The sequence below is a fragment of the Notechis scutatus genome, chromosome Z (assembly GCF_049901735.1).
Source record: "Notechis scutatus isolate UNSWTSFEM ecotype Mainland chromosome Z, rNotScu1.2, whole genome shotgun sequence".
NCBI lineage: Eukaryota > Metazoa > Chordata > Lepidosauria > Squamata > Elapidae > Notechis > Notechis scutatus.
The window spans coordinates 57,872,314-58,144,016 of record NC_142025.1 but is presented as its reverse complement, the minus strand read 5'-3'; the positions used below and the strand labels follow the sequence as shown (position 1 = coordinate 58,144,016).

General features: G+C 39.8%; 4 protein-coding genes, 1 long non-coding RNA gene and 1 other non-coding gene across 16 annotated transcripts; 3 read left to right on the top strand and 3 right to left on the bottom strand.

Annotated features, from left to right (window-relative positions):
• Positions 1-31,623: 31,623 nt before the first annotated feature.
• Positions 31,624-53,476, bottom strand: LOC148128885 (uncharacterized). Its single transcript, XR_015745647.1, has 2 exons — positions 52,964-53,476; positions 31,624-32,769 (listed from the first exon to the last, which is right to left on the bottom strand). It is a non-coding gene; the product is annotated as an uncharacterized LOC148128885 (long non-coding RNA).
• On the top strand, positions 52,787-140,721 carry LIMD1 (LIM domain containing 1). 7 transcript variants are annotated; one of them, XR_015745646.1, is made up of 10 exons: positions 53,680-55,009; positions 55,834-57,542; positions 91,844-91,945; positions 124,444-124,511; positions 125,423-125,485; positions 128,208-128,338; positions 134,707-134,758; positions 135,862-135,930; positions 137,609-138,385; positions 138,421-140,721. XR_015745646.1 is itself a non-coding variant. In XM_026678484.2 (9 exons), exons 2-9 carry the CDS (start codon positions 56,141-56,143, stop codon positions 137,744-137,746), a joined length of 2,025 nt encoding a protein of 674 aa, XP_026534269.1. In that variant the 5' UTR covers positions 53,680-55,009; positions 55,834-56,140; the 3' UTR covers positions 137,747-140,721. The 7 variants fall into 7 exon arrangements, 6 of the variants coding, with proteins under 6 accessions (XP_087801686.1, XP_087801689.1, XP_026534269.1 ...); XM_026678484.2 differs by having other exon boundaries at positions 137,609-140,721; XM_026678486.2 differs by having other exon boundaries at positions 53,946-55,009; positions 56,125-57,542; positions 137,609-140,721.
• A 13,031-nt stretch (positions 140,722-153,752) lies between these two features.
• Positions 153,753-212,091, bottom strand: SACM1L (SAC1 like phosphatidylinositide phosphatase). 2 transcript variants are annotated; one of them, XM_026678488.2, is made up of 20 exons: positions 211,967-212,091; positions 190,263-190,360; positions 188,671-188,745; positions 183,420-183,547; positions 182,070-182,219; positions 181,416-181,475; positions 179,981-180,014; positions 179,064-179,165; positions 169,666-169,751; positions 169,464-169,550; positions 167,667-167,735; positions 167,510-167,589; positions 163,944-164,042; positions 162,009-162,147; positions 161,718-161,787; positions 161,555-161,627; positions 159,117-159,210; positions 158,745-158,837; positions 156,961-157,018; positions 153,753-155,665 (listed from the first exon to the last, which is right to left on the bottom strand). In XM_026678488.2, exons 1-20 carry the CDS (start codon positions 212,020-212,022, stop codon positions 155,529-155,531), a joined length of 1,788 nt encoding a protein of 595 aa, XP_026534273.1. In that variant the 5' UTR covers positions 212,023-212,091; the 3' UTR covers positions 153,753-155,528. The 2 variants fall into 2 exon arrangements, with proteins under 2 accessions (XP_026534273.1, XP_087802612.1); XM_087946486.1 differs by having other exon boundaries at positions 183,513-183,547.
• Positions 212,092-212,675: 584 nt separating this feature from the next.
• Positions 212,676-212,748, top strand: TRNAR-ACG (transfer RNA arginine (anticodon ACG)). Its single transcript has one exon. It is a non-coding gene; the product is annotated as a tRNA-Arg (tRNA).
• A 2,155-nt stretch (positions 212,749-214,903) lies between these two features.
• Positions 214,904-221,438, top strand: SNRPD1 (small nuclear ribonucleoprotein D1 polypeptide). Its single transcript, XM_026678492.2, has 4 exons — positions 214,904-215,225; positions 217,411-217,487; positions 219,210-219,401; positions 220,458-221,438. The coding sequence occupies exons 1-4, from the start codon at positions 215,212-215,214 to the stop codon at positions 220,532-220,534; spliced, it is 360 nt and encodes a 119-aa protein (XP_026534277.1). The 5' UTR covers positions 214,904-215,211; the 3' UTR covers positions 220,535-221,438.
• A 176-nt stretch (positions 221,439-221,614) lies between these two features.
• On the bottom strand, positions 221,615-270,848 carry SLC6A20 (solute carrier family 6 member 20). Of its 4 annotated transcripts, XM_026678490.2 has the most exons (11): positions 270,626-270,848; positions 260,823-260,963; positions 258,561-258,652; positions 247,440-247,667; positions 246,264-246,374; positions 239,168-239,409; positions 238,608-238,770; positions 224,710-224,914; positions 222,974-223,133; positions 222,605-222,770; positions 221,615-222,207 (listed from the first exon to the last, which is right to left on the bottom strand). In XM_026678490.2, the coding sequence occupies exons 1-11, from the start codon at positions 270,744-270,746 to the stop codon at positions 222,079-222,081; spliced, it is 1,758 nt and encodes a 585-aa protein (XP_026534275.1). In that variant the 5' UTR covers positions 270,747-270,848; the 3' UTR covers positions 221,615-222,078. The 4 variants fall into 4 exon arrangements, with proteins under 4 accessions (XP_026534275.1, XP_087801690.1, XP_087801693.1 ...); XM_087945564.1 differs by lacking the exon at positions 260,823-260,963; XM_087945566.1 differs by lacking the exon at positions 222,605-222,770 and having other exon boundaries at positions 222,130-222,207.
• Positions 270,849-271,703: the final 855 nt, after the last annotated feature.

The window sequence follows — 271,703 nt, the reverse complement described above, 5'->3', positions numbered from 1 at the left end:
ATTCAGTTGACTCAGCCTGAGCAGCTTGGGATGCTCACGCCAGCCCAAAAACACAGGGCTGATCTTGAACCAGCTGACTTTGATGTCCCCCCTTCCCAATGGTCTGGTCTATCACGGCAACATACCAACCAGCCAGCCCTCCGCTGCTTCGTTCCGCGCAGTTGAGCATGGGGATATCTCTTCCCTGGGGGGGCGGTCTATCCCACCTCCCCCCCAAGTCCCGGGCAACTAGTCCTCTGCCATTCCCTACAACACAGTCGAGCCCAGGACTGCAGTAGAGCCCATCAAGAACCCAGATAGCAGCTGACCCACCAGGTCAGCCCCCATTCCCACCGAATATCCACCTTAACCCAGTGAACCCCCTTGCACTGCTGCCACCAGCTCAGGCCACCACGTGGTCCTTTTTCGGCTGGCAGAGTGCTACTGGTCACCAGAGACCCATAAACAGGCCGCATGGGGACCTTGCAGGGCCCTCACACAGCCCATTTTCACCCAGCAGAGTGCTGCAGAAGGCACCCATCCTGTCTCCCCCCACACCCATCCCCCGCTGGCCCATGGAGAACTACAATGCTGATCCAGCCCTTGAAGAAATCCAGTTTCTTCAAGGGTTGCTATAAAAGGATCATTAAGATGAATGAATAAGCTGCAGCTAGAATTGTATATGCTCAACAATGGACGTGTGATGAGATCCTGACAGATGAGAAGGTAATTAAGAAAATATTAGAATGTGCAGAAATGGATAGACTAACACTATCAAAGATAAAGAAGAAACTAAACACTTCTTGACAGATGGAGCTTCATTTCGGCGATACAGCTGTAATCTCGGGGCTCCGAGATCACAGCTGATATTTTCGCCCCCGGTCGGTCCTAACGGACCTAAACCATCCCGTACAGACGGTGACCGTGTAGGGCACATTTCCTGGATCCCAGGGACATCGCAAAGTCTCTGGTTCGATCCGGAAAAAGTCCTATTGCTGGCGGCGGAGAGGCAGCCTCCATAGCTGCTGAAGTCGGGACAGCTCCGGTAAGGAAGAGCTGAAAGTGAAAGTATGTCGGCTGGGTGAGAAACTTTTTTTTTGCTAATTAGCTGAGTTTTGAAAGGACACTCTGAATATAAGAAGAAATCTGTGAGATTTTTCTTTGACAAAATTGTATGCGAGCGTTTTTAAAAGGGATGTCAAATTGAGGCTTGGATTATTTTTTTCTATTTCTTACTTCTTTTTTTTTTTGGAACTTCAGCGCGACTTTGTAGTTAACCGGACTGAATTTTCTCTTATATATATTTGCTCCTTTTTGATTTTTTTATTTTTGTTTTAGGATAAAGGCTCCCTTTGGCTATTGTTTTTTTTCTTTATATATATATATATAAGCCTGATGATGGCAGATGAGATTCTGCTGAAACGTTGCTACAACTTTAAAAGAACAACTACAATGGCGTGGGAAAATACCGAACCAAGCCGAACACCATACATGTAAGTACCCGAAAACTTAAGAAAACAAATATATATATATATATATATATATATATATATATATATATATATATATATATATATATATATATATATATATATATATATATTAATTTTCTTTTGCTTAATTTAAAAAATGTTTTTCTGGCTGGTGGGGGGAGTGGATTAAACTCTGTAACACTGCCAACTAGAGGCTTGAAAATATTTTATTTGAATTGGAGAAGAACTCTGAAAAGACTACTTCTCAAGGACATTTCAATTTGATAAGATAGAGGGAGAGCGTAGCATAATATTATTACAGGTGCTCTCCTGGACCCTTATCAACATTTCAACACTTGAGGCTTGGCCTTGAAGCTTGTCGAGAAGAGAGTCATAATAAGAGCCTTGGACAAATAAATAGAGTGCAGTGTGTTTTTTTAAAAAAAATCTTTTTTCAGTCGTGTACCCCTACTCACCAGCCTCTCTGTAAACCTTAATTTTAGTAATATTCTTATTTTTGCTTTTTATTTTAAAGGGAAAGCCTCAGAATTTTTTATTTATTTTTCTTTTCTTCTCCTTTTTTTTACTGGGATTCTTTCTGCTTTTTTCATTTATATTTTTGGACCACTCTGCCTTTTCTTTTTTATTATTGAGACTTCCCAATTGGATTAAAGATTATTATTATTTTTGGGTTTTGGTTTTTTTCTTCTTCTTTCTATTTTTCATTTTTTACTTTGGACTACTTCATAATTGGATTAGGGTCTAGAAGAACCTGAAGATTTTCTTCTTCTTTTTCTCCTTTTTTTTGTTATTGGGCTTTTTATTATTGGATTTTTTCCATTTTGGATTATAATTGGCTATTCTACCAGTTGGATTAAAAGCTAAAAAGAATTTGAAGGTGTTGAAGCATCAAAATGAGCAGAAAACCCATATCTTCTGGCGTTTCTACTTCTACCTCTGCCTCCCCACCAGCTGGACAACGCTTGATTCAGACAATGTTGAAGCAAGATAAAGAACAAGAAAAAGTGACTTTACAGATGATTATGCAAGGAATCCAAGATCTCAAGACAAAATCAGACGCCATTGAACAAAGAATAGAGAATATTGAACAAAGAACAGGGAAGACTGATGAAAAAATTGAAAATATTCAACAAATGATGGCGAAGTATGATGAGAGATTCCAAAAAATTGAGGAAGAAGGTGAACAAAGAGAGGAGAAGATTGGAAATATTGACAGCAGATTAACAGTAGTTGAACAAGATAAAAAGTGGGATGTTGAGGTGGGAGATGGAGAGGTCAGAATTCTATCTCAGATTTCAAAATATAGAAGAAGAAAAAGGACAAAACTTGGCTGCGATAATGATAGAAATTTTGGCGGATGCGTTGGAAATTACAGAGGAAAAGATGATGGATGGAATAGATGAGGTATACCGAGTTTTTACAAGATATGCAATGAGAAATAAATTACCAAGGGAAGTCCATATTAGATTTACCAAAAAATCCATCAAAACACAAATACTACAAGTTGTAAGAGAGAAGATATTGAAATACAAAGGCAAAGAGATTGTGGTTTTAAAACAAATACCCAGAAGAGTGAGAGAGATGAGAAGAGAATATCGATTCCTGACCAAAATGTTATTGAATAAGGAAGTGAATTATAGATGGCTGATTCCAGAAGGATTAATGTTTACATGGCAAGAACAGAGACATAGAATTGATTCAATTGAGAAAGCAAAACTTTTCCACGCAGAATTTTTTGGAAGGATAGAAGCAGAGGCAGAGAAGAGTTTCAAGAGGAACAACTGGAGATTGAAGAAGAGGAAGGTGCAGTAGGTGGACAGGTGGATAGTAAAGAACAGCGTGAAGTGAGATCCATGAGAGCTGTTAGACCTAAATATAAAGCATAATCATGGAAGAAAAAAAATTGATTACAATGAATATAAATGGACTCAATTCAGCTGTTAAAAGAAGGAAAACTTTTCATAAATTAGAGAAATTAAAATTTGATATAATTTGTTTACAAGAAGTACATATCAAAAAATAACATGAACAATTGTTAGTACAACCAAAATTAGGGAAAATATTTACTTCTTTGACTCAATGTAAGAAAAGAGGAGTGGTTCTATACATCAAAGAGGTCATCCCAGCAAAATTGATTTATACGGATGAAGACGGAAGAGTATTAATGGAGGAAATAATGGATAATAATATAAAAACACTCTTGATTGCAATTTATGCTCCGAATGATAAACTAAACACTTCTTGACATGGGACTTATTTTATCAATGACTAGACAATAAAAACAGAAAGAAAGGGACATAAAAAGGATAAATGTTAAAATGGAAATTTGTTAAAATGGACAAACAAAATATTACTGTAACTAAATATTAATGTTATTGTGATACATGTTATTGTAAACACTCTGATTTATGATTGCCTAAAAATAATTGTACCCAGACAACAAACTGTTCAATTGAACTGGAATATTTATATATTATACTAATAAAACAAATAAAGCTTTTTAAAAAGATGAATGAATAAGCCTGCATTTGTGATTAGTTTATGGTTGTTTATGAACTATAATGGATACAGATAATTCTTACATTTCAAATAATTGCAGCTTTTAACTGTGTTACCTATGTTAGCACTATTCTGTTGTGACAATTGTCCAAGAATATTTACAAGTGTAAGGATTGCATGAATCTCTATTCTTCCTATCAATTTCTCTCTCCTACCTGAGAAAATAATAGGCAACTCAATGTTCAAACATCAGAAAGTTTTGATTGTAATGTTAAATCATATAATACATTAGAAATTATAGGAATTGCAATCCTAAACATGCTTATTTCAGAAGTACAAGTATTGAAAAATGGTAGATAGATTGCTTTCTTAGGTTGAACTTGGAAAATACTTAATGATTTTTTGAAGAGCTACATATGTAAATGTTAGTACTGGATCAAATAATAAGCTGTAAGGTTCCTGAGCCACTGAGATGCCAAAGAGAGTGAGACACGAGGCAAAGCTTGCAAAAATATCTTTTTTATTCTTTGGCCAAAGGAAAAGTCCGGGTGAATACTATGTCCAAAACATACAGACAAAATGCATGTAAGGAATAGCCACACTGTCAGATCCGTGTATCTGTCATTTCTTCAGTGGAACAAGAAAAGTGGGGGAGGCTGATAAAGAAATCCTTTCTTAATGTAACCTGAATATATTTAATCTTATATCGAATTTGTATAACCCACACATGATACAATGGAGGAGAAAAGCCAGATGGCCAGAACTATCACCTCTGAGAGGCACAACCAGGAAATGAGAAGATCATAAAAATTCCACAGTGGGATGTGTCTTGGAAATCTCTTGAATAGTTCATTCTAAAAAGGGGGTGGGGGGGGGGGAAACTAGGTATGCCCTGGGAAACTGAAAAAGATCGTTCCTTTTAAAAAGGGGGTGGGGAGGAATTAACATAGTGGCTTTTGTTTCACTAAATACACATGGAGATAAGGGGAGGGGTTCTAAACTCCCTTATGTATCCCTGTATGCCTGAGAGACCTCAGACACTGCTTTGAACTGCTACAGGAATTGTCTCATCTCAATAAAGGATTCCTTTTTGATACGTTTGGATACGTTTTCAGAAGTTCATTCTAGTTGAGTGAATGGGAAAAGTTATGTAGCCTGACATAAAGCAGCGTCTGCAATAGAGGTCAGCCCGGAGAGGAATTTAAAAAAAAAACAAAAAAACCTTCACTCTACCGAGGGGACCCTGCAAGAAAGGAAAATGTCTGAGTACAGCAAGGACCAAGGGGAAGCCGAATGCTGGGGAGAAACATCAACAGTTACCCAGCCAGATACTGACTTGGTGCACCCCATTGAAGACAGCGAGGCTGCCTACAAAACCTCCACCAAGCCCCAGTGGTCTATAGGTGTAGGAAAAAGAGAGATGGGACGGAAGAACCAGAGGAGTAACCTTCACCCGGGGCAATCGTAAACCTGGGTGGAAATTGGAGCTGGAGACCCTATCGAATCAGGAAGAATGGGACAAGGAGCCACCGGCTGACGACCGAATGAGACGGTACATAAATCGCCTCCTGAGGGAGGCCCTGGAGGCTGTCGAGATGAGGGATGCACCAGGACGACAACGCAGGAGAGCGAGGGAACCAGAAAATGAGAGAACCTGAGCCGCCACCCTGGATCCAGCAGAGATTGAGCGGGCAGAGGGACAAGCCAAAGAACCAGGAGCCATACCAGGTACGCGACCCCTAAACGCCCTGGATCAGGGGATTAACCCTGGCCAACCTAGAGACATCCAACTGCAGAGGAAGATCCCACCCTTGGGGGTAAAATTTGATGGAGACCCCCAGAAACTGGGAATTTTCCTGGCACAAGTGCTCATCTACATGCAAGAATATGGGCGGGATTTCCCAACCCAGGGGTCCCGAGTACGAATTGTCACCCTGGCCCTTGAAGGGGCAGCAGCCGGATGGTGACGCTCCACAATGTCAATGCCCCAGAATTAAGGAACCTCGATCGCTTAATGCCAGCCTTACGCCACCACTTCGAGGACCCCCTTGCCGATAGAAAAGCCCGCGACTGCATTAGAGTCGTAAAACAAGGCCGTCGCCTGGTAGCAGAATACACCAAGGAATTTTGTGACCTGGCTGGCCGGGTAGACTAGCCAGAGGATATTCTAGTCTGTTGGTTCAAAGATGGACTAAATGATGACCTATACGCTGCCTGCCTGGCCCGTGGGGCTCCAAACCTGTTGCATGAATGGTACATGATGGCAGAGGAAGCGGAGATAGACATGACTCAAAACTGGTACCGCAGTGGCAAGTCTTGGAAGAGATCCCCACCCCTGGGGAAATGGGAAGTCTTCAAACCCCAATCCACCATGACTCCAAGAATGTCTGGTTGCTTTAAGTGTGAAAAAGAGGGACACCGTGCAGCAGAATGCCATTCGAAGACCCCTGCCAGAAAGCTAGACCACCCAGCAGGGGGGAAACCCAGAACATCCAGCCCTCGAGGAAAGGAGACTGGCCTGAGGGGCTGAGTAGATATGGGATTCCAATCCCCCACCAACCCAGAAGAAGAACCCCCAATGATCCGAGGGGACCTGAGCCAGTCCGAAAGCGAGGCGGAAGATGACCCGCTGGTAAGCAATCCAATTGAACCAATCACCCTACCCCCGAGACTGTTTATCCCCAGCCGAGGGAAGGGGGAGGAAGTTGCAGCGTTGCTGGATTCGGGATGTACCTGATGCCTAATAAATCCCTCCCTTGCAGAGAAATTGGGGATCCAACTGAAAGAAATGGAAAATCCCATCGCTTTCTGCCAATTAGATGGAACTATAGTGGAGGGGGGGGGAGCCAGCCAGGTTAACCATAGAACCATTAAAAATAAGACTAGGGAACCACAGGGAAATGCTCACATTCATTGTAGCACCAGGAATGGAAGAGCCGCTAGTCCTAAGTCTCACATGGCTGCGGAAATGGAATCCAAAAATAAATTGGAGGACAGGAACCGTACAATTCCAGAGAGACATAATATCTGCAAATAGCTCAGAGGAAAGGATAAAGAAAGGGACAGAGAACAGAGAATCAGCCATGACCGGACAGTCGGCTGAATCCATTAACATCCCCAATGAGTACCAGGACCTGGCCCAAGCATTTAGTGAGGAAGCTTGTGATGAACTCCCACCCCATCGCGCCACAGACTGTGCTATCAAAATCCTACCAGGGGCTAAATTCCTCAAACCACAAATGTACTGCATGTCCCCCAGAGAATTGAAAGAACTCAGAGCATTTATCGATAAAAATTTAAAAAGGGGTTTAATAGAACCCGCCTGACCAAAAAGAGCTGCTCCAGTGTTATTCCGCGAAAAGAAAATGGCTCAGCACGCTTGTGCGTTGAACGCAATTTGCATAGAGAATATGTATCCACTCCCCCTCATGAAGGACATGTTAGCCCACCTCTCTCGAAAGGAAATTTTTTTTCAAAGTTAGACCTACGAGAGGCATATTACCGCATCAGAATAAAGGAAGGGTTTAACACACCATTGGGATGCTACCAATTTAAAGTGCTCCCCTTTGGACTGCAAGGAGCGCCTCCCGTGTTTATGCAATTGATCAATGAAACCCTTCATGAATTTTTATATAAAGAGGTTCTAGTGTATCTTGATGATATTTTAATCTACGATGGAAGAACACATCAAGCTACTCCGTGCAGTCCTCACAAAACTCTTAGATGCTAAACTATACGCAAAACTCTCCAAATGCGAATTCCACCAAGAAAAAATTGACTATTTGGGATATAGAATATCCACGAGGGAATAGAGATGGACCCACAGAAAGTAAAAGCTGGACTGGACTGGGACCCTCCGCACACCCACAAACAACTGCAAAGCTTCCTGGGGTTTTGCGAACTTTTATCGCCAATTCATTCCAGCTTTTGCAAACATTGCCCTCCCTATCATGAACTTGCTAAAAACGAAAGGGGGGGAGAAACCCAAACCAAGGCAAGCCCTTATCTGGACAATGGAATGCCAAGCGGAATTCGAGAAACTCAAATGTCTATTCTCAGCAGAACCTGTCCTTAAGCACTCAGATCCTGAACAACCTTTTGTCATCCAAGCAGATGCTAGTGATGTTGCAGTTGGAGCAGTCCTCCTCCAAAAGAATGGAAGTGGACAATTATAACCATGTGCTTATACATCCAAGAAACTGACAGAAACCGAGCAAAGATGGGCCATATGGGAGAAAGAAGCATATGCTGTGCGGTGGGCAATGCTCACATGGAGACATTTCCTGGAAGGAAACCAAATCCCCTTTGAAGTATGGACTGATCACAAAAATCTGGAAGCCCTGAAAAATCCACGGAAACTCTCCGAAAAACAAGCAAAGTGGGCTCAATACTTTAAATGGTTTAATTTCACTCTCAAATATTTCCCTGGGAGAAAGAACTTCTTAGCAGATGCACTGTCCAGAAAGCTCCAATACAACAGCAAAAAGATTGAGGTTATAAAACCGATGATCCAACCGACTCAATTAGCAGCCAAAGTAATCACCCGGGCACAAGAGAAAAAAAAATCATCCCTGACTGAAGACACAACAACGTCAATATTTAAGGAGGCACTACTTAAGGACGACTGGCTCCAGGCTAACAAAAACACTTGTTTACTCAAAGATGGACTGGCTTGGGTAGAGAACAAACTTTATGTCCCTGCAAGCCAGAGAATGGAACTCATGAAACACTGCCACGACTCCAAAATAGCGGGACACTTTGGGTTTGTAAAAACTCTGCACCTCATCAAAAGACAATTTTGGTGACCGTCCCTCAAAAAGGACATTGAAAGCTATGTTGCTGACTGCCCCACTGTGCTGCTCAAAGAGAAGACAAGGAAAATATCCTGGACTTTTACAAACAGTAGCAGACCCTTCTGCTCCCTGGAAAGAGATCTCTATGGACTTTATAGTGGAGCTTCCCGAAAGTGCTGGAAATACTGTCGTTTGGGTTGTAACTGATCTTTTTTCCAAACAGGTTCACTTTATTCCATGCCAAAAGATCCCAACTGCCAAGGCATTGGCAAAGATGTTTCTAATACACATCTATCACCTTCATGGAGCTCCCCAACGGATTATCTCAGATAGAGGTGTTCAGTTCACATCCAAATTTTGGCAGGTGTTTTTAAACCTATTCGGCTCCACCCAGGGGGTGTCATCAGGAAATCACCCCCAAACAGACGGATTGACTGAGAGAGTGAACAGTGTATTAGAACAATATTTAAGATGTTTTATTAATCACCAACAGGACAATTGGACTGACCTTCCTTTTGCAGAGGTAGCATACAATAACTCAGTCCATAATAGCAAGGGGTTCACCCCATCCCAGGTAGCCATGGGCCAAGAATTCAACCCCATGCGGAACTACCCAACAAAGATCCTGAAATCCCCTCCCTTAAGGAGTGGATGGATAACTTACAAGCCCTGTGGCCAGTGGTAAGATTATCTTTACAGGAAGCTAGAGCAGTTTACAAAACTCAAGCAGACAAAAAACGTTGTGAACCAAAACCTTTCAAGATTGGGGACCGTGTATATTTGTCCACAAAATTCTTAAAATCATTACAACCCTCTAAGAAATTAGGACCAAAATTCATTGGCCCATTCCCCATCTCCAGAATTATTAACCCTGTGACGGTAGAGCTTCAACTTCCAAAAACACTTAGGCAGATTCATCCAGTATTTCACTGTAGCTTGATCAAACCAGAGATCACTTCAAACCTCAGACCCCCCCGCTTCCCACACCTCCAACCCCCATCATGGTACATGGTGAACAACATTTTGAAATTAAAGATATCCTTGATTCACGCACTCACCGTGGATGCACACAATATTTAGTAGCTTGAAAACACCTTCCTCCCTCAGAAAATGAGTGGGTAGCCAACAACACGTAAAAGCACCCACATTACTACATAAGTTCCACTAAAAATACCCTGATAAACCATCCTGAATTGCAAATGTAATGCATGATTTTTGTTTTTCCAGGTAGACCTATGTGTTTTTTAAGGAGGGCAGGATGTCAGATCTGTGTATCTGTCATTTCTTCAGTGGAAGAAGAAAAGGGGGGGAGGCTGATAAAGAAATCCTTTCTTAATGTAACCTGAATATATTTAATCTTATATCAAATTTGTATAACCCACACATGATACAATGGAGGGAGAAAAGCCAGATGGCCAGAACTATCACCTCTGAGAGGCACAACCAGGAAATGAGAAGATCATAAAAATTCCACAGTGGGATGTGTCTTGGAAATCTCTTGAATAGTTCGTTCTAAAAGGGGGGGGGACTAGGTATGCCATGGGGAACTGTGAAAAAGATCATTCCTTTAAAAAAAGGGGTGGGGAGGAATTAACATAGTGACTTTTGTTTCACTAAATACACATCGAGATAAGAGGAGGGGCTCTAAACTCCCTTATGTATCCCTGTATGCCTGAAAGACCTCAGACGCTGCTTTGAACTCCTACAGGAATTGTCTCATCTCAATAAAGGATTCCTTTTTGATACATTTTCAGAAGTTCATTCTAGTTGAGTGAATGGGAAAAGTTCTGTAGCCTGACACACACCCTGCGAGAGTGGCTCAGAGTGTTATATTCATTTTATACCGATAGAGACAAAGTTTATCCAATCAGAGACAAAAGTTCGTTATTCAATGTGGGCAATGCCTTGCCCATACCCTCCCCTCCCTTATCCATGAAGCATTCTTTGTCCGGGCTCTGTCCATGCTTTGTTATCTAACAGTATCTCTTGTCCTTGTGTGTTCGTGCTCCTAGGCAGCCCCTCTTATCTATGGAGCAGGATGTTCCTGGGAACTGTCTCCAAGGATGTGCGTAGCTCTGAAGTAAATTGCAGAAGTGAGAAACCAGATAGAAAAAGATACAATTATCTTACAGAATGAATTCCTAACAAATGATTCCCAACCTTAGCAAAATAGTACAAGCAACTTCTTTAACAGAAGCAAAGAGCAAAGGTTAGATTGATTTGTGTCAATATGTCCTTTCAAAGCTATGGTCAAGAAAACTTTCATATAAAATTCATAACATTTGTAGTTCAGCTCAGCATCCCAAGAAATAGATAGTAGAGGCACCAAGAGAATATCATATATTTCATATTGTGTATCTAAAAGAAATACAATAGCCTTCAATGGAAATTGTACAGCTATAAAAAGGATAGTCTGAAATTGTATACAGCAAGAAAGAATTTTAATTTACTGATTCAGAAGCAAATCAATACTTTTCTACTGATGATCAGTCAAAATATATTTTGTTTGCAAAAACAATTAGCACAATCCGTGCTTTAATTCAGTTCAACTGAAATAAATGAAACTTCACAAGAGCAATAGTGTTCCTGCAAAATTGTCATTTCATTTAAATGAAGCCTGCAATAAAGAAGTTCCTGGCGGATTATGCTTATTTTGCTAATGGATTTTCTATGTGCAAAGTCTGGTCTGGTTGTGTGTGTATAAAAAAAAGCAAAGATGAAGCAATATTATCACTTCAGAAATTTCTTTGTTTGAGAAACATGTAAAATTACAACTAGTCCAACCTTCAAAGACATTCTTGGAATTAGCTGCATGTACTGTTCCTAAAATCTACTATGGATGGAGAAGTTAAATAGATGAATAACAGGAGAATAACAGCTTAACAATTTTTCAGACAAAGATTTCAAAAAAAAGAACAAAAAAGGGAATGAATCCCAACATTAATTGTGATTTGCAAAACATAGATTAGATAAACTATAATTAGTTCCATTTTCCATATTGCCATTAGTGTCACTGTTCCAGTTCTCCAAAACTAAGAAATAGAAATAAAAGGTTTGATTAACTTCTTTTAATTCTGGCAGACCTGGAAACATCACCACATAGCAACCAAAACAAAGGCAGCAATAACCATTTCAGTGGTGGAATTCAAAAAGTTTTACTACCTATTCTGTGGGTTAGGCTTTGTGGACGTGGCTTGGTGGTCATGTGACTGTGGGCATGGCCAACTTAACATCACTCACGTCAAAGGGTGCCTTGCCTGGCCTCTCCTCGCCTCAAAGGCCTCAACAAGATACAATTTCCCTGTCTATTTATTTATTACTACTGAACATCCAAAATACATTATTTAATCCTATGTATATATGCCATATGTGTACATACATATTACATAGTATATTGTGTATATAGGCATACAAAAGGATACATTATCTACTATATATACTGTATGTGTATACACACACACACACACCTCTTCTAAAACTATACACATTCAACCTCACTAACTGTGTTTGGAAAAGCACACCCAGAGTCCACTTTCTGCCACACATTTAACAATATCTTCTGTACATTAGAACATTACACACGCCTTCAGATTTTCTTCCCTAGCCTGCACATGACCATTAGATCCAGGAGATGTCATGAATGGAGTAAAATGTGGCAAAACTTACTTTAAAGCTCTTGCTTAGCAACCAAAATTTTGGGCTCAATTGTGGTCATAAGTGAAGAACAACCTCTGCCTTCCTTCCTGATAAGGAGTAGATCTTCCACTTGATTAGGTATTGGAGCTGTCTCCTGTGCCATCTCAAGTTCAGGATTCGCTGCACCTCATAATAGGTTTGGCCCCCTATGACCACGGAATCCGGGGCTCATGGGGTAGTGGCCTCAGGGTCAATCCGACCATGGGTTTTAAGAGGCTGCTATGGAATACCAGGTGTATCTTCCCTAGCAGTTGGAGCAATTTTAATTGTACTGTGACCGAGTTGATGATCTTTATTATGGGGAATGGCCCCATAAACTTTGGTCTCAGTTTCTTTCTGGGGAGTTTCAACCTCAAGTACTTTGTGGAGAGGTAGACCTTCTCTCCCAGCTGGAATGGCTGTTGCGGGGCTCTGTATTTGTCTGCCTGTTTCTTATAGATTTGTGCCACTTTAGCTAGCACTTTTTTGACATCCTCCCAAGTTGCTTTCAGTGTTGACAGCCAGTCTGTCAAGCTGACTGAGGAGGGGGGATCCCTTGGATATTCTGGCATTGGGACGAGGTCCATGCCACTCACTACTTTAAACAGAGTTAGTCCTGTGCTATTGTGAACAGAATTATCATACACAACCTCAGTGAAAGGCAAGAGGTCCACCCAATTGGATTGCTGATAGTTCACATAACACCTCAGGTACTGTTCTACTATGATGTTCAATTTTTCTGCCCACCCATTGGTGTTCGAATGAAAGGCCTTGCCTTGCCCTCCCAATGGACTGCAGGAACTCCCTCCAGAACTTAGCCATGAACTGGACCCCTCTGTCTGAGATAATTCTTCATGGTACTCCATGAAGGCAGTAGATGTGCTTCAGGAACATTTTGGCTAGCTGATGGGCCGAGGGTAGTTTGCTACAGGGTATGAAGTATGCCTGTTTTGAGAATAAGTCTATTACTGTCCAGATCACTGTTCCCCCCATTTTTTGGCAACTCCACTATGAAGTCCATTGTGATTTCCTCTCATGGCCTCGTTGGCTCTGCCACCAGTTGCAGCAGTCCAGGGTGTGTGTATTCCTGGTCATTTTTTCATTGTGGCGCAGATGGTGCAACTTTTCACATAAGTGTCCATGTCTTTCTTTATGCCAGGCCACCAGAATTGCCTCTGTGCTGACTGTAAAGTCTTTAGGAACCTGAAATGGCCTGCCAATTTGATGTTCGTTGTGGCTCCTCTGGAGGATTAGGGTGTGTAGGGATTCTGGAATGTAGAGTTTTCCCCCCTTCTATGCTAGGTCACCTGTTTTTGTCAAGATGTATTGGTTGTCACTGAACCAGGGGTCTGCTAGCAGTTCAGTTTTGAGTTTTATGGTTACATCACTCATGGGTTGATCTTGCTGGTCGCAATGTTGTCATCTGATCACTTGGGCAGCTGTTTGGGTAAGAGGGATGATGGCGTCTACTACCTCCTCTCATTCATATTTGTATTGGGGCATGTGGGAGAGGGCATCAGTTAGAAAGTTCCTCGCCCAGGATGTGTTTGAGCACAGAGTTGAACTGGTTGAAGTATTGAGCCCAGCAGACTTGTTTGGGCGATAGTTTTTGTGGGGTCTATGGGCCTCCAGATTTTTTGTGGTCAGTCCAGACTTTGAATGGTCTCTGCCCCCCTTCCAGCAGGTGGCACCAGGTTAGCAGTGCCCATCTCACTGCAAAAGCCTCTTTTCCCATGTGGCCCATCACCTCTCTGTGTCTGTGAGTTTGCGGGAGGTGTAGGTGCAGGGCTGTAGATTCCCTTGTTTACTTTACTTTATTGTCATTGCACCTCATACAATGAAATTAAATACCATCTTCAGTGTACATTATGACTATGAAAATAAACACAAATACACATCCTTCATTTTGTATCCATTGAATTGAAAACATATTGATATTGATATTGCATTAATATTGCACTATGCAGTAGAATTCAATAGAGTTACTGCCCTGGAATAGAAGCTGTTTTTCAGCCTATTTGTCCTTGTTTTTATTATCCTGTACCATCTTCCAAATGGTACTAGTTCAAAAAAAGGGTGCCCAGGATGAGATGGATCTTTGATAATGTTTTGAACTTTCTTAAGGCAGCGGGAGCTATAAATGATTTTATCAATGATAAAAGCCATATCGTCTGCAAATGCTTGCAGTTTATATTCTTCATTTCTGGTTTTCAATCCTTTTATTTCTGAATTTTGCCTGATTCATTCTAACAGTACTTCTAATGATAATATAAAGAGCAGAGGAGATAGAGGACAACCTTGTCAAACTCCTTTCTCTATTTTTAAAGTTTGGGTGTTTTCCCCATTAATTATAATATTTGCTTTTTGTACCAAGTAAATTGCTGTTATAATATTCTCAAATTTGGTGCCAAAATTCATATCATAAATTTGTTGAATCATAAATTGCCAATTAAGGTTATAGAATGCCTTTTGGGCATTCAAGAAAACAAAGACTACTTGTTTCTCCGGGTGAGCTTCATAGTATTCTAAACTATCCATTATTATTCTTAAATTATTTCTGATTTGCCTGTTTGGGAGAAATCCATTTTGATCTGAGTGTATATAAGCATTCAAAATTTTCTTTAATCTCTTAGCAATAATAGTGGTGAATATTTTGTAGTCTACATTTAACAAAGAGTTGGTCTATAATTTTGTATCAATCTAGCATCTGTGTCCTCCTTCGGGATTAGCAAAATTAATGCCTCCCTCCACGTATCTGGCATCTTAGCTGATTGTATAAGTCAATCATTATTGGTCCTACTTGTTCTTCTATCCCTTTATAAAATTCTGCTGGAAAACCATCAGGGCCTGGCGTTTTGTTACTTTTCTGGGTTCTAATTGCTTGATTTAGTTCTATCATAGTTATGTCTTTAGTCAAGATTTTTTTCAGTTCATCTTTTATTTCTTGGGTTCTTTTTTCTCTTAGATACTCCCTTATCTGATCCTCATCTACTCTTTTTCTTATACAGATTCTCAAAATATTTATGTGCAATCTCTTTTTTCTTTTCTATTGTATGTTGATAGTCCCCATTTTCATCCTGTAATTGATAGATGATTCTTTTCTCTTTCTTTTTTTTAAGTTTGTAAGACAGCCATCTTCCTGGCTTGTTTGCTTGTTTGAAATATATTTGCTTGGTTGCCTTCAAATTTCTAACTAATTTTTCCTGTTCAGCTAAGTTAAGTTTATGTTTGTAAAAAATCAATTGTTCTTGTAGTTGAGCATTTTGTGGGGTATTCTGTAATTTAGTCTCTAATTTCTTAATTGTTTGGTGTAGATTGTTTTGTTGGGCATTTTTTTTTGCAACATAGGATATTATAATTCCCTGTATAATAGCTTTCATAGTATCCCATAAGTTTTGGATAGTTGTATATTGGTTATTATTTTCTTTAAAAAAGAAATTTAGTTCTTTCTTGAGTTTCTTAATAATGAGTTCCTTATCTTTTAATAATTGAGAATCTAGCATCCATCTTCTCCTTGGGTTTTTCTACCGTTCCAATTAATTCTGAGTGGGTTGTGATCTGCCCAAGAGTTCGATAAAATTTCTACATCTGTCACTTCTTCTGCTAACTCTCCACTCAAGCAAGCCATGTCAATACATGACCATGACTGATGGGTATTTGAATAGAAGGTAAATTGTCTCTTTTCTGGATTTAGTTTTCTCCATATATCTATTAAATTTAATTCTTTGACCATTTCTACACATACTTTGGGTAGTTCTCTTTTTTTCCCTCCTTTTCTTATTTCCCCCATTGTAGTCTTTTTGATAGTCTGCTATAGCATTATAATCTCCTATGATGCAAATATTTTTCCTTTCCAATTCAATAATTTTATCACATAGGGCTTTATAAAATTATTTTTGATTGTCATTGGGGACATAAATTGCCACTAATAAATTTTTTAAAAAGTTTATCTGTATTTCTATTGCCAGAATTCTTCCTTTGGGTCTGCAAATATTAAGTTTGCCTTTATGTCTTCTTTGATGTAAACAGCTATTCCTTTCTTTTCTTTCATGGTCTACAGCAGCCATAAACACTGTCCCTAATTTGGGGCAATCTAAATATTTTTTTTTCTATTTTTAGGATGTGTGTTGCCTGTAGACATGTACTATCTGCATTTTGTTTTATTAACTTTGCCAAAATCCTTTTTCTTTTTGTCGTTGAGTTTAAGCCATTTATTTTAATAGATAAAAGTTTCACCTCTTTTTCCATAATCTTAATTGTATCTAGTATTTTGTCTCCTGATCACTCTTATTTCCCTTTGTGTTCTGTTAATTGGTTTAGGGTCTTCTCTTTCCTGTTGTTGCTGATTCATTTTTTTTTTTACTTCTTGTTCTTCATCTTTATTTTTTGTTGGTCTTGTTCTTCTTCTTGAGATTTTGAGTCTAGATCTTCTTTGCTGCTTTGATCCTCTGAGCCTGCCAGTTGCTCATATAGTTCCTGTGCTTTTTCCAGTGTCTATTTTGATCCTCCTCTCTTCCCAAGTAACTAGCATCCCTTCTGGAATCAGCCAACAGAATAGAATATCTCGCTTGTTCAACTGTGTAGCCAAAAATTTCTAGTCCCTTCTCTGCTCCCTTACTCTTCTCAGGATTTGTTTGAGGATCTGGATCTCCTTTCCTTTATATACTATTGCTTCTTCTCTGGATAGCTTATATAATATGTCTCAAACTTTCCTCCTTGTAAATCGGATGTAGACCTTTTTGGGGAGTTTGTTTTTTCTTGTGTAACTCGTACTGACCCTGTATACGTCATCCATTTCCTTTAACATTTCCTCCTTATCTCTGTCTAGTGCTTCGGCCAAAATTTCTGCCATCACTAGTGCCAAGTCCTCATCTTCAGTTTCCACTATATTTTGGAATCTTAAGTACAACGCAGCTGTATCCATTTTGATATAGATCAAGGAGTCCTCCATTTCTTTACTCATTATTTTTATTTGTTGGTCCACCGTTTCTAGCTTCTTCTCTGTTTGTTCCGTTCTTTTGTCTACTTCCTTTATTGTTTTTTCATTCCTTTCTAATGCTTGTTGAATTGACCCTACTTTTTCATCGAGTTTTGACGTCTGATTTCATTTCCATTTTTAATTTCCCCATTTCTTCCTTCAGCTCATTAATATCAGCTCTTGTTTCTGAGTGATTCTTTACCATTATTTCTTGGAGTTTAACCATCGATTCTTGCAGTGTGAGTAACGAGGGTTGAATATTGACATTCAAAGCAGTGTTTTGTTTCTCAGCCATCAGCATTCCTTCTATTTTTGAGTTTTTTGAGTCTTCAGCAAAGCTGTTGTTGCTGAGGATGTTGGGGTTGGTGTGGTCTTCTTTCCTGTCTTAATTGTTGTGGTGTTTATAGTGGTCATTTCTTCTAATATCTCTTTCTGGTTTTTGAGGATATTATAAACGTTGTCCCAACTTGGAATTAAACAACTTGAAATTATTTTCCTTAAAGTTAACTGTTAGTATAATATGGTACTTATTAAAAGTTTTTATACTGTTATATTATTGTATAAGGTCTCGATGTTCACCACTCTATTCAGTATTTACAAAAAATTAATTAAACTTTTAAATATAAAAATAAATATATGACTATAAGTATAAATTACCTAGAACTTTCAGTCCAACAGTATACAGCAAAAATATAATAAATTACTTATTATCTTAATTACATTAAATAAGTTAAATAATAGTTCAAACTTAACTACATTAAGCTCTATTGAAATTAATTATAATTTAAATCTATAGTATATATATTGAAATATATCTGACTTTAAATGCCAGTTAGCTATAAAGTTAATGGTTTCCAAAAAGCATTCAAGTTATTATATCCAATAGAAAAAAAGGAAAGATAATCAACAAATATTCAATTAGCAATAAGCAGATTAGCAGATTCAAAAATACAAAAAGAAGAAAAGTCATCAATTCATCAATTTCTTGTTAATGCTTCAATCTCTCAAAGGTTCCCCCTGACTCAGTCCTCTTTATCATACAATTAAATTGCTAAGTAATGCTCTTCTCTGTAGATAAGGTATCCCGGATCGCTATCTTCTTTTATTTTGTTCGTTAAATTGTCCTGCCTCTTCAGGCTATCTATCATTCCCCAGTCACTCTCTGCTCACTCTCACCTCCTCTTCTTTGCCGCTTTTTCAGGTTATGATTGATCAATCCCCTCCAAAACAGTTTGAACCTTCTTTCTTGTTAATCTTCTGTAATGCAAGTTCTTTTGCACTATCTTCACCTTACGCTTCACCATGAGCTGTCATTCGATCTTGCTTCCCCTTTTGCTGGCTGTTGGGACTTTGGGGCCACCATCAAAAAATGCCAGCCTCTTAGTTGCTGGGCTCAATAGGGTTTCTATCCGTTGCATTGGCGATTGCGTATCACCAAACTGCTCAAGTATCCCCACTCCAACACGCTTCCCTTCAGGCTTTGTGTACCCTTTCAGGATCGCTCCAGCACCAGAAAAGAGGGGTGAAGAACAGAGCTAGCTCCTCAGTCCCTCTCCTTGTGCCAACAGCACCACCGGAAGTTGGTTGGCATGCTTTTCTATGGTATGGAAAAAACAAAATATATAGCTATTTCCAAAGACACTATGTGAGGAATGCATTATTATTAGTATGGGAGAAAATCAAAGAACAACATTATCTTAAGATACTAATCTGGCTTTCCACAATGGGGGCACTGATTTATCCAAATGTTATTGATATAGAGAATGTTACCAGATATACAGATATTTTAAATGAAAAGGGAGAACTTAAAACTAAACAAGAACTGATTAATCAAGGGATTGAGATAACATGGTGGTCATATATGCAGATACAATCTAGATATGAGAAGGATGTTAAATGTATGGTTTAAATAAAGAATGAACAGAACTAGATCAGATATTAACAGTGACAGATAAAAAATTAATAAAGAAAATATATAGCTATTTGTTAAGTATCAAGATGGAAGAGGAATAAGTAAAAGAGACAATGACAGTATGGGCTAAAGTTTTTGGCTATTAAATTGAGTTAGATCAATGGCTGAAGTTATGGGATATAAATTATAAATTAACAATGTCTACTTCATACAAAAATATTTATAAAATGTTTTATAGATGGCATTTTCCTCCCTCAACATTAGCAAAGATATTTAGGAATAAATCTGCAAAACATTAGAAATGCCAGCAGATACCTGATTCATACTATCATATGTGATGGACGTCAAAAACTGAAAAAATATTAGGCAAAAATACATACATGGCTTGAAAAAAATGATAAAAAAAGATATAGATTTGAAACCAAAGACATTTTTGCTGGGTATATTACCAGACAGATATAATAACAAAGGGAAGGTATATCTGATTTTACATAATCGAATGCAGCAAGAATGGTATTTGCACAACAATGGAAAAGCGAAGAGATCCCAACAAATGAAGATGTGATTAGAAAAATATTAGAATGTGCACAAATGGATAAGCTAACACTTACAATTAAGGAAAAGGAAGAAACTGAATATTTTTTGACTTGGGACTTATTTTATCAATGGTTAACTGTCAAAAACAGGAACTAGAAAAAGGGAAATATATGAAAGGATTAGTGCTAAAAGGAAAATACGTTAACTTGGTTAAACAAATAGTATGATTATTATGGTTATTAACATTAATATAATTGATATTAATGCAATGAATATTGTTGTAAATACTGGGATTTTTATTTCCTAAAATGATTTTTACCCAGACAATACTGTTCAATTGAAATTGGAATTTTTGTATGTTATAAAATAAAATAAAAACTTATTACAAAAAAAAGAGGATCTTGGGTGCTGCGCTCAATAGGAAAATGAGAAAGAGAGCTGTTGGCACAAGGGAAAGATGAATGGCTGGCAAAGAGAAAAAATGGCTTATTTCCCTCACACTGGCTGCTCTGTTGCCATTTTCTCCATTGCAGTGCTGTGCCATGAGCTTCCCCCACCCACCACCACCCAGGCCCTTGCTTCCCCCAAGCAGGAAGATGAGCAAGGAGAAGAGAAGGCTACTCTGTTGCCCTTTTCACCATTGCAGCACCATGGAGCTTGCCCCGGCTGCCCAGATGCCCTCACTTTCCCCAAGCAGGACGAGGAGCATGGAGAAGAGAAGGCCGCTCTGGTTGTTGCCAGTTTCACCATTGCAGCACCATGTAGCTTGCCCCACCCACCATCATCCAGGCCCTAGCTTCCCCCAAGCATTTCTTTGCCTACCTGATTTCCCCTCCATCATATTTTCCCATCGCGTTTCTCACCATTGTGTCCAGGGAAATAAGTATGTGGGACTAAAAATAAACCTTCAATCAATCAATTCCAACTTTGCGAAATCAGGGGTTTTTTTTGCAATTAAAAAAAAAGGAAAGAAAGGGCTCAGCAGTGGTGGGTGGGGCAAACTTTTCTGTCCACAAAAACCTTGTCTTTGACAGTTGACACTGAAAAGCAGAGCAAGAGCTACCTGGAAGAAGCTAGTCGGCCGAGGAGTGAGGAATACCTGGGCAGACTAGCGGGATGGGGTGGGCGGGGCCAGTCAGTGGTGCAATCAGCTGGTTCTCCGAATTGTGCAAAATCTTAACAACCAGTTTGCCTGAACTGGTCTGAATGGCAACCACCGAGCTATTAAAAATGGGGGGGGCACAGCAGCCATGGCCAAGCCAAACCCTAAATTGGACTTTAGAATACCAGCGGGCCTTCAAGGGGTTGAAAACCCTATTTGCCGAGGAGCCAATCCTCAGGCACTCCAATCCAGAACAGCCCTTCATAGTCCAAGCCGATGCCAGCGACATAGCCATTGTAGCAATCCTCCTACAGAAAAATGCCAATGGCAACTTGCAACCCTGCACATACACCTCCAGAAAATTGATGGAGACTGAAAGGAGATGGGTAGTGTGGGAGAAGGAAGCCTATATGGTCTGATGAGCCCTATTGAACTGGAGACACTTTCTTGAGAGTAGCCTCATTCTGTTTGAAGTGTGGACTAATCACAAGAACCTAGAGGTCCTCAAGAACCCATGAAAACTTTCCCCAAAGCAGGTTCATTGGGCACAGCACTTCATATAGTTCAACTTTGGGCTAGAGGGAAAAGCCTCCTGGCAGTTGCCCTATCATGCAAGCCACAATACAATAGTAAATATAAAGAGGTGGTTCACACCCCACCCAACCTGCCTCAAAAGCTGTGATCTGAGGACAGACTAGATGACAAAGAATCACAGATGGAGGGAGGATGACCCAAAAATTGAGGGACGAGCTGCCTGCTTGCCACAACAACAAAGAGGCAAGCTCGAAGTTGTATGTGCCTAAGAACCTGTGGCTCTAAGTATTCCAGCTGAATCACGTTTCTAAGCAGGTGTGGGCCCTTTGGCTATTTGAAAACACTGCACTTGGCCAGGAGGCAATTTTGGTGGCCAAAGATGAAAATAGCATTGAGGACTATGTCAAAAGTTGTGCCATTTGTGCAGCCATGAAGAAAATACCAGGGAAGCCCCCAGAGCTGCTGCAGCAGGTGGCAGACCCATCCTGACCAGAGGTGGTATTCAGCAGGTTCTGACAGTTCTGGAGAACCGGTAGCAGAAATTTTGAGTAGTTTGGAGAAGCGGCAAATATCACCTCTGACTGGAGATTTTACAGTATCATTCCCCTACCAAGCTCACCAATCCTGACCCTGGGAAGAGATTGCCATGGATTCCATTGTTGAATTCCTGGAGAGTGGGGGAAATATGGTCATTTGGACCATAATAGATTTGTTCTTGAAGCAAGCCCACTTCATAGCTTGCCCAGGCCTCCCGTCAGCGAAAAAGCTGGCAGACTTTTTATAAGGCAGATTTGTAGGTTGCACAGGGTTCCCTGCAGGATCATTTCAGACAGAGAGGTCCAATTCACTGCTACATTCTGGAGGGAGTTAATTAAGTCCATTGGGTCCTCACTTAGCTCAGCATGTCATCAGAGTACCAACGGACTGCGGAATGTGTGAATGCCATGGTGGAGCAATACTTGAGATGTTATGTCAACTATCAGCAGTCTAATTGGACAGAGTTGCTGCCATTCACTGAGGTGGCACACAACAATGCGGTGCACAGCAGCACCAGCTGGACCCCTTTCTAGGTCACCGGTGGCATAGTAATTCCATGCCTGAACTTCCCCAGGAGACCCCCACTCCTCCATGTTACTAAATGAATGGATGGAGTCATTGAAGGAGGGGTGGGAAAATACCTAGCAGACATTATAAGAAGTGGCAAAAACCCATAAAGTGCAAACCAAAAATCACAGCAGCCCCCAAGTGCCATTCTGAGTTGGGAGCAAGGCCTACCTCTTAATGAAGTACCTAAAATTAAAACTCCCTTGCAAAAAACTAGAACCAAAGTTTATAGGGCCTTTCCCTATACTGAAAGTAATCAACCCGGTTACGGTAAGCTTAAACTCCTTCGCTTGCTAGGGAAAGTGCATTTGGTCTTTCACAGCAGTTTGTTAAAGCTGGCGGTAGGCTCCAAGATCAAACTGGTAGATCGGGCAGCCCCAAAACCTATAGAGGTGCAGGGGGAAACCTATTAAGAGGTGACAAAAATCCAGGACTCTAAACTACATAGGGGTAGGCTGCAGTATGTTGTGCAGTGGAAGAGGTATCCACTTTCAGAAGCCACCTGGGTCAAGAGCTAGGATGTGAAGGCAAATAGGTTGGTCAAGCAGTTTCATGATGAGTTACCCCCAGAAACCCAAGAGGCCTCCAGGAGGAAGAAGGTGGGGGTTAGCCTGAATCTTGAGTAACCTCTTTGTGCTTTCTTTTCTTTCCAGGAAATCCTTTTCAATTAAGGAGGGGCACCTGTCACCCTGAAGCTGACCTGACCAAAACCATTTTGAAGCTTCAGTATTGCCACACTGAAGCTAAGGGACAGAGAAGGGGGAATAGCTGGTGTTGTAGAGCGGCGGTTACAGAGGGAGACGGAGCCAGGTTAAGCTAACAATCTTTATTCATGTGAATAAAGGGTTGCCGCGTCTTCAGAGGCAATCTGACAGTCAGCTGGCGGCGACAGCTGATGCCGTTTGACAGCTCCCTTTATAGCCGGCTGTCAAACGGCATCAGCCAATGGGAGCGATCGAGCGCTCCCGCGAGCGGCGGAACAGATGGAGAACTGCTGGCAAGTTCTTAAAACATAGCACTCCTTCCCCCTGGCCGCGAGCATGCGTAGTCTCACAGCCATGATGGCAGCTTCCGCTCGCGGCCTGATGTTCGCGGCTCTGGGGGCTTGTCGGCTGCTGCACAGTCCCTTTCTTCCCGGGCGGTGCCAGGCGTCTGCGGAAGGTCGTTTGCCATCCTGGACCTGCTATCTGGCTGCTGCTCGGGTGAGTCTTCTCACGGTGGTCGGTTGGCTGGGTAGTCGGGCGGCTGGTAGTACGGGTCCTTCAGTGGGTCGGCTGCAGCAGGCGGCAGGTAGACTGGGTCGTTCAGCGGCTGGTTGACTGGGCTTCTGGCGGCAGGCGTGGTCCAGCGTCTCCTGAGTTGATCTATGTGCCTTCTCCAGATTCGCCCATCTTCCAGGAGGACTCTGTAAGACCTGGGTCCTGTAACAGAAACTATCTGCCCTGGCAGCCATAGCGGGTGCCCTGCATAGTTCCTGGCATAAACCAGGTCTTGCAGGGCGAATTCCCTGGCGTGGCTGTCAGATGCCAGGGGTGTGCTGGGGCGTAGTGGGGTGCAGCCTGTCCAGGGTGGTCCTGAGTCGTCTGCCCATCAAAAGTTCAGCAGGTGACTTGTTGGTTGTGGGGCAGGGAGTGGTATGTTGCGTGAGTAGGTAAGTGGACAGCTTGGAGTGCCAATCTGCCTGGCCCAGCTTGGCCAAAACTTCCTTGACTGATCTAACAGCCCTCTCTGCCATCCCGTTACTAGCAGGGTGAAAGGGGGCTGTGAGAGCGTGCCTGATGCCCAGGTTGGCCGTGAAGATAGCAAATTCGTTGGAACTGAATTGGGGCCCATTATCTGATACCAGGGTGTCAGGCAGTCCATGTGTAGCAAACAGTCTGGTCAAAACCCTTGTGATAGCTTGAGTTGTGGTGGAAGGCAGCAAGGCCACTTCAGTCCATTTGGAAAATGAGTCTACAACCACCAAGAATGTCCTTCCCAGCATGGGACCAGCTAGGTCAATATGCAGCCTGGCCCAGGGTGCCCCCGCATCCTCCCATCTGGTGGGTGCAGCTGTGGGTGGGGCTGCCCTTGTTGCCTGGCAGGCTTGGCATGCATTGACCCAGCTGGCAATTTGGGCATCTAGTCCTGGCCACCAGACGTAGCTGCGGGCCAAGGCCTTCATCCTTACAATGCCCGGATCTCCCTCGTGCAGTGCCCTTAAAACTGGTTCTTGCAAGGTGGCCGGAATGACCACCCTAGTCCCCCATAACAGACAGCCCTGTAGTGCAGACAACTCCTGCTTGCGGGCCTTAAAAGGCATGAATTCAGGGGCAAATTGAGTATCAGGCCACCCCCTTCCCACCCAGTCCAGGACCTGGGAAATCACAGGATCTTTTTTGGAGTGTGCAGCAATATCCCCAGCTGAAACTGGTAGGTCAAGTTCATTGCAGTCAAAGATTGCGTGGATGGGAGCTGGGTCCTCGACTGGTGTTGGCAGGGGGCACCTACTGAGGGCATCTGCATGGCTCAGGTTTATTCCGGGGTGATGAATCAAAGTATATGAATAAGCGGCCAGAAATAGAGTCCATCTGGTCATTCTTGGGGAAAGCACCTGTGGGGTTTGCTTGTCACCAGCTAACAGTCCCAAGAGAGGTTTATGATCTGTTACCAGTTCAAAAAAATGGCCATAGAGGAACTCGTGAATTTTTTTTACAGCAACCACAGCTGCTAGGGCCTCCTTATCGATCTGACTATAATTTCTCTCTGCAGCCGAGAATGTCATTGAAAAGTAGGCAATGGGTGCCTCAGATCCATTTGAAAGTCTATGGCTTAATACTGCTCCTATACCAAAAGGTGAGGCATCAGAGGCCAATACTAGGGGCAAGTCCTTGTTAAATTGAACTAACACAGCATTTGAAGTTAAAAGAGACTTTACTGCCTGGAAAGCGTTGGCTTCTTTCTGTCCCCAGTGCCAGGGGGCCTTCTTATCTAGGAGCCTATGTAGGGGTTCAGCTACAGAGGCCTTGTGGGGTAGGAAAGATGCATAAAAATTTAGGAGCCCTAAAAAGGCCTGTAATTCAGTTTTGTTAGAGGGAGTGGGTGCCTCGTGAATGGCTCTAACTTTACTTTCAATGGGATGAATCCCAGAGGCATCAATTCGATAACCAAGGAAGTCTACTTGATTGGTAGCTATGGTGCATTTGTCTTTTTTCAATTTGAGCCCGTTTAGTCTAAATCTGTCAAGGACAGACCTTACTCTGTTGTGCCTTGTTGGAGGCCGATACTAAAATGTCATCGAAGTATGGAACCACCCCGGGTAGGCCCTGGAGGATTCTTTCCATGAGTGATTGAAAAATGCCAGGGGCTACGCTGACCCCAAACTGTAAGCGTTTACATCTGAAAGTGCCCCTGTGTGTTACTATGGTTTGTAGGTCAACAGTGTGCTGGTCCACAGGAAATTGTTGGTATGCCTGGGACATGTCTAATTTTGCAAAAATTATGCCTGGTTCAAATGAGTGAAGCAGGTGTTGGATTACAGGTACTGGGTATGCGCTAATTTGGAGGAAACGGTTGAGGGACGTCTTATAGTCAGGGACGTCTTATAGTACAGACCTTTTTCTTAGGTCTGTAGCCCTAGACAAATCTATGGCATTTAAAAAACATTCAAATCTGCTAATGTAAGATTCCCAAGTCTCTGCTCCCAGCTGGAAATGCGGAAATGTCGGAGTTGAGGCCATTGGAGTGGCAGAGTCGGTCTCCTGAGTGAGGAAAACTAGAGGTCACTTTTAGAAAAGCGTTTCTGGTAGTGCCTGTCAGCGGCGTTCGGCTCCTCAGCTGTGGAGCTTTAAAGTTCGCGCTCTTTTGGAGAGCGCCGGCAGCGGTGACTTTAATCAGCCCTTAGTGGCTTCAGCTCTTTCTTAGTGTGACTTCGGCTCAATTGTTTCGCCTTGACGTCTTTGCTGTATCCCGCCCTCGTCGCCAGTGTTGTAGAGCGGCGGTTACAGAGGGAGACGGAGCCAGGTTAAGCTAACAATCTTTATTCATGCGAATAAAGGGTCGCTGCGGCTTCAGAGGCAATCTGACAGCCAGCTGGCGGCGACAGCTGATGCCGTTTGACAGCTCCCTTTTATAGCCGGCTGTCAAACGGCATCAGCCAATGGGAGCGATCGGCGCTCCCGCGCAGGCGGCAGACCAGAAGGAGAACTGCTGGCAAGTTCTTAAAACATAGCAGCTGGGGTTTTGTAGCAAAAAAAAAAACCTTTCTCCTGAGAACCAAGGACATTCTCACACCATTTCAGAGAAAGGAGGAGTAATGTTACTTGGCAACTGGATTGCACCTCAATTGGACCATGTGACTGATTGTTTGAGGGAAAGGGGAAAACTTTTACTTTTAATCAGGTGAAAATCACGAGAACCTTCAGAGTTGGTTTTCACCAGAAGTGTGCCAATATGACATACCCAATAAAACTATTCTTTGAGGAATCTACCTGCCTTGGAGTTTTATTTGCTATGGGTGTATTACTTGGAACCCTGACACAATGGAGCAAAATGAATAACATGAGATTTAACAGAAAAAGTGAAATTCTACATTTGCAGAGGGAAAAACTGAAAGGCAGAAGTGTAAAATGGAGAAAATCTGGCTTGATAATTAAACATATAAAAAGATCAGGGCATTCCTATATTCTGAACATCAGCCAATAACTTGACACAGTTGCTAAAATGACAAATGCTATTTTGGGATGTACTCACAGGAGCAGAGGGATGTGATTTTTCTATTCTACTAGGTCAGACCCCTTTGGAGACAATGTCTTTGGAATTTACAGAATAGTAGTAATACAGCTGGAAAGGGCATCAGAAATGAAATTGGAGGAGAGCTATTAAGATGGTGAGGAAGTTGGAAATCACATCCTTGAAGCATCATTAAAGAAACTGTATGTTTAATATACAGAAAAGAGGACTGAAGAGAGATTCAATTGTAACTTTCAAATATCTGAACAATTATCTTGTTGATGAAGGATTGGACTTACTCACTTTTGTAAGGATTGGACTTATTCGTTTTAGTGTTTGCAGGACCACTAAGTTCAAACTATAGGGAATAATTTTTATTTACAAGAAAGTCTCTAGCTCCACATAAAGTTGCATAATTTATTTTTGATATATCATGTTGGCTTTTCTTAAAGCAGATTTTTTTAAAAATTCTATTTGGACTTCTGGTTAGATATTGGGAAGAAATTCACAACAGCAGAGTTGTCAGTTGATGGAACAAATTATCTTGTGAACTGGATTGCTCCTTTTCATTGGAGATTTCAGAATCTGGATAGCCATCTGTCCAAACTGCTTTAGGGAAACTGCCCTGAGGATTTGGATAATGTCTTTGAGGTAATTTCTTGTTCTATGATATCCATGATTGCCCAGAATATTGACACACACCTTGGTGAATAAATATGGGATAAAAGAGTTCACATCAACCAAAGTGAAATTAATTTCAACTATTTTGTGTTGAAAACTAGTTCATGATTTAGCTGCAGTTATATGTCCAAATATAAATGTTCCGAAGTATAAATAATGCTATGTGTCTGAGTGCAGTTCCAGAAATATTTCTGTCAGTTGGTCACATGCATTCCAGTGGGTGGATCTGGCATGCCAAGGCACAATTTCATTTTGTCTTTTAGACAGAACAATCAGTTGCCCTCCAGGAAAGCAGAAAAATTCTTTAAATTTCTCTTTAGAAAAGGGTTGTGTTTGTTAATTGAAGGCTGAAATAAAAAAGTTCCTCTCCCCACACACCCTAAATCCTTCTCTAGACTATTTTGTGTTCTCTGAATTATGTGCATTATTATATTGTAAAAGTATGGCTTGACTCATTGTATTAATAATGAGAGAATTTAAATCTCTAGCAATCACTAAGGAAATTAATGAATAATGTTTATTTCTTGTTCTCCTACAGCTAAATAAAAAATATTAGATTTGAGGGAAAGAATGGTTTGTGATATGTGCAACTTGAACTCTGAATAGAAAAAATATGCTTTGAGAAAAGCCAATGTTATATATCAAGAATAAATTATGCAAATTCATAAGGGGCTAGAAATATTCTTGTAAACAAAAAGTTAGAAACTGGTGCTTTGCAGCATCCCAGCTACCACATTTGTTTTAAAATTTCCATTCAAATTTACCTAGATGTCAAATTCTATTGTTCTAGAATATTGGCCATGTTGATTAGATCTAATGGGAGTGTTGCAATGTCTGAGACTCCTTCATAATATTTGGAATTTATTAAATTTGTATTTAATAAATGTATTAAATGTGCTCATGTTAAATGTATGATTCAGAAAAGTTAAAAATTAAAAGCAAAATAAAAACAATACACTAAAACTATACATGTCATAAACATTCCAGGCAACAATTTATAACAAACATCCAGTCAACATAGCCAAGGACCAGGTTCATTCACAGTACTAGGGCACCAGATTAATTAATGAACAAAATGGTGATTTAAAAAAAAAAGTCTCCAAGAAGTCTTCCAATGCATGTTGGAAGATCATGTGATGACCCGGGGCATGGCACAGAGGTAACACAGGCACTGGCAGTTCAAACTGCCCCCAAATTTCCCCAAACACTCCCACTTTTCTGGCAAGTCCCAGAGCAAAGTGATGACACACAAACAGACACACAGACACACTCTGCAAATAATCCGGCCCAATACTCTGAGCACCATGGTTGCAAAACAAGAAATCCAGCAGGGCAAGTCAAGAAGTCCAGGAATCAAAGAAGCAAGGCAAATATCCAGAAATCCAGAAAGAATGTAAGCAATTCAGGAAAGTTCAAACATTGGTACTCAACACTGCATGAATTCAGCGTTTGTTCCCAACAAATTTTCCTCCCCACAACCTTGTGAAGAGGGACAGGGTGCTCTCCTCCCAAGTAGCTGGGTTCTCTCGCCTTCTCTCCATTCTCTGTGCTTGAGGATTAGGAGGGGGAGGTCCCTGCTCATCATCTGAGCTCTCTCTCTCATGTTCACTACTTAGTGTCTCTTGGTCATCCTTTCCCCATTCCTCCCTGACTACAAGCTGTCCCAATCCTGAAAGGCCCTGGCCTGACTGAGCCTGCTCCTCCCCATTTTCCTCCATTGAAACTGCCCCCTCCTCTGTCAGCTCCAGTTCCAGCTCATCTTACCCTGCAGATTCAGGCTCCAACAGGGGCATGGCAGATCAAAACTGAAAATGAATATGTGAAGACAGGCTGCTAGAAGCAGAAGTTCTTCAGTTAATTTTCAAGAAAATAGCACAGAGGTGGTCTCCCAAAAAAGTAGTTTATGAAATGTGGTTGCCAGGGGTTTAAATTTATAGGAAAAGGTGTGTGCGTGCATGCGTGCATGTGAAGAATAACAGTCTGTGGAAGAATGGTGTATATGTGTGTCATATTATTCTAATGATTGGATGGTTAATTGGAAGTTTGTTAAAGTGTTTGCTGAAATGTGTTAATTTTTCCCTTTACATCTTAAATGTGTTAATTTCTCCCTCCTCATTTTAGGTTATTGCATTTTTTTTATACGCTCAAGGACTATTTTCTGGGGGTTGCTATTGATCTGGATCTTTTCTTTTGATACCTGGCACCATACTTTTGGCAGCAATGGTTAGTTTTGAAATTTGGTTTTGAATGGCTTTTTGCTACAATGTTCTTACCAGCAGATCAATTTAAAAAAATTAAAGGGCTTTTTATGGGGGTAAAAAAAATTAAATCTGATACAAGTATTGACTTAATATAAAACTCTTCCTCCAAGTTTTTATTTTGCTGGGGACTAACAAGGCATGGGGGAAAAAAAAGAAGCGCCATTGCACCAGCCCAGGATCTCTCCCACCAGTGAAGACTGCAAAACAACCAAGAATTGAGGGGCACTTTGCTGGCAAGAGATCTGTAAGTAAAACTAACCCCCCTCCATTTCCAACAATCTTTTTTTTGAAAATTTTATTTGGGTTTTCACAAAAAAAACCATAATACAAATAAAACATCTTTTTTTTGAAAATAGCATGGTCCCGGGTTACACTTCTTCGTACAGACACAAACTCAATTTCATGCTCACTTTTATGTTCTATTCCATATCTTATTACTGTTTTACATTTTCTACATAGTTTTTCTTCTCTCTTAATTTTCTCAATTTTATTTTAATTATCTCATCTCAATTCAAATCATTATATTTATACTTTTGTCTGTCCTGTTTCAATTTCATATTTTCTTTTTTCATTAAACAATTTTTCTCCTGTAGTTACTAATTGGAGTATGACACCTTTATATCTTTTAATTTTATCCATTCAACTCTTATTTAAGCTTCAATATATACCTTGAGGTTATAACATTCAATATAATACATAACTTTCAATCAAATTCTGCTTGGTACATTCTTAAAATACACACTATATTCTTAAAAAGTGATTATAAATATATGTAATTAAAACACTCATTCCATTCCAATTCAGTTCTATCATTAATATTCATTAAAGTCTTAACATCTTTAACATTTCTTTTCAATTAAATATCATACTTCCTTGGGAACACTTATAAGTTTTCCGTAATTAATTCCCCCCCCCCTATTTCTCTTCCCTTATATTTTATAAAGCATTAATTAAAATGTTCCCATCCTTTCCTAATCCAATTCTCTCATTCATTTTATTTCCTTTATTTATTAACAAACATTTCACTAGATTACAATAACTATTTTATTTTAATCATACATTGTTTCATATTTTCTAAAATTATTTCTATTTCTAATATAACAATACTATCTTATGTACCTTTGCAGAATCCCTTTTTCAATTAAATTTTCACCCATTATCTCTAAATAGGCCCTGTTTCTCCAAATCTTGTTTCTGTCCTTTATAACTTCTTTTCCTTTCCTTCCCTCTCTTCTTCTCCCTCCCCTTTTTACCCCCTTGTCTCTCTACTTGTAATTCTCTCTTCTGTATTCCCCTCTTCTGTTGCTTTCTAATATTATACTTATTTTTCAAACTATTCTTGCTTTTCTTGGTTGTTTTTTCAAATCTTAAACTTTTCATTCTCTTTCCTTCCTTTCCTCCCCCATAAAAGTACTTGTTCATTAAAGATGGCTTCTTCTTTGTCCCAGTCTTCTTGTTCTGCAGGCATTTCTTGTTGTTTCTCATAGTTCCAGATCTCCATTTCTAAGAATTGAAATACAAAGCCAAAAGAACCTCTCCCTTCTTGTGCATCTTCTTTGTACTTTTTAAGTTCCATTTTCAGTTCATCTAAAAGTAGTGCCATTTTAAACACTTTTAAACAACCACCCGATTGATTTTAGTCATTCAAATGCAATAATCAAAAATTCAGCGATCAACAAATAATCAAAATAATCCCAAGCTGTTTCTTCATGCTTCTTTTTTCCACTTTCTCTTCCTGGGGTTCTACTATTTTGTTGCCAAGTTTCAGTTAAAATGTATCTTTTAGAAGTCTTGTTGAGGTTTTACTATAAATTCCTTTTAATTCCAGGCAGTCTCCTCCCTTTTTTCCAGATCCTGCCCTTTTATTCTTTTTCTCTCCTTTCCTGCTTTTAAAAGCTTTTAAGTATCCAGAAATCTTTATTATCCCTTTGACATTTTATTTTCAGCTTAAATGCCTATTGATGTCAAGGTGGATTTTTTTCCAATTTCTTATTTAAATCTCTTAGCTGTCAGTCTAGGGAAAGGGAGAGAAAAAGAAAAACCAAATCCTTTCCCTTTTCTCTCTCCTTCACTGCTTCAAAGTCTTCTTTGGGAAGAATGTTACTTTTTTTTTAGTTTAAATTCCAGGGTACCTTAGTTGTTGCTTTTGCAGTTTAACCCGGTCAACCAAAACTTTCTCTTCTTATCTTCCTCCTGCACATTCTTTTCCGGTCGAGATCTTCTTTGAGGTGGCCATTTATGACCACCGCTGCAACCGCCTTCGGGAAAGGGAGTAATGGCCAGCTGAGGAGGAGAGATGCGGCTCTCCTCCACCCTGCTGGCAGTCTCTCCCCTCTTCACCACCTCTACAGGGTGGCTTAGCCCCAAAACCAGCCGGCTCGGGGCGCTCCAGCCGCAAGCATGGATTGAAACCACACATGATCACGGTTTCGGTCTGTCCACGAAGAGGCTCAAACCAGAAGTCCCATTTCCAACAATCTTGAGAAGTTAGAACAGGACCTGTAAAGAAATCTGACAAAACAGCAGATATTAGACTTTCCCGATCTAGTGGGGGAGGAGCAAAATGACAGCCAGATTTTTTCACAAACAACTAAGCCAGTTACAGCTGATATGGAGACTGTGATAAAGACCAAAAAGATTAACAATAAACTAATTCAAAGTGAGGAGAGTTTATGGCAAAGCAATGCCTTCTCACAGCGCAAATGATTGTCTCAATATTTGAACAATTAATAACCATCCAACACAATGTAGAGACACTAAGAAAAGATATTTCATCACCCAATATTTCATCACCCAAGACTATTTCATCAGTATATTTCATCACCCAATATTTCATCACCCAATATTTCATCACCCAAGACTAGGCATGCACGCCCCCAACTACCTCAATCCCAACTGCTGCCGGACTTAAATGCAAACTACTCAATGCAAGAAGCCTCGTGAACAAAATACCTGAATTTCTCATCCTCCTAAATATGGCTGACTTCGACATTATATTTGTCTGTGAAACATGGCTCAATGCATCTCTCCCCGACTCCATTACCACAGTAAGAGACTATCATGTTTACAGATCAGATCGTGAAAATCGTCGAGGAGGTGGAGTTGCTATATTCTATAAAAAATCCTTACATCTAAAAAATATCCAAGTTACCCAGGAGTTTGCCCTTCCTGAAACCATCATCTGTGAACTATCCTCAAATATCACAATTCGATTCTTACTATGTTACAGAGCACCTGATTATGACATCGAACATGTAAACAAGCTAAATACATTACTAACATGGGCTGCATCCTGCCCATACCCTTTTATCCTTCTTGGTGATTTCAATCTACCTCATATCAACTGGACCCTAAATAACTGTACAACTGAAATCATACACACAACCTTCTACAATGCTATTACAAATCTGGGACTGGAACAACTAGTAACCAACAACACTAGACTAAACAACTGCCTCGATCTCATCTTCTGCAACAGTTTGAACCTAATCTACGGAATACAATCTAAAGAACCCTTTTCCAGTAGTGACCACAATATGATAGACTTTTGTCTCAACATACATCCACACAAAAATCACCACAATGATGTAATCCCTTATTGTAACTTCAAAAAAGGCAACTATGATCTTATAGACAACGATCTCTCATCCCTTGATTGGCAATCTCTATTCACTGGATGCAATACCGTTGAAGACCATTATAACATGTTTTTACTTGAAGTCAAAAGAGTCATCAAACTATATGTACCAACGACAACTCCCAAAACAAAACAAAAAAGCAGATTACCCATATCAATAAGGAAACTTCAATCCAAAAAGAGATCACTCTGGCGGAAAAACAAATCTGGTCACGTTGCCAATTTCAAAAACCGATACAAAAATCTATGCCACCAGATAAAGACCGAATGCACCAATTATCACATTAAACAAGAGGAAAACCTTCTAAGCACCAATTCCACCCGCGCTTTTTACAATTTTGTAAACAACAAACTAAAAGACTCAAGGTCCATCCCTCCCTTGATAGGACCTGATGGTAAAGACTGTAACGACGACACCATTAAAGCCAACATCTTTAACACATTCTTCGGCTCAGTATTTGTAAACAGCAATGGATCATGCCCAATATTTCCTAGCCGTACCACAGATAACAACAATGATCTAATACATATCGATTTCACAGAAGACAATGTTGAAAAAGCACTACGCAACCTAAAACCATCTCTATCTATTGGACCGGATGGAATATGTGCCTACTTCTTAAGAAAGCTATCCACTGTCATAGCCAAACCTCTAAGCATAATCTTTGAAAAATCTTTCAGAACCAGCTCCTTGCCTAACCTATGGTCACAAGCCACAGTCATCCCCATCTTCAAAAAGGGAGACCCAAGCCTAGTTGAAAATTACAGGCCAATCTCCTTATGCTGCGTCACCTGTAAAGTCATGGAATCAATTATTAACCAATCCATCATCCTTCACTTAGAGACAAATAACCTACTCTCCAATAAACAATTCGGTTTCAGAAAAAAACTATCCTGTAATCTGCAACTCTTACACTGCAAAAACATATGGACGACACAACTCGACCAGGGCAAAACAATAGACGCAATCTATATAGACTTCTGTAAAGCCTTTGATTCAGTGGTACACGACAAACTACTCCTAAAAATAAAATCCTATGGTATCTCTGGACAACTGAATAACTGGATAGAAGCATTCCTGTCAAACAGACAACAAATGGTCAAAATCGGGAGCGTCCTATCAAATCCAGTACCTGTCAATAGTGGTGTTCCCCAAGGCAGTGTTCTAGGACCAACTCTCTTCATACTCTACATAAACGACCTCTGTGATCATATTAAGAGCAATTGCGTTCTCTTCGCTGATGATGTAAAGCTGTTCAATACCACAGACAATACTGCTACCCTGCAAAAAGATCTTGACTATGTATCCGAATGGTCAAACAAATGGCAACTTCAAATCTCAACAAATAAATGCTCTGTCTTACATATTGGCAAAAAAAATCCGAAAATAAAATACAAGCTGAATAGTCAAGATCTTGTTGATGACCCAAGCTCTGTAAAGGACCTTGGAATACTCACCTCTAATGATCTAAGTGCTAGAGGCACACTGCAACTACATAGCCAAAAAGGCATTAAGAGTTGTTAACCTAATCCTACGTAGCTTTTTCTCTGGTAATATCACACTACTAACCAGAGCATACAAAACATTTGCTAGACCAATACTCGAATACAGTTCATCAGTCTGGAACCCTCATTACGTATCTGATATTAGCACAATTGAGAAAGTCCAGAAATATTTCACAAGAAGAGTTCTCCACTCTTCTACTCGTTGTAGAATACCTTATGCCACCAGACTTGAAATTCTAGACCTAGAAAACCTTGAATTATGCCGTCTTCGGTCTGACTTAAGCATGGTATACAAAATCATACATTGCAATGTCCTACCTGTCAATGAATACTTCAGCTTCAACCATAACAACACAAGAGCACACAATAGATACAAACTCAAAGTAAACCGCACCAAACTTGATTGCAGGAAATACGACTTCAGCAATAGAGTGGTCAATGTCTGGAATACTCTACCCGACTCTGTAGTTTCTTCCCCAAACCCCAAAAACTTTAACCTTAGACTGTCTACTATTGACCTCACCCCTTTCCTAAGAGGTCTGTGGGGCGTGCATAAGCGCACCAAGGTGCCTACCGTCCCTGTCCTATTGTTTCTCTTATTCTTTTATTTTTCTTATATGTAACCATTTCATGTATTCACAACTATGTATACATTTATACTTATTATCTTGTAAACAATTGGCAAATCAAATAAATAAAATAAATAAATATTGCTGTCTTTCTGTAAGCAAAACATCGGGCTACAGACACCCCCACCAAAGTTCTTATAGCAGACCTGGGTAAATCCCATACTCAGGATAAGGAAGAAGAAAAAGAGCAAAGACCCAGGGAAACAGTTAAAAAAACCTGTTAAAAAGTGGCAGCCCTCTCAGAAAAACAGTCCTTCTCTAGACAAGGCAACAAGAAGAGGAGGTATTAATAGAGAAGTTTCATTTGAAGCCAGGAAAGCATCTCCCCTACAATCACATCGCTCATTGCAAACACAACAGATTGCTTTGAGAATCCATATGAACAGACTTAATTATGACGCTGGAATGCTAAGAGTGCTATACAAAATTTCCTAAGCCAGCTTCTTCACTGCCATTGGGGGCAGATTTATCTTCGTGCTGTGGAGTGGCTACCTGAGATACCAAATTGGAAGTGGATCTCCTGTCTTTCAAGTAGCCCACCATACCGCTGATGCTGTTTAAGATGAAGGCACATTTAGCCTCCTTTCAAATCTTTCCCATCAGAGTTCTCTGTTGGGAAAGAGAGAGAAAGAAAGTGGAGTTAGCCAACCTTGGTTGGTGAAGATGTACTTAACAGCACAGAAACAGGCCTCATTAATGCCTTGGTGCTTTCCCAAGAAAAGAACAAGACAACATATTATTCAAGTTTAAAAATTTCTTTAAAATTTTTAAAGAAATCCTTGTTGGTCACAATGGACACTGCTGAGCCGCTTATAGATCTGGTCTCTCCAATAATTGAGCCCCTTACTTCTCCCCCAGAGGGCAAGAGATTGCATGAATATGAGATGGAAAACAGAAACCTAAAAGAGATCTCTAGGTGAAAAAAAGGGAATACTTTCCAAATTATCTGTACCCATATTGTTTTACATATGCCTAATCTAATTCTCTGTGAATAGGAAGTATATACTTTATGTATTACATTGTTCGCTAAGGCCAAGAGAGGTCAGGGAAAGAGAAAATAAGATGGCTGCTTCCTTCCCAATGAATACTGAGCTCAAATTAGAAAACTCTGAATAGTACTACAGATTGGAAAAAAAGAGAAGCACAAAGTGGGTAGTGATTCATAAAAAGGCAAACAAAAAGGAATTGAATTTATAGTAAGGCTCCATATATCTTTATTTCCAGACAGGATGAATGATTTAATATTACTCTCCTAGCAAGCTGTGGCAATTTGGAAGCCAAGAAAAATATGTTATGACTGATTTAAATATCTTTTAAAGTGGTTTAATACTTTGGATCTCATTTAATGGCAGGAAAAATGCAGAGAAAGAATGATAGAGCAATAATGCAAAATAAATAAGTCTATGCATATGGCAAGTTATTTCAAGATGGGAGGGTTCTTTTTTTTCATCTTGAAAGAAGGTTCCATCATAATTTTTTGTTTTTAGTGTATTAATGTGCTGTGGACTAGATACTGTAATGTTCATTCTACTTCAAAATAATTTGGTGGTAATGTTAGAAGAAACTGCAAAAAAATCTTAAGAAATTCTCACTTGTAAAAATGTGCTCACTTGAAAGGAAAAATATGGTCAGTGTGATCCTGTGTATATTTACAGAGAATTGTATTCTACTTTCAGTGGGATTTTTTTCTTTAGATAAATATTTACATGGTATTGTAGGATCAAATGGATCTTAAACAAATCACACACACACACACACACACACACACACACACACACAAACACAAAAACAAAAGAAGAAGGAAGGCTACCATTTCTATTTTGAAGTTCTAAATTTAAACAGGAGCCTCATCAAAGACTTGCTATTCTATTACTATTTGCTTTCAAAGCTAATACAGAGGAGCCTCAACTTATAACCATATTTGGGATCAGAAGTTCCATCACAAAGCAATGCAATCTTAACTGAGTCACGTCTGATTTTATTATCTTTTTGGTGCATTCATTAAGTGAATCACCATGACCACATTAAGTCATTAAGTTAATTCAAGTGACCATGTGAACCACATGTTCATTAAGCAAATCTGGCTCTCCTCATTTCTTTGATTATCAGAAGTCCCTTGAGAAAGTCACAAATGGTGGTCACATGAACATGGGTCACGGCAATCATTGTAAATACATGCCGGTTGCCAAACATCTACATTTTTAACATGTAACTACAGGGATGCTACTGGATATACTGGATATAAAAAGTCTACACACCCCTGTTGAAATGCCAAGTTTTTGATATGTAAAAAAAGTCATATCAAGATAAAGCATTTCAAAGTTTTTTCCACATTTAATGTAGCATATAAGCTGTAGAATTCAAATGAAAAATAAACTTAATTTTCTTAGGAAGGAAAATAACTTTTTTTCATCACATAACTTTGAATAGTCATTAAATGAATTGCCATAAGTTAAGGATTACCTTTATTGACACTAACATGTTATTCACTATATAGTACATTTGAGAGTAAATACCATGTTTCTCATAAAATAAGGCCAGGCCTTATTTATTTTTTTGAGCCCCCCAAAATCGGCTAGGACGTCTTTTCAAGGGTGAATTAATTTCTTCCCCCCCTGCGCACCAGTGCCGTCTCCAACAACAGCATCTGAGTTGCTCCCGCTTTCCCCCCATCCCTGTAACAACAGGAAAAAAAGATTTTGAGGTACCTGGGAGCGCCGCTCATTGCGGTTTGTTTTAATCCCGAGCAGCTGGGTGGGCATGAGAAGAGCCGAGCGAGAGTCTCTGCTGCTGCTATCCTTGGTGCCCCAGCCTCGGGCTTCTTCAAGTTTGCAAAAGTCCCAGTGTGCAGCCCGTTCCTGCATTCCAAGCGCCCAGGCTGAGCTGCAGCTGTCCCTCTCTCGCCAGCGCCATCTCCAACAACAGCGGCAGCAGCGGCAGGAACTGTGGAAGTTATTGAGGCGGCTCCCCCATCCGAGAAGCGGCTGAAATGCTTCCATGGTTCCCGCCGCTGCTGCCGCTGTTGTTGGAAATGGCGCTGTTGAGAGAGGGACAGCTGCAGCTCGGCCTGGGCGCTTCGAATGCAAGAATGGGCTGCGCACCGGGGCTTTTGCAAACTTGCAGAGCCCAAGGCTGGAGCAACAAGGGTAGCAGCAGCAGAGACGCTCGCTTGGCTCTTCTCACGCCCACCCAGTTGCTCAGGATTAAACCAAAACACAGCGCACGGCGCTCCCAGGTACCTCAAAATCTTTTTCCCCCTCTGTTGTTACGGGGATGGGGGAAAAGCGGGAGCGACTCAGACGCTGTTGTTGGAGACAGCACTGGCGAGAGAGGCGCCAGCACTGGTGGGAATCGTAGAAGCTATAGAGGCCTGAGAAGCGGCTGAAACGCTGCCGGACATCCACACCGATGCCGCCCGCCTGCTGACCCGGGTAAGGGAGGGGTAAGGGAGCCCTCTGTGCTCCACCATGATTGGCTGTTAGGAGCGGCTGATGGTGAGGCGTAGCTGCCCGCGGGGCACTCCTAATGGCAAGTTCCCCCCCGCCTTGCCCCAATTTCACATGTTTTAAACTAGGCCTAAATTGGGGGGAGGGGCTTAATTTCATTTTATGCCTAGAAAAGATGCTGGGTCTTCCTATGGGGGGGGGCGTATTGTTGGAGAAACACAATAGCATTTGGAGAGAGCTACATTTTGCCAATGCAAGGTGGGGAGGGAATGTAGCGTTGGACAATACAAGAATTCCATAACTATTTTTGTGTTTTGAATTGAAAGTGGCAACAATAAGGATGGTGTTTTTTTTTAGCAATAATAATAATAATAATAGAATTTAAACTTATAAACACAGTGCTTTAGAGCATTCTCTGAGCAGGTTCCAATGTCAGCATATTCCCTACAACAATCTGGGTCCTCATTTTACCAACCTCAGAAGAATGGAAAGCTGAGGCAACATTGAGCCCCATCAGAATCAAACTCCTAGCAGAATTAGCTTGCAGTACTACAATTCTAAGCACTGCACCATTATGGCTCCTAATTAGGTATAATTGACACTTGTTTGACCTATATTCAAAAGATACCCTTTTCACTAATATTAGAGGAACTGTAATTACCTAAGACTTTAACAATATGTTACAACCAATCCAAGAAAAATGCTTTAAATCAAGAATGTGTGGATAGGAAAGGGATTAGTACCAGGGGTGGGATTCTACCAATTTGGACCAGTTCTATAGAACCGGTTGTTACGATTCTGTGCAGTTCGGAGAACCGGCAAATCACGCCACTGGTTGGCCTCTCCCCTCCTGTCGGATTTCTTGCTTTCTAGCTAATCTAAATGGTTGCTGTACTGCTTTGCCTTCACCCAGGAGGCTTCCCTGAGGCCCAGTCAGGGGTGGTATTCAGGCGGTTGGGGGTTGGGGGAGAAGTGGCCTGAGCATAGAGCTGAACCTTCCTTAGGACTGAAGCTTCTGTTTTTCAGTGCAGACTCAGGCAGCAGATTGTAGACAGGTAGATCTATGAGTGAATCTGTGATTTTGCAAGCAACTCATCTGCTTTGCCTGATTTTGGGTAAAAGTTACTCTTTTTTTAAATAAAAAAATTCAATATTTACATAAATATTTACAATATTTAAATACAAGCCACGCCCAGCCAGTCGTGACCACCAAGCCACCCCCTCAGTTAGCAAGCCACACCCACCCAGTCACATGATCACCAAGCCACACCCACAAATTAGGCCATGCCCACAGAACTGGTTGTCAAGAAATTTGAATCCTACCCCTGATTATTATGCACTTCTATGTTGCATTTTTCCTTTTCTCCTTAGAGAAGCCATCATGTTTCCTAATCACCAGGATGATTAATTTTGCTACAGTATACCAATGGTCCTAATTTAATTATAGCTGATAAATACTAACAAGTATCTTCAGTCATAAACCTAAGCAAATTTACCCTTGTTTTTTTCAGGAGTAATGGCTTTCAAGTTGCAAGGAATTTCAAAATGCTAAGAAGTTTCAAGACATTAGTTTAGCAGCTTCTCTCCCCAGCATTCCCCAAACAACCAGGACACTTTACCCAAGGTCAAACAATGGCTGGCCAACCAGAAATCACTTTTAGTAATGCCTTCTTTCCTAATCTTCCCTTGGTGTTCCCTTTTCCACAATTTCACAAGCTGATCTTACCAACAACAGAACTAATTTAAATTCCCTTCCAGGCAATTATAAAAATGCAGAAAAAGGCTTCCTTTGATTTGCCCTGTATTTTCCCCATAGTAGCATTGCTGAATAAAATTGATAATAGTGGCAAGCTCCCCTTCAAAGCTCACTTACAGTATTTGCCTGTAACTAGGAATTAATGTGGAAATATCCAGAATATACCAATCTCAGGTAGAGTGCTTTCAAGCTACTGTACTTTTCAACCATCAAAATGGCATAGGTACAGCAGGACATCCATCTTTACATCTTAAAATCTGCATCATCATCATCTCCAGAAATTGCCAAAAGTACATATAATCAACTATTCCTTGAATTTATATACTCACTGATGCAGGCTAAACTAAGGTACGTCCGTTGAAAGATTCTGCAAAAGTTCAAAAGCAGTTATATATGTCTGTAATCTCATGGCTTTTGGAAACTGATCTAACTTTTTCTAATTTAGCTATGATGTAACCCAAAATCATGTAAAATCATGATTGTCATTATCATCATTAACCCACCCACCCCCTATGTTTTGCTATTATGTTGTCCGTTTCCTTTTTGGAGTCAGTTTCCTCTTTTCAAGCAATTGTCTTATCTCTGCTGCATTTGAGTTCCAAGGGACGAGAAGGAAAATGAATTATTTTGACTTTCTTTCCCTTTGGGTGTACTAAAGAGGACATGCTTCACCTCCAAAGGTAATTTATTCTTACTGTATTTTAAGTCTGTCTTCTGATGAATGAAGATCATCTGATTGGCCTAGAGATATTACAAAAGTGGAACTAGAGCTGTGCGAAACTGCTTTGACAATTTCATTAAGCCAATGCTAGTTTTAATCATAGTTTAAATAAGTAAGCCAAAACATCATAATTTACAAATCACTGTTTACTATTAAACAAAATCATGCTATATAAACTAAAATGAAGATATTAAAAGCATTAATCTGCTGGTTAGACAGTATATAGTTAGTTTAAGGAATGAGAGCTGCCCCCTTAAGGGAATGCTTCATGGGAAATGTAGTTCATGTCACATGGTCACATCTGTAATCCTGATTGGTCACTGACTTGATCTCTGGTTGGGCTGGGGGAGGTTTTGGGCATTCTTACCTGGACCCCAGCATTATGCTGGAGTTTTCCTTTGCTATGACACTATGGGATGAAGATAACCATCTTTTCACACTATTGAGGCAACTATTGAGGCAAAGATTAGATATTAGATGAATCTCAACCTAACTGTGAGTTATACTTTGAGGATGCCTAATAAAATCCAATAAATTAACTTTGCATGGAAGCCTTTGTGGTGTTGAACTGGTTGTCCCAGGAACTTTGGGGACATGAAAGTAGTGCTTGGGACATGAAAATTAATTATAAATCGGATAAATGATGCTATGTACGACTACTACCAGTAGATGTTTTTAAAAATCCAGCTAACCATTAAATGGTTACACAGATTTCCAACTAGTAATTATGAAAAGTTTGCAATCCAGATATGGTAGGCCCAACATTATGATTTAGATGCAGACTGCAAAGCCACTACTTCGATACTATGCTTCTTCTAATGCTACTTACCAACTATATTAGCCCTTTTAGCTGCTGTCTCACACTGCTGGTTTATATCAATGACCTTAACAAGTTCTTTCTGATGGAGAGTGTGTATGGATTCTCCACCTTGCATATATGTGAATCCTATATTTGTCTCCTTAAATGTAATACCCTATATTTTTCTCTGTTAAAGGAGATTTTTTCCTCTTAGCAGTCATCCAAACTACTCAAATTAATTTGCAATTTCATTCTGTCACCTTGGGTGTTGGCCAGATCTCCCAATCTGGCCATCTGATAAGACACACATTAATTATGTTATTCAGGTCATTAAAAATAAACACTGAAGGCATTTGAATTAGCAGAATTTGCTTTAACATAACTTTGCTGACCTGCAACTTCACCTGTCATCTTTAAATTACCATTTACTTTGGATGTTAAGGCCAAAGCAAAACAGGGTTGAACTCCTCTGCTTTCCCTTAAGTCATCTATTAAAATTTCTTCATGTCGAATAAGTAATAAACCAACTTCGTCCACCTTTTTTATTTTTTTATTTTTATTATTTAAATACATCTTTGCGAGAACAGTGTGGTTCCAGGTGTTTTACATTTTAAACCAGTTATATCCATAATCATAAATACAACTTTCCAATATCATTTCATTATCTATTATCATTCTTCATCTTTATATACTCATATACATATACACTTTGTATCAGCCTCTTTAATTTTTTTTCATTCTCTATCTTCCTTAATCAAATATTCTACATGTTTACAATTTAATCTATTCATATCATTTAATTAATTATTCAAAATTTCATCTTAATTTATGGTTATCCATTCTCTAATTTAATCACCATGTTTTGTTATCATATCTGTAACAATATATCCTCATTACCTTATACAAATGTATAACAGAATCTTTAAATCATTAAGAGTACATTAATCAATTACTAATTTCCTTAATAATGTATTCTTGTGCTCACCATGTTTACAATTTCATACCATTCTTAAAACATTTAAAAATTCCATCTTAATTTATATTATCTCCTATTATATACCCCAATATTACATTTGACACAGTTGCTTATATTTTATTTTTTATATGTTCCATTCCCTCTAACATCTCATTTTTACACAAGTATATTTTCTCTTAGCCAATAAGTTCAGACATATAATATTATTGCCTCATTATCTTATAATTCATTAAAAATATTATCCTACCATATGGTTATATCTATTATCTATCAGACTCTACATAACATTTATTTTCATATTTTAACTATTAATTACTTGCATCCTAAATAAACATTTCTATCTTAATTAATCCATTATAAATTCTTATTTTCATCACTATTACATTAGCATTATTCCTTCTTGTTTTTATTCTTAATCCCAATCCATCAAAGTATATTATATATTTTTTACTACAAACATACCTCTTCATGTAGAGTCTCCCTCCTTTCCATTTCTAAACATTATCTCTCCTTTTTATTTTAAAATGTTAATGTCTTCAAATCTTAAATTCCAATGTTAATCAGACCAAGTCACCATTCATTCCAGGGGTAGCATCCTCCTGTATCTTTACTTTTTGATTATAATAATGGCTTCACTCAACTATTCCCGATGCCTCACTATAGCTGGCATGTCGTACCATCCACTGACAGGACCATAATAAGGACTCTGGTAAGACTAAAGGAGGTGGACTTCGTTTATACGTCATAATAACTGGTGCACTAACAGCCGTGTTATAAACAGATACTGCTCTCCTGATGTAGAGGTGATGACAGTCATGTACAGACCCTTCTATTTACCTAGAGAACTGACAGTGGTGATTTTTACAGCTGTTTACATACCTCCTGATGCAAATATTAGCACTGCACTTGCATGTTTGCATATTACAATAAATAAACAATTTAAGACTTATCCTGATGGGGCTCATATAATAACTGGTGGTTTTAATAAGGCATGCTTAAAGACTGTATTTCCTGAATTTACTCAGTATGTGACATGTGCCATCAGAGGAAACAACATACTTGATCATGTGTATTCTAATGTAAAGCATGCATATAGAGTAGTGTCCCTTCCACATCTGGGACTTTCAGATCATTTATCATTGTTCCTTATACCAGCATATACCCCCCTCAAAAGGAAAACTAAGCCTGAAATCAAACTCATCAAGATCTGGCCGGAGGGACCACTTGATCAGCTGCAGGATTGTTTCTCAAATACTAATTGGAATTTATTTGAACAAGAGGATTTGGAGGAATATACAAAAACTGTACTGTTTTACAACTTTATCTGTGTGGATACTGTTACTGTGAATAAGTGCATCCGGATTTTTCCAAACCAGAAGCCCTGGATGAACAAGGACACACAATGATTTCTCAGGACACATGATATGACATTCAGGTCTGGGGACAGGGTTTGGTATAGCAAGGGAAGAGCGGAACTGAGGTGGTGCATTAAAGAGGCAAAAAAGGACTATAAAGGGAAGACTGAGGACTACTTCACAAATGGCGGGCTTGGCAGGGAATTAAACACATCACTAATTACAGGAGCAGCAACCCCATATCGATCAATAAGGACGCATCACTGGCAGAAGAATTGAACTGTTTCTTTGCCCAATTTGAACTGAATAGGTCTTCGGACACACTGCCTCTACAAACCACTGATACTCAGCTGTTCACAGTACAAGAGTATGATGTGAAGCGGGTGCTTAGAGCAGTGAATGTGAAGAAGGCTGCTGGCCCTGATGGGGTACCTGGGAAAGTACTCAAAGCATGTGCTGACCAGCTCGCAGGTGTGTTTACAAATATTTTTAACCTTTCTCTCACACAAGCCATTATTCCATCTTGCCTCAAAACTTCCCCAAAAGCCCTCTCCTGATACTTTAAATGATTATAAACCAGTAGCTCTCACATCCATAATCATGAAGTGTTTTGAGAGACTGATCTTAAAATATATACAGGATTGCCTCCCTTGACCCATACCAGTTTGCTTATCGGAATAACAGATCCACAGAGGACGCTATTGCAATGGCTCTCCAACATTGCACTGGTCCATCTGGAGCATAGTGGGAGCTATGTAAGGATGCTTTTCATTGATTATAGCTCGGCTTTTAATACCATCATTCCGGATGTACTAATTAAGAAGTTGCTGGAAATGGGCCTCTTCTCTCTCATCCGCTGTTGGATAAGGGACTTTCTTACTAACAGGCCCCAAACCATTAGGATTGGCAGCTATTTTTCTTCCACTCTTGCTCTCAGCACTGGCTCTCCACAGCTGTGTGCTGAGTCCCTTTTTTTATTCACTCTACACCTACGACTGCACTACCTCTTGTCCCACTAACTCTATAATAAAATTTGCAGATGACACCACGTTGATGGGACTCAGGAGGAGACGAGACGGCCTACAGGTCAGAGGTTCTCAGACTGGTCTTGTGGTGTAGGAGACATAACCCTGAACATGAAAAAGACCAAAGAATTGATCATAGATTTCAGAAGATGCAAAGCAGAGCCTCTCCCACTATATATCAATGGAGACTGTGTGAAAAGAGTTCATAATTTTAAATTTCTAGGAACTCATATTTCCGACAACCTTACTTGGTCAGTCCACACTATGGCCACTGCAAAGAAGGCCCAACAGCGCCTGCACTTTCTGAGGTTTCTGAAAAAGAGTGGTTTAGGTGAGAAGTTGCTGGTTACTTTTTACCGGTCTACCATCGAGAGCATTTTGGCATACTGTGTAATGGTGTGGTATGCTGGATGCTCTGCAGTGGATAAGAAGGTGCTCCAGAGAGTTATAAACACATCACAAAAAATCATCGATTGCTCTGTTTCTTCTTTGGAAGAGATTGCGAAGACCAGACTCCTCTCTAGAACACTAAAAATCTCCACAGACCATTCTCATCCTGGACATTCATATTTTGATCTGTTACCATCAGGGAGGTGCTATAGGTGTCTTAAAATGAGGACTAATAGATTGAGAAACAGTTTCTTTTCCAAGGCAGTAATTGTCTTGAATCAAACAGTGCATTTGTTATTTATTATTATTACTATTATTATTTTTGTTGTTATTTTAATTTTTAAAACTCTGTAGTGTGATTATGATGTGGTGTTTGGGGCACTGTGCTGGAGTAGCTTTCAAATTTCATTGTATTCGTGGAATGCAATGACAATAAAGGTATTCTGTTCTATTCTATTCTATTCTATTCTATTCTATTCTATTCTATTCTATTCTATTCTATTCTATTCTATTCTATATTTCAACTTCCAGGGGTCATATTATAATCTCTTTCTTTTATTCCTTTTTTAAATTTCTTCCTTTAATAAAATTGTTAGTTTGAAGGATTCTACAGGATTTCATCCACCTCTTGCTGGTGGCATATTTGAAGAAAATTTTCTTGCCACATTTTCTCTCTCTTATTAGCTGTAATTTTTATCTTTGCCTCCTTAGCCTCATTCCTGTATTTATGAGCTACAGCTCTGTAGACTTCTTCAAGAATTATCTTTGCTTCCATTGTCATAAGTACTCATCCTTATTTAGCACTAGAGATCTCCTAGTTTTCTTCCTCATTGAAGTGTTTGAGGCTGTGCTCACCTTAATATCTTTTTCAAAAAAGCACAGACAAGTATAATGCCTACTATCTTCCCATGACATCTTTCTACTTAGTTATTAAAGCCAGCTTTTCTAAAACCCATGCTTTGTGTCTGATTCCCATTTCCCCCCCCCAAAAATTTCTGTAAATCAAGAATTTTAAGAGTGCAAAGTCACTTGCATCCAAAGTTCCCAAAACTAATTATGGAAAGTTTATAAGTGTTTCCATAGAAGTATGATACTTATTTGAAAAGTAATGTGTAAAATGTTCAAGATTTAAATGAATATTAATATTAATGATAGAATAGAATTGGTATGGATTGTTGTTTTAATTATGTTATATATTTATAATTTTTTCTTTCTAAAATACATTGTGTAGTTTTAGAATATACCAAGCAGAATCCAAACGGAAGTTATGTATTATATTAAGTGTTATAATTTTAGGGGAAAGATATAAAGGCGTCATACTCCAATCAGTGATCATAGGAGAAATTTTGCTTAATGAGAAAAGATAATAGACAGCTGAAACAGGATAAAGAATATAAGTATGATGATTTGAATTGAGATGAAATAAATAAAAATAAAATTAAGAAAGTTGAAAGAGGGGAGAAGTTATATAGAAAATGCAGAATGCTAATAAGATATGTAATGGAATATAAAAATGAGCATGAAATTGAATTTGTGTCTGCACGAAGAGATGTAACCCGGGATCAGGCTGCTTTCAAAAAAGATGTTTTATGTTTTTATGTTCTATGTTTTGTTTGTTTATGCTTGTTTTTAAAAATCAATAAAATTTTCAAAAACAAAACAAAACAAAGTCCCCAAAACTTTAATATATTCAATAAACTCTTTTCTGTGGTCAGGACCCAGAAAGAGCACCTAAAGCTCACCTTTACCTTTCAAAAGGAAAATTACCGTCCATCCAAATGAAAAATTTATCTGACATCTTATGTTTGGAAGAATTCCAGCAAATATTGGGTAAATGAAATCTCCCTTAACAATTACTTGAGAGTATGTATATATGCATTTATTTTGAGGCTTAAATTACTTAATAAATCTTCATTTATGTGTTCTGACTATTTTTGTGATCTGTAGCAGTCCACCAGACCTTTTCTCTTATCCCGATATTTTCAACACTCATATTACTATAAGAGGTTTTTTCTTCTTTATGCCTTCAAGTCAGTGTTGAATTATGGCACCTATCCGGCCAAATCCCTACAGTTTTCTTGGCAAGATTTCAGAAGTGGTTTTGTATTGCCGGGATTTCCGGTCTGCAGTGCTTCGGAGCAGGCAAGAATCCGCGACTGTGCATGGTTCCTGCCTATGTTCACTGCCCGAGTGCCCCGAGCCATTTGGCTTCGGGGCTAAGCCACCTCCGTAGAAGGTGGAGAAGACAGGGGGGGGTCTGGCAGGGTCGAGAGACATCGCACCTCTCTTCCCTAGCCAGCAAAACCCCCTTTTCCAAAGGCAGCTGAGCGGCGGTCAGCAATGGCCACCACATAGAAGAGCTCAGCTGGGAAAAGAAAGTGCAGGAGGAGCTGTGAAGAATTGAAAGTGATCTTTGCTGACCGGGACAAGTAACAGTGAAAGTATCCTGGAATTTGAAACTTGCTAAAGAAACATCGTTTCCAGAATGTGTCAAGCGGCGAATGTAAATTAAAGGAAAAGGTTTTTCTTTTCTTTTCACTCTCCTTCCGAACGTGACAGCGATAGAATCTTAAAAGAAATTGGAAAACCCGCATTGGAGGTATGGATTTCTGAACATTCAAAGGAAAATTGTTGCTGTAAGTGGGAAGGGAGAGGAAAAAAAAATTGGAGCAGAATTTAAAAAAGGAGGAGATTGCCTAGAATTTTAAAGAGCTTTGAATATTAATACGGCTTCTAAAAGATATATCTTAATTGGAACTCTTTGATCAAACAGCAACCCCAGAAAGAGAAATGGAAGAAAGAAAAAAATATTAAAAGAAATAGTTTATTTGGATGCTTTGGTGACTTTGGAACTTTTGGGAATTATTCTTGATTAAAAACACTCGGGTGGTTGTTTTGGAAAAAAAATTTCTCTTCACGATGGCATTGCTTGTGGATGAACTAAAAATTGAATATAAAAAATATAAAAAAGAAGAACAAGATGGAAAAGATACTTTGGGCACTCTTTTTCAATTTCTAGAAATGGCGGTATGCACTTATGAAAAATTGACTGCACAGCAGGACGACTGGGACAAAGAAGAAGCTATCTTTGATGAACAAATGGCTCTATTTGGGGGGGGGGAGAAAGAGGAAAAGAAAAAGGGGATTTTAAGGCTTGAAAAAACAACCAAAAAAGAGAAAAATTAGATGAAAGGTGGATACAAGGTTAGAAAACAACAGAAAGGGGGAAAGCAGAAGGAAAAAAGGGAGGAGGAGAGACAAAGGGGTAAAAAGGGCAAGGAGAAGAATAAGCAAGAGAGAAAGGATGGGATGAGAAGCCTTAATGGTGGGAAGCAAGATTTAAAGAAACAAAACTCATTTAGAGACAATGGGTAAATTTAATTGAAAAAGGGATTCTGTAAGGTACATAAGATTGTGTTTTTATATGTGTATTTAGAATAAAATGCTTAAGATATAAATGAGTATTAATATGTATGATTAGTTTCTTAATGGTATTGATAGTGGTCTTATATGCTTTTTCTTTGTTATTGTTGTGTTTTTTCCTTTTTCATAAAATTTATTGTGTAATTTTAGAATGTACTAAACAGAATCCCAATATAAATTAAGTGTTATATTAAGTATTATTAAGCTAGGGGAAAGAGTCAAAGGCATCACTCCAGGAGAAGTTTATTTAAAGAGAAAAGATGAATGGATAGCTGGAAATAGAACAGACAAAGAATGATAAGTATTATGAATTGAACTGAGATGAGATAAATAAAATAAAACTAAGAAAGATAAAAGAGGGAAGAAGCTATATAGAAAATTGAAATTGGTAATAAGATATGGAATGGTATATAAAGTGAATATGATTTTTGAATTTGTGTCTGTGCGAAGAGTTTTAACCCGGGATCAAGCAACTTTCAGAAAAGATGTTTTATGTTTTTATGTTCTATGTTTTGTTGGTTTGTGTATTGTTTTTGAAAGGCAATAAAATTTTAATTAGCAAGAAATATAATTTGGATAATAGAATGAAAAGGAGAAGTTGGGATAAGATACGAAGTTGAACAGATAACGTAAATATATATATTACAATTTGGAACTATTTTGTATGTTCTATTGTTTTTTTCAGAAAAGATCTTTTATGTTATTATGCCTTGTTTGTTTGTGTATTGGTTTGTAAAACTAATAAAATTTGTCTTTAAAAAAAAAAAAAGAAGTGGTTTTGTATTGCCTTCTTCCTAGTGCTGGGAGAGAGAATGATTGGCCTAATGTCTGCTGGCTGAATGCCTAAAACGAGACTAGAATTTAAAGTCTCCTGGTTTCTAGCCTGATGCCTTAACCATTACACCAAACTGAATCTTAATCCTACTAAGTTTAATAGAGCTCAATACAACTGAGTTCATCCCTAATGTACAACCCTTTACCACCTCTAGTCTTGTGGCTAAGGGTGGCAATGAATAAAGAGGCCACAGCAGCATTGGCTACAGAATAGGATGGTGAACATGGCACATCGTTGTAGTGCTGCTTCTGAAAATATGATTTAAGTTTATATTAGTTTTAACCGTTTTCATCCCTAAATGACAAGAAGCAGGGCCTTCAGTTTTTTTTGTTCTGTTTAAAAAATGGAAAAGAGGTCAGTGTGGGAATTGTACAGGGTCATAAAGTTGTAGCTTGCTCATTCTTGCTTTGCTAGGAGTTGTTTTACAGAAGTATTAGGGCCTCTGTAAAAATGCATCAGTAAGAACTCAGTGAAGGGTCTCTTTATTAAGCACTGTCTTCAAAGAAGTGCCACGACGCATCCTTCCCGAGACAGAAATCTGGTTGATTAGATTAGATTAACAGAGTTGGAAGGGACCTTGTAGGTCATCTAATCCAGGGGTCCCCAACCACCGGTCCGCGGACCGGTACCGGTCCGTGGAACAAGTCCTACCGGGCCGCTGGCTTGCTGGCGCCGCCATCTTGTTTTGATGAAAAAGTGCTTCCGGTGAGCTTTCTACCCGGAAAAGCTCACCGGAAGCACTTTTCATCAAAACAAGATGGCGGCGCCAGCTGATGTCGGACCGGGCCGCGCCATAAAAAGGTTGGGGATACCGGGCTGCAGCGTAAAAAGGTTGGGGATCACTGATCTAATCCAACCCCTCCACCCAAGCAGGAGACCCTACACCATTTCTGACAAATGGCAGTCCAATCTCTTCTTGAAAGTCTCAAGTGATGAAGCTCCTACCACTTCCAAAGGCAAGCTGTTGATTGTTCTCAGTGTCAGAAAATTTCTCCTTATTTCCAGGTTAAATCTCTCCTTGATCAGTTTCTATCCATTATTCTTTGTCTGGCCTACAGGTGTTTTAGAAAATAGCTTGACCCCTTCCTCTCTGTGGCAGCCCCTCAAACACTGCAATCATGTGTTGGAACACTGCAATCATGTCTCCCCTGGTCCTTCTCTTCACTAGACTAGCCAAGCCCAGTTCCTGCAACTGTTCTTCATGTTTTAGCCTCCAGTCCCCTAATTATCCTGGTTGCTTTTCTCTGTAGTTAATGGCCGGTTGCTTAGTAAGTGTTCTAATTTATGACTGACTTCTCCAGAGCTATTTGAACTGTTTTTGGAGTTTTGACAGACAGACAGACAGACACACACACACTTCTAACCCTGCTGGAGCAGGTGGTTGGACTAGATATCTCATTCACTTTCTCCTCCCTCTCTTCCTTTCTTCCTTTTTCTTCCTTTCTGTCCCTTCCTTCCATCCCCCTTTTCTTTGTCTATCCCTTTTCTTCATTTCTCTTCCTTTCTCTCTCCTTTTTTCTTTCTTTCTTTCTCTTTTCTCTTTTTCTTTCTTGTCTCTTCCTTCTCTCTTTCCCTCTCTTTCTCTCTCTCCCTCCCTCCACATATCCCATTCACTTTCTCCTCCCTCCCTCCCTCTCTTTCTCTTTCTTTTGTCCCTTCCTTCCATCCCCCTTTGTCTATCCTTTTTCTTCCTTTCTCTCTCCCTTTTTCTTCCTTTCCCTTTTCTTTCTTTACTTTCTTGTCTCTTCCTCTCTCTCTCTTCCCCCTCTCCCTTCCCTTCCTCCTTCTCTCTCTCCTCCTAAGCTAGGAGACCCATCTGTAACACACACTCTCTCTCTCTCTCCCAACAAGGTAATCATCCATCAGCGTCGCTTATGACGAGTCTCCAAAATTGCAGGGACCGGGCACGATTGTCCGTTCACGCCCTGTCCCACGTTGCCCAGAAAAGCCGGTAGGCAAGGCTTCCGGGTCCAATAAAGCGGCCATGGGTGGGACTTCCACCCCTCCCTCTTTTGGGGAAAGGGCTGGGAACTTCAAGCGAGGCTGCAGCCTCACCCACCGCTGGAGCTGCGGGAGAAGTGAGCTGCAGGAAAGGTACCAGCCCACCCTGACTGGCTCACCTTTCCCTCTGCTTCCAGCCGTGGGAGGAAGGTAAGTTTATACTCTGTTGGGAAAAGCCCAAACCGCCCAAGTGTCTACAAACTTACCTTCCTCCCACGGCTGGTGGCAGAGGGAAAGAAGAGCCAGTCAGGGCAGACCCATTGCTACTTGGCTCCCCGCCAGTCCGCATCTCGTCAGCTGCTGGGGCTCGCGGGTCGCGGCTGCTGAGGGCGAGTGCGGGAGGCAACCATGAAGCACAAGGCTTACTCTGCATACTCTGCCAGCCGCCCCTTCGAGCGTTTTAGCCGAGTGCAGGCCGCCGTACATAACTTACATTATGTGGAGCTTACATAAAGCTCCAAGTGTGAAAGATCCGCTCTCGCGAGGCTTGACTCGCATCATTCTCACAGCTGCGGCTCACATTCAGCCAAAGTGCGCAGGCTGGCGGGCGGCACAGGGAAGGAGCGTCAGGCAAGGGGTGATGCGGGAGGCATAGCATCGTGCTCCCTGGTTGCCCTCCCCGCCCCTAGCAGGCAAGGCCCAGCAGCTGTGGAGAATCCAGGCGGGACCCAAGCAGCAACGGGTCAGCCCTGGCTCGCCTTCCCCTCGGCCACCAGGAAACCAGGCAAGTGGGGTTGGGGTGGGGATGGGAAGCTGAATTGCGCCCTGCGAGGAGCCCACCTCCAGCGCTCCTCTGCCATTGCCCTTGCCTCTTAGCGCCCCCTGCCACCGCCTCTTGCCCCTTAGCGCCCCCCGCACCCCCGTCGGTACTGCCCACTTTGGGAACCACTGGTTTATAGTTCCCTGAATCTGTTTTTTTTCCTTGTTTGAAGATGGGAACCGCATCAACTCTTTTCCAGTCCTCTGGTAGTTCCCCGGTGTTCCAGGATTTTTGAAAGATATGGTGCAGTGGTTCTGAGATGACCTCTGCCAGCTCCTTTAGAATTCTGGGATTTAATCCATCAGGTCTCAGTGATTTGTGTTCATCGAGATCAGATAGGTGTTCTCTTACTATTTTTTTGCTTATTTTAACTTATTAATTTTTTAACTTATTAATTTAACTTATTATTTTAACTCTTTCTTTTACACCTATGTTTTTGGTAGGTTGGGCTATAGGTTTTTTCTGTGTGAAGACTGATGCAAAGAATGAGTTAAGCAGCTCTGCTTTCTCTCTGTTGCCTGTAACTTCCTTACCGTCTTCTCTCCTTATTGGACCAACTGTTTTCTTGATTTTTTTTCTTGTTTATATGTTGGAAAAAACTTTTTTTTAAAATTATCTTTGACTTTTGAAAGTCTTTGTTCATTCTGAGACTTTGCTTTCCTGACTTTGTTTTTGCAGATTCTGGCTATCTTCTGATATTCTGCCTTAGTTGTGTGTCCCTCTTTCCATTTTTTTGTACTTATCCTTTTTGTCTTTCAATTTTCATAAAGATCTTTGTGCATCCTAGCTGGTTCTTTATTGGATTTCTTATTTTTATTTCTCAGTGGTATTGTGCTGGTCTGGGCTTTTATGATCGTATTTTTCAGAGTTTTCCAAGGTTCTTGAGTTGTTTTCCCCTTTAGGATTTTCACCCAAGGAATCTTTCCCAAGTTCTCTCTGGTTTTACTAAAATCAGCTCTTTTGAAATCTAAGATTCTAGTGTCATTATGTTCTATTGCTTATATTTGTATTATGTTAAATATGTTGTCCGGATCACAGATCCTACAACTTTGAAATTACCGAATTGAACTCCAGCTCGGCGCTGAAGCATTCGGCTCAAGCAGGAACAGTCTGCTGCCTGTTCTTCTTGCGTTTAACGATCGTCTGACACAGCAAAGAGAGAAGAGCAAATCCCCCCCGCCCCTCACTTCCCCAATCTACATTGCCAGCTAACACATCTTGCTCTCTCAACCACGTTGCAAACTCCTCCTCCGGTAACCTACGGGTATTGGAAGAAGAGGAATTGTGGAAAGAAAAGGAAGAGGCGGCGGCGTTTTAAGCTTGATTAGAGAAAGCGCGAAGAAAGCAAATCCGACCGCGGGGCGGAGTGAACATCTAGCCGCCACGCCACGGGCTTTTTGAGCGAAGCGTGACCTCCCGGTACGACCGCACTCCTCAAAGTGCCACGACGTCGAGAAAGCAAAGCAAACGATTCATTTCCCAAGAGCCGCAGGTAGGGCTGGCACTGGATTAAGTAAATCTGTGACTAAGCGCATGCTTGCAATGGAGTCTGTGAGAACAAGCCGGCCTTGTTTTTTCAGAGGACGCGTCCGGGCCGACGAGCATTTGGCTTCATTCTTTCGTAAGCAGCGGAATGTCCTGGGTTAGACCGTGTGGGCCGAGGGTTCTTTTCAGCCCCGCAGCGCGGGAATTGCAAAGATTGGGGCTACAAAAATCTCCACGTTTTCCTCTAAATGGCCGCAAACGGATATAGAAAACTCCAATTTTGTAGTGCCAACCAGTGATCATCCGAATGTTTGTATTCTAGATCTGGTTGGATTAGCAAACATTATACTCGGGCTGCTTGTCGTAGGCCAAGGTCTCCCTTTTGTTTTGGAGGGTCATTTTAAGCAATGATTGGATACAGTCTTGAGGAAGTTAAAAAGGAAATCTGGAGAGGATTTGGAGAGAAAAGATAAATAACTTTTTCAAGTATAAGGTGGGCGGTGAAAGGCAAGACTTGTGAATAGCAAACATTTCCTCTATGCTGAGGAAAAGATCTGAACGGGCTTCCTTCCACCTCTGACTAAATGGTTATTTTTTCTGAAACTTGTCTTTCTGTCCCCCAGAATTGAAGTCTTTTCCAGTATATTCTGTCACAATAGAAATGTTTTCTTTCAGCCTATAAATGTTCGAGCTGCCCCAAACAAAATTCAACTGAGATAACGTTGGCCTGAAAGTTAATATTAAATTAGGGTGTATTCCTTTTTCTGATGACAAAGAGTGCATGTTAGCTTGCATTTATTGCTAAATTAATCTTATCTCTTTTAATTTTAGTTTCGCTGAAATTATACTAGGCAGAATTGGCAGCCATAGATTGGTTCACAAACTGAAGAACTTTAAAGAACTTGGAAGTTTCTTTGGGAGTAACCAAGGAATTAAAGGCTCCACTGGATAATCTGCTGCTGTTTTGAAAAAAACTTGAAGTGTGAAGTTTTCCCTCTCTACTTTTTTCATAAGAAATAGCAAAGAATTTTAGTAACCATGGAGTTTTGTTGAGTTTAACATAACAGATTAATTTTAATATTGAAAATATTGACTCATTTGTTTTTTTACTATTGTTTGAAGGAACAAACATTTAAAAATGGATAAATATGATCTTGGTTTAGAGGCAAGTAAATTTATAGAAGACCTGAATATGTATGAAGCTTCCAAAGATGGTCTCTTTCGAGTAGACAAAGCTATTGGGAATAACCCAGAATTTGAAGAAACCAGAAGAGTTTTTGCTACAAAAATGGCTAAAATTCACCTGCAGAAACAAGAACAAGAAGAATTGATGAAAGGAGCCTCAGTGGATTTGAATGGTGGATTTAATTTTGGTGATCAGCTTCCAAGTTATTCTGTAGTCAAAGACACCACAGGAACAAATAAATTGCATCCACAAGAAAATGTTGCTAAGCCTTTGGTTGCAGCATCAGTAGTATGTGCAGGTCATCAGCTTGTTTTTCCAAGCCAGCCTCTATGTCACAATGATGGAGAGCGAACAAAAATATATCAAGATGACTATGAATATAGCAACAGCCTAGAAATTCCTGGAGGGCCAAATTGCCACAAACCAGATCAGATGAACTCAAGTGGTTCTAAAGCAGTTCTTCCTTCTCTATCATGGAATGAACAGAGCAGTGATGATAATCAAACAGGTGTCCAAGAAAGGAGGAAAAGTGCTGGTAAGCTTTGCAGCCAGAAGTCAAATATCGGCTCTCATTTATGGTCAAACAGCCAAGATGAATCATTGCAGAGAAGCCCTTCAAAACCGTGTGCAGATCTTCATCTATGCCAACAATCCCAAAGCCCTTACAGATCATCAGAAAGTGGGCATGGAAATCAGGAAAGTGGAAATGAAGGCTCAGGACTTAGTAAGAGCTGTATCCAAAACCTAGCTTGCCAGAGACCATCTTTTTCTCATAATAGTATCCCCTTATCTTCTTTAGTTGGGGTTAGTGATGAATCAGCCATGAGATGTTCACAACAGAAATCTTCATCATATTCTGTTTCATCAATACATTCTTCTCAGATTCTTTCAAATCGGCCTGGTAATTTTTATCCAAATAGAAGCAGTGGTGATAACTACTCAAGGTACAGTGATAGCATTCAACCTTCAATTTGTACCCCAGTTCCTTCAAGTGCAGATTATCAGCGGCACAATATTCATTCATACACTTCAGATCATTTTGTAGTTCATGGTCAAAATCACAGGCTTAATTCTGCTGGTTCTGGTCTGAGTCTTGAGCAGAATTCTATCACTGCAACATCTCATGTAACAATGATTTCTGATGTTCCCAAGTCTCCTTTTAAGGAGAGTATCACTGTTCAGCAGCATGATTCTGGTCCCCAAGAAATATCTGGTTCTGCAAAAATAAAATTACCTTGTCAGATGCTCTTTTCACTGCAAGACCAAGGGCCCTCTACTGCTGAATTAAAATTAGAAGTTCTTACTCAGCGCCTGGAGCAGGAGATGGATGCATATCCCAAGGCTGACTACTTTGGTAAGTATTTTCTTTATAGCACAATGTACATCTTTTAAAATAATGTGTTTAATAATAAATGTTACAATACTTGTACCTATGGACATATTTTTTTCATGTTTTCGTTATCATAAATCATTGGTTTGACTAATACTTTTAAAATTATACTTTCTGAAAGCTTTTATTTTAATGTAATAACTTAAGTAGATAATGATATTATTAAAACCATTCTTTTAAAGCAAGTTAATACACCAACTTTATGCAGCCCTGTTTTTTCTTTAAAATCATTTTTCTGGAGCAATAAATTAAAAGTTAATAATTGAATATTTCTACCCAAAATGTTTGAGAATTTGGCAAGTAATAATATTGGCCACCGTCTTAAGTTATTTTGAAGTGAATAGAAAAAAGATGAGAGTTGCACTTGACTGTACAGCTATGCAAAGCTTTTGAAAGAGTTGTTTTACCAAACATTTCAACAAAGCAAAGTACTTTTACTCAGGGCATTACATCCTTTAAAGATTTGCGTAGCTGCTTGGAAGACTCCTTCCATTTATTTTCATGTACCTCTCTACATATTTAGGTAGCACTTCCTGCTATAACAACAAATGAATGCAATAGACAGCCATGGACTGCTTTCAGAGCAGCCATGCCAATTTTCCAAAGGACGCTGAAGCCTTATGCTTCAAGGAGAAGCTATTTGCTCTTAGTAATGTATTTTGCAAAGTACCTGTTTCAAATTCTTTGCAACAGTCGAGTGCAACTCTCTTCTTTTCCCCATTCACTTCAAAATAATTTAAAATTATGGTCAATATTATTATTTATGCTACCCATCAAATTCTCAAACATTTTGGGAATAAACACTCAGTTATTAACTTTTAATTAACTTGATGGTATTCTATTCTGGTATTTTAGATTTTTGTTTGCAACTAAGTCAATAGCTTTTCCAGCTGATGTAAGGAATAGTTGCAAAGTTGACTTTGATCCCTATCTCTTGGACTGCACTGAATGATTGTTGAGATGAAGTGCCAAATTTTAGCAGGAACAGTTGTTATTTTAGCTCCTCACCTGTGTAAATGATAGCAGTGCAATGGGTCAATTGAGGGCACATTCTATACAATTAGTGGTTCAAGTTGAGAACTACATTTTGATTGGGTGTGCACATGCTGCTTTATAATAGTTTTGTTTGGTGTTGGTTTCAGTCACTGTATCCATAGTCCTCCCTTCATGACCACAATTGAGCCCAAAATTTCCATTGCTAAGGAACAGTTATTAAGTTAGTTTTGCCTCATTTTAACAATCTTGCTGCAGTTGTTAAATGAATCATTACACTGAGTTAAGTTAGCAACAGTTGTTAAGTGAATCTTGATTCTCCATTGACTTCATCAGAAAATCAGAAAAGGTGATCCCATGACACTGCAACCATAATAATTACATGCCTATTGTGAAGCAACTGAATTTTGATCACATGACCATGAGGATGGATGTTGCAACAATTTAACTTAAAAATGTTCATGTCTCTTTTTTCAGAGCTGTTGTAACTTTGAATGGTCACTAAATACAGTAAATTCTTGTAAGTCAAAGACTACAATATTTTATTTTAAACGTTATTGGTAAATAAATGCTCATATAGTGCAATGTGTGAAGCATGCTGTATGTAGGGCAATCAATTATATATATTCTATGAGTCTTTCCATGCAGTTTCACAACCTTTCATCACATGTACTAATCCATATTTAATAGAACTTTGGAAGTATGTGAATATTAAATACAATTTCTTGGTTTAAAGACTAGTTTACATTTTACATTAGTTGATATGCTTGATTGTTGTTTTTCACCTAGAAATGAATATTTAAAACATTTAAAAGAATTCAATATCTCTTTAGTTTTTCTAGTAAGTTTGGCTCTTGTAAAGCGTCAGTTATGGATTTGGGGGAGTTGGCATGTATCCGATACTTTTATTGTAGGTTGGTTATAATTTTTGACAGTGCTATATTTCAATAACAATTTTTTAAAGAAAAAATACCGTGTTTCTCCAACAATACAGCCTCCACCAATAGGAAGGCCCAGCATGATTTCTAGGCATGAGGTGAAATTAAGCCCCGCCCCCAAAATTTAGGCCTATTTAAACCATGTGTTTCCCCACCATTTCTCACATTGTTCGTTAGAACTACACAAGGTGAAGAGAAATTGGGGGAAGGGAAGGGGGGGAGAAAACTTGCCTTTAGGAGCGCCATGCAGGTAGCCTAGGCTAGAATACACTGATTTACTACCGATAGAACATCAGCCGATAGAAGCTTCCCGAAGGCAGAGTCACCAGCTGCTTCTATTGGCTGGTAGAAGCAGCCTCGGGGCGAGTGCTTGTGCACACTCCCCTCGCCATGAGGCCATTTCTATTGGCCGATGGAAGCAGCTGGTGACTCTGCCTTTGGGGAGCTTCAGTTGGCCGATAGAAACGGCCTTGTGGTGAGGGGAACGCGCATTAGTTGTCTTTGAATCTACCAGTGGGGCAGGAGAGAAAGCACATGCGTATCTGTGTCTGGATAAAAATTGTGAGATTGCGACGGAGGGAATGGGAGAAAAGGCCTTGGCCCAAATGTGTTCTTGTTTTGCTTTCCTGCCCATTCTCTGATCATTCTCCGTAGAACTGCTGCGAGCATCCAGAGAGTGGGAGGTGCTTCAGTCCTTCCTTCTCACAGGCTGAGTTATAATTGAAGAACGCTCCTCCCTCCTCCACGTGGCTCCTCCATGCGTTCTCCCAGTTTTCACTCAGCCTTCGAGAAAGCAGGCAGCGATCTCTTGTTCCTTGGCCGTTTTTCAGAGTTTTTGCTTCTAAGTGTTCAGGTTTGCCTTTATTCCTTTCCTCCTTGTCCCTGCGTTGATAGTGTGCTCTTAAATTTAATTGGTGAGGCGTTTTTTGCCTGTAGGAAGGGGTTTAAGGGCTCGGAGCTTTACTTCGCCCCCCCCCTCCTCCCTTTCTCTGCATTTCCGAGCGTGCCTTTATCCAGCCGCTTGTCTCCGTGCCTTGATTTATTGCACTATTATCATTCCCCCCCTAGAACGCTTTTAGAGGAAGCAACGCTTCCTCTCCCAGCCCTGGCTTTTCGTTGTTCCTGATTGCCTGGTAAGCGAATAGGGCTGGTGCGCCTCTGATTGCCTCGCGTCGTGCCGGGCGGCCATTTTGGAACCGCCTCGTGGCCGGCGCCATTTTGTTTTATTTTAAATAATATTTTTTCCTGGCTGTGTGTAATTTTTGTTTTTGGATTTAAGCTGTGTGGATTGAGGCCCTAAGCGGGACCGTCAGGCCGCGTGGAGCCCCTTTTTTTATTGGAGGACACTGTGGTTCCGGCCCTGCTGTCTTTCCTTTAGAGGTTTTTTCTTGTTGGCTTTTTCTGTCTGTATCAATCAGCTTGTTCAGAGGCGCGGGCACGTACTTCCCATTGTGTTGGGAGGCTGCCTAAGGAGGCCTACCTATTATACTTATTTTGCTTCCCTTATTTTTTGGCCTCTGCGTTCATTCGGCTCATTTGGATTTGTATTTAATAGTTTCTATTATTATTTTCTCCTTGTGCCTATTTGGCCCTGTCCTTGGGCCCCGCCCTTAAAAAAAAAAAAAAAAAAAAGGAGAAAAGAAATTATTATTATTAGTTATTTTATAATATATTCCAGCAAGCTTTTGTGTAGATATTTTTGGATAGTTTTCTCCTTGTGTTTTTTAGTACTTGGTGTTTTAAAAAACAAATTCAAATAAATAAATAAATAAATAAATAAATAAATAAATAAATAAATAAAAAAAAAAAAAAAATAAAAAATAAAAAATAATAAAAAAATTTTTTATTCAAAGGGGGACGTGATCTGATTTTGAGAAAACCGGTTTGCGTTTGTAAGCCGAACTCCTAGGCGTGCCAACCGCCATATTTGTTGTAAGGTTTTTTTCCTTGATACCATGGCAGAGAACAATCCAACTGGCTCTTCCCTGAAGGCCAAATCGAAGACGCACTATCTTCGTAAGAGGGACAAGGACTCCTCCAGTGCTTCTCAAGGACGCCTTAAGGCGTCACAAAGCTCTGGAAAAGGAGTTCAGTAAGCGATCTAAAGAACTGCACACTATAACTACCCCACCTTCTACCTCTGCCCATCCCCCTCCCCTGCCGAGTCGTTCTTCCCCCTCCAGGTGCAGTACATCCACCGGGCCGCCAGCCATCCCGTACTCAGAGGCGACCTTCACGCCAACCGCTGCAGGTCTTCGCCCTGAGGAGCCGCCGTCAACCATCATCCCTGATAGTATCAGGGAATGGATGCAATTTGCTATCCGTCAGGGTATAGCTGATGGAATGCAGCAGCTATCCAGACCTGGTTCTCGAGGAGGACTTCCGACGTTGAATCTTTATCTGGTCGATCTCTCTCCGGGCAGGCGCCCCAGCAGGGTCAGGTACCTTCTCATACGGATGCCCCATCCCCAGGAGGGAGGAGCCTCAGGAGGTCTCGCAGGAACAGGAGGAAATGGGCTTTGAGCCCTTCGGGGAGGAGGAAGGCTCTGAGAGGGGGTCCTCGCAGTATTCTGATTTCCTTCTCGGGGACCCTATGGAGGGGAAATGTCAGAGGACGAGGGCATTTCTCCCGAACAACCGACGGTTGTGGGCCTCTTTAAACCCCAGTTATTTAAATCCTTATTATTTAAGGCTAAGAATAGCTCAGGCCTGGCCTCTCAATCTCCTTCTGATCCACCGCCATCGACTTCGGAGGATCCAGATGACCTCATGTTCAGGCAACCGATTGTGGAAGCAGAAGTTATTCCGGCCCCCAATCTTCTCAGACTTGGTTGCGAGGCAGTTGGCCTCGGTGGGTCCTACACCCGCCCCTCTAGTCAGGATAAGAGGATGTTTAATCTGGACCCAGCATTCTCTTCTATGTTAGACACCCCGGAGGTAGACGATCCAATTGTGAGGCTGACCTCCTCTTCCAAGCCCTACGGATGCGTTGGAGGCGCTGAAGCCAGAGGACAAGCGGGCGGAGATGGCTCTTCGGCGAGCTCACCAGTCCGATGCCTGGGCCATCAGGTCGGCCACGGCCGCCTCCTTTTTCACCCGTTCCTCCATCAAGTGGCTCAGGCAGCTCAAGCAGCATATCCCCCGACTAATACCAGGGCCCATCAGGATATTGCAAAAATCACAGCAGCGGCGGAGTTCGCGGCTGATGCCACCTTTCATTCGGTTAAGTTCGCTTCACGGGCCATCTCCTCCCATGTTACAGCTAGGAGATTACTTTGGCTTCGGCATTGGCAGGCCGATGTTAAAAATAAATCCAAGTTGGCTTCAGCCCCTTGGCAGAAGGGAAGCTGTTCGGGCCTGCCCTTGAACCCTTGCTTTTGGAAACTCGAAGTAAGAAGAAGTTTCTTCCTTCGCTTTTGCAGAGCAGGAGTCTAGAGGGTCCCAGCCCTTTCGGAGGGGCTCCTTTCGCCCCCCATACCAGTCGTCATTCTCCCCTAGATTCCAGGGTTCCCGTCGTTTCGGTCATCCTACCACGACCGAAGTGATACAGGAGACAGGAGCCGAAGAGGAGGCAGCTTTAGGAGACCCTTTAGAGGCTCCGGTCACTGGGGCCTCCCGCCCGGCCCAGATAGGGCCTCAGACCTTCTCCCCATAGGCGGTCGTCTCAGGCATTTGCAGACCTCTGGGAGAGGTCCACCGGATGCCTGGGTGAGGAGTTCCGAGTGCGTTTGGACTCGTTCTACAATTCCTCTCCCCCGAACATTTCAAGATTTCACCTGTCTCTAGGGATCCTACAAAGCGGGCTCTTATGGATTCCACCATTAAACATCTGGCTGACATTAGGGCCATCCAACCTGTCCCATCCTCTCAACGAGGAAGAGGTTTTTATTCTCTCTTGTTCTTGGTGCCTAAACATTCAGGGGTTGGAGACCTATTTTAGATCTCAAGCGACTTAATCGCTTTGTCAGGCGCCAGAAGTTCAAGATGCAGACTCTACAGTCTATTTTACAGGGTATCAGGGAAGGGGACTGGCTCACGTCAGTTGACCTGTCGGAGGCATACCTCCATATTCCCATTCATCCCTCATACTCAAAGTATTTGAGATTCTGTTATAATAACCAACATTTCCAGTATGTGGCCCTCCCTTTCGGCCTTGTTTCAGCCCCGAGGTCTTTCACGAAGGTGCTGGCAGCTCTGGCGACCCATCTTAGACAGGTTCCCATCCGCATCCATTGTTACCTCGGCGATATCCTTATCGTATCCCCTTCCCGACAGCAGGCCGAGAGGGATACTAGTGTTACCCTTTCAGTGCTACAAGATCACGGGTTTTTAGTGAATTGGGAGAAGAGCCAACTTAGCCCTTCCACCCGCATAGCTCACCTAGGAGCTGTAATTGACTCTGTTAAGGGTAAGGTCTTCCTCTCCCAGGAGAGGCTTCATAGTATTCATACTGCTATCCGGACTATCAGGCGAACTGGTAAAGCGTCCTTGCTCAGTTTATCCAAGCTTCTGGGGAAACTTGTTTCCTGCATTTCTATTATCCCATGGGCTCGTTTGCATTCCAGATCCTTGCAGTGGTTCCTTCTGCCGTACCAGCGCTCGGGAAGGAGCACATCAAGTCGGGTGGTAAGGATACCTCCAAGGGTTCTCTCATCCCTTCTTTGGTGGACTCGACCTTCTACCAACAGAGGTCATCTATTCAAGGAGCCCCAAAGGGTCACTCTTACGACAGACGCAAGCCTTTCCGGATGGGGGGCCCATCTGCAGTCTCTGTCAGCCCAGGAGTTTGGTCTCCTTCGGAACGACGACACAACATCAACTGGTTGGAGCTTCATGCGGTATACCTAGCCCTGCGAGCTTTCGCTCCTCAGGTGAGAAGGCACCACATTCTGGTCCTTACGGACAACACCACCACCAAAGCCCATATCAACCGTCAGGGAGGCACCCACTCCATCATCCTCATGAGAGAAGCCGAACGACTATGTCGGTGGGCAGAGACGCATCTTTCCTCCATCAGGGCAGAGCACATTTCCGGGGTCTCCAACGTCCAGGCAGACTGGCTGAGCAGGGCCACGTTGGACCCAGCAGAGTGGCGCCTGCATCCGCGGTTGTTCAGGGAAGCAGCAGACAGGTTCGGGTCTCCTCTGGTAGACCTCTTTGCCTCGCCGCTCAACACGCAGACACCAAGGTTCTTCTCTCGGTTCCCTTCCCACGGGGCAGAGAACCACGACGCCCTGCGTTGCCCGTGGCCTCCCGGCCTCCTGTACGCCTTCCCTCCGCTTCCGCTGATCCCCAGGGTAATTCGGAAGTTGCTGTTCGAGAGGGCGGAGATCCTACTAGTGGCCCCATATTGGCCCAGGAGGCCGTGGTTTGCGGATCTTCACGGTCTATCGGTGGTTCCGCCGTGGAGGATCCCGCTGGACCAGATCTCCCTGTCACAGGGACCTCTGCTTCATCCAGAACCACAGTGGCTGCAGCTAGCCGTCTGGAGGTTGAGCGGGAAACGATGATTGAAGAAGGCTTGTCTACCCAGGTCATAGATACCATTCTGGCTGCCAGGAGACCTTCCACTACTCGAATTTATGATTCAACTTGGAACAGCTTCTGTAAGTGGTGCCGAAAATCCTCTGTCAATCCTCGCTCTCCTTCTATAGCACAAATTCTAGCCTTTTTACAGGATGGCCTAAATGAAGGTCTCTCTCCCAACACGTTGAGAAGACAGGTCGCGGCCCTCTCAACGGTGGTGACTGGCGGCTCCTTCAGCTCTCTTTCCCACCACCCTCGCATTAAGGCCTTTTTAAAAGGGGCTTCTAATTTGCGCCCGCCGGTAGTGCATAGATATCCAACATGGGACCTTAACAAAGTTCTCCTGGCCTTGACTAGGCCTCCCTTTGAACCTCTCAGGGAGGTACCACTCCAGTTTCTCACCTTTAAGGTGGTCTTTCTTGTAGCGATCACCTCAGCTAGAAGGATATCTGAAATTGCAGCTCTATCCGTGAGGAAGGACTTGTGCATTTTTCATTCTGATCGAGTTGTCTTGAGACCAGACCCCTCCTTTTTACCAAAAATCAATTCTGCTTTTCACAGGGCGCAGGAGTTGGTCCTACCTAATTTTTGTCCAAAGCCTCTGCATGATAGGGAGAGGCAATGGCACACCCTCGATGTTCGAAGGGCGTTGCGTATTTACATATGTCGACGCAATCCATCAGGAGATCGGAGTCCCTGTTTTTGTCATTTCAGCCTAAAACGCTGGGTCAAAAGGTACCACCATCCACGGTAGGCCGGTGGATTAGGGCGACCATTTCCAAGGCCTATTCAGTTCAAGCTCTTCCAATCCCCAGTGGGATAACGGCTCATTCCACAAGGAGCGCAGCTACATCAATAGCTTGGGCTACTCAAGCCTCGCTTCTTGACATTTGCCGGGCGGCCACTTGGGCCTCTCCGTCACCTTTCATACGCCACTATAAGATTGACACTTTCGCTTCGGCTGAAGCGTCCTTTGTGGCGAGTCCTACAGCAAGTGGTTGGGGATCCTAAGGAGATTCCGATCCAGACGGAGTCCCGCCCGTAGGACAAACATGCTTTGGTATGTCCCACTCTCTGGATGCTCGCAGCAGTTCTACGGAGAATGGGCGTTGGTTCTTACCTGATACGCCTCTTCTCGTGGAACTGCGTAGAGCATCCAGCCCCACCCTTCTTGGTCCGTCTGGTAGGGAATTCTGTTTTTCGGCCAATGATCGTTATTGTATATACTTGAGTTGTTTACTAGTTCAGTTAGAGGATTGTGGTTGTCCTCTCGTCTTCGTGAAACTGGGAGAACGCATGGAGGAGCCACGTGGAGGAGGGAGGAGCGTTCTTCAATTATAACTCAGCCTGTGAGAAGGAAGGACTGAAGCACCTCCCACTCTCTGGATGCTCTACGCAGTTCCACGAGAAGAGGCGTATCAGGTAAGAACCAACGCCCAATCTCTCCGGGGCAGCTTTTGGCCTAAAATCGCCCAGGTCTTGCTCAGCTAAAGGAAAGGTCTCCAAAGACCATCCCTAACCTCCACCATTTGAGAGAACCGAACTCATTGTTTCTCAAAGTTAGACCCGCAAGTTTTTCAAAAGTTCTTCTGAATGCCTCAGACGTCCGATGAAATCCAGAAATGTCTCGTGATTGAACTCAATCAAAAACAAAACAAAACCTGCACCTCGTCGCCAGGTCCCTGGTTTTATGGCTCCTCTCTCATCCCGAATTATGCCGAAATAAAGGATTCCGAGGCTGGTGTTGGTTAATTGGTTAATGATGGGCGCTCTTTCAGGCGCTCAGAGAGAGAGAGAAAAGGAGGCGTCACTGAAGTTCTCAGACTCCCCCAACTGTCAGCAGCTCCACCCGTGAGCTGTGGCAGGATTGCCTCGGATCATGTGCAGAGTGCCTTCGCTGTTCAACTCCCCCTCCACGACTCAAGGTTCATACCAACATTAGGCTTTTCCAACCAGCCCCTGCAAATATTCTGCTCTCACCAGAGCAATAGAAAGGAAGGTTTAGCTTCTTCCCAGCCCTTCTTCGCTCCAGCTCCCTCCCGCCCTCCTGTGCCATGGCGCCACCCTTTCACACTCACCCTGCTTTCCCGCCACATTACCATGAGGACCGCTCCTGCGTCTCCTCTCGGGAGCCCGCCCGATCTCCCTTCTAAGGGTAGCCGAGCTCTGCTGCCTCCTCCTGGTGCCCCCCGCTCCCCAAACCAGCGACGGCAGCAGCTCAAAGGAAGTCGGCTGCCCTGCGACTTTGACAGGTTGCCCAGAAAAGGTCTGGCCTGGGAAGGGGAGAGAGCAGTGGGAACCCTGCAGATGCTGAGACCTTCCCTCGCCAGAAGGGCTTGGCTGATCCGGTGCAGGGACGAGGGCTAGCAGGGTTGATGTTTGTGTGTGTGTGTGTGTGAGAGAGAGAGAGAGAGAGAAACTCAGCTTGCTTCCCTTCTGCTAAAAAAAGTTTGCAGTCGCTCTCCCATGCGCACTCCCCTCGCCACGAAGCCGTTTCTATTGGCCTTTTGGGAGCTTCCATTGGCCGATAGAAACGGCCTCAAAGAGAATGCATGTGCAGGCAGCCACGCCTCACCCCAAAGCGGCTGGTGACTCTGCCTTTGGGGAGCTTCCATCGGCTGATAGAAACAGCTTCGTGGCGAGGTGAGTGTCCGTGGGTGCTCGCCCCGAGGCTGCTTCTACCAGCCGATAGAAGCGGCTGGTGATTCTACCTTTGGGGAGCTTCCTCATGGAGAGGTGTGTGCGCATGGGGCACTCTAGGTGGAGGTGCACGTGGGGGAAGAAATTAAGTCACCCCCGAAAAGACGTTCTAGCTGTTTTTGGGGGGCTTAAAAAAAAACACCATATTTTATGAGAAACACGGTATCTTGTTTCTTGAAAATACTGAAATGTATTTATTTCAATTAAGAGATATTTTATAAAGCAGTTGAAACAAGCATTTATTTATACAAATAAATATTCTTCAAGTATAGGAAATTATTTTGGACCTGTTTAGATCCATTATTTGTGGTCAAATGAATAGAAGAGAAGAGAATCTTTATTATCATGTAGACTAATCAGCATACATTAAAATGACATTTCATTACATTCAGCTCTCAGAAAGGTAATCGTTATGCATATACCCATATATATATATATATACATAGATGACACAGAGAAACATCACGTTATCAGTTGTACGGGTCGGAGAATCCAAAGTGTGGACTGTCTCCTGTTTCCTTGCTTAAAGACAGAGTCGATCAAAGTTTAGTCCAGCCCCCTTTCCACTGCCCATGCCCAGTTTTTGACTGTCTTCATGCAAAGAGGACACGAGGAGAGAGTGCTCAGAAGGAGAAAAAGAAAAAAATAGTAATAATGCTTTGGATTTTTCAAGAAAAAAAGAGAAAGAGCTAGTGAAAGTCAACAAACTGATAGTAAATGAAGAGGGCGGAAGACGTGAACAGAGAGAGCCAGGATCCCGTACCAAGCCAGGAAAGTGCCAAACAGCTGTTTGGCTCTTAAAAGGCAAGTGGCAGCAGCCTCAGTAAGAGCGGGCGGGCTCTCGATTGGTTAGCAGAGAAGGGAAGGCTAGTTAACAAGCTTTTGGTCATCCCATAGCCGTTAGGTGAAGAGAAAGTGGGGAAGACTGGCAATCAGCTATAGAGCGGCAAAGGAGCCCTTAAACAGCCAGGAGCCCCCACAAAGCCTCCAACGTTCCTTTAGATAGGAGCAGACTCAGTCAAGGCTGAGCGAGCTCCAAGGACAGCCATACAAGCCTGCCCAGGAGAAAGGGAGGCTAGAGTCCATACTCAGTCTAGGCTGAGTATACTTTTAAGTGGTTAGAAAGAGCAACCGCATTTGCTGAACCCCAGCGAGGGCGAAGCTGCCTGGAGGAACGAAGGGATATAGTATGGCTGATTTTTCTGAAATGGAGGCAGGTCTGGAGGAGCAGGGATCCCCTTCCCCCAGCCCAATCAAAGAACAGAGTTCAAAGGGACTCAGAGTGGCTGGGAGATCTTCAGAAAAGCCTCACATCAGGGTGTCCAAAGCAGAAAGAGGGAGGGGGGGGCATCAAGGAGACAAAGAGCCATTGAGAAATGTTTCACAAGGGCTGAAAAGGAGGCGGAGAAGAATGGAAATTCCCGCGCTGACAGGCAGACCAATGGCAGCGAAGCACCAGGAAAAGAGTGTAACACTAGAGGGTGCTGAAGAACAATTTTTTCAGCCTGCTCTTTGTGTGGAAGAAAGGATGTGTGAAACAGAAAGACAAAGAAGCCCTCAAGAATGCAGTGAGGAACAGAAACCCTCCCCCAAGAGAAGGAGGCTAACAGCTGAGGCCAGTTTTACTCCCACAGTAGTGGGAGTCAGAGAACAGTTTCTGAGAGAGGAAGTGAGGGCCATAGTGAGAGAAATGATGCCAGAAATCAGGGAGGGTCAGCGTAACAGACCCAGCCTGATACATAGTGAGAGAAGGCAGGAAGCTCAACATCCTACTCTGGCAGGAGAAGTAAGGGAGGAATTGGGCTCCCAGAGATACAGTTCCAGTAGATCATACACCCGCAGTGAGGCCTCTGTGTCAGGAGAGGATGACCACAGGGAGTCAGCCTTTTCAGATGAAGAGGTAAATGAAGCAGAGACCCCAGCATTCACAGGCCTATTCCACCACCAACTGTTTAAGATGCTGCTGGGGAAGGCTAAGATAGCAACAGGTCTGGGAAGGGTCACAAGGACAGAGGTATCTGAGTTAGAACCATCTGATCCCAAGGATAGGTTTTTTGCTAGAACCAAAGTTGAAAGTGAATCCATACCATCACCTGAATTGTTCAGGGAAGTGATGGAAGGACAGTTGGACAGACCAGTCATTTTCCCCATACCAAGGGGAAATGAGAAGAGATTTTATAATGCGGAACTGGCGGACCTAATTCCAATTCCCATGATAGAAAGTCCAGTGGCAGCCTCCACGTCAGCTACAGTGCTGACTAATGAGGCTCAGGATGGTCTAAAAGGGAAGACAAGAAAATAGAACAGTCCCTTCAAAAGGTACACCAGGCCGTGGCATGGTCTGTAGAGGCAACATCCACAGCATCCTTTTCCAGTAGAGCAATTCTGATATGGTTTGAGCAGATGCAGGAAAGGATACCATCTGGTGATCTTTGATTGCAACAGGACTTAAATAAAATAGTAGCTGCAACGGAGTTTGTAGCAGATGCCACACTCAGTGGGGTCAAGTACGCAACCAAGGCTATAGCAGCTTCAATGGTTGCAAGGTGATTTGTTTGGCTCCATCACTGGCAGACATATCTGAAACATAAATGGAAACTGGCATTGGGGAACAAACTTTTCAGGGGTGCCATTGAGCCATTATTAATAGAAACCAAGGACAAGAGGAAATTGGGCCAGGCAGATAGGCGATCTTCACCATATACATGGCAGCAATCCATTTGGAAACCACTTGGGGGTGGTTTCAGCCACTCCCAGTATCCACAGAGGCAATACACACAAACCCCTACTAGGCATCCAGACAGGTCAGGATTCTGGGATGGGGTGGACAACAGTTCCAGGGAAGACGCCCTTTCAAGGGTTCAACCAGCAGGGCCTTCCGGCATACAAAGTGACGGCCGGAACAATGCTCCCATCGGCGGGAGACTGGGCCTATTCACCGACTGATGGGAGACAACAACAATGGACAAGTGGGTCCTAGACACAATAAGAAGAGGCCTAGTTCTGGAATTCCTCTCTACACCCCAAGCTCATTCAGAAGATGCCCGACGCCAAGAGACAAAGCCAAAAGAGTAATAATGGAAACAGCACTGCTGGACATTCGGGCGGTACAAGTGGTACCAGAGAACGACCAGGAACAAGGGTTCTACTCAAACCTGTTTGTTGTACAAAAGGCGTTGGGGGGTGGAGACCAATTTTGGATCTCAAATTACTAAATAGGCACATATTGTACAAAAGATTCAAGATGCAATTCCTACAGTCTATACTAGGGAGCATCCGGGAGGGGGATGTCCTGACATCAGTAGACCTCACAGATGCGTACTACACATAACTATTACCAAGAGGCAACGAAAGTTTCTGCGGTTTTGTTATGCAGGAAGATACTACCAATACAGAGCTCTACCATTCGGCCTGTCCTCAGCACCAAGGACATTCACCAAGGTACTGGCAGCGGTAGCAGCTTTTCTCAGGACAAAACCCATACGGGTCCAATGCTACTTGGACAAAATATTAATACAATCAACATTGACTCTTTTTAAAAAATAAATAAACTTTATTAGTTTTTTATAACTTTAAAAAACAGAGTACAAATATCTTAACTTCAGTTTGTGGCATTTGTCTTATACTATTATTTTGTGGATTATTTACAATTTATGCAAATGTAAACATTAATTTATATTTATTTATTTATTTATTTGATTTGCCAATTGTTTACAAGATAATAAGTATAAGTGTATACATAGTTGTGAATACATGAAATGGGTACATATAAGAAAAATAAAAGAAGAATAAGAGAAACAATAGGACAGGGACGGTAGGCACGTTGGTACGCTTATGCACGCCCCTACAGACCTCTTAGGAAAGGGGTGAGGTCAATAGTAGACAGTCTAAGGTTAAAGTTTTTGGGGTTTGGGGAAGAAACTACAGAGTCGGGTAGAGTATTCCAGACATTGACCACTCTATTGCTGAAGTCGTATTTCCTGCAATCAAGTTTGGTGCGGTTAACTTTGAGTTTGTATCTATTGTGTGCTCTTGTGTTGTTATGGTTGAAGCTGAAGGTAGGTAGGACATTGACAGGTAGGACATTGCAATGTATAATTTTATATACCATGCTTAAATCAGACCGAAGATGGCGTAATTCAAGGTTTTCTAGTTCTAGAATTTCAAGTCTGGTGGCATAAGGTATTCTACAACGAGTAGAGGAGTGGAGAACTCTTCTTGTGAAATATTTCTGGACTTTCTCAATTGTGCTAATATCAGATACGTAATGTGGGTTCCAGACTGATGAACTGTATTCGAGTATTGGTCTAGCAAATGTTTTGTATGCTCTGGTTAGTAGTGTGATATTACCAGAGAAAAAGCTACGTAGGATTAGGTTAACAACTCTTAATGCCTTTTTGGCTATGTAGTTGCAGTGGGCTCTAGCACTTAGATCATTAGAGGTGAGTATTCCAAGGTCCTTTACAGAGCTTGGGTCATCAACAAGATCTTGACTATTCAGCTTGTATTTTTATTTTCTGATTTTTTTTTGCCAATATGTAAGACAGAGCATTTATTTGTTGAGATTTGAAGTTGCCATTTGTTTGACCATTCTGATACATAGTCAAGATCTTTTTGTAGGGTAGCAGTATTGTCTGTGGTATTGAACAGCTTTACATCATCAGTGAAAAGAACGCAATTGCTCTTAATATGATCACAGAGGTCATTTATGTAGAGTATGAAGAGAGTTGGTCCTAGAACACTGCCTTGGGGGACACCACTATTGACAGGTACAGAATTTGATAGGACGCTCCCAATTTTGACCATTTGTTGTCTGTTTGCCAGGAATGCTTCTATCCAGTTATTCAGTTGTCCAGAGATACCATAGGATTTTATTTTTAGGAGTAGTTTGTCGTGTACCACTGAATCAAAGGCTTTACAGAAGTCTATGTAGATTGCGTCTATTGCTTTGCCCTGGTCGAGTTGTGTCGTCCATATGTTTTTGCAGTGTAAGAGTTGCAGATTACAGGATAGTTTTTTTCTGAAACCAAATTGTTTATTGGAGAGTAGGTTGTTTGTCTCTAAGTGGAGGATGATGGATTGGTTAATAATTGATTCCATGACTTTACAGGTGACGCAGCATAAGGAGATTGGTCTGTAATTTTCAACTAGGCTTGGGTCTCCCTTTTTGAAGATGGGGATGACTGTGGCTTGTGACCATAGATTAGGCAAGGAGCTGGTCCTGAAAGATTTTTCAAAGATTATGCTTAGAGGTTTGGCTATGGCAGTGGATAGCTTTTTTTAAGAAGTAGGCACATATTCCATCCGGTCCAGTAGATAGAGATGGTTTTAGATTGCGTAGTGCTTTTTCAACATTGTCTTCTGTAAAATCGATATGTATTAGATCATTGTTGTTATCTGTGGTACGGCTAGGAAATACTGGGCATGATCCATTGCTGTTTACAAATACTGAGCCGAAGAATGTGTTAAAGATGTTGGCTTTAATGGTGTCATCGTTGCAGTCTTTACCATCAGGTCCTATCAAGGGTGGGATAGACCTTGAGTCTTTTAGTTTGTTGTTTACAAAATTGTAAAAAGCACGGGTGGAATTGGTGCTTAGAAGGTTTTCCTCTTGTTTAATGTGATAATTGATGCATTCGGTCTTTATCTGGTGGCATAAATTTTTGTATCGGCTTTTGAAATTGGCAACGTGACCAGATTTGTTTTTCCGCCAGAGTGATCTCTTTTTTTATGTTGCTTATCATTAATTTTTTCATCATCCATTTATCTATCTTTGCTCAATCCATTTTTCTCAAGTCTTATAATACTCGAACTCCCCTTTCTCTTGTAACATCAGAGTTAATTTATCCATCTCAGCACAAGTCATTATTTTTTGAATAATCAATTCATCTGGTGGTATGCATGTATGTTTCTAGCACTGGGCATAAGCAATTCTGGCTGCAATTAGAATATGTAATACTATATATTTTATATTTCTCCGTATTTCTTTTTGAATATCCCCAATAAAAATAGTTCCCGTTCTAGTTTTATTGGTTCATTAATCTTGCAACCATTGTTTAATTTTTAACCAATATTTTTGGGTCTCCGGGCAGGACCACCACATGTGATAGAATGTACCTTTTTTTTTTTGCACCTCCAACATGCCGGATTCATGTTGGGATACATTTTCGCAGATACCATCCATAAAACATCTTGTAAGCATTCTCTTTATATGCAGCCAATTTTGTTAATTTATAATTTCAATTCCACATGCTTTCCCATTCTGTCAAATGTATGTTATGACCAATATTTTGGGCCTAGGCTATCATGCATCCTTTAACAATCTCTTCTTCCAATTCTACCTCCAACAAATACTTATAAATTTTTGTAATTTTTTTTGTCTGGACCTATTAAAATTTTGTCTAATTGTTGTGGTTTCAAATATATTCCAAAATCTTTTATTCTTTCTGTACCTATTTTGTAACTGAAGAAATGCCCATCAGTCAATATGTATCCCTTGTCTTTGGAGGACTTGCATCGATTTCAAATTTCCTTCTGTGTCTAACACATCTTTGTATTTTGTCATCCTACCTAAATCTAGATTATTTGGATGAATCATGGCCTCCATTGTAGGTAGCCAAATTGGGATCTTATAGTGTCTATTTTTAATTTTGGTCCAGTTTTGTAATAGAGAGTCCCTAATTAAATGCCTATGAAAATACTGTTGCTTTCTAGTTCCTGTTTCCCACAAAAAGGTATGCTATCCTCTTTGCAGGTTGTGACCTTCCAACTTTAATATTCTTTTATTCGTTAAATTAATCCATTCTTATCGTACAGAATGTAAACATTGTCCATTTCATTCAGTATTTCATTTTTATCTCTTCCTAATGTTTCTGCTAAGATTTCCGCCATCACCAGTTCCAGATCGTCTTCCTTGGTTTCCACAATGTTTTGGAATCTAAGATACGACGTTGCCCGGTCCATCTCAAGGTGGATCAGGGAATCTTCCAATTCTTTGTTTATTATTTTCATCTGTTGATCGACCATTTCTAATCTTTTCTCCATTTGTTCCGTTTGTTTTTCAACTTCTTTTATTATATGTTCATTCTTTTCTAGGGCCTACTGAATTGAACCAACTTTCTCATTTAATTTAGATATGTCTGATTTCATTTCGCTTTTTAATTTTCCCATTTCTTCTTTGACTTCATTTATATCAGCACTCATTTCTGTAGGGTTCTTCATCATTGTTTTCTGGAGATTTAACATCGATTCCTGTAATGTAAGTAATGTGGTTTGTATGTTAATATTTGAAGCCGAATTCTGTTTCTTTACTGTTAGCATCCCCTCAATTGTTTTTTTGTGTCAAGGGTGGAGCTACCGTCATTGAGGTTGTTGACATCAGTGTGGTTTTTTTCCTGGTCTTCACCATTGTGGTGGTGATGCATGTCATTTCTTTTAATATTTCAGTCTGTTTTCTTAAAATACTATAAACGTTATTCGAAATCAACATTAAATAATATAAGTAATATGGATTACTAATTCTCCCTCGAGCCGCTCGGAGCATCCAGAGATTGGGATGTGCTTCTGAGTCCTCTTCTTGCAGGCTGAGCTTTAGCTGAGGAAACGCTCCGCCCCTCACGTGACTCCACGCAGCGTTCCCCCAGTCTTTTGCTCAGCCTCAAGAGTCAGGCTGCTGGTAGAAAGAGCTCCTTGGCTGATTCAAACATTTGTTATTCTGGATAATTTCTTTCTCTCAGGTTTGGTTGTTTCTTTCCTTCTACCTCCTGCGCAAAGGGTTGGGACTTAGGGGGAGTCTCCCCTCGCCCCTAGGGGCCAAGCGGGCGGGTTTGCAGCGTTTTTCGCACGATCCCCCCCCATTAGTACATCGTGTCGCTGCCTCTGCGCTGCCTTGTGGCGCGCAATTTTCGCTGGATTCCCCCCCCACCCAAAACGCCGACCGGGAAGGGCTAGTCGCTCCTTAAGGACACCAGCCGCGCTGAGCTACCCGGACAAGCCCTCCTTGCCGTCCCGAAGGCGCCCGACATAGCTCAGCTCGCTGCCGCCATCTTGGCGTCGCATCGTGGTCGGGCGCCATCTTTATTTCTGACTGTTACGGCTGCGGTGGATGTAATTGTCTCAGACCTTGGGTCAAGAGCCTAATCTCTTTAGCGTTCTTCCTGGCTCGCTCTCATTTATTATTGGCCTCCCGCAGCCTTCATCGGGGCGAAGTTGCAGCCCCCCCCGTCCGGTTTGTTGTCTGGAGGCCTGCTGCCAGAGGCCTCTCTCTCTCTAGTCCTAAGGCGTTATTTGGTCAATCCGGCCTGTACCGTGATACCTTCCTAGTTCGCTCCTGTTATTGTTTATATACTTAAAATATATATATATATATATAAAAAAATAATAATAATAAAAGAAATAAAATGAAAAAATTAAAGTTGATATATAGAATTGGGCCTGCAGCACATGTCCAGATCAGGCTTCTCTCCACGGGCTCCCGAACACGACTCTGTTTCCATCAGGTCCCTTCCACCGCCGGATCTCCCGGTTGGTCAGGTACTCTATCAAAGGGATAGCCCTCCCCCGGTAGGGGCCCAGGAGGAGGAGGAAGGGGATTTTGGTGACTTCAGGGAAGAGGAAGAGGATTCCCGGATGGGATCCTCCCGTTATAGTGAACCCCTCTTAGAGGTGGACATCATGGAGGGGAAGATGTCGGAGGATGAGGGGGCCTCTCCCGACCAACCCGTACTCGGGGGGCTGTTCAAGCCACACATGTTCAAATCCCTCCTCTTCAAAGCCAAGAACATCTCTGGTCTTCTTCCCCAGTCTCCTCCTACCCTCCCCCCCGCCTCAGATGAATCAGACTCCATCTTCACACAACCAGTGGTGGAGGCTGAGGTCATCCCGACCCCATCCATCTTCGTAGACCTAGTAGCGAAACAACTTGCTTCCATGGGGACCCCCCCTACACCCTCTAGCCAAGACAAGAGATTCTTTAATCTCTATTCAACAATGTCTAGCCTTCTGAACATTCCGGAGGTTGACGATCCCATTGTGGGCCTTGCTTCCTCCTCTACCCCCAGTGAGGCCTTAGAGGCCTTGAAACCTGAGGACAAGCGGACGGAACTGGTGTTGCGCCGGGCCCATCTATCCGACGCTTGGGCCATTAAATCGGCTACGGCCGCTTCATTCTTCACAAGGTCCTCTATCCGCTGGCTCCGTCAGCTGAGAGAGCACGTCCCCGCGTCCAATGTGAGAGCACACTAAGACATAGCGAAGCTGGTGGCCGCGGCCGAGTTCTCGGCTGACGCCACCTACCAATCGGTAAAGTTCTCTTCCAGGGCCATCACGTCGCACGTCATAGCTCGCCGCCTGCTGTGGCTCAAGCACTGGTAGGCGGATGTTAAAAACAAGGTCAAGCTGGCCACTGCTCCCATCAAGGGAGACAAACTGTTTGGCCCGGCCTTGGAACCCCTGCTGGTCGAGGGCCGCAGCAAGAGGAAGTATCTGCCCTCCCTTTTTCGTAGGTCAGAGACAAGAGGCCCACAGCCCTTTCGGAGGGGCTTCCCCCGCCCCTTCTACCAACCTCCCTTCCTGCCCAGATACCTGAGACCCCCTTCCTTCTGATCTCAGGATCGTTCGGACTCAGGCGACAGAAGCAGACGCGGCGGCAACTATAAGAGGCCCTTTAGGGGATCAGGAGGGAGGCCCTACCGCTGAACCAGATAGAGCTTCCTCCTCCCTCCCCATCGGCGGCCGCCTCAGCCACTTCGCCGCCCAATGGGACAAATCCACATCTGACACATGGATTAGGGACACCGTCAGGTTCGGTCTCGCCCTTGAGTTCCGGTCCGCCCCCTCTGATTGCTTCATCTCATCCCCCACCTCAAGGGATCCCGCCAAACGTGCACTAATGGATGCAGCCATCCATCATCTGCTAGACATTCAGGCCATTCAACCCGTCCCACCGGCTCAGAGGGGACGGGGATTCTACTCCCATCTCTTTGTGGTGCCCAAGCATTCTGGGGGATGGAGAGCCATATTAGACTTGAAACGGCTCAACCGCCACCTTATCCAGCGCAAATTCAAAATGCACACCTTGCAATCGATTCTCTTGGGTACCAGGCGGGGAGACTGGTTATCTTCCATAGATCTCTCGGAGGCATACCTCCATATTCCAATCAGGTCCTCTCACCACAAATTCCTCAGGTTCTGTTATAATAACCTTCACTATCAATACGTGGCCCTACCCTTTGGACTGGCCTCGGCCCCCAGGACCTTCACCAAGGTCCTTGCCCTGGCGGCTCACCTCAGGAGCGTTCCCGTCCGCCTCCATTGCTACTTGGACGATATCCTTATTCTCTCCCCGTCCAAGTCCCAGGCAGTCAGGGATACCAGAGTCACCCTCTCCGCTCTACGGGCACACGGGTTCCTCGTCAATTGGCAAAAGAGCCAACTTACCCCATCCACCCGAATCACCCACTTGGGAGCTATAATCAATTCGGTTTCAGAAAAGGTCTTCCCTCTCCTCGGAGAGGTTCCTCAGCATTCAAGCTCTGGTCAAACAGATTAGGCGATCAAGGAGGGTGGCGTTACTTGACCTTTCTAAATTATTGGGTAAGATGGTGTCATGCATCTCAATTATTCCCTGGGCCCATTTACACAGCAGATCCCTTCAGTGGTTCCTGCTCCCGTTCCAAAGATCCGGAAGGAGCAACTCGAAGTCCAGAGTCAAGGTACCTCCAAGGGTCCTCACGTCTCTCCTCTGGTGGACCAACCCCGCCATCAACAGGGGCCACCTCTTCACGGAACCTCAACGGCTTACCCTCACCACGGACGCCAGCCTATCCGGTTGGGGCGCTCACGTCAACTCGCTCTCGGCTCAGGGCAAATGGTCGCCGATCGAGCAAAGATGCAGCATCAACTGGCTGGAGCTTCACGCCGTCCACCTGGCCCTGCACAGCTTCCTCCCCCAGGTCCGCGGACGTCACGTCCTCATTCTCACGGACAACGTCACGGCCAAGGCCCATATCAACAGGCAAAGGGGCACCCAGTCTATTCAGTTGATGAGGGAAGCCGAGCGTCTTTGCCGTTGGGCAGAATCCAACCTCCTCTCACTAAAAGCCGAACACATCTCCGGAATCGCCAATATCCAGACGGACTGGCTGAGCAGGGCCACGGTGGACCAAGCAGAATGGCGACTCCATCCATCCCTATTCAAGGAGGCGTCCAGAATATTCGGCCTGCCGGTAGTGGATCTCTTCGCTTCCCCGTCCAACGCACAGCTTCCACGGTTTTTCTCCAGGTACCCGTCTCTCGGGTCGGAGAACCACAATGCACTACGCTGCCCATGGCCCCTAGGGCTCCTATATGCCTTCCCTCCGCTGCCGTTAGTTCCCAGAGTCATTCAGAAACTCATACAGGAGAGAGCAGACCTTCTCCTGGTGGCTCCCTATTGGCCCAGGCGACCGTGGTTTGCAGACCTCCGCAATTTATCGGTAGCACCCCCATGGCGGATCTCCCCGGACAGGGTCTCCCTCTCTCAGGGGCCCCTTCTGCATCCAGAGCCTCAATGGCTCCAGTTAGCCATCTGGAGGTTGAACGGATCCGTTTGACTAGCGAGAAACTCTCCAGTCAAGTTATCGACACTATTTTGGCCGCTAGGCGACCCTCCACCACACGAATTTATGATGCCACTTGGAAGGGCTTTTGCAAGCGGTGTAGTGGGTCCCAGGTTGACCCCCTCTCGCCTTCTATTGTGCAGGTCCTGGAATTCCTTCAAGAAGGCCTACGCAAAGGCCTTGCACCTAACACCTTGAGACGGCAGGTCTCTGCCCTCTCTACCGTTGTCTCCTGTGATAACTACGGTTCCCTTTCTCATCACCCCGGGTTAGGTCTTTCCTTAGGGCGCCACCAACTTGTGCCCTCCGACCGTCCACAGGTTCCCCACATGGGACCTCAATAAGGTCCTCGTTTCGCTTACAAGACACCCGTTTGAGCCTTTGAGGGAGTCCTCCCTTCAATTTCTAACTTTTAAGGTAGTTTTTCTAGTTGCTATCACTTCTGCTCGTCGTGTATCAGAAATAGCAGCATTGTCAGTCAGGAGCGATCTATGCGTGTTCCACGCTGATCGGGTGGTCCTTTGCCCCGACCCCACTTTCTTACCCAAGGTTAACTCACCCTTTCACAGGTCACAGGAACTGGTCCTACCAAACTTTTGCCCCAGGCCCTCGAGGGAGAGGGAGATCCTTTGGCACACCCTAGATGTTAGAAGGGCCTTGCGTATTTACATTAAGTGCACTCAATCCCTGCGAAGATCAGAATCCCTCTTCCTTTCCTTTCAGCCCAGGACACTGGGACTCAAAGTCTCTCCCTCCACCATCAGTCGCTGGATCAGGGCGACTATCGGCAGGTGCTACCTATCTCAATCTCTGCCCGCACCTGGTGGAATAACCGCTCATTCCACCAGGAGCGCAGCTACCTCGGCGGCTTGGGCCACGCAAGCCCCCATCGCTGACATTTGTCGGGCAGCCACCTGGGCCTCTCCGTCCCCGTTCATCAGACATTACAAAATAGACATGTATGCCTCAGCGGAGGCCTCTTTTGGCCGACGAGTCCTACAGAGGGTCATCAGTGACCGGAGGGGCTTCCGGCCCAGACGGAGTCCCACCCGTAGGGACAGCCAAGCTTTGGCATGTCCCAATCTCTGGATGCTCCGAGCGGCTCGAGGGAGAATGGGCGTTGGTTCTTACCTGATACGCCCCTTCTCGGCGAGCCGCGAGGAGCATCCAGCTCCACCCTAGCTCCTCCGTCTGGTGAGGACTCTTGTTTCAGCCAAGGAGCCAATAGTTGATTAGAAGGAATTCATAACCTCTCTTCTCGTTATCGCAAAAAACTGGGGGAATGCTGCGTGGAGTCACGTGAGGGGGCGGAGCGTTTCCTCAGCTAAAGCTCAGCCTGCAAGAAGAGGACTCAGAAGCACATCCCAATCTCTGGATGCTCCTCGCGGCTCGCCGAGAAGGGGTGTATCAGGTAAGAACCAACGCCCAATTTATTTATCAATGTTATATTTCTAATAATTGTAATTCCTAAAACTTTCATTTTTCCTATTTAAGATCAACACTTATCCCCCCTATTAAGATTTTAGATACTCAATTTATCCGGCCATATAAATATGTTTAACTATATAAATATATAAGTATATAAATAGATACATAAACTGTAAATATAATAAATAGAAATACCACTATCCCCCCTTATTAATTAAACAGAAAATTAATCTAACTGTTTAAATATACGTAAATGTATGTAAAAGTTGTAAAAATGGATATATAAATATAGATATAAACTGTAGATATACTGAATATAAATACAATTGGTTAAGTACCAATAAATTAGATAGTGTTAAATTAAACACAATATAAACTAATATAGAAGTTTAAGCTCTGAGCTGTCAAATCTTACTGATTTCTATAAAGTAATTTTCTAAATATCACTCTATTAGCAGATTTATGTAAATATAATCACTTATTTCAGTAGATCTTCAAGTCCCTTGTAATCAAAAAAAGAAAACAGAGGAAATGTCAATAATCTAGTAGTTAATCGAATGATACACTCCTCACAATGGCTTTCCACCAGTTCTCTTATCTTAAAGGCAAGTTGCTGAGTAATAATTGTTCTCCTCAATGGACGCCTCCAATATTCCGGCCTTTTCTCTTGTGTTCACTTCTTTAACAAAGTTCCATAACTGCTGCTTAGTAACTGGCACTTATCACTATCACGTCTTTTGTTCTTTTAGGTCTAAAAGGCTTCCTGGATCTTCACTCTTTTCCCTTTTTTTTGTTCATCACGATTTCCTAGCTTTTCTCTTGGGCAATCTGCTGCTCCCCGCTCTCTCTCTGATTGATCTCACCCCTGCCTGTTCTCCCCTCTTCTGGAGCTCTGATCAGCTTTCCCTTGCCTCTATCACCCTCCGCAGTTTACGAACTTTCTTCTGAGCTTCCTCTGTTTGCCGCAACCACTCTATGCACCGTCCAAACTAATCTCTGCCACAGCCTGTCTCCAATCTTGCTTCCTCCTATCAGCTGGGCTGTCAGGACTTCAGAACCACCATTCAAGGGTGGCAGCATCTTGGGTGCTGGGTTCAAAGAGTCTCTTTTCGTTGCAGGGGCAGTCGCCCTCCACCGCTCTGCTCGAGTTTCCCCACACCGTCACGATTCTCTTCAGGATTTGTGTTCCCCACAGGGTCGATCCAGCACCAAGAAAAGGTGGTGAAGAACAGAGCCCACTCTTCATCGTCTCTTCTTGTCCCAACGTCCCAACTGAAAGTCCTTGTCTAAGTCACAGTCAACATCGACTCTAAGAGCACAAAGAGATCTAGAGACCACAATACAGACATTACAGGAACATGGCTTTTCGGTGAACTTCAAAAAGAGCCACGTAGAACTGACAAGACGATTACAACACTTAGGAGCAGTAATAGACACCAACTCCTGCGAGGTTTACCTGTCACAGGAACTATAGAACAGCATAAGGTTATTGATAAATCAGGTGATCACAGCCCCGGGGGTGACCCAGGACTTACTGACATAACTACTAGGGAAGATGATATCATGCATCTCGATAGAACCTTGGGCCAGATTACATGCAAGGGCCTTGCAGTGGTTCCTATTACCTTACCAGAGAGCAGGTAAGGGCAATGCGGGAACCAAGGTACGAATCCCTCCCAGAGTGAAGCAGTCACTCCAGTGGTGGAGATCACAGGCCCTGACCAGGGGATGTGGGTTCAAGGAACCCACCCAACTGACCATCACAACAGATGCAAGTTTAATAGACTGGTGGGGGGCACTGTCAGAACCAGATTACACAAGGTCAGTGGTCTCAGACCTCAAGAACAACATCAACTGGTTAGAGCTCAGGGCATCTCACCTGGCTCTAAGGGCTTTCAAGTCAGCGATAGTGGGACAGCATGTGTTAATCCTGACAGACAATGTGACCGCCAAGGCACATATCAATAGGCAGGGAGGTACTCACTCTCCAATGCTCATGCAAGAAGCAGAGCGATTGGGCCACTGGGCGGAGACACATCTATCGATCAGGGTGGAACACATATCGGGAGAGGAGAACATTCAGGCAGATTGGCTCAGCAGAACAACGGTCGACCACTCAGAGTGGCGCCTACACCTTGACCTGTTCAGGGAACTGTCGCACAGATTTGGGAGAGCAATCCTGGACCTGTTTGCGATGCCAGCAAATGTACAACTCCCGAGATTCTATTTGAGATTTCCAACACAGGGAGCGGAAGGGACCAATGCGCTCCGAGGAACGTGGCCAAAGGGGCTGCTTTACTCATTTCCCCCACTTCTGTTAGTACCAAGGGTTATCAAGAAAATGATAGAGAAGGGGGTGGAGGTGTTAATGGTAGCACCTCACTGGCCCAGGAGGTCTTGGTATGTGGATCTGGTAGATCTGTCAGTATCCAGACCATGGAGAATTCCCCCAGACAGGGTAGAGCTGAACCAGGGAGCTCTATGACACGCTGAGCCACAATGGCCTCAACTAACAGTATGGCACTTGAGAGGGCCACACTAAAGCGATTAGAGTGTTCAGCCAATGTAATACAAACACTCCATGCCTCCAGGAGGCTATCTACTAATAGAATTTATGATGCTACCTGGTGTTCCAAGAAGCAAATCGACTCAACCACAGTGTTAGTTACATAAGTGCTGGACTTCCTCCAGGAAGGCCTGGAAAAGGGCTTAACCCCTAATACCTTACAGAGGCAGATAGCAGCAATAGCATCAGTACTGGGTTGTGGGACCTCAGAGTCTGTCTCATGACATCCCCTAATCTGCGTGTTCATCAAGGGAGCAACCAATCTAAAGCTACCAGTGATACATAGGTACCCCTCTTGGGACTTGACAAGGGTGTTGCGGGCGCTCATGACTGAGCTCTTTGAACCACTGAGGTCAATGGGATTACCCTCACACACCCTTAAGATGGCCTTCCTAGTAGCCATTAAATCAGTTAGAAGAATATCAGAACTAGCAACATTATCTGTGAGGGAGGACTAATACTACCCAAACAGGGTAGTATTAAGATTGGATCCAACCTTTGTCCCAAAGATCAATTTTACATTCCATAGAGTGCAGGAGTTAGTGCTACCAGACTTCTGCCTGGAACCGGTCCATAGCTTAGAAAAGAAGTACTCCTTAGACATAAGGAGGGCAATACACATTTATATTAAGAGAACAAGGCCCATTAGAAAAACAGAGGCATTGTTCATTTCATCCAGGCTGAGTTCATTGGGACAAAAGGTTTCACCATCAGCCATAGGCAGATGGATCAGGACATGTATTACAAAGGCTTATGAAAGCCAATCATTACAGTTGCCGGGTAAGATAACGGCATACTCAACCAGGAGTGCAGCCACATCAGCAGCATGGAACACACAGGCCTCGATTGAAGAGATCTTTAGGGCAGCTACGTGGGCATCACCATCTCCATTCATCAGAAATTATAAACTGGATACATTCGCATCAGTGGAAGCATCTTTTGGAAGAAGAGTTCTGCAAAGAGTTCATATGGAGATGGGGGCTCAGGACAAGGAGTTGGCCCACCCTCAGGACAATTAGCTTGGATTCTCCAACCCGTACAATTGAGAAAGAGCATTGGTCTTACCTGATACACATTTTCTAGTTGTACGGGGGGGAGAATCCAAATCCCACTCTTAGAGAGTTAGTCCCGAGCACAGAACGGTCAAGAAAGAGCACCAAGAACTCTCCAAGTCAATCATCAGTCTTCATCAAAAACTGGGCATGCACAGTGGAAACGGGGCTGGACTAAACTTTGATTGACTCCATCTTTAAACAAGGAAGCAGGAAACAGCCCACTCTTTGGATTCTCCTCCCGTACAACTAGAAGATGTGTATCAGGTAAGACCAACACTCTGTCTAGTTCAGGCATATACAAATACATGCCGAAAAAAAGAATCCTGTAAGTTTATAAGATGGAATAAAGAAATAAAGCTGTTACAGAGTCTAATAGTCCTGCTAAGCTTACTTTGAAACCTTCTTGCAGAGGGGAACAATAGAAATAAAATCATTTTTATCCCTTGGAAAAGAAGAAATGAAAATTGGAACATAAATGAAGCACATAAAATCTTGTGGATTTCAAGTTCCTTTTTCTCAATACAGAGTTAAGATAAATGTAATCGACTTCATGTAATTTAATCAGAAGTGGATACTTACGCTCTAAAAATGATTTCACAATTCTTGGGTCTGTGAAAAATTAACAGAATTTTGCTTTTAAGTGTAGATGCTTTAATTTTTCCACTTTTATCTCAAATTTAATAATAACTAAGATTTCATGTTAATTATTGTTAGTAAATATGTTTTCTTTTCCATCTTATTCATTTTTCAAATATTGAAAATATTTACAGTAATGGCCCACGACTGTTAGGAATGTAAGTCATCTAACAGTTGGGTTGGAAATATATAAACCAGGATAAACATTTTAATACTGTCTCTTTAAGGGAATGCTAAAATTGTAATTGGGTGTGGTTCCTCAAATGGCCATAAAATGGAGTCAGATATCTGGTTTCCCAGAGAGTGTTGCTGTTCCTGCATTTCCCTATTGACTGTTGCTGATCGTCGTTATTCTTGGATTTGATGTGAGTCTGATTACTGAATTCTTTTTGATAGTGGACTTTGATTTTGGATTATCCCTGGACTGAAAACTGACTGCTTTAACCGTGTATGACTTGGACTGCTTGTTGGACTTTGCTTAACTGTTTACTGGAACTAAAAACCTACATTAGTAAATACAGTGTATCTGTGTGCTGGTTGTGTGTTATTCCTCTCCACTCTCACTACGTCTCCCTGTGTGCGCTCATTCTCCTAACGGGGAATTACCTCAACAATGACCATATAAAGATTGATATGATTGGATCTAAAATATTTCCAGTGTCCTCAAAAAAGAAAGATTACAGTGTTTAAATAATGAAATTATTATCTTGGTAAGTTGTTAGTTTGTAAGGTTTGTGAATATGATGTGTAGGATAATGTGTAGGATGAGTACAGGGTATAGGAGTGGGTGGGACTAATTTTATCTGAATTGTGTATAGAAATGGCTAATTGTAATGGAAGTTAATGTGCAAGTTTGTGACATTTTGGCAAGTTAAGCTTTCCATTGCATATCTCTAGATGGGCCAGTTTGGAATACTTTTTAGGTCACTTGCTTAGCTTAGGAAATGTTTAAAAGGAATTTGGATTGATTTGCTTTTGAAAATTTGATTTTTTGCATGATAAGATTACATGTCATATATACCTAAACTCTTTAATATTTACCATGCACTAATTAGTCTGCATTTCAACCAGTACATTAAATACTTTTAGGTTAATAAATAATTCTGAGTTACTTCAGAGCATCAGATTCATCAGTGTCACCTTATGAGCTCCTTAGAACTATGATTTTTTTTCTAATGATCATATTTTTGATTTGTCATAGCAACCAAGTCAGATAAAACTGACAGCAACTATGCTCAAGAGCTTCCCTTTTTAGACATCAGGATGCAAGTCGTACCCTGATTTCCATAGGATGCTAAATGAAAGTAGCAACAAAATGACAACAAGGGTAAATTGGCTTGTTAAAAGACTTGACACTTCTTAAATGAGATTAAATTAATTATCCAGTGTAACATTTATATGGACATTGTTGCTAGTTTTGCAGGTAAACTCATTAAAATGTCTTGTACCATGGTGAAAAGAACATCTTGGTGGCAAAATAAAATAGATCTGTTGATAGATTAATACTTGCCAATATTCTTCTGGCACATACCGTATATACTCGAGTATAAGCTGAGTTTTTCAGCCCATTTTTTGTGCTGAAAAAACCCCCCTCGGCTTATACTCGAGTCAGCTTCCCCTCTGAAAAAAAAATGGTGTGGAGCTCCGGAGCTGGGCAGCCGCTTCCCTGCTTCCGTGTTTCCTTTGCAACTTTTAAGCATGGGGGTAATCGGAAGCAGAAAAGTTCTTGCATGAGGATATATTGTTTTTTCTTTTTTTAACTGTTTTTTTTGGGGGGGAAAGACCTACCGCCATGTGAGAATGCTCAGACACGAAATCTATCCGCCCGAAAATAAGTGTGTGTGTGTGTGTGGGATTTTTAACAGAGGGAAGATGTAGGGAGAAGGCAAAAGCGACGGAAGATCCTTCAGGGGAAACTGAGGGGGAGACTCACCCTTGGTCCAAATGAGTCCCCTTCCCCGTCCCTAAGGAAGCAGAGGCAGCCAGCAAGGGCAGGCAAGCCCCACTTCATGGACTCCATCCGTCCTCGCCAAAGTCCCAAAGCCACAAAGTCCCCCAATCGCGCAGCCCAGAATTGCCCTCCCCTCAGGGGCAGCAAGGACGCCCGGTGTTTCCCGAGACAAGAAGCTCCGCCGTGCAATGAAAGCGCCCTGGCTCTATGCTCGCGGGCTCAGAAAACAACGCGAGCCGAGGTCGCTTTGGCTCTGCTCAGCTTTGTTTCCTCAGCCCAGCTGCTTTCAGTCCGCTCGGGAGGGGGGAGGAGGTGGTGGCGGCGGCTCGCGTTGTTTTCTGAGCTCCAGGCTCAGAAAACAACGCAGCCAATCGCTTCGGCTCCGCTCAGCTTCGTTTCCTCCTCCTCCTCCCGGCGGACTGAAAGCAGCTGGGGCTGAGGAAGCGAGAGTTGAGCGGAGCGAGCGACCTCGGCTCGCGTTGTTTTCTGAGCCTAGAGCCTAGAGCTCAGAAAACAATGCGAGCCGCCGCCACCACCTCCTCCCCTCCCGGCGGACTGAAAGCAGCTGGGGCTGAGGAAACGAAGCTGAGCGGAGCCGGCGACCTTGGCTCGCGTTGTTTTCTGAGCCTAGAGCCTAGAGCTCAGAAAACAACGCGAGCCGCCGCCACCACCTCCTCCCCCTCCTCCCGAGCGGACTGAAAGCAGCTGGGGCTGAGGAAACGAAGCTGAGCGGAGCCAAAGCGACCTCGGCTCGCGTTGTTTTCTGAGCCCGCGAGCCTAGAGCCAGGGTGCTTTCATTGCACGGCGGAGCTTCTTGTCTCGGGAAACACCGGGCGTCGTTGCTGCCCTGAGGGAGGGCGATTCTGGGCTGCGCAATTGGGGACTTCGTGGCTTTGGGTGGGTGGGTGGGTGGGTGGGTGGGAGCCAGGACGTTGACTTTAAGCGCTGCCGACCAAGTGTTTCACAAATACCAGTGGGACCTCCGTCCACCACCACCCCTCCCTCTTTGCCTCCTTCCTTCTGATCAATCAGGTTTTCCCAGTATTTGCTCACAGCTGCATGCTAGGCGTTGAACGCGGGGATTTCTGATTCCCCTTACACGCAGCGTGGATATGCCGCGGGCGTTTTCTTCAAACGCCCCACGGGCAGAGAACACTGACTTTCATGATAGTGAGATCATTTCCCAAATTAATTGATTCACTAACCCAAAGAAGAAGATGTTGATGACAGTGGGAGGCAGGGTCACTCTCCTTGCACGAAAAAGCAAGAGCCGTTCTTATGATCTCTCTCTCTCCCATAATACAGTCAAGCCCTTTCCAGCATGCGCGATCCGCCCCGCCGCTTTGCACCTTGCAAATGCAAAAACCGGGATTTTGCATTTGCAAAGGTACAAAGCTGCGGCGGCAGATCACGCGTGCTGGAAAGAGCTTGACTGTATTACGAGGAGAGAGAGAGAGAAGATCATAAGAACGGCTCTTGCTTTTTTCTTGCAAGGGAGAGAGTGACTCCTGCCTCCCACTGTCATCATCATCTTCTTTGGGTTAGTGAATCAATTAAACCTTTCATGATAGTGATATCGTTTCCCAAATTTCCCTTAAATCAGGAAGAAATCACAAAAAAACCTTTGGACTGAGAATAGGCCTGTTCCTACGATGCCATTTTTGTTCACTGCAGTGTGAAAAGTGTGAAAAACACATTTCTTTTTCTTCATCTTCTTGTTCCCTATTTACTGGTCTCTTTCAAAGAGGAAATTGTGAACATCAAACTTATTCTCAACTGTCCTAGTGAAAGTTTTTATTGGTATCTATTTTTTATTTTTGAAATTTACCAGTAGCTGCTGCATTTCCCACCCTCGGCTTATACTCGAGTCAATAAGTTTTCCCAGTTTTTTGTGGTAAAATTAGGTGCCTCGGCTTATATTCGGGTCGACTTATACTCGAGTATGTACGGTAATCATTTTCAGATGACTTGATTCCTTCCTCACTGCCTAACGTTTGAGGAAATATTTCAAGATTTAAAACGTTATGTAATAGAAAATGCCTTGTTGGGGTAGCATTAGACAACTGGATAAAGAAGTTGGATCTGAAAGGGTAGTTCATCTATCATTGTATATTAAAATATATCTTGAACAGAAGTGTAGATTTATTTTTTAAACTTGATTACAATTGCTTTCATTTTTGTTGTTATTTTAGTATGGTGAATGGCTAGATACAATTACTAAACAAGTTATTTGTTAATCATCTTTTTAGGGAATTACTGAACATGTAAAAGAATGTTGTAATGAAAGTAGCCATGTGAACCTTGGTTTCAGGGGTGGGATTCTACAGGTTCGCACCTATTCGCTAGAACCGGTTGTTAGCATTTTAAGCAGTCCGGAGAACTGGTTGTTAGAAGAAATAACTGGCCTAATCCTGTAAGGAAGGCAGGAAGGAAACATTTTGGTGTTGCTTACAGAAACTGCCTCTCCATTAACCCTTATTACATTCTTGGCAGGACTAGACTTCCTGTCTCAGGAACTTCTCTGGAGTTTTTTCCCCTCCTTTGCTGGTACTTTGCTTGTGTGGAGTGACCATTCAAAGTTACAATGGCACTGAACAAAGTGACTTATGACCATTTTTCACACTTACAACTGTTGCAGCGTCCTCACAGTCATGAGAGGCCAGGCAAAGAGATGCGTGCCTCGATGTGAGTGATGTTGAGTTGGCCACACCAGCCAGTCACATTTCCACCAAGCCACACCCACCAACAAAGCCGGTTGTTAAAAAAATTGAATCCCACCCCTGAGTATGTTGTGTAAATACACCCATTTGATAGTTCTTCTGTAGACAATTGATAACAGGCCAGGAGTTAAATTGATGATTAAATTTAGCCAGAGGGTGAATATATTAAGTTAATGAAGTAGCTACACTGTATTATGCTGTCTCTAAGAAGGTAAGCAGGCAAAGAGGAATTATTATAAACTCTTTGAACAGCTCCTTGCAACTGTTTGTGCTAATAAAGGATTTCCCTTCAAAAATAAAGTATAACTAGGATTTGTAGAAATTTAGTGCAACTCATCTGAAAGATTATGAAAGACTATTAGATATATATTGCAAAACATTTTTTTAAAAGACCAATTAAATATGGCATATATAAGTCTCAAAACTATATGCTTCCTATTGTTTATTCATTCTTTCAAAATGTGTTGAATAAAGGTGACATGTTTCATTTTGCAGATGACTTTAAAAACATTTTGATGAGGAATAGCAAAGGTAAAGAAAAAACAATTTCCTGGTTTTGCCTTATTTTCTTGGTAACTGGAATATTCTTATTTATAGCCTTATGAGTGGTTCACACAATACAGATAAGACCTGTATTGCTGACTTTCTCTTTTCCATTTAAACCTTCCACGATGTTTTATTTAATAGATTTATTTTAAACTTGAGAGAAGCTGTATACCAAGCAATAAGAACATTTTTTTACAATTTATCTTGTAAAATCACAAATCTCTTTAAGGTTTCAGATTCTTTATTTTTGTATTTTGAAATCAGTTTTTTAAATTATCAATTATTCAAGAGTTTAGATACCAACTACAGGGGCAATCCAGCAACTGCAGGAGTATTCCAGCTCCCATCCTCACATTTAGCTTACAGTACAGTACTGTATTATGTAACCTGGAAATTGTTGCTGGTGCAAAATGCAATAATCAGGTGGCTTAGTGGACTCCTCATATCCACATGTTACTGTTGTGCTAAAATAACTACTTTACTTCTAGTTTAAGATTTAACTATTGGTATATAGGCCCTAAAACAAACAAAATATCTATTAGATTGCCTTCACCATTATAAACCTGCACAATTACTAAGATTATTTGGAAATATTCTTTTATGGGTGACACAATTTGTCAAGTCATATTGCAGTCCCTTGTATATAAGACTTTTCAAAGGTAGCAACTGCCCTTTGCATGCTTTCCAGGTTATTAAACTGTTTAAACACTTAGTGTAAACAGATTTTTTTTCTTTTATCTCCTTTTCATTTTTAATACAAAGTAGTCCACAACTTACAACCATTCAATTAGTGAGTGTTGGATGTTATAATGGCACTGAAAAAAGTGACATGACCGTTTTCCACATTTATAGCAATTGCAGCATTCCCATGGTTCTATGATCAAAATTCAAACACTAGGCAACTCATTCATATTTATGACAGTTCAGTGTCCTGGAATCATATGACCTTTTGTGACCTTCTGACAAAGTCAATGGGTAAGCCAGATTAATTTAACAATGTTACTAATTTAACTACTGTAGTGATTCACTTAACAATTGTGGCAAGAAATGTCATAAAATGGGACAAAACTCAGTTAACAAGTCTTCCTTACATATGACAAAAGAATTAAATAAATGAATGCATGCATGCATGGGCTTCCTAAGCCAGTGTTATAATGCTTGTCAAAAATAGTAATATTTATAGGGAAGAAATAGCTATATTTTCCCATATAGCAATATATTTTGGGTAATTTACAAAGATACTTCCCCCCCCCTTTTAAGCATATAAACCTTGTTAAGGTACAGGATGATGAAAATGCACAGAATGTGTTTATTTCTGGTAATAAGAAAATATGCTTAAATTTCTTTGCTCCTCATTGCCAATGCTTCTTCTTTGTCTGCTTTAATGTAACATTTCATCAAATCCTTGATGCTATAAAACTAAATATCTCATTTTCTCCTGGGGATACTTTTTGATTTTTTTGTTATTTGTGTAATCTGATTCTGATAAATCATTTGTTAATCTCCTCCTCCTCCTCCTCCTCCTCCTCCTCCTCCTCCTCCTCCTCCTCCTCCTCCTCCTCCTCTTCCTCTTCCTCTTCCTCTTCCTCTTCCTCCTCCTCCTCCTCAGGAACTTGTGTGAAATGCAGCAAAGGTGTTTATGGAGCAAACCAGGCCTGCCAGGCAATGGGGAATCTCTACCATGATGGATGCTTCACCTGCGGAGCATGTAGTAAGTAACTATCTTAAACAGAATTTTCTTATCTTAGATGCTATTTAAAGTGGAAATTCTGTGCTAGTAAATGATGTCCACATGTCATTTTTCGTACATGTTCCTGGTGTCTGAAAATGTTTAAAGCCAAGATTGGGAATTTAGCTGTTTTATTAAATTTCTGCTACACAAGAGGTAGAATTCTTCTATCAAAAGCAAGTCAAACATCTCTTGCTCGCAGGAAGATTGGCAGGAAGTGGAATTCTCTTAGGTAACTTTTTCATGTTTCTATGCATTTTGCAAGTGGGTTTGAATATCACAAAAGCAAACTGACTTTTGTACAGTTTCTGGTCTGCATGGTTTAATTGTTGGGTTAGTTTGTTGCTAAGCAGTTGGAAGTTCAGGATCTATTTGGTTCATGTTTGTACAAGAACAGTTTTCTAATCTTCCACCCAAATATTTACGCTTATTGACATACTGTCAGGTAAAATCTAGGAAAAAAATAGTTATGTATAAGAGGAAAATGATCCAGGATCATTTTGTGTGATCCAGGAAAACCTGGAGACATCCCAGGAAATAATATATGTTTTTTCAAAGGAGCTTCTGTTAAGGTTTCTCCAGGGATGGGATTCTACCGGTTCTGTCCGGCTCTGTAGAACCGGTAGCCTTGAAGAGCAGCAGACAGAACCGGTTCTATGTCTGCTGCTGTTTTGGCCCAACCGTCTGCCCGGGTTCTTACCTGACCTTTATTTCCTGCTTTTTCAACCTTAGCTGCTTTGCGTGGCACAGCTGCAGTTGAAAAAGCGGGGGAAAAGTGCTTTTTCAACCACTACGAACCCGTGTGCAGCACTGCTCAGATGTCCAGGCAGCAAGCTGACGATGATTCATATGCGCGCATGTATACGCAAATCATAGATCATCGAATGGTAGTTACACCAGTCGGATCCCACCCCTGGGTTTCTCTAGTCACAGTCTATGGCATATCTTATTTGGATGGGACTCTGAATCACAGAGTTATTAACTTCTCTGATAACTCTAAATGTCTGCTGCACCTTTTATTTCTTAGTATTAATTATATAGATATGTTTAAATTAAGACAACTGCTCTTGGAATTTGGTAGCTAGACTAAGTAGGGTAAGCTGTAAATGCACTCTAAAGCTGTTTTATGATCAGGGCCCCCATTTTCATTGATTTATCTGTTTTGAGGACGTATGGAAACCATCAGGTTGAAGAAACAAAAAAGGAATTTCTGTTAGTGATAATAGATAAAATCTAATTGAATCTTTGTTTACAAAATGCAATTTAAAAAATAAAATATGTAGAAAATAATGGATGAAAATAAGTTTTTTTAAAAATAGCATCCATGCATCCAACAAATAATGTAATTGTTAAGTTATAATATCAAACAAAAAAACAAAAAATAATCATAAATTAGAAATTTTAAAAATTAACGTTATATTCTTATAGATTGCCTAGATTATACATTAAGGTATTTATTCTTAGAAAATACAATAAAATCTATGTCAAAGGGAAACATTGTAACACTTTTTGATTTGTAGAAAAGTAACATTTTCAAATTACACTTGAAAATTACACATTTTTGAAACTTGGTTTTGAAACCTGGAATAGTAATATTTTCCTTGACACTTAGAGAAGTAGTACCTTTCCAGTCAGTCAATACCTGTTAATTTCTTAGCTTTCCCCATTATAAACAATTTACTTAAAAACAATCAAATTCTATAGTTTTATAAAACGTAATGCAAAATACCATTAACATCTTAATGTGAAAAGATTCATCTATACATCTACCTATATAAGTTACAATATTGTTCCAAATAAAAAAGGTGGGTATGAACAATTTATATGAATTAATGTACCTCAGGGCTGAAGTGAAGTTAATATTTTTAATAGTTGCATTCATTGATACACCATAATCAGATCAAATAGATTGACAGATGATACTGGTAATATGGCTCCGCACTACATCCTACAACACCTTGAATCTCCAAATACCTACACAAGGGTCCTCTTTGTAGACTTCAGTTCAGCATTCAATACCATCATTCCAGACATTCTTCTAACTAAACTAAGGCAGCTAGCGGTACCTGAACATACTTCTAAGTGGATCATAAGCTTCCTAACAGCCAGGAAGCAGCAGGTGAAACTAGGCAGAATCACATCTGATACCTGTACAATTAGCACAGGGGTCCCCCAAGGCTGTGTACTTTCTCCACTTCTCTTTTCCCTATATACCAATGGCTGCATCTCAAACGATCCATCTGTTAAAATATTGAAGTTTGCAGATGACACAACAGCGGTCTCATTCGAGACAACAACGAATCCACATACAGACAGGAGGTTGTACAACTTGCCTCATGGTGTAACCGGAACAATCTGGAACTGAACACACTCAGAACTGTAGAAATGGTAGTAGACTTTAGAAGAAACCCTCCCATACTACCACCTCTTACAATACTAGACAACAGTATCAACAGTTGAGACCTTCACATTTCTAGGTTCTATTATATCACATGACCTAAAATGGACACCTAACATCAAAAACGTCATCAAAAAAGCACAACAAAAAAATGTTCTTTCTGCGCCAACTCAGAAAGCTCAAACTGCCCAAGGAGCTGCTGATACAGTTCTACAGAGGAATTATTGAGTCTGTCATCTGCACCTCTAGAACTGTCTGGTTTGGTTCTGCAACCCAACAAGATAGACACAGACTTCAGAAGATAATTAGGACTGCAGAAAAAGCAATTACTACCAATCTGCCTTCAATCAGGTATACTGCACAAGTCAAAAAGAGGGCTGTGAAAATATTTTCAGACCCCTCATATCCCGGACATAAACTGTTTCAACTCCTACCCTCAAAACAATGCTATAGAGCACTGCACATCAGAACAACTAGACACAAGGACATTTCCCCCGAATGCTAAACAAATAATTCTCCTGAGAGCCGTTCGGATCATCCAGAGAGTGGGAGGTGCTTCAGTCTACATCGTTGATGGCTGAGCTCAATCACTGAGGAACGCTCCGCCCTCCATCACGTGGCTCTCTTGCGTTCCCCAGTTTGCGCTCAGCCGTCGTCAAGTTAGGCTGTGCATTTCTCACTCCTTGGCCGATCCAAGACTTGCTCTCAGGTTTGAACATATTACAAGAAAAACAATTTATTTTCCTTAGCCTTCTGGCGCAGGACTGGGGATTTAAGGGAGCGCGTTTCTTTCGCCCCCAGGGTTGTAGAGCAGGCGGCTTTCGCGCTCGGCGCTAACCCCCCAATTCGATCTCTTGCCTGCCGTTTCTCTCGCCGCGCAGCGGCTTTACTGATCGCTGATATAGCGCTGCTGGTATTCCCCCACCGCAACGCCGCTCGCCCTAAGAAGGGCGAAAACTTACTGCCTGGCTTCCTTGGCCTCTTTTAGGGCCGGAGAAGTAACCTTCGTTGCCCTGAGCAGCCCGGGACTTTAGGGCGTGGGCGATCGCCTCTAGGCGCCTCCACGTGGCGGGCGCCATCTTGATTGAGGCCTCATAGCGCTGCGGTAACCGGCCCTAGCACAGGCCTCTCAGCCTGTAGGGCCTTTGGTAATTGGTACACTTTAGTAATTGTTGGCTTCCGCAGCAGGCTCAGGGCAAGTGATAGCAGCCTATCCCTCCCAGTTGTTGCCTGGGAGCTCCAGCTGCCAGAGGCCTCTTACCAGCCTCAGGCGTTTAATTCGGAAAATTGGCAATTTTTCATTACTAGAGTAATAATAATAATATTAATAATTACAATAATAATAATTATAATAATAATAATATTAATAATAATATAATAATAATAATAATCATAATAATATTAGAACAAGAATATTAACAATAGTTCTAATACTAATAGACATTGGAATATCTGCCTGTATGCAGGTCTAGATATTTCCTCACATATATGTTTATATTTATACTCACATATAGATAAACCTTGGTGAGTTTATTCCTGTAATTTTTCTCTTATTGATATTGAACCTTAGCATTCCAAGTCTCATTGGATTGTTATCCTGCTTGTGCAGATAAGTATTAAGAATTATTTCAACATCTATATTACAGAATTTATACATCTAAATTCCAAAAGGGGGTGCGGGCCAGCTGAAAGGACACCCGACCTTTGTTGTAGGTCGAACCCTTGGCGAGCCAACCGCCTTTAACTGTATTACTGTCCTTTCTTGTACAATGGCAGATGACATTCCCACCAAAGGCCCTTCTTTGAAGGCCAAATCCAAATCCTACCACCTGCGCAAACAGGCTAAGGAAACTCCTAAGGAAACACCTAAAGAGACTTCTAAGGCTTCTCAGAGAGACGCCCTACGACGTCATAGGGCTCTCGAGAGGGAATTTGACAGGCGGTCCAGAGAGGTACAACCGGTACTTCAAGCACCCTCCGCTCCTTCTACCTCCAGACCCCCCCCCTCCTCCAGATTGTTTTTCCGTCTCCAGGCGCAGCCCTTCCCAGGGACACCAGGTTCCCGGCCCATCAACCAGACGGCCTCCTGAAGCTACATTCACGCCCACGGCCGCTGGTCTTTGCCAGGAGGAGGCCCCCACATCTGAGATCCCTGCGCACATACAGGCATTGATGGAATGGGCCATTCGCCAGGGGATAGCAGAGGGCCTTCAACAGATGTCCAGGTCTACTCCCCCCTCACTGGCGCCCGAACACGACCCACCATCAGTGAGGTCCTCGCCTAGATCGGACCCTACTCGTGGTCAGGTACCTTCTCAAGGGGGCAGTCCTCTCCCAGAAAGGGACCCGGAAGAGGATATAGAGTATCTAGACCAATTTGGGGGGGGAAGAGGAAATGGAATGGGGTCTATGCAACAAGAGGAGCCCCTATCGGAGGTAGATCCCATGGAGGGGACATGTCCGAGGATGAGGGTCTCACCCCGGACCAACCCACTGTTGCGGGCCTGTTCAAGCCCCACATGTTTAAATCCCTGTTATTTAAAGCCAGGAACATCTCTGGCCTGTCTGTGCAAACCTCCTCAGCTCTCCCCTCCCCGGCAGAAGGTCAGGAGGACGCCATCTTTAGTCAACCCGTGGTGGAGGCGGAGGTAATCCCGGCTCCACCCCTATTTCATGACCTGGTCTCAAATCAACTGAATTCTACTAGGGCCCCTCCCGCCCCATCCAGCCTGGACAGGAGGTTCTTTAACCTCGAGTCGAGTTTCTGTGACTTACTCAACACCCCCGAGGTGGATGAGCCCATTGTTGGGTTGGCCTCCTCGTCCTCCCCCAGTGACCCCCTAGAGGCTTTGAAACCCGAGGACAAGAGGTCCGAGCTCGCCTTACGTAGAGCTCATCAAGCGGACTCCTGGGCCATTAGTTCAGCCACTGCGGCTTCTTTCTTCACCAGATCTTGATCCGGTGGCTTGGCAACTGAAGCAACATGTTCCCCCCTCCAACACAAGGGCTCACCAAGACATAGCAAAACTGACGGCCGCGGCGGAAGTCTCCGCTGATGCCACCTTCCATGCGGTCAAGTTCTCTGCCCGGGCAATAACGTCCCATGTCACTGCTCGCCGCCTGCTATGGCTTAAACACTGGCAGGCGGACGTTAAAAACAAAGTTAAGCTGGCTACTGCCCCCATAAAAGGGGACAAACTATTTGGCACAGCTCTGGACCCCTTGCTATCTGAAACCCGGAGCAAGAGAAAATTTCTCCCTCCTCTGTTTCGGAGGTCAGAGTCTAGAGCCCCCAGCCATTTCGGAGAGGCTCCTCCCGCCCTTTCTACCAGTCTCCCTTCCCGCCAAGGTACTCGAGACCCCCCTCCTCCCGACCGTTCCAGCCCCAGGATCGAACCGATCCGGCCGATAGGAACAGGAGGGGCAGCGGCTATAGGCGTCCCTTCAGGGGTTCAGGAGGGAGGCCCTTCCGGCGTAGATAGATCCCGTCCCTCCCCTCCCATCAGCGGACGCCTCAAGCACTTTGCCGACCGATGGGACTCTTCCACCTCTGATACCTGGGTCCGTGATACCATCAGACTCGGCCTCACGCTCTAATTCAAGAGCGCCCCCTGACTTCTTTCTGGCGTCCCCCCCTCAAGGGACCCCATCAAACGCAACCTAATGGATTCAGCAATCCATCATCTTCTCCACATACAGGCCATTCAACCCGTCCCACCCTCCCAGCGGGGCAGGGGTTCTACTCCCATCTTTTGTAGTTCCCAAATCCTCCGGAGGATGGAGGGCCATCTTGGACCTTAAACACCTTAACCGTTATCTGGTCTATCGCAGGTTCAAGATGCACACCCTGCAGTCCATCCTCCTCAGCATCCGGCAGGGGGACTGGCTATCCTCCATAGACCTCTCCGAGGCCTACCTCCACATTCCAATCCGACCCTCCCATTTCAAATTCCTCAGGTTCTGCTACAACCACCGCCACTTCCAATATGTCGCCCTTCCCTTTGGGTTGGCCTCTGCCCCGAGGACCTTCACTAAGGTCCTCGCGGCCCTGGTGACCCATCTCAGGAATCTCCCGGTCCGCCTCCATTGCTACCTGGATGACATCCTCATCCTCTCTCCCTCCAGACCCCAAGCAGACAGGGACATCAGGGTTATTATCTCGGCCCTCCAAGACCATGGTTTCCTAGTTAATTGACAAAAGAGCCAACTATCCCCATCTACTAGTATCTCCCACTTGGGGGCTGTCATTGACTCAGTGCAGGGTAAGGTGTTCCTCTCCCCCGAGAGATTCCTTAGTATCCAGGAAGCCGTCAAGCATATCAGACGATCCAGGAAGGTTACAATTTTAGAATTGTTCAAATTACTGGGTAAAATGGTTTCTTGTATCTCCATTGTTCCATGGGCCCGTTTACACGCTAGACCCCTACAATGGTTCCTGCTCCCGTTCCAGCGGACCGGCAGAAGCAACTCAAAGGCCACAGTCAAGGTACCTCCAAGAGTCCTTACATCTCTCCTCTGGTGGACCAGTCCCACCATCAACAAGGGTCACTTCATCAAGGAGCCCCACCGCCTCACCCTCACCACAGATGCCAGCCTGTCCGGATGGGGCGCTCACATCCTCTCGCTCTCAACTCAGGGCACATGGTCTCAGGTAGAACGGGGGTGCAGTATAAACTGGCTGGAGCTCCACGCCATCTTCCTCACCCTGCGCAGTTTCCTCCCCCAAGTACGCGGGCGACATGTCCTCATACTCACGGACAACGTCACCGCCAGGGCTCACGTCAACCGTCAGGGGGGCACACAGTCCATCCGTTTGATGAGGGAGGCCGAACGCCTCTGCCGTTGGGCAGAGCGCAATCTCCTCTCCCTCAGAGCCGAACTCATCTCAGGGGACTCAAACACCCAAGCGGATTGGCTAAGCAGGACCTCGGTGGACCAGTCCGAATGGCGCATCCACCCGTCACTATTCAGGGAGGCGACCAGAATGTTCGGTCTCCCGTTAGTAGACCTCTTCGCCTCCCCACTCAACACGCAATTCCCCAGGTTTTTCTCTAGGTACCCCTCCCACGGGGCCGAGAATCACGACGCCCTCCGTTGCCCCTGGCCCACAGGGCTCCTCTATGCCTTCCCGTCTCTAGCCCTGGTTCCCAGAGTTCTCCAGAAGCTCATCTCCGAGAGGGCAGAGCTGATTCTAGTGGCACCCTTCTGGCCCAGGCGCCCCTGGTTTGCGGACCTCCGCAACTTATCGAGTGGCCCCTCCCTGGAGAATCCCCGGCCAGGATATCCTCTCTCCCAGGGCCCCTCCAACACCCAGACCCTCAGTGGCTCCAGTTAGCCATTTGGAGGTTGAGCGGGAGGCGCTTAAGGAAAGAACGGTTTTCTGACCAAGTTATTGAGACCATTTTAGCCGCCAGGCGACCTTCAACAACCCGCATATACAACGCCACTTGGAAGGGATTCTGCAAGTAGTGTCATAGTCTCCAGATCAACCCGCTGTCACCTTCCACAGCTCAGGTCTTGGAGTTCCTCCAGGAGGCCTGAGGAAAGGGCTTTCCCCAACACCCTGAGGCGTCAGGTCGCAGCGCTATCCACAGTCATTGACTGTGATAACCTGGGTTCCCTTTCCCACCACCCCGTATTCGGGCATTCCTCAGGGGGCCACTAACCTGTGTCCCCAACCATACACCGATACCCTACCTGGGACCTTAACAAGGTCCTGGTGTCTCTGACTAAGCAACCCTTTGAGCCTCTCAGGGAAGCCTCTCTCCAATTCCTAACATTCAAAGTGGTATTCCTGGTAGCTATTACTTCGGCCCGCCGCATATCGGAGTTAGCAGCCTTGTCGGTAAGGAAGGACCTTTGCATATTCCATGCCGATAGGGTGGTCCTCCGACCGGACCCTACCTTCCTGCCCAAGGTTAACTCGACCTTTCACAGGGCTCAGGAACTCATACTCCCGAACTTCTGTCCCAATCCCTCGCGGGAAAGGGAGAAGCTTTGGCACTCACTGGACGTAAGACGGGCCCTACGCATTTACATTAAGCGTACCCAACCCTTCCGGAGGTCAGAATCTCTCTTCCTTTCCTTCCAGCCCAAATCCTTAGGCCACAAAGTGTCCCCGTCAACCATCGGCCGCTGGATTAGGGCTACCATTTCAAGGCTTATTTGTCCCAGGCACTGCCGGTACCCAGGGGGATCACAGCACACTCCACCAGAAGTGCAGCCACCTCGGCGGCTTGGGCCACCCAGGCTCCAATTTCTGATATTTGTCGGGCAGCCACTTGGGCATCCCCTCTCCTTTCATTAGACACTATAAGATTGACACCTTTGCCTCGGCGGAGGCTTCGTTTGGTAGGCGAGTCCTCCAGCGAGTCTTCAGGGAACCTCGGAGATTGCAGGACCAGGCGGGGTCCCTCCGTAGGACAGCCAAGCTTTGGTATGTCCCACTCTCTGGATGATCCGAACGGCTCTCAGGAGAATGGGCGTTGGTTCTTACCTGACACGCCATTTCTCTGGAGCCGTGAGGATCATCCAGCCCCACCCTGCTAATTTACCGTCTGGTGGGGCCTTGTTTCGACCAATGACCTCTTTAGCATAGGAAGAGCAGAGCAACGTCCTTCTCTTCACCTTCGTCTTCACGCAAACTGGGGAACGCAAGAGAGCCACGTGATGGAGGGCGGAGCGTTCCTCAGTGATTGAGCTCAGCCATCAACAGCGTGACTGAAGCACCTCCCACTCTCTGGATGATCCTCACGGCTCCAGAGAAATGGCGTGTCAGGTAAGAACCAACGCCCATTCCCTCAACACTGTCCAATTATTTACTAAGTCTGCCCTAGTATTACTATTAATCTTCTCATCACTCCTTATCACCCATCCCCTCCCACTTGTGACTGTATGACTGTAACTTTGTCACTTGTATCCTGACCATTTATATTGACTATTTCCTAGTATGATTTGATTGCTTATTGTACCCTTTGACTATTATTAAGTGTTGTACCTTATGATTCTTGACTCTTGACGAATGTATCTGCCAGAATGGTTTTTTTTTCATCCTGATTGGTTGGGAGTCTTGGTCTGTGTTTATTGGTCTTGGAGTTTGCTGTGTTCTGCTTGATTGGTGTTTCTAATATGTTCTGTCTGTTTTGTAGCTTTTTTTTTCTTGATTGGCTGGCAACATTGTGTTTGCTGTATTGGAGGCTTTTAGTGTGGCTTGGCTCCGAGTAAACGGATGGCTATCATTTATTAGGAAGCTAGGTTTCATCTGGGTGCCTGGTTGGGGTGTGTTTGAGCTGGAGGTATCGGGGGGGGGGTTGTGCCAAGGTGTTTGCCTGGCTTGTGGTGTGGAGATTTTTTTGTTTGTGAGTGCAGGCTTTCAGATAATTGACAGTCTGGTGGAGTCATCTCTTCTATTCATGCTTTCAGGTCTTTTTTCAATCTCTATGGCTTCTCTGATAATTCTGTAGCTGGGGTTTTCTATAGCGGCTAGGGTTTTGGTGCCATTGAAGTCAATGCTATGACCTGTGGCTTTCATGTGTTGGACTAGTGAGGAAGTGCGTTCCAGCTTTTTACTGCATTTTTGTGTTCGTCCAGGTGGGTACTTATTCTTTTATTGGTCTGTCCAATGTATGTGGCAGGGCATGATGCACAGGGGACTTCATATATGCCTTGGTTTTCCATGTCAATTTTAGCTTTGGGGTTTCTTAGGATGGCTGCTATTTTTCTGTCTGTTTTGAAGGCAGTCTTGATGTGATGCCTGTGTAGTATCTTACTGATTTTGTCTGTAGTACCGCTTATATAGGGCAGGACAGCTGTTCCATAGGTCTGTTCATCTTCTAGGTCTCCATTATGTCTCAGTGTGTTTTTGTGGATCAAGCCAGTTATTTTGCTTTTGTGGAAGCCGTTGGCTGTCAGTACTTGAGTCAGGGTGCATAGTTCAGTCTTTATGTGTGTCTTGTCTGCCAGGCGTTTGGTTCTGGCAGTTAGTGTTTTGGCGGAGTTTATCTGTGCTGGGTGGTGGTGGGATTGGGCATTGAGGTAGCGGTTGGTGTGTATTTTCTGGTATATGGTGTGTCCTAGTGTGCCATCTGTTTTTTTATAGATTAGTACATCTAGGAATGGTAGTTGTTTGTTTGTTTCCGTTTCCATGGTGAATTTGATTTTGGGGTGTGTGCTGTTTAGGTGTGTTAGGAAATTGTTTAGGTTTTCTTTTCCATGGGGCCAAATCACAAATGTATCATCAATGTATCTTAACCATAGTTTGGGTTTGTGGGTGGCATTGGCTAGGGCTCTGGATTCGAATTCTTCCACGAACAGGTTTGCAATGACGGGTGACAGTGGTGATCCCATAGGGGCTCCTTCAATTTGCTTGTGTCTTTGTCCTTTGTATATGAAATATGTGTTGGTTAAGCAGTGTTCTGCTAGTTCCATGAGGTGTTTGGGTGGTTGGTATTTATTTTTGATGATTTCAAGGGTTTCTTTTATCGGGACTTGAGTGAATAGTGAAACCACGTCAAAACTTACAAGCAGATCTTCTTGTTCCACGTGTAGATCTTTTATCATTTCCAAGAGGTGGTATGAGTTTTGTACATGTGAAGCTGCTGCTTCAGCATGGAGCTGTAGCTGCTTTGCTAGGTATTTGGCTAGGTTTTGTAGTGGTGCTCCTCTGGAGCTGACTATGGGTCTGAGAGGTATGCCTTCTTTGTGTATTTTGGGGAGGCCATATAGTTTGGGGCATCTGGAAGATTTTTCTCTTGGGATGATCGTCTGTTGGATCTCTTTGCTCATGTGGCTGGTTATAATTTTCTTCTTGGTTATTTTTTCCAGATATGTGGTTGGGTCCATGTTTATGGGTTTGTATGTGGAGTCTTGGAGTAGGTCTGACAATTTTGTTTCATAGTCTTTTCTATCAATTACTACTGTGGCATTACCTTTATCTGTTGGAAGTATGATTATGCTGCTGTTGTTCCTTAGGGCTTGCAGGGCTTTTAGTTCCTCTTTGTGCAAGTTGCTTTTGGGTGGTTTGCTTGTGCATAGGATGTTAGTGACTTGGTGTCTTATTCTATCAGCTTCATCTGAATTTTAATTTAGTTAGGCTGGATTCCACTCCACATATGATAGATTCTGTGGGGATTTTTTTGGGTGTTATACATAATTGAATCCTTTGGTTAGGACATCTGTTTCTGTTTTGGTGAGTTCTCTGTTGGAAACGTTGTATACTAATTGTTTCATGTGTTGTTGTGAGTTATTGGGGGCTTTCTTGTCATGTTCTAATTTCTTAAATTTCTTCACGAGTTTGTCGTTTTTGTAAGTGGTTTCAGTTTCAGCTCTCCAAGTTGTAAGTTGTTTTGTCTTGTCCCAAAGTAGAGGGTGGATTTTGCTGCTCAATTCCAGGTGTAGGGTTAGGAGATCTTTGTTTAACTGATCGAGTTGGAATCTCTTTCTGTGGAGCTTGTTCCTGAGTAGAGCCATTTTAGTTCTTTTCAGGGTACGTTTAGTAGCTGCTGTACTGTGATTAATTTGAAGCAGGTGGGTGTTGCATTGTTGTCTCTGCAGCTACGTAGGAATTTGAGGTCACATAGTATTCCTGCTCTTTAACTTCCAGCTCTTGTAAGTTTTGGTCTGGCTGTTTATTTCCTCCCCGTAGAGGTCTGATATTTGTTTTCTTAAGTTTTTACGGGTATCTGTATGTATGGTATTCAGCTTTGTTCGGGTATTTTCCCACGTCATTATAGTTGTGGTTTTAAAGTTGTAGCAACGTTTTGGCAGAATCTCATCTGCCATTATCAGGCTTCTGTATTGTGTTCGTCTGTGAGTCAGACTTTCACAGCCGTTTCTGTTTTAAATTTGGTGCTAGCTTACCGCTGTGCCAGAATGTTGTTTTTTTTTGCCAGCCAATCAAGACACACACACAAAAAAAGCTACAAAACAGACAGAAGATATTAGAAACACCAATCAAGCAGAACACAGCAAACTCCAAGACCAATAAACACAGACCAAGACTCCCAACCAATCAGGATGAAGAAAAAACCATTCTGGCACCAAATTTAAAACAGAAACGGCTGTGAAAGTCTGACTCACAGACGAACACTATAAAGAAGCCTGATGATGGCAGATGAGATTCTGCCAAAACGTTGCTACAACTTTAAAACCACAACTATAATGACGTGGGAAAATACCCGAACAAAGCTGAATACCATACATACATACATACATACATACATACATATTTGTGATCTATAGTAAATAGGTAGATTGGTATTAAGGTAGAATGAAGGTGGCTAGCTCAAATTATTAACCAGAGGGGACAATTTTGAATTAATAGAATAAGGACTGATAAAATTGCAAATGTGACAGAAAAAGGTAATATGAGAAATGAACATAGAAATGAGATAAGAATTTTAGATAACATTGTAAAATAAGATATAAGAATACCCTAAGAAAAATGAAACAAATTATAACATGAATTGGAACTGGATAAGTTTAATACTTAATAAGGATAATGTGATATGAAATTGAATCAATAAAATGAATAGGTAACTATGGTCATGTTTATATTGAGTCATGAAACCTGGAATCATACTGCTAGCCAAATGAGAATTTTTTATTTAAAAAACAAAATTGGAGAGGAAATCAAATAATGAAATTACTAGGTATGTTTAACTGATGGCTGGCATTAGGAGAGAGTATTGAAATGTTGAAAATAAGCGATGAAATTATGAATGTGAATATGTGTATTAAGAGGTATGATTGGTAATATTAACTTTGCTTATACTAAAATGTATGATATATTGATGCCACACTGTTAATGTATTGTGTACGTGTAGATTGAAATAAAAAACTTGATTTAAAAAAATGTGATTAAGGTATTTGGTCCATACTGAGCAATCAACATGTGCTTGATTAAATTCCATCCAACTTTGAGCTCCTGGTGTTATAATGGTGTGAGTGGGCAAAAACTAGTCTATACCCACGGGGAGTTACTAAAGATTGGATTTTCTGGTTGACTAGATATTACCAGCGACTTCCAGTGGTCTCATAATATACCGAGTGATGTAGTAAGACTGTCAGGCTCTCCATGGGTCATTGTTGGGCCTGGGAGGCAGCATTGACAGCGAAGAGAGAGGAAGCCGAAGCAGGAATGCAGAGCTGGTTTGCTAGCTCAGCTACGGCAGCAGCTTCACCGACCAGCATTACCAAGTATTTTTCTAACCAATGCTCGATCCTTTGTCAACAAAACTGATCAACTTGAGCTATGGATGGCAGTGAATAAGCTCATTCGCGACTGCTGTGTGATGATTATCACGAAGACCTGGCTTCATCCAATTGTCAGTGGAGTTCCACTTAGTCAGTGGAGCTAACTAACTGCATGTTAGTTTTGGAATCCTTATTCATCGCTGCCACATAGCTTGAGAAAGTGAGAGGGGGGTGATTTTTATTGAGTAGCTCTAAGTAGACAAAATAGAATTCTTTTGTTAGTTCAAAGTCATAGAGTGTGGCGCGAAACAAAAAGGAACTTACTTTGGGATTGGTTCATGTGATGTGATGATGAGAGAAAAGGGGATGTAGTTTGGGACATTGTTGCAAGTCCGGGAAAATGTTAGTTTCGAAATTCCACAGATGTGCCAAGTGCTATTCTAATAAAGGTACTTTTGAGATTATGCTTGTCTCAGAGTTACTGATAGGAATGGAGGTTCCCTGGAACGCTGACTTTGCACCATACACCGCTTCGCCAGAAACAGCAGCTCCAGTAAAAGCAAAGGTGGAGGACTTTGTATTTACACACATAATGATTGATGTACTAACAATAGATTTATTTGTACACATTGTTCTCCAGATGTGGAGTTCTTATCTGTCATTTGTCGGCAATTTTATTTACCTAGAGATATTTCTGTTATAGTTATCACCGCTATCTATTTTCCACTTGATATAAATATTAGCACAGCTCTCTCTACATTACACAATGCCATCGAGAGGCAGCAGCAAACTTACCCTGAGGGCGCTTTTGTCATGACTGGGGATCTTAATCAAGCTTGTCTACAGTCTCTTCTTCCTAAGTTTGTGCAGTTTGTGCAGTGTACCACCAGAGGTAAGAACACTTTAGACCATATGTATTCAAACTTAAGACAGGCGTATAGAGCAATCCCCTCTCCCATCTGGGTATGTCTGCCCACATCTGTCTGCTATTGTGCCCAAAGTATATCTCCCTTAGGAAAAGAATATGGCCAGTCAGGAAAACTGTTAAAATCTGGCCAGAGGGAGCACTCTGCCAGTTGCAAAACTGCTTTGAGACTACTGAGTTGCGTATATTTGAACATTTGGAGCTGCAGGAATTCACTGACACCGTACTCTCATATATCAAAATGTGCACGGATAATGTAACAGTGGACAAGTGCATCAGAGTCTATGGGAATTGCAAACCCTGGATGTTATCAGAGGTACGGACACTTTTGAGAGCCCGGACAGGTGACAGAGTTAAATACAGTGAGGCCAGGTCAAATCTATGGAGAGGCATCAAGGTAGCTAAACAAAAATATAAACAAAAGGAGAATCATCTAGCAGACAACAATCCATAGCAGGGACTGCAGCACCTAACCAACTATAAGGGCAATACAATGAAGACAGTTAACTCTGATGCCTCGCTGATAGAGGAGTTGAACACCTTCACCCGCTATGAGGTCAAGGAACCTGACCCTGTAGCCCCAGCACACCGTCCCTCCAACTCCCAGCCATTCACCTTGCATGAACACCAAGTGAGAACTGTATTGAAGGCTGGGAATTCCAATAAAGCTGCAGGTCCTGATGGGGTGCTGGGGATAGTTGTAAAAACCTGTGCTGACCAACAATCAGAGATTGTAACAAGGATTTTTAACATCTCCCTGCAAACAGCCAGTGTTCCATCTTGTCTGAAAGCAGCCACTATCATTCCAGTCTCGAAGTAAACAGCAATAAACAGCCTGAATGACGACAGACCCATTGCACTAACATCTGTAGTGATGAAGTGCTTCAAGAGACTGGTTCTTCAACAACTCAGGTCATGCCTTCCATTAAACTTCAATATCAGTTTGCCTACAGAGGAAATAGGTCAACAGGCGATACCATTGCTTGTTGTGACTCGGAGGTTTGAGCCTGCTCTGTTAGAGGACACAGACTTGGATAATGAGGAAGAGGAGGATTTGGCTCTGAGGTTTGAGCCTGCTTTGTTAGAGGACACAGACTTGGACAATGAGGAAGAGGAGGATTTGGCTCTGAGGTTTGAGCCTGCTTTGTTAGAGGATTTGGAATTGCCTTCCTCCCCAGGACTTTCCTCTTCGGCAAGACCTTCCTCCCTGGTTGTGCCTCAGGTGTCGGCAGATAACCAGGAGGGCGTATCAGAGCCTCTGTCTGAGGAATGTTGGTTTGATGCAAGGCAAAGATGCAGGCAAAAGTGTGAGATGCAACGCAGAAAGAAAGGACAAATCAGAGACTGAGATGAAAGACTGACACGCCCCACGGGGAATAACAGTGGGTGTGTTAGCTCTGGTTTCTTGTTCGGGACAACGTGTTAATTTGTGAAAGAAGCTTCAAAAGATTTTGTGTGGCGATAGCTTGTGATTTATGTTCTTGCTTTATTATCGGACTTGGCAGACAGCTTGTGTGAGTCTGCCAAGAACTTTCCTGGCTCAAGGAATTTAAACCTGTCATTACTGGACTTGTTTGCTTGTTTATATTCCTTTGGAAACTTGGACTTCTTACCTCGTTGGCACAGGTGAGACAGAACAATTGCTACTGCTTTACATTCTGTAGAGAGTCATCTAGAGAAACCTGGAAACTACGTCAGAATGCTTTTCATAGATTACAATTTCGCTTTTAACCCCATTTTGCCGGACATCCTCATCGAAACGTTGACTTACTTGAATTTCCTTTCTCTCACCTGTGATTGGATTAAAGACTTTCTGACGGACTGGCCATAAACAGTGAGAGCTGGGTCTTTCACATCCTCCTCCCTGAAGCTCAGCACTGGCTCTCCTCAGGGCTTGAACTCAATCCCTACCTGTACTCGTTGTACACCTATGACTGCATATCTTCTGATCCATCTAACATGATAATAAAGTTTGCAAATGATACCATTGTACTGTGTCTTATTACAGGAAGAGATAAATTAGCATACAGGAAGGAAGTCCAGAAGTTATCCACATGGTGCTCAGAAAACAACTTGCATCTATACACCAGCAAGACAAAGGAGATGGTGTTAGACTTCTGGAAGCAGAGGAAACTGCCCCACTCTACATCAAGGGGAGCTGTGTGGAGAGGGTCTCTTTCAAATTTCTGGGAGTCCACCTTAGCCAAGATCTCACCTGGAAAAGTAACACGATCCAGGTGGTCAGGAAGGCTCAACAGAGACTCCATTTCCTTAGGGTCTTGCGGGAAAATCAGGTGGAATGACTTCCTTTTACCGGTGTATGATAGAAAGCGTCCTTACATATTATGTTACAGTATGGTATGCTTGACAGCCACAGACAGAAAGGCATTACAGAGGGTGATGAGCACAGTACAAAAAATTATGTGCTGTCCCCTGACACCATTGGACGAAATCGCAAGGACCCGCTGCCTCAGCAGAATGAGGAAAATCCTCAGAGATGATTCACACCCTGGTCAGTATTTCTTTACTCTCCTCACATCGGGCAGGAGATATAGAAGCATAGCCAGCCGTACAATAGACTGAAAAATAACTTTTATCCATGGGCTGTCAGACTTCTGAATGCAACATAACACCACAATTAAGTTTAATATGATAGATTTGCAGGGCCAGTGCAACCTGCAACATGTCCATACAGGTGTAATATAATATAATGTTACCTACACATAGGTATATGGGAATGTGTGTTAGTTATTACTTATTTGGGTTTAAGGATTCTATTTCATTTACTGAGTTAATGAGATGTATTTTGTGTTTTTTGGGGGGACTGCACCAAAGGAGGCTCATTCAATTTCATTGTACACATGTTGTGCATTGGTAATAAAGGTTTGATTTGATTTGATTTGATTATATTGCTGCTATTTTGAATTGGACAAAGAAAAATTATCTGAAGTTTTTGAAATCTTTAGAAAGGGTTTTTCATTAGGAAATAATTAGCTTAAAGTGCCTATTACAGATTCTGCTCATACTTTCTAATAAAATATACCATCTACTGTGTTTCTCAGAAAATAAGACTGCACTTGGGCTTCTTTTCGGGGAGATCTCATTTTTTACATGTACAGGAGGCAGCAAATTCACCGGCCCCACCCTCTCCTTCCCACCACTTGCTTGCCTACGGCCTCAATGACCCAAGTTCTCTGTGCACCTTGGCCTCTGCCTGCCCTGTTGGCTGGCTCTGCTGCTGGCTGGCCATTGAACAACTGACTGTGCTGCTCTGGCGGGGGCTCTTCGCCCTCCTGGCAGCACTGCTTTGGGCCGTCCTGCTGGGCTGCTCCTGCCTAGTTCAGGGTGAGTTGTCCCAGATCTATGATCTGCCAGTGGAGCTGCACAGCCCATGCCTCCTCATACAGCCAGCATAAGAGCTAGTGTCTACCAGGACCAGGGCCTGAAGAGCGCTCAGAGCTCAGCTCGTAGCCTGAAGCACCGAGTAGACCTGCAGGAAGGCGCTCAGCAGCCTGAAGGTGGCAGCAGGTGAAGTGGCATGGCTGTACCAGTGGCCACTGGCAAAGGGCCCTGGCAGGCTAACGGGGGGGGGGGCACTCCAGAGGTTGTAGATCTCGCCTGACTTATCCCGTGTCAGGCAGGAGTAGCCTAGCATAGTGGCCAAGAGCAGCACTGCCAGGAGGGTGAAGAGCTCCTGTGAGGCCAAGCAGCATCATGGGCAGTTGCTCTTGCCAGTTGCTGCAAGCAAGTCATGAGCGAAAAAAGCGAAAAGTAGGACTCGGTTCTTTCTTGAAATGTGTTTGCAGCAGCTGCTGGATATGGAGTGGACAGCCCATGCCTCTGCCTGTGCCATCCATGCATGTTTTGGAAGGGAAATAAAATTAAACCCTGCAATCTCTCACTGCTGTGCAAACCCGAGTAAAGGCAATAACGTAGCAGCTGTGCCTTCTCACTTCCAAAACATGCAGGAATGTGATCTGAATAAGACCTGACTTGAACTGCTGTTGAAATGCCTCCTGGCTCTTTCCTGGAGGGAAGGTGGCTCTTCTCTGCATTTAACCACTTTCTGCAGTGCAAGAGATAGTGGGCAAGTCCTGCTTTTCAATGTAAAAGCAGCTTGCTTGCAGCAACTGGGACCGCTGCAGGTAGCACCAGCAGCAGGTGGAGGCTTGCTTCTCCCCCTGCTCTTCTCCTGTTAAGCACAGCCTAGCCCTCCACCCAGCAGCTAAGGATGAAGGACTCACCCGCCTCTTTCTGAGGCCTCTCAGGAAACACGGCATGCAAACAAAACAAAGTGCCATGAGTCCAGGCCTCTTTTCCCATTCTTTTCTTGCCCATTCTCCCTCCCTGGGAACTGTGCAGGGGGAGGGGAAGCCCATCAAGGGGATTCTGGCAAGACACTCCTGGGGAATGGATGAAGCAGCCCAGAATTTTAAGGCAGAAAAGAGAAGGGGAGGATTTCAAAGGCCCTGGAGAAAAAGAGCAAAGCTCTTCTGCTTGCCGTGTAAAGAGGGTGCTGAGGCCAACCCTGCAGGAAGCAATCTGCTCCTCCATGTAAAACCTCACAGTGGAAAGAAGGGAGAGAGTGAGAGATCAAACTTGTGTGTGTGTGTTTTTGTGTATGCATGAGAGACACAGAGGTTTGATCGGATTATCCTCTGCCTCCACCAGTGCCAGTGCCATCCCAGTATGTTTTAGAAGGGAGATAAAAATAAATCCTGTAGACTCTTGCTGCCGCCGTGCAAACCCCAGCATGGGCAACAGCAGCTGCACCTTCTCCCTTCCAAAACACACCAGGATGTCATCTGAATATTAACACTGGCAGCAGTGAAACACTTCCCAAAAGGGGAGCAACAAACGGGAAAGACATCCGGACTCGTAGCGCTTTGTTTTTGAATCAGGCACTGCTGCTGACTTGGTACCAGTAGGAGCAGCTTTTACACTTTATTTTTTGTATGCCATGTCTTCCAAGAGGTCTCATGAAGAGGCAGGCAAGCCCCTTGTCCTTAGCTGCACAACTTCTCTCCCTCCCCCTCCCCCCATTTCTCCTCTGTTTCAGCCCAGCCTACCTCTCTTTGTCCCTCTAATGAGGGAGGCTAGTTTCAAAGGGGATGGGAGGGTTGGGACAAATCTACAAGAAACAAACCCTTCCTTCCATGCTGGGTTCCTGCGAGCAAACCTGGGGAGCAGTCAGTGAAGAAGCAGCCCTACTGCAGCGACCACTCTCCCCTTCCTTCTTTCCTTCCTTCCTCCCTCCCTCCCTCCCCCCTTCCTTCCTTCCTTCCTCCTTCCTTCCTTCTTCCAAGGTGAGAGATAAAAAGCCTCATTATTTCCAGCCGCTGTCCTACTACTTGCAGAGTGTGCAGCGGAGTTGGAGCAGCAGGTTGGACAATGGGGGCCGAGTGTGCAGGGGCTGTAACATGGTGCCACCCCGCCACCATTTCTTGTGTTTGGCTGGGCAGGGGTCAGTCGTGCAAAGGCCGGGCCTCTGGGCACCACCCTGAGCAGGTGCCGAGCTGGAGGTGGAGGAGGGTCAGTTCCCTTACACCAGAGGTGGGCAACTATGGCCCTTTTATGACTTGTGGACTTCAACTCCCAAAATTCCTGAGCTAGCATGGCTTGCTCAGGAATTCTGGGAGTTGAAGTCCATAATTCATAAAAGGACCATAGTTGCCCACCCCTGCCTTACACGGTTGCCTTCCGCTGTTTCTCATCAAATATCAGTGTGTGTGTGTGTGTGTGTGTGTGTGTGTGTGTGAGAGAGAGAGAGAGAGGAAACCCTTTCAAACAGCATTGCCTGCAATTCAGCTGGTTCAGCTAATGCACAGGCCGTGGTTAAGGGGTTGAGCAGCCTTGAGGTGACCAGGGAAGGAAAGGACTGCGTCCTGTGCTAGCCATGCCCACTCCCTTCACTAGGGCTTATTTTTGGGTTACGGCGTATATTAGTCCCACCCCACCACAATTAGGCTTGTGCTTATTTTTGGAGTGGATCATATTGTTGGAGAAACACGGTATTTTAAAAGTAGATTTCTTCCGTAAAGTACTGTAATGATGAAACTCAGCATCAAAATCCAAACTGCATTCTAGAAGGGCCCAAATACATCTATGATTCTAGAGTCTTTTGCATTACTTAGAAAGAAATGATTGCATTTTCTTCGTCTCCAAATAATATATTAATGAAAGAGATGGAAATAAAACACATCTCTTCCTCCTTCTCATGTCTCTTATTTGCTAGACAGCTAATTTATTCCTATTTCTGAATATTTAAAATGGTACACGTATTATGTATGTTGCATAATTCCCCAACCTTTCCAGCTTTGCAGACCAGGGTGGAGGAAGAGGAGATTATTCTGTGTGAGTGTGAGTGTCCACTGCTCACATAAATGGGGATGCATGTGTATGCTCACCTACTATTTCTGTCACCTGATTCCAAATAGCCCGATAGTAGATCGTGGCCCAGAGGTTGGGGCCCCTGCTATATGTATATATTCAATAATATATTCTGTTTGTTTTTATGTCTGTCTCTCTCAGAAGTTCTACCTCTTTACAAATAACAGCAAATACAGGTAGTCCTCAACTTACAGACATTTGTTTATAACCATTCAAAGTCACTATAGCACTGAAAAAAGTAACCTATGACTGTTTTTCACACTTAGTACTGTTGTAGCATCCCCTTGGTCACATGATCAAAACTCAAATGCTTGGCAATTGGAATGTATTTATGATACCTGCAGTGTCCCAGAGTCATGTGATCACCTTTTGCAACCTTCTGACAAGCAAAATCAAAGGGAAAGCCATATTCATTTAATGACTGTTACTAACTTAATTGCAGTGATACTCTTAACAATTATAGCACGAAAGGTCATAAAATGGGGCAAAACTCATTTAACAATTGTCTTGCTTAGCAACAAAAAGTTTGGATTCAGTTGTGAGTGTAAGTCAAAGTAAAAAGAAATCCCTTTTTAAAAAATATATATATATATTATTTCTTTACATCATTGAGTGTACAGTGTGGCTCCAGGTCATTTAACATTTCGAAAACAAACATAATCCTTATTTCATATTCATATTATTAATTTTCTCATCTGATTTAGTATTATTGCATATTACCACCTTTTATTATTTGATACTCATATATTGCTTTGTATCAATCTCTATATTTTAATATCATTTTTGTGTTATATATATTCTTTTAATAGTCATATTTGCAAAGTTTAACAAATTATATCATTAAAGTAATCATTCATATATTTATCTTAAATTGTATTATCTAATATTTATCCCCTTTTAATGTTAGTTGTGCCATTGTTATATTTTTAACACAAGTCCCTCTCTAATCTCATTGCAGTGCATAGGTTGTATTTTCCATCTTGTATTCATTTAATAGGCTATACATTCTAATAATAATATGTATATTTTTGTCTATTACTATACCTTATATATATCTATATTTCCCCCCAAAATTCCACATGGCCTTCTTTCTCCCATAATATCATATTAATTTTACATATATCCCATTAGCAGTTACATATCTTGAATAATAACCTTATAATAAAAACTTAATTTCATATTTATTCCAATGAAAATATTCAGCCTTGTATGTCTTCTGGTTAACAATTTACATATCTTTAATAAGTATTGATTTCCCATTTTTCCCATTTTATCAAAATTAATCAGAATATAAATTCATATAACACCTGTTCATGTGGAATCTCTATCCTTCCCCTCTTCAGCCATCCTCTATTGCTCTTCTTGCAATATTTATTAATCTCTTTGATTTTGCCTCCCATTTTCTATCATTTTTGACCCTTCCTCTTGTTCATTCCTCTTTCTTCTGTTATATTCCTCTGCTTCTCTTCTCTTTTTACATGATTTTGCCGCTGTCCTCTCAGAAACCTCTCTCAGAATTTCTCTTCTTTGTTTTTTAACTCTTCAGAATTTCCTTCCCTGGATTTATTACCTCAATCATTAACATTTTAAATTTTATTTCTTTTTTTCCCTTTCACTTTGTTTGTTGTTCCGTCTGCTCTGCCCTCCTAGTTTCTTGTCTGTTTGGCTCCTCCTCCACCTTGCACTTCTTGCTTTTCTTCTGTAGTTTGCGTCACCATTTTTGAATTTTCTTCCATATTCTGTATTTTACTCAGTAAGTCCTTAACGCTTTTGTTCATCATTTCTCTTACAGTTTGTAATTCCAGCACTATTTCTCTGCATATTTTGCTCATTTTTATTGCTTGTTTTATTTTTTTATCCAATTATCCAGCATCTTTATTTAAACCAACAAGTTTTTCCCCATCTGTCAGTCCGATATCCACCAACCTTTGTATCCCAAAGTCCATCAGTCTATTTCTTTTCACATGTCCAAATCCCAGGGGAAATCTTCATGTGTTCCTCCACTGATTTAAATTCAATATTCCAATATTTTCTGAGGTCTTTTAACAATACAGTTCCTTTTATTTTCCTTCAACTTTAAATAAGTCAGGTTGTCAGGATCTACAGGATTTTTTTTTTTTTAGCAGCAGGTGGTGCTCTTATATTAGCTTACACTTTCCACCTTTTTTTACTGTTTCTTTAATCTTTTGTCAAGTTTATCAATATTTTCAATTGTTAGTTATTATATTCTTTTTCCACAGTCAATTACAGCATTTTATGTAATGCCTATCCAACGTCAAATCCTGTGTAATCACCAATTCCAATTTTATAGATTCTTTTTTGTAAAAGTTTTCCCTTTGAATTATTTCCCTTCCGTTTCAGTTTTAAGGATTAAGTTCTTTAATTTTTCCAAATTATTTCCCAAATTCATCTCTAACTTTTAAAATCGCCGCCAGTCCCAATCTTTATGAGTTCTCTTTCCTGTTGCTTTTATCGGGGTTACCTTTAGTAATTCAGAAGTATTTTCATCCAGTTCACACACTGCTCACTGACTCCTCACTCCAGCACAGTCTTAGGTGACTTCTGGCTGTGCTAATGCCGTGGTCGGAGCAGGGTCCGCGATTGTCCACGGCTTCGCTCCGAGTTCTCTCATTGGAGGGTCCCAGTTGAGACCAGAACCACACTGAAGGGGTGGTGAAGAAAGAGGAACTGCCTGACGGGTGGGGGGAGCCACATCTGTCCTCCCTATCAAGGAAAACCCCCTCCGAAGACGAACTGTAGTGGCAGTCAAAATGGCTGCCATGAAGACGGGAGGCAGTCTGAAAACTTAAAAGAAATCCTATTTGTATATAGAGAATGTAGTTTGTATAATTCTATATACAGATTGACAAAGATGTCTTTTTTGTCTTATTGAACTTTTCAATTTACTGTTTTAAATTAATTTTAGATTGATATTACTAATATTAAAATTAATGTATACATATACATAATTTATATATAAGCAAAATAAATCATCATTCTTTGTCAATTTTGAGCTTAGAAAGATAAAATCTATTGCTGCTACAATTTTTTCTATTTATTTCATTTTATTTATATCCTGCCTTTGAAGGCGCTTGCCTTCCATTCAGAAGGTTGAGAGGCCAATCCTAGGTAGCAAATGTTTCTTTCCTAGAGCACAAGGAAAAATATCTGCTGTGAACTCCACATGTATCAGGAAGGGCATCCTTCAGGTAAACACTCAGCATCTTTCCAGTGGTCCCAACTCTACCCCAAATTAAAAGATTACAAGGTTTTTAAAAAGGGAAAAAAGTGTCTGGCCTTTATTATTTTTACAAGTAATTCAATGTGGCAAATATACCCAACACACCTTCCTCCTATTTTCCCACAACTCTTGTGAGGTGAGTTGGGCTGAGAGAGGGTGACTAGCCCAAAGTTACTCAGCTGGCTTTCATGGCTGGGGTGGACTTGAACTCATGGACTCCCTCTTTCCAGCTTGGTGCCTTAACTACCAGATCAAACTGGCTCTCTAACTTCTCTGATTGCATTTGGCTCGCATTATCTGTTGTTAACATCTCCCCCCCCCCTTTTAAAATATTGAACAGCAGATTTTTTAATTTCCTCCTTTTCAGCAAGAGAGCCCCTAAGCCTTATTTCCAGCCAACAAGCATATATTTTGTTGTTTCTCCAAGCAATTTCAATTCTAATTTCTTATTTCTACTGGCCCAGGATTTCTCACGATATATATCGCACATACATACTATCAGACAGAGTTTGTTGTAAAAATCAAATCCAGAAAGCACACACAGATAACTGATTCAGCAGGATTCATTAACTTCTTTGTATACATAATAACACATGAAGTAAATGTACAATACCAATGGCTGATTCTTCAAACATGGTAGTAGTTATAGGCAAAAATAAAAGCAGAGGAGAGAGCAGTTTCAGTTTTGATTCAGAATTGCAGACCAGTCCAGACTAGTTTCTTAGAGCTGAGAGCTGCAGAGCCACAACCAAGCTTGTTCAAGTTTCAGTTTCCAATTCAGCTCCTACTGGCTGATCTGTTGCCATGCCTATTCATTGGCTGACCTTGTTACCATGTCTCTGCCAGTTCATGGATATTCTGACACACACACACACACCTCTCCTCTCCTCTCCTTTCTCTTCCTTTCTCCTTTCCATTCCTTTCCATCTATCCATCCAGCAAAAGTGTTGTAAAATACAATCCTTCAACTGTTGTTCCAAAGGTGCTTTTTTTCAGGAGACAACTGGACTTTTTGGTTTTTCTTTGAAGATGTTTTGCTTCTCATCCAAGGAGCTTCTTCAGTTCTGATATGATGGTGGGTAATAAAAATACTACAACCTTTGATTCCAAAGTAGCTTCCTGTTTGGAAGTGTAGTTTGCATCCTTTTAGACAGTCGTGGAGGCAACATGGATGTTTGTCTGTGTCCTCAGCTAACCTGAGTGGTGCAAATGACTGTGGAGTTACTAAGATAACATAATGTGAGGTAACGTAATGTGAGGCAACTGGCAGTTGGAACAGAGTTCTTTTCAGGTGGGGAGAGGGAATAGAACTCCTTAGCATCAGAGCATGTTAATTACTATATTAAGAAATGTACTAATGATCTGATTGTCATTTTGAAAAATCCTTTCTTAGCGAGCACCTAGAAGCCAAGAGAAACATAGGTGCCAAATTTCAAGTTTGTAGGCTTTACGGTTCTGGAGATCTCATGATGCTGCGTGAGTGGTATTTCGCTTTTAGATAGATAGATTGATAGATAGATAGATTGATTGATTGATTGATTATGGGCATGAGACAATCTTGGCACACTCTTTTGATACCTTTAATTACTCTTTTGATAAACTTTTGATACCTTTAATTACTCCATTTTCCACTCTAATTCTTGCTTTCTGGTTATAATACAATGAGATGAGGTGGTCACATGTTGTGGTTAGCCGGCAGCAGGTGCGGATGGCTGAGAGCGAGGACTCAGATGAGGGGCCAGGACCATTAGGGAGTGGACTGCTGCCTTCAGAGATTGTGCGGGCTGGCAGCAGTGGTGAGGAGGTTCCTGAGGAACCTGTGCCAAGTGCACTTGCACGCAGGATTGCTTGTAGGAAAGAGCAATTACAACAGCACAGGTGACTTGGGAGTAAGGCTGCAAGATAATGGCCCCTCCTTCAAGAAGATAAAAGCCAGCTGTGAAACTAACCTTTTTTGCAGAAGGCAAAGACATTTGAACTCAGCCTCGTGGACATTACAGTTGGTATTTGAAGACTCTTGTATTGTCAGCTATTTCTTATCTGCTGTGTTTTGGCAGACTTGCAAAAACTTGGCAAGGTTCTTTCTTGTCGGAGCTAATTAGTTGGAAGCAGCCTTTTATCTGCGAAGAAACAGAATTCTTAGCTGAAACATGCCTTTGCCTTGTGTTTGCTCTCTTGGAACCAGGTTTTGGTCAGAACACATGCCCTGATGCCATTAGCTTTAGATGGTTAAAAGCCTGGGCACTTTTTTCTAGTGGCAAAATTATAGTTAAATGGGTGCTTTTGTGCCTCTTTGAGGAGTGCCTAATGCAAAAGAGCATGCCAGTGTAAAAAAATAAATCACTTTGTGCCAGCCATTTTAGTTTTCAATCACATCAGCTAGATTGAACTTTAAGATAGAATATGTTAGATTGAGATCTTGGTTCTCCTCTGTTAAAAGCATAATGTATTTGTATATGTATGTATCTGTATGTATTTAGACAGTGATCAAGAAACACTACATTTAAACTGTAAAAGTCTTGGATGTGCATCTGTATCATTTTGGAGATACTGATTTTCAAATTGCGTTTTTATTTCATGCTAACAACTATGAATAGGACACAGGTATGCTTCATTTTCATAACTTATTGTGTGTCCAACAACAACAAAGATTTGGCAATACCAAGTAATGGAAATTGCTCAAAATCTCAGATGTTTGCATATTGTGTTTCATATTGTTGATCTGTGTTGAGGTATTCCCCTTTAGGAGAACGAGTGCACTCAGGGAAGCATAATGAGAGTGATATTGAATAACACACAACCAGTACACAGATACACTGAACAGTAAAATGTAGGTTTTACTTCCAGTAAATGGTTAAGCAAAGTCCAACAAACAGTCCAAGTCATACACAATTAAAGCAGTCAGTATTCAGTCCAGGGATAATCCAAAATCAAAGTCTAGTATCATAAACAGTTCAGTAAATAGACTCACAGCAATCCAAGAAGAACGACGATCAGCAACAGTTAATAGGAAAAATGCAAGAACCAAGAACATCGACCATCAGAACATCTAGCAGCTAGCAACTAACAACAGACCTAACAACCCAGGTTTCTACCTCCATCTTATGGCCGTTTGAGGAACCAAACCCAATTACAATTTTATCATTCCCTTAAAGAGACAGTATTAAATGTCTATCCTGGTTTATATATTTCCAACCCAACTGTTAGGTGACTATCAATTCCTAAGATTCTCCCCTTTGGGCAGGACAACATATAACACCTTACAGTTTGGGACTTCTGGTTTGAGCCTCTTCGTGGACAGACCGAAGCCACGATAGTGCATGGTTTCAGTCCGTGCTTGCCACTGGAGCGTCCCGAGCCGGCTGGTTTCAGGGCTAAGCCACCCCGTAGAGGTGGTGAAGAGGGGAGAGACTGCCAGCAGGGTTGAGGAGAGCCGTATCTCTTCTCTTCAGCTGGCCATTACTCCCTTTCTCGAAGGCGGTTGCAGCGGTGGTCAGAAATGGCCACCTCAAAGAAGAAATCGACCGGAAAAGAATGTGCAGGAGGAAGATAAGAAGAGGTTTTGGTTGACCGGGTTAAACTGCAAAAGCAAAAACTAAGGTACCCTGGAATTTAAACTAAAAAAAAAGTAACATTGTTCCCAAAGAAGACTATGAAGCAGCGAAGGAGAGAGAAAGGGGAAAGGATTTGGTTTTTCTTCTTCTCTCCCTTTCCCTATACTAACAGCTAAGAGATTTAAATAAGAAATTGAAAAAAAATCCACCTTGACATCAATAGGCATTTAAGCTGAAAATAAAATGTCAAAGGGATAATAAAGATTTCTGGATACTTAAAACCTTTTAAAAGCAGGAAAGGAGAGAAAAAGAATAAAAGGGCAGGATCTGGAAAAAGGGGAGGAGACTGCCTGGAATTAAAAGGAATTTACAGTAAAACCTCAACAAGACTTCTAAAAGATACATTTTAACTGCAACTTGGCCACAAAATAGTAGAACCCCAGGAAGAGAAAGTGAAAAAAGAAGCATGAAGAAACATCTTGGGAAAATTTGGATTATTTGGTGATCTCTGGATTTTTGGTTATTGCATTTGAATGACTAAAATCAATCGGGTGGTTGTTTAAAAGTGGTTGTTCTACTTTTAGAAGAACTGAAAATGGAACTTAAAAAGTACAAAGAAGATGCACAAGAAGGGAGAGGTTCTTTTGGCTTTGTATTTCAATTCTTAGAAATGGAGAACTACTGGAACTATGAGAAACAACAAGAAATGCCTGCAGAACAAGAAGATTGATACGAAGAAGCCATCTTTAATGAACAAATAATTTTATGTGGGGGAAAAAAGGAAAGGGGGGAAAGAGAATGAAAAAATTAAGATTTGAAAAAACAACCAAGAAAAAGAAGAATAGTTTGAAAAATAAGTATAATATTAGAAAGCAACAGAAGAGGGGAATACAGAAGAGAGAATTACAAGTAGAGAGACAAGGGGGTAAAAGGGGAGGGAGAAGAAAGAGAGGAAAGAAGGAAAGGAAAAGTTATAAAGGACAGAAACAAGATTTGGAGAAACAGGGCCTATTTAGAGATAATGGGTGAAAATTTAATTGAAAAAGGGATTCTGCAAAGGTACATAAGATAGTATTGTTATATTAGAAATAGAAATAATTTTAGAAAATATGAAATGATTAAAAGTATGATTAAAATGATGGATAAAATAGTTATTGTAATCTAGTGAAATGTTTGTTAATAAATAAAGGAAATAAAATGAATGAGAGAATTGAATTAGGAAAGGATGGAAACATTTTAATTATTTAATGTTTTATAAAATATAAGGGAAGAGAAATAGGGGAAAAATTAATTACGGAAAGCTTATAAGTGTTCCCAAGGAAGTATGATATTTAATTGAAAAGAAATGTTAAAGATGTTAAGACTTTAATGAATATTAATGATAGAACTGAATTGGAATGGAATGAGTGTTTTAATTACATATATTTATAATCACTTTTTAAGAATATAGTGTGTATTTTAAGAATGTACCAAGCAGAATTTGATTGGAAGTTATGTATTATATTGAATGTTATAACCTCAAGGTATATATTGAAGCTTAAATAAGAGTTGAATGGATAAAATTAAAAGATATAACGGTGTCATACTCCAATTAGTAACTACAGGAGAAAATTTGTTTAATGAGAAAAGAAAATATGAAATTGAAACAGGACAGACAAAAGTATAAATATAATGATTTGAATTGAGATGAAATAATTAAAATAAAATTGAGAAAATTAAGAGAGGAGAAAAACTATGTAGAAAATGTAAAACAGTAATAAGATGTGGAATAGAACATAAAAGTGAGCATGAAATTGAGTTTGCGTCTGTATGAAGAAGTGTAACCCGGGACCATGCTATTTTCAAAAAAAGATGTTTTATTTGTATTATGGTTTTTTTTGTGAAAACCCAAATAAAATTTTCAAAAAAAAAAACACCTTACAGTTAAAGTCCATAATTCTCACAGCAAGCTTTATGCTTTACAGAGCCTTGGGCTTTATTAAAATGATCTGCAATGTTATTCTCTGACATGCAGTACTCCAGTTTAATCATTTTACTTTGCACACATTGTCTCACCTTACGATATTTTAGATCTGTGTTTTGATCTTGTTTTCACAGCAAGATTGGAAGCCATCTGAATCGCTGATTGGTTGTCTTCATATACAACAATAGAATCTGTTACATCAATTCCCATATCAATCAATAGTTGCTTATAACAAACTGTACATAATAGAGATAAACACGAGAATTCAGCCTCCATTGTTGATAAACTTAGATGATTCTGTCGAATAGACCTCCATCCAATCAACACCTTTCCTAAAAATACTTGATGTACTAACAGTACTTGATGTAGATTTATGTGTATTTATGTCTGTAGCAAAACTTGCATTGGCATATGCAGTTCATCCTTAGGCTCCAAATATAATGCATAATGCATCATTTGTTTCAGATATCTTAACACACTCTTAGCAGCTTGCCAGTACCTTTCATTTGGCTCAGCGTTAAATCTCGCTAATTGGTTAACACAGTATGCTATATTTGGCCTTGACCAATTACTGAGATAAGATAAACTACCAATCAAGTACTGATAAATGTTCTTATCAAAAACAGGACTTTGAACATTACTACGGCTAAACACCTGGCTCATTGGTGTTTTAGCCGGTTTACAAAGTTCCATTTTTAAATTCTTCAGTAACTGGTTAATTTTACCTGCCTGTGAGATTATGTATCCTCCCCTAGTTTTATCTATTTTTAAACCAAGATATTGTTTAATTTCTTGTAACTGTTTTATTTTAAATTTCTTTTCTAATAGTGAAATTATTTCAGTAGCTTCTTGTTCAGTTTTGGTGATTAATGCTATGTCATCAGTGAACAATAGCAACAATGAAATTACACCATCACTTTCCATTTTAAATAAACATGGATCAGCCATGCCAGCTACAAAACCTATATTTGTTAATTCCTTCACTGGTTCCATTGATATCCTGATTGCTTTAAGCCATAAAGACTCTTTTTCAATCTCCAGCAATCAGATGTATTATCATTTGTTTTTATACCTAAAAGTTCATTTAAATATATAGTGTGTGCACCTATACTGTCACGAACATAAATACTCTTCAAATTCTCCCAACACCTAGCAGTAGACTCTTCTCCATGAATATGGATTAGCTGCTGGTCACTCAGTGTCAGTCCAATTATACAAAGAGCTCGTTCGTTCTGTTTAAAGTCAGCAAGCTTTTTGGCATCGTCCTCACTATTTGGATCCCAAGCATTTACATCCGGTGGATTCTGAACTGCATTCCATAACCCTTCTCTACACAGAAGTAGACTGCACTTCATTGACCAGGAAACATAGTTTGTTCCATACAACTGAGTTATCAGTGATAAACTTGTTGACGTGTCTTGTGCTATCTTTACCAGGACAGTAGCCCACAATTAAACAGTAAACAGCTGTCTGTTTATGGTAATGTGTATTCACACTAACTCTCAGTTATCTGAGCCTGGGCCCATAACTAGTGTTGAGGTATTCCCCGTGAGGAGAATGAGTGCACTCGGAAACGTAGTGAGAGTGATGTTGAATAACACACAACCAGTACACAGATACACTGAATAGTAAAATGTAGGTTTTACTTCCAGTAAACGGTTAAGCAAAGTCCAGCAAGCAGTCCACGTCATACACGGTTAAAACAGTATTCAGTCCAGGGATAATCCAAAATCAAAGTCCAGTATCATAAATAGTTCAGTAAATAGACTCACAGCAATCCAAGAAGAACAATGATCAGCAACAGTCAATATGGAAAAATGCAGGAACCAAGAACATCAACCATCAGAACATCTAGCAACTAACAACTAGGAAACCAGGTTTCTGGCTCCATCTTATGGCCGTTTGAGGAACCACACCCAATTACAATTTTAGCATTCCCTTAAAGAGACAGTATTAAATGTCTATCCTGGTTTATATATTTCCAACCCAACTGTTAGGTGACTATCAATTCCTAACAACCTGTTTTGGGGGGTGTACCCCTTACCTGAAGCAAGAACTTCAGGTATTAATAGCTAAAATTAAAGTTTTCCTTCAGCTAGTATAGGGAGTAGAATGTGGATATTCTGCTCTTATTGACTCTTATTTTCAAATATTAGACTATTGAGTAACTACTGAGATGTGTCTTGGTAAGCTGATCATACTCTGTTCTAAACTTTTCCATTAAAGAAACTACTCACTGAGGAAGTGAAAAGAAGGAGTAATGGGATATGGGTTATAAAACAATAAATATTGATCTTGGTTGCAGATTGGCATTAAATAATATTATTCTTATTCAGAATCTAAATTTCATTCTAAATATTTATAGCACAGTTATGCTATTCTGCAACCAGAAAGGCAGTTAGAGTAGCAATAAAGTTTCATCTTTAGAATCTAAAATATTGCTGTGCCTTCAGATGTGTATACTAATGTGGGGTTCATTATGTGGTTAACAGAATGGGGAGTTATTTTCTATTCATTACAGTTGTAATAGTACATTCACCCAATTTTGTACAGAAGGTAAATTGGAGACCCATATTATACTGGAGCAAAGCTTCATGAAAAACAGAATGAGGGTAAAGCTCATTTGGATCTTATTTAAAGAACCACTTGTACATGTACTTGGTCGCATAATTTTTCAGTACATCTTTTTTCCCATGACATAAATAGATGAGTTGTTTGCTTTGCCCCAGAATATATATGAAAACATATTTTATTTCTACATTCTATATGAATTATTCATTTTTAACACTTAATTTTATATTTTTGTTATTCTCTAGGCCGAAAATTGAGAGGGAAGGCCTTTTACTTTGTTAATGGGAAGGTGTTTTGTGAAGAAGACTTTCTAGTAAGTGTGCTGCAGTCCTTTCCATGACCCTCATCATGGTCAAAAAATTATTTTTCTCAGAAGTGAGAGGATCCTTATTTAACATAAAATGATAGTACAAATGTAATGTTGCTTATGAACTAGGTTGTATGTCTTTCAGTAGTTACAGGCTGGAGCTTACTTTATTTTAAAAGTAATGTAAAGAGTTAAAAAAACCACTTCTCATCAACTTCCTCTGATCAAGTGTCTCTAAAAATAAGATTAAATGAAGCAATCAGTAATGATGACTTATTTTTCATAAGTGTGGTACTGTGACATTTATTGATAATTAACATTCTTAGAGCTACGGGTGCATAAGATACAATCTAGATGGTTGTTCATATGTTCCCGTAAGAATACAAAATACTTAACAGAAACACCAAATGTGGCGTGTATTTTCTTGTCTCACTACTATTTCTGATCCTATGTGCTACGATGCAATCCATGTGATTTACATAGGGACATCTGATATCAAGATGCAAGTATGGAAAGGCGGGATTTGCATTGTGATATCTTCAAGAATGTTTTATCATTTTTTTTAATCATTGGATTTTTTACCAGATGCCTGTATGTCTACTAAAATGTTTGGGTTTTAGGTATATTTTCTGAGAATTGATGTTTCTAGTTAACAACTCAGATTACTCAGCATTGTTTACCCCAAATTTTTGGAAAAGAGATCAATAATGTTTATATTGTGCTGAGATTTTAACTGGGGATTTCACTTGCTTAATTGCTACACTATATTAGCATTTAGGAAGCTTTTAAAAGCAAGTAAATGAGAATGGCTTTTAAGATTCAAGGTGCTGGAAGAGACTCATTTGTTGGTATGATTTCCTGTTAAAAAGTAAAACATCTTTATACTTAAACAATTTTGTTTTTGTTTTTAACTGCAGTATTCAGGCTTTCAACAGTCAGCTGATCGATGCTACATATGTGGTCATTTGATCATGGATATGGTAAGGGACATTTTATTTATAGAGAAAACCAATAGGGGAAAAGAACAGTGTAAAATAATGCACTAGCAATTCAGTATTACAATTTAGCTTATAAGATTACTTTTTTCAAGAAGTAAAGCAAGCAGGAAAAACTTCTAAATACAGTATATTGATGTAAGCAACTAAGAGAAAATGCAATAAACTAGTAGTACAGGTAGTCCTCAACTTACAATCAGTTGTTTAACAACTGCTCATAATTGCAACAGCTTCTTACCTAAATGAAACATCACACTGACCCCACCCTGATGTCACATGGCTGTGATTTGGTTACTTGGTGACCAGTTCATACTTACAACTGGTTTTCAAACAGCCTGCAGACAGAATTGCCATTTCTATTCTTTCATCTTCTATCATCTCCAGAAAGTCAATGGGGAATTCAGCAGAAAAGATTGCAAGCTGTTGCTCCTTGCTCCTTGCTCCTTGTCTCAGGAGGGCTGGCTGAGATTTGCCTGCCGAGGCGAGCTGAACTCCTTCGACAGAATGGAGAAACAGAACTCAGATCCTAAAGATCCTGAAGATGTCAGATATTTCTCTACCCCACAAGATGATGTCAACTTTGCCCAGGCATTGAAGGAAATGTTTTTGGTCTCCACCCAGAAGTGGGATCCGACCGGCATAACAATCAGTTTGGGGAGCGCATGAATGTGCGTCAAACGTGCGCTACACGTGCATGCGCGCTACCTGCTCTGGCAAGCATTTACCTTCTCCAACTGATGAGCTGCACTCAGCTGTGCCGCGCAAAGCAGCTGAGGAGGAAAATGCAGTCACTAAAGGACAGCCTAGAGCGGGTGGGTGGGAGGGCCAAACAGCCTAGAGCGGGTGGGTGGGAGGGCCAAACAGCAGACCAAAACCTCATCCCAGCGAACCAGTTCAGTGTCAGCTGCTCTTTGGAGCTACCAGTTCTATAGAACCGGACCAAACCGGTAGGATCCAACCCCTGTCTCCACCAAACATATTTCCTTCAATGCCTGGGCAAAAGCTGACTTTGTCTTGTGGGTGGAGAAATATCTGATATTTTCAGGATCTGAGCTCTGTCCAAAGCCATACCCTTCTGCCAGATCATGAGAAGGATCTGAAATTGAAGCAGAGAATAGAAAGCAGACTAAGATAAGGAGCATGGGATGGCTCAGTTGGCTGAGGAAGGCCACATGTGAATGTTTATCTATTGGGATGAAAAATTCTGCTTGGATTTGGACAGGAAGGATTTTTAGTTACTGAGGAGAGCCTCCCAAGGTTTCCTCAACTCATCCTGAGGCATCCTGCTCTCTTTAATCTAGGACGCCATCTGTTAATGTGCACAATTACATTAGCAGATGGATGACTGCAACCAGAGGATTGTGGTCATTGACCAAAACAGTGGACTGAGAGAGTCATTGTTTTAAAATCACCCAGCCACCAGTAATCCTTAGCAGTATAGCTAAATTTAGTACCTTGTTTTAAAATTCCTAGTCAGAATAACATAGAATTTTTAGTTATTTACTGAATTACATAAGGAAAAATTACAGACAAGAAAAAAGTTGTTTTAAAGGAAAAAAGAGGGGTCTTTTTGAAGGATTGAAGGCAGGTTGGTAGTAATTGTTTTTTTCTGTAGTCCTAATTATTATCTGAAGTCTGTGCCTGTCTTGTTGGATTGCAGAACCAAACCAGACAGTTCTAGAGGTGCAGATGACAGAATCCTATGTAGAACTATATCAGCAGCTCCTTGGGAAGTTTGAGCTTTTTGAGTTGGCACAGAAAGAACATTCTTTGTTGTGCTTTTTTGATGACGTTTTTGATGTTAGGTGTCCATTTTAGGTCTTGAGATATGATAGAACCTAGAAATTTGAAGGTCTCTACTGTTGATACTGTGTTGTCTAGTATTGTAAGAGGTGGTAGTATGGGAGAATTTCTCCTAAGTCTACTACTTTCTACGGTTTTGAGTGTGTTCAGTTCCAGATTGTTCCGGTTGCACCACAGGCTAGTTATTCAACCTCCCGTCTGTATGCATGTATGTAATATGTTTATATTAAAATAAAGTAAATAAAGTAGTTAGTACATTAATTTGGAAAACCTTCTTAACTCAAGCAAAATGTTCCTTCCAAATGAATCAGTACAATTCAACATACTGCTTTCTTAACAAATTTAGATGTTCGTTTCTCCCATAGATTCTAACCCTCACAAGCAGCATCCAATAAAGCAACATGTATGCAGAAAAGAATTGACACTTAAAGATATTGCATCATTTTGTATTTTATTCTTGGCATTCATTGATAGTATGGCTTTTATTATCTTAAAAATTAATTTGAATGGTTGATTTGAAATTATTCTTGGAAGTTATCTATTGTATCATAAATTAAGGTCCAGTAAGATAAAGAGCTATGTAAGATTCATAATTGGTTTACATGTTTACCCCAATATGGAGGTTTCTTTTAGTGGCTACTGTTTGCTGTGGTGTTGTATACTAAAAATATTACCATATAATAAAACTACAATTAAACAAAGAGTTTTCACCAATATAAATCCCAGTTGATTACCAAATATTAGAAAACATTGCTCAGTTTTATGGTGCAACCTGTTATTCACATACTTCTAACATGACAACAATTTAGATTAACATTCATTCAGTCCTTTGCATTTTTAGAAATGCATTTTAAAACTACATGCTTTTTTAAAAAAGAAGATAATTTTGAATTTCTTATTGTAGATTTTGCAAGCTTTGGGGAAGTCATACCATCCAGGCTGTTTCCGCTGTGTGATTTGTAATGAATGTCTTGATGGAGTGCCATTCACAATAGACAGTGAGAACAAAATCTACTGTGTCCGAGATTACCACAAGTAAGAAAAAAATTAAATTTGAAAAATTGCAATCTATATAATTTGTGTCCCGGTAAGTAATAAAGATTTAAAATATTATTGGTGTTTGATAAAAATGTGTGCATGGGATAGTTGATGGTGGATTGGAGAGAGCTTCTACAAAATAGTTAAAATGGCAACAATAACTACAAATGTAAAATCAGGGAAGAAACCTACAACAGTGACATCTTCACCTCTGGGACAGAGATCGATTGACACAATGTTACTGGCAGAAAAGACAAGTTCCGCCCAAAGTTTGGAGGTAGTACAGTCAACGCTTGCTATGATGCAGGAAATGATGGTAAAAACCCATGAACTGATAGCGAGGAATCATAAAGACATGAAATTAGAAATGAGAACGAAAATAGGAGGAGTGAAGAATGAGATACAAAATTTGGATAGCAAAATCGGAAAGATGCAGGAGACAATGACAAAAAATGAACAATTTCTAACACAGTAGGGGCAAGAACTGAGGTGGTGGAAAAGAGATTAGAGGAATCGGAACAAAATTGGAAAGTCTTATATTGTGAACTTCGGGATTCTGTGGTGCATGTAGAATTAGAAAAAGCATCATTTTATTTGAGATTCCAGAACGTTGTTGAAGATAAAAAGGAAGATCTACATGAAATAATGGCGAATTTGATAGCAACAGCCCTACAGAAAGACAAACAGAAAATTGAGAATGACATCGATGAGGTCTACAGAGTATATACCCATTACACCCAAAGACACAGACTACTCCGAGAAATCCACATCAGATTCACGAGAAAGTCGATACGAGACATGTTATACAGCAAGACCAGAGACGAGCCACTGATATATAAAGATCATGAAGTGGTAACGTTGAAGCAAATACCTAGGAGAGTTAGGGAGCAAAGAAGGGGCTACCAGTTTTTGTCATCTCATTTAATTAAGAATGGTATATCGTTCAGATGGCTCACTCCAGAAGGGCTCCTAGTAACATAGCAGGATAAAAAATATAAAATGGATACAATAGAGAAAGTGCATCAATTTCACGAACAATATCTGGGACCAATATCTGAGGAAGAACGTGAAAGTGGAGAAGATTTAAATACAAGAAGTCAGGAAGAACAACTCTCTGAAGAGAAAGAACTTGCACCACAGTCAGAATCTCAGAAACTTAGAGAAGATGAGGACAACAGACCAAGTACAAGAGAACCCAGAACAAGGTAAGAAACAAAAAACGCTCTACACAGACAGTAACACGAACAGAGAAATCGCCCTATTTTCAGTTAATATCAATGGTTTAAACTCAACATTAAAAATAAAACAGTCATTTGAAAAACTCAAAAAACAAAATGCAGATATAATGGATACAAGAAGTACACATCATAGATAAACAGGCAGACCTCCTAAAGGATACCAATTTGGGAAAAATGTATTGGGCCCTTTCAAATCAAAGAAAAAGGGGCATCGTAGTATATATAAAAGATTGGCTGCAACACAAGCAAGTATATAAGGATGATGAAGGGAGAATGTTATTTATAGAAATAATATTAAACCAGAAAAAGATTTTGTTAGTTACAGTATATGCCCCGAATGTAAATCAAAAAGAATTCTATAATAAACTCCATCACAAGATAGTAGAAAATGAATACACAAATGTATGTATTGTAGGAGATTTAAATGCTGTTTCAGACAAGGACAAAGACTATAAAAGTTCCAAAAAATAAAAGGAGACTATTCCCATCTTCTTTTAATAACATGGTAAGGGAATTAAACTTGGAGGATGTGTGGAGAGAACTATATCGAACTAAAAAGCAATATACTTTCTTTTCCAATCCCCATCACTCTTGGTCTAGAATAGATCAGATATGGATGGACCCAGGCTTAATGGAAAACATTGAAAATATAGAGATTTTGCCAAATGTACGGGCTGATCATAACCCTATTCAAATTAAGTGGAAAGGAAAGAGAATGATTGGAAGATGGACATTTAATAATAGTATACTAAAAGATAACGAATATATTGAAATGGTGAGAAAAGAATTGAAAATATTTCTTTAAATAAATAAGAGAACATACGTCCCTTCAAAATCTCTGGGATACAACAAAAGCTTACGTGAGAGGTTTAACTATTGGCTATAGTATTAAAAAGAATAAAGAAAAAAGGCAACAACAAAATGTGTGGAGAGAGAAACTTAAAGATTTAGAAGTAAGTAGACAAATTGATCTGAATAATCAAAACACTAGTAAAGAAATAGATTTGGTAAAACATAAGATAAATTTAAGTATGCAGGAAGACCTGGCCCGAAAAGTTAAATTAGGAAAACAAAATTATTTTGAAAATGCAAATAAGCCAGGGAGATGGTTAGCCCATAAAAGATAAAGAACAATTTGGTTTTAATATGACCTATGAAGAATTAGATAAAATTTGGCATGGAGAGGAAAGGAAATTGATTAGTAGAATATATAAATATCTATTGGTTTTAAATTAAAAGAAGAAAGTCAAAAGTGTATGATAATTTGGGCAAAAAATGTGGGCCACGGTATTGAATTAGACAAGTGGGAACATATTTGGGAAATAAATTACAAACTAACTGTGTCAGCCTCGTACAAAGAGAATCTCTATAAAATGGTGTATCGTTGGCACGTGCCACCTGCGAGACTGTTTAAGATGTTCTCAAACCTCCCCCCAAACTGTTGGAAGTGTAACTGCATCCAAGGAACATACTTTCATATGTGGTGGACCTGTCCATTTGCTCAGAAGTTTTGGAAAAATATCAAAAATTGGATTCTAAATATAACTAAACAAGAAGTAAAACTTGAACCAGAAACCTTTTTGCTGGGTATAATAGACTCAAAAATAGAAAAAAGTATCAATATTTAATCTTGCACATTATAACGGCAGCCAGAATAAGTTATGTTTAAAATTGGAAACTGTCTATTGTCCCTTCAGAGGAGATGGTCGTTAAAAAAATTCACGAGTGTGCAGAGATGGACAGCCTAACCAAATTACTAAAAAACAACAAAGATAGTGAATATTACAAAGTTTGGAACTGTTGGTATGAATGGTTAAAGAAAAAGCAACATTTGACAACTGAATAAGTTATGAAACTATGAAGGACGTGGGTTTAATCATAAAGCATTCTGTGAAATTAAAACATTAAAAGAATGAGGAAGGTATTGTAACAAGGTAGATCACGTCAATGTTATGGGGTAAAAGAAAAAAAGAAAAGAAAAATGTAAACAATGCTCAATACCTGCTGCAAAATGTATATATGTATATATATATTTGTTTATATGTTTGTTTGTTTCTTTTTAAATGTTTTAAATATATGAAACTTAAATAAACTTTAGTTTGAAACCGGAAAAAAAAATGAGTGCATGGGGAAGTTTGTCAAAATACCAAGGATGTTCATTTTCATCATATTCTTTCTCTAGAAATAAGTGTTATTACTGTTTTTTCATTACTACAAATTCACTAGAAAAGTGAACAAGCCCCCCTCAAATATTTCACTTGTTTTTACCACATTTACATGCCATGTTATTTATGTATAATTATTTTCTTTTGCTACAACTACTTGAAATTCAATATTAGAAGCAGTTTTAATTAAAAATAGCCAACAGAATTATCAAGCATTTTTATTATTTATTGTATCTTTGACATATATTAGATTTTTGCCCTGAAATTCTTTCATTTAAAACACAGCATAAGAAAAACATTAGAACGGGTCTGAACCTTAAACATTCAAAGCGCCATTTGGATCCGTTTCCTGCAGAAAAGAAAACACTGGGAGGCACAAAACCCTTTTGGCATCTAAAATGAAGATAACACTGCAGATATTGTTTTTTTACTTTTATGCGATGTATAAAAAATGAGAGTGTGTTGCATTTATGAAATTAACAATCACCCCTCCCCCCCCAACCACATCTTGCCACATCCGGCCTCAGCTGTGTTGTTCACCTTTTTCTCTTGGTCTCTCTCTGTTTCTGTGTGTATGTGTCTAACTCCTTCTCTCTCTCTGTCTCTCTCTTTGTGTGTGTGTGTGTGTTTGCCTGTGTCTCTCTCTGTGTCTCTGTCTTTGTCTCTGTTTCTCTGCCTGTGTGTGTGTGTGTGTGTGTCCTCTATCTCTCTTGTGTGTGTCTCTGATTCTGATTCTCCAGTGCCTCATCTCTAGCTAGATCTTGCTGCCTGACAGACTACAGCAGGAAATGGCGGGTGGCTACTTCCGGCCCTTGTCAGTGCTGGACATGCCTCGGTCACTCAGGGAGACATGAGACCTGCTCTCTGCCCTGAGACACTGGCATTACGTGCTGCAGATGATGATGATGCTGTTGCCAGGGGCGAGTGGGGCAAGGTTGCATTGTGGCTCCACATCATAATGGGCTTAAGAAGAAGGAGGGGACCCTATTTCCCCCATTGTGAAGCATGTTAAATTTCACTGTGCTGCGCAAGGCGCTGTGAGAGCAGCAGGCAGGCCATGTAGGTGGCAACAGCAGTGCTGCGACCGGGTCGGGCCAGTGTCTCAGGATAGAGAGCAGGTTGCGCGTCTCCCTGAGCAACTGAGGCAACCCAACACCAACAAGGGCCAGAAGAAGCTCCCACGAGACCCAGCAAGAGATGAGGCACCAGAGAATCAGCTCCACCGCAGTGCTTCCGGGATGTGGCTTACAGCTCTGAGCCCAAAGCGAGGAGTGACTCAGAGGGAGAGGCCAGGGCCAGGGCCAGCCAGTGGTGGGACCAGCCATTTTGCCGAACTGCACCAGAGAGATAAAAGAGCCACGTGCGGCTCCAGAGTCATGGGTTGCTGATCCCTGTATTAGAACATGAGGAAACATCAGAAATAACAGAATGTAAAATACAAATACAACTATTTATTGCAATTTCATTCATGGAGAAATTGTATTGAAGTAAAGCAACGAGCGTGAATACAAATGATATTCTTTATCCTAATATAAGTAAGGGAGGCCATGGATTGAACAGTAATATATAACTTGTTTCTATTTTATAGCTATGATGTAGCTGATATTCTGATAAATTCAAAAAACATTGATTGGTGGAGCCTGGAAGACGAATCCTTTTTTTTTTTTTTTTTGCTATAGCTGTGGATCATTCTACCTTTGAAGATCAGGTTGATCCCAACCCTGCTGAGATTTTGTAGGACTCTAAAAGTTAGATTCTGTCCCAGGGCTTGGAACTCTTGAGGATGTGCAGGGGCCTGCTTCTAGTTATGTTAGTGCTTTGAGTTGATGTTGCTTGATCACTGTGTATTTATAATATTTATAATAATTTTATTTTATTTTAACTCTGTTTGCTGCCCAGAGTCATTTGTTGAGATGGGCATCTATATAAATTGGATAAATAAATCTAAAGCTTTGATGCCTTTAAAACAAATATAACAAAAAATGGGGGAAAATGAAGTTTTCAGAGAGACACTGAACAGGAATGTACAATTACATGATAGAAAAATGAAGAATTTTTCCCTATTTATTTCCATTGTTAAGACTGGAGTAATAAAACTGTGGCCCAGTAGACAATATCAGGCTTCAACATCCTTTACCCATAGCCAGAATAGCCAATGAGAATTACAACCATTATTTCCTGATATCTTTAGCATGGTAGAATATCCACTTTCAACTCTACATTTGTCTGATTTCCTCGACTTGTAGACTTCTACAGTTTCAGCAGAGTGAGGTAGAAGAATACCTTATTCTTCTATCTAATAATGGTATTATGACCGATACCATTTTAAGTCAACCAACAACACAATCAACCAATGGAACAGCTTGCCTTCGGAAGTTGTGGGAGCTTCATCACTTGAGACTTTCAAGAAGAAATTGCACTGCCATTTGTCAGAAATGGTGTAGGGTTTCCTGCCTGGGCAGGGGGTTGGATCAGATGACCTACAAGATCCCTTCCAACTCTGTTAATCTATAATCTATAAGTTGCTATTATACTGTGCTATTTTGTAATGCTCCTCTCAAATTTAAAAAAAAGTAAAATAGGTTATAGTTCAGTTTTATAATGCAAGTTTTCTTGCAAATGCAGATTTTTATATAGGGTATCAAACTCATGTCGTCATGGCGGCGTTACGTGACATATTGGGACTTATTTCCCCTTTGCTAAACCAGATGGGGGCCAGCACGTGACGCATTCGGCCCACAGGCCATGAGTTTGACATCCCTGGTATAGAGGAATATGCAGAAATATGACAGAGAGGAAATGATTAGGTTGCAGTTTTAGAAGAAAATCTGAGAATTAGTATAGAATTTTAAATGCCATCAAAAATAACATTAAAAAACAACCAACTGATGCAATTTAAAAACTGATTGAATCTTAGATTGTCTTTTATCTTTAAAAAATTTTATTTTTTATTTTTGTGAAGAGTTTTGGCACCAAAATGTGCAGCTTGTGGCCTTCCTATTTTGCCAACTGAAGTAAGTAATGATATTTCTTTATATTATACTTTGTTGAAGTGCTTTTAAATAAATCCATATCATTTTTATAATGCAATTTCCTATCCCTCAAGTTGGGAAAGTGCCTCTTACTGTATTCTAAACTTTAATGCAAATATGAAAAGCCATTGTGAATTGGTGGACATAAAAAATTGATGATAACTAAGAATTGGCAAATCACCTTCACCTTGTATTCATTATAGTTGTTTATAATACAGTTGTCAAAAATCTGATAATGTTCCATTTCATACATTTTCATAAGAGGTGGTATCCAGCGGCTTTTATCTTTTAAGAAGTTGGAAAAAGATTTTATGTGATTTTCAGGATGATAAATATGGGAAGATTGTTTTCATCTTTTTGAAGTTTTGAATTTGAGATTTTTTAAAATTTTCCCTCTTTATGAGATCCTACACATAATTTATCTTCTGGGAAACTGCAAGAGTTTCTTTCCTGTTTAGTTCCTTTTTCTTTTGATTTGATTTCAGAGCACCATGCTTGAAGTGCTAAATTGTTTGATAATATTAAGACATATTGTAGTGTTTGAGGTAAAGTAAAAGACTCTTCTATATTTGCATAATGCTTCATATGAGATTAATATACCACAAGTTTCAATTGCAGTATACTTTTAAAAGGCAAAATGAGTACCTTGTGTGGTTTTGTAAAGTAGGATAAATAAGAGTGGATGCCCTTTCATTTTCTGAATAAGACTTATAAAAGGCTTTTAATAGTATATAGATTTTTTTCATTAACATGAGTTAATTCCTAAAAGCTCACTCAGCAGCTAATTAATATTTAATCATCTGATATAAATGAAAGAGAACTTAGGTAGGTAACCCAGAATGCTTAAATATATTAAATTTTAACTCTTGTTTAAACAATATCATGAAGAATTAGCCATTTAATTTGTTTCCTTAGGAGCCACTGACATAACTTTGAAATTATAGTATTTTTAAATACATGTTTGATGTATATAGCAATAAGTATGCTGGTGCATATTTTACTTTTGCCAAAAGAATGTTTCATAGGAATTAGGACTATGTGATACTCTTTCAGTATGTCTCCTTTAAACAAATAAACTTTTACAGGGATCTGATGAGACTATCCGTGTGGTGTCAATGGACAAGGATTACCACATAGAATGTTACCGCTGTGAGGTAGGTTCAATGTTCTTAAACAAAACTATATTAAACAAAGCTAATAATTTGTAGGAATCGTACATATCCTACTTGAAAATTCTTACACTGCAAGTGCTGGAAATCCAGCATGGGAAAGTAGATTTTAAATAGAGCACTCAAGAGTGTCATTTTTGCTCCTCAGCAAACTTTGTTTAATGCATATAATGATTTCAGAGCATAGGTTGAAAATAGGGCTTCCTTGTTCCTTCATCTACTGTATTAGACTCTGGAGTACGATTTTAATCAAAAAGCTATAACATTTTATGTTTAAATTAAATTATAACTCCTCGAGGGAGATGGACAGCCATTGTTCATTGTGGGGTGTTTTTGGTGAAAACCAGAAGTAAACACCAGTTTTCAGCAAAAAATGTCAAATGGTGGTCACTGCAATTAGCAGTAACTGAAGGCTGATTACCAAGTGTCCAAAATGGGGGCTTGTGACCAAAGTGGTGGCTGTCAGACCTTTGGCAATTGGTCATAAATATTTTTGGGGGATCTGTTGTAATTTTGAATGGTCACTAAGTAACCACTTGTAAGTCAAGGACTATCTGTAAGCACTATCTTCTAGTTGAAAGTTTATGGCTAGAAAGTCAGATTTCAGTCATCAGAATAGAATAGAATTGAATTGAATTCTTTATTGGCCAAATGTGATTGGACACACAAGAAATTTGTCTTGGTGCAAATGCTTTCAGTGTACATAAAAGAAAAGATACATTCGTCAAGTCAAGAATCATCAGGTACAACACTTAATAATAGTCATAGGGTACAATAAGCAATCAAATCAGAGGTGGTATTCAGCAGGTTCTGCCCAGTTCTGGAGAACCGGTAGCGGAAGTTTTGAGTAGTTCGGAGAACCAGCAAATACCCACCTCTGACTGGAGATTTTACAGTATCCTTCCCCGCCACACCCACCAAGCCAGGCCCACAGAACTGGTAGTAAAAAAATTTGAATCCCACTACTGAATCAAATCATACTAGGAAACAGTCAATATAAATTGTAAGGATACAAGCGGCAAAGTTACAGTCATACAGTCACAAGTGGGAGGGGATGGGTGATAAGGAATGATGAGAAGATTAATAGTAATGCAGACTTTGTAAATAGTTGGACAATGTTGAAGGAATTATTTGTTTAGCAGAGTGAGGGCGTTCGGGGGAAAAAAGCTGTCCTTTTGTCTAGTTGTTCTGGTGTGCAGTGCTCTATAGCGTTGTTTTGAGGGTAGTTCTGCTGATAAAATGCTTCATTACTAATATTGTTCCTTTTTCTCTCCTTCCCCCTGCCTCAAATTTTAAAGCCTGACTGTAAAGTCCTTGTGATATTTACACACAGAGACCATTGTGGATATATTGAATTAGCTATCACAAATGGTTATATGTTTTAATGAAATTAAAATTTGAATTTAGCCAGTTCTCCAGAATAGAAATGCCTGGTGCTCAGATTCTCTTATATAATGAATCAACTAGCTTGATATGAATAGAGACTACATGTTTAATATTAGGAAAGGATCTATCAAATAATTGTTCTGCAAGAAAGTACTTTTAAGGAAGTAGCTTATTTTAATCATTTGCTTTTAACATGAATGGACAGTTATTTACATGGAGCAGCATGGAGCAATATGAGTGTATTAAACACCATTCTGTTTCCTTCTCTTTTACATAGGATTGTGGAATGGAACTCAATGATGAAGATGGTCATCGTTGCTACCCATTAGATGAACATCTGCTTTGCCATTCTTGCCATCTTAAGCATATAGAAAAAAGCATTAGTCCTATAGCTTCCTATTGGCATCACTATTGATCAGCTACCATGTTTCCCCAAATATAAGACCTGGTCTTATTTTCTTTTGGGCTTGAAAATAAACACTCAAGTTTATTTTGGGGGGAGGTCTTATATATTTCAAGTGCAGGAGGGGGTGAGTGCAGGGACCAACGGGAGTAGGAGCGCAGCTCCCACTGGCCCTACCCTGTCCCTGTCCATCCCACTGTCTGCTTGCCCACAGCTACAATTGGCCATTCTTGACACACTCTGGCCGCTACCTGCCCTGCCTGCTGGCCCAGCTATTGCTAGGACACTTCTTGGCTGTGGTGGGCACCATGCTGGCCACCAAGCAGATGCCCATGCTGCTGCTAGCCTCGCAGGGACTCTTTGTTCTTCTGGCGTTGCTGCTCTCAGCCACCCTGCTGGGCTGCTCCTGCCTGGCATGGGGTGAGTTGTCCCAAATCGAAAACGTCTGGACCATCACCAGACTGCTAGGGCCTTTTCGTGAGCAGCCACTGGTGGAACCAGGCTGTCTGTGCCACTTTGCCTGCCGCCTTTGGGCTGGTGAGTGCCGGCCTTGCATGCCTTTTGGATGCTGTAGGCGCCGGGCTTACAGCTACACTAAGCCTGGTGCTCTTGAGCTCTGGTAGGCGCTACAGCTCTCTGGCTGTGCATGGGGTAGCTCCAGCGGGATGTAGTGGAGGCTACTGGAGAGAGGTGGGGTTTGATGGTGGCCTGGGCTGGATGGAAGGCTAGGTTGCTGCAGAGCTGCTACAGGTGAGGCAGATGCTGAAGGTGACCGGGGCAGCCCCACACTTGCCTCACATAGCCAGCAAGAGAGTGCAGCGCCCACTAGGGCCTGAAGAACTCCAGGCGAAGGACCCCTGCGAGGCTGGCAGCAGCATGGGCAGCTACGTGTCGGCCAGCACAGCCAAGAAGTGTCTCAGCAGAAACTGGGCCAGCAGGTAGCATGGGTGAGAAGCGCCCTGTCAGCCAGGCACTGAAGTGTTGCCACTGCAGAGAGAGAAATAGGTGGCGTGGGAGAGAGAGAGAGAGGGATGATCCAACCTTGGAGAGTTATACCAGGGCAGTGATATGCTCTCTCTCTCTCTCTCTCTCTCTCTCTCTCTCTCTCTCTCTCCCTCCCTCTCCCCCCCCTCTCTCCCTCCCTTCACAGGTCCCCGGGGCAGCCACAACCCTTCACTAACCTGCTTTCCAGATCCGTTCTCCACTGCCGCATGCAGGTTAAGAAAAATAGTTTGTGGGACTATGGTAAAAAAAATAGTTCAGACCTTCCAACTTATGGGGGGAAAAAATTATTGCGAAGTTGGAATATCTGACCTCATTTTTTTTATCATAGTCCCTCAGACTACTTTTTTTACCCTGCATGCGGCAGCGGAGAATGGAACTGGAAAGCAGCTGGAGGATGGTGGTTTTCACTTTTCGCTAAATGTAAACGTGGGGGGGGTAGGGGGGACAGAGCTCTTCCTGAGTCTTCTCACTGCCCTGAAAATACACAGCCATTGCTGTATCTTCGCTGTCCTGAAAATATGCAGCCATTGCTTTCACTAGCCAGGTTGTGTGTGTATTTGCTGACAACCTTCAAATTGCACTCTTCTCCCTGCACTTCCCACCACCACGGGTACATGCACACACACACACACGTTTACACTTACCGGTAGTGAAAAGTGAAAAGACAGGAATCAGGCTTTTTCTGTCTCTTTTGCCACCCTCTGCACTACGCTGGTACCGGTACGCACTGATCGGAACAGGCCTTTTTCCCCTCTTCCCTTCTGCAAAGGAGACACAACACATGCTACACATTAAACTGGTATATCAAGCCATTATTCTTTCCCAAAGGATGCCCCTAAACAAAATAGGGTGAGCGCTGGAATGGATTATCTCCATCTGCCCCTCATCTGACAACCCAAATCTTCATTGCGGCACTGCTTTTACTACCCTCCTTGACATTCCTGGGGAAGTGTCAAGAATTCCCTGGCCCTGGCTTACCAGCGGTGGGGCAGGATGCCACAAATCGCACCCCTCCTCAGGCTAATCAATCTATGGGCAACTGGATTACCCTCCTTATTTCCTAGCCACTTTGGTCTCCTTTCTGCCCTTTTTCGCTCCCTCACTTGCTCTCTTGTTCCTTTTTCACTCTACCAAACATTTTCCAGGATGGAGAAATGACAGACTCAAAGCTTTGTGTGCTTGCAAAGGGGACCATTTGAAATGAAATGATTTCATCGTGTCCCTTTGCAAGCAGACCAAGCTTCATCTCCCTCTGGGCAAAAAATGCACAGCAGAGCCAGGCAGAGACAGAGGCAATCCCAATGCGCTGCCCACTCGGTCCCACCATCTCTTGGCTTGCGTGTGGCAGCGCCAAACAGGCATCTGTATGGGACATCAAGATTGCCTGCCTCCCCCATTCCTCATGCCTCAACCTGCTACTGGTGCCACTACATGAGTCAGGCAGCTGTGCAGCATGTGAAGATTGCCTGTCTTCTTCCTCCGCCTGTCAGCATTTCAATCAAACTCTCCATCCCAAATTTAGCACTCAGAGACAAAGTCCATCCAAGAATTTATTAGAGACGTCATATTGGGGAAAACCTGAATCTGAATTCCCGTGTTTTTCCCCTGCTACACTAAAATTCACACCCAGTCCCTTACTGATGACCCTCAAGTCACACTCTCCAATCCACCTCCATTCTGAATTTGCATCAAATTTAGTCACTCCCCTCCACACTCCAGCAACTCGACTTGAGCTCTGGTGAAATAATGTTGTTGTGGCTATCCTTCGTTCTCACTTCTCTCATTCCAAGTTACCCTTGTGGCAGCCCCAAATCTGAATCAAGATGGATCCGGGGCTCTACCTCCATGCTCAGAATTAACTGTATTTGCGCTGCACCAAGGAGCTGGCAGGTTACATCGGCTCCCCCGTGCTTGCTCCCTCTCGTGCTGACCACACCCATCCCCTTATTTTGGGGGCAGGGCTTATATTAGGCCCACCCACCCCCACCCCCCCCAAAAAATCAGGCCAGGTCTTACTTTCAGGAAAACAGTAATCTAAAGTTTCCAGAATCCTGTCAAAGGAATAAGTAATTTTAGGGAGCATTTGTATCGATATGTGCGTGAAGATCTTTTATCTGCATAGGACACTGACAGAGTACATATGGTATTATCCAGGGTACCTTATAGTTTCTTTGCCCTTAGGCTGAAAAAGTGGAGGAGGGATATTTGGATCATTTGAGAAATAAAACAGAAGCAAATATGATACAACTTTCCAAACTGTAGGTCTTCAGATCTGTACAGTATATTTCAGTTATAGTTCCTACCATCATTTGTAGAAATATATGTCAATTGGCCCAGAGTTCTAAGTTCTCTTAGTGAGAGTAATGTCAGAAAGTTACATTTTTTTAGTGCAGATTGCCTTCTGCCTTCCCCTTTATAATTTGATCCTGATTTCAAAAATATTTTGAAAACAGTTGATCTGGTACTTTCTCCATTTCATTTAGACTCACAATGTCAGAAATGAGACATGTACAGGTGTGTGAAATACCAGGCAGTCAAAATAACCCAAGAGCACATACGGAGATAGCTACTATTACAACTTTTATTTGAGCACTTGAAACAATTTGAGATAGGAACTTTTAAAATAATTTTTTTAGAGAAACATTGAAAGGGGAAATTATTTGTACTGAAGAAAAATTGGTATGTATTCCTTTAATTCTCAGATATGTTTAATATATCTAATATTACATCTTGTGTACTTGTTCCTAATTCTTAGGATAAATCAAGCAGATGATGATAATTTTTTTGTCCCAGGTGTTTATCATTTGATTATCCATACACTACCCAACTTTATTGTATGCCAATAAACTAATTTCACATCATTTCTGGTTTGTATGTCCAACTTTAGAAAATGTCTTAGTCTTCATACATAAAGTTGAAACCATTGCAATATCACAAATTCTAGCATGCTGACATGAGTAAAACCATGAGTTACTGCCATATACAAGATGGAGTTGACATAAAAAACGAGTTTCATATGCAGTTTCCTATTCATGGAACTTCTAGAGGATCCAAGCAACATTGCAACAATATTGAATCATAGTTATGAAGTTTGTACTTTTATATATACAAATTAAACATCTCAAGTATACTTTACAACATAGATGGTTAATTGCTAAGGAGTCATATTAATTGGTGACACTACTTTCCACATTTGTACGTCATCTGCTTACAATCTGAATTTTTATAGAAGGCTTCTGCAAACAGCATAATTTTGTTGCTATCATTTCACATTTATAATTCAGCATATACCTTTTTTTAAAAAAAAAAATCCTACATAACCACAACACTCATTCAATATAAATAATTGCAAGGTTTTGGTACTAGTTCATTTATCTATTTTATTTATATCTATCTATCTATCTATCTATCTATCTATCTATCTATCTATCTATCTATCTATCTATCTCCATTCCTTGGATTCTCTCTCAGCACACTGAGAAGGAACGTGTCAGGTGCCTTTCCTAACACTGGAAGAAGCAACTTCCTTTGAACAATGGATAATGTTAGGAATAGTCATCTAACAGTTGGGTTGGAAATATATAAACCAGAATAGACATTTAATACTGTCTCTTTAAGGGAATGCTAAAATTGTAATTGGATATGGTTCCTCAAATGGCTATAAGATGGAGCCAGAAACCTGGGTTGTTCTGTTGTTGCTAGTTGCTAGATGTTCTGATGGTCGATGTTCTTCGTTCTTGCATTTTCTCCATTGACTGTTGCTGATCTTGGATTTCTGTGAGTATTTACTGAACTGTTTATGATACTGGACCTTGATTTTGGATTATCCTTGGACTGAATACTGACTGCTTTAACCGGGTATGACTTGGACTGCTTGTTGGACTTTGCTTAACCGTTTACTGGAAGTAAAACCTACATTTTACTATTTAGTGTATCTCTGTGCTGGTCGTGTGTTGTTCAATACCATTCTCACTACGTTTCCTTGTGTGCACTCATTCTCCTAATGGGGAATTACCTCAACACTGCTTATGGGCCTAGGCCATACAAGGCTCAGATAACTGAGAGTTAGTGTGAATACACAGTCCCGTATACAGACAGCTGTTTACTGTTTAATTGTGGGTTACTGTCCTGGTAAAGATGGCACAAGACACGTCAACAAGTCTATCACTGATAACTCAGTTGAATGGAACAAACTATGTTTCCTGGTCTATGAAGTGCAGTCTATTTCTGCGTAGAGAAGGGTTATAGAGTGCAGTTCAGAATCCACCGGATGTAAATGCTTAGGATCCAAATAGTGAGGACGATGCCAAAAAGCTTGCTGACTTTAAACGGAACAACGAACAAGCTCTTTGTATAATTGGAGTGACCAGCAGCTAGTCCATATTCATGGAGAAGAGTCTGCTGCTAGGTGTTGGGAGAATTTGAAGAGTATTTATGTTCGTGATAGTGTAGGTGCACACATGCATCTTACATGTAAACTGTTTAGAGCACGTCTTCTGACAGGTGGAGATATGTTAACTCGTTTGAACTTTATGAAAAGAACTTTTGAAGAGCTACATGAAAAGGAACTGATATTTTCAGAACTGCATCAAATTTACACCATTCTTTCCTCATTGGATGAAAGTTATGATGATCACGTATCTTCACTGGAAGTCTTGACCAAAGATGAACTGACATTGACTGACATAACTGGAAGGTTGTTAGAAGAAGCAAGAAGATGACTGGGTAAGGACCAGCTGAGGAAGGAACAACCACAAGAAGAGGATTTTCTTCAACTGCCTATACTGTTAGGAAATGTTTTTCTTGTGGGGCTAGGGGACATATAGATAGATTCTGTGAGAAGAGAAAACAACAGAATACTGGTAATCACCAGAAGACTAAGAAGAATGTTAGTTTAGCTATGTCTAGCAATTCAACTGTAAAACCATGATTTGTGGGTTGTTCATAGCGGAGCATTGCAGTGTATTACTAAAGATAGAGGTTTCTAAAGATGTCCACGAGTAAACAAAATGTATCATTGGCAAATGGATGGAAGATGAAAGCGTCTGGTGAAGGTACTGCATATTGTTCTTGTATAAACGAGCATTTAACTATGTTATATGTACCTAAACTGAAATTTAATTTGTTATCAGTAAGGGCTTTAGTTAATCTTGGTTATGTAGTAACCTTTAGGGGAGATAACTGTATAATAGAGAAAGAGGGTAAAAGTGTTATTGCTACTTTAGAAAATGATTTATATGTGATACATGATGATCAGTTGAAGATGGCTAACTCAGTTTATAACAATGTTAAGCCACATGATGAATGTATAAATTTACTGCATAGACGTCTAGGGCACATTAATTTCAAAATGCTCAAACAAACTGTTGAATTGTCAGAAGGAGTAAAATTGAAACCCTGTAGCAAGTATTTAAACTGTAATGCTTGTAGCCAAGAGAAAAGCAAGGTTACTCCATCAAACAGACTTAATGGGTTTAAGACCAAAGAACCTTTAGAGGTTGTGTTTGCTGACATAATTGGTCCTAAGAAACCTAGTTTGGGAGGTGCCTGCTATATTTTGAGTATAATGGACCATTACTCATGGTACAGTTTCTACTATCTCATGAAAAACAAAACAGAAACATCCCAACATTTCTTTAACTGGCTAAGGTTTGCAGAGAGAAAAATGAGGAGTAAAGTAATTACTTTAGTTACTGATAACGGGACTGAGTTTGTTAACAAGAGATTCCAAACTATGCTAAAATTGGCTGGTGTCCAGCATAAACATTCTGTACCTTACAGACCACAACATAACTCGTTTATAGAACGAAGAGGGCAAACATTACAAGCCATCTCGCATTATGTTATCCGATTTGGAATTGCCTGAAACACTGGGGTGAGGCCATAATGTGTAGGAACCATGTGTTGAACCATGTGGTTAACACAACAACTGGTGAATTCATTCATTGGCATGTCTGAAAACCAAAATTAAGTTATCTACACACATTTGGAGCTCCAGCATGGGTTCATATTCCCTCACAAGTAAGACTGAAAGGGCAACATAGAGCTAGGAAATTATTTTTCGTAGGTTACGAGGCCAACCATAGGTCGTTTAGATTTTGGGGTCCAGGCACAGCTCATGTTTACTGTAGCGCTAGTGCTAAATTTCTTGAGCACGTTGGGTGGCATAAACTGGAACAGGAATCCAACAATGATATTGTAATTGACACCCAAGTAGTACCTAAAGATGAAATAGTTAAACCATCAATAGCCATTAAAGAGGAAGAACAGGCACAGGAGGAGGTAGGAGAACAGTAGCAGGTGGAACAGGAGAGCCCTGTATTACCGAGACAACCCAATCAACCCAGTAACACGACCACCTGATAGATATCAGGCAAGTATTGTATGCCAAGTGAATACAGTTACTGGTAACTATAATGAACTGAAACTATCCTGCTAAGGATCAGGCTGCTTGGCAGGAAGCAATGGATAAGGAACTGAAATCTTTACAAAGACTGGAGGTATATGAAAATGTTAAGTTACCACCATGTAAACATGCCATAGGGTGTAAATGGATTTATAAACTTAAGACAGGAGTGGATGGGACTGTTACCCATAAAGCCAGGTTAGTAGCACAAGAGTTCAATCAGACAGCAAATGACTATGATGAGGTGTTTGCGCCTAGTCTGAAGGCTACTACATTATGAGCAGCATTAGTGTGGGCAGCTAAAGAGAAATACATTCTAAATCATTTAGATATAGAAACGGCATATCTGCATGCACCGTTGCAACACACTATTTAAAGAAACCTTTAGGTATAATAAATAATACATCTGATTGCTGGAGATTAAAAAAGAGTATGGCTTGAAGCAATCAAGATATGAGTCGAACCAGTGTATAGTTAAGGAATTAACTAAGATAGGTTTTGTAGCTGGCATGGCTGATCCATGTTTGTTCAAAAAGGAAAGTGATGGTGTAGATTCATTGTTGGTATTGCTCACTGAAGACATAGCATTAATCACCAAAACTGAACAAGAAGCTGCTGAAATAATTTCACTGTTAGAAAAGAAATTTAAGATAAAACAGTTAAGTGAAATCAAACAATATCTTGGTTAAAAATAGATAAAACTAGGGGAGAAAACAAAATCTCACAGGCAGATAAAATTAACCAGTTACTAAAGAATTTTAAAATGGAACTTTGTAAACCGGCTAAAACACCGATGAACCAGGAGTTTATCCACAGTGATGTACAAAGTCCTGTTTTTGATAAGAACGTTTATCAATCCTTGATTGGTAGCTTATCTTAGTAATTGGTCTAGGCCAGATAAAGCATACATTGTTAACCAATTAGCTAGGTTTAAGGCTGAGCCAAATGAAAGGCACTGGCAAGCTGCTAAGCGTGTGTTAAGATATCTGAAACAAATGATGCATTATGCATTATATTTGGAGCCTAAGGATGAACTGCATATGCCGATGCAAGTTTTGCTACAGACATAAATACACGTAAATCTACATCAAGTACTGTTAGTACATCAAGTATTATTAGGAAAGGTGTTGATTGGATGGAGGTCTATTCGACAGAATCATCTAAGTTTATCAACAATGGACGCTGAATTCTCGTGTTTATCTCTTATGTACAGTTTGTTATAAGCAACTATTGATTGATATGGGAATTGATGTAACAGATTCTATTGTTGTATATGAAGACAACCAATCAGCGATTCAGATGGCTTCCAATCTTGCTGTGAAAACAAGATCAAAACACACAGATCTAAGATATCGTAATGTGAGACAATGTGTGCAAAGTAAAATGATTAAACTGGAGTACTGCATGTCAGAGAATAACATTGCAGATCATTTTAATAAAGCCCAAGCCTCTGTAAAGCATAAGGCTTGCTGTGAGAATTATGGACTTAAACTGTAAGGTGTTATATATTGTCCTACCCAACGGGGAGAATGTTAGGAATTGATAATCACCTAACAGTTGGGTTGGAAATATATAAACCAGGATAGACATTTAATACTGTCTCTTTAAGGGAATGCTAAAATTGTAATTGGATATGGTTCCTCAAACAGCCATAAGATGGAGCCAGAAACCTGGGTTGTTAGTTCTGTTGTTAGTTGCTAGTTGCTAGATGTTCTGATGGTTGGTATTCTTGGTTCTTGCATTTTCCCTGTTGACTTGCTGATCGTTGTTCTTCTTGGATTGCTGTGAGTCTATTTACTGAACTGTTTATGATACTGGACTTTGATTTTGGATTATCCCTGGACTGAATACTGACTGCTTTAATTGTGTATGACTTGGACTGTTTGTTGGACTTTGCTTAACCGTTTACCGGAAGTAAAACCTACATTTTATTATTTACTGTATCTGTGTGCTGGTCGTGTGTTATTCAATACCGCTCTCACTACGTTTCCCTGTGTGCACTCATTCTCCTAACGGGGAATTACCTCAACAGATAAACAAAAAAAATGGAGACACTGGAGGTAAATAATTTTGAATAGACTAAGGAAAAGTGGGATAAAACCCCTTCTCCCTTCACTCTGACTAATTTACGTTTACTCGCTAATAAGATGGATGAAATACTTCTTTTAAATAGATGCAATTCTGATTTTTACAACTCAGCAGCTCTCTGCTTCACTGAAACCTGGCTAAATGAGTCAGTTGATTATAGCCTGTATATCCCAGGATTTAAGATACAAAGTGCAGACATAATTGCATAAACATTTGGTAAAAAGAAGGGAGGCAGTTTATGTTGATATATTAACAGCTGCTGGTCTCAGGATATAACTATACTAAAGAAATTCTGTGATGTGGACTTAGATACATTTATTATCAATTGCAAACCATTCTATTCTCCATAGAGTTCTCATTTCTCTTAATTACTGTGTATGTTTCTCCACAAGCTTGTGTAAACAATGCATTACAAACCAGGGGTGGGATTCAAATTTCCTAACAACCAGTTCTGTGGGTGTGATTTAATTTGTGGGTGTGGCTTGGTGGTCATGTGACTGGGTGGCCACGACTTGCTGCCTGGGTGTTGCTTCTTGGTGACGTGACTGGGTGGATGTGGCTTGTATGTAAATATTGTAAATATATAAATATTTAATTTTTTATTTAAAAAACAACTTTTACTCAAAATCAACAAAGCAGGCAGGCAGACTGAGTTGCTCAAAGAATCACAGATTCACTTAGAGATCTGTATTTCTGCAATCTACTACCTGAGTCTGCACTGAAAAATAGAAGCTTCAGTCCTAAGGAAGGTTTAGCTCTGCTTTTAGATTAGCTAAAAAGCAAGAAATCCAACCGTTTCCTGCTTTCTAGTTAACCTAAATCTGGCACAGCAGAACTGCTGATGCGGGGGGAGGAAAAATAGCAATTTAGCAGGCAAGTTTGATGGCATGGATGCCAGTAAGGAGTGAGTGGGTGGGGAGGGAGAGGCGGGACCAGTCAGTGGCACAATTTGCTAGTTCTCCGAACTGGGCAGAATCGTAACCGGTTCTATAGAACCACTCCAACCAGGCAGAATCCCACCCATTACAAACGCTAGGTAACCAGATTATGTGGGCTGAAGTTAAATACCCAGATTCACTTCCAAATTTTTTAGATTTTAATAAAGCAAACTTCAGGAAAGAACTACCAAAATATTTTCAGCATATCAATTGTCTCACTAGAGGCAAGAATACTTTGGACAATTGCTACACAACATTAAAAGATGCTTATTGGTTTTTACCACAAGCAGCTGTGGGACACCGATCATTGTATGATTCACCTTGTATCTGCTTACAGACAAAATCTTAAAACTATGAAACCAACATTTAAATAAGTGAAGACTTGGACTAAGGAGGCAAAGCTAAAGCTACAGACTTGTCTTGACTGCACTGATTGGAATGTGTCCAAAGACCTCTGCAGACTTAGATGAACTCACAGATACTGTAACATGTCAGTTTTTGTGAAGACCTATGTGTGCCCACCAAAAACTTGAAAATATACAGTAACAATAAACCTTGGTTCACAGCTAAACTTAAGCAGCTACATTGTACCAAAGAGGAAGCCTAGAGAAAAAATAGAATGCTATATAATTAGACCAGAAATGTATTAACAAGGGAGATCAGAGCAAAAAGAAGCTACTCTGAAAAGCTAAAGAATCAGTTCTTAACAAATGAACCAGCAAACATGGAAAACTTAAAATATCACTGGTTACAGCATACCTCCTTCCCATGCTGAAGGAAATCAACAACTGGCAGATGACCTAAATGTACTGAATTTTACTGTAGGTTTGAGGGAAAAGTACTGCCACCCATCTCCACAATCCCCATCTTAGATACACCAACAACAACCAAGCCTCCTACAACCTACCCCATCCCATTGGGCCCACCACCTCTGGTGATTACAGAGAACAAGGTGCAAGGTCTATTTCACAGACAAAAGCCAGGAAAAGCACCAGGCCCAGACAAGATAACTCCTTGCTTAAAAGCGTGTGCTGATCAACTGGCCCCCATCTTCACCCGCATCTTTAATAAATTAAAGATAGATGTGCGATATTACTTCTTGCTTCAAACGCTTTACTATTATCCCAGTGCTGAAAAAATCTTCCATCAAGAAACTGAATGATTTCAGACCGGTTGTTTTATCAGCTGTAGTTATTAAGACCTTGGAAAGGCTAGTGCTGGCCAACCTGAAAACCATCATGGATCCACTGTTAAGACCCCCTGCAATTTGCCTACTGAGCAAATAGATTGACAGATGATGCTGTTAATATGACTACATTCTACAACATCTTGAATCTCCAAAGATCTATGCAAGGGTCCTCTTTGTAGACTTTAGCTCAGCATTCAATACCATCATTCCAGATATTCTTCTAACTAAACTAAATCAGCTAGCTGTACCTGATCATAAGCGTCCTAACAGACAGGAAGCAGCGGGTGAAGCTAGGCAAGATCACACCAGATATCTGTACAATTAGCACAGGAGCCGCCCAGGGTTGTGTGCTATCTCCACTTCTCTCTCTATGCCAATGACTGCATTTCAAAAGATCCCTCTGTTAAAGTATTGAAGTTTGCAGATGATACAACAGTAATTGGTCTCATTGGAGACGACAAATCTGCATACAGATGGGAGGTAACAATCTGGAACTGAACACACTCAAAACCATAGAAATGGTGGTAGATTGAAAAAGGAAATGATGTCGCAGTGACAGCAGGAGAATGGAGTTCTTCGCTCCCTGTGCTGGCTTCTGCACATTCATGGGCTCTGAAAGGAACCAAAACCACTCTGGAGGAGTGGTGAAGCAAGGAAGATGTGCCTGGTATGGTTTCAGGGGAGAATGCAACTCCCCTGTAGACCCCCAAGGCTTTTGCTCTTCAAGCCACGTTGTGAAGAATGGCTGCCACACAGCTGGAGACAGCTTCAATCTAAGAAGAGTGCAGGAGTGAGACAGTGACAGTGTGGAACTGGGTGAAAATAATTATTTTATTTAATCATAACCCTGAAAAAGTAGATTCAGAAAAGGGCTCAAAACTATTTTTAATTTGGCAGTGATTGTTAATGTGAGAAAAATACAGGAAATATCTTGGGAAAAACAAAGAATTTAATCCTTAAAACTGAAATGGAAGGGAAATAACTTAAAAGGAAAACTTTTACAAAAAAGAATCTACAAAATTGGAATTGGTGATTGTACAGGACACAGTGGATAGGCATTACTTAAAATGCTGTAATTGACTATGGAAAAGGAATATAATAACTAACAATTGAAAATATTGATAAACTTAATGAAAGATCAAAGAAACAGTAAAAAAAGTGGAAAGTGGAAACTGATATAAGATCGCCACCTGCTGTTAAAAGAAAAATCATGTAGATCCCGACAACCTGACTTATTTAAAGTTGAAATTAAAGAAAAATAAAAGGAACTGTATTGTTAAAAGACCCCCAAAAATTGGAGTATTGAATTTAAATTGGTGGAGGAACACATGAAGATTTTCCCTGGGATTTGGACACGTGAAAAGAAATAGATTGATGGACTTTGGGATACAAAGGCTGGTGGATATTGGACTAACAGACGGGGGAAAAAATGTTGGTTTAAATAAAGACGCTGGATAATTGGATCAAAAAATAAAACAAGCAGTAAAAATGAATGAAATATGCAAAGAAATAGCACTGGAATTAAAAACTATAAGAGAAATGATGAACAGAAGCATTAATGACTTACTGAGTAAAATATGGAATATGGAAGAAAATTCAAAAATGGCGATGCAAACTACAGAAGAAAAGTAAGACGTGCAGGCAGAGGAGGAGCCAAACAGACGAGAAACCAACAAGACAGAGCAGATGAAACAACAAACAGTGAAAGGGAAAAAGGGAAATAAAACTTAAAATGTTAATAATTGAGGTAATAAACCCAGGGGAGAAAATTCTATGACCTAAGCAACAAAGAAGGGAAATTCAGAGAGAGGTTTATGAGAGGACAGGGGCAAAATCAGATAATTGGGAAGGGAAACAGAGGAATATAACAGAAAAAAGAGGAATAGGCAAGAGAAAGGGTCAAAAAATGATAGACATATATATATACTATATACACTGCTCAAAAAAATAAAGGGAACACTTAAACAACACAATGTAATTCCAAGTCAATCACACTTCTGTGAAATCAAACTGTCCACTTAGGTAGCAACACTGATTGACAATCAATTTCACATGCTGTTGTGCAAATGGAATAGACAACAGGTGGAAAACATAGGCAGTTAGCAAGACATCTCCAATAAAGGAGTGGTTCTGCAGGTTCCACAGACCATTTCTCAGTTCCTATGCTTTCTGGCTGATGGTTTGGTCACTTTTGAATGCTGGCGGTGCTTTCACTCTAGTAGTAGCATGAGACGGAGTCTACAACCCACACAAGTGGCTCAGGTAGTGCAGCTCATCCAGGATTGCACATCAATGCGAGCAGTGGCAAGAAGGTTGGCTGTGTCTGTCAGCGTAGTGTCCAGAGCATGGAGGCGCTACCAAGAGACAGGCCGGTACATCAGGAGACATGAAGGAGGCCATAGGAGGGCAACAACCCAGCATCAGGACCACTACCTCCGCCTTTGTGCAAGGAGGGACAGGAGAAGCACTGCCAGAGCCCTGCACAATGACCTCCAGCAGACCACAAATGTGCATGTGGCTGCTCAAACGATCAGAAACAGACTCCATGAGGGTGGTATGAGGGCCCGACGTCCACAGGTGGGGGTTGTGCTTACAGCCCAACACCGTGCAGGATGTTTGGCATTTGCCAGAGAACACCAAGATTGGCAAATTCGCCACTGGCGCCCTGTACTCTTCACAGATGAAAGCAGGTTCACACTGAGCACATGTGACAGACGTGATGGTCTGGAGACACCGTGGAGAACATTCTGCTGCCTTCAACATCCTCCAGCATGATCGGTTTGGCAGTGGGTGGGGTGGCATTTCTTTAGGGGGCCGCACAGCCCTCCATGTGCTCACCAGAGGTAGCCTGACTGTCATTAGGTACCAAGATGAGACCCCTTGTGAGACCATGTGCTGGTGCGATTGGCCCTGGGTTCCTCCTAATGCAAGACCTCATGTGGCTGGAGTGTGTCAGCAGTTCCTGCAATATGAAGGCATTGATGCTATGGACTGGCCTGCCCGTTCCCCAGACCTGAATCCAATTGAGCACATCTGGGACATCATGTCTCGCTCCATCCACCAACGCCACGTTGCACCACAGACTGTCCAGGAGTTGGGGGATGCTTTAGTCCAGGTGTGGGAGGAGATCCCTCAGACCATCCGCCACCTCATCAGGAGCATGCCCAGGCGTTGTAGGGAGGTCATACAGGCACGTGGAAGCCACACACTCTATTGAGCCTCATTTTGACTTGTTTTAAGGACATTACATCAAAGTTGGATCAGCCTGTTTTTTTTTCTACTTTAATTTTGAGTGTAACTCCAAATCCAGACCGCCGTGGGTTGCGAAATTTGATTTCCATTGATAATTTTTGTGTGTGTTTGTTGTCAGCACATTCAACTATGTAATGAACAAAGTATTTCATAAGAATATTTCATTCATTTCAGATCTAGGATGTCTTATTTTTGTGTTCCCTTTATTTTTTTGAGCAGTGTGTATATATATATATACATATTGTTATTAGAATGTATAACCTGTTAAATGAACACAAGATGGAAAATATGACCTATGTACTGAAATGAGATTAGAGAGGGACTTGTGTTAAAAATATAACTGGCTGTTTTTTCCACAATCCTTCCACTCTGAGTCAATCACAATTATCTCTGCTTCTGTATTAGGTTGGAAACATTTTTTTAAAACGTGTTAATTGCAGCATTAGAAATTGTTGGAACATTTAAAATAACATTGCATGAAATAGTCATTGTTTTTTATTTTATTTTTTTGAGGTGGGGACAAAACCTCCAAAACACACAACTTTTATATACTGATATGCAAGATAATCTTTTGCATTTGAAACTTTTGCAGAAGTGCATAACTGCTTAGAAGCATACAAAGCATCATTAGATTAGAACTGCAAATTTCTCATTTTCTAGGCCTGGACCAATTTTATTTTAACTTTCAAGTAAACATGAGTTGAGTTTTCATGTACTTTCTTCCATAAAATATTAACACTGTACAGTCTTCCATAGCTTGTGAATCTGATGTTCCATGTATTTGACTTAAATGTTTTTACAATTACTTAAATTTATTTTATATATTTTTTCTCTCCAGGAGACTGAATTTATTTTATTTCAGTTTTCATTTAAAGGAGTCTATAGTAAAAGAAAGCTCATTTGCTGGTATGAATTTGATATGTAATTGGCTAATCAGTGATATAAAAAAGTGGTACATGGCATAATGCATGGCATAGAACAACCTGCAAGACATAGAAAATAATACAGTATGATTTTACAATCTTGACATTTGATGGAAGAATTTCATAATGTAAATAATTGCCTGTTACTTTTTATCATACATATTTGAATACCAGTGTACACATTGTCTATTTAAGATTCAGACTCAAAAACACTATGTTTTAAAAATTGAAGTTTTATTATTGTTTTAAGTATATTGTTTTCAACCTCTTTTATAAAGCACTGGAATACAGATATTCTCTCAACCCCCCCAATTTAAAGAATTTGAGTTTCCACCTAGCAACTAGAACTACCCACATCTGTTTCTCTGTTGAAGTTATTTATAAGAAATGAACAGAAGAATCAAGGAAGAGTCTTTTAAACGAAAAAAATGACCATCCATTTAATGCACAGCTTTTGTGTTTTCCTCATATTTGAGCAGACTCAAGCCCCCATCACTTTCTTTCAACTCAATTATTTAAAAAGAAAACAGGAGCAGCATGTATTTATTACAAATAATCAAAAGGATGATCCAAAAAAGCCCACCTCATAACCATTCAAAGAGAGCAGTTTTTGTTTCCAAAGTCCATATAAGAGGTTCAATTTTCAAACAATGAAAACATTGCAGCAATCCACTTAGTTTTAACTTAGGAGAGGCAACCTTTATCTGCTACAAATCTCCTAGTACTTAAATAATATAATTTCAATCTTGAATATATAGCTGAATTTACTAAAAATAATGCACTGCACTTGAAGCTGATTCACGTCTGCTTTTGAACACAAATAAATTAGAAAATGGATGACAAAATGGTTTTAAATTGGTCTTTGATTTAGATATAGTTTTAATAGAAAGCTTGGAAGCACTAGAGTTGAGACATATATTTATTAATAATTAGCATAAGACTATATTATCGCTTACTCCTTTTGAGAGTTACAGTTGTAAAGAAATAGTTATGGCATGCACAAAAAGTTGATGTTGATCCCAAGTGCAAACATGAAATATTTCCCAAGTAATTTTTTTCAAATATTCATTTTTCCACAGATCATTCTTACTAAATCCAAGGTAGCAGATATAGTAACTGGACTACCAATTTCAAAAATCCACCTAACATTTGAGATTCTTCAGAAAGAAATGAATACTTTGGACCTTTAGCATGAGAGTGTTTAACCATTTTTACATTCTTTGATTTCATGTACATCTTTTTTTAAAAAAAGATTTTTTTTAATCATGGAAATTTGTTATATAAAGCTAAGGACAGTAGTTATTAAAGCAGCACAAGACATATCCCACGAAAATCAGTTGTACATCCTATCCTCTCAGTGTTTTAACAGAATATTGCATTATTCTCATCCATAGCTGGCTTTTTTATCAGAGAAAAAAGTATTTATAGAAATCTAAGAAAACTGATGCTCTTGGACTGACTTAATAAAAAAAAAACCTTGTATTTGCAATATTACAAATTGACTATATGGATCCAAAATCAGTAAAGCAGCAATTATTTTATGGTTAATAAGCAAAGCTTTTCTATGTATCAGAGAAGGTAAATGATACATACTTTAACCTAGCAACAGATACATCTCTTGATATACCAGATCATAATCCTCCTTTGCAATGGAGCTATCTAAGACTTCTTATATATTATACTGCTGGAATAAAATAGTCACAGATTCTTTAGGAATTCAGTTCTCCCAATGTTAGGGCATAGCATTATTGGCTTTCACTTCCATCTTGTGTGTGCAAGTTCTCTAACAAATGCAATACTCCAAAAATCACTGTAACTGTAGAACAAAAAGGTTAGTCCCTTCCACCAAGTAACCAAGTGGAATCACCTTTTCACCCTTTAAAAATGAAACCTAACCCTACCCCCACAAGTTGGTGTGGAAAGTAGATCAGTAGAGACTCCATGTATGAACTGAGGAGCCATTTCTACCAAGCTGCTTTCCACATACACAAATTCAGTCCATTTTTTCCTTTTGGACTAGCCTAGGTGCATCTACAAAATCTTTGCCATTGTAAAGGATGATAGCAAGAGTTCCAAAACTTGCACTTCCCCAGAACATCACGTAGGCCAGTGTCTCTGTCCATGTGTCCCCTGCAAAATGTAATAAATTATTTTCAATTACAAGCCACAAAATTAATGATCATGACAATTGCCATCCCTTATAAAAATAACTCTTTTCTACATGATAAGGACAATCATTGTGTTGAGAGAATATTCTAACTTGTAAAAGCTATTTTCCCCATTTGTGAATTTGAAAGAAGATGATATCTTTCAGCCCTGGGAAGATATCAACTTTTGAAATCTTGCCAAAAAACTTTAGGGAATACAGGTGGTTCTCAATTTACGACTGTAATGGAGCATGAATATCATGGTCATAAGTAATAAAACATTTGTAAATGGATCAGTAACATGACCAACCCAATTTACGATCTTTTTTACAGCAGTCATTAAACAAACCAATGCTTATAGGTGTAGTTTTACTGAAAATTGGACGTAAATGCTGATTTTTGGCAACACCATCATAAAACACAGTTATGTGACTGGGATGCTGCAAATGGCTGTAAATGCAGTCAAATGCCTAAAGTTTGGTCGTATGACCACAGGGACGGGGACTTTGTGAAGTCTGAACCTTGAATCCAGATTGTACCATGTTTCCCTGAAAATAAGCCCTAGCCTGATCTTTTGTGATGGGCCCAATATAAGCCCTACCCCAAAAATAAGCCTGGGGAATGGGCATGGTCAGCACAAGAGGCAGTGAGTGTGTGGGGGCCAACTGTGTCTGGCAGCAGCAGCCCACTGGCCCCTAGGCACAACTCAGAGAAGCTCGAGCGTGGAGGCAGAGAGGAGGTGAGACAGGCAGTCCAGATGTATGTGGCTGCCTGGCTCACAGAAGGCTTGCACGGTGGTACAGGCAGCAGGCGGAGGCAGAGGCACAGGGGAGAGGAGAAGACAGGAAATCCTGATGCCCTGTATGGGCATCTGCCCTGCATGGCCAAGGGCAAGCTGAATTGGTGGGATGGAGTGGGTGGCGTACTGGGATCGCCTCCCTCCCTCCCTCCCATGCCTCTTGCTCTGCCTGGCTCTGCCACGTACTTTTGGCCCAGAGGGAGACAAAGCTTCATCTGCTTACAAATGGGGCACTTTGAAACGGAGCTAACTGCAGATGGTCGCTGTGGGTGAGGTGCCACAAAATAAGACACCCCTGAAAATAAGAACTAATGGGGGTCTTTTGTTCCCCAATAAACATAGGACCCAGTCTTAATTTCATGGAAACATGGTAAGTACCCAGGGAAATCTTCTTGTAACTGGTTGCTAACTGATAAAAGACTTAAGTCAAACTACCTGCAATATAACGTGAAGTGCAGAAAGGCTGAATGATTACTTACCTGCCATAAGCAAACAGATAATGCACATTGAGAAAGCAACTACCATAATAATAGGTAACTGGAGAAAGAAAGAAAAGCACATAGTTAGGAGGTAATGCAAATGCATAACAATTTGAAGTCCAGTTGTATATGATGTACATACAGAACCCTAATGTACAGTTTTATAACTTCAAAAAAAGTTTTAAAAGTCACAATGCATATATTATCCCTTAATGTCCAGAAGAACATATATTTTAGAATACAGGTAGTCCTCAACTTATGACCACAACTGAGCCCAGAATTTATGTTCCTAAGTGAGAAATTTGTTAAGTGAGTTTTGCCCCATTTTACAACTTTTCTTGCCACATTTGTAAAATGAATCAATGCAGTTGTTAAATTAGTAACACGGTTCTTAAGTGAATTGGGCTTTCCCATTGGCTTTACTTATCAGAAGATGCAAAATATGATCACATGATCCCAGGAAACTGCAACCGTTATGAATATGAACCAGCTGTCAAGCATCCGAATTTTGATCACGTGACCATGGAGATGCTGCAACAGTCATAAGTGTGAAAAATTGTCATAAGCCACTTTTTTCAGTGCCGATGTAACTTCAAATGGTCAATAAATGAACTGTTGTAACTTGAAGTCTGCCTGTATGTAGTATGTCATCATGAAAAGGTAAGCACAACATTGATGTTGTGCACTGCAAAAGAAAATATCTTTGTTCATTGCATATTTCTCATAGATAACATATAAACAAAAAAGTGGAGATGGTCAACAAACAAGAAGCTTGCCCTGTAACTCCATCCTTATGTCCTCTTGTCATTTCCATCCTATAACACAGGGACTGGCAACCTGAATGTTGCAAAAAATTTACCAGTACCATTTATTTTTTTTAAAAAAAGTAGAATAGCAAAACAGACTCTTTAAGATTCATTCTCTTTCTCTCTCAAAAAAAAAGGCACAAACTTTTATCCACAATCACTTCTCAACTTCTTTAGACTTTTTTTTTATAAAAAGAGGCCTTGACTATAAAAAGTTTGTTAGCCTCGCTATACTCCGTTTATTTTATTTCTGCTTTTTCTATTAAGCTTATTAAAAACACAAATTAAAAGACTGCTGAATTACTATTGCCCACAATCCTAAGTGCAGCTTTTTGACATGTGAATTTTCTCTCAAATTACTAAACAAGAAAATCCAATTATTAATTTACATTTCTTTTTTTAATCTCATAAATTTGCTGGATGGAAAAAATCTGAGAGGAAAAAGAACTGCATTCAGTGCATTAATCCCTTTTTTAACATTTAAAATCATTTCTGCAATTCTAATTGCTATCCTCTGCCATTAGCAAACTACACAAATACAAAGTACAAAGCTATGGTAATCAAGTCATATACCAAGATATGATACCACGGTTTTAAACTTTCTTTCAAATATTGCCTTGCTTGGAATTCACGAGCTATGGTTGGGGGTTGATAGAGTAGAAATATCTTGTAAAGCAGATGACATGTTAGTAGATAGGAAGCCAAGATATGGCAGCCTAAACCAGGCTATTGCAAGACTTAAACTTCATCTCCAAAATGGTTTGAATTTCTACATAATTCTCAACCCTTAGGAAAAAGAATGAGACTTTTCAGATCTTTGGGATTCTCTTTCACAATGAATATTTAAATCCTACGCCCTATCAAACAACCTTTGGAAGTGCTGAAAGACTTGTAATCCCAAAATGTCATTAGTCTAACCAAATTCAAAAATGCTTTTAAAAAAATAAACAAATTTATAAACATTTATAAAGTTCTTACAGCCAAAAACTTCCAGTCTTTCTGTACGTGAAAAGGACTGAGAGAATCTACTTCATCCACTGAATAATTTCCAAGAAAGAGATCTATAGCATCCTGAAAAATAATCCAGAATATAAATTAAATGCCATGTTACCGTAACCATTTCCTCCCTACCCTCAAGTACTTTATGGTCTTCAAAATGCAGCCCAATTTGTAACAATTTAACAAAGCAGCAGCAGCTCTTTGAAGGATTTACAGTAGGTGATTTAGAAATATGGAATATAAATAAATAAATATTACATATCCCCGAGCAGAGTGATGACATTCTTTTAAATTCAACGTAAGGCAACATAAAGCTAAATAAATGCAGCAAGTGACAGTGTCAAACTTTACCTGTCTAAATCCATCAGAAAAGTTGTTTTTATAGTAACGAATTAGTGAGTTCCAACCATCCATTAATAGGCCCCATTGTGTTCTCTTTCCAGTTCTGAATTTTTGAAAATAGGATTTCACCATTAATACAGAAGATCTTTCAAGAAGTCAGAAATTTAGTACTAAGTACTTACATATTAAAAACTGAACTGTATTGAAATTCCTTGCATCAACTTAGTTTTGAAAATATACAAGTGAGATGTGCACATTACAGGTAGCCCTTGACTTGCAACCATTCATTTAGTAATCTTTTGAGTAGCACTGAAAAGTGTGTTATGATCATTTTTCACACTGACGACCATTGCAGCATCCCCATAGTCACATGATCATAATTTGAATCCTTGGCAATTGACATGTATTTATAATGGTTGCAATGTCCCGGGATCATGTGATCACCTTTTGACACGCAAAGTAAATGGGAAAGCCAAATTCATTTAACAACTATGTTAATAACTTAACAATTGCAATGATTCATTTAAAAATTGTGGCAAGAGATCATAAAATGGAGCAAAACACACTTAACAACTGTCTTGATTAGCAATTGAAATTTTGGACTCAATTGTGGTTGCAAGTTAAGAACTACTTGCATTAATTTTATTTATACTGCTCTTGCAGTAGGGGATACCTTCATGATTAAAAGGGAAGAGTCTTATTTAAGCTATTATAATTATACCTGTTTTTGAAGTGAGAGAATTTTTCTTTTTGCTCTCAATCAAAAGAGAAACCAAAAAATTTCCTGACCAAGCCCTTGGAAATTTTAATAGGCCCTTTGAGAATATAATGGGACAGCTAGGCATGGCCAGCTCGCCACTGCCAAATTGCCTCTGCCAATTTACCAAGTCATTACAGGACAGTTCAACATAGCCAATTCGCCACGGGGACAACTTGCTGCGGGCAGCTGGAAGAAAAGCCAGGCAGGCAAGCGAGCAGATGGGCAGAATGCAGAGCTGTGGCGATGGCTAGGGGCTTCCCACCAGAGGGAGAGCTGGGTGGATGGGTGAGATGAGCAGAGTGGCACGAGCGGCTTCCCATTTTCAGAGCACTTGCTGTCACTGCTGCTGCTACATTAAACTGTGGACTGTTCGGATTTTGGGCCATTCAGCAGTGGCAGTGGTATTCAGGGAGATAACAGTGGGCAGGGTGGGCAGTGGGAAGATAGCGGAGGCCAAGCGTGTACCATTTGTACACATCCTGCAGCCATCTCCATGGGCTGCTTAGTGACAGCGGTGTTTAGGCCATTCAGGGATGGCAGCAGGTGAGGTCGATGGCAGGGAGACGGCAACAACCCCCACCCCTGCTGCACAGAGTTTGTCTGTGTTTGATATTTGGGCCATTTGGTGTTTAGGCTGTTCAAAGGCAGCAGTTGTATGTGTGTGTGAAAACGGAAGCGCTTGGCCTCTGCTGCCTTCCTGTTGCTTGCTCTGCCCAAACACCACCACTGCCACATGCCTTAATTCCGAATGGCCTGGAGCTTGGTGTGGCGGCAGCGACCATGTGCGTATATGAAAACGGGAAGCCCCTGACTGCCACCACTGCTCTCTACTCACTCACTCATTCACCCACCTACACAGCTCCCCTTCAGATGGGAAATCCCTGGCCAGTGCCACTATTCTGCACTCTGCCCACCTGCTCAGTCACCTCCCCAACTGCCCACATGCCCAGCTCTTCCTCCAGCTACCCAAGGCGAGTTGTCCCTGCAGCAAATTGGCTGTTATCATGCAAGGATTTGATGGAGGTAAATTGGCAGAAGCTTGGTGGTGGCGAGCTAGTCATTGCAAGCTGACATTGCCAAGTTCTCCTAGATCCTTTTGAGAAAACTGTCTTCCTCTTCAAATTTATATCAAAGCCTAGATTGCTGGTGCTTATTTCATAATAGTCCATTCTTGTTTATGCAAAATGTATCCAGAAATGTTTATTATGTTGGAATCCCTACAGTGATTTAATTTAGTTATGAATTTAATTATTTAGTAGCTCCTATATAAACAATTATCTTCTTGAGATGATAAATATTATATTTCCATTGATGGTTTAAACAAGAATAACTAAGAGTAGAAGTAAGAATCTTGAAAAAGTTTTTAGCCATTCAAATGTTAACCCAATGGAAGATGTATCTTTAGATTAAGTGGCAATAAGACCAATTTTACTAGGATTCTTTTTTCCCCTGGATCTTTTGTATGTTTTTATTAGTAATCATTAGTTGCCATAAGCTGCTTTAAGACACCTATTAGGCTGGTTAGACAAAGTATGCCCATTCTAATTCAAGTTTTTCCATTGTTGCAGCTATTAACTATTACACTATTATACTATGATAACTGAGTTTAATAAATCAGTAAATCTAAATATTCTTTCTGAAATTTTATCAATATATTTGTGGTAAAGAAAGGCTGGCTTAAACTTGCCTGGTATAGTCTGTCTTTAAGGCACCCGTTCCAGCATATTGTTTGGCACAAGCATTTGCATTATCAGCCCATGCTACGAACAGAGAATAGTGTTTTGTAAAAAAGAGATGGCAAGTAAGTAGAATATAGGATAAGGTTTTACTTATCAAATATAGAAACCCACCATTTTTATAAATTTTCTCAAATTCTGCTTGTTCTTCAAGTCTCTGGGTAGCATGCAAAACACCTAATCTCTACAAGGACAAAAGAAACCATTATTGATTAAAATTCTGCTAAGAGTTTAAAAGCATGGAAATTAGAACTAATTAATGTTACAAAAAACACAAATTTTCATGTTCTAATATATCATTTTCAGGAAAAGTATATCTTATATACCAAATGGCTATTAGAGTTATTATGTTTTTTAATTCTTAAAATACAAGCAAGATGTCCTTATACTGAAGGCAATTTTAACCTGCAGCTGTAATTGTAGAGAACGGTGTGCTAAAAGGCTCTGAACCACATTTGTCCTGTCCAGGCAATCCATACAGTTGCTGCGGAATATTCCTTCCTGTTGCATATCCACCTTCCCTTCTGCATCAACTAGAAAATAACTGAATAAAAAAACAATCTGCTTATTATTTTGTGCAAGAATTCACAAAATAACACTTATTTTGGCTAATGTATCCACAGAACCAAAACAAAGAAATATTGATTATAGTCACTGCCTTAATAAAAAATATCAGTTGATTTCATTTTTGTCTGCCAAATAAATCTCCACTGTATCTTACTAACAGCAATAACGACACTATAGGGCATTGCACACCAGAACTACTAGACATAAGAAGTTTTTTTTCCTGAATGCCATCACTCTGCTAAACAACCAACTCCCACAACACTGTTAAATTACTTAGTAAGACTGTAACCCTATTCTTCTTCTCATCCTTTCTATTACTTATCTCTTCCCACTTATTATAACCATGTTGCTTGTATCTTTACAATTTATATTGTTTTATTTGTTTTCCTAGTATGTTTTGATTGCTTATTAGTAATCTATGACTATCACTAGGTATAGTATCTTATGACTCTTGATGAATGTATTTTATTTTTTCTTATGTACACTGACAGCATATGCACCAAATTCCTTGTGTCCAATCACACTTGGACAATGAAGAATCCTATTCTATTCTATTCTATTCTATTCTATTCTATTCTATTCTATTCTATTCTATTCTATTCTATTCTATTCTATTCTAAATTAGATCTAACTATATATGTAACTACAATGAACACAGTTTAAATCAGGGGTCTTCAAACTTGATAGCTTTAAGACTTGTGGGTTTCAACTCCCAGAATTCCTCCTCCAGTCATGTTAGCTCAGGAATTCTGGGAGTTGAAGTCCACAAATCTTAAACTTGCCAAGTTTGAAGACCTTTGGTTTAAATATACAACTCTGTCTTTCTCAAGAGCTTCCTTGGTTAAATATATACTATATCAGATTAGAAAAATGGCCTAATGGTTATTTCCAATTGCTTATAGGTTTGCAAATAGGTAATCCTTGACTTACAACAGTTTATTTAGTGACTAATGACCATTTTCCATACAATCATTGCTGTATTCCCCATGATCATGTGATCAAAATATAGACAACTGACAAAAATAATAAAATATAAAAATAAAATAAAAATAAAATAAAGGCAACTGACTCATATTTATGACTGTTGCAGTGCCCCAGAGTTTTGTGATCATCTTTTGTGATCTTCTAACAAGTAAAGTCAATGGGAACACAAGGTTCACTTAACAATTGTGTTACTATCTTAACAACTGCAGTGATTCACTTATTAACTGTGGCAAAAAAAGTTGTAAAATGGGGTAAAACTCACTTAATAAATGTCTCATTTAGCAATAGAATTTTTGTGCTCAATTGTAGGTCAAGGCCTGCTTATTTACAAATCTATAAGCAATTGGAAATAAGCATTAAGCCATTTTTTAATGGAAGACTATTTATATTTTCTAGAGATTAAAATGAAATTAGCTAACTTCCTAACAATTATTTTTTGCAAATTCAAATATGTCCAGATTTATCTATACATTTGACATAAACAATACATTATATGACAAAAGTGTAGATAAATCTTTACACTCTTAAGATTACGAAAGATAATGAGATCCTTTGGATTACAATCCTATACAAATTCAAATGGATATGCTTTGTCAATAATAACCCAGGGTTTTCTATTACAGCCTATATAAATGTATCCTCAGATCATAATATTTAAACATTATGAAAAGAGTGAGGGGTTGTTGGTTTTTTTTGGCAGAAAACAGGCACACCAGGCACTTGCTATTATTAGACAGCTTCAGCTATTCACAATATGTTTGCCTACTGTATTTCAGATGCATATATTACCCATATTCATCTTGAGGTACAGCAAGTTGATCCAGTAAAATTTGGAGTCTATCCCATCTCATATGACTGCATTCTTTATGAAAATCAAAGGCTATATACCTGGATAAAGAAAAAACACGTGAATAAAACAAGCATTGGCTAGTATTTAAATTAAAGAATCATATAGACATTATAAAAAATAAATATTCTGGGCAATTTCTAATAAGTAGTGGTAAGATTTTCTTTCAAAATACAGCATCTATGTAACTATTTTTAAACTTTTATTTTATTTTAGATACAGTGAAAATTTATACTGGATAGCAAGGTTATACAGGTAAAGTTAAGGAATGTTCTTCAAGAAACATTAATGATATTAAGCACTGAATTTTTAAAAATAACCTTCACATATAACATTTTGTATTCTTTACTCTTCATGAATGGGCTACAGTTTTGTTTTTTGTTTTGGACAAAAACAAAAACTTCTAAAGATTACATTACTGAAAATGATAGGATACTAGGCTTATAGGGGCGCAGTGGCTCAGTGGCTAAGATGCTGAGCTTGTCAATCAGAAAGGTCTGTAGTTCAAATCCCTAGCACATGTAACAGAGTGAGCTCTTGTTACTTGTCCCAGCTTCTGCCAACCTAGCAGTTTGAAAGCATGTAAAAAAATGCAAGTAGAAAAGTAGGGACCACTTTGGTGGGAAGGTAACAGCGTTCCATGCGCCTTCGGCACTTAGTCATGCCAGCCACATGACCACAGAGACGTCTTCGGACAGCGCTGGCTCTTCGGCTTTGTAACGGAGATGAGCACCACCCCCTAGAGCCAGAAACGACTGGCACGTATGTGCAAGGGGAACCTTTACTTTTACCTTAGGCTTATTACTAGTGCAGTCAGAATTTCTAATTGTAAGCTTTCCCTTATCCTGGAAGTTCCTATAGGAATTCCTGTCTCCACCCCTGAATTAGCTGCCATCATCTTAGATTTAAGACGCCTATATCTTACGTCTTCCTATCCCATCTTGGGGGATTTTACTGCTTCCCCATGGGGGTTATAAAGCTTTTAGGGAGATAGATTTTTAACATGGATGTTACCAATACAATCACCAAATGGTTTCCATAATGGTCATTAGCATTAGATCTTCCCATGCTATATGCAGTATATTGAGCAGCAAGGAATTTTCAGTCTTGGGCAAATACTTCTCATGTGATGTTTATAGAATCTTTAAGTCTTCCATGAATATTTTTTGCCATGTATTTCGAGGGTGCTCTGTTAGTCATTTGTCATCAGGAGAGGGATTCTATCTCATTTCCACCTTGAAGATTTGTTTTCTATGCCGATAATATGATGTACAAGTTGGAGTCTTCTGTATGTAGTTTGCCTAATAAACTTTTTGAAGCATTTCTTCATTAATAATGTAGTCAAAATAGCATATATCTTTAGGATTCATGAAAGGAATCTTTGTTGGACGATGTCAAATCTGTTAATACTTGTTGTGGTTAGCCGGCAGCAGGTGCGGATGGCTGAGGAGAGTGAGGACTTAGATGAGGGGCCAGGACCATTAGGGAGTAGACTGCTGCCTTCAGAGATTGTGGGGGCTGGCAGCAGCATGATGAGGCGTGCGCGCAGGATTGCTCACAGGAGAGAGCAGCTGCAACAGCATGGGCAACTCGGGAGTAAGGCTGCAAGGTACTGGCCCCTCCTTCAAAAAGATAAAAGCCAGCTGTGAACGTTCTTTGCAGGAAGCAAAGATGTTTTGAAACTCAGCCTTGTGGACATTACAGTATCTTAAGTTGAACTCTTGTGAAATATTTCTTATCTGTGATTCTTGGAAGTCTCCTACAGTTTTGACAAGGTTTGTGCTTATCAAAGTTAATTAGTTTGCAGCAGCCTTTTAACCAGGGATTCGTAAGACTCATTAAAAGGTTTCTGTTCCCTTTGATTATTGTTTGTCTTATTGGAAAAGGGTTTGGGTCAGAACATTACTAATACCTTCTTGCTTGCCTAAATGATTGTCAGAATCAGTATAGAAGTGAGCAAATGGAGTTTAAGTTTAATGACATAGATGATGAGGACCAGATTTTATTCATCTTCTGAAAAATAACTTGTTTTTTCAATGTGATACTTGATGTCCATCTCTGGATCTCTCCATTTTGGAGATTACACTAACCCAACTATTTCTACTTCTTCGCTGTAATTTGAGTTTGATCCCCTCTATCTATGCCATGGAACTAACATACATGATCTTTGATTTCTTGGCACTTATCCTGAGGCCAATCTTGGTTACTTCTTCATTTAAGGCAATTATCACTTGATGTATTGTCTTGTCTTCCTCAAGCAGGACAATATCATTTGCAAAGTCCAGGTCACCAAGACAGTTTTAGTCAGAATAATAAATGCTTTTCCTGATCTGTGATGTTTGTCACATAATATAGTCAAGGGCCACAAGGAAGAGGAGCAGTGATAGAATACAGCCTTGTCTAATTCCAGTAGTAATTTCAATGTCTGCCCCTCTTTATATTCTTTTATCATGGAGAGACAATCTCCACTTCCGATTAATATAAATAAAATTGATTTCATTGAAAGGACGACCATCCGGTGATTGCCAGGTAATCTTATGGATTTGTGAATGTTGGAAGTATGTGTTTCTAATAGAGAGTCCATGACAAGGATGTCAGTCACTCTCCGTTATTAATGAGCTGAATTGAAGATTTGTGTGCTTCAATCACCTTCTCTAAGCTGTGTTAATCACCTCCAAATCGAGCATCCTAATCAGGATCCTTAACTCATAATTTGAAATGCTGTCAAAAATATCTTGTAGTTGTCTTTAAAGTTTGTCCTTCATCATATTGTTTAAGTTATCTGTTGGTGCATAAGTTTGTATAACATTTGCTTTGACATGTCCAAATGCCAAATAATTAAAGCTCGCAAAACGAGGTGTAATTATTCTATCACTGACCAGTTTCCAGCCAATGAGATTTTATTTCTTTACTTTCTTTTCTTGTCCATACTGTTCTGCCACTATGGTCAGAGAACACTGATTTACTCTACACTGCTTTCTACTACTTTCTCACCTGAGACCTGTCTGTAACTTTTTGGTTAGGTAGGCATACTTCCCCCCCAAAAAGGAAGAAGCAACAGCTCCCTTTCACATTTATTTTCTAAAAACATTTTCAGGGGATACAACATGATTAGAAAAAAAATGTATGTTTTTAATGGGAGGAATAAACAGGAAACTATAGCACAAAGCTAAAATCTTAAATTTTATTTTTAGTATGCTTCTCTAAGGGAAGAAGCCTTGTGGGCAATAATGAAGTCTGAAGGGACATGGACACACATTAGCATTATGTTAAGAAAAAAAAAGTTTTGGCTTATGTGCCATAGTATGAAGGAATATCTTTGCTCTCCGAAGCAAACTATACCGTAACCCCTTATGTTGTTTGCAAAATTAAATAAAGTTTAAAAGAAATCTGTGCTGCTCTAAAATACATGTCATCCACATATCTCTGACTATATAGATACTTTACTAAATGCTCTAAATCATCAAGTATATTGAAAGTGATGCAAGCACATTCCATTAATACATACTTGATCATTCCATTTCCTAAACCAGTTACCATTTTTGAAAAAGTTTGTTCCAGAGGCTTTTCTGAGCCTTTCTGGTTAACCTGTAAAGGAAGCACAAAACAGTTACATACAGCATCAGCAACAACATGAATTCTTGGATGTAGAATTAAAATCCTACCAGATTAACAATCATTTGTTTTCCATAGCTAATAATCTGTGAATCAAAGTGTCTTTGGAAGCCATCCATCTAAAAGAGAGTACAATACATATATTGAACAGCTGTTATAAGAATTCTTTTGAACAGAAATACAAACTGATATAAGAAAATAACAGAAATATTACAATGAACACAATATATATTGAATTGCATTTGAATTAAATTATACATTTTTTACACAAATGTAAGATATGGTAGCATTTCTCCATGGACAAGTATATTCATGGCAGTTAGGTTATGAAATAAATCTTCAACTAAACTTTTGTTCTTTTAATTCCTCCACAAATTTGTCTCTGATGTGACAGATTTATCTGCCACAAGTCTTGGGGATGGAGATGGGGATGGGGGCAATGAGAAAAATCTCTAGTTCTAACATCAATTTAAAACTTTTACTGCAGAGAGCAAGATTTGGGGGTATTTTATTGATTTAAAATCACTCTGCTAATATGTTTAATATTATAACTCATTGAATTTCAGCTTGTAAGAGTGGCATGTACAACATAATTGGAAGATGTCCCTTTGGAAAAGATTGGGGGGAAAAACCCTTCAGAGTTTGTGGAAAATACTACTGGAAACAGAAGTTATTTACAGCCAAAAAACATGTAATAGCAATAGTTTCACAAATAAAACTTCAGCCACCCAATGTAAATAGCTTTATAAGTAACTGAGCTGCTATTTTGGGGCCTCACAAAATGAACATCGCTTTAAGGAGACAGATAATGATGACATATTAAAAATATTTAGTATCACTGAATTCCCTAATTTCAAGGATAAGGATGTATGTATGTATGTATGTATGTATGTATGTATGTATGTATGTATGTATGTATGTTTGTGTGCGTGCGTATATGTATGTGTGTGTGTGTGTGTGTGTGTTTTCTTAAGTTTTCGCAGGTATTTATATGTATGGTATTCAGCTTTGTTCAGGTATTTTCCCACGTCATTATAGTTGTGCTTTTAAAGTTGTAGCAATGTTTGCAGAATCTCATCTGCCATCATCAGGCTTCTGTATTGTGTTCGTCGTTCAACACTATACAGAAGCCTGATGATGGCAGATGAGATTCTGCCAAACGTTGCTACAACTTTAAAAGCACAACTATGACAACGTGGGAAAATACCCGAACAAAGCTGAATACCACACAAACACACACACACACACACAAGCTTGCATTTTGTTTTTTTTTCTTTAGATTGTCTTAATTACAAATTAACAGCTGTGGACCTTTAATGAATTGGGAGGTTCTTTTTCCTCTGCAAGTCCTTTTATTGTCGTTTTGGATTTGTAAAGTGCATTTTGTGAGGGAAAGAAACTTTTTGATAAAGACAGTACATGATTGGATGAGAAGAATTTTTTCTGGTATAAATATTACTTTCTAAAATTTAGTAATTTAAATTTTGTATTTTATATTAAGAAAAAAACATACATGTACACATATACATACATAATGAGAGTCAGCAATCTCATAAAATTTCAACATCTTTTCAGAAATTAATATTTATTTAATTTTGGAGATCTGCAAACATCATCTTCAAGAAAGACTAGCGTGCCATGCTGTTGCAGGTCTGACACTGCAAACTCCTGGTGTGCAGGATATTTTTCAAAGTTTTCTCATATTGACATAGTGAGCCATATAAAGGTTGGGAACTGCAGCCTGAAGTTATATATTGTTTAAGCAACTAAAGGCAGTTTGCATAGGTATAGGAATACTGTATATTACACCTCTTCTACAGACAGGAAAAAGGATAGAAAATACACACATGGTTTACTGTTTTGCTGATCTGTGGCTTTGGCTTATATTTGAGATTTGGTCTCTGTGACCAGAAAAAGGGAATTGATCCTCGTGTCTGGAAAACAAAGGTAATAAGTGAAACTTACAACAAAAACAGAACTTCCAAGTCAATTTATTGTAAGATAAAATGTAGACAGACTAGACAAGCATCACAGCATAATACAAATTACCTGGACAAAAGAAGCTTTGTTTCCATTATAATGTACAATTTGTTCCGTTTCTACAAAGTTAGCTGCATGTCCTTCAGAATCAATACCTATGAAACATGAAGCATTTAAAATATAGAACAACCCTTGTTACTTTCAAATCTAATTGAAAGCCATTTTTGTGACAGCTTTCATACAGTAAAACCGATCCAACAAAACCAAAGTGTATGATAGGACTCTTTAAAATGGTAGGTTACCGGTTAACAGACTTGGAAGGGCCTTTGTAGGTCATCTAGGCCAACCCCCCATCAAGCAGGAGACCCTACACCAGTGATGGCAAACTTTTTGAAATCGAATGCCCAAAATGCAACCCAAAACCCACTTATTTATCATAAAGTGCCAACACAGCAACTTAACCTGAATTTAGGTTTTACTACCTAAAATAATGATAAATAAGCTAAATGCATTTTTATGCCCTCCATTTTTTTCTGCTTTTGAAATATTACATTTAGCAACAAAAAGAAAAATGTTTGTAATATAATTTCTTGGTTTTTCTCTTCATTTTCTTATCCCAATTTTCTCTATATATTTTTATTTCTTGTTAAAATAGTTTTATTATTGAAAGAGACATTGCCTTCCTCATAACTAAATACCCATTAATTATTTATCTAGAAGAAAACTGTATCACCATAAAATGTCCTGTCTGGGACAGAAGAAGGGACAGTCTGAGCCTAGATACTTTTGGTTCCAAGCTAAAAAATCCAATTAGCTTTGGACAGGAAATTCAACACAAGAAAGGGGGAAGGGCAAAGCTATTTGTACATGGCCTGTATCTTGCAGGAAAAGACAAGGTTAGGGATGCTTTGAATGCATTGTATACAAGATAGCTTTTTTTGTTCTGCTTCTTTCTCATGAGTGGTTTCAATAAAGAAATATGCTTATTCCACACACACACCCAATATCTTTCTCCCACAGATTCTGCAAATACTATGATTGCCTAAGGTTGAAAAGTACAATATGGCTAGTTACTAATTTATACTCTTCACTTCTCTGCCCTACACTCTGCTGCCGCCGCCACCACCACAGCTACTGCTTGTTTAGTGGGATGGCCTTGGCTATAGCGGGCGGATTGGTTGTTTTTTTGTCCACCGTGATCCATGAGAGAAAGAAAGACAAAGGAAAGGCCATGAACGGCTGGACATGGTTGGTGTCAGGAGGTGCAGCGAGGTGCAGCAGGGCTGTTTTCTTCATCGCCACAAGAGCCGCCACCAGAGCCATCGACTGACTGAATGACCCAATCAAAGCTGAGCCCAATGTAGAGGAGACAGCGGGGTTAGTTTGGCCAGGAAAATTATCCCACCCCCCCATGCTATCAAAGTGGATCCTGAGCACTGCGCTGCTATGTAGAAACGGGAAATGGAGCTTCCAGCATGAGGGAGGGAGGAGCAGCAGGGAGAAGAGAGGGAAAGCAGCTTCCTCACCTTGTACCAGCAACTCTGTTGTCCATTTTGCCATTGCAGCACCACACCACAGAGCTTTTACCACTCACCACCTAGATACCCTCGCTTTTCCCAAGCAAGAGGAGCAGGGAGAAGAGAGGGCCACTCTGTTCTTTATTTCGCCATTGCAGCACTGCACTGCAGAGCTTACCGCACCCACTATCATGCAGGACCTCGCTTCTCCCAATCATTCTTTGCCTACCTGATTTCCAGCTCTGCTGCGTTTCTCTGTCACGTTTCTCACCATTGTGTGCAGGGAAACAAAAGTTTGTTGGGAATAAAAAAAAGTTTACTCAATCAATTCCAACTTTGCGAGATCTTTGTCTTTCGGAAGAAGTTGGAATTGATTGAGTTAATTTTTTTTTTTTTTTAGTTCCACAAATTTTTGATTCCCTGTAAACGACGATGAGAAACACAATGTAGAAACCCGATAGAGCTGGGCTGGGGCAATGATGCGCATGTCCACAGAGAGAGCTTTGTGTGCCACCTCTGGCACGCGTACCATAGATTCACTATCATGGCTGTTAGGAATGTAAGTCACCTAATAGTTGGGTTGGAAAATATATAAACCAGGATAGACATTTTAATACTGTCTCTTTAAGAGAATGCTAAAACTGTAATTGGGTGTGGTTCCTCAAATGGCCATAAGATGGAGCCAGAAACCTGGGTTGTTTTAGTTCTGTTCTGGTGTTTCTGGAGAGTGTTGCCATTCCTCCATTTTTCCTTATTGACTATTATTCTTGGATTTGATGTAAGTCTGTAAATGAACTGTTTTTGATACTAGACTTTGTTATTTGGATTATCCCTGGTCTGAAAATTGACTGCTTTAACTGTGAATGACTTGGACTGCTTGTTTGAACTTTGCTTAACCGTTTTACTGGAAGTAAAAACCTACATTTTACTATACAGTGGAGCTGTGTGCTATTTGTGTGTTATTCTTCACCACTCTCACTACGTCTCCCTGTGTGCACTCATTCTCCTAACAGGGAATTACCTCAACACTGGTTATGGGCCCAGGCCATACCAGGCTCAGATAACTGAGAGTTAGTGTGAATACACAGTACTGTATACAGACAGCTGTTTACTATTCAATTGTGGGTTACTGTCCTGGTAAAGATGGCACAAGTCACTTCAACAAGTCTATCACTGATAACCCAGTTGGATGGAACAAACGATGTTTCCTGGTTTATGAAGTGCAATCTACTTCTGGATAGGGAAGGGTTATGGGCTGCAGTTCAAGATCCACCGAATGTAAATGCTTGGGATCCAAATAATGAGGATGATGCCAAAAAGTTAGCTGACTTTAAACAGAACAACAAAGAGCTCTTTGTATAATTGGACTAACACTGAGTGACCAGCAGCTCATCCATATTCATGGAGAATAGTCTGCTGCTAGGTGTTGGGAGAATTTGAAGAGGATTTATGTTCGTGTCAGTGTAGGTGCACACATACATCTTACACGTAAACTGTTTAGAGCATGTCTTCTGAAAGGTGGAGATATGTTAGCTCATTTGAACTTCATGAAAAGAACTTTTCAAGAGCTACATGAAAAGGAACTGATATTTTCAGAGCTGCATCAAGTTTACATCATTCTTTCCTCATTGGATGAAAGTTATGAGTACGTATCTTCACTGGAAGTCCTGACCAAAGATGAACTGACATTGACTGACATAACTGGAAGGTTGTTAGAAGAAGCAAGAAGATGACTGGGTAAGGACCAGCTGAGGAAGGAACAACCACAAGAGGATTTTCTTCAACTGCCTATACTGTTAGGAAATGTTTTTCTTGTGGGGCTAGGGGACATATAGCTAGATTCTGTGAGAAGAGAAAACAACAGAATACTGGTAATCACCAGAAGACTAAGAAGAATGTTAGTTTAGCTATGTCTAGCAATTCAACTGTAAAACCATGATTTGTGGGTTGTTGATAGCGGAGCATCGCAGTGTATTACTAAAGATAGAGAGAGGTTTCTAAAGATGTCCACGAGTAAACAAAATGTATCATTGGCAAATGGATGGAAGATGAAAGCGTCTGGTGAAGGTACTGCATATTGTTCTTGTATAAACGAGCATTTAACTATGTTATATGTACCTAAACTGAAATTTAATTTGTTATCAGTAAGGGCTTTAGTTAATCTTGGTTATGTAGTAACCTTTAGGGGAGATAACTGTATAATAGAGAAAGAGGGTAAAAGTGTTAATGCTACTTTAGAAAATGATTTATATGTGATACATGATGATCAGTTGAAGATGGCTAACTCAGTTTATAACAATGTTAAGCCACATGATGAATGTATAAATTTACTGCATAGATGTCTAGGGCACATTAATTTCAAAATGCTCAAACAAACTGTTGAATTGTCAGAAGGAGTAAAATTGAAACCCTGTAGCAAGTATTTAAACTGTAATGCTTGTAGCCAAGAGAAAAGCAAGGTTACTCCATCAAACAGACTTAATGGGTTTAAGACCAAAGAACCTTTAGAGGTTGTGTTTGCTGACATAATTGGTCCTAAGATACCTAGTTTGGGAGGTGCCTGCTATATTTTGAGTATAATGGACCATTACTCATGGTACGGTTTCTACTATCTCATGAAAAACAAAACAGAAACATCCCAACATTTCTTTAACTGGCTAAGGTTTGCAGAGAGAAAAATGAGGAGTAAAGTAATTACTTTAGTTACTGATAACGGGACTGAGTTTGTTAACAAGAGATTCCAAACTATGCTAAAATTGGCTGGTGTCCAGCATAAACATTCTGTACCTTACAGACCACAACATAATTCGTTTATAGAACGAAGAGGGCAAACATTACAAGCCATGGCTCGCACTATGTTATCTGATTCAAGTTTGCCTGAAACACTGTGGGGTGAGGCCATAATGTGTAGCAATCATGTTTTAAACAATGTAGTTAACACAACTGGTGTATTGCCATTCACTCGCTGGCATGGCAGAAAACCAAAATTAAGTTACCTACACACATTTGGAGCTCCAGCATGGGTGCATATTCCCTCACAAGTAAGACTGAAAAAGCAACATAGAGCTAAGAAATTATTTTTCGTAGGTTATGAGGCCAACCATAGATCATTTAGATTCTGGGATCCAGGCACAGCTCATGTTTATTGTAGCGCTAGTGCTAAATTTCTTGAGCACGTTGGGTGGCATAAACTGGAACAGGAATCCAGCAAAGATATTATTATTGACACCCAAATAGTCCCTAAAGATAAAATAAATAAACCACAAATAGCCATTAAAGAGGAAGAACAGGCACAGGAGGAAGTAGGAGAACAGGTACAGGAGGAGGTAGAAGAACAGGAGCAGATAGAACAGGTGAGTCCACCAGTAAGCCCTGTATTACCGAGACATTCAACCTGAGTAACACGACCAACTGATAGATATCAGGCTAGTATTGTATGCCAAGTGAATACAGTTCCAAATAATTATAATGAACTGAAACTGTATCCTGCTAAGGATCAGGCTGCTTGGCAGGAAGCAAAGGATAAGGAACTGGAATCATTAAAAAAGTTGGAGGTATACGAAAATGTTAAGTTACCATCTGGTAAATATGCCATAGGATGTAAATGGGTTTATAAACTTAAGACTAGTGTAGATGGGACTGTTACCCATAAAGCCAGGTTAGTAGCACAAGGGTTCAATCAGACAGCAAACAACTACAATGAGGTGTTTGCACCTAGTCTGAAGGTTACTACATTAAGGGCAGCATTAGTGTGGGTAGCTAAAGAGAAATACATTCTAAATCATTTAGATATAGAAACGGCATATCTGCATGCACCGTTGCAATACACTATATATTTAAAGAAACCTTTAGGTATCAAAAATGATAATACAACTGATTGCTGGAGATTGAAAAAGAGTCTTTATGGCTTGAAGCAATCAGGATATGAGTGGAACCAGTGTATAGTTAAGGAATTAACTAAGATAGGTTTTGTAGCTGGCATGGCTGATCCATGTTTGTTTAAAAAGGAAAGTAATGGTATAGTGTCATTGTTGCTATTGTTTACTGATGACATAGCATTAATCACCAAAACTGAACAAGAAGCTACTAAAATAATATCACTGTTAGAGAAGAAATTTAAGATAAAACAGTTAGAAGAAATTAAACAATATTTTGGATTAAAGATAGGTAAAACTAGGGGAGGATACAAAATTTCACAGGCAGATAAAATTAACCAATTACTAAAAAGTTTTAAATTGGAACTTTGTAAACTGGCTAAAACACCAATGAGCCAGGAGTTTAGCCATAGTGATGTTCAAAGTCCTGTTTTTGATAAGAACATTTATCAGTCCTTGATTGGTAGTTTATCTTATCTCAGTAATTGGTCAAGGCCAGATATAGCATACTGTGTTAACCAATTAGCGAGATTTAACGCTGAGCCAAATGAAAGGCACTGGCAAGCTGCTAAGCGTGTGTTACGATATCTGAAACAAACAATGCATTATGCATTGTATTTGGAGCCTAAAGATAAACTGAGTTTAACTGCATATGTTGATGCAAGTTTTGCTACAGACATAAATACACGTAAATCTACATCAGGTACTGTAGTATTATTGGGAAAGGTGTTGATTGGATGGAGATCTATTCGACAGAAACATCTAAGTTTGTCAACAATGGAGGCTGAATTCTCTCATGTTTGTCTTTATTATGTACAGATTTAGTTTGTTATAAGCAACTATTAATTGACATGGGAATTGATGTAACAGATTCTATTGTTGTTTATGAAGATAACCAATCAGCAATACAAATGGTTTCAAATATTGCTGTTAAGACAAGAACAAAACACACAGATTTAAGATATTTAAATGTGATACAATGTGTGCAAAGTAAGATGATTAAGCTGGTATACTGTATGTCAGAAAATAACATCGCAGAGGCTCTGTAAAGCATAAGGCTTGCTGTGAGGATTATGGACTTAGAATGTAAGGTTGTATATATTGTCCTACCCAAAGGGGAGAATGTTAGGAATGTAAATCACCTAATAGTTGGGTTGGAAAATATATAAACCAGGACAGACATTTTTATACTGTCTCTTTAAGAGAATGCTAAAACTGTAATTGGGTGTGGTTCCTCAAATGGCCATAAGATGGAGCCAGAAACCTGGGTTGTTTTAGTTCTGTTCTGGTGTTTCTGGAGTGTTGCCATTCCTCCATTTTTCTTTATTGACTATTATTCTTGGATTTGATGTAAGTCTGTAAATGAACTGTTTTTGATACTAGACTTTGTTATTTGGATTATCCCTGGTCTGAAAATTGACTGCTTTAACTATGAATGACTTGGACTGCTTGTTTGAACTTTGCTTAACTGTTTTACTGGAAGTAAAAACCTACATTTTGCTATACAGTGTAGCTGTGTGCTGTCTGTGTGTTATTCTTCACCACTCTCACTACGTCTTCCTGTATGCACTCATTCTCCTAACGGGGAATTACCTCAACAATGGTCCTACACCATTTCTGACAAGTGGCAGTCCAATCTCTTCTTGAAAGCCTCCAGTGATGAAGCTCTCACAACTTCCAAAGGCAAGCTTTTCCATTGGTTGATTGTTCTCACTGTCAGAAAATTTCTCCTTATTTCTAGGTTGAATTTCTCCTTGATCAGTTTCCATCCATTATTCCTTGTCTGGCCTTCAGGTGCGTTAGAAAATAGAGCACTAAAATGGAACACTACTATGATGTCTCCCCTGGTTCTTCTTTTCACTAGACTAGCTATGTAACCATTCTTCATGTTTTAGTCTCCAGTCCCCTAATCATACTGGTTGCTCTTCTCTGCGCTTTTTCTAGAGTCTTAACATCTTTTTTATAGTGTGTGACCAAAACTGGATGCATTCTAGGTGTGGTATTACTAAGGCTTTATAGAGTATTAGTACCTCACTTGATCTTGATTGTATCCCTCTGTTAATGCAATTTAGGATTCCATTGGCTTTTTTGGCTGCCGTTGCACACTGCTGGCTCATATTTAGCTGGTTGTCCAATAAGACTGCAGGATCCCTCTCAGTGTTATTAAGCCTGGTTTCACCCAATCTATTTGTGTAATTTTGGTTTTTCTTGCCTAAGTGTAAGACTTTACTTTTCTCTACATTAAATTTCATTTTGTTAAATAGGGCTCAGTAGTCTGTCAAGATCCATCTGGATCTTGAACCTATCTTCTAGAGCAGGGGTCCCCAACCGCCGGTCCGCGGACCGGCACCGGGTCATGGAACAAGCCTTACCGGGCCGCTGGTTGCTGGGCGCCGCCATCTTTTGGTAAAAAAGCAATTTTTCGTCAAAAAGATGGCGGCGCCATGCTGGTGAGCTTTTCCGGCAGAAAGCCATTTCTACCCGAAAAAGCTCACCAGAAGCGCTGGCGCCGCTGATTTGACGAAAATCACTTCCGTGACGCCACCGGAAGTGATTTTTCGTCAAAAAGATGGCGGCGCCAGCTGACGCTGGAACCGGGCGCGGCGCCAGCTGACGCTGGAACCGGGCCGCGGCGTCGAAAAGGTTGGGGATCCCTGTTCTAGAGTGTTAGCTATTCCTGCCAGCTTAGTATCATCTGCAAATTTGTAAGTTCCCCTTCTATTCCCTCATCTAAGTCGTTTATGAAGATATTGAAGAGTACTGGGCCTAAGACGGAACCCTGTGGTGCCCTACTGCTTACTTCCCTCCATGTGGACGTAGACCCATTTAAAGACTACTTGTTGAATACAGTTTGTCAGCCAGTTACGAATCCATCTGGTGGTGATGCTATCTATCCCATTTTTTTCTAGCTTACCAAGAAGTAGATTGTGGTCTACTTTGTTGAATGCCTTGCTGAAGTCTAAGTATATTATGTCCACAGTATTTCGCTGGTCTACTAATTTAGTCACTGTGTTGAAGAATGAGAAGATTCGTTTGGCATGATCTGTTTTTAACAAACCTGTGCTGACTTTACTTGTTTCTAGAGGTTGGCAGATCTGTCCTTTTATTTTATTTTCCAGTATCTTCCTGGGTATTGATGTTGGGCTGATAGGTCTGTAGTTTCCTGGGTCTGTTTTTTTTCTCCTTTTTTTGAAGATGGGAACCACATCAGCTGTTTTCCAATCCTCTGGTAGTTCCCCGGTGCTCTAGGATTTTTGAAAGATGTGGTACAGTGGTTCTGAGATGACATCTGTCAGCTCTTTTAGAACTCAGGGATGTAATTCATCAGGTCCTAGTGATTTGTATTCATCAAGATCAGACAGGTGTTCTCTTACTTTTTTTGCTGATTTTAATGGTAATGCTAAACTATTGCTATTATAGGATATAGTTGTTTCATAACTATGAGGTTTAAGTAATCACAAAGGGAAATACTTCTCTACAAATTATACATGCAAAATGATAATAAAAATCCAGAGAACTGTAATACTGACTTCTAGGCATGCCACTTCGGAAAGAAACTGAGAAAAAAAATGAGATAACTGTAGCAGACTCACAGAAGGGGTTTGTTCAAGGAAAAATAAAGATCACTAAATGCCTCTTTTGCAATACATTAATGGAATTCTTATCTTTCTTATCCTTCCCTCAGATCCATTTATATAAAGGAAAGATGTTCATTGACATATTTTGATTTCCATCCATCTTTCAAAGAGCTCAGCAATAATGTTAGGCTTCCTGGTTAAGAAGAAATCTGAAATTGTAGTTTTTTACATTAAATCTAATCTTCATTTTAAATACATTTTAAATTAAGCCTGCAATAAGTGTGTGTGTGTGTGTGTGTATTCTTAAAATCAATCTATTACAGTTTGCCACTTACCCTTAACCAATAAAAAATAAATCAACACAAATATTAAAAGCGCTACAAGAATTCTCTAGCAAAATCTCTCTTAGTACTGACAAAAGGGTGGCAATTTAAGAGAATAACTCACAAAGTATAATTTTTGCTTATATTCATATAACAATTGCAAAGAAATCTTACCTCTCACATAGTAGCGTACACCAGCTCTGAAACAGCTTCTTCGAGAAATTAGAATCCAGTCGAAATATTTATCATTAATGGAACTAGTATGCATAATAATAACTAGTGTAAAACACCAATTAAGGAATACAGGTTAACACTTATTGGAAAAAAATAAAAATATTATAATATTTAGTGGATATTATGAACAAAATGGCATTTTTCTGTGTTCCAATACAGAATGCTCAACATAGTATAACTAGAAAAAATATCCTAAAAAGTAGGGAGATACATTTTTCACCATTTTCAGCTTAATAAGAAAAAAATGTGGTGTTTTTTTACTAGTTCCAAATAATTAATGAATACTGAAGAAAGAGAACACCAAATAAGTAAGAACTGGATTAGGAAAAAAACCTGCTTATTAAATTTCTGCAGGTGAAGTCATTATCTTTTAATTTTTATTTATTTTTCAAATTTATATAGCCATTCATCTCACAAGACAAATGGTTCTATGTACCACAAAGAAATTATATATATGTTAAATAAACCTAACCAATAACATAGGTCCAATATTTTTGTGGTTCACAAAAATATCACATTAAAATAAAAAAGGCTCAGGTCTGACAGCTGAAAGATCAAAATTGATGGACCACATAATAGGAAGATAGTCTGGTTAAAATAAGTAAATATGTGAAGACATGTATGTTTAATATATATGCTGCCTTTCCTCCAGGTGTCCAACGAGCATGCACAGCACTCTTTTCCCAAAATTTCCTTGTAACAATCTTGTGAAGGACTAAAAATATGTTTACTTCTGAATTTTCACTTACAAATCATCAAGGTATTTCTCTCTTTCTCTATGTATCATTTACTGGAATTTGTCTGAGAGCAATCCCTCATACCCACTGAGTTTCTATGCCAGGCAAGCAAAAGGATACAACCATGCATAACTGGAACTGCAAACCTATGGAGCTAAAAACAGGAAAGTTAATATATTTAAAGAATCTGACCCATCTTCATCCCCTATCCACCCACCCACCCATCCATCCTTTCAATTTCTGAGGCAGCGCACTTGTCAATGACTCTTTGGTTATGAATTCTCTCCATCACAATTACCCCAGAACTGGAAAAAATATTTAATTCTGAATACTAAATAGCTGAGTTTATCATTTTCAATTTGAAGGCGAGTGCAGATAAGAATTCTATTTCTGAGTGATTAGAGAAACTTCATCTCTTTAAAAGACATCTCTCAGATCTTCAAGCTCTTACAGAAGGTCAAGAGGGTAGGTGCCAACCTCACTCCGGGGGGCAAGATGTTCCATAGGTCAGGAGCAATGCCAGAGAAGGCTCTTACTGGACCCCACCAAGTGGAATATCATAGCCAATGGGGCCTGCAACATGCCTCCTCTGACAACATGGGTAAGGTGAACCAATCCAAATGGGATAAGACGGTCCCTCAAGTAGCCTGGACCCATGTCATGAAGAACTTTAAAAGGGATTACCAATACTTTGAATGTCACCCAAAAGCAAACCAACAGCCAGTGCAGCTCACAGAGTAGTGGTGTTATATGCCCCCTTAGGGCCCCAAAAACTGCCCATGCTGCCGCACTCTGAACCAGCTATAACTTCCAAATGCTCTTAAGGGTAGTCCCATATAGAATGCATTGCAATAATCCAAACATGAGATGAATAAGGCTTGAATGACTGAGTCCAGGAACTCCTAATCCAGAAGAGGCCGCAACTGGTTTATAACCTGAAATTGTGCAAATCCTTTCCTAGTTGTGAGTGCCCTCTGCTCTTTGGACAGGAGTCACAAGCCCAGGAGAATCCCCATGTCATGGACCAGATTCATCTGGGCTAGAGCCACCTCATCCAGAACTTAAGATGTCAAAGTCTCTAATCTTGGGGCTCCATGCAGTCATTCGGTCTTGCAGGGTTCAGTCGAAGTCTATTGTCCTCCAACCAGGCCTCTCACATTGTCTGGAGATTGTGAGGGCCTGACTGGAGGACAATAGACTTCGACTGAACCCTGCCAAGATTGAATGAGTTTGGGTGCATGGAGCTCCAAGCCTCAAAATTTTAAAAATGACTTTTATACTAAGCATAATTGATTGATAAAGCTAGTATATATAAGCACACTGTATTGCTTCAGCCCATCTTTTCCTCTGCTCTTGAGGCTCATGGAAATTTTCAATGAGCCATATGCTAACTGATTTCTATCAATAAAGATTAAATTTATTATTTTTTGTAGCTACAGAAAATTATTTATGAACAAATCAAATATGCCAACCAACTACATTACAAGAGGATTAACAGAAAGCTATAAAGACACAAATTAACATGTTGGAGATTATGCCCAGCAGAATGAACTACCTCAGGTTGAGCAGCAAGTTCTCTAAGAAGGTGTCCATTCCATACAAACCGTGGGTCTGCCTGTAAAAACAGAAATACAATTAAAAACTAAATTTGGGTTAGATTTAGATTTCAGAGCAGAATTACAGAAAGCTATCAGAAACAAAGCAAATTAGGATTTAATGCACAATATAATCCTGCCAGGTAATGGACTTTTTTCTTTTTCTTGTAGCTTCCTATTCCAAATATGCTTCAGACTGCCCTCTAAATATTATGGAGCAGATCTGAAAGAAGTATATAGGTTTCTGGGAAGACACCATGGCTGTTCTTTCCAATCCCCCTAATAGAAGCAGTTTAATTAGTGGAAAAATGATATAAGATCTCAACTGATCTCCAAGGATGACTAAATAAGAAGCTAACCCATTTTTTCAGAAATATACATAAGAAAAATGCACAAGAAGAGTAAGAATATGGAGTAAATGAACTATGGATTCACAGAAATATTGAACAGACAATTTAAAAACCATCAGGCTTTATTGAAACATTCTACCTTGGTCACTATGACATTAAAAATATCTTACTGGGTGTTTAAAAACAAAGATAATCTACTCAAAACACACACACTTTTTCTCTATATAATGTCTTGTTTTTCTAAAAAATTTGAAATATTCTTACCCTCTCTAGCAAACTCATTTCTTGAAACTCTGGACTGGTATTGGCCAATCGTTGCAAGGTGTGTGTCAAGTCATATGTTGTAGAAAAATAAAATCCATCCACACTCAATATATGACTAATCATTGCTGAGAAGACTTTATTATCCTGTAACTGATAAATGAAAAAGAATTTTTACTTATTTATTCTTGTCCCTTTTATTACTAAGAGTTTATAAAAGTTGATAAAGTGTTCAAAAGTTTTTCTTTTCTTGGACAGGCAGAAATATAGCCTTCTCACATTACAGTATGATCCAGCTCCATTTATAATGAGGGTCAGTAAAGAAATGCGTACCTTCAGAAAAACTAAAAATATAATCATACCAGACCATATACTTTATTATTTTATAAATAATTCAAGGTGGCGAACGTACCTAATATTCGCTCTTCACCCTGATTTACACTCAACAAAATTCTGTTAGGTGGGTTGGGTTGAGACAGTGACTGGCTCAAAGTTATCCAGCTGGCTTTTAGGGCTAAGGTGGGTCTAGAACTCCTAGTTTCCTAGTTTTAGCCTTTCCCTCACACATACAGACAAATTGGCAACCTAATATGCTAAATTGAAAAATAATAATGCTAAAAATCTAAACTTAAAAACTACAGCTAGTCTTCAACTTACATCCGTTTATTTAGTGACTGGTCAAAGTTACAACAGCACTGAAAAAAGTGACTTGTGACCATTTTTCACACTTATAACCACTACAGCACCTTCATGGTCATGTGATCAAAATTCAGATACTTGCAACTGATTCATATTTATGATGGTTGCAGTATTCAGAGATCATGTGATTATTTTGTGACCTTCTGACAAGCAAAATCAATAGTGGAGACAGATTCACTTAACAACCATGTTATTTTATCAATTGCAGTGATTCATTTAATAACTATGGCAAGAAAGGTCATAAAATGGGGCAAATCTCACCTAACAACTGTGTCATTTAGCAACATAAATTTTGGACTCAGTTGTGATCGTACGTTGAGAGCTATCTTGTATTACTCTAAAGTGAAAGAGCCTTTTCAGTTAAAACTAAAAAACAATCATTTTGGAATGGCTTTGAAAACTTTCAAGATCCAAAAATCACACATGCAAATATTATGATGAAAATTCTTATATATAGCACAGAATTTTAGTCTACAAAGCTTTTCAAATGGCATTGGAAAAGTCTGCCCTCATGAGGCCCTTTAATGGATTAGCTGCTGAATTTCAGAGAAATTACGTATTCAACTTTTCAACTATCTGATAGATTTATGGGATAAAATATTTTCACTTATTTTACAGGAAATGTTGAAACATTCAAAACATATTAACTCATACCTGAATATCAGTTAAATGTAGCATTGTCTTTTTGTAAGAGAGGATGTCAAAATCAATTGCTTTCCAGACTACATGATTGAAAAATTCACCTACTTTTCTTTTTCTTGTTATTACAATAAGGTATGTGCCTGTAAAATAACAAAATATGGTCAGCTCTGATGACTATTATTTATGTCTCATTTTTTGTAAAAAAGAAAAAGAGAGAAGGATGAGCAGAGGGAGTAAAACTCATTTTCTTCCCCTTATTTCTCCTCATGATTCATATTATTATCATATTTGTTAGATCACCCCTCCTTCTTTGAAGCAGACACATTATAGGTAGTCCTCAACTTACAACAATTCAATTACTGACCAAAGTTACTAGGGCACTGAAAAAAGTGACTTATGACCATTGCAGTATCTTCTTGGTTATGTGATCAAAATTCAGATCTTTGGTAATTTATGATGGTTTCAATATCCTGTGAAGTTATCACCTTTTTTTGACCTTCTGAGTCAATGGGGAAGCCAGATTCACGTTACAATTTTATTACTAATTTAATGTTAAGTGGTGATTCACTTAACAACTATGAAAAGGGCGTAAAATGGGCAAAATTCATTTAACAAATGTCTCACTTAACAGCAGAAATTTTGGGCTAAATTGTGATCATAAGTAGAGAACTACCTGTATTAAGAACTATACTTTAATTTTCTTTTACCCCAAGAATTTTCTATGCCAAAAATATATTCACAAACTGAGGTTCTACTAAATTGCTAACAATCCAAATTTCTAAAGCCCTCAATGAAAAAAACAACATTCCAGCTATACATATTTATCAATGGGTACACAACTTAGGGTCTATAGCCTGCATACAGATTACCAGATACTCAGGGAAACCCTGCATTTCCCCCTAAATTTGACTAGTGCCACCATGTCATTCTGATTCCTCACTCTTTTCTCCTTAACCTTCCTCACTGGACCATTTTCAAAAACTGCTATATCTCCTTTTCTTCCAAACGAAATAAGTTTGTTTAGTGGATTTCTCTTCCTCCTATATCATTTTCCCAAATAATGCCCTTTCCTTTGCAATGTTAAAATTAATGTCCACTTTTATCTTTTTGATATGAGTCTACCTTGTATATAGCATGATATTCAGAGATATAAAAATTGTACAACCCTATTCTAATCTGTTTGACATTTCAGAAGTCAGCAAATAAAGTATTATTCTATGTGTATAAAAAGCTATGCTGCTGTAACTTAACCCACAGTAAGATATACTGATTACATCCAACATGACTTTAATAAGGTAAAAGAGGCATTGGTGCTTACCTGACACTCCCTTTCTCAGGGAGTCGACAGGAGAATCCAGAGTGGGTAGTCTATGTCATGTGCTCTTCAGAGTGAGTTGAATTCTGAGGACATGATTCCCTGGTAAAGGTCCCCAGTCGAAATGAAGGCGAAGTGAATCCAATTGTCCTTCTCTAAGCTGAAGGTAACTCCTCCTGGACTCTGGACCAGACAGTCCATAGGGTGGGACTGGATTCTCCCATCAACTCCCCAAGAAAGGGTGTGTCAGGTAAGCACCAACGCCCCTTCTCCACTGAGTCAACAGGAGAATCCAGAGTGGGACATACCAAAGCTGGCTGTCTTACAGGCAGGAATTGGTCTGGTCTGGATTCCTCGCCTCAACATATACTCCTTGCAGGACTTGCCTGCCGAAGGCTGTTTCTGCAGATGCGAAGGTGTCCAGTCTATAGTGCTGGATAAATGGTGATGGTGATGACCATGTCGCTGCCCAACAAATCTCCTCCACAGAGGCCTACATCGCCCAAGCTGCCATCATGGCCATGCTCCTGGTACAATGCGCTGTAATATTTCTGGGCACTGGGAGGGCCTGGAGCTTGCATGCCTTGGCAATACAAGCCCTTAGCCATCGTCCCACAGTTGAAGACGTAACCTTGTGTCCCAGAGTTGACGGCTGAAAAGATACGAACAAGGACTTAGTCGAGGGAACCAAATGAATTTTGACCATGTTGATTGAGAAGCCATGATCCTGTAGGGATTGTGGTATGCAGATCCTTCTCCACTTGCAGGTGCGATGAGGACTCGATCAGGATATCATCCAAGTAGCACTGGATCCAGATGGGAAAGGCCCTGAGGTATGCTGTCACCGCCCCCAGGATCTTGGTAAACATCCATGGAGCCGATGACAGGCCGAATGGAAGGGCCATATACTAAAAATGGCACCCAGCATAACAAAACTGCAGGAATTGTCGGTGATGTGGATGAAGAGGCACATTGAGGTATGCCTCCCTGAGGCCCAGAGAAGTCCAGAAGTCACCCTCCCAAATCCTTGCAGAATGGAATGGAGGGAAAGCATCTTGAATCTTCTGTAGACCAGATGCCTATTGAGTCCCTTGAGACTGAGAATCACTCTCCACCCCCAGAGGCCTTTGGAATAATGAACAACATTGAATAGAAGCCCTGTCCCCTCTTGTCTGCAGGAACCAGCTGGATGGCCTAAATGTCCAGCAAATGCTGGATTGCTGAGTCCTTTTTGTTGGACCTCTGGAAACGGGGCAGCAGATGAAAAATCTTGGGGGGGGGGGATGAGGTAAACTCTAGGAACAACCCTGCTCTTATCGTACCCCTAATCCAGGCATCTGTCATGGTCTGCTCCCAACGATGTGTGAAGAGACCCAAATGGCCCCTTATGGGAAGATGAATCCTGATGTCACTTGGAGTGTCAGAAGGATCTGCTGTTGTTGCCACGAAAGGGACATTTTCCCTGTGACTGCTGCCTGCCCCTGGAGCAGGGGTGGTATTCAGCAGGTTCTGACCAGGTCTGGAGAACCGGTAGCGGAAATTTTGAGTAGTTCAGAGAACTGGCAAAATAGCACATCTGACTGGAGATTTGACAGTATCCTTCCCTTGCCACGCCCACCAAGGCACGCCCACAGAACCGATAGTAAAAAAAAATTGAATCCCACCACTGCCCTGGATCCAAACACAGGTCTATCTGCGTGGTAGGTGGATCTAGGGGAAAAGGGCCATTGCTGTCAGAGAAAGCTTGCCCCAACTTCCCCCTGTCTAAAGGAGGGCCTCCTAAAATTGAGCGAAGGGTGGAAGAGTCTTCTCACCTGCCCTGAGATGGAAGAATATCTCGCTTGCCTCTGGTTTCCACTAAGAACTGATTCAAATAGCTTCTCCCCATGGAAGGGGGTGGAAGCTAAATTCCACTTGTTCTTGTTGTCCGTATTCCAATGCTGGAGCTACAACATTCAACGGGCCATGACCGAAGTGGCAATGACCCTCAAAGAAAACTTGGCGGCATTCAGTGTGGCATCCAGTGTAAATTCGGCAGCTGCAATGATCTTATTAAGGTCCTGGTGGACTTGAAAGTTTTCAGCAGGTCTTTCCTGCAGCTGCTTGAGCCAACGCAATGAGGCCCGAGTGAAGAAAGATGCAGCCATGGAAGCCCTAATGGCCCAGACATCCACTTGATGTGCTCTGCAAAGAGACATCTTCTCCTTTCTTTCCTCAGCTTTAAGTGCATCCTCTGTGCCAGGTGACAACATGGACGATGAAGTCAAGGCCGCTCCAAGAGCGTCCATCGTTGGAACCTGAATTGCATCCAGTAGCTCAGGGTCAATGTTGAAGAATGTAGTCTCCGAACTGCTGGGTCAGGAGTAAACCCCTGGTGTGACCCACTGCCTCCTGATCACATTGAGGAACATCTTGGGCACAGGTTTGGCATCTGCCTCCATGGTCTTTTCTGTAAAGATGAAGTCCTCTGTATCCAACTCATCTCGAGGGATATCTTGGATATCCTTCCTGAGACAAGCCGTGCTCTTAGCCTCGAAGAATAGAGGTTTAAATAGATTGGGGTGGAATAGGCCTTTGGAGGCTCGGGTGCTCATCCTCAGACAAATCCTTATCGTCACATAGCTCTCCCTCTGAGATGGAGGACTGGCTTCTCAACGAAGTTTGAGGAGAATAAGGCCTATTGTAGGGTGGCCTCTCACCAGCATAGAGCCCCTGATATGATTGCAAATCATGCTCAGCCATTGATGTGGGCAATTGCTGATGCTGCTGGAACTCAGCAGCTATCTCCTGTCTAATGGCTTGTGAGATCCAAGTTCTCATATAAGAGGGCATCTCTGGAATCTGAGGCTCCCCTGGGCGGAGCCATGCTGCTGTAGGAGTGAAGGTAGCCTCTGGAAAAGCCCTTGCAAAAAGATGTTCACCTTCTCCAGTAGCTACAGCTATCCCAGCCATAGAACTAGCAGAAGCTGGGAAGTTTGAAGGCAAAGGAAGGCCCTGCTGAAAATACTGCTTGCTAGAGCACCCAGGAGACCAAGCTTGTACATGTAGGCTACTGGGCCCTGCAACCTCCTGTGTTTGTGCTTGATTTGGAAGCAAGAGCTCTGGCCTTAAGCTTGGCTGCAGTCTCTGACCTAGCTGACCTGGATCCAGCTGGCCTCTTACTAGTTTTGGCCTGAGGCAAAGGTGATAGAGGCACTTTCTGCAGGAAGTCCCCTCACGATCAGCCCCGCCAGTGTCCATTCTGATCCCAAATTCCCTGTAACTCACAGTTAGTCCAAGTCTGATTCAGCAGCAAAGCAGGCACTTACAAGTTGCTTTCGCTTTCAGTTCCGGAAAGCCCCTCCGCAGCTGTGGTAGCAGTCTGGAGCTTCTTCCAGCAAGCCAGAGATTTGCAAACAAATTGCTGGACTTGCTACTAGCTCCAAAGGCAGTCTTATGCAGCATGCAGCTGCCGCAGCTATCCTCTAGCCCTCAGAGAGCAGGTGACTCGAAACAAAAGTAGCAAGTGCCAGAGTGTTCAACAGCTGATTTAGAAACTCGCTCCTAATCGTATGGCAGTCTTAACTGGAAACACTGCTGCTGCAACTATTTGTAATGGCAGTATGACCGAACAATCGATCAAACAGGGATTCCAGTCCCCTTCTGCAGCCATGGAAAGCTTCTAGGGGCTTCTGCCACTTGTTCCGGTGCTGTTTTGTCTTTCTATTGGTGAAAATGAAAGAATCCAGGGATTAGAAAAAATTGCAAAAGTTCAGATGAGACGTCTGAACGAGCTGAGACTGAGGACCATTATCAGGAAGTATGTCCTCAGAATTCAACTCAGAATTCAACTCAGAGCAAGTGGCATGAGACTATCCACTCTGGATTCTCCCGTCGACTCAGTGGAGAATAATAAGTTTTCAGTTTTCTGGTTGTAATTTTATTTCACTTCTTCTGAAAGCTTCATACCTGCTACTAGACGGATTGTTCCCAAAATACCACATATTTGCCTGGTAATAGCTGAAGGTGGAACATCTTTTTTAACTGCAAAAGAAAAACAGCATGAACAGTTATATGAAATAGTTCAAGAACACTGTTTAAATTACACTATGTATATAATAATTACTATTTTATTAAATTGAGCTTTAAAAATAAAAAGAGTACAAAATGTTTTGACATGTTATATCATATTTTTATTTACTTACAAATTCAAGGTTAAAAATTCAAAATCAACATTTCATTTAGAGTAACTGATATTAATACGTCATCATCAGACTTTGACATACTTACAGTGGACTCAAAGAAACCGGTGGAAATTAAAACTAATAATTATTAACACTCCTGATTTAAATGAGTCTATATTTAGTATGAAACCTCCAGATCATGTCTTCTCTGTGAAAGATTGTGTGTGGCTGGAAAAGACTGTTTTTTGAATTATATAACATAATTACCCCGGAGGCACTAATGGAAAGCATAAAATAACCAGGGGAATAAATAATTAAAATGCCAATGTCAAAGAATATAAATTAGAATTATCTAAATCAAGCTTCTACATACAATATGGGCTATGTAGCAGCAAGAATTTCCTGCCAGTCATTACATGAATTAAATAGTCCTTTTCATAGAAGTCTGGATTTATTTTTCAGGCCTGGAGTCATTACTATTTCAGGGATTTCTAGCTGAATCTCTGTGGAAAGCAAAAACACAATGAAGTGCCAAAACCAATACAATAAAACACACATCTCATATCCTTTTTGCAGTAAAATGTGCCTAGGAGATCCACATGCAGCTAACTCCACAAAGGAGTCATTTCTCTCCTGATATGCACAAGCCAAGTACCCTGTTTCTCCAACAATACGGCCTCCCCCAATAGGAAGTCCCAGCATGTTTTATAGGCATGAAATGAAATTAAGCCCCTCCCCCCAAATTAAGGCCTATATTAAAACATGCAAAATGGGGGAATGGTGGGGGGGCTTGCCGTTAGGAAGTACTTTTGTTTCACACCCGGATATGGTGCTGCCTGCGTTGACCCCGATACGAAGTGCTCCACCAGCGCCGAGGTCAACATCCAAACCGTCGCCGCCCGCCCAAAGATGCAAAGGGGGGGGAATTAAGTTACCCCCCAAAAAAAGGCCTAGCCATTTTTTCGGGGCTCAAAAAAAAAATAAGACCCAGCCTTATTATATGAAAAACACGGTATATTACTTCTTCATGCCTTAAATATACCTGCAGTGCATAATCTCTAGTAGTAAAATACAGATAGGAAGCTAACTAGATCCTCCTCAGCTCCAAGAGTTCGTTTAAAGACAACTTCCCAGAAGCTTATATTTTTAAGAATTAACTTGTATATACACTAGCTTCTGCAATTTTGATGAAATTTGCATTTTCACATTGAGCAGGTAAATGAAAATAATGTAACTAAGAATTTTTGGGAAAAATATGTTATTGTGAATGAAATGAGCAAGGAATGCTATTGATATTAATGTAATATTAACATAACACTGATGTTTTAGAAAAATTTTCTACAAATAAGAATGCTGCATTAGAAAATGAAAATATACCTGTAAGAGTAATTTCTGTGGACACTTTGTCAATTGTAAGTACATCATCTGCTCCATCATCGCAAGCTTCCACATAAAATTTCTCTGGTGTTATGTGTCTAAGATATAAGAAATATATAAGATCACAGACAAGTAGCAGAATTTTAATATTCCAAAGAATATTTATATATACTCTATATGTAAGGACTAATACTAGCAATCTTTGGAATGTTATATTTGCATTTTTCAGAATAGTAAAAGCAAACAATGATTATATGGTTTCAAAAACTTCAGGATCGTTTAATATAAAAGTATTTGATCCTCAAATATTTGTGTCAAAGTATTTTTGAAACAATACGACATTCAAAAGTTTTGTTATTATGCAGCATCTGTTTTATCATTTAAATTGTTCTATTGGAGTTTATTAATTCTGTTGCCATATATTTTTGCTCCATTTACTTGCTCAATTCTTCAATTTGTCTTTCCTTCTTTTCTCTAATATGTTCCAATTTAAAGACAGTTAAAAAGAGGAATTTCAGCTCCAATTTCTATGAAAACTGACTTACTTAGCATAATAAAATAAAGCATAATGAAAATTATGCTTTATTGTCAGTAAAATAACTGAAATATTCAGTTTCAAATAAAACAATACAAAATGATAAACAGAAATAAGTAAGACCAAAACAATTTCAAAATGATAAACACAGAGAAGCTAATTTCAAGAGTATGTTATTCAAAATAATAAATTAGCTACGTTTCGTTAAAATATAAGTTGAGTGAATACGGAAGAATATCAAAGTTTAAAAATACATGAAGAGGATACATAACTTCACACATCTGAATCCATTATGTTGACAGAAGACTAACACACTCATAACTGATAACAAAGATATATCAGAGATAGTTGGGCATTAGCCAGGCATGTAAGTTATGAAATAGCCACTTTTTTTGCTGCAGACCTTTCTATACTCAACTATGGCTGGCTGATCAGGATAATCCTACATCTGTGGCCATGACTAAATCCTGCTCTGGTACCTTTGAAATCAAAAGCCAAATTCTGATCTAGGAAGAGAAGTACTCTGCCCTGGATAAAATATCCTAATTGCTTACTCTCTTTTCCTTTTCTTTTAAAAGGCTTTTGAACAATAACACAATATAGTTTTTTTTCCTTTCATCTTTCTTTCTGTATGTTGAACTATAACTATAGATTGAGTAAATGAGAGATAAAACCCAGAGCTGAACAGCATCAATGAAAGAGGATACCTTCTCTTAACAGAATTTTACTTTGCTATGAATCCTGCTATTCTCCTCAGAGCTGCTCAGAGCATCCAGTAGTGGGAGGTGCTTCAGTCTCTGCATTCATAGGCTGAGCTTGAATTGAGGAACGCTCCTCCTCTTCCACGTGACTCCTCCATAGCGTTCCCCAGTTTTTGCTCAGCCTCGTGCGAGACAGGCACTGACGAGCTCCTTGGTCAAATCAGGAATTCTCTATTCAGTTTCAATTCGTTCGTTTACAGGTTGGATTTGTTATCTCTCTCCCTTAGCCCTGCACAATTGTTTAATCCCTGCCGTTTCTTCCTTGCCGCTTTGTTTTCCCTCGTTTTCTTTTGCCAGCGGCTTGAATTGCCTTCGTTTGAGTCGTTCCGTTTATCCCCCCCCCCCCGCCGAACGCCGCTTTAGCAGGGAAGAACTAATCTCTCCCTCCCTGCCCCTCTCACTGTTTAAAGCCTTGGCTTGTCCTGGGGGGGGGGCAAATGAGCCACTGAGAAGCCCGAGAATCCCTCGCGTCGTAGGCGGCCGCCATTTTGGGAGCCTCCTCGTGGCCGGGCGCCATTTTGTTTTTTCAATATCTTGCTGTGGTGTAAATTTAGCTCGAGGATACAGGACCCGTAGGCCTGTTTCAGAGCCGTTTCACCTCATTTAGCTATATTTAGCACTTGAGGCTGACCCATCCATTTCAAGAGTCGTTGGCTTATCCCACAGCTTATTACTCAGCGGCGCAGTACCAGTAGCAACAGCACCCACCCAGTTCCGCCTGGGAAGGAAGCTGCTGGAGGCCCTAGTTCCTTTTCTCATTGGGCCTTAGGCGTTCATATTTTGACTGATTGGAATACCTGCTTAATTCTTTTTATTGGCATCAAACCTCTGTTATCTTGGAGCAGGGTTCAATTGCTTATTACCAAGATAATGATTTTGTCACTCTCCTGAGCAATACAATACTTTTATTATCAGAGTTATATTACTGCAATACGACTCAGTTTTTCATATTGAGATATCCATATATATATAAATAAAAAAGGGGGGGGAACGTGAAATAATTATCAGGGCACGCGGCCTTGTCGCAGGTCGGCCCCTGGGCACGCCAACCGCCTTCAACTTGATTCCTATCACATCCTGCAATTTATTTATTACTTGTTAAAATGGCAGGTGGCAATACCTCCAGAGAACCTTCTTTGAAGGCCAAAGCCAAAACCCATCATCTGCGCAGGCAGGCTAAGGAGACCTCTAAAGCCTCCCAGAGGGATGCTTTAAGATGCCACAAGGCCCTGGAAAAGGAGATTAACAGACGCACCAAAGAGTCACTTGCAGTGCCTCCGGTCCTCCCACCCTCTACTCCCTCTACCTCTACTCACCCCCCCTCCTCTAGATTTTTCTTCCTTATCCAGGCGCAGCTCGCCCTCACAAGGACAGCAGGCTCTGATTCCTGGAACACCGGCTAGAAGGGCCCCTGAAGCCACCTACAGCTGCTGGCCTATGCCAAGAGGACTCACTCATAGACGAGGTTCCAAAAAGAGTGAGATCCTGGATGGAGTTGGCTATCCACCAAGGGATCGCGGCAGGAATCCAGCAAATAGCCAGGCCCGGTCTCTACCCGATGGCCCCTGACCACGAATCTCAATCTGTAAGATCCCTGCCCAGATCGGAACAACTCCATGGCCAGGTACACTTACAGAGGGACATCCCCCTTACAGAACGGGAGGAGGAGGAGGAGGAAGGGGATCTGGATCAGTTCAGGGAAGATGAAGATTTTGACTTGGGGTCTATGCAGTACAGCGAGCCCCTATCGGAGGCGGAGCCACTGGAAGGGGAGATGTCCGAGGACGAGGGGCTTACCCCCGATCAGCCCACCTTCGTGGGCCTATTCAAGCCACACTTATTTAAGTCCCTACTATTCAAGGCCAAGAATATCTCAGGCCTAAACACGCAGTCACCCTCTGACACCCCCCCACTGCAGTCCCGGAGGGGCCAGATGACTCTATCTTTAAACAGCCCGTGGTGGAGGCCGAGGTCATCCCAACTCCACCCATTTTCTCTGATCTGGTGTTAAAACAGCTGGCCTCCGCAGTGGCGCCTCCAGCCCCATCTGGCCATGATAAGAGACTTTTCAATTTGGATCCAGAATTCTCTAAACTACTGAGTACCCCTGAGGTTGACGAGCCCATAGTGGGCCTAGCCTCCTCCTCGACCCCGAGTGACGCACTGGAGGCCCTGAGGCCAGAGGAGAAGCGGGCCGAGCTGGCCTTGCGCCGGGCACACCAATCAGATGCCTGGGCCATCAGATCGGCTATGGCCGCATCTTTCTTCACAAGGTCATCGATTCGATGGCTCTGCCAGCTCAAACAACACATCCCTGCATCCAATGTCAGGGCGCATCAGGACATCGCCAAGCTCACGGCCGCAGCAGAGTTCTCGGCCGACGCCACTTACCACTCAGTCAAATTCTCCACCAGAGCAATCACATCACACGTCACAGCCCGCCGTCTGCTATGGCTGAGACATTGGCAAGCAGACGTTAAGAACAAGGTCAAATTGGCTTCCGCTCCCATTGTGGGAGGCAAATTATTCGGCTTGGCTCTGGACCCCTTACTGATAGAGAGCCGCAGTAAGAAAAAGTTTCTCCCCTCCCTCATGCAGAGGTCAGAATCCAGAACTTCACAGCCCTTTCGGCCCTTCTACCAGACTCCCTTCTCCCCCAGGTACCAAAGGCCCCTATCCTGGGCTCAACCCCAGGATCGTGCCGATTCGGGAGACAGGAATAGAAGGGGCAGCAATTACAAAGGGCCTTTTCGGGGATCAGGAAGCAGACCCTTCCGGCGCCCAAGATAGGCCACGACACTCCCTTCCCATTGGTGGCCGTCTTAAATTTTTCGCCAGCCAATGGGACTCCTTTACCTCTGACGCCTGGGTCAGAGACACCATTAGGTTCGGTCTTGCCCTTGAGTTTCAGTCCACCACCACCCGACTTCTTTATGGCATCCCCTCTTTCCAGAGACCACACCAAGCGTAATCTAATGGATTCCGCTATCCAGCATCTCCTTGACATAAGAGCCATCCAACCCGTCCCGACCGCACAACGAGGGCGGGGTTTTTACTCTCACCTGTTTGTGGTCCCAAAACATTCGGGAGGGTGGAGAGCGATATTAGATTTAAAACGACTCAATCGCTATCTGATACACTGCAAATTTAAGATGCATATATTACAATCCATTCTCCTGGGAACCAGACAAGGGGACTGGCTCACGTCTATAGACTTATCAGAGGCGTACTTACACATCGCCATTCGGCCTTCCCATTACAAATTCCTAAGGTTCTGCTATAATAATCATCACTTTCAATATGTGGCCCTCCCCTCTGGATTAGCCTCTGCCCCCAGGACCTTCACCAAGGTTCTTGCAGCGCTAGCGGCCCATCTCAGGAACCTCCCTGTGCGTATTCATTGTTATCTGGACGACATCCTCATCCTGTCCCCCTCTGAACATCAAGCAGCGAGGGACACCCGAATTACCCTAACTGCTCTCCAAGAGCATGGGTTTCTTATAAATTGGAAGAAGAGCCAATTATCTCCATCTACTCGTATAACCCATCTGGGGACGGTGATTGACACAGTGAAAGGGATGGTTTTTCTGTCCTCGGATAGACTACTCAGTATCCAAAAATCCGTCAGAGAGATTAGGCGATTTAAAAGAGTGTCCCTACTAGATTTGTCAAAGTTATTAGGAAAAATGGTTTCATGCATTTCTATTATTTCCTGGGCCCGTTTACACACCAGGTCCCTCCAGTGGTTCCTGCTTCCGTACCAGAGATCCAGCACAAGCAACTCAAAACACACGGTCAGGGTACCTCCAAGGGTTCTCACGTCCCTCCTCTGGTGGGCCAAACCGGCCATCAACAAAGGCTTCAAGGAGCCCCAAAGGCTCACTGTCACCACAGATGCCAGTCTATTCGGATGGGGCGCCCACGTTCAGTCACTAACATCACAGGGCAGATGGTCTGCAACAGAACAAGCTTGCAGCATAAACTGGCTGGAACTTCATGCTGTCCACCTGGCCCTCCGCAGCTTCCTCCCCCAGGTACGCGGACAACACATTCTCATTCTAACAGACAATGTCACGGCCAAAGCCCACATAAACAAACAGGGGGCACACAATCAATACGATTAATGAGGGAGGCCAAGCGCCTCTGCCGTTGGGCAGAGAAAAACCTCCTTTCCATCAGGGCAGACCACATCTCGGGACTATCAAATATTCAAGCAGACTGGTTAAGCAGGGCCACCATAGACCAGTCGCAGTGGCGCCTCCACCCATCCCTATTCAAAGAGGCGGCAGCAATATTCGGGCAACCGGTAGTGGACCTGTTTGCATCCCCCCTCTATGCTCAGCTCCCGAGATTCTTCTCCAGATACCCATCCCGAGGGGTGGAGAATTACAATGCGTTACACTGCCCCTGGCCCACGGGGCTTCTGTACGCATTCCCCCCACTAGCACTGGTGCCCAAGGTTATCCAGAAGTTGCTGCACGAGAAAGCGGAGCTGCTGCTCGTGACACCTAACTAGCCCAGATGGCCATGGTTTGCGGACCTCCGCAGCCTCTCAGTGGAGGATCCCTCCAGACAGGATCTCTCTATCCGATGGACCCCTCCTGCATCCAGATCCTCAATGGCTCCAATTAGCCGTCTGGAGGTTGAGCGGGACCGCCTGAAGAGAGAAAACCTCTCTAGCAAGGTCATTGACACTATTCTAGCTGCCAGACGGCCCTCAACCATTCGAATTTACAACGCTACATGGTCCATTTTCTGTAAATGGTGTAGCAAGTTCCAAATTAACCCAGTTTCTCCTTCCGTTGCCCAAATCTTAGACTTCCTTCAGGAGGGACTCAATAAGGGGCTTTCTCCAGTTTCTGACATATAAGGTAGTTTTTCTCGTAGCCATTACATCCGCCCGTCGGATATCGGAAATCGCAGCCTTATCCATCAGAAAGGACCTTTGCGTTTTTCATGCCGATCAGGTGGTCCTCCGGCCCGATCCCACCTTTTTGCCCAAAATTAATTCGGCTTTCCATAGAGCACAGGAACTCATCCTTCCAAATTTTTGTCCCAGGCCATCGCAGGAAAGGGAAAGACAATGGCACAAACTTGATGTGAGACGCGCTCTGCGAATTTACATCAAGCGCACAGAGCCCTTCCAAAAATCGGAGGCCTTATTTGGAATAATATCATATATACCTGAATATTTCTGGCAATATTTAAATAGCACAACATCCCAGGGCTATTTCTGGAAATTTAAAAGGCACAGAATTTCATCTGAAGTGATACCATGCAAGAAGTAGTGGTACGCTGCAGAGGCACACCACTTCGAACAATTAACAATCTTCTTTCCATATTCCCAAAGCATCTTTCCCTTTCCTCTCCTGCCCAATTAAATGGAAAGATATTATGGACTGACTTTTTAGTACTCTATAATGGTACCTAAATATTGCATTGCATTAAATATCATATAAGAATCCTTTCAGCTTTCATTATGCCAAACTTGATTGTAGTAATCAGCATATTTTCTTCAACAATGCCTAATGTCTTTTTTTTAAAAAAATAACACAAATACTTACTATCACATATTAAGAATCCAGAAAATAGTAATTGTATACTGGACAATACAGATGGAGCCCCTTTGTAAATTTCAGTCAGATTAACTTTCACCTTAGGATACAAGGATACTGGTGCAAAGATAAAACATGAGTAGAAATCCCATTTGCTCTGTCTTGCACAAAAAAGTAATACAAATGTAATCAAAAAAGCACAGCCTAAAAGTTGCAGTAAGTGGCAGTACCTACCTAATCAAGGTTAATCTCAAAATCCTGGAGTGGGAAATTACCAAGAAATCCCAAGACCTGCAAACTAGACTCAGAAATTATGAAAAATCCTCAGAAGTGTGCGATAACAAAACAATTTCCTAAACCTAGGTCTCCCATAATTTCTTATATTAATCTTCCATCTTCCTTCAGATGTTGATTGATATGTCACAAACTGAACTTTAACTCACCCTTTTTTATTTTCATAACCTTATAACAGGGGTGTCAAACTCAATTTCACTGAGGACCGCATCAAGGTTGTGTTTGGGGGGAAGACTTCCGGTTTGCAGGGCTTCGGCGGCAGGCAGGAATCCGCGATCGTGCGCGGTTTCTACCTGGGCTCGCCGCTGGAGCGTCCCGAGCCAGTTGGCTTTGGGGCTAAACCACCCCGTAGAGGTGGCGAAGAGGGGGGAGATCCCAGCAGGGTCGAGGAAAGCCGCATCTTTCCTCCCCAGCTGGCTAAACTCCCTTTCCCGAAGGCGGTAAGAGTGGCGGTCAGAAATGGCCGCCTCAAAGAAGCACTCATCCGGAAAAGAAAGTGCAGGAGGAAGTTAAGAAGTGAAAGTTTTGGCTGACCGGGATAAGAAGCAACAACTAAGGTATCCTGGAATTTAAATTTTTAAAAAAAGATACATTGCTCCCAAGGAAGATTCGGAAACAGCGAATGAAAGTGAAAAGGGAAAGGTTTTTTTTCCCACTCTCCTTTCTTACGTTGACAGCGAACAGAGATGAATGAGAAATCGGAAAAACCCGCTTTGGCATCAATAGGTAATTAAACTGGATAATTAAATGTCAAGGGGACAATAAGGATTTCTAAACACTAAAAAAAACAAAACTTTTTTTTTGCTGTAAGTGAGAAGGGAGAGGAAAAGAATAAGAGCAGGATTCAGAAGGAGGAGACTGCCTGGAATTTAAAAGAATCTGATTAAATCCTAACAAGACTTCTAAAAGATACATTTTAACTGGAACTTTGTAACTAAACAGTAATCCCAGGAAGAGAAAGTAAAAAAAGAAGAGTGTTAAAAGAAACAGCTTGTGTGTATTTGGATTGCTTGGTGACTTTGGGACTTTTGGAATTATATTTGAATGACTAAAAACACTTGGGTGGTTGTTTGAAAAAAATTTTTTTTTTACAATGGCATCACTTGTGGATGAACTGAAAATGGAATTTAAAAAATACAAAGAAGAGGAACAAGAAGGAAAGGGCTCTCTTGGCTCTGTTTTTCAATTCTTAGAAATGGTGATCTGTACCTATGAGAAACTACAAGAAAAGACTATGCAACAAGAAGATTGGGACAAAGAAGAAGCCATCTTTAACGAACAAGTACTTGGGGAAGAAAGGGGAAAGGAGGGAAGGAAAATGGAGACTTTAAGACCTAAAAAAACAACCAAAAAAGGGAAAAATAGGGTGAAAAGTGGATATAATGTTAGAAAGCAACAGAAAAGGGGAACACAGAAGAGGGAAATGGAGGTGGAGAGACAAGGGGGTAAAAGGGGCAGAGAGAAGAAGCAAGGGAGGAAGGAAGGGAAGAGAAGCTACAAAGGTGTGGAGCAAGATGTAAAGAAACAGGACTTATTTAGAGATAATGGGTAAAAACTTAACTGAAAAAGTGATTCTGCAAAGGTACATAAGATTGTATTGTTATATTTGTATTAGAAATAATGTTAGAAAATTGGAAACAACATATGATTAAAAAGTGGGATAAAATACTCAGTGTAATTCAGTGAAACTTTTGTGAACAAAATAAATGAAATGAAATAAATGAGAGAATTGAATTAGGAAGGAATGGGAACATTTTAATGACACAATGTTTTAAAATATAAGTGAAGTGGGGAGGAAATAACTATGGAAAGTCTATAAGTGTTCCCATAGAAGTATGATACTTGTTTGAAAAGTAATGTGTAAAATGTTTAAGATTTAAATGAATATTAATATTAATGATAGATTTGAATTGGTATGGATTGTTGTTTTAATTATATTATATATTTATAATTTTTTCTCTTTTTAAAATATAGTGTGTAACTTTAGAATGTACTAAGAAGAATCCGAATGGAAGTTATGTATTATACTAAGTGTTATAAATTTAGGGGAAAGAGATAAAGGCGTCATACTCCAATCAGTGATTACAGGAGAAATTTTGTTTAATGAGAAAAGATAATAGACAGCTGGAAACAGGACAAAGAATATAAGTATAATGATCTGAACTGAGATGAAATAAATAAAATAAAATTAAGAAAGCTAAAAGAGGGGAGAAGCTATATAGAAAATGTAGAATGGTAATAAGATATGGAATGGTATATAAAATGAGCATGAATTTGAATTTGTGCCTGTACGAAGAAATGTAACCCAGGATCAAGTTGCTTTCAAAAAAGATGTTTTATGTTTTTATGTTTTGTTTGTTTATGTTTGTTTTTAAAAATCAATAAAAAATTTATTTTAAAAAAAGGTGTTTGGGGCCGGGGTGGGGCATTGTCGGTGGGCATGGCCAGCATGACAGCACTTGTGTTGGGGTGGCGTCTGTGGTGGCCTGAGCGTTTTGCTAGCGAAAACAGGCTCCCAAGCTCTGTTTTCAGCTGTGACAGCCTCTTGCAAACCTCTGCCAGTGAAAACGGAGCTCACCAGTGCAGCCCTCGTGAGCTCCATTTTCAGTTGGGATGGCCTCCTGCAATCCTCTGGCAGAGAAAACAGAGTGTGGCTCTCCTGAGTTCAGTTTTCACAGGCAGAGGCACTGTGGGCTAGTCTTTCACTATTTCCAGGATGATCCTGCAGGCCAAATCTAAGCACCCCATGGGCTGGACCTTGAGTTTGACACCTCTGCCTTATAAGGATGCAAGAAATCATTGACCTAAAGTCACTCAGTGAGATACTGAATGAGGATTTAAAGATTGTCTCCCATATCCTATGATATTGGTCTAATCATGATCAGTAGTCAACCTGGCAAATAAGATACTTCATTTTGTTCTTTCTGCTAGATAGATAATGAAGCAACAGACTGAAGAAATATTTAGAGTCTAATGTGAATCAGTTTTAGCTCTAGATATATGACAGTTGTGAACAAGGACACAACTTTTTAAAAAAAAGCTAAGTTGCCTCATCATACATTAGAACCAAGATTACAGTGGCCTTGAGGGACTTTAATTATTTGCAAAGTGAATTAATATAATTTATGATATTAATGTTATTGGGTATTTTCATTCTCCTAAGCAAAAAGCAAAAGCATAAATTCAGTAATAACATGTAAGACTGAATCTATTTTGTATAATAAGTTATTCATTTTTCCATCATCATTAGAAATGAATTGCAAGTTGTATAGGCTTCCCAAATAGAAAAGGTAGATAATGCGCTTCCGGTTTGAGCTTCTTCAGCGACAGACCGAAACCGCGACTCTGCACGGTTTTGATCCGTGCTTGCCGCAGGAGCGCCCCAAGCTGGCTGGTTTCGAGGCTAAGCCACCCCGTAGAGGTGGTGAAGAAGGGGGAGACTGCCTGCAGGGTTGAGGAGAGCCGCATCTCTCCTCCTCAGCTGGCCATTACTCCCTTTCCCGAAGGCGTTTGTAGCGGTAGTCAGAAATGGCCACCACAAAGAAGAACTCGACCGGGAAAGAATGTGCAGGAGGAAGATAAGAAGAGAAAGTTTTGGTTGACCAGGTCAAACAGCAAAAGCAACAAATAAGGTACCCTGGAATTTAATCTATTAAAAAATAATAATAACACTGTTCCCCAAGAAGATTTCTAAGCAGCGAAGGAGAGACAAAAGGGAAAGGATTTGGTTTTTTTTTCCTCCTCTTCCTATACTGACAGCTAAGAGACTTAAGCAAGGAATTGGGAAAAAAATCCACTTTGACATTAATAGGCATTTAATGCTGAAAATAAAAAGTCAAAGGGATAATAAAGATTTCTGGATAATTAAAAGCTTTTGAAAACAGGAAAGGAGAGAAAAAGAATAAAAGGGCAGGATCTGGAAGGGAGGAGACTGCCTGGAATTAAAAAGAACTTATAGTAAAATCTCAACAAGACTTTCAAAAGATACATCTTAACTGAAATATCGCAACAAAATAGTAAAACGCCAGGAAGAGAAAGTGAAAAAAGAAATAAGAAGAAACAGCTTGGGACTATTTGGATTATTTGGTGATCTCTGGATTCTTGGTTACTGAATTTGAATGACTAAAATCAATCAGGTGGTTGTTTAAAAGTGTTTAAAATGGCTCCACTTTTAGAAGAATTGAAAATGGAACTTAAAAAGTACAAAGAAGATGCACAAGAAGGGAGAGGTTCTTTTGGCTTCGTATTTCAGTTCTTGGAAATGGAGATTTGGAATTATGAGAAACAACAAGAAATGCCTGCAGAACAAGAAGATTGGGACAAAGAAGAAGCCATCTTTAATGAACAAGTAATCTCAGGTGGGGGGGAAAAAGGAAAGGGGGGACAGAGAATGGAAAGTTTAAGATTGGGAAAAACAACCCAAAAAAAGAATAGAGTGAAAAATAAGTATAAAATCAGAAAGCAACAGAAGAGGGAAATGCAGAAGAGATAATTAGAAGTAGAGAGACAAGGAGGTAAAAAGGGGAGGGAGAAGAAGAGAGGGAAGAAAGAAAGGAAAAGAAGTTATAAGGACAGAAACAAAATATAGAGAAACAGGGCCTATTTAGAGATAATGGGTGAAAAACTAATTGAAAAAGGGATTCTGCAAAGGTACATAAGACAGTATTGTTATATTAGAAATAATTTCAGCAAATATGAAACAATGTATGATTAAAATGTTTGATAAAATAGTTATTGTAACTTAGTGGAATGCTTGTCAATAAATAAATGTTACAAAATGAATATAAAACATATGTGAAGAGAAATAAGGGAAAAATTAAGTATGGAGATTATACGTGTCTTTAAGGTAGTATGATATTTAATTGAAAAGAAATGTTAAAGATGTTAAGACTTTAATGAATATTAATGATAGAACTGAATTGGAATGGAATGGAGGGTTTTAATTACATATATTTACAATCCTTTTTTTTTTAAGAATATAGTGTGTATTATAAGAATGTACCAAGCAAAATTCGATTGGAAGTTATGTATTATATATTATATTGAATATCATAACCTTAAGGTATATATCGAAGTTTAAATAAGAGTTGAAGGGATAAAATTAAAAGATATAAAGGTGTCATGCTCCAATTAGTAACTACAGGAGAAAATTTGTCTAATGAGAAAATATAATATGAAATTGAAACAGAACAGGCAAAAGTATAAATATAATGATTTGAATTGAGATGAGATAATCAAAATAAAATTGAGAAAATTAAAAGCGGGGAAAACTATATAGAAAATGCAGAATAGTAATAAGATATGGAATAGAACACAAAAATGAGCATGAAATTGAGTTTGTGTCTGTATAAAGAAGTGTAACCCGGGACCATGCTATTTTCAAAAAAGATGTTTTACTTGTATTTTGTGTGTGTGAAAACCAAAATAATTTTTTTTTAAAAAAATGTAGATAATGTGTGTTATATATTTATTGTCAAAGGAGCTTATTCTAGTTATTTAGGACAATGAGATGTTTTCACACACAAAAATGAATTCAAATGAAACCCTACCATGATGTCATGATCATAACTGCTGCAATCCAAATTATTTTTACAAGATATAACTTGCTTTATTACAATCTTCTAAAGATAATACAGATCTTAATATGACACCAAAAGTACTTTCATGTCTAAAATATAGGTTTCCAACCATCTGGTTTACTAGGCTGCACTGAGTGAAGAGGAATTGGGTCATACATAAAATATATAATTAATGTAACTAACTCACATGTTATAGGACCACATTAGATGTCCAAGACCATGTGCAGCCTGTGGGCCTCAGACTGGACAAGCCTGGTCTTAAGTATTCCCAGATAGGTTATTAATTTGGCTTTGTCATCAGGCTGTGGGTTTCAAGGGACTGGCGAGATCTTGAGGTGATTTCATTGCTCATCAAATCTCTTCATTTTTTAAAAAGAACCATATGACTGCGTTGAAAATATTTATTGTTCTTATACTTTTTTTTGTTGTGTACCACTCAGAGTCATTTCTGGTGGATGGATAGCCATGTAAGATAGATGGACGGATGGATGGATGATAGAAGTTAGAGAGAAACTAGATGCTAGGTATAAAGATTTTTGAAAAGGCAGGTCCTTGACTTCACTTGCACCTTTGTAGACAATAAACATGCCCTGGAAACAAATTTTCTCTCGTTTACCAATACTGCCTTCATGACATTACCCACCCATGATGGAGATACACTTAAATCAACACTTGAGTTATAAAAATGGCATTTCCCTCTTTATACCAACAATATTCCAAGAAAGATGTATGAAATCTCTTACATTTTTGTCATCTATTATGTTACTGGCAAAATCAGATGATTTATTGTAGATGTGTTTGGGAATATTGAAAAAAAGAACTGTACTTTTGCATCTCTGATCTCTAGCCAACATCCAACTTAATCATTTCTGTCCCAGACTTTAACATCAACCTTTTTTTAAATTAAGCTCCTTTAAGCAAATTACTTGCCTCTATTTTGAAATCAACCTTTCTTTAGATCTCAAGAAACATAGAGAACAGACCATCAATGTTTTAATGGAGAAGGAAGAATTGTTTTTCAATCCATCAATCTCCCACACCTTAAGTAAAAAGTGTTCAGAGTCTATTTCAATTATCCCATTCTATCAGATCTAATTTTTTTGCCCAACTGTAGAGGATCTATCTTTTTAACTTTGGGTTCTTCCACTATTTCACCTTAGTTTACATGCCAATAAATATGTCAATCACATAAATATATTTTCTCCATGATAATCTCTCCCTGACTTGATCCTTCAGGCCTTCCAATAGTGTAGCCCTTGATAGTATAACTGAATCCATGCACCTTAATGCTACTCTTCTGTTTCCTTCCACCTTACACAACATTAGACTATTTTCCAGAGAGCTAGAACTTTGCATAATATTGTACATTCAAAACATGATCACTGGACAATATTTCCCCCCCAAAGGTTTCGCTTCTTGAAAACTTCTGATTATGATAGACCCATTCAAATTGAACACATATAATTTTACAATTATATCACATGGGATTCTTGAGAAATATTAAATTAACTTTTAATGACTATAATGTAGTTAATCACATAATGTTTCTGACAAGCTGCATATGTTCAACAGGGCTAAAGATGTTTTGCTGCCGATTTTTGTTTGTACTTAATGTCTGATACATGTTGCTGTAGTGCTCAACATTGATGGATTCAAGTTGCCCTGACACTGTTCTTCCATTTTAGCAGTGTCCTAGTGAAACTTTTCACCATGTACATTACTGACTATACCTAGATTTTTGGGAAAGAATTCCAAGTGTGAATGTAGAAAATGAATCTTCAGGGACATGTTGCACTTCATAGTGTTGTATACTATAAAAAGTTTGTCAATCAGCTGAATGTAGTTTGGTGCTCCGTAGTTGTCAAGAAAATTCTCAACATCATCCTTGAATGCTTTCTAAATGATTTTCTCTGGCCCTACTAACAGATCTTTGAGCTATTTGCCATTGATGGCGTATCCAATCTATGGACCAACAAAAATGTTCTTCTTAATTTTGGCATCAATTATTCCTGGAAATATCTGTCTCAAATCATGAAAATCTTCATCTTCCTTGTTCACTGCTTTCACACAATTTTTTAATCAGCTTAAGTTCTATTTGAAGCAAAGGCAAAAATATCTTTGTCAGGTGAACAAGCAGTTCATATACCATGTTTTTCCAATCTGTAATCAAATTCTTTCAGAGGCCTTGTCTTGATACAACCAAAGCACAGGTCATACATTTTCTTAACAAGTCCAGTCATGGTGCGTCTCAAGGCTCAAAACATGTACTCGCCACAAATATAGCAGAACGGATCACAGCTATTCTGACATTGGCGAGACATTTCTGATGTAACCAACCATCCTGTAACATAGCAAGTCTATAATTGGTTTATTATGTAAATTACATTCATACAGACAATGAAACAGCCTTCAAACAACACATCAAAATACATGGAAACAAATATCAACAAAATAAGTAGCACCTATGCATGTGAGCTGCTTTTACACCTTTCCAAGCAGCATTCATCCAGCTTAAACATGTCCGGGCATGCCCAAACTGCAGTTCCACAAATGTTATGCAATATGCCTAGCATGCATGCCTGGATGTGCATGAGCTCACGAAGCATCTTATAACACAAGTGAAACTTAAAATATATATATAAGATATTGAAAAAACCAGAAGATTTCTATAAAATAGTATATGATAGGTTAATTTCAAGTTATTTTCATGATTAGCATCCAAAAATCCAAAGATACACTCAAAAAAGCATTCCAAAAGCAAAATCATTGTTGTACAGTGTAACTTGGGTTGGTTATTTGTGTCTCAAAAGAGAACTTCCAGGTTTTGTTTGATGATACATTGGTTTGTTTTCATGGTTGTTCACAATATTTTCAGGAATCATTTTTAACAACAAAGTTTTTGTTTCTTCAAAATTCAACTTTTATTTTAATAGAGTATCACACTTGCACTATTCTTTATTATTGCACGGTGCCTCGGTGGCGCAGTGGTTAGAGTGCAGTACTGCAAGCTACTCCCACTGCAATTTGGCAGATCAAATTCCACCAGGCTCAAGGTTGACTCAGCCTTCCATCCTTCCGAGGTGGGTAAAATGAGGACCCAAATTGTTGGGGACAGTATGCTGACTCTGTAAACCACTTTGAGAGGGCTGTAAAGCACTATAAATTGGTATATAAATCAAAGTGCTATTGCTATTCTGATATTTGTAGCTATAGATCAGAATAGCATATATTATTTTCCAATTATTATTTTTTAACTTGGGACATACCCAAGAGGGATATGAAATCACAATCAAACCACTCTAGAAAAAGCAGGCCTAGAGCCCTGAATTAAGACATCTGTCACTAGTGCTATAGATTGATAGGTGGTTTTCAGACTGACCAGTAACATCCTGGAAGTAGAAAGTAGCAAAGCCAGAATAGAAAACTGTGTTTTCCAGAAAATATGACCTACCCCCAAAACAAGTTCCAGCCTGATTTTTGGGGGATGGGCCTAATATAAGCTAGTGAAGGGGTGGGTATAGCTAGCACAGGAGGCAGCCCTTCCCTTCCCGATCACGTCATGGAGGCTCAGCACCTTAATTGTGGCCCCGCGGATTATCTGAACCAGCAAGGACTGGGAGCTGTCTCTCATTCTGTCTCTCTGGGCACCTGGAGGTGTTTCCGGTGCACTCTTGCCAGCCCCGGCCCTGCCCGCAGTGCCAGGCAACCTTGCAGCTGAGGGCCCCTCTCTTCCACAACTCACCTTGTAGCTCTGAAGCAGGCGGCAACCAGGGTTTGCAATCCGCCAGGTCTGGAGTTCAGGTCTTGTTCAGGCTGCTGCTATGAGGCAGAAAGCAGTCCGACACGTCGGAATTGGCTCCCAATGCCTCTGCCCAGCTGCTGGGACTGCTGTACCTGCTGCTGCTGGCCTCGCAGGATCTCATCACTCTCCTGGCTGCACTGCTGTCAGCAGCTCTATTGGGCTGCTTCTGCCTGATGTGGGGCAACATGGCCCAGATCTCTGGAGCATTCCCCTCATCAGGAGCCTACCAGTTCCCCCTTCACCAGCTGTCGTGCTGCCCTGCACGAGTCCTGTGGTGGACCTGCAACGGGGTGGAGGGGGAGATTGTTCCTTCCTCCTTCACACCCCAAACCCCCACCTTCCTTGGTTGAGCCCACAGCCTACACTCCTCACTGGAAGACTCACAACTCAACATTACCAGCGGAGACCTCCCAGTACATGCTCTGCCACAGCTTTGGAGCAAACCTTTGCCTTCCCTGCACTGGATTGCAAGGCTGGAGGCTTTGGAGGGAGGATTTCTGCAAGGTTCCCCAAGGACGATGCTCCCTCCCCGCGTCTTCAGCATAAGGAAAGAATTATCGGCAAGAAAATGGCGCGCGGGGGGGGGGGTATTTTCCTGCCAATCGTCCTGTCTTTGGCGAGCCCTACATAGATGAAAATCCCAAAAATGCTCCCTCTGAAGCCTCCAGTCTTGCAATCCTACACAAAGAAGGTGGAGGTTTGCGCTGGACTGCAGCAGAGCATTGCATTGAGAGATCTCAACAGGTAACATTTCTGAAATGTTAACTTTTAACACCGTACTCACAGGAAAATCATGGTTTGACTTTGCTTTCTGTGAAGTGTTGTGCTGAGATAGGTCTGAGCTTTCTCCTTCCCTTCTCCCCCCACCTCCAGCTATCCATCTCAGCTTTTGCCTACGACTATCCGTCGGGGGTGGAGGCTCCCTCACAGGGTGTGATTGAACTTCCAACTGCAATGGACCCGGTGGGCACGAGCTTCCCTGACCCAGAAAGGAGGAGCTCATGGGGGGGGCTGTGGGGAATTCTGGGAGTGGAAATTCATAAGTCTTAAAGTGGCCAAGTGGCTATCCATGCTGTCATGGCTTTGTGGGGATTCTTTGCCCTCCTGGCAGTGCTGCTCCCGGCTGCCCTGCTGGACTGTTCCTGCCTGGTATAGGATGAATTGTCCCAGATTGAAAACCTCTGAAGTGCTGCCAATCTACCAGGGCCCCTTCACCCGCTGCCAGTGGAGCCATGCCGCCTGTGCCACCTCGCTCACCACTGCCTGTGAGTTGCTGAGCACCGGCCTACCTGCCTACTTGGTGCTACAGATGCCAGGCTACATCTATGATGACACCAGTGCTCGTCAGACCCTGGCGGGTGCTGCAGATCTCATACCAGCTGTGCATGGGGTAGCTCCAGCAGGAGATATGGAGGCTGCTGGGTAGTAGCTGGGGCTTGGCATTAGGCTGGGCCAGGTGGCTGCAGAGACACCACAGGTGACAGAGATGCCAAAGGTGAGCAGGGCAGCTCCACGCCTGCCTCACACAGCTGGCAAAAGAGCTGCAGTGCCCACCAGGGCCCAAAGAGTGTCCTGGTGGGCTCAGGATAGCTGTAAGCCTGATGCCTGCAAGCACCAAATAGGCATGCAGGCCGGTGCTCAGCAGCCCAAAAGCAGAGGTGGGTGAGGCAGCACAGGCGGCACGGCTCCACTAGTAGCTGCTTGCAAAGAGGACCTGGCAGACCATTGGTGCTCTGGAGGTTTTCAATCTGGGACAACTCATCCTGCCCCAGGAGCAGCCCAGTAGGGTGGCCAAAAGCAGTGCTGGCAGTAGGGCGAAGAGCCCCCATGAGGCCACAGCAGCATGGACAGCATGTGCCCGCTATGGACGACAAGTGTCCCAGCAGCAGATTGGCCAACAGACAGAGCTGATGGAGTCCGGGGCATGCCAAGAGCTTGGACTGTTGCAGCCACAGGCAAGCAGACAGTGGGATGGAGAGGGCGGGGCAAGTGGTTGCTGTGCTCCCGCTCCGGCCAGCCCATGCTCACTGCCTCCTGCATGTCAAAAAATAAGAACTCCCTGAAAATAAGCCCAAGTGCTTATTTTCAAGCCCAAACGAAAATAAGGCCGTAATATTGTTATCTATAATGAATAGTACATTTATCAATCAGGATAACCATTCAGCAGCGACTCAAAATATAAATATAAAGGGTAGGGATTGGCAAGAGGGACAACAAAAATTTCAATCAGCATAAAGATCAACATAATTTTTTTCTGGCCAGTAATTTGAGTCATAATAAAAGTCCAAGTTCATTCACATGTTATATTTGCATTTTAATAATTTGTTCCATAATGTGAAAACTCTATATTGCCATTTACTTATCTTTTTCTCAACATACACAGCTCCATACTTTGAAAGCCTTTTTTCTCTGGCAACTAATCCCAGCATTAATTTGTTCACAACTCTTTATTCTTCTGCATTTCTATGAGATTGTCTTCTGAACCCCAGCAGATTCTTCTGCTCTGTTTCTTGGGTTCAGGATCATTCCTCTTTAGACAGCAACAAAGTTTGGTTCTTTCAAACTGGATTTTCCCTTGTATCAACAAAGTCTGAATCAATCTGGCTTTGAAAAAGTGACCAGCCAAACAGCTGGTGGGAGAGTGGCCGAGATAATGCATAATTCTTTGATTCTCACTCAGGATGCAATCTTTCTACTCCATCAGCTGTTAATCAGGTAATTTTTAAACATGAGTTTAGATACTCATCCCTTTACTTGCTTTCTGTTCTATCTGATATAATCACATATGTCTGCATTTGCCACAGATATTTCAATATTAAACCTGGATCCTTGATATTAAGGACCAAAATCTGGAATGATGATCATCCTGACTCATTAGAGTAGATGGTGCCATTACTTAGTAGTATGACAGATCCAGAAGCCTTAATTTCAATCAAATACATAAATGCACTCACTTTTAAATCTTTCCATCATGACTACTGCTTACATATTACCTACTCCTCAATTTACAATAAAAAGTCTTCATTAACTTGTTTCAGAGCATTCATACAGAAAGTCCCAAAGGTGTTTTTTCAGAGGCAACTGGCCTTTCTGGTCTTTCTTTGAAAATGTTTCACTTCTCATCCAAGAAGCTTCTTCAGCTCTGATATAGAAATATAGAAATTCATATAGAAAGCTTATAGCTGAAGAGCAAGGTTAGTGTTCAGCCTTCATTCTTAAGAAACGTACCATAATTAGTGAACAATATTGTTTAGTTTTCTGCAGTGTTATGTCGAAACAGTGTAACCAGTTTGTCCAGATTTCAGTTTTATCAAAGAGGAAAAGAATAATAATCATTAAGTAATTGAATTAGCCTAAAAATAACTTGCATATTTTTCCATTTGATAAGATTACTGGAATATATGTATCAAGCAGTAAACTGCATCAAAATATTAAGAATTTAATTGTACACTTCAGAAAGAACAACCCATATAAAATGTGTTCCTTTAACTGCATCATAATACAAAGTAAGGATTAATAAGTCAAGATACATTTAGACGGATCAACAACTGTATTAGATCACTTGTTATCAATAAACGAATATATAAATAAAAGCAATGGTCTTTAAAATACTAATTCTACATTTCTTTGTGATATTTTTGGAAGCTTACCCACTGAATCCCTAAGCAGCATTACCATATAAATATGCTTAAGATCAGTAAAATAAAGTAACCTTTTAAACAACAATAGATGGACAATTATAGAAGAAAAATTCACATCTATCTCAGAATTGTATGTATATTCTATTAGACAGCCAGTTTGCTGTAGTGATTAAGACACCAGGTGGAAACTGGGAGACAGGGAGTTCTAATCCCACCCTAAGCATGAAACTAGCTAAGTGATACCTTGGGCCAGTTATTTTCTCTCAGCCATGGAGGAAATAGGCAATGACAAACCACTTCTGAAAAACCTTGCCAAGGAAATTGCAGGGATTTGTCCAAGCAGTTGCCAAAAGTTAGTACTGATACATATACAATATGATTTTAATCTTTTTACTGAGCTAACTTTCACCATCTAGATAAATTGTTTCTGGAGACTACAGCATTGCGTAGAATGCAAAATACTGCCTCACTCCCTACCATAACTACTATGCAAGCACTGTAACTCCATAATTCCATAATGTATGCATTTGGAAGAGGCTGGCCCAGGTTTCTATGTTTCAAAGACCAAAAAAGTGAAGGGACAGTGTCCTGGGCTTTCCAAAGAACTTAGTATTAGGCAGATTATTGCAGCAGTTATGTAAAGATAAAAATGTATTCAGATCAAATAAAATCATAGATTTATTGTGCTCTCTTAATGCAAGTTCTCTGTCTAGATAATTATTTGCAAGGATCTTCTAATAACACAAGCTTTTACACCTACAACAGCTCATTGCACAAAGGAAGACTTCACTTCATTGTTGGTAAACCTCATGATCTTCATATCTGTTGGACTATAAATTTCATCTTATCCAGTTAAATAAATCCATGTTGCAAAAATGTTCGTAGGTTAGATCACCTGAATGGTTTGTGATAGGGTCAGTAACAGAAAATTGTTATTCAGGCTGGGGAAGGAGAGACAGGCTCTTATTTTTTTACCAAGAACAAAGCAATGAAAGAAAACAAAGATGATTTTAGCAAGGAAAGGGAGACTTCAGTGGAAATCAAGAGTCAACTCCACAAAAAAATATTTTCAAAGACCCTGTAAGCGAGTTGGTTGCGCTGGAAATGATTTGACCATTACGTGACCTCAACTTGGCCAGGAAAGAAGCAAAAACCGGGGCGCAGTAAGCGTCGGGGGTTTACCGGCCATAATACATGAAAAAAGGGGAATCGAAAAGAGAAGGATTTTGGGGGACGAGGAAAGCTAGAGAGGCCAAACATGGTCCGGGATAGCCTTTTCCCAAACTGGTGCACGACATATGCGTTGAACGACAATTCCCACGGCAAGCGCTTATTACAACGGGGCTAGTCGTTTCGCAGACTCAGAGTCCCTAAGCTGGGGGAGGCTCGACCCAGGACATAGCCGGAAAAAACATCTTGTTAATGGGAAGAGAAAGAGAGGGGGCGCCAGAGACACCTTCATACTAAGGCTTGTTTCACCCCCTAGAGGGGCACGAAATTAGAAGTATTTTCCGCCGACCATTGGCCGCTCACTCACAGCTTCAGCTCCTCGTAGGCGGCGGCTGCCGCGGCGGCTACCACCTTAGTTCCCATTTGCTCCTTCGTCCGCCGCGCAGTTCCGTTCGGGCTCTATATCTGCTTTCTACTTAGAATTCCTTCCTTACTTCCCGGTCACTTGGCAGCCGCACCTAGGCCTTCAAGACGGTACACCACTTAGGACAAACTTAATGAGAAAGCATTCTACGGCTTCCCAAAGAGCGATTCAATGACTCGGGAAGCTGGGATTGGTGGAATCTGTCGTTCTAATCACGCCAACCTATACTAGATGAGTTGGGCGGGAACCACAATTGTGACGCTAGCTCCGGCTCTAGGCAACGCCGAATAGAAAGCGACCTGGTATTGACCATCATCCATTGTAATTTAGATTTATAGAAGTACAGCTGCTCCTAATTAAAATCTAAAACAATGTTTTTCAACCTTTCCAGCTTGAAGATGTTCGGACATCAACTACCAGAATTCCCCAATAACATGTTGGCTGGATAATTATGTAAGTTTAAGTTTATACATCTTCAAACTGCCAGGGTTGAAAAATACTGGTCAAAAATGAAAGACTATCGATTGGTTTGATTGGTTTAATCTACCAAGAATTCCCTATGGTACCACCTTCAAGAAATCTGTTGGATGGAATTTACAATGCGCCGGAATTTAAAATACAGACAAAAAAGTTTTCAGTTTTTCCTTAGCGCGGGCTAGTGGCGCAATGGATAACGCGTCTGACTACGGATCAGAAGATTCTAGGTTCGACTCCTGGCTGGCTCGATGCTAAATTTTTCTTAAAATCTTTAATTCATTGTATATGATGTTTCATATATTCTTAAGTAATGCATCTTATAATTCCTAGACTAATGGCAACAGCTATTTATTTTACTCCAATATTGTTTGTAAACCATGCCTGGCAGGGATATAAGTATTTAGCATGGCTTTAGTACTAAAAATTATGCTGTACATATTGTGGAGGCTCAGACGTTTCACAGCTGTCGTGTGCCCAAGAGCAGGCAGAAAAGAGCAGGGGGAAGACCATCCAAGTCCAACTGGTACAAAATGTAACAACACAAGCAATAATGGGTGCCTCCCAATATGCTTACGTTATCACCACTGGTGTAATGATTACCACTTGGGTTGTAAGTACAATTCAAGATGCTGGTCATTACCTATAAAGCCATATATGGCATAGAACCTGGATACCTGAGGAGCCACCTACAGTTTCTGCCCACAGAGCAGGTATATTCCATATCTCTTCTATTAAGTGTACAATCTCTTTAGATATTATGGCAGCTTCATCATTCACAATATATATCCAGTTTGATGATGCCACAATTTGTAATAGCATTTTTCCTCTTCATGGCTCAAAAGCATTTATTGAAACATCCAGTTTGGTTTAATACCAATATAAGACAATATTGTAGCTCAGGGTTGAATAGTGGGGTCCTTGGTGCTCTTTGGGCTTGGTGGTTTCTTGCAGACATTTCATTACCCAACTAGGTAAGACCATCAGTTTAATAATAACACATTTTCTGTCTGATGTGTGTTTAGAGTTGACAATGTGCAAATGTATTAAGGTATACAATGTAAGCTTTCTTGGATTGCAATTTCCCCTCATTAGTTCTGCTGCTAAGTTTCTTATGAAATGGGAGACATGTGAGCAGCAAATATCAAATATGCATTTGTTGCATTTATTCCTCAAAGAAGAATATGACAGAAGCCATGTTCCACAATGTACTCAAGGCCACAAGAAAAACTAAATGTTTAGTTTTATTTAAAATGGAATTCAATTTACTTAGAGATTTTTAAGTTAATATTTGTGATTATTTGCATCAAGTCAGTATTGACACTTAATGACTACATACATTTTCTCATTGTAATCATTTTATATTTTCCATCCATGTGGAGGGTTTTTTTGTAAAAAGAGTAGTTCACATTTGCCAGACATTTGCCTTAGCTGAGATAGCTTTTGAATATGGCTGATCACTGGGGAAAACATTTTTGACACCCACTCCCAACATTCTTTGCTTATTCCTCCCAAAAACACACTTCACTCTCACAGCCACAATGAGACAACATAAGTTATAGATATTATTTCCCATGTATTTAATAATTTTACTTTGTCTCATTTAAAATTACAGTTGGGCGCAACATTTTTAAAGGATTGCTTTAATGCTTTTGGAAACAATGCAAATGTGAAAAGAACCTTTAAATAACTCTGTATTAAAGCTGGAAAGATGGCAGAATTACAGGAACTAGTATTGCTGCTTAATTACTATTTTGCATGTGTACTTGTACAAAATGGAAATATATTGAATGTTGATCAGTCTTACAATGTTAGATTTTATTAGGTATTTAAACTATGCCATTGTGCAGCTGTGATTTACATGGAAAAAACAATCATACAAAATAATTTTAAATGTTATTTTTATTCTTAAATCCTGAACACATAAAATCTTAAAATCTGAACACATAATTTTAAGCCCTACGGGTCTTTATGAAATTTCATTTTTTAGTAAACAAAAATTTAGTGCAAGTCTAGAATCAGTGATTTCCCTTCCCTATTTCTAAGCCTGAACATATTGGGAAGAGAAAACAGTTTTCATTCATCCGGAAATAATTTTAAATACCGAACACAGGGCTAGAGAATTTTATGATCTTGAGTTGCTGCTAAAATAGAACGCTTACCACCTCTTACATCAAATTGGAGGTCTCAGGGATTTGTAACTTAGTTGTCTGGGATAGGTTTCTGTTTCTCCATCCATTAGAGAAGTCTTTATCGAACCCACCCCTAAATGACCACAGGAAATTTGGGATTACAAAAGGCGCCCATTAAAGAGCCATGCAGAGATGAATTCTACTGTGTTGGGTTTTTTTTTCCTTTCCTATGCTCTAGTCTAGACTGACAGCTCTGCCCCGCTTATTTTCTCCACAAGGGTTCCCTTCATTATTGCATTCAAGCAATGAACCTGAAATTTGAACTCTGATTATCATGCAGAGGAGGAGCTTCTTTTAAAACAGCCCTCTAATTAAATCCTGATTTCCGGAAGAGAAAACGGAGAGGCGGTGCTTCCGGCCATTCATTCAGCACTTGGTCAGAAGCGCGCCAGTATCTTCTGTTCACGAGTAACGGAAGCGGTCTAGCTCAATTTTTTTTATCATTCCTTTTGGCTTCTCAACCTCGGGGAGTCCTCTGTATCTAGTTTAGCAGCTTCGAATTGCGCCTATTGCCTTTCCGCCATGAAACTCGTGCGGTAAGTATCAGCTCTTCGGGAAAGGCGGGAACAGTTTAGAAACACGTTGGGCCAGGAGGCCCTGGCTTCTTTTCATGGCCGCCTCCCTTTCTCTCTCCCCTCCCTAGACTTGCGTTCCTTCCGACGCGCTGAAGACAATTTTTCCGGGACAATTTTGAAATGGAGAATCAGTATTACACTTAAATGACTTCAGAGCTAGCAATTTGCTTCAGTAGGTGGCCATTCACTAAGGGCCGCGAAGCTATTTCTAGTACAGAGTAGACAGCGAAATCCTAACGTGGGTTAAAATAAGGGAAAAGCTATAGTTGCTCAAATAGCAATATTTTACAGGTCTGATTTTAGACAACCTTATTCATGTGAGTGATTATCTGCTCATTTGTGTATACCACCATATGCTAAGGCTCAGTCTGGTAATTGTAAGACTGCACCTATTAATACTATTGGGCAAGCACAATCGATGTTAGAACAGATTATAAACAAATTATGTATATAGAGGCTGTATCATAAATGCCCATTAGGTACCTAATTAGACAATCCAGCAAGTAATTTAAGATGTACCTAGCAGACATGAGTATTATAATTTGAAATGGCCAAATCACCAGGCTGTTATATTAGAGAAAGTCTAAAATACTGCCCTGTAAATATAACTGGACCTTTTCCAAAGCCTGTTTTAATGCCTTCAAGCAATCTTAGAAGGGAGACATTTTTGCAGGCACACAGAAGTTTGTCCATACAAATCTGAGGAGTTTAAAACATGTTTTTATCATGCAGGTTTTATTCTGATATACGTATTAAGCATTTATGAATCATGGACTAAGTCTGCAAGAAAACATTGAATAGAAAAGATAGCACTGGTGATATTGCCTAGTTGCTTAATGAAACATCTGCAAGAAAACCAACAAGCTTAGAGAACACTAAGGATTCCACAATAGAATAAGTATTTTGCTATTCAGCTAAAACATATTTATTTATCACAAAATTGAAGAAAAGAAGACAAAGCTGTCCCTCTCCTTCCTTATTTCTACTGACATTAGATTCATTGGTTGAGAAACTATAACAAAATAAAATTTCAGCAATCAAACTAGCAAACCAAAAAAATAAAATTAAGATCATATGCAGATGATCTTAAGAGGAAAAAAATATTTGGTACTTCAGAATTTAACAAAAAAGTAATAAACATGAAATGTAAAGATACTTATTAGCAGACTTGAAAATAGACTACCTGATTTCCTTAGATGGAAACATTTAAATTGTTTTAAATAAAAATTGCAATGATAAAAAGAACATTTGGCCTAATTTGTTAATTTCAAATTATTTTGGAAAAAAATGAAAAAAATATTAAACAAGTGGAAAACAATTTTAGTTCTAGTTATTTGTCTAGAAAAGTATCAAGCTTAGATTTTACAAGTCTTGAAAGGTGGATTGAGACCAAGTTATTTGAGGGACTGCTTTTCCATTTCATCTTCCCATCTTATCAGATCTAGCAGAGAGGGCACATTATGGTTTCTTACCTAGGGAACTTGATAGATCCTAGGTGACATAATTTTTCTGCTATTGTGTTCACACTGAAATCTCTCCCCTCTGGTGAGGTTGTCTTGGTCACTATTGAGCTTTGAAGAAGTCGCTCAAAACCTGGTTATGCCAACTGGCTTGGGGACCCTACAGGAAGAGCCACTGTTTTTAACATCCCTTTCTTTAATTGGTTTAATTTTATTGTTATACTTTTTAATCTATTAACTGTTTTAATTCTATTGTTTTCTGCCCAGGGTCATTGGTTTGTGAGATGGGCAACTATATAAATTGATTTAATAATAACATAATAAAACCATCAAGAGTTGATCTGAAGCAGACTTTAGTTAGTCGCAGATTAAAGTAGTATTTATACAGGCTTTAGTGTTATATCTTCAAGAGCCTAAATCAGGGTTTCTTGTATATGATTCCTCATCTTTCTGACTTGGCTTTACTTGGACTATAGAAGGTTCCCAACTGTTACTAGAGATAATTATCTGCCTTTGCTTAATAACATTCATCAGCCAATAGAATGTCTTGAATGTCAAATGGTTGTTGATATTTGCATTGTGGAGACATTTGCTTTTTGCATGAATTTTGGCTTTTTTTCTCATTTTCTCATTATCTAAAGAAATTCATTTACATATAAGGTAACATGTTTGTTCCAATTATGCAGATTTCTTATGAAACTTAGTCATGAAACTGTCACCATTGAACTGAAAAATGGGACTCAGGTACATGGAACCATTACAGGTATGCGATTCTGGATGAAGAAATTATCAAAAAGATTTGTAACTAAATAAAATTCTGAATATTTAGCAGAATTCACGGGTATCTTTCCACTTAAATTAGGAATGTATGCATGTGGCTTTCATTTTATTGATGTAGGTATATTTATGCTTTGAAAGAGAACTACAGCAATATCTATCCACACTGGGAAATATCTTGCATTAGAATTGCATTCCTGGATTAACCTGAAAAATCCGCTTACCCAAGGTCACTGTATGGATTTTTCCATAACTTCTAAAACTACCAATATTTCCAGCTATTATTTCCAGCATTGCCCTCCATATATTATGTGTTAAATATTTTTCATTATCAAAATAAGGAAGAAATTGTCATTTATACTTTAATACGTGTGTGATATTCCAGCTAGGAGCCCTCACCTTTCTTAAACTACTGAACACATTTGGTATCTTAAGAATATGGTGTGGCACTTTTGCAAACTGCTGGGGAATTTCCACTGAACAAAATGTTTGGGGTTGTAATGAATATTCCCTCTAGTAAATTCTTTCATTGGATACTCCTTTATCCCTGCTTACCTTTGTCTGGACAATTAGACAAATATCCAAGTAAAAGATCTGGTTGTATCTAGCAAACATTTATTTTGAAGACGTTATGTTGACCATTTCTGGTCAATAATTCTTGAAAATAAAGTTTGGCTTGTAACACAGTTCCCCAGTCTTTCTGGCTTTGCAGTCTGGCAGGAGGGGAAGAAGGTTCCATGTGAGCGCCAGGCATTTACGCCTGTATTTGTGCAAATGAAGTCCATGTGCTCACCTGCTACTCGTGCGTGTTCGCTCGCCACTTCCACAGTGTGGCTCCGAATGGTTCAAGGCCTAGTAGTGGACTGCGGTTGGGGACCCCTGTTGTAGCATATCGGTTTTTCTTTTTTAAAGCTTCTTTGTTTAATTGTAGGATATCAGGTAGAACAAAAAACCTGATAATTTGCTAAGGGAAGAAGTGTGGCCAGTTGGCATATTTGTTATATTAGAGAACATAGTTCTAGTTAGAGCAGGAATGTCAAACTCAAGGCGCGCGGACTGAATCCGACATGCAGGGTGCTTAAATCCGGCCTGTGGGGCCAGCCTAGAAATATCAAGAGACTGGTGCGCGGTGCCTCTGGCAGCTAAAACGGGTCATGTGGGGGGGGGCACACCTCATTTTCACCCTCTATGGCCTCCTGCAGCACTCTGCTGGCCCAAAACAGGCCATGTGGCCCATTTTGGCTGGCAGGGTGCTGTAGGAGGCATCCATCCCGCCGCTGCCAGCCCACAGAAGAGAACTACAATGCTGATCCAGCCCTCGAAGAAATCCAATTTGACGCACCTGAGTTAGAGCAATGTTGTGATAGGGGAAAATGTTTTGAATGACTGGAGAATAGGTGAAGTACATGAGTAATGTATGGAGGAAAAAATTTCTAAATGTAGGAAATATGAGTGAAAATATTAAAAAATAAAACATACTATTTTTCAAGCTGTGCAAACAAAAGATTCTAAGAAAATGCAGGTTTTTTAAAAAATAAATTTGCTTTATGATCATGATTTTCCAGCTCACTATAGTGATCAAATATATAGCATTCTCCCTTATCTTACAATAGGTAATTTATGGTAGTTGTATGGCCATAGGTAGGCAATTTTGGAATAATATAACCTTCCATAAGATTAGGAAATGTTCTATGCTTTATTTTTTCAGGAGTGGATGTCAGTATGAATACCCATCTTAAAGCTGTAAAGATGACTTTGAAGAACAGAGAACCTGTCCAGTTGGAGACATTGAGCATTCGAGGCAATAATATCAGATATTTTATTCTGCCAGACAGTTTGCCTCTTGATACTTTGCTGGTGGATGTTGAACCAAAAGTCAAATCCAAAAAAAGGGAGGCAGGTTAGTTCTTGATTTCAGACTTTAGGGTAAATATCTGCTTCATTTAAGAACATTTTAATTTAACATCTATGATGATGCCTAAATTGCAGCTTTAATTCTTACTTGTAGTGGCTTTAAAATAAGTTTAAAAATGAAAAGGGTATTTCACATTGATTTGTATAACTTCAAACATAAAAGTTGGAGGATATCTTGCTCATTTGCTGTTATAATTTTTGCATAATCATGTAAATAATAATATCTGCTTTCATCATCACACCCCTTCAAAGCAGCTTTGATTCTATAAAACAAGTATAGATTGTTTGGTATCGGACTAGATATGTAAAGCTATTTTTTTAATAAAGGAATCTCATGCTATCTTGTTTCAAAAAAGTTTTTCCAATCTTAAATTCTCTAGCCCTTGTCTTGTAACTAACGGAGCAATATCAATTGCTTAAATAATTCTTAAATAGCAAATACATAATTCTTAAGTTACTTAAACAGTTAATTTTCCTTGGAAAAGCAGGGATTAACAGCAATTACTGAGGCACATAATACCAAACATGTCACTAAAAGACAAAATCACGAAACTACATCTGCCTTACTTTGGCCATGTCATGCAGGGAAATTCACTGGAGAAAACAATTATGGGAGAGTTAGTGGTAAAAGGAAACCAGGCTGTCAGAAAACATGGTGGCTGGACACTTATCAAAGCTGACACCAGACAGCATAAAAAACTCAAAGAATTAGTGCAAAATTGGAAGATTGGAACCCATATTTTTAGAATAACACTGTCAAGTTACATATTTTAGAGCATTATTTCTTAGAAGTTTATATTTCAAAACTATACCCATTTTCAGTATTTGGAAGCAGAGATAAATAAGTGCTTGATAAGATCATTGTAAGAAAAGAGAATAGCTTTTCTTTTTTCTTTTGTAACCAATAGTGATTTTTTTTTTCCACTTTTGAATTACTTGGAATAAGTTTAAAAATTTAAAATATATACAAAATAAAAATGTTATACAGTAAAAAGTACTATGGTATGATTGCCTTTACAAAATAAGGTTGTATTATGTTCAGTTGCAGGTAGAGGACGTGGAAGAGGACGAGGACGAGGAAGAGGACGTGGAAGAGGAAGAGGGGGTCCAAGACGATAACTTCTTTATATCTGTTATTAAAAAAAGCCCCAAACAACCGGTATTTTTTACAGGTTTTGTTTTATGTCAGTTTTAATAAACAAATGTGGAAAATGTGTCACTTAAATTCAGATTCTACATTCATATATTACATGAAACCCCTGATTACACTTGTATTATCTTTAACTTTGACAGCCAAAATTTAAATAAAAAAGTTTAATTCTGAATTCCAGAATTGTGAAATTTGCAGTCTATCTTATGTCATCTGCTGAAACCTGAAGCATTTGTGAATATTTCAGTTTATGGGAGAAAATTAAACAGTCCTCATTTAGCAGCCACATTTGGGACCAGCAGTTCTGTTATTAAGAAGTCTCTAAGATGCTTTTCTTTTTCTCACTCCTACCCTTTGAAATTCTCACCATGACACTGGGATAATTAGCAAAAAGAGAATTTACATTTGTATTTACATTTGTTGGAAAGAAAGGGCTTACAAGAGAGTAATCAAGCACACTGGGAAATGCACCAGATTTGCATTAGACATTCTTAGCTACAGCATTGACAAAACATTGCTTTTAATATGTATTGTGAGCTTACTTACTCTTGTAATCCCTTTCCAATCTCTCCACTCTACAAAGTGCCAGGGTGAGGGGGAGAGAAAAATTAACAGGTCATGTACAGTACAATCTGTGGACTAATGGCACTTGTGTCTGAGAGAATGCTGTGGAAACTAAATTTTGGCATTGCTTGTAAAGTTTTCTTCCAGCACCATTGTAATTTCAAATGGTTTCTGAACAAGATAATTTGTAAGCAAGGATAATCGTATTTTGAAATTACTTTGAAGAGTGGCATAGGGAAACAAAAACATTTGACTGTAGTCCCTTTGTCTTAAAAACAATAAAAACTTAAACAGGCAAATAAAACAAAACTTACAATTTTCCTCATATAATTTTTTGACTTACATTTTTGTGATTTGATAAAAATATTTCACAGAAAATAAACACAATACCACATTCAGTATGCAACTAAAATCTTTAGTCTTTAGTTTCTTAGTTCATAATTCCAATGTAGTCCTTACTTAAAATTTCCCAGCCCTGTTGCCCATTGTTTTTCTTTTGGGAATTATGGACATTCATTAGATGGCTACAGATATGGTAGGGTGTAAAGAATCTGACAATGCTTTGCTCATAAAGGTAACTTAGAAATAACTATAAAAATGAGTTGCATAATCAAACTATAGAAAAATCAGTTGCACACATTGCAGATTTTGTACCACTTGACTTCTTGGATGTTTTACAACCAGAGTTCATATTCACCTATGCAAGATTTCCTTTGCAAAGTTGCACAGAACCAATATTTTCAAGTATAATCTTGTCTTTATCTGTCAAAATCAATCTCCAGTTATCTTCTTCTGCAAAGCCATTTTTTTTTTAATTTGGAGAATGGATAAGAGACTTATTTTGGAGGAATGTTTGGTTACCCAGGATTTGCTTTGCTGCTTGCTGGACCTATAACTGGTATAATCTTCAAGCTGGAATGTGAAAGCTGCATCAGTTGCTAAAGTCCAATTACTGGCGATTTCTGAGCTTTATAAAAGTTACTAATGCTCCTAATGGTATGCATGATGATGTTGTTGCCACAAGGAGACCAATAACTGCTAGGCCACCTCTTGGATAATCTTTTGCAACCAACTGTCCCTACAAGAGATAACAGAAGTGTGAAACAGCCTACACTAATACCAAGGAAATATATGTTGCTGTTTTAATCTTGGGGTTCATGATAAAATACTTATATCACATTTTTTCAATTTGCATTCTTTTCATTTTTTTCAAGCTTCGAATTTCAGTAACGGTAATTATATAGATGTTAGTACACTAGAATCATTTCAGATTCAAGAGGCAGAGTTTTTTTTACCATTTTTCCAACTTAGGTCCATTTTATTAGATTGCAATTCCTGGAACTCCAGGCCAATATAATTTTTTTCTATATTGACCTGCAAAATTGAAAATTGCATTCTATGATATTGGAAAACTGCCTATTTCCCTCAACCGCTAAATTTAACTGCCAACAGAAAAAATAAATTCAGTAAAATACCTCTGTTGCATCCCAGGCTTGATACTGGGATATCCCTGTCCTGATGTAGTCCGTGATGTAAAACACAAATAGGCTTATGATTAATATTGGACTGATAAAAGCCCATAAAACTTTCCAATACCAACTTGGCTCATGTCCAATCATCACGCAAAGGTCTTTACTAAATCTATTGAAACAAATAAGCACTGTGTTGGCATCTATCATTCCAATTAAAAAGCAGCTGCTATAAAGTATAAAGTTAGATTGCTATCTTATAATGCTTTAAAAAGCTCTTGACATCTTGGAAGAAATTGGTATATAAATGCAGAATAAATTAGGCAATGACATTTTGATAATGATAAGAAAGAAGCATCATGATTGACTTCTTACCTTTTTAGCCCATATATGTAACAAACAGCAATAGTTTCCACCAGTACAATAAGCAGCAAGGACAGAGTAGCAGCATAATCATTGAAGATATTAAACCAATAGCTACCAGCCCTTGTAGTAAATATTAGGCCAATGACACAGCTGATAATGCACACGCTACCTATAAAAGAAAAAAATGCTTTCAACCTCAATGTTAAAAAAAGCTTGGATCAGAACAAATTTTATATTCTTTTTACTAAATATGTAGTCCTGCTGGAAATAAGGGTCATTTGCTTTAATTTCAAATCGGATAAGATATACTGTAGTTTTTTTCAACTTAACTGCTGATGCAGAGGTGGGCTGTGCATACTTTAACAACCGGTTTGCCGAAAATGTGAACGTGCATCCACTATGCCAAATTGGCTCCTTTCTAGAAATAAGGATGTTCACATTTGTAGTCATGGATATTGAGCTGATTAGAAGAGGAATCACAGTTGGCATTCACTTATAACCATAATAAGTATGCATGGTTATGATCAGAGCTATACAGATAATCCTCGAGTTAGGAATGTAATAGAATCTGCCAATTACATTTGTAACCCAAGAATTCATTAATTGGATCATGTTAAATGAATGTGATCCCTCCCTGCTTTAGCCAATGCATTTGCTAATTGAATGTGCAGGTTAAAAGCACATGAGGTATCTGGGAAGGGAGGGAGATGGGGGGGGTAGTGCTTTTGACTACCCAAGGCTTCCCCCTACCTACTGAGATATCTCATGTTTTCCCCTCCTATCCTGCCCCTGGGTCACCACAGGCACTGGGCCTATGGGGACAAATGCGCCCTGCTTGACTGATTAACTGAGGCTGCCTGCCTGGGACACCCGCTCTGCTTTTGGAGCACAAGGTAACCTTAGTAAGTCTGAAGGAATGCGATTCAACCCCCCCCTCCCCCCACACAAAGGCATCTGTTCTCCACACTGAAAGCTTTTGCAAAAGGACAGAAGGCTTTGGGAGAGTGATCTCGCACTGCTGGACATCTTCGGTCCCTTTGCAATTTTCAGCATGGAGAACAGAGGCCTGAAGGAGTACAACCTTACACCCCCAAAGGCTTCTGTCCTCTATAACAAAAGCTTTTGCAAAGGGATAGAGGACTTAGCACTCCCAGCTCACTAAGGCTGTGCAGCACTTCAAAAATAGATTGGGTATCCTGTGCAGGCAGACAAGCTGAGCAGGCACACCCCTCATGCTCTGCCTCTGCTCTCGCCACTCTACTTTTGGAGTGCCGGGAGCAGGCAAAGAAACTACGCTGCTACGCATACACTACAGCTGAGAGGTTGGAGAGGAGACAGTTTGCTTGAGTAGAAAGAAGGAGCGGTCATCCTGTTCTGGAACTCAGGATCTTTGAAAGGTAAATGAGCGATTGGGATGTGGACAAGCCAGAGGGCTAGCATAGGAGGGCTAGTGCCTGTTACATCCCTGTTGGGGAGGGAGAATAGGCAGGGGGAATGTTGCAGTGGGTCATAAGGGTGAACAATTGCTATGGTACTGCAACATTCATAATGTCGGGACTGTTGTAAGTATTTTTTTGGGGGGGGTTGTGTCATAACAACCATCGCTAAATGAACTGTCGTAACTGAAGGACTACCTTCTTGCAATTACATGCATATCATGACATCTTCCGCAATATTATCTTCTAATTGTATTGCTAGTCTTGCCAGGCATTGAAATTATTCAATATTGTAGCTATCAAATTTACCTGAGATAATCTCCCTGGGTACGTGAGAAGAGAGGAATTCGATGTCAGTCAGAGGAGTAAGAATGGCTGCAGTGTTTCCCAGCATGCTCCCTATTCCCAGCAACAGCAACATGACAAAATACAGCACTGAATACAATTGTGAGAACTCCATATTTTTAATTGCTTCAGAATATACTATGAATGCTAGCCCAGTCCCTTGTACAGCCTGATGAAAAAAGAGTGAAATTATTAAATAGGAAAAATTGACAATCATCTGAAGTAAGACTAAGAGGTAATTACTGTTTTTCCCCAAGATGTCATGCAGTGGGCAATTTTTCTGTCTCCCACTGAAGACATGCTGAGTTTGCCACCAAAGCTGGCTATTTATCAACTATGCTTCCTCGAATCAAATGGGAAAAAGAAGGAAGGATACAAGAAAACTTTTGGACAATTGTGCATCTTCAAAGGAGACAGATCTTGAAGATTGCAATTCTCAGTAAGGAACGATCAGAAGGTCAAGTCTTTTACCATTTTTACTATTCAGCTGTTCTGTTTTTTAAAAACCATGTCTTGGTTTTAATTGCACTTTTAAAAATCCTTTATTTTTTGATCTACACATTTTAATAGATTAGTTCAGGGATCCCCAACCCCCTAGGATACACTCAGTACTGGGCTGTGAGCTATTTGCAACTGGGCCACATGTGCACATCTCCACTTGCGCAAGCAATGGTCAAGTGTGTGCACACATGCTCCATTTACATGAACAGCAGTGCATGTCCCTTGCACAAATAGAGCTGCACACGTTGCCAGCTGCTTGTGCAGAACCATTTCCTCTCTTCACACCCCCCCCCCCGCCCCACCTTTGCCCCTGATGGTCTGCAAAGCCAGAAAGGTTGAGTAATTTTGGACTAGTTGACTGCTGACCTATCTTACAACCCTTGCTGGATCTTTACAACTTTTTCCCTTGTTTGTCATTGAATTACAAAACAAAACATTTAATTACTTTCATTTGCTGTATGGAAGCTGGTGAGAATTCACTCTCCAATAATAAAAGTCACTGAGCTGGACTTATACTTACATTGGATTATATTAAAAGGATTTTATTCTTACCAGCTTTTTATTTTTTTAAAAAGGAAAGAAAAATAGGAAAATTATTTTGGTTATTTTTTACCTTGGGAAAAAAATTATCTTAATTTCTCTCTATGGATGTTTTGTTATGATTTCTCTCGCCTTTGAAAGGAACTCTGTGTTTTTCAAAATGTCTACAAAGCAACTAAAACTTTCTGGGAAGAAATGTTTTCTATTTTACAGGTTTTCTTTCTAAATGAAAAATTTGATGGATTAACAATGGTTTTGAATGAAATGTAGGATAACAAGAAAAAGCAGAAAATAACAGTGGGACTTGATTTGCAATTTACTGAATTGAAATATGGTTTGTTGCTGCACGATATGAAGAAGAAAGAATGTGGTCAGAAAATTCAGATCTGGCAGAAAAGGTTGATAAGGACACAAATAAAAGAAATTCAAAGATAATGGAATTGATGACATTATCTTTGTGACACTTGCTGAGTTTGGTCTCTCCCTCTTTGCTTTGGGCTTTTGGAGATTTTATATTTTATAATTTGATTGACTAATAGTGGATCATAGACAATATGGACTAAAGCTAAAGACTGCCAGTTCCTGAAGAGGCATACCAAAGGTTATGGCTTACAAAGGCACCTGATGTACTAAAAAGAAAAAAATATCTTTGGACAGATAAAACGGAAAGTCAAAAATAAACAGAGGTTACCTTCTGAACTCTTTTGAATTGAACTACAATCTACACATTTCTTGTTGGGAGCTATTGTTATCATTACTAATAGTGCTATCATTATCATTACTATGTGATTATTAATATTATTAGTACTACTACCACTATTATTAGTATTACTCCTATCTCTATTATTATTATTACTAGTACTATTAACCCCCCCCCACCCCGGCTAACTACATGTAAGACAAACCAAAAGAAGTGGTTTAAAGGGAAGGTTGAAGTGAGATTAGACTGGTATATTTTGGTTTATATTGATAGCTCAAACATGACAGAATAGTGGAGGATTATATACATGTAAAAAAGAGGTGGGAGCGTTGGGTAAAAAAATATTGTGGTAAAAGTGTTAAACATGACAAGTACTATAAATCTAACAAAGATAGGGATAGGGAGGAAGGAAGTCACCCAACCATCATCAGCTATTTCCACCCCGACCAACCAGAGATCAATAGAAGATCTGCAGGCCATGAAGAAAGAGATAGGAGAAATAAGAAATGACACAGGGGAATTCAAAGAAAAAATGCAAAAGATGGATGACAAATTTGAAAGCTTCCAACAACAGATTACCAAAAATGAACAGAAACTACAGGGAAATTGAAGGGAGGGTGGAGAAAGAAGAAGAAAGAGTAGATGAAATAAGTGATAGATTAATCCAGGCAAATAAAGAATTAGAAATCACAGTAATCTTTCTGGAGTCAGAGAAAGCAATGCGCTACTTGAGATTCCAGAACATGAGAGAAGAGAAGGGAGAGTACCTACTAGACATCATGACAGAGTTAATAGCAAATGCATTAGGAACAGAGAAGGAAGAGATGCTGACATACAGAATTCACATGCAAGGAGGCACAATCTTCCAAAGGAGGTGCACATAAGATTCATGAAGAAAGTGATGCGAGACAAAGCACTTAATAGGACAAGAGATGAACCAATAGAGTATAAAGGGAAACAACTGGTAGTCCTTAAACAGGTTCCAAAAAGAGTCAGAGAGTTGCGAAGGCCATACCAATTTTTAAACCTCATTGTTGATCAAATATAACATCAATTTTAGATGGTTGACTCCAGAAGTAATACTGGTCTCATGGTGTGAAAAGAGATACAGAGTAGACTCATTGGGAAAAAAAACAGTGGAATTTTACAATCAGCACTTTGGCAATGAAGGGGAACTAGAGGAGAGGGAAGTAACAGAAGAAAGGGATCAAAAAATACTTGTTATGGAAGAAAAGGCATTACAGCCAAAATATAGGAAAAAAGAGAAAGGAGAAAGACCAAAGAGCAATGAAACAAGACCCAAGGAACTGAGAGAAGTTAGAACAACAAGGAGCACAAAACCTAGATATAGATAGAAAAATGCAAGAAGATTTTAAGATTTTATCACTAAATATTAATGGACTGAACTCTCCCATGAAAAGGAAGAAAACTCTCAATAAAATACAAAGATTGAATTTAGATTAGCACTGCAAGAACAACATAAACAACTACTGAAATACCCCAAACTGGGGGAACTATTTGTATCATTATCAAAACAAAAGAAGAGAGGAGTAGTGCTATACATTAAGGAAACAATTCAGGCTAAGCAAATTTACAATGATAAGGAGGGAAGGATCTTGATTGTGGAAATAATACTAAATCAAAAATGGGTTTTAGTAGTTGCATTTTATGCACCAAATGGGGGACAAGAACAATTCTACAAAAACTACATAATATTATAAGTGATATAGCATGTTAGGAGACTTCAATGCAATAATAAACAAACTAGATTACAAAAATAATAAAACAAGGAAGGGAATTAGAAGTATATTACCTAGAACTTACTTCAAAATGGTAGAAGAGCTAAATTTACAGGATATATGGAGAGAGAGGAACCAGGGGAGGAATCAATACACATTCTACTCTAACAGATACCAATCCTGGTCTAGAATTAACATGGTATGGATATCGATGGAATTAAATTCTTATGTAAATGAAGTAGAAATAGATGCAAACCTCTGGGCAGATCACAACCCAATGAAAGTCAGCTGGAAAGGATGAAAAGAAAGTACAAGATGAACTTTAAAGCAATCAATTTTAAATGATGAAGAATTCAGACAGATGATGGAAAAACAAATGGGATTTTTCTTTAAAGAAAATAGGAAAGAAGACATATCCTTACAAAACCTGTGGGATATAGTAAAAGCATATATGAGGGGAGTTGCCATATCATATACAGCGAAGAAAAACAAAAGGAAGAAGCAACGATAAAAATATCTAGAAGAATACAGAAAACTCCAGGTAGAGTTACAAAAAGAACCACAAAAAATATACTTAAAACAGCAAAGTGAACATCCTTGAAAAAGAAGACTTGGCACAATACATAAAGAGAATGAACTAAAACTTTTCTGAGAACACAAACAAACCAGGGAGGTAATTAGCCTACAAACTGAAGAAACAAAAAGAAAAAAATGGATAAATAAACTGCAAGATAAAGATGGAATTATATGTCATCAAAGTGAGCAAAAAAGGAACATAATTCAGGACTTCTATAAGAAACTATACAATGACAATGAACATTACACAGAAAAAGCATAACCATATTTAGGGAAAGCCGATTTGCCTAAAGTTCCAGAAGAAATGAAAATTATGTTAAATAAGGAAATAAAAATGTCAGAACTAATAGAGGCTATTAAATAAAAAAGAACAACAAAACTCCAGGCCCAGATGGACTACCGATAGAAAGAATTACAAGACACTTTAGACCAAATATTATTAGAGGTATATAACACAGTCTTAATCAAAGTGAACCACCATCATGGGTGGAAGCCAACATCACGCTGATCCCAAAAGGAGGCACAGACCTAACACTAATCAAAAATTATAGGCCCATATCCTTACTGAATACTGATTATAAAATTTTTACTTCAATAATAGCTGAACATCTGAAAAGATTCTTGAAGGATTTCATACATGTTGACCAAAATGGTTTTCTGCCCAAAAGACAGATAAGAAACAAAATGAGAACAATATTAGATATACAGGAATATTATGAAATACATAGTGAGAAGCAAGTGACATTGTTGTTCTTAGATGCCCAAAAGGCGTTTGACAACGTGAATTGGAAATTTATGCTTCAGCAATTAAGACACATGGACTTTGGCAATAATTTCATAAACATGTTCATGGGAATATATTCTAAACAGGAGGTGAATGGCGAGGCGACATTTTTTACAATCCAGAAAGGCATAAGGCAAGGTTGCCCATTATCTCTATTATTGTTTATTTTAACTTTGGAAGTACTAACCAGGAACATTTGGAAAGATGAGCAAATCAAAGGAAATTAAAAGAGAAAAGTACAAACTACAAGCCTTTGCAGATGATTTAGTCTTCATCTTAGAGGAACCATTACAATCAGGAACTTATAGAGAAACTGGAGGAATATGGAGAAGTAGCTGGACTAAAAATAAACAAGGAAAAAACAAAATGATAGTTAAAAATATGACAAATAAACAGAAGGACGAACTAACAAAGGGAACAAACATCCAGACAGTGAAAAGAGTGAAATGTTTAGGAATTTATTTAACAGCAAGGTGCATAACAATTAAAGAGGACAATTTTACAAAACTAACAAATCAAATTAAATTAATTGGTGTGGAATAAAATCAAACAACATAATTATATGAAAATAACAGTTTGGCTCTCTACCTTAGAAGCACTAGTACACCCAAACCTTATAAATATGGAAAAAATTGTCTCATATAAGGACATACTAAAAAGAACAAGGAGTAAAACTGGAGTGGTGGTCATACCTGCAAGTACAATCATGTTATGTGAAGGATGTGAAAATACGGGGTATTTATAGAGAATTAACAATATTAGATAAATTATTAGTGGGGACCAATGATAAATTGATAAAGACAACATATAAATACTTACTAGATTATAAAATGGAGGAAGAACAAGTTAAGGAGACAATGGTTGTATGGGCTAAAAACTTTGATACAACATTAAGCTGGATAGTTGGCAAAAACTTTGGGAGAGAAACAGGAAATTGACATTGGCCACATCTTACAAAGAGAATCTTTATAAAATGTTTTACAGATGGCATCTTCCTCCAAGATTGGCCAAAATGTTTAGTAACATATCCCTGAAATGTTGGAAGTGTAAGCAAATACCAGGCACATACTACTTCATGTGGTGGACTTGTAAAGAAGCAAGGAAATTTTGGTGATAAATCCAGATGTGGCTAGAAAAAATGGTTGGACACTGTATAAAATTTAAACCAGAACTATTTCTATTAGGAATTATAATAGAGGGTTATAGTAAAAGGTCAATATACCCAGGGGTGGGATCCGACTGGTGTAACTACTGGTTCGGTGATATTACATTTTTGCGCGTGCATGCCTGAGCCTGAGAAGGTAAGGGAAGGAGATGGAGACTCATTCCATATTCCAGAGCGGGAGCAAAGCATCCCTGTACTTGCTGGGTCTCGCAGGCGCTTCTTCTGGCCCTTGTTGGTACTGCAAACTGCACACACCAACAAGAGCAGGAAGAAGCACTCACGAGACCCAGATGAGGGGTCAGAGAATCAGAATCATTCAGAGAAGAAAAAGAAGGAGGGAGGAAGGAAGGAAGGAAGGAAGGGAGGGAGGGAGGGAGGGAGGGAGGGAGGAAGAAAGGAAAGAAGGAAGGAGGAAGAAAGAGGAAGGAAGAAGGTGAGAGAAAAGGGAGAGTGAGAGAGACCGAGAGAGCGCAGGATCAAATTCTGGGATGCAAAGGTGTCTTTGAGAGTTGAACAAGGAGAGACACAGATTTCCTTTGCCTTCTGCATTCCCATCCTGTGCTGAAGTGAACCAAATGGGCCATGGTCTCCCTCCCTGCTAAACAGTCCCTCTGAGCCTGTTTGCAAATTCCACTGGGCACAGCTCCAAATATTTGGTTTGCATGTCCCTTCTAGCTCTGTACTACCTGCTGCAGCACCCGCCTCCACCCAGATGGCTGAACTGGATAGTGTGGTACCTGCCTTCCCTTTTGGAGCAGGATGGAGGGTGCCTGTCTGCGGGCCTCTGCCCATTTATTGCTGCAGTCGTCTGGCTCCCTTCTGCCTGGGAGGTGCTGTACCACTGCTTTGCCAGCTGGCAGGGAATGCAGTGATGCCGGCAGCTGGAGTCTTCCCAGGACTGAGCAAGGAGACCACACTTGGGGTCACCCTACCTGGGTGAAAGAATGGATAAATTTGAGACATAGATTATTATTGATTTTGGAGGAACATGATTTACAATTGGAGTGGCACACTTTTTTATGATATGGAAAAAATAAAATACATAGACACTTTCAAAGATGTTATATTAGAAATGCTTTATTATTAGTATGGACAAAAATTAAAGAAAAACATTATATGAAAATATCAGTCTGGATTTCCACGATGAAAGCACTGATACATCCGAACATTGTCAACATGGAAAAAATTTCAAGATAAGAGGAGGGCGGTGCTGACATCGATACGATGCGTCTCACGGGGCTTTGTAGAGATTGTGCTGAAATTTGAACCGCAGGAGGTTCAGATGGATCTAAATCACCTCGGAGGGGTGATGAAGTAAGAGAGCACACTCTGTTGATCTCAGGAAGTCCACAAATTTCCTGATTGATCTGGGGGAAGGCTCTCAATCCAGTGGGGAGAAAAGGACGGCCAATCAGGACAGCTGACCAATTTGAAAGCACGGTAGAATGAGAAACAGTGTGAATGATCTGGATGAGAAATTTCTAATTTCCAATTGCTATTGAAGAATGAGCCCTCAGGAAATTAGCTGGAGAGAAAGAGGGACCAAAAAAAAGAGGTGGTTTCCCCCCCCCCCCACAAGAAAAGTGGTGGCTAAGCTGGAGAGCCATTTTTAAAGCTGGAAAAAAGAGGGTTTATTTCCTTTTAAGTGAGTGAAAGAAGTTTAAAAGCTGGACTGGGGACCTCAACTATAATATTGGCCAATCTGGACAGCTGTTAGAGACTATAAAACTTGTACTTAAAGAAAATTTATTTTCTTTTTACTTTTTGTGGAAAATTTGGATTGGATAATACTATATATAGAAAGGGGAAGAGAAACAGAGAAACAGTGAACCTGCTGGCAAAAAGAGACAATAAATGCTAAGCAAATATTTGCAGATGAAGAAGGGAGGATTTTGATGATGGAGGTAACAATGAATCACAAACAGATACTCTTAGTAACAATTTATGCACCAAATATAAACAGGAGGACTTTTATGGTAAAGTACACAAGAACACAGCAGAATTGGAATATGAACATATCTGTATAGTGGGAGACTCTAATGCAATTGTGGATGCAAAACTAGATTATAAAACTAGAAAAGTGAATTAAAAAAGTGAAGAAATCTCTACCAAAGGCCAAAAGATAAAGAATTTATTCAATTCATGGAAAAAGAATTAGATTTCTTTTTCAAAGAGAATAGAAAAGAAGAGACCTGACTACAAAATGTATGGGACACAGCTAAGGCATATATTAGAGGTTTAGTCATAGCCTATATGGGAAAGAAAAACAGGAAGAAGAGACAAAATAAAAAAAAACATTAGAAGAAGACTATAAGAGATTAGAGACAGAATTACAAAAAGAACCACAAAAAAGAGTTTAAAAAGTCAAATGGAATTAATAAAACACAAGTTAAGCATAATAGGTAAAGAAGAACTAGCACAAAAAATTAGAATGCTAAAGAAAACTTTTTTTGAAAATGCAAACAAACCAGGAAGATGATTGTCATACAAATTGAAAAAAGAGAAAGAAAAAAACCCCTGATACAACAATTAATGGATGAGGAAGGAAATTTATATCATCAAAATGAGGATAAAAAGAAAGTGATTCAAAATTATTATGAAAAGTTATATGACCAAGAGATAGTTTCAGAAGACAAACTAAAGCAATACTTAAAGGAAGCAGAATTACCTAAAATACCTGGAATAGTAAAAGTTATATTAGATGAATGTATAACAATGATGGAATTAACAGAAGCAATTAAGAGACAAAAAATGAGAAAGCACTGGACCCAGATGGACTGCCAGCAGAACTTTAAAAGCCTTGGAAAATACTTTGAGTAAACCAACGTTGGAAGTCTTTAATGAAGTATTATTAGAAGCAAAAGTACCAAATTCATGGACTGAAGCATACATTATGCTCATACCAAAGAGTTGCTACAGATAAAAAAACTATAGACTGATACCTTTATTGAATGTGGACTATAAAATATATGCCTCAATAATTGCAGAAAGATTTAAAAGATTTTAAAATCAAATTATCTAGATCAAAATGGTTTTTTGCCCAAGAGATAAATTAAAGACTAATAAGAATAATCCTAAATACTCTGGAGTACCATGAAGCGCATCCAGGGAAGCAAATGGTGTTAATTTTCTTAGATGCACAGAAAGCATTTGATAACTTGAACTGGCAGTTTATGTTAGCACAGTTAAAAGATATGATTTTGGAGAGAGATTTATTAATATGATTAAGGTGATATATTACAAGCAAACAGCAAAGGTTAATGGAGATAAAGTTGTGATCAAAAAAGGTACACAACAAGGGTGTCCCTGGTCACCATTATTATTTATATTGACATTGGAGATATTAAATAGAAATACAGACAAGATATAGAGATAAAAGGTTTTGAAATAAAAAAAGAAAAATATAAATTACAGACATCTGCAGACGATCTAGTTTTTATTTTGGAAGACCCATTAAAAACAGGCCCTAAGCTAATAAAAAAAAATAGAGAAATACGGTGAGATGGCAGGACTGAAAATAAACAAAGAGAAAACTAAGATACTAGTTAAAAATCTTACAGGAACACAGAAAAAAGAGCTAATGAAGAGAATAGACATTCAGATTACAAAGAAAGTAAAATACTTAGGGATTAACTTAACAGCAAGATGTGTAACTATTAAAGATGACAATTACTATAAACTGATGAAACAAATTAAAATAGACTTGGAGAAATGGAAACACTTGCAACTATCATTGATTGGCAGGATAGCTGCAATAAAAATGAATATATTGCCAAGATTATTATAGTTATTTCAACCAATTCCGATACAATTGGAGAAAAAATATTTTGAGGAACTTAATAAAGTAATATTAAGATATATTTGGCAAGGGAAAAAAGCAAGAATAAGTTTTAAAATATTGCAAGATTCGAGAAACAGAGGAGGCTTTGAATTACTGAACTGGGAACTATGCTATCAGGCGGTGGTACTTACTTGGATCAAAGAATGGATTGTATTGAGAAACAAAAGACTATTGACTTTTGAGGGACATGATTTGCAATTGGGCTGGCATGCCTTCTTGTAGTATGGAAAAAACAAAATACACGGTTACTTTCAAAGGCACTATATTAGGAATGTGTTATTGTTAGTATGAGAGAAAATCAGAGAACAACACTATTTGGGGATACCAGTCTGGCTCTCGTCAATGGAAGCATTGGTTCACACAAATGTTCTTAACATAGAAAATATTGTTAGATATAAAGATATATTGAATGAGAAGGGGGAACTTAAAGAACTGAGTGATCAAGGGATTGATTGACACAGTATTAACAACTGCAGATACATTCTAGATACGAGAAAGATGCAAAACTATGGTTTTTATACAGAACTAACAGAATTAGATAAGATTTTAATGGGTAGAAGAAAAATTGATTAGAAACATATAGTTATCTACTATACATTAAATTGGAAGAGGAACAAATAAAGGAAACAATGATAGCATGGGCAAAAAATTTTGGTTACACAATTGAATTAGATAAATGGCAAAAATTGCGGGATAGGAATTACAAATTAACGATGTCAACCGCATTTAAAGAAAATTTATACAAGATGTTTTATAGATGGCATTTTGCACCAGCGCGACTGGCAAGGATGCTTAAAGCCAAATCGGCTAGATGTTGGAAGTGCCAACGAATACCTGGGACATATTATCATATGTGGTGGGTCTGTTCAAAAGCAAAAAAATATTGGACCAAAATACATACATTGTTGGAAAAAATGATAAAACAACATTGATTTAAAACTAGAAACATTTCTATTGGGGATCCTACCCGAAAAATATATTAAGGAAAATTTATATTTAGTTATTCATATATTAACTGCTGCCAGAATTGTATTTGCACAAAATTGGAAGAGTGAAGAGATACCTACAGATGAAACTGTGGTTAGGAAAATACTAGAATGTGTAGAGAAATGAATAGATTAACATTGACAATTAAGGAGAAAGAGCAAATTGAATATTATATGGTATGGGATTTATTTTATCAATGGTTAAATAATAAAAATGGAAGTTAGAAACAGGGAAACAAAATGATATGTTAAAAGAGATAAGTTAATATGATGACTAACATGTTGAATTAATGTAATTAATTATTAATTACATTAATATTGTATAATCAATAGGTGGACATTACTAGGTTAAATATTGCAGAATTAATATGTAATGAAGGATGTTGTAACTTTGATTATTGTTTAACAAATATGTTTGTACCCAGACAACACACTGTTCAACTGATGATGAAGTTTGTATAAAAAAGAAAAAAATATTAAAAAGAAAAAATGCAAGATATAAAGACATTTTGAATAAAAAAGGGGAAATTAAAATTAATCAACAACTGAAAAGTCAAGGGATTGATTTAGCATGGTAGCCGTATGTGCAAATACAATCAAGGTATGAGAAAGACACTAAAACGTATGGTTTCTATAAAGAACTAAAAGAACTAGATCAGATATTAATAGGGACAGATGAAAAATTAATTTAAAAAATTATAGCTATCTATAATTATTTTAACTCTATCTGAGTGCTAAAATGGAAGAAGAACAAGTAAAGGAAACAATGATAGTAAGGGCTAATATTTTTGGTTATATTATAGATAAATGGCAGAAATTATGGGATAGGAACTATAAATTAACAATGTCAACTGCATATTTTAATTTAATTTATTTGATTTGTCAATTGCTTACAAGATAATAGGTATAAGTATATACATAGTTATGAATACATGGATACATATAAGAAAAATAAAAGAAACAATAGGACAGGGACGGTAGGCATGTTGGTGCGCTTATGCACGCCCCCTACAGACCTCTTAGGAAAGGGGTGAGGTCAATAGTAGACAGTCTAAGGTTAAAGTTTTTTGGGGTTTGGGAAGAAACCATAGAGTCAGGTAGAGTATTCCAGACATTGACCACTCTGTTGCTGAAGTCGTATTTCCTGCAATCAAGTTTGGTGTGGTTAACCTTGAGTTTGTATCTATTGTGTGCTCTTGTATTGTTATGGTTGAAGCTGAAGTATTCATTGACATGTAGGACATTGCAATGTATGATTTTATATACTATACTTAGATCGGACCGAAGGCGGCGTAGTTCTAGTTTTCTAGGTGTAGAATTTCAAGTCTGATGGCATAAGGTATTCTGCAATGAGTAGAGGAGTGGAGAACTCTTCTTGTGAAATATTTCTGGACTTTCTCTACTGTGTTAATATCAGATAAGTAATGTGGGTTCCAGACTGATGAGCTGTATTCATGTATTGGTCTAGCAAATGTTTTGTATGCTCTAGTTAGTAGTGTGATATTACCAGAGAAAAAGCTACGCAGGATTAGGTTAACAACTCTTAATGCCTTTTTGGCTATGTAGTTACAGTGGGCTCTAGCACTTAGATCATTTGAGATGAATATTCCAAGGTCTATGACAGGGTTTGGATCATCAACAAGATCTTGACTATTCAGCTTGTAATTTATTTTCTGATTTTTTTTTTGCCAATATGTAAGACAGAGCATTTATTTGTTGAGATTTGAAGTTGCCATTTGTTTGACCATTCTGATACATAGTCGAGGTCTTTTTAAAAGGGTAGCAGAATTATCTGTGGTGTTGAATAGCTTTACATCATCAGTGAAGAGAACGCAATTACTCTTAATATGATCACAGAGATCATTTATGTAGAGTATGAAGAGAGTTGGTCCTAGAACATTGCCTTGGGGGACACCACTATTGACAGGTACAGAATTTGATAGGACGTTTCCAATTTTGACCATTTGTTGCCTGTTTGACAGGAATGCTTCTATCCAGTTATGCAGTTGTCCAGAGATACTATAAGATTTTAGTTTTAGTAGTAGTTTGTCGTGTACCACTGAATCAAAGGCTTTACAGTAGGTTCTATGTAGATTGCGTCTATTGTTTTGCCCTGATCGAGTTATGTAGTCCATATGTTTTTGTAGTGTAAGAGTTGCAGATTACAGGATAGTTTTTTTCTGAAACCAAATTGTTTATTAGAGAGTAGGTTGTTTGTCTCTAAATGGAAGATAATGGATTGGTTAATAATTGATTCCATGACTTTCCAGGTGACGCAGCATAAAGAGATTGGTCTGTAATTTTCAACTAGGCTGGGGTCTCCCTTTTTGAAAATGGGGATGACTGTGGCTTGTGACCATAGGTTAGGCAAGGAGCTGGTCCTGAAAGATTTTTCAAAGATTATGCTTAGAGGTTCTGCTATAGCAGTGGATAGCTTTTTTAAGAAGTAGGCACATATTCCGTCCGGTCCAATAGATAGAGATGGTTTTAGATTGCGTAGTGCTTTTTCAACATTGACTTCTGTAAAATTGATATGTATTAGATCATTGTAGTTGTCTGTGGTTCGACTAGGAAATACTGGGCATGATCCATTGCTGTATATCTATATAAAATGTTTTACAGATGGCACTTTCCACCAACAAGACTAGCAAAGATGTTTAAGAAAGTGTCTGTTAAATGTTGGAAATGTAATCAGATACCGGTTTGGTATCTGATGGACATGTACAAAGGGAAAAAAATACTGGACAAAAATACATGCATAGTTAGAAAAAATAACTTATAGAATATATAACTTATAGAATATATCATATATGAATTATGAATATCATTGTTACTATTATTACTATTTTTCAAAATCAACTGTACCCAGACAACACACTGTTTACATAGATATTGAATTTTTTATGTTTAACAAATAAAATAATAAAAAAGAGAGGAAGGAAGGAAGGAAGGAAGGAAGGAAGGAAGGAAGGAAGGAAGGAAGGAAGGAAGGAAGGAAGGAAGGAAGGAAGGAAGGAAGGAAGGACTCACAGTATCTAGTTCAGTTTCCAAACTGCAGTTCTTGATCTGTGGCAACACTTCTGCATATTTTCCAGGGTAAACAGATGCCAAATACTGCTTCATATTCTCAAGGTTTTCTATTGTTAATAAACCTTCTTTCAGATCAAAAACATTAGTCAACAGCAAGATCATCCTGAAAGGCAATTTTAAAAAAATCTAATAAAACAAATCACAGGATTCTCAAGACTTTTACAACATTTTAGAGTTTTCAAAAAGAAGGGGAAAGCAATTAAAGGAAGACAGAATTACTGTTTATTTATTATAACAAAAATAAATATTATTAAACGTTAGACAATTTTTAGCAGCACATTAGCTGTGTTTACAAGTATTTACTTAGTTGTCATCATCTTATTTCAGAAACCTTTCTAAAACCAGATATTTTATACCATAAAATAAACTTTTCTTGGAGTATGAATCAGGAATTATTTATTTTTAAAAAACCCTAATTTCAGTAAACCATTTTCAAATGTGTATGTTGACTAAGCAGATTTAAAAGAGAAAAATAAATCTGGATTAAAAACCAAGCTTACTTGTTTATGCAGCTTTCATAATTGAAAGTTGCTTTAAAGCCATAAATGGAGAATGTGACAATGCTTGCAAATATTGAGGTAGCACTATTTATTAAGGAAACAATGATGGCATGTCGCTCACAATTGTTGTTTGGCTCATTGTAGCTGGCAAACGCTATCAAACTACCAAAGCCCAGACCGAGAGAGAAGAAGATTTGAGTAGCTGCATTAATCCAAGTCTTAGGGTTTGCTAGTTGCTCCAGCTGCAAGGCATAAATGACGAGAATGAATCAATGATGTATCATTTTCAGAAAGTAGCTATATTAATTATATTACCTATAGCAACAGTCCAGAGGCACCCACAAATTTATTTGTTTTTGTAGCATTTCAAAAATTCTACTTCCTTAATGGAACTGAAAGCCAACTCATTAACAACTGAAAGCCAACTCATTATCATAGCATATGATATAGATAATCCTTGATTTACAATTGGTTTACAATTGACTTACAAAGTTGAGACAACCTGAATTTGAAGTTCTGACAGTTGCTCCTCCCCCCAGTCATGTTACCAAACTTTGGGTACTCTGAAACTAAGCAGCATTTGTGGCCATTTACACTGTTCCATGGTTACATGACTGTGTTTTACAACAGTTTGGGTGAAAATTGGCATTTACTTTTGGTTTTCGGCAAAACTGCACCCATAAGCAAACCACTGGATTGCTTAACAACCATGGCATTTACTTAACAACTACAACTGCCATTTTACAATTGCTGTATTCACATAATGACTGCTGTGAAAAAAGTTGTAAAAATGGGCTGATCATGTGATCAATCCATTTTATGACCATCACGACTTACGACCGTGAAGGGCAGGCTCCATTTCGATTATAAATTGAGGACTACCTGTAATGAAAAAGAATGCAGAATATTGGCTCAGCTTCAAACACAGCCATTTTCTCCAGTCTAATTAAATCCAAATGCATAATGTCATATTTATATCATATTTAATGAATTTCTTATTTTCTTAGAAGTACTCAAAGTTTAATAGAATAATTATGGTTTTATTATTATTAAAATAAAGTTGGTGTCAGGTATTTGAGTATCAGGAATGTTATCCTGCACCTGATCTCCTTTTCTGTAAGTATAACCAACCTTTGAATTCGAAGTTAGTGCTTGAAACTACAGTACTGGGAATAATGAAATGGGATATTTTTATTACCTCCTCTCTCCCCCCTAGCTAATTTATCCTAGAGGAGTGGGAGTTGAGCCAGAGAAGATTTGAGAAGGAAGGCAGAATTCCACTATATTATGTGCGATTGATTATTTTCCAGTTTACCCAGTTCTATAATCATAATGTGATTAAATATTGTCCACATATCATTCATACATTTCTTTGTGTGTTCACGCATGCGTGCGTGCATGTATGTTCATGCTTTATTTAAATTAAAATGTATATATCAATGATTGCATACTTCTGTAGATGCCATACGGGAAATAAATAATAAATAATTAAATATTCACCCCAGTACTTACTATATTCTAGTTTTATGTCATATCTATCACAGGTAGTCCTCGACATATAACCATTTGTTCAGTGACCATTCAAATTTATGATAATACAGAACAAAGGGACTTATGATTCATGCCAGAAATAATGGTTTTAGCAATATCCTTGCAGTCATGTGATTAAAATTTAGACGATTGGTAGCCCATCCACACTTATAGTCAACTACCCCATACCTTCCTATTTTCAACATCATAACCTATGTCCTTTTTGCTATATATTTTATTTGTAGTTTTCCTTTAACAATCAACATTTTTTGTGGACAGTGTAATGACTGGGTTAATATATTTTTCACACAGTGCTAACAGTAATAATACCATTACATATACAGAATTGTTATCTTCCAACTTCTAACCTTGATACGCTCATTATAATTATAGTATATTATTTTATGTATCAATATATATTATACTATTTTCCCAATTTGTACTTATTTCTTTATTTTTCCCGTTTGTTGGGGTTCTTCTATATTCATCTCAATATCTTTAAACAATACTATTCTCTTTATGATTTTTTGTCACTTTGTCCAAAAAGGTATGTAAACATCAATAACATTTCTTCATACAATATACTTATTAACCCCTGTTAAGTCACTAATGTTTTAATATTATAAATATTACTTAGTGTTCCACCACATTTTCAATATTTCAATTTTCTATAAACACCAGTAAAACCAACTGTTAATAAAATTTAATCAGTCCCAAGATTATATCTGTAAGTCCCCTGAATTTATAGTCCTTGAAAACTATATATTCCAGTATATTTTTGCGCCCCATTAATCATAATAATACATTTAAATATACCTAGCTCTAGTCTTCCACCTCCTAATCTTAATATATTTATGGTTATAATAAATTCTATTATATATTTATATATGTGCTACTATTTTCCCAATTTAAACTTTCCACTTATTTTTATTGGTTTTTAATATAATTACTACTTGCAAGATATTATGTCTATCCATCATCTCTCAGTCTTTTCAGAATTTCACCATTTATTGTTTTTGGTGATTCTTTTATATTTCTCTCTTGTAATCCTATATGTCTTTCTAGCATTTTTGCACAGACTGATTGATCTCTCTGCCTTACCCTTTATCTCCTTCTGTTGCATCTTTTGAATATCCATCCATAACCCTTTCATTATTTTTGGAAAATCTTCCTTTTCTTTCTCTCTCTATTCTATTGTGAGCTCTTAAGGGATTATCTATTTGATTTTTAGAATTTATTATTACTGTCTTTTCAGTGTTTTTATCTGCTTGTAACTTATTTTTATCTTCTTATAGTTTGTTTTGCTTTGTCTCTTCTACCACCCCTTTTAATTTCTTATCTGTCTTCTGTGTATCATATTCATCTTTTCCCACTGTTTGTTGAGGGCCTTCTACTTTCACATCTTTATCTTTAAATAGTCCCATCATCTCCTTATGATTCTTTGTCACAATTTCTAATATTTCTTCATAGAACTTTATTGTCCCCTGTTGGGTCATTTTGTACCAAAGTAATATAATATTCCAGTATCCCAATATTTAAAAACTCCAAAAAGGTAAATTATTAATAAAATTTGGTTAATCACAAAATTATTCCTCCAAGTCCCCTAAATTTCTACTCCTTAAATACTATAAATTTGTGCTTTTCAGTTTTTATAATTTCCAGTTTACATCTTCCCAATTGTCCAGATTTTAAAGTCTTATTTATCTTTTCTTCTTTTTCTCCCCACCTTCTTTCTATTGCTTTTCTTCTTTTGTTTCATAGGATGATCTGTCACATGATGTTAATAACCCAAATCCAACGTAGCTCACCAGGTTTCTTCAAATCTTTCAAATCCACTTTTCAATGCACAGTTCCAGTAAAATTTTAGTGTTTAGTTTAGTTTGTCTTATGGAACTTCAAAAAGCTCAGTAAATATTTCCCAGCATCCAAATTGCCTACTAAGATAAAGTCAAGGTTAAGTAGCCTTCCAGGTGTTATTTACTTTTTCTCCTTTCATCACTTTAAGTTTTACACATTGCAGTAATCTTCTTCCTCCAGTAGATGACTCCCCTGCTCTCAATTCCAGCTTTCAATAGAGTGTAAAAGTCAAAAACAGCTGATTATTAACTGTTAGAGATAGTTTAGAAAAGCAATTTCTCCCAATAATCACTTTTCACGATGTTACTCAGCTTCTCCAGGCCTTCTATGTTTTAAATCATCCTTTAGGTATTTCTTTTACTTCTAAGTCTTTAATCTTCCTCTTTAGTTTTTAGTCTTTAATCTTTCTCCAATAGCTGCTTTCTTTATGTTAGTGCCAACCAATGGCACAGGAAAAATTTCAGTGGCTCTTTGAAAAGGCTTTGGTTTTTCTAATAAATTGGACTTTGGAATTTAAAAGAAAATAAGAGCTCTGAAAAGTGATAACAGAATACTATAAGGGGAAAGATATTTGAAAACATTGTTTTAGAACCACCTGGTGACTTTGAGAAACAGCTGGAAAAGGACCTATTAGAAGACCTGGAAACAAAGACTTATAAACATTGATTGTTGAAAATAAATATAAAAGACACTGGTTGAAATGACATACTGGATTTTTGGATTGGATATATCTATTAAGGAAGAGTGGGGGAAAGAAAAAAAAGAAAGGAGCAGACACCATGGGGTCAACTTATTTGTTGAAATAAGATTGGATTTACAAGATATGAAGGAAATGATGAAGGTGAGACTGGAAACGTGCAGCAATATATTACAGAAACTAGAAATGGTGACTCAGCTTGCAGAAGAAAAAAAGAGAACCAGAGTGGGAGGAGTTAAATAAAGAGGAAACCAGCTTTGAAGATCAAGCAGAGCAACAATCATTTAAGTAGGGGGGAAAAGGAATTAAAATTAAAAACTTGTGGTTTGATGTGACAATAAAAGGGGGAATGGTTCGGAAAATAAAAAAAGGAAAGGGAAAAAGCAGAAAAGGAAAGTTCAAAAGAAAAACGGAAAGAGGGAGGGAGATACATTTAATAATTGGAATGAGAAATGGAGGGGAATAAGAATGGAGGGAAAGGTACCAGAAAATAAAGAGAAACAGGAAGCAAACAAGAATGAAAAGAAATTACATTGTTAGGAGAGTGAGAGATAATGGGTAAAAAAAGGATAGGGAAGGAGATTCTGCAAGGTAATGTGTTGTGATATATAAGAATAAGTATTGAAAATAGATAAGATTGTAACTGATATTGTTTTTTCTTTCTCTTTTTTTCTTTCTCTTTTATCAAAGGATTATCGCTACATTAGATATGGAATGTAATGAAATATTTATGGAAATGGGAATTTATAATAAGAATATTATATATTAATTGATGATCAATGATGTATAAAAATGAGAATTATTATGGAAAGATTAATATAAGTTGCTATAACTAATTGAATAGATTAATACTTTTGCAATGTATAGATGATTTATAAGGTGATTGAGAGAATACTATGTGGAATCTGATATAAAATAATTGTATATTTGATATGCAGTAAATAGGGAAATATTTTTATTAAAGTAGAATGAAGCTCGAATTAGCAACCAAAGGGGACAATTTTGAGAATTAATAGAATAAGGATAAAATTGCAAATGTGACACATAAAAGCAATATGGAGCATGAATATAGAAACAAGAATGTTAGATAATATTGTAAAATAAGATATGAGAATATTCTAAGAAAAATGAAATAAGTCATAATATGAACTGAGATCGCATAAAATAAGCTTAATGAATTTAATATTAATAAGGAATAATGTGATATGAAACTGAATAAGTAAGATGAATAGGTAACTATGGTCATGTTTGTGTTGAGATGTGAAACCTGGAACCACACTGCTTGCTAAATGAGAACTTTTATTTAAAAAATAAAATATAGGAGAGGAAATTGAATAATGAAATTACTAGGTATGTTTAAATGATATGGTGACTGGCACTAGAAGAGAGTATTGAAATGTTGAAAAATTAAGCAATGAAGGATTATAATTTAATGAGAATATGTGTATCAAGAGATATGGTTGGTTTTATTAATTTTGCTTGTACTAAAATGTATGATGCATCAGTGCCACACTGTTTTTGTATTGATGTGTATGTATAGATTGAAATAAAAAAAAAATGATTAAAAAAAAGAAAAAGAAAGTCGAGAATTTTCTGTCCTCTCTTGACGATTTAATAAAACAGGGATAAGAAATTCCTGTTTTTAATCTTCAGATTTGTTGACTTAAAAATGAAGGCAATTTCTTTTCATTTTTAGATATGTAATGGATAGATTTACACATTTACAGATTAACAGAGTTGTAAGAGATCTTGTAGGTCATCCAGTCCAACCGCCCAAGCAGGAGACCCTACACCATTTCTGACAAATAGCAGTCCAATCTCTTCAGACAGTCCAATCTCTTCAGTAAGCAAGGACTACACAGATAGTCCTTGCTAACTGACTGAAATTATGACAGACCTTCCCCCAAAGAACTGCTTACAACCTTGTTTTGCAGTTCTGAATACTCCACATACCTCTACGATCACTTGACTGCATTTTGAACATTTAACAACTAGTTCTCCTTTACAGCTGATTACAGCATTCCAGGATGACATAATCACAATTTGTACTTTGCCAATTGCCAGCAAAAAATAAACATAAGAATGTATGACTAATTAATGACTCTGGAGTTCACTTAATGACCAATGCATTTACTTAACAATATGACATTTGTTTAATGACCACTGAAAATTAAGTTGGGTCTGGTCACATTTGGGCCTCTACATAGCCATCATGACATGATGGAAATTTTGGGCACTGTTATGGTCATAAGCTGATATTATTTGTATTGTAGAACTGCAGTACAAAAGCATTAAAGTAGCAGTTTTACTTTATAAGGCACAACAATCTACAGTCTCGCTAAAACCCTAGCCCTACTTTTTCTGCACACCCCTTTCCTAAGAGGTCTGTAGGGGGCGTGCATAAGCGTACCAACGTGCCTACCGTCCCTGTCCTATTGTTTCTCTTATTCTTCTTTTATTTTTCTTATATGTACCCATTTCATGTATTCACAACGATGTATACACTTATACTTATTATCTTGTAAACAATTGGCAAATCAAATAAATAAAATAAATAAATAAATAATTCCCAAATATCAAATGACTGCCCACTTATGCAATACAATTATTGATAATCAGGGCAGCTTTTCAGTATGAGCATGAATATAATCATTTATTTATTTATTTGTTAAATGTATTTGCTATTAGGTTACTCTGTGCAACTAACAACAATAAAACATAAAATTATTAAAATGTATATAATTATGGCATCTTGATAGCATCATGGCATCTTTTATACCTTCTTGGGGCATTTTAGTGGGGAATGTTTAAAAAAAAGTCAAACATCAAAATTCTGCCCTTTGTAAAGGTGTTGCACATCCAATGCATGCAAAAAAGGGGAAGCTTCAACCGCATGATTGTGGTACCATCGTGATTCCTTCCACAGATGCTCTGCAGAGTGAGAGTGGATTTTTGTGGAATATTGACTGTACCTTCAGCAAGCTAATAGCTAATGTTTTATTTTAAATGTACCTTTGGCGTGAACATATATCGCAGTCCATTAGTAGCTCCATGAAGTGTTAAGACTCTGATCAAATATATGATAAGGACTATATAAGGTAATGTAGCTGTTACATAAACAACCTGAAAAAAAGTACATTTATTAGAAGTGCAAATATTCCTGTAGCTGAGAATTAATAGCTTTATTTTAAATTCTAAATGAGTTCAAGAATATTATTATTTAACACTATTTAGCATTATTATGCTATTATTTAGCATATTTAGCATTTAGGTTAAATTCCAAATGGTGAATATGTATATACCAATACTGAATTTTAGCGACGACCTTCAATCAATAAAGTAAATACTTCAATGTTATGTAATATTATTTGGAATGGCCATAATTTAAGCTCTGCCTTCTTATGACAATGATATATATCACTGGCTTTAATAAGCTTATATAGGCAATTCCTGACTTACATCCACAATTGAGTCCTAAATTTCCATTGCTAACCAAGTGAATTTTACCCCATTTTATTATTTTTCTTGCCACAGTTAAGTGAATCACTGCAGTTAAGTTAGTAATACAATTGTTCAGTGAATCGGGCTTCCCCATTGACTTTGCTTGTCACAAAAGCTGATAAAATGATAACATGACTCCAGGACACTGCAACTGTCATAAATACTTGCCAGCTGCCAAGCATTCAAATTTTGATTACGTGACTTTGGGGATATTGCAATGATTGTAACTGTGAAAAATAATAATGTCACTTCATCCCAATGATTTAATATTCTATTAGTCATTGAGATATCATTTAGTAGGGCAAATTTTCAAATCTTTCTATGACAATGTTTAATGTTGTTTCAGTTCAGTTCAGTATTTGTTTCATATATGTGTGTATACGTGCAATCATGCACATATACTGAAATAGGCATGCACTGCCTATTTCATTTCAATTATACATATTTTTATTCATATGTTTTTTTAAATTCTTCTACTGAACTTTTGTGATAGAGAAATTCACAGAGCTCAGAGACTATTTCTTTGTTAAAAAGTCACCACACTAATTGTGTTTACTCATAAAACTAACTATAATTCCCTGGCAAAATTAAATCCCAAATTATTTTAAAATGTTTTCAGGATTGTTTTACTTGGCACCAGTTGTATTTATGAAATGCCAATATGTTCAACCCCAGTACATTTCTTACCTTGCCAGTGTATTCTGTTCCACGCAGAATACACAGGTAGACCACTAGCCATGCCAGGATGAGACAAACTGCTTGCTCCCATTGGATGCTTCCACTTTCTTCAATAGATGGAGAAATATTGAGGGTTTTCCTGTACCAAAAGTACTGAGTGGGTGTTGCTTTCTCACATTCTTCTTCATAATTTGTTTGGTTAATATTCAGTGGACAACTTGCCCATGGCAAAGGATCCTTTCAGGATGAATCACACATTAAACCCATATAGATAATTCCCAATACTGTCAGACAATCCAAATAAAAAGGCTGCAGTGCAAGATATGGGGAATATGGGTATGTGGTAGACAGAGGTGGTATTCAGCCGGCTCTGACCAGTTCTGGAGAACTGGTAATGGAAATTTTGAGTAGTTCGGAGAACCAGCAAATGCTACCTCTGACTGGAGATTTTACAGTATTCTTCTCCTGCCACGCCCACCAAGCCCCGCCCACAGAACCAGTAGTAAAAAAAAATTGAATCCCACTATTGGTGGTAGAGAACATGCATTGGGTTTAATTCCCAGTGTGAGAACTCACCCACGACAATTTTCAGGTCAGAACTAATAGTTCTGTAAATACTTAACAATTTCAACAGCAGTAAGTATTATTTCTGCTAGCGGAAACTGGTCAGAACTTCTCCAGAACTGGTCAGAACCTGCTGAATACCATCTCTGGTCAGGAGGGTGGGAGCCAGTTTCACCTCTGGAGGTAAGATGTTCCAAAGGGTAGGAACCATGGCAGAGAAAGCTCTTCTGGATCTCATCAGTTGAAATTCCTTGGCTAACAGGATCTGCAGTATGCCCCCTTTGCTGATGCTTGTAGGGCAAGTCAGTCTCATTGGAGTGAGATAGTTCCTCAAGTAGCCTGGAGCCACGCCATGTATGGCTTTAAAGGTGATGACCAAAACCTTGAACCGCACCTAAAAGCAGTGTCAGCCTTCAAGATTTTCTCCCTTTGCTTTGCATCTTTCGGCTGTCATAAGTAATGGGGGGAGGAGGGGGAGAATGGTAATGGGAAGTGAGCTGGAGGTGTTACAGACTAGAACTGTATAAACTGGGGGGGGGTACATTCTTGCTTAGGTTTCTATTCTATGCTATGCGCAGCTGCAACTCTTTATCAAACTATGTCAAGGTCAACAGACAGAAGCCTCATCACCACCTGGAGATGCCCACATGATGATATACACAATTTTTAATTGGATGAACCATTTGAACTATTGGGGGTGGGAACGTTGCCATTACTTTGTATATGTGATTTATGCGCCTATTTTCTCAGATTCAGAATTCTTTTGTTGCTACCACTTGATTTCCAGTAAAATATATCTTTTCTCTAATTAAAAGAGTCTAAGTATTTCTTTCTTGGATTTTAAATGGAGCACCAGCTGACATTATTCTGAATCTCTCATTACCAGCCCACCCGGAGAAATAATAAATTTTCTTCCGAGGGGGTCTGAACACCATGTCAAATCCAGCCAGCGACCAAGAAGACCTGGGAGCAACTGGAGGACAAGATTCTCTGCTGCTAGAGGAAGCAGGGGAAGCCGACTTGTTTGCAGAACTAAATCTTGGGGAAAACCCAGCTGTAAAACCCAAATGGTCCCGGGGAGTCGGCTGGAAGGATCCTGAGGAAAAGCCTCCTCCAGGGGTGACCACTACCTGTTGGTGTGGAAGAGAGAAGCCATGGCAGGAGAAGGAAAGAAAGAATTTTTACTGACTCAAGCCATGCATCTTTTAAATGAAGCTATTGGAGAACCTCAAACTGATCAAAGGTATGAGGGAGAGGAGGGGGAGGCAGCCCCAGTCAGAAGAATCAGAGCAGCCACCCCTATAAATCAACCCGGGCTAGCGCAGCAGGCAGCAGCAGCCCAGGGCCCCCCAGCAGGAGGAATAATTGCCAGAAGACGTAGAACTCCAAAGGTGCTTCCGTTGGAAGTAAAATATGGGGGGATCCTAAGGAGTTAGGATTTTTCCTGGCACAAGTCTGGAGCCATATGGAGGAATATGGAGGGGATTTTTCCTCAGAAGCAGCCAAAGTTAGATGTGTTACCAGGGCTCTGGAGGGAACAGCTGCAAAGTGGATGGTGACTTTGCATAATGATAATGCCCCTCAGCTGATGAATTATGACTTGTTCATGACTGCGCTGCAGGCCAGGTTTGAAGACCCACTTGCTGAACGTAAGGCCAGAATTAGGATGAAGACCATAAATCAGGGGCGGAGATCAGTAGCCGACTACACCCAGGAATTTAGAGAGCTGCCGTGTCATATTCGAGGCTGGTCCCAGGGAGCCCTGATAGAAGCTTTTAAAGATGGGTTAAATGAAGATGTATATCAAAGCTGTATTGCCAGAAGAGACCCCAATGAGCTGCAGCTGTGGTACGTGCTGGCAGCAGAGGTGGAAATTGATCTAACCCGAAACTGACGCCGGGTTTTTTTTGGTTGGAACAAGTCCTTCCCCACCAGCCCTCGAGAAGCCTTAAAACCCCAAAAGGGAGGAATGGCGGCAAAACCCAAGACCACTGCTTGCTTCTGATGTGGGAAGGAAGGTCACTGGGCTGCAGATTGCCGTGCCAAGTTAAAACCAAAGGGGGTGCCAGGAGGAGGAAGAAAACCTGAAAACCCCCCAGCAAAGCCTCGCGCAATGGTGCTTAAAGCGGAGGAGGTTGTAGAGATTGCCCCTCTGAAAGGAGAGGAGCTGAGAACTCCAACTCCAACCTCTTCTGAAGAGAGTGAATCCGAAGACGACTCACTGTTGTCTATGGCCCTATGACCATTCCAGTGAGATTAAGGGTACCCACAATGGGAGCCAAACGGGAAATGCTGGCCTTGTTAAACTCTGGGTGCACAAGGTGCGCAATCAGCTCAGAGGTAGTGGAGAAAATGGGCTTAAGGCTAAAGACTTTAAAAACACCCATAGCCTTTTGCCAATTGGATGGATCGATAGCTGGGGGTAGCCCTGCACATTCCATAATGGAACCAATAGAAATGACGATGGGGAAGCACAGAGAGACTTTGTGTTTTATTGTGGCTCCTGGGATGGAGCGGCCCCTAATACTGGGATTGCCCTGGCTCCGGAAATGGAGCCCCCACGTCAATTGGAGGAAAGGGTCATTGCGCATACGTACTGACCAGCGCCCAGAAGGGGAGGGGCATTCTCAACCGAAACTCAAGAATCCCACTGAACTGGCCTCCACTGGTACCGAGAAACTGAAGGGGGAGGAGAAAATTCCGGAGGAATATTGGGACTTAAAGGAAGTATTCAGCGAAAAGGCCTCGGATGAGCTTCCACCCCATCATTTAACAGATTGTAATATTGAAATTTTACCCGGGATGAAACTCCCAAAACCGAAACTGTACTCAATGACACTGAGGGAGTTAGAAGAGCTGCGGTCATTTATCGATAAGAATTTGGAACGTGGCTTCATCCAACTCGCTAGACCCCAGGTAGCAGCCCCAGTGTTGTTCCGTGAAAAGAAAGATGGCTCCCTTCATTTATGTGTTGATTATAGAAACCTGAATGCTATTTCAGTGGAGAACGTGTAACCCCTCCCCTTGATGAAGGACATGTTGACCCACTTGGCCAAAAGGAAATTTTTATGAAGCTCAACTTGAGAGAAGCGTACTACCGGGTTCGAATTAAGGAAGGGGATGAATGGAAAACTGCTTTTAACTGCCCAATGGGTTGTTTCCAATTCAACGTTCTTCCATTTGGCCTACAGGGGGCTCCTGCAGTGTTCATGCAAATGATCAATCAGGTGTTACATGAACATCTATACAAAGGGGTTTTGGTTTATCTTGATGATATCCTTATCTACACGGAAACACAGGATCGCCCAGCAGCTACAGAATTGCTGTGAATCAAACCTTAATTTGGTATATTTATGTATCTATACTTCCCTTCACTTATTCATTTATCTTTCTTCATTCCTTAATTATTTGTAACACAAATGTCAGTGTACCTAGACAAAAGTGCCAAAGCATACTTCTCAATTTATTCTGAATGATTTTTTCTCATTTTTTTCCTTAGCTTTTTTTAAAATAAATTGCAGATCAGACCATGCCAGTTGGAGCACATGTGGCTGAGAATGGAAGAGAGGCCGGGTGAGCTGGACCCAGATGCTTCCCAGCTCCCCTCATCCCAGAAACACCCACCTCGCACTCTTCCCTCTCTGCTAGCGGCCACCCCCGCTCCCTCCTTGCTGCCAGGCAAAGAAGGGGTGGGCGCTAGCAGAAAGGGGAGAATATGAGGTTGGTGCACCTGGATGAGGGAAGTCAGGAAGCATCTGATTCTGGCTCACCCAGCCTCTCTTTTTTTCACAGCCAGCTTTCCCATTTAGGGAGCGGCAGTCTTGAAGATCTGCACAGGAAGAGAAAAGGCAGTTAAACTTGCAAGAACAGAGGTGGGAAACAAAGCAAGTGATGCTTCAGCCTGATCCTTTGGCCTGCCAGCTGGCATCTTTATTCCCCCTTGCTCCCAAGGTGGCCAGGTAGCACCACATAAGGCCATGGAGGTTTTATAGCATCTCATCCCTTCATCTGAGGGACGACCGAGGGTCCTTCTCTCAGGGATAGCCACCCTCGTTCAGATTCCGCACCTCCCTCTGGTGGCACTCAGCCAAGTGCAGCTGCCCCACCAACTGAGGAGCCGCTTCAGTGACACCACCTGCTTCAGTGACACCACCAACACCTGTGCCCATGCCAGGCCTGCTTTTAGCCATTGAACCCACCTGCAGAAGTTATGAAACAAGGACTATTTGTAGTCATGGGCAGAAGCCGCGGGCCACAAACCAGTCCATTAATTTCAAGTTTTCATTGCGGTCTGTGCCTATCTAGCTTAGTAAATTAAGTGAACTGAATAAACTGTGATCAAACTAACCAAGGGGAAACTTTGGTTAGGCCATATTGCAACATCTGCTGGCCAATGGAAAGGGCCCACACATTAAAAACATTACAGATAATTGCACAGTAAAAAGCATGATAAAGTGATATAAAGATGGAATGGGCTGTTTATTTTGCAATCTTTTCCCTTGTTCAAAGTACTGCTTTCTGGATCTCTTTGGGAGATTAAATTGGCTGTCAATTCAAACTTGAAAGGGAGAAGGATTAGTTTTGCCTAAAAGCCAATTGCCAAATCATTATACAGAACTAGTTCCTTGGTAATATAGAGTTACCCACAAATCTCATGCTGCAATAAGAATATTGAAGATACTATTGTCTTTTTTTACATAAAGAAAAGACTCTGTTGACTATGGTGCTTAAGTTTCAAGTCGATTTCTGGGGCTGTATGAATTGTTATTTGTTTTAAATAAATTAACTGATGTTGCTTTAATTATGACAAGCCTCTTCAGAACTAGTCTGGTTAATACATTTTCATTTATCTTTGGGACAGTTTTGAATGAGAGGACACTGTAATTGATTTCAACTCCAACCACTGCTTTTTCTTGTCCTACCATCTGCCTCAACTTGAGGACATTAAATTGCAGGCTAGGGAAAAAAACATTTGATACTCCCAGTAACTGAATATGAAGGAGATTCTTGTATCCCGGGTGTGGCAAGAATGGATGGGAGGGAAGGATCAAGGCCAGACCAGGTGTGGCAAGGAGAGGCCAGGTGAGGTGAGGCACCCCTCAACATGAGTGATGAGTTGGCCATGACCACCCAGTCACATGACCACCCAGCCACACCTACTTAGCCAGTCATTAGAGTAAATAACAGGTTGATAAATTATTTAAATCCCACCACTGAGGGTAGCCCCATGTAAAGTGCATTGCAATAGTCCAGATGTGAAATGACTAGGCTTGAAAGACTGAGTGCAGGGATTCTTGATCCAAGAAAGGCTGCAACTGGTGGACAAAACAAATTTGTGCAAGGGCTCTCTCAGACACTCTTTTGTTTTATCTTTGACCTATATGTTGCCACATGTCCCATGAGGTTTTCTATTATTCCCAATGTTTTCAATGCTTGCCAGAGATAATAATTCAATTCCAACTACTGCTGGCCTTAAATGCAAGCTACTCAATGCAAGAAGCCTTGTGAATAAAATACCTGAATTTCTCCTCTTACTAAATATTGCTAAATTCGACATCATATTTGTTTGTGAAACATGGCTCAACGCATCTCTTCCTGACTCCATTACCACAGTAAGAGACTATCATGTTTGCCGGTCAGATCATGAAGTTCGTAGAGGAGGTGATGTTGCTATCTTCTATAAAAAGTCCTTACATCTAAAAAACATCCAAGTTACCCAAGAACTTGCTCTTCCTGAGACCATCGTCTGTGAACTGTCCTTAAATCTCACATTTCGATTCTTACTATGTTACAGAGCACCTGATTATGAACATGTAAACAAGCTAAATTCACTACTAACATGGGCAACATCCTGCCCACATGCTTTTATCTTTCTTGGTGACTTCAATCTACCTCATATTGACTGGACCCTAAACGAATGTACAACTGAACCCATACACGCAACCTTCTACAATGCTGTTACAAATCTGGGACTGGAACAACTAGTAACCAACAATACTAGACTAAACAACTGCCTCAATCTCATCTTCTGCAATAGTTTGAATTTAATTTACAGAATACAAACTAAAGAACCCTTTTCCAACAGTGACCACAATATGATTGACTTTTGTCTCAACATATGCCCACACAAAAATAATCACAATGACATAATCCCTAAGTATAACTTCAAAAAAGGCAACTATGATCTTATAAACAACGATCTCTCATCCCTTGATTGGCAATCTCTATTCACTGGATGCAATACTGTTGAAGACCATTACAACATATTTTTACTTGAAGTCAAAAGAGTCATCAAACTATATGTACCAACAACAACTCCCAAAACAAAACAAAAAAAAAACAGATTATCCATAACAATAAGGAAACTCCAATCCAAAAAGAGATCACTCTGGTGGAAAAACAAATCTGGTCATGTTGCTAATTTCAAAAGCAGATACAAAAATTTATGCCACTAGATAAAGACTGAATGCACCAATTATCACATTAAACAAGAGGAAAACCTTCTATGCACTAATTCCACCTGCGCTTTTTACAATTTTGTAAACAACAAACTAAAAGACTCAAGATCCATCCCACCCATGATAGGACCTAATGGTAAAAACTGCAATGATGACACCATTAAAGCCAACCTCTTTAACACATTCTTTGGCTCAGTTTTTGTAAACAGCAATGGATCATGCCCAGTATTTCCTAGCCAAACCACAGAAAACTACAATGATCTAATACATATCGATTTTACAGAAATCAATGTTGAAAAAGCACTACACAATCTAAAACCATCTCTATCTATTGGACCAGACGGAATATGTGCCAATTCTGAAAAAAACTATCCACTGCCATAGCAGAACCTCTAAGCATAATCTTTGAAAAATCTTTCAGGACCAGCTCCTTGCCTAACCTATGGTCACAAGCGACAGTCATCCCCATCTTCAAAAAGGGAGACCCCAGCCTAGTTGAAAATTACAGACCAATCTCCTTATGCTGCGTCACCTGTAAAGTCATGGAATCAATTATTAACCAATCCATTATCTTCCATTTAGAGACAAACAACCTACTCTCTAATAAACAATTTGGTTTCAGAAAAAAACTATCCTGTAATCTGCAACTCTTACACTGCAAAAACATATGGACTACACAACTCGATCAGGGCAAAACAATAGATGCAATCTACATAGACTTCTGTAAAGCCTTTGATTCAGTGGTACACGACAAACTACTACTAAAACTAAAATCTTATAGTATCTCTGGACAACTGCATAACTGGATAGAAGCATTCCTGGCAAACAGACAACAAATGGTCAAAATTGGGAGTGTCCTATTAAATTCTGTACCTGTCAATAGTGGTGTCCCCCAAGGCAGTGTTCTAGGACCAACTCTCTTCACATACATGACCTCTGTGATCATATTAAGAGCAATTGAGTTCTCTTTGCTGATGATGTAAAGCTGTTCAATACCACAGACAATACTGCTACTCTTCAAAAAGATCTTGACTATCAGAGTGGTCAAACAAATGGCAACTTCAAATCTCAACAAATAAATGCTCTGTCCTACATATTGGCAAAAAAAATCAGAAAATAAATTACAAGCTGAATAGTCAAGATCTTGTTGATGATCCAAACCCTGTCAAGGACCTTGGAGTACTCATCTCAAATGATCTAAGTGCTAGAACCCACTGTAACTACATAGCCAAAAAGGCATTAAGAGTTGTTAACCTAATCCTGCATAGCTTTTTCTCTGGTAATATCACACTACTAACTAGAGCATACAACATTTGCTAGATCAATACTCAAATACAGGTCATCAGTCTGGAACCCACATTTCATATCTGATATTAGCACAGTTGAGAAAGTCCAGAAGTATTTCACAAGAAGAGTTCTCCACTCCTCTACTCATTGCAGAATAGTAGAATACTTTATGCCACCAGACTTGAAATTCTAGACCTAGAAAACCTTGAATTATGCTGTCTTTGGTCTGATCTAAGTATGGTATATAAAATCATATATTGCAATGACTTACCTGTCAATGAATACTTTAGCTTCAACCATAACAATACAAGAGCACACAATAGATACAAACTCAAGGTTAACCAAACCAAACTTGATTGCAGGAAATACGACTTCAGCAACAGAGTGGTCAATGTCTGGAATACTCTACCTGACTCTATGGTTTCTTCCCCAAACCCCAAAAACTTTAACCTTAGACTGTCTACTATTGACCTCACCCCTTTCCTAAGAGGTCTGTAGGGGGCGTGCATAAGCGCACCAACGTGCCTACCGTCCCTGTCCTATTGTTTCTTTTATTTTTCTTATATGTACCGATTTCATGTATTCATAACTATGTATACACTTATACCTATTATTTTGTAAGCGATTGACAAATCAAATCAATTACTAAATAAATAAATAAGTGCAAGAAGGAGGACTAGATTGTTATACATTTGAGGAGCGCTGATGTTCTCTGAACTTGGTTGCTTATAGACATTTCATTACTCAACAGGTAACATCTAAAGATATGAATACAAAATTTTGCCACTAACTGTCTATGTTGTAAGAATTGTTGCACATTTGCTGTTGTCCTACAGAGAAAAGGATTTGTTGTTTTCAAAAGCTGCTTATTTTCTATTAAGCTAATAACAGTGGCTTAAATATTTCATTAACAATTGATTATGCTACCTAGTTGGATAATAAAATTTTGATAAACCACCAAGCCATTTTGTTATAACTTGCTAATAATATTCAGTATTCAATATATTCAATATTCAATATATTCCAAGAAATTATTATGTATTATTTAAGTCAAAGATGACTATGAATTGACATTACTTGTTTTACTCTACTAGAATCTCTGTCTCTAATAGCATTCATAAATATGGAAAATGGTGAAATATGCTGAAAGAAGGCATTCTTCCTCAATTGTAAAGTAAATAGGAATCTTCCACATGCAGAAGATATACTATTTTGTACCACATGAATGTATATCCTGCACTGAAACAAGGAAAAGTAAACATAACTTTTATTCTACATCCAAGCAATTAAACTGAACAGGAGTCATTTTTATGATAATGCTCTACATTTCTAACACACACACACACACACACACACACACACACACACAATCTTAACAGATACTGCTATTGCACAGCAAAGTGAGAGGTCATGACTGTTATTACAGGGAAGTATTTTGTTTGGTCATATATTCTCATTTCATCTTGGTACACTCTGAACAACCCAAGTCCAAGAAATATTATGCAATTAGAATTCTTGTGTGAAACATCATCAAAATGTTGCCATAACCTATCAGTAAATCCAATATATGATTTTAGGGAGAGATTATTTTGCTTAATTGCAAAATGTATTTATTTCACTATTATTTCAGACAGCACTGGTTATAATGTATAATGTATACATTACATGAGCAGATGTCACATACCAGATATTTGGTGTCTCCTAAAACCAACCCAAAATGTCAATGGACTGCTATATCCTATAACCAGAGAGGTTAGATATGCTCACAACATCCTAAAGTGGTTTGCAAGAGCTAGACAGATTCCCCAACCCAGATCAGGTCAGTAACCATATATTCAGCTAATTTTACTAGAATCAGTGGCATTTGCAACAAACCACAATGACATCAAACATAAGGTTGTATGCAATGATTCTATCATGCAAACGTCACAATTATATACCTGTACCACAATGCCTGCTACAAGTAGATAAGTCACAGAATTTGCACGATAGTATTATTATACCATATAAATCTTATTGATTTGTTCTAACTTTGTCCCTTGTGAAGACATATAGCTAGATCACACTCATGGCAAAAATAGTGCCAGTAAAAGAGGGACAATAATTCTTTAAAAGTGAAGTGGTAAAATACAACATAAAGCTGCCTCAGTTGTGGGCTGAGGAGGCAAAACATAAAATAATTATTGCTACCTGAAGTATGTTTATGCTACAGTAAGGAATATGAGAAGAAGCCCTTAACCATACAACTGACAGGTAAGTCACATGGTGTTCCAAACACCCATGTACATTTATTCAGCCTTGTCCCATTTCGCATTAGAGGAAATAATTGCTGGTCATGTTCACAAAAACAGGGGATGTTGATAGGAGAGGAAGTGACACTGGGGGAATCCACGAGGTAAAATTCTGTCCCATCATAAAACAGGAAGGACCGCCAATTTATGTTGGCTTACTAAAGGACTGATGAATAACATGTGAAACCATGGCTTTGCCAATCAGAAATGGAAGAGAAGTCAGTGCTTACCCTCAGGTGTCAGGCATTTTAAATAAGCAGCATTTCACCCTATACAGTTCTCTCTTGAGACCTTCATACAATATATTTTTGCATAGCTGGGAACACACTAAAGTGGCAAAACTGCATTTGAGAACTGGATATCCCAACTCATCTTCCCTACCTTCTTTCTCTCCCCGCCCCCCCATTATCTCTGCAGTTTCTGGTGTTTATAGGAGTTGGAACACATACACATTCAACCTGTTCAGGCACAACATCCTAGCAGAAAGGGAGATAACTGACACATCACTGAAGTTCAAGGCATTGACCCACCTGAAATGAATGGAAGAGATACCAAAATGCCCAGCCATTTATAATATTGTAGTACATGGAGAGGAAAAATGACACAATAACACTGGCAATTCCTGAAAACAAGAAAAATATATGTCAAGGAAACAGGACTTAATTGATCATTGTTATCACCCCCTCAGAAAGAATCAATAGAAGTGTGAATGCTTTGAAAACAATCGCAAGTTTACAAGCCTGAAAAAGATGCTACTGACTTAAGAATTGCTTTAATAAATTAACTGCTTAAAGCAGCTTATATTTGTACAGCTCATGCAGAAGCCTTAAAAAATTAATGGCTGCTTTAATTAGCAACCCAGATGCAGTGCTTACATTCCTGCAAAGGTTTGATAAGAGCTGGCATAGTTATGAAGCTTGCAGCACTTCTAATGAATCATTTTTTGAAGATGCACAGTTTTACTCTAATTAATCTCCCCCTTCACATATTTTCCTGTAATTATTTCCATGAAACCTTTCACATGAATAGAACACTCAGAGTGAATGATAGGCCTTAAAACAGTAGATTCTTCTCTATCATTCTATTTTCTGGGTTTTATTGCAAATTTTGGTAGCTATTAACTACTGACAAATAAAAGGAGATTTAGTAAAAGTTTGAAATAATGAGGAAATGGAAGAGGGAAGCACTTTCAGTAGAGAAGAGGTGTAGGATCCTTCCTGCAGGAAATGGGGGGAAAAACCCAACAAAACGTATTTTCAGGGGAATGGAATAGTTGGAATCTTTAACAAAGAGCTTTTCACATTGCAACAATTAGTTGCCTGGACCGCATGGTATGGCATGGAACCAAATGAATCCTCTACTTTTTTCCCCCAGCAAATCAATAATTTCTATAAAATAGCACTGTTCTTTCATGGATGCGTTGATCTGCCCATAAGCATTTCATTCAACGCCTTGTGGGTTGTGTTATATAATGTCAGAAGGCTGGTAACTTAGGGAAGGAAACACCATTCTAGAGATAAGAAAGTTGTACTTAACCTCAATCTTTCCTCTTCATAATTTATACTGTTATAGTCAGGTAGCTCAATTGCTTGCCTTAGTCTGTCTTACCTGTGTTTTTTCTTTACACCTTCGATTGAAAGAGTCAACTGCTCTTATCCATGTCTTAATTACTGTGTGCCTACATTGGTTTAGAGTCAATTTTCCCAATTGTTAGGCCCAGATGTCATAATAGTTCACAAAGCAGGATTTGTTATTTTAAACATCATTTCCTTCAGAATATACATTTACATTCTTTGATATCATTTCCCCAGATATAGTAACTGTTTTGGTTAGATGGCTCTATTACTCTTCCAAAATGATAAAATTGTTTCCTCCTCATTGTAGAAAGAAATAAAAGTAAGCAGGCTGCCTCATGTTTTCAACAGACAACTGGATTCTATATATGACTGCTATGCTTCTATCTTTGGGTGGATATCAGTTGGGAAATGCTTGACTTCTGAACCTTTTCTGACTTTTTAAATAAGCAATGAATATATTTGATGCTGATGTCAATTACTGGAGATGACAAAAATTGCTTATTTGAAAAAAATTCAAGTTTTTCCTTAATTAACAATTGGCCTGCATGTGCAATTTAAAATTTGAAAAAAGATTGATTTTATATTTGTAACTTGAGAGGATGGAAATTGTGCATGTAGATTTTTTTAAAAGAAAAAAGCATTGTTTGTCCTTCCTTTCATCAAAGCTTGTGATGGAAAAGTGAGAACAAGATGTTTACAAACTTATTACAGCTATACTTCATCTTACAACCACAACAGAGCCCAAAATTTATGTTGTTAAATAAGACATTTGTTAAGTGAATTTTCCTCCGTTTTACAATATTTCTTGCCACAGTTATTAAGTGAATTATTGCCATTATTAATTTAGTAACAAGTTTGTTAAGTGAATCTGGCTTCATCATTGACTTTGCTGATCAGAAAGTCACAAAAGGTGACCACATGACCCAGGGCACTGGATCTGTCATAAATATGAGTCAGTTGCCAAGCATTCAAATTTTGATCACCTGACTATGGGGCTGCTGCAACAGGTTTCACAACAATTGTAAAAAACAGTCAATTCACTTTTTTTGGTGCTGTTGTAACTTTGAACTGTCACTAAACAAATGGTTGTAAGTTGAGGACTACCTGTAGAATCCACAGACAAAATAATGGATCTCTAGCAGGTATATTAAAAACCAATTCTTATCTCTTTTTCTTTAAACAAGAAAAACAAGCAATAGATGGACAAGAACCCACCAACTCCACAGAGGTAAGGACTTATAGCATTCCATGTGCCAATGCTCCCTTGGTGCATATGTTGTCCCACTGCCAACTCCAAGAATAACAATGGCATTCCTTCCACAACTAACATAATCAAGTATGGGATTAAAAATCCCCCTGGAAGAGAAATAAAGGCATATATAGATCACAACCAACAATCTAGAACTTAGCTAAAAGCTTTACATAAGTGCTTAATAATGTAGTGTTTTTTCCAACTTGATAACTTTAATATGCATAGACTTCAATTCCCAGTGTTCCCCAGCCAGTATGCTTGCCAACATATCTCCCATTTCATTCTATTTCATTCACCAAATTAATGCTGAAAATTTCTGTAAAACTTGTTTCAACAAACGTCTCCAGAAAATACAGAGATAAACAATAAAAACACCAGAATATAGTTCCTGACTTTGACAGCAAAAACTTTCTCCATAATGAATGAATGGAATGAGAATTATATATTTCAGAAAGGACACATACCCAATCCCCGATACAAAACACAAACATTGAACAATACTATTTCAATATAATTAAAAAACAAACAAACTATATGTGAAATCAGAATTTTTATAGCCATGCTTGAAAGAATAAAGTACTCTTGGTTCATATGCTAAGCCAAAACCAAGCAACCACTTTACATCTGAGCATCATGTGTGAATCTAGTCACAGAAATCTAGTCACATATCTCCATGGCCACTTCTATTCATAGGCATCCATTCCTAATTACATTGATTCCAAAATGCATGTCATGATAGCAGCACAGGTACTGCTCTTACTTGTACTGCAACATCAAATTATGAATTTTTTTTAAAAAAAACCTGTGTTGTGAGGCACATTTTGTCACTTGTGCCCATTACTCTCCTTCATTTGACTGTGTTTCAACTTTGTGTTGTAATATCTAATTGCTCAGGTACATTCCACAAACATTAGGATATATGTCCATCCAGAAAGAAAACCTAACAACTTCAGTGTGATTAATCTTTGGGGAAATGGATTTAGGCATGCAGATTGTAGCATACAATATAATAGTATATGAAACTGTTTAAAATGAGTCCCAGTGGGGCTTTTTCTTAGGAAACAATTGTTTCTAAATGGAAAGGATTCATATCTGGTTTTGCCTGGTTATTTATTTCTTGCTCTACCTTCCTTTTTCTAGAATTCGAGCTTGATAATTAGCCTATAGACTGGATGGGTTTGCCAGAATAATTTTCTATAAATCACATCATCTAGATGTGATTAAATAGAATCTTTCAAACAGTTCAGATAGAGTTTCGGTTAAAGTATAACTAAGTGCTATAAAAACATTAAATTATAACCAAGGAAAGTGAGAAAAGATCAAAAGTACATAAAGACCTGGTTTTGGTCTAGTGGTTAAAGTGCTGGCCAAGAAACTAAAAGATATGAATTCTGGTCTTGCCCTAGGTATGAAAGCTGGATGGGTATTTGGGTAGCTTTGGATCAGTCACTCTCTCTCAGTTCAATCCACCTCTCAGAATTGAAGGAAGGAGGAGGAGGAAATAGTAATAGTAATGTATGATCTACATCTTGAGTTACAGAGTAAGCTAAAAAAATAAAAAGCCAAAACCGACAAGCAGAAATAAATATTTGCTAACTGAAATCAGTAGAACCTTTAGCATATATAATTAGGATTGACAAAATCTATTTTAAAGTTATACTTTTTCAATTTTTTATACCTCCCCCACTCTAAAGAGGATTAGTGAAGCCTTCTTTCCAAGCTTGTATCATTGTTTGTATCATTGAAAGTTCTGTTGTGTTTTTCTTTTAAGACAAAAGGTATTAATGTATAAGTTGTTTTTTCTAAACTAAAACCTCAGTATTCAGATTAAATTTGCAATAAATAAATGGGTTTTGGGTTGCAGTTTGGCATGGTTTCTAAAAGGCCATCACTGTCCTAAAAGATAGTCCAGTTGCATCTTGAAAAAGCACCTTTGGTACCACCATGACCTGGATAACTTACAATCTCCATAGATTTGTCTGGGCCAGACAAACTCAATATCTTACCTTAGCTTATTTCTTAAAATTGTTTTAATTAAAAAATAAAATAAAAGGGAAGCTAGCATGTTGCAAAACAAACAGCTGTAAGCATCCTCTTTATTTTCAAGTACGTTGCTGGTGCAAATAGATCTTAGACACATTTTTAGAAATTAAGCAAAATAGCTGACTGGTGAAGATCTATCTATATAGTCACTAGGAATAAAAAATGACTGTGTGATGTGAAAATGGGCCCACCATTTCAGAAGAAAAAGGATTACCAGGAAGAGTGGAAATAACCTTCTCAGTTTACTTTCTGGCAACCAATCTGTGAGGGTTTCCATGATATATTTCTATAAGTCGCAATGTGTTTGCTGACCTAAAAGGGTTGGGGAACTCCTTTTCTTCGTGCTGCTGTGTTGCTGTACAATTGCATTGATCCAATAAGAATATCCTTGAAGGAGGAAGTTTCTCTGCAGAAAATATCTGTTACCAGGGGCCCAGACAGGAAGCCATGAAAATAATTTCCTGAATAAAATGCATTTACTTCAGTTTCATCACTTGTTTTTATAGACTGCCTTGCTAATCCTGGAAATTAAACACTAAATAATAGATATTTACATAAATATTTTGGCTTTAAGTAAATAAAGAAAACCCAAGAAAGCTAAACTTACAAAAACGATGTTTGATTTAATCAAAGAGGATTTCAAGGCTTGGACCATAAATCATTCTTTTTGACAAAGTTATGATCATAGTTATTTAAAACAGTTGAGGCAGGGAGGCTAGTACATACCAAAGAAGATGTTTGGGTCACATGGTACAAAGTGACGTACATCTGATCTAGGCCAACAGCATTTAAGTCGCTGGAACTTTTCAGGATTTAGGATTTTTTTAGTTAAACTACTGTACCAGCAAAGTTTTTTGAACCACATAAAACCTAAGGGATTTAGAAAAATCCACCTTAAATAAAAGTTTTGTTTTTTCATTGTTCCATATAATTCCCCAGATTGGATAAATATTTGAGCTGGAAAAGAATGTTCAGTTTCTACTCCTTCAAATTGCAGAAGCTTGACATCTTCCATAAACTTCTAGGTTTTCAAGCCAGCATCCCTGCCTAGGCAACTATTCCTAACTACAATGATAAAACATTATTTCTTCCCAGAACATATTTATTTATATTTAGTATTTGTGTTACTGTATATTTGTATGTATCTGCAGTTCATGAGAAAGACCCAGGTAAAAATTAACAATAAACTTTTTAAATAGTTTATCAATATATAAAATACAAAGAAAAATGAAAATAGTGAGAAAGTAGGAGAGGAAAAGAGAAAGAGGACATGGTGTAGTAGGGGAAGAGGAAAAAGAAACAGAAACATTGACTTTTGACTTTTAGCATAGAATAAGATGATAATATACAGTCTCAACTTTTTTCTTTTACACACACACACACACACACACACACACACACGCAGGTCTTGGCATGTTCGAGTCTTTTCCTGTGTAAGATTGAGAGTATCTTGGCGACGTCTCGATGAGATCCCACTTGCCACCTTCAGGCTGGTGCTTTCGGTTTTGTGCTTTGCTCACACAAGCACGAAGCTGAAAGCACCAGCCTGAAGATGGCGAGTGGGATCTCGTCGAAACATCACCAAGATACTCTCAATCTTATACGGATTGAGACCTTAAAAGACCTGAACACGCCAAGACCTGCATACCTGTACCCATGAAAATCTATGAAAAACACACACACACACACACACACACACACACACACACACATACACATATGTTTTCTTAAGTTTTCACGGGTATTTATATGTATGGTATTCAGCTCTATTCGGGTATTTTCCCACTTCATTATAGTTGTGCTTTTAAAGTTGTAGCGACGTTTCGGCAGAATCTCATCTGCCATCATCAGGCTTATGTCTGAACACAATACACAAGCCTGATGAGCTCAACACAAGCACAACTATAATGATGTGGGAAAATATCCAAATAGAGCTGAATACCATGTATATGTATATGTATATGTATATGTATATTTATTTATTTATTTATTTGATTTGCCAATTGTTTACAAGATAATAAGTATAAGTGTATACATAGTTGTGAATACATGAAATGGGTACATATAAGAAAAATAAAAGAAGAATAAGAGAAACAATAGGACAGGGACGGTAGGCACGTTGGTGCGCTTATGCACGCCCCCTACAGACCTCTTAGGAAAGGGGTGAGGTCAATAGTAGACAGTCTAAGGTTAAAGTTTTTGGGGTTTGGGAAGAAACTACAGAGTCGGGTAGAGTATTCCAGATATTGACCACTCTATTGCTGAAGTCGTATTTCCTGCAATCAAGTTTGGTGCGGTTAACTTTGAGTTTGTATCTATTGTGTGCTCTTGTGTTGTTATGGTTGAAGCTGAAGTATTCATTGACAGGTAGGACATTGCAATATATGATTTTATATACCATGCTTAAATCAGACCGAAGACGGCGTAATTCAAGGTTTTCTAGTTCTAGAATTTCAAGTCTGGTGGCATAAGGTATTCTACAACGAGTAGAGGAGTGGAGAACTCTTCTTGTGAAATATTTCTGGACTTTCTCAATTGTGCTAATATCAGATATGTAATGTGGGTTCCAGACTGATGAACTGTATTCGAGTATTGGTCTAGCAAATGTTTTGTATGCTCTGGTTAGTAGTGTGATATTACCAGAGAAAAAGCTACGTAGGATTAGGTTAACAACTCTTAATGCCTTAATATGTATATGTATATGTACATGTATATGTATGTATGCATGCAGAGGGATGTGGTGGCTCAGTAGCTAAGACACTGAGCTTGTTGACCAGAAAGGTAGGCAGTTTGGCTGTTCAAATCTCTAGCACCACGTAATGGAGTGAGCTCCCATTATTTGTCCCAGCTTCTGCCAACATAGCAGTTCAAAAGCATGTAAAAATGCAAGTAGAAAAATAGGGACCATTTTGGTGGGAAGGTAACAGCATTCTGTGCGTTTTCAGCATTTAGTCATGCCAACCACATGACCACGGAGATGTCTTTGGACAGTGCTGGCTCTTCAGCTTTGTAATGGAGATGAGCACTGCCCCCTAGAGCCAGAAATGACTAGCACATATGTGTGAGGGGAACCTTTACCTTTATATATTAGCCATTTTTATAACAGCAAACTTATTTAATCAGCAAAACCCAAAATCAGCATTTATTTTTTCCCCATCTTAAGCACAAAGTCCAGATGAAAATTAAAGCATCTTTCCATTTTGTGCATAGAATATTTTCCTGCATATATAACAATAAATTTCCATTTTTGTCAAGTTTTTTGAAAAAAGCCAAAAAGAAAAATGTTTGGTTGTATTTTAATATTTACTTTAAGAATTTTCTGTATTAAGATATGAGTCCTACTCCAATATTTCTTTGATTTATTGTAGGTCCACCAAAGATGGTTAAAAGTTCCTTCTTTAAGTTTTCAACAATTTGAAATATCTTTATTAATGTTGACCTGGTATTAAATATTAATGGTATATCATTTTATAAACATTTTCTTATAATTTAATGTAAATTTTGAATCTTTCATCCACATGCCATTTTCTAAGCATTGCGTTATGATGTTTCATGTATGCATTCTTCAAGATGAGTTTCAACAATTTATAAATCTGGCAATAATATGTTCATCATTAACTGCACAGTACAATTTCAGATTCATTTTTGTAAGGTCAAATCCATAACTTTTAAATATCTAATTTAAATATTTCATTTGTAAATATATAAACCAATGACAGACAAGATTTCTTGATTCCAATTTTTCTTTGGATTTGGTATAAAAACTAACAATGTGCTTCTAGGCTGAAAAAGACTTATATCCTGGCTCTTCCTAGTCTAAAACAATCATTCAGGGCACAAGATTATCTTATGATAGTTTGCAGCAGTGGTGGGATTCAACATTTTTTACTACTGGTTCTGTGGGTCTGTCTTGGTGGGCATGGCAGGGGAAGGATACTGTAAAATCTCCAGTCAGAGGAGGTATTTGCTGGTTCTCCAAAATACTCAAAATTTCTGCTACCGGTTTTCCAGAACTGGTCAGAACCTGCTGAATACCACCTCTGATTTGCAGTCTGAAGTGAGCAACTAGCAACACTTCTTTTTTATATAGTAATTATGTTAGAAAATCAACTAAAGAGAGTAAAAACTAGTACAAATTAAAATAATAAAAAGAAAAAAATAGAAAATACAGAAAGGAAAAAAAATAGATTGAGAATATATAAAAAATAACTTCCCCCTTCAAGTACAATTTTAAAATTCTCTTAAAATTCAAGAAGTGATCTCTTCTTCCATACCCTATCTCTTATCTAAAAATAAAGCAGTGATCGTGACCTTTTAGAGACCGAGTGCCCAAACTGCAACCCAAAATCCACTTATTTATCAAAAAGTGCCAACATGGCAATTTAATCTGAATACTGAGGTTTTAGTTGAGAAAAAACAACTTATACATTAATATTTTTTGTCTTAAAAGAAAAACACAGCAGAACTTTCAATGATACAAACAACTTTTTATTGAAAGATAAAAGTTTGCATTTGGCATGCTTTTGAAGTTATCCTCTCTCAGTTCAGTTTATCCAACATAGTTATTGTTGAAAAAAATTGGAGAAATTGGTTGTATCATCTTCAGCTCCCTAAGAAAAGCCAAGGTACATTATAATGTGAATTTTAAAGTTACAATTAAATCCAGTTAATTTTGTGTTCATAATTCTGTTTTCTTTCTTGTATATTTTTTTCATGAGAAGTGTTTTTTCCCCAGAAACCCAGCGGTGGTACTGGATTTGGTAATTACAGTTAAGTCTACAGTTAAGTTTACCTTTATACATAAAATCTGACTACTATGGCTTGTTCAACAAATCATATTAAAAGTTGTCTGGAATATTCCATTAGGCATATTGATTACACAAATAAAAGGCTTATCTGGAAAACTGGCTTTAGTGGTTAAGATATTTTATGATCATATGAACCTTCCTCTATCAGTGTCTTGAAGAAACCAATACTGTTTTTTAATTTCTGACTATACATGCTGTGCTCAAAATATTTGAAATAAAAACTGATGAAAATGCCAATGCATCCAGCAGAAAAAAATTCACCTCCTGGATAAGGCTACCAGATATGGAGGGCAAAACTCCAAATCACCATTAAATGACAGCATAGATAGGTAAAAGTGTAAACTTTTGTCACAGTGTTCTGGTTCTCTGAAGTGTTCCAGATCAGATCTGGAACCCTAGTAAAGACATCATACTGCATTCAATTTGTATTAAAGTCTCTTTTCCCATTTATTCTCAGAATTGCCCACACTTAAAGGGCTTGACATTACATAATTTTATGTACCTATTCACTCATTGCTAGTCTGTTTTTCTCATCTGCAAATGCAGATTAGCAAGATTGAATAATGTCTCCTTTATTATATAACGTTATGAAACCAAACACATTTACAGGACAAGGCAGTGAGCTTAAAATAAAGACAGAGTAAATTGAATTTAAGCATTATATTTCTGTCCTGTAGTCCTTTGTAAATTATAAATGTCCACTTTAGCTCTCAATTGGCAAACTGGCCTTCTTTTACTTACTCCCCTCTACCCCAGTATTTAAGTAAAAAATAAAATAAAGCAAAATAAAACGCTTAAAACTAAAACCATTTCCATCCTCTCTTCCACTTGGGTTTTGACAACGAGCAGCACAGATCTTTTTATCTGTTTAAAACAAACCCTATCACCCTATGCACATTTAACTGGAGTGGGTGGGATGGTTTTCATGGGGACAGAAGAGGGACTTGGCATTGAAGGCTCCACTCACAATATGCCCCCCTTTTCCTATCTATAGCTGTAGGCGTTGAAAGCCTGGCTTTCTCACAGCAAGGCCCGATAGAGACGCAGCACTTCAGCCCTCCTGGACACTGCCATCTTGTAAACATGCTGGTGGGCTTCCCAGCAAGCCCTCTGTGCCTTTGATGCCTTGGGGAAGCCCGGATGTCAGAGCTCAGTTGGCGAAGCAGGTACTGCATTGGATGCACAAAGCAAGACGACTTGCCGCTCAGCCTACACTGGCTGCCCCTTCTCCAGATATCTCCCAACTTCCCAGTCTGAGCTGGGATGATGGCGCACATGCCCACAGAGGCTCTGAGTCCCCCCTCTGGCATGCGTGCCATAGGTTTGCCACCACTGTACTAGGGTATGGCTGGCTAATGAGAGCTAAATATCTTGAAATAGATCTATACTAGTCTCCCTTTTGTTCTTTGTCAGTAAAACATAAATTCAACAACTGGACTATCTGTGTTTTTTTTTTTTTTTTTTTTTGAAGCCATTTCACTTCTCATCCAGAAGCTTCTTTAGCTCTGATTGGATGATGGGAAACAGAAGGATTTATATTCCTTGCAGACAGATGGTCATTTGCATTCTTTTATAAGGTCATTAAGGCCACTTGGAGGTTTATTTGTGTCATCAACGTCACCTGTGCAGCCTTCTTGGAATTGCTGAAAGGATTGTGTTGTATATTGGAAATAGATGATGCTGTATCCCTCCCCCTCTGTTGAGAGCAAGCTGTTCAGTTTTGACACAGATGGCCTCTTTGACCCCTCTTTCAAACTAGTGGTCCTTTCTGTTCAAAAAGTTTGAACAGAAAGGACCTTTGCATCTTCAAAAGAATGGCCTGTATCTTTTAGATGCAGATGGACTGCTGAATGTTGTCCTGATGTGTTTGTTCTCCTATATTGTTTGATGCATTTATGAAATGGTTGTTTTGTTTCCTCAATGTACAGATCTGCATATGACTCACTGCATTGTACTGCATATATCACATTGCTTAGTTTGTGTCTGAGTGTTTTATCCTTGGAGTGGACTTGGGGTAGAGGGGAAAATAGGACTGTAAAATTAAACAAAAAGTTCCCACTATATCTTCAATATGCTACAAATTTGCTGCAGTGTGTCTTCTTGTTTTTTTGTGTTAATAAAACTAATAATAATAATACACAGTATGTACAAAAATAATTTGGCTAATAATAGCCTTTCAACTTCAACAGTTACAACAAGAGTAATAGTAATAGCACTACAGGTAGTCCAAAATAATTGAGCCTGGAATTACAGGTTGCTGGTGTCATAAATTGAGTCATCACAAACTGTTTTTTCAACAATTGTTCAGCAAATAACATGGTAGCTAATTGAATACATTTTCACCAATATGCATTTTTTCCAAGAAACCAAAAGTAAATGCCAGAATTCAGCAAAAACATAACAAATTATGGTCACATAACTGCAGGATGCTTGATACAGCCATTAAAGTGAATCAGTTGCCAAATGCCCAAAATATTATCATGTGTGCATGATGTATGTGTGCGTGCATATGTATATGTGCAGCTGCCATAACTTTGAAAACAGGTCATAAGTAGCTTTTGCGGGATCTATCATAAGTGCAAATGGCTGTAAGCAACAGGTTGTAAGTCGAGGTAGTAACATCTTTTACACTAAATTAATATTAAGAATAATTTTTGGTTTAGAAAGTTACAATCTACTAGGTGCCAAAATGGAAATGTATTAATGAAAAAAGAAGCAAAGAAGAATATTTTTTATGATGAAAAGAAGAAATGTCACATTTGTGCTAATATTCTTTGCTTGCCTTGAAGATTGGAGCAATTGCTTATTTCTCATTTCTGACACCTGAGGCTACTCTGTCAAAGACAACACAACAGTTTTAAAAATGAACCCACCTATTCTCAAATGGCAAATTGAGAAGCATAAATTCTACTCACCGCCTCCATGCATCTGGCATAAATAAGGAAACCGCCATACATTCCCCAGACCTACTGCATAAGAAATACAGGCAAAAAGAAACTGGAAATGATTGTCCCATAAAGGTCTGGATTTCTCCATTTTTGCTCTTAGACACTAGCAACAGTTGAATGTGTCTGGCTTCACTCTTCCAAATACTCATCAAAGCCTGTTGGTGACACGGTGCCAACTCAACTCTGAAGAGAGTCTGCTTGCCAATTGCCATTCAAGTTTTTTAATTACTAATCTTATTAACAGCACTTTGTGAAGTCGGAATGCTGGTTAGATAAATAAAGAAGAAAACAAATGGTAACAAAGGCATTCCTATTTAGATTTCAGTTGCATTTCTGGGAAAGATCTGAAGTATGGTGGTTTAGTTTGCCCTTACGCTAGCCTTATGCAAAAAAAAATTGAAGCTACAAGATTACATTATAACAACTACATGGGGTTCTTGAAACTATTTCTACCTGTCAGCAACTCCAATTTAATTATTCACTGGGGGAAACATACAGCCCAGTAGGAGCTTGAGTTAATGCTTTTGTCACCTCACAATAAAGACCTGGGCTGCAAATATCCAGATGACCACTAGAGGGAAACAAAAGCATCCTGAAAGCTGTAATCCTTTGATGCTGTCAAGTGACCTACTACATTTCAGTAACAGATTTGGTAGCCCCACTTTACAAACATTTTATTTAATTTGTCAATTAACTTGGGGATTGGGAAAGGTTTTTCTGACATATCTAAAACATTCTTTCAGGGCTTTCTGTAAGAAAGGGATAACTCAGTAGGTACAGAGTGAACTTAAAATATATCTTGCTTTCCAATAATTATACCAATTAGACTTTAAAAGAATGGCATTATTTCAGATTAATTTAATTCTGAAGATGTAGATTCAGCTTTGCAAACTATATGTGGGAGAGAATGGCCGACTCTAAGAATAAGTAGTGGCCATGCATATCATTGGAATAAGACATCCTAGACTAGCAAAAGTCATGCTTTCCAAGAAGTATAGACCAGTGATGGGTTTCAAAATTTTTCCCTACTGGTTCAATGTGAGTG

Bases quoted from the DNA above. Each gene is read 5' to 3' on its own strand.
- LIMD1 (XM_087945560.1), top strand. From the start codon at position 56,141: ATGGATAAATATGATCTTGGTTTAGAGGCAAGTAAATTTATAGAAGAC. The intron at 57,543-91,843 runs GTAAGTATTTTC...CCTCCTCCTCAG, and splicing joins TCCCAAGGCTGACTACTTTG to GAACTTGTGTGAAATGCAGC. The intron at 128,339-128,940 runs GTAAGAAAAAAA...ATTTTATTTGAG, and splicing joins TGTGTCCGAGATTACCACAA to ATTCCAGAACGTTGTTGAAG.
- SACM1L (XM_026678488.2), bottom strand. From the start codon at position 212,022: ATGGGAACTAAGGTGGTAGCCGCCGCGGCAGCCGCCGCCTACGAGGAG. The intron at 179,166-179,980 runs GTATCCTTTTGC...GTTTTACACTAG, and splicing joins AGTTCCAGTTATGCATGGTT to TTATTATTATGCATACTAGT. The intron at 162,148-163,943 runs GTAATATATGCA...TTTTTTATTCAG, and splicing joins GTACCTCAAGATGAATATGG to TTATTTTCTAGTTGATGCAG.
- SNRPD1 (XM_026678492.2), top strand. The intron at 217,488-219,209 runs GTATGCGATTCT...TTATTTTTTCAG, and splicing joins GGTACATGGAACCATTACAG to GAGTGGATGTCAGTATGAAT. The intron at 219,402-220,457 runs GTTAGTTCTTGA...TATTATGTTCAG, and splicing joins ATCCAAAAAAAGGGAGGCAG to TTGCAGGTAGAGGACGTGGA.
- SLC6A20 (XM_026678490.2), bottom strand. From the start codon at position 270,746: ATGGAGAAATCCAGACCTTTATGGGACAATCATTTCCAGTTTCTTTTT. The intron at 260,964-270,625 runs GTGAGTAGAATT...TTTCTCTTCCAG, and splicing joins ATGCCAGATGCATGGAGGCG to GGGGATTTTTAATCCCATAC. The intron at 247,668-258,560 runs GTGGGTCAATGC...TCATCCTGAAAG, and splicing joins ATCTCTTCCATTCATTTCAG to GATCCTTTGCCATGGGCAAG.